At 40.2% G+C, this 225,720-nt stretch overlaps 1 protein-coding gene across 2 annotated transcripts; it reads left to right on the forward strand.

The window, feature by feature from the left end:
* Window positions 1-11,423: 11,423 nt before the first annotated feature.
* On the forward strand, window positions 11,424-202,141 carry SAMSN1 (SAM domain, SH3 domain and nuclear localization signals 1). 2 transcript variants are annotated; one of them, XM_075033930.1, is made up of 17 exons: window positions 11,424-11,467; window positions 105,059-105,195; window positions 120,884-121,021; window positions 127,360-127,400; window positions 129,841-129,878; window positions 131,358-131,444; window positions 135,870-135,937; window positions 140,422-140,490; window positions 145,965-146,088; window positions 147,230-147,606; window positions 183,216-183,287; window positions 183,867-184,022; window positions 186,082-186,202; window positions 187,626-187,777; window positions 190,111-190,317; window positions 191,320-191,470; window positions 200,962-202,141. In XM_075033930.1, exons 2-17 carry the CDS (start codon window positions 105,172-105,174, stop codon window positions 201,159-201,161), a joined length of 2,025 nt encoding a protein of 674 aa, XP_074890031.1. In that variant the 5' UTR covers window positions 11,424-11,467; window positions 105,059-105,171; the 3' UTR covers window positions 201,162-202,141. The 2 variants fall into 2 exon arrangements, with proteins under 2 accessions (XP_074890031.1, XP_074890032.1); XM_075033931.1 differs by lacking the exons at window positions 11,424-11,467; window positions 105,059-105,195; window positions 120,884-121,021; ... (5 more) ...; window positions 145,965-146,088; window positions 147,230-147,606 and adding an exon at window positions 164,740-164,907.
* The last annotated feature ends 23,579 nt before the right edge of the window (window positions 202,142-225,720 follow it).

Raw genomic sequence — 225,720 nt, forward strand, 5'->3', positions numbered from 1 at the left:
AATTGTAAAAGAACCTACCCACACCTTCTCTTACCACATAATATTACTGTGTGCTCACTGGGGCTGCACACATACAGTGGAGCCAAGCAGCTACAGGTAGCAGATGAGCCTGGTTGTTCTGTATAGCAAACTATGCAGAGAAGCGGCAGATGGACTTTCTTCCAAGTCTTCAGATCATAAATTTCAGGAAGGAATTCTTTGTCCTTTTTTAAAATTACCCAAGAACATCTTCTGGCCTTGGATCTGTTAAGCTATGAATACCTAGCCTTTGCTTTTCCACTATGAAAATAAAGCAGGCTTGTTTCTTTTGGGTGTGATCTTTGGCTCACTTTTGATGTAACTGCGTGAGTGTTGGTAACACCTCATCTCTGCAGACTGACCTTGCTTACCTTTTTTATGGAGAATGTTGAGACTTAGACTAAACAACAGTGCATTTAGATATAAATTTAGGTAAACTGCACATTGTTCCCCAGGTATCTCACTGTGCGTTTGGGGGGGTTTGCCATTATCTTCAGTTTCTGCATTCCTCAACTCCTCGATTCTGAGCAGGGGTTCTGGAATTCATGGCCGCCTGCATTTATTTCATAACAGTGCAGACACTTCTAAGTCATTGAATTCAACTATCCTGACAAAAAATTTGCTTTTTCCAGCTGTCTTTTCCAGGAATGCCCAGAGTCCCTATGGCCCTAGTAGTAAAATGTCTGCTGTTGAGAGACAGTCTCTAAAGATTATTCGTGTACCACGAGTAAAAGATGCAGGAATGCTTGATGAAATGAAATAAATATTTTGAAACAGTTTAGGTCTAATGGTGTAGCAGATGACTTTTTACCTATTTAGCATGTTAGTGTGAATATACCTTCTGTGTGTTTCCTCAGCAAAATCTGTTTAGAACAATGTGCACAGATCTGGAAACAGAAACTTGCACTTTGGGAAAAAAACTGCATCTGTGGACTGCTGCCCCTGCCAGATTACAGGAGTTTATTACTCTTAGGGGAAAGCTTAATAGTCTGTTAATTGAGAAGACAGAAGAACTTTTACACTTGGCTGCACACTATTATTAGGAGCATAGCAATAAAGGGAGCAAACCTTAGCCTACATATTCAAGTAAAATTTTGCAAAATAAGTTTAACAAGGTAGTGATGGATTATCTGTGCTACAATGTATGTGGTTCTCTGCAGAGCCCAAAAAGGCTAATAGTAGTAAACGCATTGATTACAGACAGGGATTCTGCTGATTTTTATTATTGCCATGGACAAGGTGCAGTTGCCTAAGCAAGGCACATGTTTCGTCAACATTGTGTGAAGGCCAACACTGTGAGAAGAGCCAGGGTGTTTCTGGTGCTTCTGACTTAATCCACAGGTTTCAGAGTTGCCACCCTGTAATATCACGAAAGTGTGGAGAGAGGCCTAGCTTGCAGAAGATTACCAACTGTTCTGAAATCTCACCGCTTTTTAAACTTTGGATCCAGACTACTAGATCAGAGTGATCACTGAGTTACTTGAAGGTACAGAACAGTTTGTTCCAAGGTTTTGCTGGCTTTGTATGCAGGCAAAACTGCTGCTTTTCAGAGTGTGATCTGATGGTACCGTGATTCACACATAGTAGCACTGGTACCATGACAACTCCAAACTCAGCCATGCTTGTGAAGTTCAATCTCAGCTCCCTGTGCTAGCCCCATATTTTATAATTCCGATGTTTTGGGTTGGTTTTGTGTTGGTTTTGTTTGTTTGTTTGTTTTTTAAATGGTACAGTGTCACTCTGAATTGCTTCTAAGATTTTAATGCAAGTTGTTACTGCCCCAACTTAAACAGGCAAAAGCACACTTAACATTAAACTTGCAAACACTTCTGGGTCTTACATTTTTGTACCTAAGTAAATTATGGCTCTGTAAACGAGAAATCATTTGATAAACTCTATTGTGACTGATTCTTATCGACTTAAAAGAAGTCAGGCGTGCAACTGTGCTGCCAGTATGAAGTCTATGAAATTTAGATCTCGGGCGTGCTTGCGAGTAGCTCCTGGCACTTGCACGTGGCTTTGCATGGGCAGCTGCCTGAGCCCCCATCTCCATTCCAGGGAGCCACAGAGGCCTCTTGCAAAAGAAACTGTGTGCTTTTGAATCTGCATATCTTAATCCAGTACATTTCCAATGGATCTATGTCATATACCATTTGGGAGAAGATTATTTTAAAGCAACGTTTAGAGCATCTGCACTGGGGAGCGTAGAGAGTGTGCAAGTGTTGCAAAGCAGGAGTAACATTTCTTTTTTTGTTTGTACATTTCTTGTCACTGTGATTTAGAGATGCTACCACAGGTTTTAAAAAAGTTCTTTTTTTCACCCAGCAATGTAAGTTAATTTCAATACAGATGCTCTTGTACTGTCCTTTGGGTATTTGCTATGGGAGAGAAACTCACCCTCTAGGGGTACTTACGCTAACACACAAGACATACACCGGTCTTTCCCCCAAATTTGAACACCACCTGTGTTTTAATCAGACCATCATCTGTTTTTATAGACAAGAAATTGGTTCCAGTGCAGAAGGCAGAGCTGGAGGAAGGCACAGCACCAGGGTCTGTCTCCTTGTCAGGGAGAGCCCACAGCCAGCCAGCCCCCTGCCCCACGTGGCACTTTTGGGAAACCAGGTTTCCGAGGGACTGGTGGGCAAGCATTCATAATGTGCATATTTTTAAAACTTTGTGGTTTGCTCAAGAAACTTCTATTTATGATCCTATTTAAAAAAAAAATAAAAATCAGGGCTGCTGTGCAGGAAGGGTTTGCATCTGGCATAATGCGACAGCTACGCTGTTAGGAGCTTTTGGTGGCTGACATGCTGGAGCTGACAAGGGTTTTAGCAGGAGGGGGGTTTTAGGTAAAGAAAACTTATTAACTCCTATTGCAAGCTTGCTGTAGCTGTAGCTTGAAGCACAGGAGCCAGCTCTGTTGCTGTACCATATTTGTCTCGACCATCAGGCTATGCGCCTGGCTGAGTCCTTGCTGCTGCTAAGTTTCCGGTATTTTCTTCTGTGAAGTTGTTCGTTTAAAAACACAGATAATCAGGGCCGTTGGTGTAGATAACGGCTTCCCGGGAGGCAGGCACAGCATCTGCAAGGGCAGGGCCCTGCCTACCCACTGCATCATCCCTGTCAGGTCCGGCAGCAGGTGCTGGCACCACGGCGGGCCTGTCACTGTCCCTGCCTCCCTCATGGCAGGACCCGTCCAGCCCCACGGTGGCCGCGGGGGCTGGGGCTGCCTCCAGGCCACCCCTGCTCCGTGCAGAGGCGGTGGGACAGGCCTGGCCGGTGGGGCCTTGCCATGCCTTGCTGGAGTGGGTGGCTCAGGCCATGTCCTCAGCATCCCTGTGCCATGGCAGGAGCGGGGAAAAATAATGTCTGTCAAGCTCTCAGATGAGGCACTTTTCCTCGTTCAGAGGGAGCAGAGGGCAGGGGCCCAGGCAGTGCATTTGGTGGTGGTATCTGAGAGCGCTGGAAGATATATGGAATTTGCTTGCAAGACATGCACCATCCACTGATGTATTTTTGTAAATCCCAAAAAAGGGGGGGGGGGGGGGGGGGCAGGATGGGACACAAAAAAAAAACCAACCCCAAGATGAAGAAGAGGAACTCTTCAAACCTTTCTTTCAAACACTTTTTTAAAAACATGCAGCAGATCTATTTTGTCTCATGACAAATACTGACTAACCTGAAGCCTCCTTATACAAATTCTGTCAGTTCTGCCAAGAGCTGAGATTATTTTGGGCTCGTCCGGATCATGTCAAACCTGTTCGCACCCTCTTATCCCGGCACCAGATGTACCAATGTACTGCTCCAGCTGGGTCACGCTGCTGCTCCGACCAGTACAGCTATGATGCAGACATAAAACCCAAACTGGTGCCCGGCGTGGGGACGTGCTGCAGCCAGTCCCTCCTCCCAAATCCTCCTGTCCTGGGAGCAAGAGAGAGAGAGGCTTACCTTGCCACCCCACAGAAGCGGGCTTCTTGGGGCCAGAGCTTGCAGGGGCACTTGGGGATTGCTCAGAAAGGAGGAGATGGGGCTTGAGGAGAGCAGTTCTGCTGATGGCAACTCTCCCCCACCAACGACTCAATAAAATCTCACAGCCAGCTGAAGCACAACCAACACTGTGTCTTTAGGTCTTGCTAGGACAAAGTCAAATACTGCAGCTAGTATGGCATCTATACTGTGCCCAGATCTACAAGCTACTTAACAGAGTCAAGGTAGTCTAAGGAAACGTGATGACTGCTAGAGCTGCCACAGAGAAATTTGGAGTAAGACACTAGCGAAATAAAGGAGACAGTGCGCGAGCTGGTACTGGCTTCCTGACAAGGGTTTCACAGCCCCTGTCTCTCTGAGAGTGAGATCTGCTGGGTGTAGAGAAATGGCAATCCAGCCAGTTATCTGTGCCACCAGGTAGGGAGGAATCTCAGCCACTCCACAAACCAAGCAAGTGACAGAGACTGAAATGTGCCCAACAGGGGGAGAGGAAGTTTCTGTGTCTGAAACTGCTGTTCTTTTTTCGCATTGGTGAAACTCAAGTCTGCACAACTACATCTGCAGAGAAGCATGAAAATTCCTCACAAGAAAAACTTGTGATAACAGTTGGCATGCTTTGCAGACCAGAGATGCTGACAGACGGCTCTCAGGAAGTGAATGGGAGCACCGCACGAGAATATTAACATCTGCCCACCAGGAACGAAGCTTTGGGGCCACATTTTCCAACAACTGAAATGAACTGAGAGTTTGGGCAGGTGCCTTTGAATGTGGAGCGGTCAAAGATTTGCATCTCCTTTCTGCAATTTGACAGCCCAATCATGTAATCTTCCTGGTGGCTAATATTTCCCCATACACTTGGTTTCTATTGCTCCAAACTGACTGGGTGCTCTGATAGCCTGCCAACTGTTGGTATTTTAAGGCAACAAACAAACGAACAATTTGCAATTTATTATTTTTTTTCGCATGTGCTTGTTTTAATGTGTTCGGATGTGGAAGTACTTAACTGTATAATGCCCCAGATGTCTGAAGGCCTCTCGGGAATGAGAGCGTGCATTGGTGATACTGTAGCCTGGGACTGTTTTTTGTGTGCATTAGGAATGACTACAGTTAGTAATGGAAATGTAGGACAGGAAACCACCTACCTAGAGAAGAGATTGACTACAGGTGGAGCCATGCACAATAATTCTGAAAACCAAACGATATTTAACATTCAGATAAAATGAAGATAAGTCTGAAACTCAGCTACTCAAAAAGCAAGTTAAAGTAGGTCAGTGAGTTTAGACCCAGCATGGCGGTTTGAACAACTCACAGAAAGTATCTGCATATTTTTCAAAACATAGGCACTGCCTAAAGCCATTGCTTTGCAGCAGATCCAGAAGTCGACTGAACATTGAAAAGTCTGATCCAAGACCTTCCAATGCTGCAATAACATAGAAAATGAGACTAAATCATCATCCTTTCTTAAGAAGTGTTCAGTCAGGGAAAAAATTTAAAAGGGTTAAGCTTCAACTGACACGTGCCCTACTTCTCATATGAGCTTACTAGGAGCAGTGGTAGAAACACAACTCTGTGAGAGCAAGCCAAGCCTGAACTTTGGTTTTGGCCACCTTGGAGTTTATGTGGTGCCACAGTACTTCCCTCCAGCTCAGTCCTGCCCACCACTGGCTGCTTTGTGCAAGGGCAGAGCCTACCTACAGCCAGGGCTGCCAAAAACCTCCCTGCATATGACAAGGTTGATTGAGTGTTAGTGTGGAGAAGAAAAGGTAGCAAGTATTCAGCTTCCCCTGGCAATGTAGGTTAGTAACATGGAAGTAATGCCTCTCTGAGAACCCAGCAGGGCACCCAGAAATGCAGCAGGCTGGTGCAGTCCTATCAGAAACACCTGTACTGGTCACCATTAGGAAAGCAGGCAGCAGGATCACTGTTTCGTCACATGGGTCCAATGCTAGTAATAAAAATAGAGTTAATGATAACTTCTTACTGGGGAAGAGCAGCAGCATTGGCCAATTACTAGGGCTTCTCCCTTTTTGCGTTGGTATTTCTTCTCTACTGAAAACTCAGAAAATTCTGGTTGTGGCATGCTGTTTTTCTGTGGGTTTTCAGCCCAAAACAAGAGTTGGTTTAAAAAACTAAAAAAAAAAGAAGAAAAAAAAAAGAAAAATCCCAACCCAGAATAAAGTGACACCATGTAGCTGGCTAGAATCCTTAATCTCTTTTGATAGCACAGGAAAGCTTGTACAGACTTTCACAGTGAATGACTCAGGTTGGTATTTAAATTTATTTGAGAAGAAATCAACCTAAAAATATAAGTGAAGGCTGATGCAGTTTTCTAGGTTAGGTCTGCCTTATTTAGTGAGCCTCATTACATGTTCAATGACATAAAACCAGGTGGCAGTTGACACACTAAACCAGTCTAAACAGGTCACAGTCTGCTCCAATGTCAATCATTTGCCTGGGGTCAGGAAGTAAAAGTAGGCCATGACTTCATTTCTAAAAACATCAGATTCATTTTTGTTCCTTGTTAGTTTTGTTCAACTTTCATGTTGAAATACAGTGGTCACATGCATCTCATGTAAGTAGCTGAATCTGAGACTGTGTCTTCAGTAGGAACCCACTGCACAAGTTTGCTGCTGCTCCTCAGTGTGCAGTGTCTACCCTCTTCCTTTTTTTGGCTGCTGAAAGGGTGGTTGTTTATTATCCCTCCTGCCTCGAGCAAAAATAATTTCAAATTTCACAGAACAGCTCTCAAACACCTCGCTCTATGTATGCCAAAGGTATACACATTTGTGAAACATCCTTACTGGGATAAAAGTCTTAGCTAATCAACTGGCATCACGATCTTTCATTTGGTGCAGCTCTGCTGATTTACATCAGCTGATTGATACCTCTGGTGCCTCTCTTTTCAGTTAGCAGGGTAATTACAACAATACACCTTTTTGCTAAAATAGAGTTTTCTGAAAATATATCATATACAGCAGCCAGCCAAAAGCTGATGCTGTGTGAAAAGAGAGCTTTTGTAAAACTGCATTTTATACGAAACAAAGGCATACATTTATTTCAATGGACAACACTTAATTGTACAATCCTACCAGCTTCATTCCTTGGTTTCCTATCTCCAAGTGTTTACTCCATAGGAAAAAAATTAATATTCCTTGAAGTCTCAAAAACCAAAACACAGCATTTTACTTTCTTTTCACTTCCAATACAGCTGTAAGGCCAGGAATTAAAGAGCAAGGTTCTCCTTTTCAGTCCCACGCTAAAGTGCAGTGAAAGCAGTGGTAGAGCAGCAGAGAACTGGCCTGAGATTTTTCTACTGGGGCTGTATCCCAGTCTGTGTTTCTTTTAGTATGCAGCACCACTTTCGCTGTGTGATTCTTTATCATGTCAGTGATGCTTTCACCAGGTATTTTGGAGGCTTTAGTAATAAAAACAGGCAACTGCTGAATCAAGTGAAAATTCATCACAATCCTTTTAGATAAGATGCTGAAGAACCCTTGACACAAGTCTTTCGGTGATAAATTTCTATTGTGTATTAAATAAAATTACTTAGAATCATATTCCAATTTTTAATTCCAGGCAGCTGTGTGGATCATCAACATTCCTAAAGGATCTGAGGTAAATTCAATTACTGAGAAATGTTTCACCTGATACAGAAAAGTTGAGTGGTGTGCATTACATTATTAGATGTTTGTTTATTGATTTCTGAGGAGTTATCCTATTATAGTCTTTTAATCCTGCTAAAGACTGCCTCAGATTTTGAAAAACACTTTGGGTTTGAACAGCCATATTGAAGGAGCGATTTATTTGGTCCTGGTGTGAGAAAAAAAAAATCAGCATTTTTAAATTTATCACCAGTTAGAAACTAAGATTTAAATTTGACAAGGATCAAATCTGGATTAAGTATTTTAGATGCACTTCTCAATAGAAAAGAGTGAACAAGCAGAAAAATTCTGAGACAGTTCATAGATGGAAAAAAATACTGCTGTGCAAATTTTGGGAGAGAAATTTGCTGGAAACTGAGATGGAAGCTTTCCAAACTCTGATATGTACTGCAGCATAAGCTGGATTTTAATGGTATCTTCCATTAATTGTTATCTTTATCACAATTCTGTGTGGATCAGTAAATTCAGTGTAATATATTAAGAGTTCAGCGTGTATATAGCTGGTGCATTGGGGAAGTAGTTTCGTTCATGATTACTGAGTGATTTGAGAGCCCCCCAACAGAAATCCCCCACACTCTTGCTGTTGTTAGGCAGGCCTGCCTGGGTTGACTTCAGCAGATTTGCAGCTTCTATTGGATATAGAGATACTAACTCCTTCCCAAAATTGCCGCTGTTGAGAGATGCGTGAGGTGTATCATGTATCTTGTGTCAATACCCGGTTAGAGGCAGCTGCTTGCTGGGGTGGGCAGCAGGAGAGAAAGGGTTCTTCAGGTCATAGGCTTCAACTGCGGCTGACAGAAAGTGGCTGAGCAAGGCCTTTGAGTTATGACTGTGAGCCTGGATAAGATAAGTCCTGTGCTGCTTAGTCCTGATGCAATTTTCATCCAAAATCACTATGCATGGACCTTCCACAGAGGATATGAGTTATTACCAGGCCTCTCTTAAATAATTGCTTGTCACCTGCTGCAGAATGGGATACAACAGTACCATCTCCTCTTCTTTCCTGTTTCCAGCAAAAGAAACTCTCGGTCAAACCCAATACTACTTCTTTTAGCCACTCATATGTTGTCTTTTCTTGTGGCTGGTTCAAAGTACACCTTTACACACTGGAGATGAAGCAATAATGAATTCTCCAATTCCATATGTCTGAATACAAACCTGAGACTGAGCCATAAGCAGTTAAAAACAAAACCCAAATCCTGGGACCAAAGAAAGACCCTTGTGCTTCACAGTTCTATAAATACATTCTGATTTTGCAAAGCAACATAGTACTAGTGTTTGCCATTACCTGGTAAAATAAATAGATGTGATCTGTTAAAAAAAAAAAAAAGTACTTTTTAGACTTCTATATGAATCTGCAAAGCACGATAAAGCTGATTGTGGGAATATTTGGTAAGGACTGCAAACTAAAGTGAGATCATTTTCCCAGTGGAATGTTGATTACTCATTTTTCTCGTTTTTCTTCATAGGAACTCTCGCCAAGGTTATGTATTTTAGGATCATAAGTGTAATTGTATCCTCAGAGCATATCAGTTCTGTTTATGTAGAGAGCATCATGGCATGTGTCATATGAATTCACTGGTCAAATGCTATATAATGCTGGTCTGCTTTAGTTCAGATTATCAGTAGTTTGTAAGTGTAAGACCATGATCTTTGTTGTCATTCAGTAGATATCTAAAACAGAGATCATCAAACCTTTTTCTCAGAGTAATCCTGCTGTTGACAACATAGGCTCCTTAGTGATAGAAGCAAAAAAATGCTCTATTTTGAGTTTGTTGAAGGTCTGCAGAAATCAGTACTGCTATGTTTTAAGTTTCAGAATAATTGGAAAATAACCAGGAATCTTCTATCTGCAGAAGCACATTTTCTAGAATAAAACTGAGAACTCTGCCTTGTAACCACAGCTTAGCATCCAGCATTGAAAAATCAGTGTAAGTTTTAATAAGGTCTTTAATGAAATTGAAGGTTTGTGTTAACAGAACGCCACAGCTTCTCGAAGTATCACAGCTGTATATGTTTTCAGTATAAAATATTATTGGCTTGAATATAATGAAAGTATAAGAAGAAAAGATGTTCTACTGAAAAATCTATTTCTGACTTCAAAGAAACTTAAACAGAAGAGGTAGAAAACATTAGGTCACTGATCGCTTTCTCCAGAGCCCTTAGAAGTCAATGGGAATTGCTGGATTGGATGCAATCAACCACAGCAAATGTGAAAGCTTGGTGTGAAAATACCCTCATAAGCAAAGAGATATGATGTCTCATGGTTGTGGATGCCAGCAAATTACTTTGCATGAGGATTCTTAAAAACATTACTTTTTCAACAAATAGATGTATAAAATATTTCATGCTATACTTTATACCTCTTTTCCGGGGTCCATGCTTTTAGTTGCAGCCCACTGATTCAACTGAGAGTGAGGAATTCTAACATGTGTTCACACATTTCTCTCAAAGGTGTTAACTCTTCACATAACTAAGAAAGTTATTAAGTTTAAGTTATTTCTGTGTTTCAGATAGTCTCCTGAATCTCATTAGGATTGTGGGCAAGTTACTGTAACTGCTATTGAGCCAGATTGCTGTTTATTTCAGTTCACGTTGTGTTAGACTTTGATTTCTAGAACTGGTTCAAATCTACATATTTTTATGTAACCAGTAGCGAAATCTCCAATTAAGCAAAGAGGCTGAAATAACCAAGATTTACATTGACAGAGCAGTGTAGGAAAGTTTCCTTCTTGGCTTGGCTGTAGTGATTTTTATTAACATTTTATTTCCCTGTTGTAGCCAGGTGATACTGGTTATCCACTGCACAATATAAAGTAAACAGCAGCTGGTTGGCTCCCATATTATTCTGTAGATGTCTTCAGTATAGCTATTTCAAAATTCTGGCTGGTATATCACTTTCCATATGTTTCACAGTGAATTCTCAGGAGAAGAATGTCTGTCTTAGCCTAGATACTTCCAGTCACACTTTCCTGGTGTGGAAAAAGTCCTCATTCATACTTTAATCACAAATGTACTTTTTCTAGATCTCCACAAGCATTGGCATTTGCTGTTATTCTTCTAGCTGCCTGTCATTTGTTCGCTGGCATTGTCAATATGGGTGAAAATAAAAAAAATCTTTGGAAGAAAAAAAAAAAAGGATTTACCACTGTTTGAAAGATTCTATCACAAGCAAGATCATAGCAAAATACCTCAAGTAAGCCTGATAGTAGCAGCATAAAATATCCAGCAAGTATCCTGTATACTAAGGGAAAATGCAATCTCATGTTTTTCTTAAAAAATAAAATTAAAAAAAAAAAAGGAGATTTTTAGTGTTTACAGGTTACTCTTGCCCTGATTAGCCATAGATCTTACTAGACTCATTGGAGGTACCCAGTAAGATCTCATTTGTCAGTATTACAGGTGAAAGCTTAGAAAATAGAGGATTATAATAAGGTCAGCTGCAAAAGGCCAGAAATACCTTCATGCTTCCCAGGCAGTGGGGTAGTGAGCAATGCTGTACAAGTGGTAGGGGCAAATACTTATTTCCCATTTGCTGTGGAGTGTCAACACACTGATCCATGCTGCTAAGCCTACAGGTTAAGGTTTCCTATTCAGCAGAAGTAGTATAGCTGTGGCTGATATATTCTCATGCTGTCTCATTTTTTTTGTGAACTTTGAAGACTATTCAGCCTAAGAGAGAAAGCAGATTATGAAACTTTTCCTGTAAGGGTGTTTCTTTTTCCCAGGGTTACCTGTACTAAATGGCTCATTAGGGTGAAGAGGCAGCGGAGCCATAGCAGCTAATTTGCACAGTGGTGAGTGAAGACTTTAATTGTTTCTTGTCTGGCTGATAATCATAGAATCATAAAATGGTTCGGGTTGGAAAGGACCTTAAAGATCATGTAGTTCCAACCCCCCTGCCATGGGCAGGGACACCTTCCACTAGACCAGGCTGCTCAAAGCCCCATCCAACCTGGCCTTGAACACTTCCAGGGATGGGGCATCCACAACTGCTCTGGGCAACCTGTTCCAGTGTCTCACTACCCTCACAATGAAGGGTTTCTTCCTTACATCTAACCTAAATCCACCCTCTTTCAGTTTAAAGCCATTACCCCTTGTCCTATCACTACATGTCCTGGTAAAAAGTCCCTTTCTGGCTTTCTTGTAGGCCCCCTTTAGGTACTGGAAGGCTGCTATAAGGTCTTGTGGTTTAACCCCAGCTGGCAACTAAGCCCCATGCAGCCACTCACCTCCCTCACAGTGGGATGGGGGAGAGAATCAGAAGGGTAAAAGTGAGAAAACTCATGGGTTGAGATAAAGCTACTTTAATAAGTAAAGCAAAAGCCACGTGCACAAGCAAAGCAAACCAAGGAATTAATTCAGTACTTCCCATCAGCAGGCAGATGTTCAGCCATCTCCAGGAAAGCAGGGCTCCCTCACACGTAACGGTTACTTGGGAAGACAAACGCCATCACTGTGAATGTCCCCCCCATTCCTTCCTCTTCCCCCAGCTTTCTATGCTGAGCACGATGTCGTATGGTCTGGAATATCCCTTGGGTCAGTTGGGGTCAGCTGTCCCGGCTGTGTCCCCTCCCAACTCCTTGTGGCCCCCCAGCCTCCTCGCTGGTGGGGTGGGGTGAGAAGCAGAAAAGGCCTTGGCTCTGTGTAAGCACCGCTCAGCAGTAACTAAAACATCTCTGCATTATCAACACTGTTTTCAGCACAGATCCAAAACATAGCCCCATACTGGCTACTCGGAAGGAAATTAACTCTATCCCAACCAAAACCAGCATACCACTGCATTCAGGGGTTGGATGGTGGAGGCTAGTGACATCCTGGGCTGCATTAGGAGGAGTGTTGCCAGCAGGTCGAGGGAGGTGGCCCTTCCCTTCTACTCAGCACTGATGAGGCCACACCTGAAGTGCTGGGTCCAGTTCTGGACTCCCCAGTACAAGAGAGAGATGGATACACTGAAGAGAGTTCAGCAAAGGGCCACTAAGAGGATTAAGACTGGAGCATCTCTCCTGTGAGGAAAGGCTGAGAGGGTTGGGACTGTTCAGTTTAGAGAAGAGAAGGCTCAGGGGGGAACTTATCAATGTATTTAAATATCTGAAGAGAGGCGTAAAAAAGACAGACAGGCTCTTTTCAGTGGTGCCCAATAGCAGGACAAGAGGCAATGGGCACAAACTGAAACACAGGAGGTTTCACCTGAACATAAGTAGAAGCTTTTCTAGTGTGAGGGTGACAGAGCACCGGCATGGGTTGCCCATAGAAGCTGTGGAATTTCCGTCCTTGGACATACTAAAAAATCTTCTGGACATGGTCCTGGTCAGTCAGCTCTAGATGGCCTTAATGTTTACAGCCCTTGTATTGTTAAACTTTGGAAGTTTGGGGTTTCTTTTCACACAACAGGTCCCTTAAAAAAAATAAAAATAGTGGTAGCACTTTGTTTTCAATTTCTAGAATGGACTTTTCTGATCTTTTTTCTCATTTATTAAATTAGAAGTATTACAGTTGTTCTCTCAGTCTATGAAATTTCAGAAATGAAGCTTATTCAGTGGCAGGACTGTTACATCAGCAGAGACAATGGCAGTACAATAGTACCTCTTCTTTGCTGGTGACATGATTCCTGGGCTTGATCTGTAGCTCACTGAAGATAAATGGAGAATGCCCACTGAGTTTATTCAGACGTGAACAGGGATCTGAATTAAACTCAATGCACAGAGAAAGACAAGATTTCTCTTTTTTATATCCTCAGAACTTGAAATTCTTCTGGTGGCTTTGCCCACCGAGTAAAAGTAACTTTTCATTTAGCAGCTTTTAGATGCATAGCCTTAATAAGAATATAATTTTTTTTATCATCACTGGTTTAATTGCTTAGATTACGATGCTTCTGAATATGAATGGAGAGAGTGTAGTTAAAAACTTTCTCACGATATTTCACAAAAACTCAGCATGTGTTTCATGTGTTAGAGACAACTAGGCTGAATGTATATTTTTCCTCCCTGAGTAACTTCTGAGTAATTTGTGAGAAGAGATACAACACTGAAGTAAGAATCTGTAAAATACCATGACATAAAACCCCCAAGCTTTTCATCACAAAGAAGTTCAGCCTTGTATTTCTGATGCATGTCTAAATTCTATAAGGATTTCAGTCTACAGATTTGAAAATGCTTAGAAGACTGTATCAGCACCTTATCAGTTTCAGTGCATCCAACGTTTTGCCTAAATATGTCTGCCTAAGTTGATATACTGCCTAAACGCCAATAGAGTAGTTTTACATTTGGAACAAGTTCTAAAATTTAAATCAGGAAAAGACCTTTGCTGCATTTTCTATAAACTTTAGAAAAAGTCTACAGAAGAAATGATATAACCTAGATTCACAGTTACAAAAAGATTAATAGTAATATTTTGTATTCAATGGGACAAGAGAGATTGGTGTTATATAATATTTCAAAGCTGCTGAACAAAGCAACTTGATAATGGAGGTAATATGAAGTGAAATATCCAAGTTTTAAAGAAACTCTGATGGAATGATGCTGTTAAAGTCACCAGGAAGGCTGCATCTCTGGAGACAGCCTTAGCAAGGAACTAGGCCAATGAACTGAAGCTCTCAGCTTCATCTTTAATAGATAAGAAGCTCGTTTTGCAAAAATCAGTGTATAGCACAGTTAAATTGAGGCTCTGGTAATTACAGTGGCTGAAGTTCCTCTGTTAGATATCTCTTCCATGCTTTCTCTTATTTATGCTTATGCTGCCATGCTATCCTGCCCCTCTACCTTTTTCTTTCCAGCCTCCAAAATAACACCGAAGTTGACTGGCATCCAAGAAAAACCAAATGGTCAGCAGTCAGGCAGTAAGTCGCATTATGGTAGTATTTCAACTCTACAACAATAAAAGCTAAGGTGTCCAGAGAAACTACCAAGAGTAGTCTCAGAGCATAGTAGGGTTAATGCATCTCTGCAAGAGAGAAGCAGCAGAGCATGGAAGTATATAGGGCAAAAGGTCAAACAGTTTTTGGTAACAGATTTACATATAGCTTGTGGTCTGGGGTTTTAAGTGTGGTGCAGTCAAGAAGCAATAATGAAGTTTTGGAACCCACCTATAGTATTAAAAACTCTGCAGGTCGTTAAAAAAGATAGACTGGGTGTCATAACGCTTACCAAGCCCAGAAAAACATAAAGCAGAGAATGTAGCAGAATTACAAGGAAAGATTGGTGCAAAAGCCAAAGACTGAAAATCAAAGATAGAAAAATATGTGGGAAGATCCGCAGAGAAGAAACAGGCATGCTGCTGCTGTTGCTGCCTTTTCCAATAAAAAAGAATAATAACCATTTTTTAGTTGATTTCCACCTGACAACATGACAAAAGAGCGCTTGGAATGACTATGACAAGAGCCCATGTCCCACAGACCCTTACTAATTCATATATTGATTTTTTTAGAAAAAATTTCTAGCCTTTTATATGTCTGGTAAATATAAATCAGTGAATTGAATTACCAGCTGCTTACTCTTATATACATACAGTGATGTGATAGTCTTAACTAAGGGATTTGCAACCTGATTACTTTTTATCTCATTTGGAAAAGTATAAATTGGGTGTTGAAACTGCAGTGAACCTTATTAAATACCTTCCCTATCCCCATTGGTTGCCTTAAGTGCACAGTAGTTCTTCTTGTTGCTCTAAGAGGGATGAAAGATTTAGAAGCTCAAATCAACCCAAAAGGCAGCACACACATGCAGATCTGAAGATGGTGCTTTCTCATTTGTAGCAAAGCCAAAATTTTATTGTGATGCCTTGGAAGCATCTCTAGATATTGATTCTGAAAAATGATGGCACAGGTTCAGTGCTAGTGAAAGCAATGGAGTCAGCTTATCCAGCTTGCTTTTGGGGACTTCAGCCATCTATCAAGTGAACATAGCAGTTTTGGCATATCGAATGAAACATTCCTGTACAGCAAACTGTACAGGAGTGTACAGGAATGCTTAGCTTAATCTTAAAGCTACTAATCTGATATACATTTCACATTCAACACTTTTTTTTATCTCAAAATGAATTTTCAGTGACTTTTTGCTTTGAGATTCAGTTACTGTGATTTCAACTTTAAACAACTGATCTGTATTGTCAGAGAGGCTGCCAGCTCTTTCATTATTAGGCATGGGGATCGTCACGTGCTCCTTCCATTGTGCCTGTAGATCTTTTCCCTTCTCTGGCTCATGCTGCGTAACCTCCTTTCTCTCCTACGTCACAAGCACTGCAATCCTTTTCCTTTTCTGTTACATGCACAGCAATAATCTCCTGCTAACGCACCAGCTCTGACTAAGAGAATAAGCCCTGTCACCCCCAAGCTCAAGCAGCTTCCTGAATAATACCACATGATGGGAGATTACATGCTTAAAATGTATTTCAGTCTTAGAGTTTTCTTACTTGTTGTAATTCAAGCCCTTCCTTGCAGGTTGTGATGTTGCCCAAATCCCTCCCCAGGCCTATAACCCTGTAGTCTGTTGTCTAGTATGACCTGACTCCGTATTTGGCCTTCTAATGAGTCTCCAGGTTGCTGGTGAGGCACATGCCTTCTGATGTGTCTTTAGCTCCCAGGGATGGCACTTTACCATGTCCCTCAGCTAAGGCATTGCAACAATAATGCTGTGCCCTGGTGCAGCACTTAGACCCCCCAAATTGCAAAGTCCTATGCAAAACAGGTTGCATTTTGCAATCCTACTGTCTCAGAATGTAGTTGATTATTAGCTTTCTTATTTACTTCTGTAATGTTGTGGTTATGTATGTATGTGTTCATATTTATCTAGCTGTGATTTTCACTAAGTTTTCAATAAATATGGTAAGTATAAATCTTTATACAACATTTTTGGAAATAAAGCAAGCAGGTTGATATATCTGAATATCCTAATATACACTAAGAATGGGGTCCATGAATAGCTCCGTTACATAAAGTCTGAGTTCATGTGCAAGTACTGGGGTATATAGGTGTGGTTATATAAAATTTTAGTATTGAAGCTACCTTAGAAAGTGGATTAAATGTTTCTTCTCATCTCTTACCATTTTTAAACTGTTTCTTTTCCCTGGGCTCTGAAGATTGGCGAATAGGTACTCTAGGTTGCAGAATTCTGTAGTAAGGCTTTGACGCATCATGGAGTCAGAGATCTGTAAAATACTATTTTCTTCTTCACTGAAACAAAGGGGCTGATGGGGTCCATCTGTCAGAGAAGGGGAAGAGCATCTTTGGTCATAGGCTTGCCAAACTGGTGAATAGGGCTTTAAACTGAAGTTGCCAGGAGAGGGGAACCTCAATCCATCCCATTTCTACCAGTTTGATGTCAGTGCCAGCAATAGGTACCCAGACCCTGCAGAGGGTCAGCAGGAGAGCACCTGAAGAGCAACACAAAGGAATCCTAGCCACTCCAGACACTAATTCAGCTTCATTGGGGGCCCAGCTTAAGTGCCTCAATGCAAACACACGTAGCGTGGGGAATAAACAAGAAGAGTTAGAGATGTACACATGCCTGCAGGGCTACAATCTTATCTGCATTGTGGAGACATGGGATGGCTCCTACGACTGGAGTGTTGGAATGGAAGGATACGGGCTCTTTAGGAAGGACAGGCAGGGGAGACAAGGAGGGGGTGTCACCCACTATGTCAGTGACCAACTGGAGCACATGGAGCTCCACCTGGGGATGGATGAGGAGCCAACTGAGAATTTATGGATCAGGATTAAAGGGAGGGCAGGAACAGGTGACATTATAGTGGGGGTCTGCTACAGGCCACCCAACCAGGAAGACTGAGCGGATGAGGCCCTCTATAGACAGACAGGAGCAGCCTCACGTTCACAAGCCCTGGTCCTCATGGAGGCCTTCAACCACCCTGATATCTGCTGGAGGGACAACACAGCAGGGCATAAGCAGTCGAGGACGTTCCTGGAATGTGTTGATGATAATTTCCTTCTCAAAGTGATGGAGGAGCCAATGAGGAGAGGTGCTATGCTGGACCTTGTTCTCACCAACAAGGAGGGGCTGGTGGGGAATGTGAAGCTCAAGGGCAGCCTTGGCTACAGTGACCATGAAGTGGTGGTGTTCAAGATCCTTAGAGCAGCAAGGAGAGTGCACAGCAAGCTCGCTACCCTGGTCTTCAGGAGAGCAGATTTTGGCCTCTTCAGGGATCTGCTTGGTAGAGTACCATGGGATAAAACCCTGGAGGGAAGATGGGCCCAAGAACGCTGGTTAATATTCAAGGATCACTTCCTCCAAGCTCAGGAACGGTGCATCCCAACAAAGAGGAAGTTGGACAAAAATGCCAGGAGGCCTGCACATATGAACAAGGAGCTCCTGGACAAACTCCAGCACAAAAAAGGAAGCCTGTGGGGGGTGGAAGGAAGGACAAGTAGCTTGGGAGGAATACAGAGATATCGTCCGAGCAGCCAGGGATCAGGTTAAGAAAGCTAAAGCCTCGATAGAATTAAATCTGGCCAGGGACATCAAGGGCAACAAGAAAAGCTTCTATAGGTACATCAGTGATAAAAAGAAGACCAGGGAAAATGTGGACCCTCTCTGGAAGGAAACAGGAGACCTGGTTACCCAGGATATGGAGAAGGCTGAGTTACTCAACGACTTCTTTTCCTCAGTCTTCACCAGCAAGTGCTCTAGCCACACTGCCTAAGTCACAGAAGGCGAAGGCAGGGAGTAGGAGAATGAAGAACTGCTCAGTGTAAGAGGAGGTGAGGTATAAGACCATCTAAGGAATCTGAAGGTGCATAAGTCCATGGGAGCTGATGAGGTGCATCCGTGGGTCCTGAGGGAACTGGCAGATGAAGTGTCTAAGCCACTATCCATCGTATTTGAGAAGTTGTGACAGTCTGGGGAAGTTGCCACTGACTGGAAAAGGGGAAACATAACCCCCATTTTTAAAAAGGGATAAAAGGAAGACCTGCAGAACTACAGGCCAGTCAGTCTCACCTCTATTCCAGGCAAGATCATGGAGCAGTTTCCAGGTTGCCTTGGAAACTATGCCAAGGCACATGGAAAATAAGGAGGTGATTGGTGACAGCCGGTATGGCTTCACTAAAGGCAAATGATGCCTGACAAATTTGGTGGCCTTCTACAATGGGGTTACAGCGTTGGTGGATAAGGGAAGAGCAACTGATGTCATCTACCTCGACCCGTGCGAAGCATTTGATACTGTCCCACACGACATCCTTGTCACTAAATGGGAGAGACATGGTTTTGACAGATGGACCACTCAGTGGATAAAGAACTGGCTGGATGGTTACACTCAAAGGGTTGCAATCAACAGCTCGATATCCAAGTGGAGACCAGTTATGAGCGGCGTTCCTCGGGGGTTGGTATTGGGACTGGTTCTGTTTAACGTCGTTGTCAGTGACTTGGACAGTGGGATCGAGTGCACCCTCAGCAAATTTGCCAATGACACTGAGCTGTGTGGTGCAGCCAACACGCTGGAGGGAAGGAATGCCATTCAGAGGGCTTGAGAGGTGACCCTGTGCGAACCTCATGAAGTTCAACAAGGCCAAATGCAAGGTCCTGCACATGGGTTGGGGCAATCTCAAGCACAAATACAGGCTGGGCAATGAGTGGATTGAGAGCAGCCCTGAGGAGAAGGACTTGGGGATGTTGCTTGACAAGAAGCTCAATGTGACCCAGCAATGGGTGTTTGCTGCCCAGAAAGTCAACCATATGCTGGGCTGCATCAAAAGAAGTGTAACCAGCAGATCAAGGGAAGTGATTTTGCCCCTGTACTCTACTCTCGTGAGACCCCGCCTGGAGTCCTGCATTCAGCGCTGGGGCCCTCAACATATGAAGGACATGGATTTGTTGGAGTGAGTCAAGGGGAGGGCCACAAAGATGACCAGAAGGCTGGAGAACCTCTCCTATGAAGACAGGCTGAGAGAGTTGGGGTGGTTCAGCCTGGAGAAGAGAAGGCTCTGGGGACACTTTATAGCAGCAAGTACTTCCAGTACTTAAAGGGGGCCTACAAGAAAGCCAGAAAGGGACTTTGTACCAGGGCATGTAGTGATAGGACAAGGGGTAATGGCTTTAAGCTGAAAGAGGGTAGATTTAGATTAGGTGTAAGAAAGAAGTTCTTCACTGTGAGGGTAGTGAGACACTGGAACAGGTTGCCCAGAGCGGTTGTGGATGCCCCATCCCTGGAAGTGTTCAAGGCCAGGTTGGATGGGGCTTTGAGAAACCTGGTCTAGTGGAAGGTGTCCCTGCCCATGGCAGGGGGGTTGGAACTACATGATCTTTAGAGTCCCTTCCAACCGAAACCATTCTATGTTTCTATGTAGTAAAGCCAAAGTTGCATGGGATGCCTGAGTTCATTATGGGCTCTACTACACAACTTCAAGAGTAATATTTTGCTCTGTGGTATGCTAGCTGTAAAATGAAGGTATTAGTCCCTGCCTTCTTTAGTAAGCCTATCTGAGGTGAGATAAGTGTGAAGGGATAATTATACATTATTATTACTATGATAACGCTGTTCTTTTTAATGTATGGTTTCATACAATACTTCCTAAAAATCTTACTGCCATTGAAGCATTCATTAGCCTTTTCCATGTTAAACTATGATTTTTTCATTTTTTACAAGAAAGCATGATTTTTCTGATGTAACTGTCTTTCTGGCTGGGGACTTTCAACCAATGCTGAACTGAAGGAGAGAGAATATGTTTCTTTTTCAGCATGCTTTTCTTGGCAGGCACATGAAGTGGATACAATCTGGAATTATATAGAAGAGTTTTAGGGTGGAATTAATTTTCTTTTTATTTGGCTATCTAAAAGTTTGCCAACCAGTTAAGGTTAATTGTGTAGCTAAATATTTTCTAGTGAGTACCTAAGTCTGCTATCAGTCTTCCTCATAGTCTGGTTATTCTTTTTGAGTCTGCTGTAGAAAAACTTTTGCCAATCCAATGTAATGCATATTTTCACATATGAAAAGAAATGAGCTTTCTATTGCAGAGTTGTGATTTTTTTAACCTGGGTGTACAAGTTTCTGTATTTAAAAAATGTAAGTGTATTTGGAGGTAGTAGAAATAATTTATCACAAGTAGTAATGTAAGGGAGGTCAAGAGCATAGAATACTTTCTTGTGATTTCAGTTTCTTGCTACTATGTCTAGCCAAGAGACAATTATTCCTGCCCTATTACATGGCTATAAATAACTGAAAATTCAGTGGCATTTATTCAGAGAGCTGGAGGGATTATCAGGCACAGCTTGGTTTAGATGTATTTTCTGAGATATAAAAATTTTACCTGAGTTTTGCTCTGAAGTTTGAGCCTGTAGCAAGTTAGATGCGTAATTTCTAAGGGCATCAGGTAGCAGAAGGTCAAAAAGCGAGGTCTGTTCTGTTTGTTGATGTCTCTAGACTAGAATGTGGCACAATTCAGAACACCAGAGTTAAGATGTAAAATTATAAGGTGGAAGCTGGACTGTGGTCTCTATGCAGTGCTGAATTTTATTATCCTGAGTGGGACTACATGTGAAATACCATGACTTATTTAAGTTTGGGTGACTTCATTGAAGCATTGGTAAAACAGAGAGAGAGCATGCTTCTTTCAAGGTGCCACATGAGCTTGCACTTGAATTTTATGGACTCTGTTAGGTGCAGAAGCTTGATCATCTACTCTGACAGACGTATAGAAACTCAATGAGTTCAACCTAATTTCTTCTTCATTTTAGATGGCAAAATCTGTGACATGGGAAAGGGCTGTACGGTTGAATGAATCATAGCATACAAGAAGTCTGTAACTAAGATCTATTTTTCCTGACTTCTACTCCACTGATACATCTTCCCTTACTCCACTGTCATGCTGCCATAATGTGCCATCTAGGCTTTGTTACTGATACAACGGAGTTACAAAAGAAATCTAATTAGAAAACTGAAATCTTCTTTAGCCGTGTTCGAAATTCATATGAAAGGTAGTGAAAGACACCATAATACCAATACTGTAAGGTTTTTAAAATACATTTTATTCCTGGATTTATTGAGAAATGTTATTAGTAGATTTGAAGCATCAAATGAACAACTGCATAATACAAGGAATAAGAAGCTGACAGCAAACAATAGATCAGAGACAGCTAAAGCAGAGTGTTAATTGTGGTTCAGGTTAAATATTTGGAGGGGCAAGCTATGAACAGGAGAAAAGGTAAGAAATTATTAATACCAGTTTCAGCCAGTCAGTACTTAAGATCTTGATTTGCTGAAAGACATCTGGAATGTTACTTGAAGTCTCAGTTTTAAAATTAAATTGAGTGCTTAGGAGCCTAAGGCCATGGTCAGCCAATGACTGCAAACACAACTGTGCATGCTTAAGATGCTACTGCCCACCACATGGCCACGCCCCGAGCTGAGTCAGAAGAGCAGAGGTACCTCAGAAGGGGTATGAATTCTCCTAAATTGCCTCAGTACGAAGTTAGTCAGATTAGCTTAAACTGCTGTTCAAAGCAGTTTAAGCATTAGATAATTGACAGATTTTGTGCTTATGTTGCTATGAAGCAAGTAATGGTAAACATTTTATTGTTTGTTTATGAGACAGCTGAAATATATTTTAAGCAAATAATTTAATAAAAGCAATAACAATAGTAATTAAACTTCTTATCAAGTATGCAAAATGTACCAAAGACTTCAACAATTCTCAGAATTATTTTTGTGCTGTAGTGCTTAAATTTTCAGAGTTGGCAGGAACAGTAAACTAATCAATGCTGGATTACAATGGAATTCCTACAAACCTGTATATGACATCTAGATTAATACCAAATGAGGCCTTCATGATTAATATTACCATGACGAACACCAAAGATATTAATAAAAAGTAGACCAATAATTAGACAGTATCAACCAAAACAAGATAGTTCAGTGCAAAATGATGATCAATATGAAAAAAATCAGTTTCACCCCTTCAAATTCTTGTTAGCAAAATGATAAGGATCTGACTAAAACTGAAGAGCCCAGACTGTCCTCTTAAAAATGCTGCAGCCTGATCCTTTCTGGTGAGGCAGGCATACATGTCTCTGCTGCCTGAGGGGCACTCTGCATGGTTTGAGAGAGGTGGTACACTGCATTCAGCATGACCAAATTTGGATCCACTCAAGGGCCACCAGCAACATCTTTATGTACAGAGAAGAAAGCATGTCTAAAGTCTGCCAAATATGGCTTCCTTAAAACTCAAATAACAGAAGAAAAAAACCCCTGACCCTAAATCAATAGCTGTGCAGATGGCACATGTGGGTAGTCCATGTGAAAGTTTTTCTTACTAGTTTCTTTGCATATCATCTCCCTGTAGACTTTCTTCTACCTCAGTAGCCTTCTCACCTTTGCCTCTGTTCTTCTGCACTTTATTTAAAGGATTAAATTTAATTGAGGTAATAGATTATCTGGGGATTTATTTTAAACTATAACTTACTATAACCTAGTAAAGTTTGTATGTATGAAAATGAAGTGTGTTTTTAAAATATGCTTAATATTTAAATTACTGACAAATGTTATTAGATTTTGGTGGAGTCATGTGGCAGATAATTGATCAGTTCATGCTGATGAACTGATGGAGCCAAAACAGACATATCCACTGGGCATCATATGGTGCTGTAAGAGGAAAGACTCTGGAGGTTGTTTGCAAAGAGAGAAGTACGAGGATACAAGAGAGTTTGATGCAACACACTGAGGGGATTGTTACAGATGTAGATGTATGAAACAGGTCACAGAATTTCACTCGCTTTTCCTACCCTGCATCTGAAAACATATCCTCTACAATGGCACCCAGTGCAAGGGAAGGGCTCGGAAGGTTGGCAAGGAGTCAAGGACATGGTTCGGCATGCAGTATCTTGTCCCAGCTCACGATGTGAACATCCTGCCACCGCTGATGATCATCAGGTCACAGTGACCCTAGCCTCTATTTATTGCAACAGTGTATTGTTTGTTGTGTAACCACATGGGCATGATACATGTAATCTGCTGTTAAAAAGAAAAAATATGTAAGTTGAGGCAGGGACATCCCTGAGTTGAGCCCCGACTGGACACGTTACCTAATTGTCCCCATTTCCCCTGCAACCCTCTGATGGTTACTGGGGCTCCTCACACCAATTGAAGTGTGAGTATATGAATAATAAAATAATAGCTATCTATCTAGCCCCTGTTGTAGTCCCACATTTCACCTAAAAGCATCAAACTGCACAACTGTTTGTGAGTATCTTTTTGCCTACACCCAGCATTCTTGACAATTTTTTCCTATGTCTCCAATCATCAGTGAAAACACAGCAACCTCTATGATGGTGAGCGAGTGCTGGGAACTAAGACTCTCCCCAAAGGGAGCTGCGACACTGGGAAAGCATAAGGGACAACGAGATGAGCTACAGTAAAATAAACAGCATGATCCAATTATAGTACTATTTTCAGAATATATTTTTAAACATTTTTAACTATGTTACTGAAAAATGAAAGTGATAGGAAAAATCTTCCTGCTGCAATATCCAGAGTGGTTAGAATGACTTACATGCAATTAGTACTTTATTTGATGAACGTAACTGTTCTCTGTTCTTGGAACAGCTTTGTGAAGTCTGCAATGTCCTTTAACGCATTTGTTGTTCAGAATTATTTGACAAAGCATTACTTCAATGTTTCTCATTTAAATCAAGCTTTCCATGGGATTTTGATTTTAGTACTTGTTTCTGAAATCCTGTTGCATTATGTGTGAAAGGTAGATTATGCTGTATTGCATTATCCTCTGATTGGACAGCTGGTGCAGGCAAGACACTCCCCCATGCTTGTAAAATTTTATTTTATTTTTTTCTATAAACCTCCTTTTCAGGCAATTTAAACATGGTTGCAAAAGTATCCATACAGTTTACACTGCACAGAAGTTGAATTGGAAAAAAATTTAAAACATTTTGAAACAGTAGCTGTTTAACCCCTGTCCAACAAATCTCCTGAACTTCACTCTGTATGATCGGAAATACAATCTGGGACATAGAGAAGAAAGATATGAGGCATCATCATCAGCTCCTATAAACAGCTTACCAGATAACTCCCGTGCTCTATTGCTGCCGTTCAGTCAGAGGGACAATGTTAGTACAGTAGAGTTATTTCTGAACCAGGAAACAACTTTTCAGCAAAATCCAAATTTTCCCCATATATGCATTTAGTTTTCACAGAAAGTTCCCTTTCTTTTGAGAAACTGGAAGCATGATATGAATCTGCATTTTTGTCAAAGGTGACATCTTGCCATAGAAGGTAAATAGCTGCATATACATGGTGGGAGGGCAAGCCACAAATAGACACTATAGGCTTTTCCTTATGTAGACTACAGGAAAGAAGCAGCCCTAACTAAGCTTTCAAAGCTGCAAAGCAGCTATATAAACCCTCTTCATTTCAAACTGGTGTTGAGACCAAAGGGCTTAATTGTCTAAGGCCAAATTCACAGCTGAAAGAGGTCTGCTGATGCAGCTCTGCTATCAAGTCCTGCTGGTGGTAGTGTCATTAAGACTTGAAAATATTGGGTTTGCCAGCATAGCCAGTTCTGACTCCTTGGGTGAAATCTACCAACAAAATTAAATCTTTAAGGGAAAACACTCTTAAGTTATTTGCACCAGAGATGCTACGGCAAAATATTATTGAAATGAAAATTTCTTCTCTGAACTACAATGTTGTAACAGTGAAAGATTTTTATGTTTGACTATGGCCTTTGAAAATCAGTAGTGAAGTTTTATAAAATTGAATGGTGAAGCCTTTTTAAAGCATATGTTTCAGTCCAGAACAGAGCTTTCCAAGAGCTTGCCTTGTGTTGAACAACATACTTGCCAACTGAATAACATGGTACCAAGCCCAGGACAGTAAATCCTACTGAGAGGTAAGATGTATTGGACCAGCTTTGGAGTTGTTCCAGTGTGGTTCCACCCCTCTGAATTCACTTGTATCATAGACGGAGCAAACTCACATTTGCCTAGAAAGTGGTATGTGGACATACAGTAAGATACAGCTGCAACAATACTTTTTTTTTTTTTTTTTTAAATAATAGCAGTAGAAATGTTCCCATAGAAATACTGGAGTAGAAGGCATGTTTGAAAACAATAGGAGATAGGATGATAATGCAACCACTTTAGAACTCCTATAAAGTTTAGTGGTCTACAATGAAATAATTTGACTTTAAAAAAAATCAAATGTCAGTGGATTTTTTTTTTTCCAACTCACCACATTCACTGACCTTTGCATTGACTGTTCTCTGTGAGCCTTTGAGATTGAGCACATGCAGCATGTGGAGTCCCATGTCATGTCAGTCGTCATTCTCTGCTTGACATTTCTTGTGTTCCTAAGTTGATGTGTTCCAGATTAATGAGGCATTTGTTCTCAATCAAGAAGCTATTTAAGAATACACTTTTAATTGTAATGGGTTGTATATGATTAATTATTTCTACATGGCTTGTTCATATTTTTGGATAGTTCAAAGCAGATTTTTTTTTTTCCTCCCACTGGGTACTGCCCAAATCTTTTCAATGTTCATACTAGCTATCACCCAATAATTTATGGAAGTGAATTGTCTTCATGTGGGGTTATGAACTTCTTTGAGAATTTTGCCTGGAGCTCTTTGCTGTAATGACCTTCAATGTTCTTTGTCTGTAAAAGGAATAAGAGGGGTAAAACACAAGTTGGTTGCAAAAGTTGTGTGTTTAAGTTAATTCATGGGTTTTTTTGAAGAACTCCATTGTTTTAGGACTACTCATCTCACAGTTGGTTCTGATGAGTGTATGTAGCTGTTTCAGTATTGTTCTGTGCTCACCCTTCTATTTTAATTAAGGTCTGGTCTTTTAACTCAGCTATGTCCTTAGAAGAAACTGTGTTTCAATGGCCAGTACATACCAAACTGGACCAAGTTGTTCCCTGCATGTGTGCTCCCTGCATGGGGGAAAAGGGACGTGCCATGTGTTTTCATTTGCAAAGCTTGCTTCAGACTTTTTTCACACCCTGAAGAATTTCCATTTGTTGCTGTTCTTGAAGGGACAAAAGGCTCAGTACTTAGGGCTCTGAGTCTTGAGGGATTATTTGAAAACTCTGATTTTATGACCTTTCATTTCTCTTGGTTGCATGGGACATAATTTTGGCAAGTGTATCCGTGGGCCAAATGGTGGGCAGCACACCAGACTCTGAGCTCAGAAGGGAGTTTGTACTCATAAGGGAAGAGATTTTCTCTCCTCTGAAGAATAATTAAATTAGCATTGATTCTACACTTCCCGTAAGATCTGCTGTTTGTGGCTACAGAGATTGCAAATGAATCACCTGTAGAAGGATTTGGGTGCAAAGAGAGGCTCTTTCCCTTTTCACATCACCTTTGTCTGCAGCTATCAGATAGAAAATCTGATCATCCACTCACAAGATACATTATCCTTTTAAGTGGGTCCAGTCTAGTAATATAATAGCCATGAAAATGCTACAATAAAAGTATAATAAGAACCCAAAGTACTTGCTAGAGCTGTCTGTAGATAGCAGTCTGCTATTCACTGCCTTGTGACTGATTTTTTACAACTTTCATGTGAAATGTACTGTGGGCAGCTGGCATCCAGCTATTTTTCTTTACTGTTTCCCTTTGAGATGAGCAGGGGTAACATTATGAGGAAAGATCCATTTGTTAAAAGGGACCCATTAGGTCTAAACTTAGGGGCTATAGCATCAGATTACGTGCTATCTGTGGGTGGCTTTTTGTAGCATATGGTGATTGAATCTATGTTCTCTCCTTCTCTTCTCATACAGAATATGACATGAGGAGCAGGTCCTTCGGAAGAGCTTTCTCTGTAGGAAAGACATTCAAATTACTTCGATTTTTCCTAGTATCCATCATGACAGTATGTTCCTGCAGGGCAAGGGACAGAGCTTTGTCGGTTGGGTTTACAGTAAAAGGGGCAGAAGTGGTGCAGAATGACTTAGCAGAGAATTAAAAAGAGGAATTGCAAATGAAACAAACCGTAGAGTCATGACGAAGTGCAGAGATGATGAAAATATCCAATAACTGCCCCCCTGCCCCCACCACAGCAGTATGGTTTGTCATTCAGGGCTCTTCTCACAAGTGCCAGTGACTTATTTGGGTGAAGTTTCAAAGGTTAGCACCCTTCCCCATTCCTCGGTGGGAGGTCATCGCCCTTGATGCAGAAGCAACAGATTTGAATGTGTTATTGCATATAAGCCACCACAGCTCATGGCTGATCTGTTTTAAACTGGTGCATAGTTGTTAATGCACAGAGCAGTAGAATGAGACAACAGGAGAGTACAAACACTTGACTGTTTCGCCAGTCAGGAGGGCAGGAGGGAAGCGTAATCCTCTACTTTTCCCAGTGCAACTTGATGGTGCTTGTGGGTCAGAGCTCTTGTTCTAGAAAGCACTTCTCCTATCCTGGCTGTCAGAGGCTGAATTTTGCACTCAGAAGTGCTTTTGTACAGATGCATGCGTGTGAAGGGGGTGAGATGATGGCAGAGATGAATAAAGAAACTCTCTGAAGTACTGTTTTTGAATTCTGTAGCTACAATTACACTATCAATAAAAGCCCAACAACACAGCTTCAAGAGAGTGCAGTATGAGTTAGCAATTTTGCCCATGAAGTTTATTTTACTGCAAAGAAAAAGAACAACTTAATTTTTTAGCCTGAAGGTTAAGACACAGAAAAAGCCTGTTTGAGTTAGCCTCCAGAACAGCAGAGCTGAGATGTGGAACAGCTATAGTTAAAGGCAAAAGGGCATACGTGGAGACGGATAGAGAAGCAAAAGTGAACTAGACTAGTTCACGTCTCACTGAGGCTGAAAAAGTATGCCTCATTTAAAATGATAATTTATGGAGGTCTGATTGCCAGGTATTCAATTTGGTCCTGGAATCACTTAAACTCAGATTATATTTGTGAAAGAGTCATGCTTTGCACAAATATTGTCAGTGTCAGCTGTATTGAACAGTCTGCTTTTTTTTTTATATTAAGTATAATTATAATTAGTTGAGTAAAATGGCAATTATGTCCAAAAGGGGCCTGTTCCAATAAAAAATTATGCTATGCTACCTATTGCAAGTCTCATAAATGGTTTCATAATCAGATTCAGTCATCCTTTCCTCTATCTGGATGGCCTGTAACCTACAGAATCTGTTGTTAATTTGTGAGTTTGGGGGTTGAATGGAGCTTGCTGTGAAGGTTATGCAGAGTTAGTGCCAAGCACCCTCTTTGGAGAGACTGATGTAAATACAACTGGGCTGGCCCATCTAGACCCTCTTGTAAGGTCACCATCATTAGCTGAACTTTGGGACCGCTGAACCTAGTAAACTAGTTCTGCTAAAATAGTAAAACTTTCCTACTGAACTGAACTTGAAACAGCTCGTGTGTTGAAGTCAGTTGCTGATCACATAAAAGAGAGAGAAAACATTTCTCAGAATATTCAAGGAAAACTTATCTTTGCTGTAGTCTTCATCTGACAGTGTAAACAAGTGACCAAAATGATAAAGGAGACATGCTTGTAGAAATGCTTGGTGAATGGTAGGTTAAGTGGAATAACAGGTCATGCAAAGTCTGTAGGAAAACTGAAAATCAAAACAGTAATTTAGGACAAGCTTCCTAATAAAGAAGATTTGCAGGTCCATTGCAAAGTGCATATTATTTTATAGACACAGTAGTGAACATTATTCTGTGAGAAAGGCCTGGAAATGCAACCAGTGAAAGAAATTCTAGAGCTGAGTTAGATTTAAAACTTCATTTCTCAAAACTGAATTGTCCTCCAAAGCATGGGTTGGGTGGAGCAGAATGAGGAAAAAAAATCTTCAGTTATGTTCTGAGAGTGAGATGGTCAGATCTAAAGCATGCTGAAGTGAGAGCTCATATTGATTTTGCTGAGGTTTGTATCAAAGAACAGAGTCACAGGTATCGGTCAGAGCAACACTTCTAGATGCACTGTGGGAGATTTTTGCTTGCGGATACAGCAAGACTGAAATGCTGAGCTTCAGCTTCTTTATAAAGGAAGTAGGACTGAACTGTTCTGCGAATATGTGAACTTTAATAAGCTGATCTTTAATAAAAAGACCACTCACACCAGGGCAATCCAAAACTCACATTATAAGAAATTCCCTAAGGACAGTTCAAATTAGAATTTGTTGTTTTTCAAGACTGCAGTTATCCAAAATTCATGCATAGCAATCTATTATCTTCCAAGCCCAGGGCATTTCCTATTTCAGTTTCATAAATGCTTATCCTGGCCATTAGACATGGAACACATACTAAAACCAAAAGTAACATTTTTGTTGGCTTTTCCTCTTTTTGGAAACCTTTTGACCCACACCAATTAGTATTGGTCTCTTTGCACCTATTGAATACCCCTCAGGGAACTCCCATAGCACAAATCTGAACTGTGTTATATAAAACCAGATATATTTTAGATTAACTGTTTTGTATATTTTATAGCAGCATAGTTGCTAAAAGGTCAGCAGAGCGATCTTATTCTTTAGAGAATGAAGATAATGAAAACACCTATACTTGACACATTCACCATTGACAGAACTGGTGAACCTGAGCTTGTGTGAAATAAACTGTGCAAAAAGTCCTGGTGGAGAAACATCTGCCGTAGATGTTTCAGTAGGGAAAAGATATTGTCTGGCTGAAAAATGTAGGACAAATTCACAAATGCAGCATGTTGCTGTTTAACAGATATATGTGGCCTTAGGGACCCATGTGGCTCCATTATTTGTCCAAAGTTCAAAATAAAGAGAAAAATAAGTTTTGACAGTCACTTCTGAGGGAAGTGATAACAGATCAAAGGACTTTCTTTTATTGCAATATTTTCATCGTTATGGAAAAGAATCACTTTGGACTTTAGCTGCTGTTTGAAATCTTTACCTTTTAATAAGTGAACTCTGTAAGTGTAGCTCAGAGAACAAAGGTTACTCTTTTACAGTTAAACTTTTAACCCTTGAGGTTGAATTGGTGGAGACCAGAGGGAAAATCCACTGTGTTTTCACTGAACTTTTTACCCTTTGAAAAAAGCTGAACAAGTTTAAAGTTCATACACTGAGCAAGAGGTCTCTACTGGGGATTTCTGCTATTATTAACTTCCTGACCTCAGATAATTAAAAGGGAAGAGTGGAGGCAGTGCAGACTTTGACTCAACTTTGAACTTTTAACCTCTTGAGGAACGTTTTTAGTGTGCAAGTGGTACACACAGTAAACTCTCTTATTAACTTTCTTTAACCCACGGACACAAAAAATGTCAGCAGGCCAAAATTATCCTTTGTCCTTTATGTCATATTTCTATTTGTGTAGCAGTTAAAACGCAAGGGAGATATTGTTTGGATACAAAAAGTGACAGAAACAACTATTTTCCAGGAACTGGCAAGTACAGTAGGCAAGCAAAAGGGAGAAGCAGCCATGAATCTGTCAGACACTGCAGCAGGGTTTGTAATTCAGACTACGTTGGGTTTTACCTTTAGGACATACACCAATATTTTAGTGTTGCCCCTTAGCAAAATTTTCCTTACAGAGTGGAGGCATTTTATCTCTTTATTCAACTGGGCTTTACTTCCTCAAGCATTAAACGTAGTGATACTCAGCAGCCCAGAAGATTATGGATTTATTGACTAGGAAATAGTCAAACAAGTAGTGTTGTGAATTCTGTATTTGAGCACATAAAAAGTACTTTCTCATGGCTATAACATAAATGAATGAAAAAATCTTTGCTTCTTGTCTCAGCAAGATGAAGATTATCTGTGGTCAGTTGTTTGTCAGGGGTACTATTTACCATGAACTAGTCTGGGGAACAACGTGGGAAGCAGTAAAAGCTTCATTTAAATCTCCTAGCATTAGTGTTATAGGGGCGTAAAATAGAATTATCATGAATCCATGTAGTCAGACATAAAGGAACTTAAATGAAAAAAGAATACAAAGAATGTTGAATGAAAATATTTCCCGTAAGAGAAAGCTGTAAGCTGCTGAGGCAAAATGTCAATAATTGGTATCCTCTCAATGTTTTCACTGTAAGAAAAGGAAGAACACAAGTGAGTTTATGTCTTATGGTTCCCTAAAAGTTTATTGCATATCATGGTGTTCCCAGTCATAGCAATCATTTGTCTTCTCCACTAGAAACTCAACAGTGTTCAATGTAAATTGTAACATTCATTTCAGTTTTCTTTAGATGCAGAAACACAATCAGAAAAAGCTGCAAAATGTCTTTTGGAAGCAGATGTGCTAGAGCATGAAATTGCTGTGTTAGGACTATTACAAGATTAGCAGAAAAATCTTGAGGCTGGCTAGACGTTATGGTAAGTATGGATGCATGCGTCTTGAAAGTTTTGAATTTGGAAGATTTTTCAAACCTCTTGATTAAAGCCAACTGAACACTGAAAAAAAATGCTTTTAAAACAAATACACAAATCAAATAGTTATTTAGGGGATCATCTTAAATGTTTTGGTGAAAAGAACTCTGAAAGACACAAGTCTTGAAAATTATGGCAAAAATGCACCTTTGCTTGGAATGGCACCAGATTAGCCTGGTTTTCTATTGGTTTTCATTGTTTTTCTACTGCTTAAAAATATTGGCTACATTACCAGATGCAATTGTGATGCAATTCAAATACATCTATAGAGTGAAACAGTTAGTGTGGTAGGACCCAATATTCGTGCTGTATGCATGTTGAGGGTATATTTCAGACTAGCTCTTGTATGATTCCGTGAGCCAAACACCCATAGTGGCAGGAACATGTTATGAGTACTACTAAGGTTTATTTTCTGGTCTATTTTTAACCTGGAAGAATCTATTTCGTGTGCTCTGTGACTGCCTTACAGTGCAAACCAGAGGGCAAGAAGTGGAGATGATGAAGGGATGCACTTCCAAAGCACCCTCCTGTTCTGGACTGAAATGCCTATGGAGGTGCACTTGGTGCCATTGAAACAAGGAGCAGGAGTTGGCCTCTGTGACCAGGTCACATAACATGCTGAAACCATGCTCATGGTTTGTAATTATTGATGCAGGTGCAGGCTCACCCCTGCAGCTGTATGGGTGCAGGCATGCCTGTAGTAGGTTGTGCCTATAGCAGGGTTGGAGAAGTGAGCATCCTTGGGAAACCCGCATTAGGATCTGGTGGCTGGGAAAGAGCCAGCCCGTAGCCCTCCTTCCACAGATGTGTCTATAAGGGTCAATGTGCACACAGAATAATAAAAGGCCATTTAGTATTAATCTTTCACTACCACCAGCTAGGAACATCATCTGTGCCTCTTAGTAGTTTTCACAGTGACCCACACTGGGATGTGTGTAAGTGGAGGGGTGCTGAATGACCATGTGGTCAGAAGCACTTGCTGTTAAGCCTCCACAGAGGTATCCAATATTTTCTGCTTGGGGTAGGACTGTCACAGCATGTGACAATGAAAGCCAGCTTCCTTCTGCTCCACCCACAGAGCAGGGTGAATCCTTTCATTGTGCCCAGGCCTTGGAGGAGAGCACAAAAACTGTGGCAAAGTCTTATGCTTGGGCTGAGTTGGTTCATCCTCTGCTGCACCAGAGGCACAAGCAATCTGGAGGCTGGGCAGGATTTCCCCTGCTCCCTTTGCAACTTTTAGCTCTGAAGATTTTCCAGATTTTCAACTGCAAGGTAAGAGGCTTCAAAGTCTGGTCACTACGCCAAAGGGAGCAATTTTTCATGTGGATGGCAAAAAGCACTCTTGGAATAAAGGCCCAAGTCCTCTAGACAAGCTTAAATTCCGTCTGCAAAGTATGGCGTTAGTAAGAGCATCTGTACTAGCAGGTTAACCGATTTTATTTTTTTTCAGCATACACAAAACAGTGCATTTTTGCCTCATCCAGATCACTGAATTGTCCAAACTGTTTTAGTGCAGAGGTTTTCCAAAAAGCATTCAGCTTGTGGTATATAGTTGGCACAAAAAATTTCAGCTGGAGCTAGGCAGAAGTTTGGCAAAGTTACAGGCAATTGATAGCAGGGTGTTTATCATAACAAGCATTGGGAAACCTTGTTACCAGCCCCTCCTGCAATCTCACAGTTCATACACAGAGGCAGAATATGTAAGATCAGCTTGAGTGTATATGGATGTGAGCGTGTGAATGGATGAAAAGTGTCAACGTGTGCTTGAGTTTGTGTACTGCAGAGAGCTACTCGTGAGAAAGTAAGTACCAGAGCCTATACCTAGGCATGGATTAAGGAAGGCAATTAGACACATGCTTAGACACTGGGGGTGCTTTCCCTTAGCAGACCTTTGCAAACTCATCTGTCCTTGTGCACCACTGTGCCTGTGGAAGCATTGAACTTCTGCTTGCCCTTAGATTTCAGCATTAGTGGACTGGCACTGCCTGTTCTCTGTGGCAAGACCCTCGGCTCTGCTGATCCACATTTGCTCTCCCTTGGAGCAAAGAGGTGTCTCATCTGCTTTTGCAGACTTGCCTCCTGAGCATGGAGAATATGTTCAGCTTTTAGTGGAGATGGAGATGCAAGCAGGAAAATCCTAGTAACAGAGATACTTAGCACTCATATAGGACTCTTCACAGAGTAGCTATATGATATAGGAAAACATTGTTGGGACAAAACTGCATTGTATTTTTTCCTGGATGGAGCATACAGGTATTATGGAAACAGATAAAATGTAACCCAAATAATTATTATCATCTATATATAGATGGACAGCAGAAGTTAAATGGTTTACCTGGACTTCAGGATAAAACCATGTCAGGATAAGGTTTAGAAAGTCAAAGCCTTGTTCTCAGTCCTGCACCCAGCCTATATGTCATTACCTTTCTCTCATGCTGAATGTAGGTAGCTTTTCTTTTCCCTGCTTTCTGTGTGGGTGCGTGATGGACAGTTTATAAAAATTGGAAAGCAAAATTCTCACCTAGCCCTGCACATTGAAACATGTATAAAAGAGGAATCCTAGTAAATGTCACACCCCAGACACTCTGCCCTTGAGTCCTTCAAAGCCAAATGATCAAGGCTGAAATGTGTTGCCTGGAAGGAAGGAAGAGGAATTAAAAACCTGCTCCACCTTGCAAAGGGATACTTACAGCTTAAATTCTGGTCAAGGTGAGGGACAGAAAGGAGATATAACTGAATTAACAAGCTCTGCTTGGGCATTTAGGGGGGATAGCATCCTCCTTACTAGAGCTAAATGGAAAGACCAAACCTAGCTCTAAATATGTGCAGTTAGTCAGGGTAATAGTAACGTTGGTAAAAACTGGCAGTGAATGTATCCATCCTTTCGTCATGGGGGTCTGCCCTGCCTGCAGCTGCCCTTGGCTGGTCTGAGTACAGCTGCAAGTGTCTGACCAATGAGTTGAGAGCCAAACACCATGTCTGTAGGTGGAACTGGATCATATTCAAACTTTCCCCTGCAGCATTTTTTTTCTGATGGGCCATTTCACCTGCTTCACCCCTCACACCAAGTGGATCATGTGGCCTTGGGAAGACTCTGATTTAAAGTGCCAGAAAGGAGGAGTGGTTGCAAGGAGGAGCACAAGGAGAAAGTTCTGCCAATGAAAAGGAGCAATACTGGAGATCCAGAAAGTGATTCCCTGACAATGTGAAATCAGGCTCCTCTGAGGGTGTATGTTCCTGCCCTCATCATGTTTCTCAAAGGCAAGCTTGAAAAATCTCACCTTGGACTCATTTTTGTTCCTCAGCTGTTGCTCTCTCAGATAATGTATAAGTCTAATAACATGCAAAGATTTGTCTGTAGTGACTGCTACTTATGCCAGGTTAGCTGATGGATGTCTGTGTCTGTTTTTCATTATTACTTTATGACTTTGCAGAGAAGACATCTGAGTGTCCACAGGGATGAAGAAGATATGATCCCTGCTGAAAACTGCTTGCAATCTAATTTAAGATTTGATAGTGAAGGATAGCAAGACAAAATGGTGAATAGATGTAGGCTGGGCAGGAGTTTTCTTAGCAAAACAGACTGCATGCTCATCAAAGCCTTCTTTCTGTATGGTCAGTTGGAAAAAGGGGGGGGTGGTGGTTTGGTTTTTTTCAATGTAAGTAAGTCTGGGGGGGCTGATCCATTGCTACAGGTGTTAAGAATGATGTGCCTGAAGTTTGTGAAGTGGCCAAGCAGATACTGATGTACAAATCAAAGGAAAGTTTAAATTTAAGATTGAAGCTCATCCTATAAAGCTGAACTTCTCATAAGCCAGCACCATGGTAGACAACTTCTCTCCTGTTTGCTTCTTTTGTGCCATGGCTGTATCTCCAACAGTTTAACAGAAGAGCATCCCGATCAGATTAGCAGTTACATTTCAGTCCTTGTTGGCTAAGCTGGCTAATGGCAGAGAAATCTTCCTCCCTTGGATGGTATTTTCTTGCCAGGAAGGGAGAGCATATTACTCTCCACTGGTTAATTTATAGAACTATACAAAAGGAGGGACAGATTCTCATCTTCATGTCCAAATTGCTTATTAGCTGCTTATTTTTTTACTCTTAGCAGTGGGACTTCTTACACAGAATAAAGATCAAAGTGTGTTTTTGTCTCATGCCTTGTGCCTAACCAAAGCCAGATAATAAAATATATTACTCCTGATGTTCCTTGGTGAAGAGCTGTGAGGCAAAAAGACACATAACTTTATTTTAGAGGAATATACTAGTTTAAATTAGAGGTGCTAGTGAACAGGAAAACAAATAGCAAAACAAGTGTTCTGGCTTCTGATTAAGACATATTAAATAGAAAAAGAATGAACCACAACTGATCAGATTTTTGTTTTTATAAAATTTTGTTTTATTTCACAGTCTCATCAATACTAAAAAATATATCTGATATTTAAGGCATAAGTGCATAGCCCAATTCATCTGATAAAATGCTTTTCCTCTGACACATTTCAGTCTGTCCACTGAGACAACAGAGAATTTTTCTCTGATGCGTAAGTGATGCGTTACATGTTATTTTATTATTATTTATCCTTAAAACCTTTTCAGTGTGCCTTATTCAATATTGCATACAGTAAATAATAGGATACTTTTAGTATTCCTAGTGTGAAATATTAGAATGAGGAACTAAAAATAATATATAAAAAGTAACATTAATAAGTAGCTGATGTTTTTAAATGTTTTGTTTGGTATTAGGAGTACAGGATGATATTTTCTGAATGTTTGTTATTCATCCCCAAGGCTTCATTTTTTGACTTGCCACAAAAGTCAAATCAAAGCACATAACAGCGATCTGTGACCATGGTGAAGATACCATAAAATCAGTGGTCACAGGTAGTACAGAAAAGATTATATTGATTCTACACGACTGAAAAATTGCTGCTAGTAGTTCAGAAATTTACACTTTGCTTCTTCTTATGAAGGACCCTTATTATGTTCTGGAAATATGTCATTATAATGAATTAATATTTGTCCACCATCAAATACTGTCTAAAAGGAAGTCAGAGAAGAAGACAATTAAAGGATTGGGGAGTTTCCTAACTTCTCACTATTTAAGGAAATTGAAGTAAATCGTAGTAAGTGAAAGCTCAACAAAATCAAAAAGTAGAGCTGAGAGTCTGACTCAGTGAAAGAACATCAGGAGTCATCATCTGGCTTGAATTCTGGCTGTACCCCAGCTTTCCCTCCCAAGACATGCAGATTCACCCTCCTTTTAAAGCACATTACCACCTAAGCAAAAAAAATCCTCTCATCTTTACTAGTCACAGTTGTAAATTTGACATGCTTGCTTTATTAGCTGATATACACTAGATTTAACAAAATGCATTTGTGTTGTGCCATAAGATGTTCTTGTTTACAAGTACCCTGTTCCCTGAAGAAAGGTAATTTTAATGTCATAAGAAACTTCACTTTTTTTTTTCTAACACTGATATACCTAATGTAAACAGTGTTCCCCAAGGAAGAAACGGGAAAAGCAGGAATGCAGAACGCACTGTATGAAAACTTTTTTAGGACCATGCCGAGCCTGCCTTTTCTCCCTGGTGGCAACGGGCACAGCACTATGCTCTTCCTCGAGTGTACTGCCATTTTCTCCTTTTAGGGTAGCAAATCCTGATCTGTAAAGTTCACGGTGGCACAGGAGCCGCAGCTAGTTCCAGGAATCTGCTGCTGTTCCCTGGGTCAGCTCAATGTTGCTTTCATCAGAAGTGTCACTGCAATAGGGAGAAGTTGTTATAACAAGTTTCAGGAGGCATTGACATAATCAGGTCAGCTGGAGGTGCATAAACAAGGGAGGGGGGAACAAAACCCATAGAGAAATTTATGTCTTTCTATCCTGTTCCTGGGAGACACGGAGCAAAAAGCCTTTGATCTCACCTGCTGGTGTGGCATCCTTGCTACCCCTTGCTTTTCTCTTTTTGGCTGTAAGGCGTTTTCTTCACTGCAACCTGACAGACCCAAGGACATTTTCATCCATCGCATGGATCTTAGGCAAATTTTCCCTTTCTTCTTCTTGTTATCGTGGCAAGCAGATTTTTTTTAACAGGCTGCTTAATGGCTAGGTATGCCCCACTGCAGGGATGTCCGTCAGTGAGACGGAGAGAGGACGGGGTCTCTCTGGGAGCTTCTGGGCTTCTGGGGAGGGCAGAAGAGGGAACTTAAAGGAATATTGCACATTGCAGGAACATCTAGGGAGCTTGCACTTCTGATGATGAAAACATTACTGGGCTTTTGTATTTTCTCCTCTTGTGAGCCTATTGATAGTTTTTCATGACAACCATGATCTGAAGAGAGCCAGGAAAAATGCTGTGTTATGTAATTTGCATCTGGAGATGGCACATGCTAATGCAAAATCTAGTTAATCATAGAGCAGGCTGCTATTACAACTGAGGCTGAAAAATACTTTTTCAGTTTAAAAAAAATTAATCAAAAAATGTTGAAATTGCTGGAGAATCCTTTTTTTCTGATGTGACACTAGTCATATCAGAAGTAGGGCCTGCAGTCCTGGCTGGAAGATGAAGCACTGTGTATTTATTGGGCATTTAGACTACATACTTGCTAACATGCAGGCCAATATTTAATGCAATCTCTAGCTGTATTGCTTTAAGATAACTGATTTCACAAGGAAGAAAGATGGCAGATTCTGTCCTTTATGCTGTCACCGTTGCTGAGTGATTCAGTTTCCTTTGGAAGGAGAGGGCTTGGGGAATATGAAGAGGCGTCTCCATCAGTCCCATCTCCATTAAGCATCCAAATTAACCAACAAAGGAAGAGGCTGGTGTTAAGAGGGAGATGGGAAACATGTTTTATTCATGAGAAGCTGAAATTTTGTGATCTGCTGCAGCACCGAATTGCGAGAAATCATGGATTAAGGGGACCAGTTTTAGGAGATCCTCTTGGGAAAAGTTTGAGGTGCTCTAAAAAGAAGATGCAGTTGACAGGTTAGATGCTGTGACCTTCTCTTTACAGCAGTGCAGAGCTGAAGACTGCCTTTGACATTAGCAGGTGAAGACCTGCAGGGGTTTTGGATAAGACTGATGTCCTTGTAAGTACAATCTCCCACTTCTGGCAAGAGAGTTGCAGTGTATTACTCTCTTTATTTGGATTATTACCATGCTTTCTACCTACTTACACTTCACTTGCAATTTTGGATAAGTAGAGTCATCATCTTCATTTATGCCCCAAGCTTTTTTCTGGTACAGCTGTGTAGTGTTAACAGCTGCCGGTTTTTGTTACAGAAGCGGCTGCATTTTAGGAATAGGCAATGAGATTTCTGCTGTACAGTTTGTTCAACCAGTTTGTAAAGCACTTTGTAGATCCAGGTGTGTAAAAAGTACTTAATAACATTGATCTTACAATAATAATAATTTGGTAAAAAGAGATTGTGGTCTATGTTTTGATGTGCAATTTACTACTGATTTGTTATACAGTATGCAGAAAATCTTGGGCTCATGTTACTGAGCCTTATTGAACAAAACCCCAGGTCTAGAAATCAGATTATGTTTGTGCAGCTCAGTGATTAAAATTAAAAAATATCACTTGTATTTACATTCTTGCTGCAAATCAGGTCACCCTGCCCTTTGAGTTCTGTTTTCCACAGAATGGGCCAAATTCTTTCCCAGTGTGACTCCCTTACTCCAGCACAGTTGCACAAGAAAGAAAAAATATACATTTTTATCTGCTTTCGAACCATTGTACAGAAATAACAATAAGACTGTAAATGACAACAAAATCAGAAGAGACAATAAATATCATATCTTAGCTATGCCTTCCTCTGTAATACCATACTCTGCTGAAAATACAGATACAGTTCTGCTGCAAACACAAGAAAGGAATTGGGTCCCTTGGGCTTACTGCTTCCTCTCTGAGCTGGGAGGACTGGGTATGGATTAGCAATGAGAGGGGACATACTCACCTGAGCACCCCACAGAGGAAGTGCAAAGAGAGAGCCAAGTGTGGGTACTAGCACCAGGACCCTGCTGGGAGAGGCGGGAAAAGGCAAAGCGGACCAGAAAGCCCTGTCTGCCTTGCACAGGTGGGACACCGAGCAGGGAGCTAGCTGCTCACCTTCAGTGTGTATGGGGGTGAGAAAGGCATGGGGGAGAAGGATAGAGCTAGCTGGGAAGGCAAATGTGAGAAATTAGAGGCTTCCTGGAGAGTATGGGATCAAGAGAAAGGTCAGACGAGGTGCCTGGGGAAGAGACGGTGGGACTTCTTTGGTACAGAGAGGAGAAGAGATGACTGGAGTCACCCATGCCGTGTAGCAGGAAAGCTTTCAGTGGACAACTGATTTAAACCCTTTGCCCCTATACAAGAGAAACTGGCCAAGACAGTCGTCTTTCTGTTGTCTTGTCTCCAATTACTTTGCCACAGACAGGGACCTGCAGTGCCTCAGACTCTGTCTGGTGGCAAATAAATAAATCTGATTGACTAGCACTGTGAACATTAATGCTCTGGGAGTAGCAACAGAGTGGCACTGCCCTTTGTACATGCAAGGGCCAGGAAAAAATACACTACAGCACTTTTCTTCCTGATGTTTAGCTGAAAGTAACATTAAAGACCTCAGCTCCTCCCAGCAGGTCATTAAGCCCCAGGAAATACCCTGTTCCTCTATCGTTATTGCTTAATTATTTTCAGCTCTGTAATCTAATTTGCAGTTTGACTCTATGTTGATTCTAGCTGCCATATCATAACCTTTGCAGTACAGGAAATATGATGCAGGGTCAGCTGTACCGACGTCTAAATCTTTTGGTGAAAATGGCCTTTTTCTAAGCCTGCAGCTTCAGGAAATAACTTTTTTTCTAGAAAGCCTGAAACCTTTAACATTCTGGAGATTTCACTTTCTCCTACTTCCTGTTAAAAATGTTTTACAGAGTTTACAATGCAAAACTGAGTAATAAAAGGTTTTATTGAGTATGTGCCATCACTCTTTAGTTTTAAAGCAGGATGTTAGAGAAATATGTCACACAGAGGAGCTGTTAACATATTCCTTTTATTTTAATTAAATATAACAGATGCTTCAGGTGTTCTAAAAAACAAGGAAATAAACTCATAGCTCTGTGGGTAAGCTGTCTGAATGTAGGAATTACAAATTAGGTAGATTAACAATTGAAACAATTTAAAGCTTGAAGTATTATTAAATATGTGCTGTCTAAAGCAGATAGTTTTACTTCAAACAGAAATAACTGAGTTTATGCAATACCTACTACCTACTTGTTTTCTCTAGAAATCTCCAAAAACTAACAGGAAATTAGAGCCGTAGGGAGCCATCTGCTTTGAGATATGTCTCATCAAGACTCTCATTCTTATGTTTGGAATTGTTTGACAAAATACAGGGATGATACATACAGTTCATAGTATATGATATATGAGGTGCTTTTGAGCTCAAAGGTTCTTCTGGATGTGTATTAGTCACATGAGCCTGCAGGAGGGCACTTAATCTGAAATAAAGCAAAAAGGGAAAGCATGTGAAGGGGTCTCTGAAGTGTAAGTCTCCAGGAAAAGCTGTCAGAAAAGGCTCAGAAGGAAATCATCTGGACTGGGAGATGAGAATGGGGGAAGCATACGGAAATTAGCAATCAGCAGTCCAAGGACTACATTTTGAGTGAATATGCTTAATGACTAGGAAGTATTGCAAGCAAGATTGTATTTTGTTTTTCCTGTAGCCTTTTTGTTTCCAACCTTTGCATGCATACCTCTGAACCTTGGCTTCAAACCAGGTTAAATAAACCTTCCCATTGTTTTGCTACAGGTCTGTCTTGGGTCAGGGTGCACCAGGATGAAACAAAGGGCCTAAGCCTGCAGCCTGAGGGGCTCAGGGTATCAGAGGTGCAGAGGGAATGCCTATGCTCTGTGTACTGAGGGGCCCTGGGATGCCCATGCAGATGCACTGAAGCTTGTGTCGCCACATGTTGGGTTGTGAGGCGTTTCTCATGGCTTGTGCAGGATAAGCTCTTTCTCTGCAGTATACGGGCGTACACGGGCCATTTCTCAGCCTGTGGGGATGGTGAAGTACCCCTATGTGCTTGTGCCCTGCGTAAAAACGAGGGTCCCATCTCACTTCAGAATCTCAGGATCTAGGAAAATGAGATTTCCACGTAGTGGAGACGGTCCATTCTAGGCTGCTGGACTCAGCTGTGTCAGATGACGGTAAAATGCAGTGTGCTGTTCAGCCTTCCACATATTAGGGGTATGGATTATGGGAATGTATGGAAGAGTTATTCCTGCTCCTTTCTTCTCCTTTGTCACATAGTTCTGCAGAGCTCTTGAGCCTGCAAGCTACAGCAGTCCTTCTGCCAGGAGGACTGCCGTTAGCCCCACAGCAGGGGATTTCAGGAGCTAGTGTTAGTACACTGAAGTGGTGTGTTCTAACTAACCATTACAGTGAAAAATACAATAATACTCTTGAGTTGTCTCAGAGCTGTTGTTCAAATGCATGTGTGTAGAGGGGGAGAAAAGAAAAATTGCAATTAGCCTCCATATCCCCTACATAGGAAAATGATTGCTGTGGTGCCTAGATCACCTCCTCTCTACTCCCCAGCCCTGTGTCAGAAATATAGGTGAGCCTCCAATAATATGAAATAGTCATGGCATTGCAGATGCAAAGCCTTTCCTCCTGAACGGTACTGCGGCAGCTAAGCCTGGTAACAGAATTAACTGAATTAATTTGGTGCAAATGAGACCGAAATGGATGTGTAAATAAGACTCCATTGTTATATAAAAATATTGCACTATTCCAAGTCTTCTGTTGTTCGTACTAGGGGAAAACACTCTTTCAACAACTATCTTGAATATCAAACTCTGCTTGGCTGATTAAAAATGAATAGGCAGCTTTATGGCCTCAGCCTGTATATATTTTTAGGCTTAAAAATTCTGACTGAAGTAATTGGAAGACCTTTGATCCATTAGTAATGCAGGATCAGTTCCTCTCTCCGCATAAAACACATAACAAAAGGTAAGGAAATGGCAACCTCCCTTTTCTTCCTCGTGCAGCATGGTGACTCTTTTCTATGATCAGACACAAATATAATCATTCAGGAAGAAAGGGCTTAATGCTTAGAAGAAAGGCTGAAAAGAGATGATATTCAAATGACAGCTAGAAGAAGGGAACAATGCTGATATAATTGGAGTAGACAAAGGATGTTCACTTTGTGACACATTTTGAGAAACATCCAGGAACATTTGTTATGCCAAAGCGGGTTCATGGTTCAGTGGAAATGCCATCTTCTGATGGGGAAGTAAGCAGGAGAGGCAGTACTCTGATAAGACAAGGGAACAAAAATAGTTCAGGGTTCCAGAGTGGATAGTTGTATACAAGTTTAGATATATTATTATAATAGTCCTGCTAAGTGTGTATAGCATTTTCCTTTAGTGGTTGTTCCCCTGAGGAATGACTGCAAACTACTGCTGTTTGCTAACAGAGGGGCCTTTTTAATTTACTTCATAAGCAGCAGTGTTCAGATGATCTACCTTCTCCTGTAGTTGGTACTTATGAACTAGGGACTATCTGTGTTTATTTCTGGATTTAAAATACATGATAAGAAGGCACGGTGAAGCCTGCTCATGCCTTAAACAATGTCTGATGACATAAGAATTATTCAGATTTACCTACTCAAATGCTGGCAGATCTGCCACAGCAGTCTCATGTAACAATATGCAATAACAATTGGAGTCCTTGGTTTAAAGAAAAGTTTGCAGAAGTGGCTTTTTTTAAAAAAACTTCTTATTAGAAGAAAAGCTTCTCTTTCCTCACTCAAGCTGCAACAATTTCCACAAAGTATAGGTATAGGGAGGCAAATTACAATAGAGTTCAACGAATCAAGCCAGCCTTAGGCCTTGTAGTCTGACCTGAATGACATGTTTCATCTGGCTTAGCTCTTGGTGACCAAACATGTGTGTGCTTGCATATGTTTATGTAGACACACTCACATACTTATATATAGTAGTACATGAACTACATAAGTAGTCTAATCTCCATATATGTGTGTGAGTGTATACATATATATATATATATGTATTTACTTTGTTCAAAGGTGAATTATGTTCCTTTGTCTGGACTGAAACCCTGGGAGAAAAAGTGTGTTTGCTCTTGGCAGTATGAGCAGCTGAATCTGCTCGGGGTAGACATTCCCAGGGAGGTTGGTGGGAGAGGGTGCATCCACTGAGCTCTCTTCAGAGGAATAGAAACATTTTCCTATGCAACAGCAGGGCTGCACAAGGTTTGCACCAGTCAGAAGATCACTGAACAACTGAAATCAAGACTGAAAGCAGGACCTGCCTGCAAGGATAGCACAGGCAGAAGGGGGAGCGCTTGGTAAACACTTCTAATACCCTTCTCAGTGGCTGAGATTTTTCTCTAAGTTAATTGTTCCTGTTTTTAATATATATTTTAATAATACCTGGGGGGTGTTGAGCATTTTTAAGTTTTAGGGTAGCTGAATAGGTCTAGGCACATTCACCTCAATGCTGTTGTCTGGCTTGGGCCACACAGTGCTTTCTGATACAAGCCCAATAGTTTGTATTAAATGAAGAATAACTTCCATATGGGTAAGCAGTATTTTCCCAAAGACATGAGAAGGAGGAGAATCTACAATATCCCTGCACAGAGTGCTGACTGATTTCACTTTTAACAGTATGTTCTTTATTCCTAACAGGAATTAGTTAGGCTTAAGATCTTAGACTTTGTTTTTGTTGTTATGACTTTCTTTGCTAAATTGGTGAGCCCCTAAGCTACAAGTACCTTCTCCCCAGTAAAGTGATTTTAATGGCAATCAAATCAGCTCCGAATCTTTTGGATAAGAAATAGAGATGAAATTGTCTCTCCGTGTAAGGCATCTTCTCTTTCCTTCATATAATTTTTCGTCTCCTTTCTGTGTTCTGATTTTAAAATGTAAGCATTAGACCTGTATGTAGCATCCTGGAATACATCTCATCAGTCTGATTCACCAAGGTAATTCATTAGCCCTGTTCCTGCTGACTGACCTCTCATAGGTGCATCCAAATAATGCTTAATGCTGCATTATTCTTTAATAAGTAGTCTGATACCCATTGGTTCCTTTGTTATGGGAAGAGTGGGGAAAAAAATAATCTATACACTCACCTTCTCTTTTTTAAAGTACAAGCAGCTGTTGCTGGCATCGCTTTCAGTGTTTTGAACTTTCCATTGTGACTGACTACTGAAGATTTTTCAGTGGAGATACCTGTGGACACAAGAGGCAGATCTGGCTGTGAATAAATTCTCTCATGGGACACACATCTGGTAAAAGCTGCTATTCAATTTGCAGTATTATTATAGTGGTATTAGGTGTGGCAGAAACCAGCCTGTGATGTGTCTAATTTGGGGAAAAGCTATCTATTTCATTTCTTTTATGCAATCTGATTGTGCATGTGTATGTACAGGGTACTTCTGTGCATGTGATACTTAAAATTGATCTCTTACTAAGAAATATTTGGCTCTGAGAGCCTTAGAGCTGAAAAATTAAGTAAATCAGTATATCGCTTACTAAACCAAGAAGTAATAGTTTGAAAACAACACTTGTTCATTCTGATTTGCACATTTGACCTTGAATACATATCTAAGGCAAGCAACATTCTTGAGAGGTGGTGCCAGGATGTAGGTTTATTTCTTGTGATTACAATTCTCTAGGCTACTCTCAAACATGTTTCTGTATGGTAAGCCAAACTTATCCTTGGAGTAAGACCATTTTAGTCAACGGATGCATTTGGCCCATTAACTTTAGCCTGCGATAAAATCAAGGGCAAAAGGATATTCTTATGCAAAGCAGAATCACTGTAGATACGCTACTAATCACTGAGGATTAGAATCAGGATATTCCTGTCCTCATAGCACCTTCATACTGCTTTTTAGCCTTTTTTAAAATAGAAAAATTACAAGAATTTTTTTCTCTTACTTCTAAGAAGAAATCATAGTTTCATCTATTAACATGAAGTGGTGAAACTTTATTAGAAATGCAATTAAGTTTCCTAAATCTTTTAGTACTTCTGTGCATGTGATTACTAAGCAATACTAGTTCTAATTACAATTTCATAAACTGCCTATGGGCAAAATGGTAGGCTGTATGTGAACTTTTCAGTATTACTGTTTAGGCTTGAACATTCTCATGAATTATTTCAAACCTACATATTTCAAAGGAAAATAAGTTCAAAATATCTATGTAGGACTGAAACCCTGTTCACCTTAATCTTGTATGAAATCTACAGGAAATCAGTGGGACCACTTGGTTGAATATGACCTCAATCATCTGTAGGCTCTTGACTTTCATTTTAAGTGGCATTTTATAATATGTAACATTTTTTCTGAACAATACTGCTAATATTCTTCCAGTATTCTGAAAACACACCCCCCCCATGGCAGTATTTTATTGGCAGAAATAAAGGGATTTTCTCCTGCAAATGTAAAGACTTCTTACATTTTAATTTTGTTTAGACTCATCATGATTGGGTTTTAGCAGCAAATACTTCATAGTGTTTTTTTAAAATGTATATATGTATAAGAGCAAGAGATTTCATTCATAAGGAAATGCAGCTCATCACTATATTTAATTACAATGTTCTGAGCTGAAATACGTAGCCAGTGGGAATAGGACTATTGATTAAAAACTAGGGTAGTTTCTGTTTAGTCTGTTGGAGGCTCTTCTTTTTTTTCAATTACTGTGTGTAGGAGAGGTCAATCTGATCGCATTATAAAATTAGGTTAAGTGGCAGTATTTCTATCACTGAATTGCATGTGATCCATTTCTTAAAAAAGGACACATTAGAATACTTTCACTCTAATTTCAGAGCACTTTGCTGTGCCTGGCATAAAGAGTTTTTATTTTACCCTTCAAATTCATCATTACAAAACCAGAGATGCCTACAAAACAAAGAACACTACAAACTGATATTCATATGAGTGTAAATAGTCTTTTTTGCACTATGTATTTGCCTTCAATTTTAGAGAAATTTGCTATGGAAATTACAGTGGATGTTTGGAGAGCATAAAGATGCAGATGGAGTATCACATGGATTTTAAAGAAGGAGATCTCGTAATAACATCTGAGAATTATAGATCTTCCCAGGGACAGCAGCTCTTACCTGACAGCCTAGCTGAGCTGTCTGAGCATCCCCAGCAGGGAGACAATTGGGCTGAGAGCTGCTGAGCTCCATGGACATGGGATGCTCCATGTTTATCACACAGGTGGCTCTTCTGTGGCAACTGTTTTTATTTTGTATTGCAGCCAGGTTTGTATTTGTCTGATGAAATATGCTAATGAATGAAATGCGATAACGTTGATATATGAATAAAAAGCATAGTAAGATTTTCCAAGAAGATAATCAGGTTTTGCTTAATGCCGCTTCTCAATGAGTTATAAATTGATAGAAAACACCTGGAAAGGATCTTGAAGGGTCATTCCCCCTGCCTTGACACTGAATTAGTCTTACCTAAACTGGCCTGACAGACGTTTGTCAGGCCTGTTCTTAAAAACTGCCTGTGTGAGGACTCCATGGCCAGCCCAGGCAACCTGTCTTTACCGGTAGAAAAGCTTTTCCTAGTGTCAAACTAGGAAATTTTCTTGGTGCAATTTAAGCCCGTTATTTTTTGTCCTCTCCACAATGGATAAGAAGAACAGTTTATTTCCTTCCTTTTTTGTAGCAACCTTTTACATATTTGAAAGCTGTTATCATGTCACCTCTTAGTCTTCAATTCTCTAGACTAAACAAGCCCAGTTCTTTCTATACTCTCTCAAGGGTCATGTTTTTCAGGCTTCTGATCATTCAGGAAGTGTTTAGTGAAACTCCCACTGACTTGGGGAACTGAGTTATATCTGCACTGTAAAAATCTTGTATTTGCAAAGCATCTAGACTTAATATAGGCATTTTTACATAAGTGCCTTGTAACTGTAACCTAAATATGTTTGCTTAAAAAATAACAATAGTACATCTTAGCAATGACCTTGTGTACCCACACTGGTGGGAGCACTCAGCCTTTGACTTTTGTTTTAGAAACGTACATGGGACAGATGGATATCTAGTATACTCACATGACATAACATCTGCTGGTGAATAATGATTGTTATAAAGACATAAAATAAAGCAGTGAATGTGTTTACAAATACTCAACCAGTGTTGCGTATACAGTAGTGTGCAGAGCTAGTTGAAAAGAAGACCAAAAACAATTACAAAAAATGTGTCCCTATTCTCCTTGAACAATTAAGACATTTTAAATGTTTCTGCCATCTCTGCAAGTATATGCAAAGCTGAATGAAGAAATAATATGAAATAAGATCATCAGTCACCAAAAAGAGAAAAAATGCTGATGATGGGCGTAGAGCTCCTCTTCTCTTACGGTTACTTTGGCTGCCATTCTTTTCATACCTCTTTAGATGTCTGCAGTACTGAGGAATTAATCTAAGCTAGTCACTGTACAGAGCCTTTTTTGAGTGATAAATAAGAGGTTTTAGGGTGCGAATCACCTAATCATATTTAGATATCTGTTTCTGAATGAGATGAATTGCTGCTGAACTGGTTTTTTTCCACTCCATTAATTTTAACTGAGTCTAGGTGACTAATTCAGATGAGTAGATTCTGTCTAAGTTGTCAATCATGTCTCTTAACAGGATTTTCTTTAGACCCTCTAGGGTCTATGGCAGCAAGTCCATGTTGTGGCCTCTTTAAAAGAAAGCACGAAAAAGATGACTAGCAGTCACTGGGAATTGAGTTGTATTTCTCTGATGCTCAGTAGGTAGAAGATCTGACACTGGCATGACTCCAATGGGAAGTCTGTCACGGGTGAAACATAGTTCCAGAAAGGAGAATTGTACTATCTCTTTCCAAAGAGAAAGGAAGAAAGACTCAGAAGCAAAAATGAGTAAGAGAAAGAGACCTTCAAAGATTCTCCAAAGAAGGACAGCAAAATAAAGAAGGATTTAAGAAACAGCTTTGGTGGAGACATTTAGGAAAGAGCACTGGGAAGACAAATCAGGATGATCCTATTTTACCTAGATCCCAGGGCAGAGAAGCCGTGAGGAGGAGTAGGTAGGCATTTCCTCTGAACTGCTGTTTCCTACTTACTTCTGAATATTAGCAGAAGACCAGACTATATAGACTTCAGAGGTGTTGATAACCGCTGGAAAGGAAGAGCTGGGACAGAGATTGCAAATGAGGGATACACACAATGTGCTTTGCTAGGGAAGAAGAGGAGACACCTGAGTTTGTACTTCAGTGGCTGGAGAGGGTTTGAGGAGACAGGGGATCTTCATGCTAGAGCTGGAGGACTAATTGAATTGAGTTCAGCTGAAAGTTTGGGAATTACTGGGATAACTAGAAGAAAACTGAAGCAGGTTGCCTGGAGGGCTCTCCTATGCTACAGAAGGGACAACAGCCTGTAATAATACCTTTGTTCTGAATCCTAAGTTGCATCATCCTCCTTCAGGAGCAGCCTTGGAGGGTGGTGGTTTCTGGGAGCTGACTCTAAGGTATGACTTCTTCTATGCTTCCCACCCTCCCTCACCGCCTTGTTTCTGTGCTGCTCCTTACCTGTATCTTTAGCCTATCGTATTGTACTTTGTCCTGGTTCAGATATATTAGTCAGTGCAAACTGGTTAGATCCCTGCCCATTCCTTCTTGCTGAGGTTCTCTGGAGAGACAGCACATTCAAGAGCAACTGTACATGCCTAGATGTAACAGTAGGTAACTCTGACCTAAGTCAGGTATTCTTACACTGCTATTGACTCCAACCGACAATTTTTTACCCCTGAACAGAAAACAGAGTACGTTCTGCTTATTTACATCACTTTTATGCAGGCTTTTTTTCGTGAGCAATGATAATGGTAAGTATGAGAAGCTGTTTGAGCATTCCACTAAAGTACAGCTTTATTAAAATCTAATGTGTGACTCTGAAGAAAAGTTTGTTCCCGTTCTGGCTTGTTATCCTGTTTTGATTGGTAAGGGTATGACACAGAAATTTCTCTAAGTTTTGGATTGCTACCTTTCTCAATCTAATCATTGGGTAATGTCTAATCTGCAGCCGAGTATGAAATCAAAGTAAAGATTAACAGATTCTTCAATGGTATTCCCAATCCAGGAAATCTTCAAGGAGTAGAAGTTTGTGGTTGGTAGCAATACATGTGCTTCAAGCTACAGAAACAGTTAGGTAATAGTCTATGTCATGTCTGGCTTGACTTACACAGGGACTTTCCTGTCTGAGGCAAATGCTGGACAGAGATTGATATTCAGAGCTGCCCAGTGACTGTGTTAACCTAACCCTGTCCTTGGCTCAGGAAATATTTGAGTTTTCTGTAAAAAATGGGCAAGTGAGACTGACAACAATCTATCTAAAAATAAGTGAAGGTCAGTGGTGATGTCATCTTCAGGGAGATCATCGAGGTTACAATCCCCACTCCAGTCAGAGACGAGATTTGAACAGGGGTTTCCCACATCGCAGAGATGTATTCCAGTTAAGCTAACTGAGGGGAAGAGAAATAAGAACTAATTCCCACTCTTCCCGGCAGCACAAGTACGACTGTGAAGCACTCCCTGTAAGCAAATAGGGCAGGATGCCCAAGTCCCTGTGTGTTTTGAGGAGTGTTTCCTACTGCAGTGTGCCCTGGCTCCATGTATAGAGTCCAAGGGCCTACTGCCAACATCTGCAAGGTTCAGGTTTTAGGTTGGGTCTTATTTTAGTTGCCTCTAAAAGCTGAGCTGACACCTGTTAGCTGAAGTCCTTTATTGACCAGATTTTTGTCACCAACATTAACCTGTTGATGCTGAAGGTGTAGCTTCACAAATGTAGTCTTAGCTCAAGAAGTCCCTTCCTGCCTTTCCCTGGCTCTGCCTTAGTATTGACCTCTCAGTACAGCTAGGAGTGATGCTGCAGTTCCTCAGGATTGAGTGAAATGACCCTGTTTGGTTCTAGGTTAGAAAGGCTTTAGAAACATACCTGTGTATCAGCACATCTGAAGTACCCAAGGAGTATGTATGAACTGGGGATGAGAACAGAGGTGATGGAATAGGTGGAGGTACTCCATAAACTGGCCTTGTCACTGATGTCCAAATGTCATGGATGTCCAAATTTCACAAGATTCTTGCAAGTGCAGTGTGTTCAGGTATTCTTAACTTATGTTGTTAAGGGCAGTGAAAATAATGGTGTAGGTTAAGGTGCTTTTACCTTATGGTTTCATTTTCATCCTTCTTTTCGTGACTTTTCTGCTGTACTGATCTTCCTACAAATTTTCCTTTCCTTCATCTCCAATTAATTACAAATATTTCCAAACTGATTAAATAACAACACTTCTATTTTATGTTTCAGCGATGTGAAGCAGAGCTGATTAAAGGATAGGTAGGCAAGGACACCACAAAATTTCTCATGTATCTAGCCTGCAATCTCCTCTGTAGCAAGTTTCCCTTCAGATGTTTTACACAGTTCACTGATGCACATGGAAAATTATGTTGCTGTAGTTAATAACCTTATTTTTTCTATTAAATTTATAACCCTTACTGGGAATTAAATGTGAATAAGTCACTTGATGTTTTTGCTCTTATTATAAAATCCATATGTTTCCTGAGGTCTCCAAGTCTTGTCATTTAATCTGACTATAGTGATAATCATTTTTGGAGAAAACGACTACCTGGTGAATAACCAACAAATTTATTACTGCCTAAAACTATAGAGGACATACTTGTTTCTGTTGAAAGCTTAGTATTTTCTGAGATAAAAGACAGTCCCCAGATAGTTGTACTCAGTATTTTTGGCACAATCCATTTGTGTCTGTCCTGGTTTCAGCTGGGATAGAGTTAATTTTCTTTCTAGTAGCTGGTATGGAGTTATGTTTTGGATTTAGTATGAGAATAGTGTTGATAACACACTCATGTTTTCAGTTGTTGCTAAGTAGTGTTTATACTAAGTCGGGGATTTTTCAGCTTCTCATGCCCAGCCAGCAAGAAGGCTGGAGGGCCACAAGAAATTGGGAGGGGACACAGCCGGGACAGCTGACCCAAACTGGCCAAAGGGGTATTCCATACCATGGGATGTCACGCCCAGTGTAAAAATGGAGGGGAGTTGGCTGGCAGGGGGTCGGGAGGTGGATCGCTGCTCAGGAACTAACTGGGCATCTGTCTGTGAGGGGTAAGCAATTGCATCACTTGTTTTGTATATTCCAATTCTTCTATTATTATTATCATTGTTATTATTATAATTATTATTTTCTTTTCTGTCCTATTAAACTGTCTATGTCTGCATGAGTTTTACTTTTTTTTCCCAATTCTTTCCCCCACCCCACTGGGTGGGTGGGGGAGTGAGTGAGCAGCTGCGTGGTGCTTAGTTGCCAGCTGGGGTTAAAATATAGAGGGGGGGGAGGTGTTGGTTTGGTTTGTTGTTTGTTGGGTTTTTTTTACAAATCCTGACATTGTTTACGTTTATCACATCTGATCTGACATAAGTGATATTTGAGGGAATTACATTCAGGTCTTTTTCAGTCTTCCTCCCTGAGACAATGACTGGAAAAAACAAGTGTCTTTCAGAAATGCTTCCCAAGTATCAGCAGTGCTGACTTTCCAACACTGACTGACATACCTACCCCTGTTCACTGGCGCGTTCTTCTTTCATGTAATCAATGGTTCAAAGTCCAGCTGGAGGCTAGTCCTTAGTGGTGTACTCCAGACATCAGTTCTGGGTCCAATACTGTTTAACATCTTCATTAAGGACCTGGATTCATGGGGCAGAGTACATGCTCAGCAAGTTTCTAGGTGACACAAAACTGTGAGGAGCTGTTCATAGACCAGGAGGTCATGCTGTCATCCAGAGTGGCCTTGACAGGCTAGAGAAATGGGCCAACAGGAATCTCATGAAGTTCAACAAAGCTGTGCACCTGGGGAGGAGCAACCCCAGACACCTGTACAGGCTGAAGGCCAACTAGACAGAAAGCAGCTCTGCTGAAAAAGACCCTGGGCCTTGGTGGACACCAAGCTGACCGTGAGCCAGCAATGCATCCTTTCAGCAAAGGCGGCCAACAGCCTCCTAGATTGCGTTAGGACCAGCACTGACAGCAAGTAGAGAAAGGTGATCTTTTTGCCTCTGCTCAGTCCTGGTGAGACTCATCTGGAGTGCTGGGTCCAGTGCTGGGCTCTCCAGTACAAGAGAGACAGACATACTGGAGCAAGTCCACTGGAGCATCTGTCATATGAGGAGGGGCTGAGAGAACTGGGACTGTTTAGCCTGGAGCAGAGAAGGCTCAGAGATGCTTCCTAAGGGTCAGGAGGGTCTGATCAATGTGTATAAATACCTGATGGGGGCAGAGGGAGTGAAGAAGAAGGAGCTGGATTCTTCTCAGTGGTGCCCCATGACAGGACAAGAGGCAACGGGCACAAACTGAAATAAAGGATATTCCATTTCCATGAGAAAATTACTATGCTACTGTAAGGGTGGTCAAACACTGGAAGAGGCTTCCCACAGAGGCTATGGAGATTTTCAAGACCTGACAGGACATGGCCCTGAGCAACTTGCTGTAGGTGACCCTGCTGTGAGCAGGGGTTGGACTAGATGATGTCCAGACGTGCCTTCCTGCCTCAGCTGCTCTGTGTGAGTCTGTGATTCTTGCAAGACCTTAGCAGAAGCACTACAATAGGCTTTGTCTGGAAGCTCTATCTGTGGTCAAAGCTGACTCTTTTGTACATATTTTTTCTTGTCCCAGCAAATTTGCTTGTTTCCAGATGCTCATTGTTTTATTTTCCAAGTTTAATCCTAATGTAGGAGTCAATTATTTTCATGTCCTTTTTGCTCTACTTGACTCTCAAAATGATTTTATGAGAGCATTAATAATTGTGCAATATAAAAATTAAGGCTTTTCACATCCAAGACTTTGTCTAACATATTCCATGGTTCTGCTTTCAGCAGGGCGTTCTTAAAACCTATAGATTAAACACAAGTTGGGGTTAGCTGTGCTTGCAAAAGAGGAGCTTGGATTTCTCAAACACAACAGAGCATCTTGGTTAAAGGTCAAGGTAGTTGCAGGATGTTACTGTATGTATGTTTGTTAACCATGGTACAGCTCTGCGTAAACAGCTTATTCTTTAAGCTCCTGTCCTCGTGTGTTTCCAACAGAAGAGTCATATAAGGGCATTGGGGTTGGTGCACCAATACTGAGCTAATTCTGGTGGAGCATCCTCATGCCATCTTGTGTACAATTTTTAAACTGCATCTTGGTTGTTTCATGCACAATGCCAAATTGATTGGTGAGTGCAGCTACTAATCCCAACTAATTCTTTTTACCTTCTGTTGTTAATTAATTACTCTAATGCAGGGAAAGTCTCTTAAGTCTAAAGCCCCGCAAAATGCTTGTATCATTAAAAAAATGATGTTTTCATTTCCTGTCTTCCTTTCCTTAGTCTGGTTGCTTTAGAACAATTTTAGTAACACCATCTTCCCCAGCTGATTTTCCTTCAAACCTGACTCATTTTGGAACTGGTTGATTAAGCTGATAAGCTCTACGGGCACTTTGTATCAGCCCACTGATGCTGGGAGTGAGGTGCCTCTGAGTTGCATGGTGAAGAAAGCCTGTCACTACTCGGCTTTGACAGGACACTTATCAGCTACTGACAAAGGAAGATCCATGTCAGATCTGCTCTTAAAAATCTCTTGTCATCTTTTCTGGCTCTTCTTGAGCTACCCATATTTGGCTGAAAACCTTTTCATATTGTACATTCCCTTGACTTGTCTGATCTTGAATCTTGTCCACTTCTTGGCAAGTTTTGCTTTAGATGTCTTGTATCTGTTTTTCATATCTCTGTTCCATGATTTAGGCAGTCAAGGCAAAAATATTTCCTCTGATACCTCAAGCAGAGGTTGCTTTCATCTGTCATTTTCATAGCATTTGAGCACTTATTGAATTATTCTCCTTATTTACCACTAGTAGCATCATTGTGTGTGAATGATGCTTAAGGGATGGCCTTGACCAATGTTAATCAGTATAGATTCACTGAGTGAAGGACCAGGCTCATGTTACTTTCCTAACAAAAAATGTGGATTTGGAGTTATCAATGTGATGGTTCCTGTACTTGCTTCTTACCCCAGCCAAGCTGTAGATAGGAGGGCAGAGGGAGAGGGAATTTGCAGTAGTGAAAATATAAAAAGTAAGAATGGTAAAGCAAATCCTTCCGGCAGTATGTACTCCCTCCTCCCCCAGTTCATCTGCTGTTTTGCCCTGTGTATTAGCAGGCACAGAGTTTACATAAGGCCAATCCATCCATTTCTGTTCCTGAAATTGATCTCATCTTTAACTCCATATTGTGACCTATTATCCCTACCTACAGCTGCTGAGCTGAGCGTTCACCACCAGGTTTTCATATTCTTCTCATCATCGTTATGGTTACTCAGTTGAACCTTGGATACAAAAACTTGTGGTTCAGATGCTGTAAGTCACAGAAGCATGGAAGTCCAATGTAGGAAGGTATCACAAACAGCCAGTTTTAGAAGTGTTTTTCCTTTATTTTATGCATTTAGAAAGACGAGATCAAATTATCATACCAAGATCTGGCAACTACCCTTTCTTAAGAAGGCTGTTTTTGCTCAAGGCCCCTCTGTTGTGAACTGGCTGACACAGGGAAGTCTATTTCCGTAAACATCTGAAAGTAGGGTGGTAGTGGTTGTTGTTTGGCAATATTAAAACAATGAAACCAGTTAGCAAATATCACAGTAGTTGAACACTCCCACAAACTGAAAAAGAGAGAAAGGAAAGTACATGAAGGAGGAAAGAGGTTTTTTGCAACACCCAGTTTAGCAGAAATACAGCATTACAGATTGAAGGGAGAATGCACTGTTGTGAGTCAGCAGTGCTCTCAAGCTAACTGTGAATGGAGTTTTAACTAAAGTGATTTTCTCACAAATCAGTGGGACTCCCAGGGCAAAATTCAGAGCAAGTCTTAAAAAATATATTTCAAAATGATCAAAGACGCATGTGTCTTACGTTGTTCACCAGGGAGGAGTCTTTCAATGGCAACTAGAGTTAATGCAGTCATGAACTTGAGCATCTTTCAGCAACTGTCTCACATTTTTCTGAAATTATCCAACAAAATCTTTCAGAGCAATTCTGTAACCAAGCTCAGTAGCTGGAGAACAGCCATTACATCTTCATCCTTCATCTGGTAAAGCAGCAGAACATTTACCAATGTATACACAGCTGAGAAATGCAATTTAACTGGTACATTAAAGGTATTTGGTGATCTTTAATCTTAGCATAACTGCTGCCCATCAGGGGTGAAGTAATGTGCTTCACAAAGTGCACAAGAGAAGACAAGACCCTTAATGAGTTTTGGCTGAGCTGGGCACGTTGTGCAGTGTTGTTCAAACTGTCTCAGGCTTCCTGCCAAGTAATGCAGAAGAAAATGCCTTAGAGTATGCTAGCTGTCTATCAACCCTGCAGAAAGTTTTCTCGAAGACAGTCTTTGATTTGTGAGTCAACCACTATTAAGCTAGTGTCAAAACCCACTCTAGAAGCAACAAAATGGAGCACAGTTCTGCTGTTACTTCTAGCATCAAAATATTCATCTTGAACTTAAGGCTCTAGGTTATTTTTACTGTGATGTATCTCTGGCAGCCAGAAAGGATTTGTGGGGTGAGTTATGGGGCTTAGTTTCTGAAATGATGGGAATAGATGCTGGGAAAAAATATGTGGAAAAGTTGTGACCATCTTGCATCTGACCTTATTAAAGGAAAAAAGAAGGGCTGTATCTTTACAGAGCAAGCCTCACCTTATAGGTTCCTAATTTGAGTAACTTACACATACTGGCATGTACCGGCACATACCTGTAGTGTGAATGGCAAGTTTGCAGAGAAGTGCCGTGATGTCCCTCTTGTTCCAGTAGTCCACGTGCTAAACATGGCAGGTAGGCCTGGTCGGATGAGCTGGTAATGGCATATTGGCTCTCAGGGAAGCCCAGGGACTTTACATTTTGTTGCTACCAGGAAGATATCATTTAGCACAGTGCCATGCCCACAGGAGCCTCATGGGCAGGCACAGTGGTCAGCTTCAAATTAGCACTATGGTGCCTCCTCCATTGGATGGCAAGATTGCCTATGTCTAGTCTCTAAGAGACTGTAAGAGAAGTCTTTGAGGCAGGGATACTAATGTTTAGGGAAAATGCCAAGGAATCATCACAATAGCTGTCGAACACAGCCCTCATATAGGTGCTGAGTAGTCATGACAACTGTAGTTGTCAAGCATTAGCATGGGACAGCATTCAAAAACTGTTTTGCAGGCATTAAATAACCAATCAAGCTATGGGCTGGCAATTGCAGAGCTAGTAGGTGACAAAAATACATCTTCTGACTTTGAGGAACTGACAAAAAGGACACTAAACCACAGGTGATCACTAAAGTTTCAGCCTAATTGCAAAGATATGCATAACAATGTTATTATGTAGTAGCTGACTGCTAAGAAAATACACATACTCTACAGAGTAACCTGGGTCTTTGGGAACTATATTAATAAAGACCTGCTTGAGGTCTTCAGCGAGCCAAGCTATAGACTGAGGATTTGTAATGATACCAGCAGGATATAGACTCTCAAAAAGCCTTTCACACAGCAGCCTGATAAATTTATTGTCTGAATACCCAAAAAGGCTTTTTAGAGCTTTGCCTCATCTGAGTTTGTATTGTCATAAATATTTAAGCATTCATGTGGTTTGAAGTAATGGTTTTGGATATGAAGACATTAATTTAATGCTGTGACTAGATTTGTAGGGCAAAAAGAAACTGAAAGCATACCTCTGAGGATGGAGAGCTCCTCAGATACTGCTTCAGAGTGGGTCTATATGCAGTTACCAGGAAGTTTTCATCACCTCCCCCTTCACTTTCCTGACATGGTACTCTTCTTTTCTTACCTTTCCTCATTTATCCCTGATTCCTGTTCTCAAACTTGTACCACTTTCTCTTCACTGCAGATTTCCTTCATTCTCCATGCTCCCTACAGTGCAAACACATGATGAAGCTACTGTGCCTTGACAAATCACGTAGCACCAGCTGTGCCACCACTGTGTGTTCCTAGCTCACGGCAAATGCAAAGGTAAACCTCTGCTGTATGGCTGGGAACACGCAACCAGGAGTCGCATCAGCACAGCTGGCATGCTGTGACTTGGTCACAAGTCTGGAGTCCTGGGTTCCTATGTGGCAGCCTGTATTCATAATGTGCAATGTGGAAGTTAGCTAACTAAAAGCTCTAGCCAGAATAGCCTACACATAATACCAGAGCTGCTGAGCTCCCTGTATATGTAACACTCCCCGAGGTGGTGGCCTCAGGTGGCATGGGTTTTGTGAGCATACTGAGGGAGAAGCACTACCTTCCAGGGAATACTCACCAGGAGTCGTCTTGTGCAGAAAGGTTGGAGTATGATTGCAAAAGATTTTAAATATTCCTTGAGTCTTACAGGTACTCATCTTGCTGTATGGTACCCATATGCTGCAGAACTGAAACTCCTTACTTTTTAAAGCTTATGCCAGCACTACATTGCCATTAGAGAGTCCTGAGCTACCTTGGAGGGACAGTGCACCTTACTGGGCTAGGCTGGTACCAGGACCATTTAGCCCTGCACGGGCAGTGCTCTGCAGAACAGGAATTAGCCGACTGTGCAAACCAGCCTGGTGGAACGCTGCGTTAACACATTTATATTGCTCCTGGTAACTAAGCTAGCTTGCTCAGGTCTGATTTTAATCTTTTACAGTACACTGCCTTGTATCAGTGGACAGATCCTCTCAGTGTGCTTAGTCTTACAATCTCACTGTGAGACATCCCATTTTTAGGACTGGGGGCAACTATGCACAACCTAGCAATGCCATGGTGTCTGAGAGGTTTGGGATGAATTCTTTGCAAGTCCCTACCTCCTCTGACCTACAGAGCAAGCCTACAGAGCCTACTTTAGACAGTAAAAATCCCAGTTGCAATCTAGAGCCATATCCAAGGCTGTAAGTAATTTGTTATAAATTTGCATCCTCTTGCAGATTTTATTCTTGATTTCTGGTGCAATGAGAGAGAAACACTCATACACATCCAGTCTACTCTCTGTTTCAGTGGTTCTCTTGGGAGGCAGCTCCTTCAAGAGTATTGGTGACAATATGTTTTACAGGCTGTGGGTTTTTCTTAAAAAAAAGCAATGACAAATAAAGTGGGGAAAAAAAACCCATCCCAAAATGAAAAATAAAGAAAACCAAGATCAATCTTCTTCCAGGCTTTTTTGTTGTTGCCTCCCAGGGTGAGCAGGACTGCTTTAGCACTCTCCTTTTCTGCTTGTCTTGATATGATTAAAGTAGGAGCGGCTGTCTGTTTCCAGAGGATTGGAGAATGTTATGAAGATTGTGCTTGGAAGGGACGGTCAGTGTCATGTTAAGGTGAGTCTGTGGCACAATGAATATCTCATGCACTGCATGGGATAGAGGGCTTTACTGTTACTTCAGGTAAAGTTATTAACCCACTGGAAAAAATAGATATGTGTTTGTGAAATGGAACTTCTGAATTACTTCATGAAAATGCTTCTAAACTATTGCCAATCCCATTTTCAGGCTCAGTAATTTCCAGCTTCTCTCTGTATTTACTATTACAATGTCTTTTGAATTTGGCCTCAAAGGTTCAGATCAGTAGGCACTCTAACTATCAGTGCTACACATAAGACTTTCATCCCATTCCCTCCCCCACCCCACCACTTGTGACTTCAAGAAATTTTTAATGTGCATTTGGCATGCTTTCTGACCTTGACTTTTGAGCATTCAGGCCAAGCACTCAATCATTACCATATAAGTTCATAGCCTTGACATACCATGAGTAATTGATCTCAACTCTCAATTATTATGTTAAGCTTATATGGATTTAGAAGGATGAGATCCTTCCTAATTAACCTCAAGTTTTTTGATAAGATTACACTCAAGATTGACATTGACAGTTCATAATTTATCTGAATTTTAAGAAAGCTCTTCATAAATTGCCAAGCCAGGACTTCAGTGTTTATTATAGAAATAGATTTCAAAACCCACAAAAATGCTGAAAACAGGTTTGTAAGCAATTATAACAGGGATGGAAGATGTGTTAAGACACCCACAGGAGACAATATTTCAAAGAACAGTAAGGAAGAACCCAAAGGGAAGGCTGCTTTTCATGGTAACTAACATGAGCTAAACTTTATTGATCAAAACAAATAATTAAAAGGTAACATAAGAAGCAGCTCTGCAGGTGGTAAAACTCACGAAGCCTGGTTTCTTTGGGCTTTGTGCCTGGTGGTTGGATTCACCTGGATCTAAGAAGGTCTTTAATGAAAGCCTTGCTCTGGGATGAAACACTTGTAGTGTTTCCCATGTGAATTCTGTGCTGTAGTCTAATGGGCAAATTCTGTTACAGGCATCCCACTGTGGCAGTCCTCTCCCCTCAGAGCTACCTTCCTTAGTGCCTTTTTTTTAAAAAAACTTAATGTCTTTCAGAATGCTGTCCTTTTTTAAGTATGGTTCTGTGGCTTCCAGAGCATCAGCTGGTCAGGGTTAGATCCCCAGTTAGCATTACTCTGTTAGGGCCAATGAGGGTTGAATTAACACAAAGTCAATCAATCTTTGCTGATTTACACCAGCTAAGGAGTTAGCTGTAAAAACGTAACATATTTTTTTAATATATTTCTAAAAGAATTGATCTTGTTACTGTTCTGAGAAACTATTTTACTGAAAGTATCAGAAACTGAGAGCTACCTAGCTGCTATACACCAACAGGAACATATTCCTGCGTGACTTTATACTTACATGGCTTCCAAATACTGGAGAAAATGTTGCTGGTAATGTGACTGAAATAGATGATGATATGTGACGCTGCGGGGAATGCAATATTTTGTGTGGAATGGGATGAATGAGTACAGGCACTGAATAAACCAGGAGGATATTTCAGCTGCTGATTATAGAAGAGCTGCAAGTACTTTCCTAGAAACAGTGATGAGACTTGCTTTGTGAAGCAGGACATCAGTGTTCTGTTAGGGAGGAATTAATATGGATTCAGATAAAACGAGCATTTTCATGTAGTGCCATTTTTATTTGAGATTGATTAATCTGACCTTCACTATCTTTCTAAAGACAGTTCAGTAAGTTTTGTTGGCTTTTTTTTTCCTCTTGTCTCACTGAGATTAGAGCATGGACTGGCAGTTAGGCTGGCCTTGTGTGTTGCAGAAAAGGCAGCAGAGAATACTACCTCACAAGGATTGAGATAAGATATTTAAACCCTTCCACATAGATGTTGATAAGCAGAGCTGTTGATGGACAACTGTTTGCAAAATTATGGTCATATATTTGTAGACCTGAGGGAATCAGATACCAATGTCCTCATAACTGCTAGCCTGCTAATTATATATGACAGTCTTATCATACAGGATTATCAGTATTTTGAAAGTATGTCTTGAAGATGGAGATACAGTAGTCCCCTACAGTTCAGCACCAGACAGCAAAAAGTATTTAGCACAAAAGATAAATTTTGAGATTTCAAATATATAGGGTTAAGACCTTGATAATAGAAGGTAAAGTAATTTTTAAAATGTTATGTACTGAGAAAGAGAAATGTATTAGAACTTTTCTAATGGCCCTGCAATAGACCCAGAAGAATAGAAGTCTTATAGTGATGCCATCCCCTTTAAGGGTTGGTTGCTATTCTCCATAGTTTTATTGATTAGTACCTTTATCAGTGAAGACTTCCACTGAAATTAATAGGATTAAATGTGTTGGTGGAGCCTGCCCCTTGAAATTTTAAGAGTATCTACAACATTGCCAGTTTCTGCCTGTGCAAGCCCTTATATGGTCAATTTCTCTGTCATATCTGAGTGCATCACTGTTTGGTGTGTTTTGGTTGTTTGTGGGTTTTTTTGGGGGGGGGTAGGGGGGGGGGTGGGAGTTCTGGTTTTACCAGTACAGAGTCTCAGTGAAAGCAGTTTAGAAAACCAAATATGTCACTTAAGTGAAAAAAAAAAAAAATCAATAGCACACAAAATTCTGGGAAACCCATTCTCCAGGAAACACACATATATATTTTATCTTCTTGGCTATGTAGCTCAATTATCAGCTATGCCAACTTTTTCTACTGAGACACTTTCCTGGCTCCTCAACTCACTCATCAATTCCTGATGCTCTATTTTAAATGACTGTGTAGTTCCCCTCCCTCCTCCTTTTCAACTGATATTACCTACTTAGATTTTGTCACCCCTTCTCATCCTTAGTTTTACTCTGCTTATAAAGTGCTGCCATTGATTTTGATGGCAAAATATTGTGATTATCTCTATATATGTTAAATAGGTAACAATCCTTCCCATCAGGAGTAAGATAGTAGGTAGTTGAGCAAAGATATTGCCACCTCACCAATTAAACTGCTGTGAGCAAAACCTGTACGTAAAAACAGCTTCTTGTCCACATCTGAACAAGAGCTGGATTTCAGCAAATTCTTTTCCTCTTGAGCTGTGCTATATAATTTTAACAGGGTTTATTGATGTAGCTAAGTTGGTATTTATTACCCAGTTTTGAAGATAGTTGCAGGAAAAACAGTGTCCCCCTTCCAATTTGTTCAAATGAACTGGCTCGTCTGAAAACCTGTGACAGTTTACAAGTGGACCAAAGCCTAAAATGTTTCTGGAATAGAACCTTGAACGGTGTAAAGCAGCACAGTCCCTGCCTTGTCTACAGCAGACTTGCACATACTCCCATCTGCACAGGATCTGCTTTGTTGCTAATGTGGATGATGAAATTCTTTGCGGGAAAAAATCAGGTTACCAGTTAAACAGCACAAACGTGCTGCTAGGCAAAAGCTAGAGACTGTGGTTAAGTTAGAAATATTTTAAAATGTCACTTCGTTGGTGTTCTATTAAAAGGTCATCTGGCATGTTAGATAATGGGTGATTTCTAAAGGCAGTATGTGGAGATGAAACAGATAGTGGACATAGACTTGTTCATGGTATGGAACGTGCTCACCTAAAGTGTTATCTTATTTCCCTGGATGGACACGTTATAGTATTTGTGAAATGAATATTCTCCCCAGGTTTTTATAATCTTCTGTAAATTTTCCCAGGTGAATTCCTAATCAAGCTTTTTAAGATAAATAGGTGGTTTTCTTGGCCTGCTCAGGAAAGACAGGACGCCAAAAGTATCCCTGTCATAGTTGTAGATCTGCACCTTTTCAAACCAGCAACCCAGGTATCTACACTAGACTGACAAAAGATTTCTGAACTGTTTAAAGGCTGATGGTGATCTTAAAAAGTGACTGCCTGAGCTACTTTCTTGTTTCTATTTCCGTAATAAGTTTCTGATTTTAATTTGGCAGAAGGATAAAATTCAGTACACTGATGGAGCATGTCTAAGACTCTTGACTCAGACATCTTCTTTATCTCCCTCAGTTTTGGAGTTGTTAATTTCCTCCTCAGAATTACAAGCCCTCCTTCCAGAAGGGGTCTTGAAAAAGGCAATAAGTGTTATCAAAGATTTACCTGAAGAATAATATACTATTCTGGCCTTAATTAGAGAATGGGCATCAGTTTAGTTCTCTTCATATGAAGCATTTCTTCCACCCTTACTTATGAACGGGAATAAAATTGCTGTTTCATCTCCCTCATGGTATTGTGATATATAAGACTTCTCAAAGGAAATTTACATCAGCCTGTTATGACTTTATACCTCCCCCATCAAATAATGGCCTTGAGCATGGAACAGAGACCTGAGGGAAATATGACAGAGAAGGAAGAGAGCCAAGCAATTAATAATATTTATAATACTTCCTACATGCAATAACCTATGATAAGGTTAGTTCCTTTTTTTTCTTCATTATATCTTTGCATGAAAGTTGCTGCATGAAGTCAGTACAACTATGTGTCTGAAAGAAGTATGGAAAAGACTCATTTTTTCAGTGTGTGTGTTCTGATTTTGGTAGAAGTTTAAGGGTGTTTCTGGAGTATAGGAAGAAATATAATCAATTTAATTTATACTGTACACTATGAATACCCAGGGAATCCTTGTGCTCAGGATTCTAGGTCTTGCACAGCTATTAGTACACAACAGAAAACTTGGGTATTTTACTGACAGCAGGCACGTTTGCTTAAATAAGCTCAAAGAATTGAAAGAGAGATATAATTACTACAAAATTTATGTATGACAAAAAGAACTGTGTGAAAAAATATTTTTTGTGTTTGTTCAGGTGTAATTTGCTCAGGTGTAATTAGTGCATTACCAGACCATCACATACATAGTACTGAAGGAAAGAGATTGTAGGAAAAGCAAGAGGGATCACTTGAGAAGAACATGCACAATGGATAGTGCCTTACTCTCTACTTGATTTAAGGGAGGTGCTACTTGGCATAGTGAGGCCAGAGGCTGGCTTAAAGGACATAGCTGCTGATGTAAAAAGTCAACATGTCAAGTTACAGTACTAAGTAGAGCTGATTTTACGGTGGGCTTTTCACACAGGTGAGATTACCTACTTTTTAATTACTGCAGACAGAACGTCTTAACATAGATTCACTGGAGGACATATCAGTTGTCATTTTGTTGGTTTCAGTAAGTGCTCCTAGGTCCCGGTTGTTGCTGTCTGTGAAACATGCATTGTAAATCTTATCCTATGTGAATATCCTTGGTTATTGATTCTTCTGTGAACTTGGCAGCCTTGTCAATAAAGGGGGAAAAAAAATTAAAAGAAAATCAGTGTCCTTGCCTTATGCAGTAAGCTGAACAGTTCTTGGGAAAGAGTCCAGTACAGGCACAGTAGCATGGTTAATTAAAGCAGTAATATCATTAGTATACTAATTCAGTAGTGTGTAGATGTTGGGTCCATGTATATCAGAGAGACATTGCAACTGTTGCCCTTCTGTTGCTTGGTTTATATTTTTCTGGAATTATGTACAAGCTGGGGTAAAAATAGGAATGCTAAACCAATACCTGAATTAAAAGCCATATAATTTTTAGGGAAGACTTTTTGTAGTGTCAGAAAGAGCACAATATTATGAGGTTATTTGGGCACTACAAACCTGAGGAAGCTGTTCTGAGATGGCTCACATATGGGTTTGGACTTCTGTCAAGGATCCATTGGGATCCATAACAGGGCAGAGGATTTTGAAAACTCCTTGTTCTCTGGATCCACACAGAGTAGTGTATGGGTCAGGCTTCTCTCTAGTCTGACACTGCACCCTGGTTTATTACTTTACATTGTAATTCCAACAGGGCAGTGCCATGGCTGACTGAATGCTCTCATCTGTTGCAAACTGGGAACGTTATGGAGAAAAAGATTTTATTTTCCCTCTCCGCCCCTTCATTCAGATTTCATTAGTTAATTGGATGCATGAGGTACTGCACAGAGCTACAGAACAATGTTGAACCTCTGCTCCCGTCTCTGTCCTAATCTGTATGGAGCAAGATTCTCCCAGTGTTTCTACTCAGAGATTGCAGAAAAAAAATATGGTGCTGACTGAGAACCATGACACTCCTTTTTGAACACTATTAAAAATTGGAATAATGACAATTTCAACACCTCACCCTCTGCTAGTGTAAATAAAATATCATGCACTGTCTCACACTAAGTACGTTTAAGAGAAGAATTTGAACTGTAATGTGTACATTAAATAGGAAGGGGCAAAATGTGCCCTCACATGCATACACTGACTGTGCTGAAAGACTCACAACCAAATAAGAATGAATTTTGGCCCCCTTTAAATCACAGTAGAACTTAAGACACTGCCTGCAAGAATTCAAAGCAGTGCAATCAGAAAATTGCTATCTTACTTGGGTTTGGGAAAGTAAACCATCAAGACCGTAGCCTCATGTTTGCAATCCATTACTTAATAAGCATTTTATCACTCAGGACAGTATTGTCATGGTTCGTCCATGGAGAACATAAAAATAGCTATTGACACTGTAAACCTAGCATGAGCTCGCCTTACTGCATCAAGAATTTATATTCATTGCAGGCTTATGGAGGGAAATGAAATTTTGGATTTTCTCATGAAAATGTTGGAAAAATATCAATTAAAGCAAAATCCTAAGTGCATTGTCACTCTACCTTTCAGGACTGAGACTGACTTAGGAGTTCTGCTGATCTGGAAACAAAGAAGCACCCAGAGACTCTTGAAGAGACTGGTAGCACGCTGTCTGAAGTAGGGATCCATGCCGATGAGAACTGACAGAGTAACGCCTTTATTCGACCTTTATTTTAGGTTTCTCAGAGGTGCTATCCAGCCCCATACACCTCATAGGCTATCCTCAGAACTGGCCCTCTGAGTCGTGATATCTTGCATATGGATACAGGGACATGCAAGAACTACCCCTACCTTGGTGAGGCATTTGCCCCATGAAAAAGCAACAGCTGAGAACACTTTTCATATTTACTTCTCTTCTGAGGATCTCTGCTGCTTAGAAATTCGTGTTACTTCCCTCCCAGAGAAGCAGCTGTTACTGGTTATTACTCCTTACTAGTAATGGAAACCTGATGGGGCAGCTCTGTAAGAAAATGTATTTCCCAGCTGTTCTTTATATACGTATTTCCCACTGGAAAGCCTCCAGTGTTTGGGACTGACCCTTCCTGACATTAAAGTGTTTCTGATGAAACTAAGTAGTGTGAAGCAAAAGTTTTACAAGGTATTTGTCTAAGTTTTCTACTTACTTATTTTGGTTACACTTTAGAGGTCACCTTTTGGAGTCAAAGCGCAGAGCTGCGGCAGGACAGCAGAGGGAGATGGTGCTCAAAGGAGGAAGAAAGGCATAGGCTTCCTCCACGGCACCCATCACCAGTAATAACCCAGTGAATAATGTTCAGACCGGTAGCAGCCCTCCATTAGAAGAAGTAATAACTAAATGTAAATTAATCTGATCTCCTGTGGATGAACACTGGTGTGGATAAGAGGCAGCACGTTGCCTCCCTGCACTTCTCTGCTGGCCAACAGCCACAGTGGCCTCCTAAAACGACCCTGGTAACTTTGCTGGTTGTCCTGGCAATAAACCAGTCGCCTTGTTGGTGATTCCTCTCAGGTAGTGACCTTGCAGGGTTACAGAAGCATGCTGTACTGACTCTATTAAGGCATGACCTTTATTGAGAGTGTGTTTAGTGCATGTGTTGGGTCTATAATTAAAATGCTAAAATATGGTTCCAGGAGAAAGTTTAACAGATTATTATTTTTCCTGCACAGAAGGAAGAGAGTGCTAGGACATATCTGTTTAAAGTGACTGTGCAACTGACATTTTGATGTTCCATATTTATAGTACTGTCCACCAGTAACTTGCATATTAAGGGCTAGATTATACCAGCCCTGCCCCAGAAACGAGATCAGAGAATGAACTTTAGTCACAACTACTCTGTCTGGTCACCTAGCCTTCCTCCTCCCCTGCTCGCCGTGGCTGGGGTGCCATTTTGATCAGGATAACATCAAAGCCTTATTCTTCCATGCTGGCCTATTTGCCCGTGGCAGTGCAGCTCTTAGCCCCTGCTTTTCAGGTAAGCCAGAGGAGGATGATAATGTCTCATCTGAAACACAAGCTCTAGTTATTACTCACCTGCTCCAATACAAATTGCATTGGGGCATGTTGTTAACGATGTGAAGACCACCTTCTGCTCCCTCCCACTGCAGCATCTGACACTGTTGGGAGTAGTAAGCTCCTGCGTTTGTCAGCAGAACAAATTTGAGTCTCCCCGAAGAATTAGTTCTGTTTTGCTTTTTGCCTTTTTAGCTTCCTTATGGAGATTTTTAGAAAAAAAATAAAAATGAAAGAGCTCCTGTAAGTTTTAATCCAAGTGCAATTACAGACTGCCAGTCAACTGACTGGTCAGAAGGGTACTGTGGCAGGGTACTGATGGTGCAAAATGTCCAACTGTCTTTCTGAAGCTGTCTTTGTTGGTGGCAGCTCTAATGACTTTTAGCTCCTGGGCATCCCCACCGTGGCCACGGAGCGGGAGTCCTGTGCTGCAGTGTTGGCAAGTGTGCTGCCATGCTTGGTGCAAGGGAGACATGGGACTTAGGAAGGTTTTACTGAGGATTACAAAGCCCTGGTGGGGATGGACACCACTGGTGCCGAGGTAAGAGCTGCCCCTGGTGCTCATGTTACCAACACTTTAAAAGTCAGAGTGCTAGACATAAAAAATGCAACCAGCTTTGGCAGTTGCCTAACAATCCCTCAGCAATGCTTTTTTTTCCTTTTTTTTTCACCAGTCAGATAAACATTGCAAAAGCAGTCTTGCCCTATTGTATTGTCATAGCTTTTGGTATAAAATATCCATTTGATAATAAGTTACGCCCTGTACTGGGATCCTGCTGTCAGAGCCCTGGCGGTGTTCCTTCGTGGGGGCTCAAGGCTAGCTCAGAGCATGCAGCAGCGGGCAGGCCCGTTCCCCTGGGGCCATGGGGAGCGTGGCCAGGCAGCCTTGTGCTGCGAGCAGGGCGTGGGGAGGGCTTTCAGCTGAGCTTGGACCAGGCCTGACCTCCAGCCCAGACGCATCCCTGCCCCGGCCCCATCCAGCCCGAGGGGCTGCCTTCTCAGCTGAGCCTGGGGCCTGTGGTGGTGCCCCGGCCCCATCCAGCCCGAGGGGCTGCCTTCTCAGCTGAGCCTGGGGCCTGTGGTGGTGCCTCGGGGTGGCTGGGCTGCGGCCAACCCTGATTACCGTCCCGTGCCTGGTCGAGCTGGCCTGGCGGAGCTGCGGGATGGAGCTGGTTGGCCTCAGAGGGAGGGTACTGCACTGGCCTGCCCTGACAGCCCTGCCCCCCCAGCCACCCCCCCCCCCCCCCCCCGATGCACTGCGCCCTGAGAGTGAGCTCAGGCACTTTCAGCCCCTGAGCCGGCCCTGCGGGGCCTGGGGCCTGGGCTGTGCGTGACTTTCCCCCCCCCGCAAGCCGTGTGCCATGGGGGCCCCAAGGCTCCCAAACTGCCCTGGCTCCCAGGAGGAGCTCTGTGGGTGGTGGTGCAAGCTCCAAGCTGGCCCTGAGCCCTGGTGGGGGGCAGGGGGATACCCTCAGGCCCCTGACACGCACGCACGACAGGACAGCTCCCCAAATTATGAACACCTTCATAAGTTTGGGCTTTCCCAGGTTTTCCATGAGCTTAAATATTTGGGTTTAACGAATCCAATGTACCTGGCCAAAGCCAAGTCAGAAACTGTGGCAGGCTCAGAACCATACACCTTATAAGCTTATCAGGAAAGTCAGTAATGAAAAAAAAAATTGAGTGCAAATAAAAAAATACTTCTTTATTCCCTTGCTGTGTGGAGCTTCTGACAACATGCATTTGTTGTCCTCTGCCATCTTCCTTTGATACTGTTACTCAGGCATCAGCTTGACTGGAGCTGTGGCAGTTGGGGGAATCTCTGACTTGCAGCATGATGTCCAGCTGGGCTCAGGGTGGCAAGTCAGAGCCAAAAAATGTTAATTTACAAGCAGATTCCTTTAGGAAACAGCTGCGGGGGGACTCTTTTAATGAACACTATATTTTTGCCCTGTTTCTCTTTCTCACTTGGAAAAAAGCGTTTTCAGGTGTAAAGTTCCTGCACCCTGAGCAAAAGTGTATTGCACCAATGTTCAGTCTCAAATGACTAGCCCTCTGCCTCGTGCTTTGGGAAACAGTGGGCCCTGTCCAGAAAGGCTACAAAAGGGATTTTGTTCTTTGGATGAATCTCCAGAATTTTAGACCTATGCCACCAGTGGCATAGAGTTCTTCTGCCGGGTTGTTGGATATAAGAACAAATAAAAAAAAAATAAATAAAGGGAACAACACCCTTATGTACCAGTGAGTTGCATCATCACTAAGATGCTAGTCAAAGTATCTTTGAAACATTTTCTGACTGTTTCAGGTTTAGCATAGTTCATGCAATTTTTAACCAGAAAGGACATTTTAAAATTTGAAGACTGCTTTTGAGTTTAACACCCAATTTGATTGTAAATTTTAAATTCTTACTAAAATGAGATACTAAGTCTTCAGTGACTTCACCAGAAGAACAAATTTTCTCCCCTGTTTTCTCACAGAATGTATCTGCACTGGCTGGAAAGAAAAATGTGGAAGATAAGTTAGAAACTAGGTGGCAATTAGGCAGCAATAAGATATGACTTTAATAGCTAAATTGCTAAATGCTGTGGTTACTATATACTCCTCAACATTAGTAAGAGCTCCACCTTCCTATACCTCTGACATACATACTTTGGTTTATTAAAACTTCAGAAAGTGAGTTTCTACTAGGAATTTTTACATGTATTTCTACAGCAGAAAAAAACAGCTGACCTCTGTTTAAAAATCAAATTGACTTACAGTTGGGAAAGGTTTAGTACTCCAATCTTTCGTTGAATAATACTGGATCATTTATCTTTGTTGATCTGTTGGGGGTTTTTTTTAGTGGAAATATTTATTTGAAGAGGTCAGTAAGGGCATTATTGGGAGCTGGCAGGAAAGGTTGTTTTAGTGGGGCTCCTGGTTTGGTTAACAGCCTATAGATGCGAATGCTTGTCTGAACACACAACTTCTGGTAGTTTGTTCAGCCCTGGATAATTATTCAACGGAACACATCTGGTTCTTACAGAGTCAGCACTCCCACCAACTTCACTGGGATTAATACCACAGGATTCAGCCTCACATGAGCTAAATAGAGAAGAAGCTGTTTTGCTGAGGAAGACAATCATTGACAAAATAAATCCACTGAAGGAAGGAAAGAAAATACTACTGCAGCATTATGTTAACCTTTGGGAAACTACTGTAAGGTATTTTGCTGTTGCAAGTGAGAGAGACCTTCAGAAGGAGCTAAGATACATGGGGCATACAGAATTCCTTGGGTATTTTTATCATTTAGTGGTGGGTTGTTGTGTTTTGGGTTTTGTTTTGGTCTTTTTTAATTTATCTAAGTAAGCAGGGATTTGTCTGCTTTATTTTCATATTTTTGCTGGTGTGACTTGTGTTTCATTTGGTGTTTGTTGGGACAACTTTCTCCAAGGACAGCTATATCCAAAAAAAGTAGAAAAAAGTGAGGAAGAGAGAGACTACTTTTAGATCATAGGACAAGGAACAGGAGTGAAAGCTTCTCTAATGTCAAAAGGAATGGGAAAACATGCTTGGCTCTTCAGCTGAGATATTACATTTGAAGAAAAATGTAAAAGCAATGCATGCTTCAGAATATTACTTTTCATTGGAAACAGTGTTGTTGAATAGAACTGAGGTCACTGAATCATGAATGGTAGAGGTAAATTAAAGGTTTCTACAGACTATACCAATACCATCTGATCCATTAAAAAACCCTGGAATTGCAGAAGACAGTAGGGCTATAAAGGAGTGTTTCAAGACAACTGGTAATTTCAAAGATCACTACGGAGGAAAAGAAGATGAAGAACAATTCAGAGGAGAAATAGTTCTAGATGAGAGAAGAAAGCATCTGCTGGGTGCAGACAGTCTGGGAAGAGGAAATAGAGGTTATTGAAAATACAGATAAAGTGAAAGAAACTGAAGCTCGTATGTTGAAGAAGCTCATGAAGGAAGAAAATACATGTCCAAATTTACAGCAGCTCATGGTACTTGATGGGGGAGGGGGGAAGACATGGAAGCAGGGAGAAAGATGAGCCTTGAGTGTGAGGAAAGCTGACAGTGGCCTAAAGCATGCCTGGCAAAGCTGAAAGCTAGTGCTGGAGAGGGCTTTCAGTGAGAAATGGAACTGCTGAGGGCAGGATGAGAAGGGAAGGATGCAGATTATAGAACAAACCGGGGTGAGGCTAATGGAAGGAGCCAGGGGAAATAAGATAAAATGATAAAGGGATTTGGAGAAGAGAAAGATTATCTGAAAAGTCAGAAAATGTGGGAGAGCTTTGAGGAGATAGTGTCCTTAATTTTCATCCTACAACCCTGCAGCAAGTATTACAAAGGGGACATACCAGAAATCTTTATTCATTGGTAATCTCTAGCTGTCATAATAGCCCCTTGGAAGTTTTTGCAGACTCCAATTTAAAATAGCTCTGAGACACACTGACATGAAAAAACCTCAACATAGCTTCAAGAGATCCTAAAACTGCTGTAGCTCAATGAGGAGTCTTCACCTGCAACTTGGGGTCTGGAGCTCAGCTTTGCATTTTGGTTTCTCCAAGCAGCTCCTGGTTGTATAACCTGTTAATCCAGTAATCCTCTTCCCTGAACAATATCACCAAAGGTGATGCTGGAGGGAAAGAAACCAAGGCACTACTTTGAGAAGTGAGTTTCAGTAACTGCTACAAGACCTATGGACAGTGGGCTCACCATCTCTTGATGTTTTAGTGCTTTTCTGGCAGTTATGTGAATGTTTTTTTTTTTTGGGGGGGGTGGGGTGAGGGTGGGCAGGCCACAAGACATGGATAGCTTAATGACCATGAGTAGTTATCTGGCCTAAATAGGGGGTTCTTTCCTCAGTGTAATGGCTCTTTCTGGCCTCACCATTTATGAACATGAAGGTCTAGTCCTCTGGTACCTGTGGCTTCTTTGGGCCTACAGGTTTGTAGGACAAGCTGTTTTCAGAGACTCCAAGTGATGGATTATTCTCCCAAGAGAGTTAGATAAAAGTCCTGTCTCTCATAGTGATGTTTATTAGGAGGTTTTATGCATCTTAAATTAGAAGGAAGGGCATCAAGTGTTGCAGGTGAAATACATCTTGAGCTCAGCTGACTGCAGCTGGCAGCATTTTGTAGTTTTGAGCCCAGGCTGCTGTGTGCTCTTCAGGTGGCAACAGTGCTATGGGTCTGAATGATATATGCTGGTAGATACAGTGTCAGTAGGCATGATGGGAAGGGGGCATCCATTTCATGAATGTTGTGTGTGCCATACTCCCTGGGAAGTGAAAGAAAGTCCTGCAAGGAGCACTGATGCTATGAGTGACTTACATGTATTTATCAGCTGTCCAGAGATACAGAGACATGGCGAGGTGAGTCATGATTTCCAGAGTATGCCACAGTTTGGGTATATTAAGATATCCACAGAGCTCAAGGCCTCAAATTAATTATGTAGGACTCAAAGGATCCTTTTTCTCCTAGGTTCTAGGTGAATCTAAATGCTTCCACACACAGAGCTGCCATCAGTCAGGAGGGCTAGTTATAGAGCAAAAGGAGAAAAAGGAAGGACAAACAGCTGGTTATGGCTATTTAGAATATACTTGTGCAGCATGCAACTCCTTTTCCATACCCTTTTTTTGGGGGGAAAAAAAAAAGAAAGTCTGTAACTAAAGTCACATCAGAAGTCTGATTCAGAGAGCCTAATCATGTAACCTTCACTTACCCTGGTGAATAATTCGGTGGGATTGTGTATGTGAGTTAACAAATTCTTCATGCAAGTAGAGGAAGAAAAAAGGGAGAGAAGTAGAACTGGAGATAGGTCCTTGGCTGGTGTAAATCACATAACTCAGTTGAAGTCAGTGAGAGATACCTATATCCACTGGTTGCAAATCTGACAACATTTCTGAAGAACATAGGAGATAAAAACATTAAACAAGAGAAAAACATGTGGTTGTGGTTATGGCATGTACCTCACTGGCAGTGGATGAACAGAAGAGAGAGATGGATGGGTAATTATTCATGAATAATGTAAATTATGGATGTGTCCGCTCATTTCTTCAAAAACTGTCTGTAGAATAGGTTGCAGTTTTCTCAACTGTTCCTTACTTTAAATTATTTGTCAATTTTTTCCAGCAAAAAAATCATCTTTAACTCATCTGCAAGGAGCATAGTAGAAGACTTTGGAATGGGTGTGTGGGTCTTTTGGGGTCTGTGAATTGTCTTTCCTTCTCTCACATTGACTTCACAGGGATTAGGTCAGCAGCATGAATGATGGATGCACATCAAAAAATTAGGATTTAATAGCCATGAGATACACCTGCTTTCTGATTTTCATAGAAACAGATACAGTTCCAGCTGGGAAATGTGAGGTCCTGAAAGGCAAAAGTTTTTCCAAGAGGGCTCTGATAGCCCTTGTCCCACCTGGGTTCACTGAAGTGTTAATGAAGCAAGGAGGGACAGAAGAATGTTCTTGTCTCTCTAAGAGAGGTGGTTCTCAATAACCAGCTTTTAGTGCCAGAACCACTTCTACTGCAGTCAGTGGTATTTGCTGAGATCAATAGTTAATTCAAAGGCACAGAAAGGATTGTGTCATTGCTAGTTTTCCATCTCATTTTAATATATGGAACTGAGCCACTTCAAATGGTCTGGGGCTGGTTTTCACCCACTGAAGTTACACGTAAACCAAGTTGCTGACATAGATTTGATACATGTTCCCAAACTGGGAGCATCTTTAAAAGTCTGCATGTGGCATGTTTACAGCACTGAAGCCTCTGGTTGTAGCAGGTCAGAGCCTTCCCTTTCAACAAAACCAGCTAAATCTAGAGGGTATAATAAAAGCACTGGCGGTTTCTTTCAGCCAAAAGAGGGTAGTTTAAAACTGCTTAAAATTTGTAGCGTATGCTTATTAGCCCTACTCCCACATGGAATTCACTGTGTCTCATTACAATATTTATAGTTCTGTCCTGTCTAGCTAGTTACGTAAGCAGGGAAAACACCATGTGAGGAGGCACTGGAACATGTTCTAATGTTGACCAGGAGTAGAAACACAGGCAGTCTGTGCCTCTGGAAAGTGATGACCCAATATTTTTCCACTGTGAAATTATTGGTTAAACATATAAATGAAAGATTTATAACACCTTTATTTGAATTCTTATGGCTTTTACCATCACAAGTTGGGATGATGTCACAAGTGATGCAGCTACCAAGTGTGTTTTGACAAACCAGCCTTTAACAAGTGAAGATTAATGAGCTATTCCAGAACTGAGCTTTTATATGTGCTGTTTATACAAAAGGAGTATTAAAATGAATAAAATGGGCTGTCTGCCAAAGTACTGATAACATACAGAATATTGAAATAAATAGCTGATGATGCAAAAAAATGCTGAGAGAGAAGTTTATTCAAGCAGTGCATCATTACGTGCTTGTATCATTGCTTTGGAACTGTTGTCATGCCTCTTCTCAGCTGCCTATATACTCTCCATGACTGATTCTTGCCACTGTTACTCTGGGGCTGTTAGTCCTGACTCCAGTGTATATACAAGATAAGAGGAGTTGTTCTGTCATGGTAGCAGAATGTTAATTGAAAACAACAACTTCTGTATGTTTTAATTGTGAAGAGAATAATATGTTCACCCACCTGGGTACTTAATAATTACTTTCTAAATGTCTTCAGCAGGACTCATTCTCAAGATGCCTGGTGTAGCCTAGCATTGGGAAGTATCTCTAAAATTAATATTAAAATAATTCAAAAAACCTCCACACCATAATAAACCAATAAAGAAAACATAAAACATGAAAACATAAAACATTTATATATCTTCTACCCAAAGATCTCAAAACTCTTCATAAATGTGGTCATTTGTATTTTTAGATACTTCATTTTCTTTGAATGCTAAGCAGGAAAATTGTTCAGATTCACTACTGTGTTTATATTGCAACAGATACTTAAGCATCACTATCCTCTGATGTGTATACATTTTTTTTCTCCTTCCAACACAGAAATTCCTGTACTTTGGAGGTTAATAGTTGCTACTGTTGAAAAATATTCAGCATAATCTCAGGACAGCTTGGAACAGGACATGAGATAGAAATCCACAGTTGGTAAAATAAGGATACAGTGAGGTGATATACAGTTACATGAGCAGGGATTCTCTAAGGACAATTTGATGAAGTCCTCTATTGCTGTGAAAAGCTGCAAAAGATTATTAATGATCTCAAGTGGTCAGAATGTGGATAAAATTGGAATTTTGGTCAGAAATAGGATAAAAATAACACACAACATTTTTATTTTAACAGTGTGCTAGTATGGAAACATGCTTTGTATTACAGTGCCATCCTTATTGGAATAGATCAGAAGTCTATTGATCTATTGATTCTTCTACAAGTGAGTGAACTACAAACATATGGGGAACAGTGCACCCATCACTCTGAGCTTCAGAAGCAAGGTTTTATGATGCTCTTGAATATACTTAAAAGTAAGAACAGGAGCTTTCTGAGGGGAAACAATCACAGTTCTCCATAGAGACTGGAGGGTGTGTGATAATAAGAATCTCCTCAGAATAAGAAGGGAAAGCCAGAAGGGGGAATCACATTCTTGTTGGTGTGGTATTTTCCTAATCACATGCTCTTAATGAAAATTATGTGGCAGGGTCACTGAAAATCAGGCTAACCATATGGCAAGCATAGTGGTTGCTTCATAATGCACGGGCTTGCTAAGGATTAGAAATCTATTAGAGAACAGATTTAGAATTCCATTGAAGAAAGTAATGAACTGCATTTCAGTGCAGAGAAAGTAATCTCAGATAAGCGGAAAGCACAGTCAGTTTGACAGCGTGTTGAAGAGGTTCAAGAGGTGAAGTAAAAGTCATGAAAAACCACTGCGGAGATACACTGAGGTGAAGTTCTTTTATTTGTTTATTGTGCTGTAGATTTCTTGAGGAAGAGTTCTGCAGATGAAGTGCATGTGAGATCAGACCTATTAAAATCAACTCTCAAAATTCTGAACACACAGGGCTAAAGAAGTACTTAGCTAAGAAGCAGATAAAAGTCTCAAAGATCCTTCAAATAAAAAATAAGAAGCTAGTGAATTGTTTCTAAATATTCAGTAAACTATCAGTAGATCAAAATTATACATGAAGTGACTCCACAGGGTACACAGAATCTATAAAAACAGATTAGGAGATATTTTAAATCTCCAAAATCTGAAAGGAGAACACGAAGCATATCCATAACTTTTATTTTACAAACAGAATCCAAAACCCTAGAAGGCATCACTCCCCAGCTATAGAATGAGCTGTTAACAAACTAGTCACTCTGTCTGGATTTCCTCATTTATTTGGAAATGACACCTATGCTCCCAGTGAAACTGCATAAATATGGTTTTTTGGAACAAAGAGCAGTACCACAGAAATCCATATGCAAAGTGTGTTGCTTCAGTATCACTACCAGGCTGCCCTGGATTCCAGACTTGATGTGTCATAGGAATTTATTCTCTCTGCATAGCATGTATATTGGGCCTAAATTAGCTCTCGGCATAGGTAGATACTTCAGGAGTAGTGAATTTTTACCTTTTGTTTCTCTGTGCTATGGGAAGCATTAAAATCTATGATGTGATGGGGCATAGCTTGCTTTCCTCTCTGCCCACCTATTAACAGATTAAAAAATGAGCCATTTCTGAGTGTGCCTTTGCTTCTACCATTTCAGAGTTCATGGTGAATACAGAAAACTGAGAAAGGCAAAGTATTTTGAGCCATAATCTGCTGTCAAGTTGGGTGGCATCTTAATTAAGATGCCCTTCCATTAATAGACCTATACTGGGAAAAGACAGAGAGGCTCTGCAGAGAGTAGGGGGATGTCAGATTTCTGTCTGTACCAGCCAACAGGCAGTTATTAGCTCACAAACTGTCTGACTTGGGATTCAGAGGTCTTAGGGTCAATGTTTGGCTCTGATTTCTGTGTCACCTCACACAAATAATTTAATCATTACACATTCCCGTTCTGCATCAATAGAATTGATCTGAAGTGTGGAATTTCTCCGCGCTGGAGAACACATGGTAAGAAAGTACTTATTCTCAAGATACTGAGGTCAGTGTCACCCACAGGCCTTCTTGCTTGATCTTTTTCCCCATCGTTTCTTACAGGCAATAGGAGATAGCTTCTCATCCACTCTCAGTTTTTTTTCTGGCTTGGGGGGAGGGGGAGAGGTGCATTTTGGGGAGGGGTGTGTGGGTCTGGTTTGTTTTTTGGGTTTTTTTAACTTGTACATTGAAGCGTTTTCTTTCCGTTCTCTTTTACCATTAGTTCTTTCAATGTGTTCTCTAATTGCATGGTCTGCCCCACTAAGCTGCAACTCGGAATCACTTTCAGTGTTCAACTTCCTGCACTTGTGCTTATACACTGCAGTGTTTCCACGGAAGCTGCTTCTCCATGCCTGTCTACCCCCACTGCAAAAGAATTTCTCTTCTACCTCCATTCTACAGTCTTCCTGACTAAACAGTTTTTCTCTTCCAGCTCAGCTGAACCCCATGCCTACAACCTCAGTCACATTTTTCCCACCTTGCAACCCCTTTTGAAAACTTCTACACCCCTACTCTTGACTTCTGTGCACATGTTGACAGCAATTTATTCCAGTGAAAACTCTATATGCCTTTCTCCCATGAAATGACCATTTGACCTCCCTGCCCTATCCCAGATTGCCTTACAGTAATTGTAATTGTTCTGCAAGTGTCATCTTCTCCCCTGATTCAGGTGCAAGTTCCTGAGTCATGCACCTTGCCTAATTACCTCCAGTTGCCTCAATACCATCCTATTTTTTCCTCAATCTGTCTTGTATCTGTGTATTTTCCCTCCTTTAGCCTGTCCTTTTACTATGCTCAAGCTTTTCTCTTCACAGTACAATCATACTTCAGTCCTTCAATACAAATTGTATATACATCCTTAGCTTCATGTGCCTTTACAAGTATGCTTTCCATTTTTTCTCCTCTTCATTTCTGTGTAATTGGAAGTACTGTTTAGAACACTGAAGATCTACTTTTCCAGTTATATCCTCACTTTGCTTCCCCTCTTGCTCCATCAGACCTCTCCCACTGAACTTACTAAAACCTTTTCTCTAGGAAGTGCCTAGCACTGTTACTCAGGGTTCATTCTTCTTGACACATCAATTACATTCATATCAAGTATCAAAGATATCAAACCTTTCTCATGATGGCCTTCATTCTTGGGTAATGATCCCAATAAATATCTGGAAAATTATCTGTTTATTTGCCTTAAAACTCTCCTTGTCAATGAAGGCATTGATGATCCAACTCCCTTCTGTCATGCTGACCAGCACTGTTTCACATTTTTCCTTGTGTAGATCCATGTTAGTAATTAATGTCTCTCATATTGTTCTTGTGTCAGTAACTGTCTTTTACTCCAGATCTGTGTAGCCCATAGCCCAGTCAGGCCTTGCTCCATAATTGCTGCTTTAAGTATGTGGTGAATTGACCCTGGCTGGATGCCAGGTGCCCACCAAAGCTGCTCTATCACTACCCCTCCTCAGCTGGACAGGGGAAAGAAAATATAATGAAAGGCTTGTGCGTCGAGATAAGGACAGGGATTGATCACACACCAATTACTGTCATGGGCAAAACAGACTCGACTTGGGGAAATTAGTTTAATTTATTATCAGTCAAATCAGAGTAGTATAACAAGAAATAAAACCAAATCTTAAAAACACCTTCCCCCACCCCTCTCTTCTTCTTCTGTTTAACTTTACTCCCGAATTCTCTACCTCCTCCCATGAGTGGTGCAGGGGGACAGGAAATGGGGGTTGGGGTCAATTCATCACACGTTGTCTCTGCCGCTCCTTCCTCCTCAGGCGCAGGACTTCTCACTCTTCTGCTCCAGTGTGGGATCCCTCCCATGGGAGGCAGTCCTCCACAAACTTCTCCAGCGTGGTTCCTTCCAATGGGCTGCAGTTCTTCACAAACTGCTCCAGCGTGGGTCCCTTCCACAGGGTGCAGTCCTTCAGGCACAGCATGGGTACCCCGCAGGGTCACAAGTCCTGCCAGAAAACCTGCTCCAGTGTGGGCTCCTCTCTCCACGGGGCCATAGCTCCTGCCAGGAGCTTGCTCCAGCGCGGGCTTCCCATGGGGTCACAGCCTCCTTCAGGCACCCACCTGCTCTGGCGTGGGGTCCTCCATGAGCTGCAGGTGGATATCTGCTCCCCCGTGGACCTCCATGGACTGCAGGGGGACAGCCTGCCTCACTATGGTCTTCCCCACGGGCTGCAGGGGAAACTCTGCTCCGGCACCTGGAGCACCTCCTCCCCCTCCTTCTTCATCAACCTGGGTGTCTGCAGGGTTAGTTATCTCACATTTTCTCACTCCTCTCTCTGACTGAAGTTGCCCTTTTGCAGGTTTTTTTCCCCCTTCTTAAATTATCCCAGAGGCACTGCCACAGTTGCTGATGTGCTCGGCCTTGGCCAGCAGCGGGTCTGTCTTGGAGCTGGCTGGCATTGGCTCTGTTGGACATAGGGGAAGCTTCTAGCAGCTTCTCACGGAAGCCACCCTTGTAGCCCCGCCGCTACCAAAACCTTGCCATGCAAACCCAATACAAAGTACTACAGCAATAATAATATTAATACTAGATAGAATCCTATTGACTTTCAGTGCTGTAATCAGCACCTTCAAAAATGCTTATAAATAGTACAAAGAAATTATTGGCAGGGAGGTCACACTTTTCCTAGGTTGTTTAAAAAAAACACAAACCAAAGTTAAAGTCCTCTTAATGAGCATGGTTTGAGTCTGATTTTCTTGGATTAAATCAGATTAACCCACTAAACATCATTCGTAGCTTCAGATCCTGATTCAGTTGTTTCTTTTTCTAAAGCTAAAAGATGTTTAAGTCCTTCTTGTATTGATTCAGCCTTTTTCACCACTGTGACAAACAAGGATTGAAGAGAACAGTTTGGCAAAGAAGGAGTTAGAGGGCAGGTTGCAGCTACCTGATCTGAGTGTTCAATCAGAAGGATAATCAGCTATGGTGAGCTGACTCTCCTTTTTATATTAATAGAAAGGGTTGTGGGCTGAACTGTTAAAAAGGAGGAGTCTTTCAAAAGAGGACTCCCAAGAGACAAGGTTAAAAATGAGGGTTTCTCTGGAGTGTGGCCAAATATTTTACTGTGAATATTGGATTATGCAAACTCTTATTTCTGTGTGGCAGCGGAACAATCAAGACCTCCCTTAGATTAACATTTTTTCTGCTGTTGCATAAAGCTAATAACACTTGTGTATCTCTCAAAAGGTGTTTAAGTCTTGCATGTATGTGCAGCATCCTCTCCATCCTTGCTTTGAAGGGCTTCTTGGAACGTGCTCCACACTTCATCTAGTTTGTCACTACATCATTAAGAAAAAGTGCTCTTTCTGTCTGACCCAGTAAAACCATTACCAAAACAGGGTTCTTAACTATATTTCTCATGCAGCTTCTTCCCTGAACCTTGCCAACTCCTAATTGGTTTTGGATACTCCCTGTTCCTTATGCAGCCATCTCCTGTTCTTTTCAGTGGTTGGTGTCTCTAGCAGTTTGTCAACAGAAGCTGTTTATTTCCCAGCTCTCAAATACTTTGCCTTTCTTAACAAGGTAGTCTCACAGACTATCTTAACGTGAGCGTCAAGTTCAAATGTGATCAACTCTTCGTCAAACTTCTAATTTGCAAAACCCTGACCCATTATGTTTGTAATTGTGGAGTTAATCTTCTATGTCTCCCTATTATCATCTATGTGTGTATTCAGTGTACATTTTTGCTCTCTAAGGTACAGTAGAACACAAATTTAGGGATGACTGGTGTGTTTGCATGGTTATTTCCAGATTTCTTCTTTATGGCTATTATTGTGTATTGATTATCAGAACATAATGGTGGATGGAGTTTTGGTAAATTAAAAATTTCTCTGTAGACCCAGATCTCAGTGTGAGTAGAAAACACAGGGGTTATTGCCCTTGTAACAAGGGAAAGTCAAGGAGAAATTCTCCCTTGAAAGGTTTCCACTATCAAATCTCCCGAAACATATTTGCCTTGCATTTTGCCAGTCAGGCAGTCAAATTTTCCCTTCCCCAAATTTTTCTCAAGCTCATGCGAGAATCACAGGGAAACTCAGAGAACTTGAAGTTAACCCCACCTAGGGGGCTTAAATGTCCCTCCTGGCCTTTCATATCCATCTGGTTTTGCTTTCAGGAAGGGTACAGACAGAAGAAATCTTCTTTTGTAAGAAAGGACTGATACATTTGTACCCTTACATGTGCATTCTTCTGATGGCCTGCATTTTGCACATACTCTTTGTTCCCTCAGTATAGGGAAGTTGTAGCTTTCAGCATGCTTCACTGCCAGCCAGACCCCTCCAATAAAGACTTTGCCTTATCCACACATCCTCAAAAAATACAGGTTTTGAGCTAAATAGCAAAAGGATAATCACAGTCGTATAAGTAGTCACTAAAAAAACCCCTTGAATTTCTACAAAGCATTTTCTGCAGAGAAGGCTGTGACTCAAGGTTTATAGTATTTCTTGGTATGAAATTTTTGAAATTTTTAAAGTCACATAAACATGAAGTGGTGCAAATGTGAAGACCTAGCAGAAGGAAGGATGCCATTTCTGTGCAAAGCATCTTGCTACCAAGACAGGACTATCTGGGGATTTACAGTTCTTCATACACTGAAAATGCACTTCAGTCTCTAATATCCATTGTTGGGTCTCCATCTCTAATGAACAGTACCTTCAGGCAATATTTAATTGGGTAATACAGTAATTTTGTGATCAAGATATAAATTCATTACAGACTAGATTGCAACTGACAAACTCATTTCACCTATGACCTAAACTGAATATGAACTCAACTCTTCTTAGGTAGGAAGCTGATGTATAAAATAATTTTCAACTCATTGCCAGGGGATTTAGAGTGCACGTTTTTAGTGGTTTAATCTGGGATTTAAACCTGAAGCCAGTTACTTGAAAAGCTGGCCAAAACCAAGATATACAGATAAAGCATATATTTTTTCAAAATGGGATCACTTCACAGGACTTTAGTGTTACCAAAATAGTGCTTTTGATGGGGAAAGACAAAATGCTTTATTTTTCTTTTAGCATTGGAATACATGGATGTAATATTTATCAGAAATATGTCTATATGCTATGTTATTGACTATACATTAAAATTACGAAAGCTAAATAAATGTTATAGTGCTGCCAACAATTTTGGTTTTGTATGTTTCACTGATGATGACAAATTTGACACAGTTTTAAAAGATACTTTCCATAAAATGGAATACAGACAGACCTAATGGCAGATGTTGGTCAATATTTTTTTTAAAACAGATCCCTAAAAATTTGCCACAAGTGGAGAGTCCAGCTGGAAGGGAAGAGAATGGCTATCTCAGACATTTTAATATGTTGAAATTGAGCAAAGCAAAAAATACATTTATGCTGTGCAATTAATAACTTTTAATAATCATTAAAAGTCTGTCTTCTCAACAGAAATGAAGGACTTGCTAGCTTCATGCCTGGGTGAACAAAGACCTTTCAAGAACATTTCACTACTATTCTGTAAGTTTATTGTCTTAATAGATATTCCCATTGACCACTGTTTGCTTTACATTTTTTCACTACATATTTAAAATTGACATATATTTGAATACTTACCATTATATGGTCAGTGGAGCTATTCATTTAATAGGTCAAATAATCATTATATTTCACTAGGATGCTGGAGTTTAATTCATTTAGCATTTTAATCTTCCATCAGTTTTTCCTTTAAGAGGATTTCAGTGCATATACAGGATTTGTATAAATCTGTGCAGTGAATTTATTCTTTTAACAGTTTTATTCTTTCATCAGAAATTCATTTAAATGGATTCTACTATATATCACATTCCCTGCCAGTGTGGCTTTAGGTCAGGCTGTAATTGATGCAAAAGCAATGAGGTATTAAAAGAGAAAGGAAATATCTGAAATTGGAAAGGGTTCAAAAAGTGTGCCATTGTAAGGCCATGACATTCTTCAGATATGATGGGGGTGGGGGACGGACCACTAATAAACCATTTTGGTCCAAAGCCTGGTATAGTTGCTAATTTCAGGTTTTACTAAAATCAGAATCTGTGCTAAGAGGATGGTTGCCTTTGAAGCTTGAAGGGGCATATCAACTCAAGGATCACCTATCAGGGTATAAACATGTTCCTCTATATTGTGATAAATAAGTCTAGAATTATCAAAACAGAAAAAATGTAGAGAAAATGCTTTCATCTTTTTCAGTTTGTTCATGCAATGCATTTGACATACTCAGCTTTTTTGTTTTGATGATGTAGGTTGCTCTGTTGGTATGGGATACGCAGAGCAGTAACGGTAAGACATGCCTTTTTCCAAGCTTTAAGGTAGATTGGTAATAACAAAGAATAACAGAAAAGAATGAAGCTAAAACTAGTAAGGGATTTCATGTACGTGTGCATGAACAGAGAGAAAGGAAGTACAGGAAAAAGGAGAATGGATGTGGATGATGTATATATGCTAAGATTTCCTACATACAGGAAGATAGCAGGAAAAATTTAATTTCTAAATTTCTACATGTCATCTACTACCATTTAATATGTCTAGCATAAGGATATACTTTTTAAAATGTTAAGCAAAGTTAATTTAACTGTGAGCTTTTGATGAGATAGCTAAAGTGTTTCACTGCAGAGCTGGATGTATGAGTTCATACCTTGTTCCAGATTCAGCCCCAAAGCTGTCTATTGCTAACCTTACCGACAATAGCTTCTTGGTCATGTGCATGGGGAAGTCAAAGTCAATCAGAAATGTGGCTTGCTTATATGATACCTTCAATGCTATTTGCTGCAACAGCTGGTGTAACTTCACTCCTCTGGAAACAAAGGGTCCAGGATATATGGGGTAGCCTATGGGCCTCTAATGGTATTGGTGCATTCAAACAGTTAACTTGCATGCCCTCAAAGTAAATAGAAGAAGAAAATAATGTTTTAAAACTGTCAATACACAGAAAATAAATAAAATCAAATAAAATTTTCAAAAAGATTGCAAAATAGCTGAGGAAAATTAAGAAAATCTGAGGAAATGTGCTGGGGGTTAGAGTCTATAATACTTGTGTGTGTAAGAAAGACTACGTGTCTTTATGCAGTCAAATAGTGTCATTAAGTTTAAATTTCCAATAAAACCAATGTATTATTACATCTCTATTTTTTTAAGGAAAAATATAAACCTGGATCCTTTGTTTTATTTTAAATGTATAGCCCATACAGTATATCCTTCTCAATTTAAAAATTGTTCTTTTGCTAGAGTTGCCAATGGTTGGAAGGAAGTTTGGAATATAAGTAGGTTTTCAGTTCTGATGAGGAATGGTTGATCAGATCAATGAAGAAAGATGCAATGAAGGGTCTGTTGAACATGTACTGTGCTTCTTATTTTAATTCAGCAAATAGTTAGCTATAAAAATCAATGATTTACATGTAAAACAAAAATGGAATCTTAGTTGGCAATTACAGTAGTTACACATAATTTTCTTTGTTTTTCATAGAGACCTTTTAGATGGTATTGTGTAGAGTAAGAGATAGAAAGCAGTCCTGGAGGAAAGCCCAGCCCAAGCCTAAGCTTAGGGGAGAGGTTAGGAGAGAGGCAAAGTTCAGGGCTGGAGTAGGGCTGCAAAGGGGATGCCAAGGAAAGTGGCGGGCTACAAAATGAGTATTCTACTGAACAATTTTTCACCTGGACTATGGCTGGGGATCCTTGAGTAAGGCTTATCCCACCCCTTGTGTTGAAGCCACAGTTAGGTGAGAGAGAAACCCAAGAGCTCCCATTGCAGCAGGGTGGGAAAATGGCTCCCAAAAGAAGGGGTGGGCTGAAGAAAGACTTCTTCCCTGACTGCACTTTCATATGGATGGTGCCTGGAAGTCCTGATCTAAGGCTGAGCCCTCTATGATGGTGAGCATTAGGGTTAGAAGAGAGCCAAAATCCAGAGCTACTTTTGGAGTGGAGCAGCAAAGGACTAGCAAAGAAGTAGCAGGCTACAAAAAGACTAATTCCCTGACAACTTTTTCATCTAGGTCCTGCCCAGGGGTCCTTGCCTGAGGCTCAGCCAAGGTCAAGACATAGGGTTGTGGATAGATAGGGTGAGAATTAGGAGGGAAAGAAAGACTAGAGCTCCTGTAGGAATGGGACTGGAAAGGGTCTGCCAAGGTAAGTGGTAGGCTACAGAAAGATTTCTCCCCTGAATGTTTTTTCATTAGGGCTGTTCCTGGGGGTCAAGGGGTAAGATTCAGACCCTGCTTAGTGTTGGAGACAGTTTGAGTCAGGAGAGGTACAAAGCCTACTTATTTTTTTTGGACTGTGTCTGCAAAGGAGCTTCCAAGGGAACTGGTAGGTTATGAAAAGATTATTACCCTGACAACTTTATCATCCAGGCCATGCCGGTGAATCCTGGTGTAAGGCCAAACTCTCTGTGATGCTTAGAATTAGGGTTAGGCTTATGGGAGATAAAGTGTGGAGCTCTTGTTGGAGTTGGCTGGAAAGACACTGTCAAGAGAAGATGTGGGCTACAAAAATATTACTTGCCTGACAACTTTTTCATCTGGACCATGCCTGAGAGTCCTGGGGTAAGGCTGAGCTCTGTGTGACAGTTATTGTCAGGGTGAGGAGAGAGACAAAACCTGGAGCTCCAGATAGAGTGGGGTTGGAAACAGTCTGCCAGTCAAAGTGGTGGGCTAGAAAAGTGTTACTCTACTTAACTTTTTTTTAATTTGGGCTTTGCCCAGGGGCATGAGGCAAGCCTGAACTTTCTAAAATGAACTTTCCCAGCAGTTAGTGCTGGGAGAGAGACAAAGGCTAGTGGGGTTGCAAAGTAGGTGCCAATGCATGTGGTGGGCTACAAAAACCTTACTCTCCTGACTTTTTAGTTCTGTCCATGACCAGAGTTGCCACATCAGTGCTGAGCAAAGGCCAGCCCTTAAGGTTAAGGTTAGCATTAGGACGGAGACAAAGCCTAGGACTCTTGTTGGAGTCAAACCACAAAGGGCCTGCCAAAGCGGGTGGTGGGCTATAAGAATATTAATCTCCTGACTTTTTTATCTGACCATGCACGGGGGATCCTTAACTAAGGTTCAGCAAAGGCCAAGCAATAAGGTTGAGGTTAGGGTTGGGTTTAAGGTTAGGGTTGAGTTTAGAGAGAAAGCCCAGAGCACTTGTTGGAGTGGATGTGCAAAAGCTATACCAGGGAATGAGGTAGGCTACAAAAAAATTTCTACCCTGATTACTTTTTAATCTGTACCATGTCTGGGGGTCTTGGGGTTGTGCCAAGCTAAGGCCAAGCTAAACAGTTGCGGTAATGTTTAGCTTTAGAGAGAGGCAGAATCTTGTTCTCCTGTTGCAAAGTGACTGGAAAGGAGCTACCAAGGTCAGTGGTGAGTGAGCACCATCATGCTGGCTAGCTTTTGGGTTAGGATTAGGAGAGTGACAAAGCATTGAACTTTCATTGAAGTGTGACTGCAAAGAGAATGCTGAAGGTGGGATTACGCTGCTACATTTTTCTCTCTTGACACCATTTTCAACTGGGCCATGGCTGGTATCCTGCATTAAGGCTCAGCTCATCCTTCACTTTAGAGTTAGGGTTAAAGTTAGGAGAGAGACAAAGCCTATATCCCCCATTGCAGTATGGCTGCAGAGAAGTTGCTAAGGGAAGGGTTAGGTTGCCAAAATATTTATTTTCTGGGCCACTGCTGTTCATCCTTAGCTGAAGCTTAGGCCATATCCACCATTAGGATTAACATTATAATTAGGCAAAGGGTTAGGAAAGAGACAAATCTTGGGACTCTGGGTGAAGTGAGGTTGCATGGGGGCTGCCAAGGGAAGGGGTAGGCTACAATAAGATTTCTTCTGTAATAGCTTTTTCATCTCAACCATGGCTGGTGTTCCCAGGCTATGGCTCAGAGCACAACACATTTTAGGCTTATGGTTAAAAGTACAGTGAAGATTAGGTTTAGTGTTAGGAGAGAGACAATGCCTAGATCTCCAGCTGTAGTGGGGCTGCAAAAATGCTGGAAAGAGGAGCATTATCCTGCAGAACAATTTCTCTCCTGGCAGTTTTTTTATCTGGGTGATGGCTTCTGAGTGTGGGCCAAGTCTCAGCACATCCCAGTTGTTAGGGTTGAGGTTAGGAGAGAGGCAGTTTGCACTTTCTTCACTTAACCTGGTAATCAGTTTTTCATTTTACTTTCTAAGAGAGCTCTGTATTTATAGGATATCCTTCCATCATACTTGAAGTTACACCCTTAGGCTGGTGTGATGGCCTCTATGTCAGGTAGTTCCTTCAGCTTGCTGCAGTCAATTTACTTTTGACAACCAAGAAATTTGATTTTTATAATGAGGTGTAAATCACAGGAAAGGGTTGTCTATAATGGACTTCAGCAGAGTTAGGAGCAAGAGCGCAGTAGTTCATATCAACAGGATTTTATGATAGAGAGCTGCACAGTAAAGGACATACTCTTCATGGAGAATGAGAATTTAGAGAAATTTGGGACAGCTAGGTAATAGTTACACAGCTTGGAGGCTTAAAAGCTGTTGTTGTCTTGTTATGGTCCGTTGTTGTTCTGGTGTGGTACTTGGTTTGATATATAAGAATACCACTAAGCCAGGAGGCTGGCTGAAAACAGAAAGATGGGGTGAAGTGCAGCATGCATGAAACAGCTGCAGTATGTCTCACTGCTCAGTATACTGAGCTGCATGTTTGTTAAATTGAATTATACCTTTAAATTAATTCAATTGAATGTGAGGTGAATGAATTATAATAATACTCAGTGAGGCTATAAATATGGCTTGATAGAACCTACCACCACAAATAGGAAAAGCCTATAAAAAAGTATTTGCATGTTTACATATCACTCCCCTGTGGTGGATTAGCAAGCAGAAAAAGAAGTCTAAAACCACAGGGGGAAGGTTTAAATAGGATGATGCAGACATTAGTGAATGATTAACAGTAATTTCACAAAGGTGGAGGGTAAGCCGCTCATTTTGCAGAATCTCACAAATGTGTTTTGAACGATTAACTAAATTTGCTCGGCAAAAGTTTAATTAAGGCTGCCAGTGATTAACCACAATTATTTAACTCAGTATATAGACTAGCTATACACACTATGTGGAAAGCACAGCATTAACCAACATGAAGGTACTCAACGGTTCTTGGGCCTGTCTGGGCTAGCTACCCCTTTGACACCTCATCTCCAAAGAACAAGGGGAGTCACACAGAGAACATTACACAGTTCTCCTGAAAGCCTGCTGGAAGCCTCTGGCAGAGTCTTCTTAATAGAGTGCATATACATATACAGTGTACATACGCAGCCAGCTCTGTGGGCCAATGCATGAGTGAATAGGGTCAAATCCCTGTCCCCTTTGGTGAAATGATGGATGCTGCTTTCAACACTCTTGACATTTCTACAAAGCTGCAAAAACCAGATTGGGGCTTATGTCTGCAAATGAACTCAAGGCAGGGAATGAATGGAGCTCTCTGGTATCCTCCTTTGCTCCTGCTTCCTCTAACACCCTGATCCTTCCCTTCTTTCTTGTTGCTGTTGTTCTTTATGAGCCGGATTGTGTAATCTGTCTCTGGCTGGTTACACGAATATTTTCAAATGCTGCTTACTGTCTTTTACAGGTAATACTATTTTGGCACAGTTGGACACACTCATGAGAACAAGTGACATCTCTGTAATTTAATTGCTTTTTTTCCTTGTCAAAGGGAGAAAAAAAGACTAGTAGCCTTAATAATAACTTATGATTAGAGCTGATTAGGAAATAAGTATTTCCTGGAAAGCATTTTGAGAGGGAGCACAAATTTTCCTTTAAAAAAAGAACAAAGAATTCTTTTCATAGTTTTATCAAAACCTTCTTACCTGTCATTTTACTCTACTGTTAAACATTCTCCCAGCTTTTCATGTCATACATTCTGGTTTCACAAAGAGACTCTGGTTGTCTGTATCCCAAGCTCCAGTGAAGAGGTGTTGATTGTCAGATAATGGTAGGCCAGGTAAATCTCTCTGATGGCTATTGAATGCAGCTCTTCCTTCTAAACAGTTCCATGAATGTTATTAAAAAATTAGTAGGAAATATGGTACACTTGCATAGTAGACATAGTGACACATAAGTTAAACACTGTTTATTATTAATGTTATTTACTATTAAGAAGACCCCTACATCCCAGTCAGGATTTCTGTGGCTTCACAAGACTTGGTAAAGATGTCTTATAGAAACAGATCCTTCTGTGACTGAACACCCTGCTGCTTTTATGCCTGATTCATGCAGTTTACTTATGTTCCATCTATTGGCTTGATGTTCCACAATATAGTTTGAAAATAATTTGAGTACTTAATATTTTGGATATACTTAGTATATAGTATTTTATTTACAACCCTCCTATATTATGATGTTTACAGAGTCATAGTGTTATTCAAGCAGTAACTTTGCATGTCTGAGAAATCCCAGCATTACTTCATTAGCAGTTTATATGAATGCTCAGTTCCAAAATATCTCAGTTAGTTACCTGTTTACAAAGATTTCCAACCTAACACATGAATTCACTAAAAGGCTAACTTTACTGTTCCGTTAAGAAAACCATGTGTCTTGCTCTATATTTGTATCTAAGGTTGAAACTTAACTTCTACTATACCAAGTATAGTATTTCTATTCTTTTATCAGCAAGTTATAAAAACTAGCTAATTTTTAGCTAGCCATTTCAAAAGCCTGCCTGCTTTCTGTTTGTATACTTCTAAATCATTATTGCATACAGCAGTACAATAAACAACACATAGTCAAGTAGTATCATAGCCACAAAAAGTAAAAAAAAAAAAAAAGTCAGGACTGGAAACCATTAATTATCTTTGGATCAGGTTATTAAGAGTGTTCATATCAGTCTGCTTACATGGTTTGTTTGTCCTAATAGCACTTTGAATATTCATAAATAATTAGTTCATCTTCTTCAATCAGTGTCTTAAATAAAGGACTTATTATGTCAGGACAGCTTGTTTTGGCGTTTATGAAACATGCTGTGTTTTCCCTGTAACTGATTGTAGAGGTAGCTGGAGGAACATATTTTTAGACTGCTTCATTTTCTGTTATCAGAAAATATGTCAACCTTAGATGGAAGGCTTTAGCACTTCCCCTGCTTCAAGGAGGCCTCTACAATGTGTCATGCCCTTGAGAAGCATCCGTTGTTTAATTTTCTTAAATGATGTTCCGGTTAAACTGCAGAAGAGTAGCTAGGTCCTCCTTCTCCTCCTCCTTTTTTTGTTTCCCCCTCCTGTTCTTCAGAGTCCCCGGGGGTGCATGGGGAGCCGAATGCTGTCTCTGGGGAGCAGGCCTGTGCGGGAGGCAGAGCCCTGCAGGCTGCCATCCGGGTTCCTGGGGAGGTGCTGGGGCAGGGGGCAGGGGGGAAGCAGGCCTTTGCCAGCAGTTCCTCCTATTCTCTGACCTTCTCCAGCTCAAGCTAACTCATTCTCTTGCCTCCTGAGGCATCAGCTTTGATGTGAGCTTTCCTTTCCTCCCAGAGGCAGGGTTTAGACCCCCTCCCTGCTTCTCCTACATGATCCCTTGGATTACTGTCAATATTGATAATATCACACTAGGTACCCAAAGGGACGAACTTAAGACCACATGAACACCTTGTATTCAGGTATTTCTGTTTTTTCAAGAGCTTTCTGAAACTTCCATCTTTACAGTAGCATAGCTGTGCCACTTCACTATTCTTTCAACAATATGCAACTATAATTTAGCCACGATGGCTAGTTTTCCATCACTACCAAGCTGTCTTCAACTCGATGTGTCACTTCTCCAGCTGGTAAGCTCAAATCCACGTTTGCCTACTAGGTGCTCTTTGCTCACTGCCCACCCCACACTGCACTGGAGGAGCAGATGCATTGGGTAGGGTGGTAAAGATGGGAGCCTGTTCCTTAGCAATCCCGGCAGCCTGTGTGTGGCAATGAAGACCTAGAGAAAATAAAACAAAGAGGAGGAGTTTCTTATTGGCATATGCAGTGTGAAGCAGCTGTGTTTCAATGTCAGCAGGCCATCCTCTGCAGACCTGGGTTACCTGCTCCCTGCCACCACCACCCCCCACCCCCCCCACCCCCCCCCGAAAAATCCACAGACCCTTTTTCTCCATCCTGAATTCAGGAGATTCAACTCAGGTTTGACAATTCGGTAGTCTCAGAAGCAATTGTCAAGTCTCAGAGAAAGTGCTGGATTGCCGTAATCTGTCTGTGAGGTGACAGCCGTTTACTTAGCTGGGTTTAGGTCATCAGATGGGATGCACTATATTCTTCAAGTTAGTCCCAGGACATAAGATAGGTAAGTGAGATGTAATTTTGACATTCAAAGTAACAAAATGTTACAGAGGAACCTTTTCTCTGGCAGAGTGTTTTGATGATTTGTGGCTGTCCGTCTTAGATGCTGCAATGTGGGTGCAGGTTCTTCACAGTATCTGCTGCTTCCTGTAAGTATAATCTCAGTTTTGTGAGGGTTTAACATTAACCAGCTGTTCCACAACCATATGGTGACCTGAGCAACACACTGGACTGACTGGATTTCTGTGGTATTATTGAATGTAGGTTTTTATGTGGATGCAGAAAAATGCAAGGTAGAGAAGTTTATTAAATCAGTCTCTCTCTCTCTGTATTCACTTCTACTCTTGGAGCAGCTGCTTACACTCAGCCTCTGAACTGAGTCAGTCAATTTACTCCAATAGATACTAAATCAGTCCCTTTATCCATAATGATTAGACAGCAGCAAAATGCACATCTGATAAAATGTGGAGAAATCCAATGCAAAACTAAAGCTTCCCTCACAGAGAAAGAAATGAGCCCTAACTGACTGAACAGGTTAATGGCAAAACTGTACCAAGTAAATTCATTCTGCAATATGAAAGCAGAATCAAAGACATTAGGCATAGACAATAGCATATTTAAGGTACAATAGAAAGAGTGCCTCAAACCATATTTGTCAGCAAGGATGTCTTGTATAAGGAATGTCTTTTAATTAACAAAAGATTACAATTGAGTGAAATCTTAACACTTTGCATTCTATAAACAAAGTGATTAGTTTGGCTTAATTCTGTGTTCCAAACAATCTGTTGGAAAGGTCTACTTCACTGAAAACTACCATCCATCTCTTAAATTCAACAGTTTTATTTGACCTGGCTTCCTTAAACATTTTACTTTTTTTACAAAGATTAAAAAATAGACTGTGGAGTAAAATTATCTCAGCTTTGAAAATATGAAGTTGCATCTGAAGCAGTGCTTCAGAATGTAGTAATCTACTATGGTATCTTTAAAGCACAGATGGGAGAGTATAGAAAGAGGATTAAACTCCTTTCCATATCCTAAACTTTATCAGGGATAACACAGAAAACTGTGTTATTCATTACTGCCTGGGGAGTTCTTAAGTGTTAACAATTTACCTAGCTGATACATTAGAAAAGCTAAGAAGTATTTTTTTTCATTAGCAATAACAGACTGCAACTAAAATAAAAGTCAAAGTTGCATTGAAAGAGTTTTATTCACATGCTAAACAGAGGAAATTAATTGCTTCACCTGGAAATATTGATCATAGTACATCTAAGCCAAAATTTAGCTTGCATGGACCCAAGAAATGCACTGCTGAAAAACTTATTTTCCTGAATCTTTATTTCTAAAAAGGCTATTTTTGCTGTGTTACAAATAAAGAATAATGAGACACTATTTGTGATACTTTATGTCATACAAGGTTTGTGTTCATACACTGTGCTTCACATCTCAAAACCAAAATGTTTTAGGATTAAGTTCAGAACCTATTAAAATCAAAAGAAATACCCTCATTAACATTTAGCAGACTTTGGATCAGGCCTATCCAAAGATTCAGCTGATAATACCAATACATGCAAGAGATTACAACCAAAGTCTCATTATCCCTTGTAATTATGTGCCCCTCATGTTTGTTTTCACTTGTATGCTTTGGTATTTTTTCTAGACACTTCTGCTTAAGCTGTGCACTTAGATTTAGCAGAGCTTTATGACTGCATTAGTTTTTCAATGATTTCTGGGTTTCTATAAATCCAGAGTTATAATGTTCAAGTGGCAAGTTTACTGTGATTTTCTGTAAAACAGATGATGTCCCAGAGTTCTTGTTCAGTTTGTAAATAAACCCATTAATATAACATGGATTTTAATAAGAGAGCAGCAGATCTATACTTGCAGGTTTTCTAGATGTTACTTTAAACCAGTTTATGGAACTGAATATTTATATATACACATATACTTCTCCGCATCAAGAGTATACATCATCCTGAAAGTGGTAAGTTGATTTAAAAATTTTCCATAAGATTTCTCTGTCAAATTCAGCAGGACTTCTCTGTGAAAGCTTGGACCTCTCATAGACAGCTGCACTGAATCTCTCTGTTATGTGGTACTTTTGTCTCAGTTTCCACTGCAAATGTTTGCTACAGATCTGTTTCTCATCTCCTAGCTTTTCTTCTATTCATCTTTGCTCCCACTGGCTTTTTGTAGGCTGGACTCTAGCTTATCTTCCACTACTAGGATTAATATAAAATCAACAGGTAACATGCAAGGATACCTTTTGAAAATGGGAAAACATCTCTGGAGTACTTAAGACCACACGAGCAGACATGCTGCTCAGTATACTGAGATGTTTGGACAAGAACGAATGCGTATCCCATCTCCAACAGTGACTGAAATTGTTATTAGTCATATTCAGAAAAATAATTCCAGCCCTCATATTGTGCTTTTTCTTTTTGACTACTAATCCCTTAATAATATATTATCCCTCAGTTGCTGTATGTGAGATGAATAGTATGGCATCTTTAAGTAACTGTAAACTAACACCCAGCAAAGCTATGGCTGGGGCTAAAACCGCTCGTAGTAGCAGTAGGAGTTTCCAGTTCCGGGCTAGGACATATACATACACATTTATCCTCTCCTATTCAGTTTTCACATATTATCATCATTTTCTCTTAAATAAGATTCCCTGTATCCACTCAATCCGACTGGTTTTTACAGCAAAGTGCTGTTGACAAAACGGTCCGACTTCCCTGTGGTTAATGCTACACACAGCAGCAAGCTACTACTAATCAGCTCATTGCATTTGGCTTTCCCACTGCCTTTATGAAATGATTCCTTCCTCACCCTGACAGTTTCTCTCCTGTAAGTTCCCAGAGACTGGAGTAAGGAGGTAAGCAGTGAGCAGAGGGACCTGACAGAGTAAGAAGATGCGTGCCATCCTTTGTCCCTCCAGAGGTCATGCATTAGAAATAATAAAGAAAATTAGAGACTGGCAACTGTACAACATATACTGCACAGTTTACAAACTAGCTGGAGAATTAAACTGTTTCCAGCTTCATTCTGAGGACAAGCAAGTATCTTCATTGGGTGCTCAGGACAGAAGTCTGCAACTCTGGAGTGCAGTTCAGATTTCTGTCTTCTGCAAACTTCTTGCCTAAGCAGCTATAGCGAGTCCTCCAAAACATTTTATTTTACTTGCTGCAACAATTTTCTTTTCTGCTCCAGTGAACTAAATGAATATTTAATGTTTATTGAAGCTGGGCCTGGGGAATCCAATTGTATTCCCTGTCAAGTCACTGGTCTAGCAACCAGGCCAGAGAGTCATGTGCAAACATATGGACCACCTGCCACCACCCCCCCTCCTTAGCTCAATCAGTATACAATTAGTCTGTATAAAGTAGAGCAGCCAATTCAAGATTCTGGAGACGGAGAAAGTGTCTCACGTGGTGAGTGAAGAAATCACACAGGAGAGGAAAACAGAAACCGCAAAGAGAATTTGAACCCTAATTCCCATAGTGAGAAAGGATGCTGCAATTGCTGGGCTGCAGTCACTGGGCTGCAATTACTGGTTGCTGAGTAGGAGGCAGCAGGAAGGGCAAGTCCTATCCACTCCTTTACCCTTATTCTCTACAAAATTACACATTCATGTTATGATTTAAGTTAAATGTAGGGTAGCTGTCTAGTTGCTCTATAGGGTCAGGAATTCTGCAGTATCTGGATTTCTTCACAGACAGACTTTACATTTCTAAGCATGTTTAAGCACCTGAAGAATGAGGGAGCAACTTGAACTACAGATGTGAAAATCATCATTTTGGGTTCAGACATCCCATCAGCGGTGACCGCTAGGTGGCATGTATATGATTACGCTTTTTAGTGATCCAGACAATAGGCTCAGCTGTGTGATAACATAGGGATAATACCACTTTTCCTGTCATAGGGATGTTCAAAGGATAACTGTGCTAAAGATTGTTATGTTTTAGATCTGATAATAATTGTACCATGTGAGTGCCTACGATGAAGGTGGGAATGTATGTCTGGCAGAGCCATTTTTGAAGTCCTACTTACACACTCTACTGGGTAAAACTCCTTCTAGCAGTTTGTGGCACTAAACCAATATGTGTGTGATTCACTAAGCTATTCCTGATGGATGTTTGGAGCTTATTCGTGGACATTACTTTCTGCATACAGCAGTGTTTTCTTTTGTGTGTTATTAGGGTAACAGGTTGTTGAACCACATCTGGATTCAATAGAGTTAGAGTAAATCTTGACTGTTCCATGGTTATCCAGGATAAAAATGTCATCTACTCTGTTGAATCCTGCTTTGAAGAATTTGAGAGAAATAAGAGTGAAAAAAGGGGGAGTAACAGGAGGGTGGGTCAGTCTTTGATGTACAACTCTTTGAACTGTAACTGTATCTGTTGTCTGTACCCTTTTTGCAGATCTTGGGGTGCCAGTCTTCCTCAAGAACTGTCCTGATTGTTCCTTATTCTCATAAGTCAAAAGAAATTAGGCTGTCTGGGTAGAAGTTCCTATGCAAATACAGAAATACTGCTGTGCAGTTTCCCCTCTATCTCCCCTCTCAATCCATCTACATTCATTAGGATGATATTAATTCTCCTGTTGAAAGACTCTATTCTACCTAAAGCAGAGCAACACTGAAATTTCCTCAGCAGTGGGTTGGTTGGTTTTTTTCCCTCTCTACTGTTTTTTTCATGTATGTTCCAGTTTTTAAGTTATCCATCATAGGCTTTTGGTGAGTTGCCTGAGGTAATCATGTTCTGCTAAATCAGGCAGGGTAGTGAGAAAGGTTACCTACTCAACCTTTAATAAAGTTTCAGGAACTGCCAACTCCGAGCATCTTGTTTATCTAGGATGGATTTAAATGAGTGATAGTATCCAGTTACTAGCTCTGAGACAGTTCGGCAGTCTGAGGTACCGTGAGGACTCATCTACAGCAAGCAAGGCTGTTCTCCACAGAAATGAATATGTGCTGGTATGCTGCCAAGGTTATTCTAGGGCTGCAGATGGCATCTACAGTTCCCACTGTATAAGCTTGCGTTTAATGCGACTGGTGCAGACAGCGTGTAGCTGATGCAATTTTTTTACTGGCATGTGATAATCAAATTTAAATTTTGTCTTCCCTAAATATTTTAGAACACACTGATATACTATGTGTTTTTCCTGCAGCATGTCCTGACAGCAGTGTACAGACTTCTTCCCCTTAACCTCAGCCTCTTCTGCATATTTGATTACCTTAATAAAAGCCAGTAACAGTGGCTACAGACAAGGCAGATTTTGCAGGTACATAAAGGCATGAGTTCCAATAGGGCATGAGGACTGCCATTTTTTTTAAAGGGACCCTAAGAGGCAAATACAGTTTGTCTCTCACATGGCATGGTATGTTTGTAGAAGTGAAGGAAAGTGCTATAACACATGAAGAGGCAGTAAGACAGTATAGCAGGGTCATGGATAGTCAAAAATGAGGACACTCCAAGCTGGAGGCTCTGCAATCACATGCACAAGGATGTAAACAGCTCGAATTGCCACTGCGTCAGTTGATGTATCCTTGCCTCTAAAAAATAACACTGTCGCAAAAATTAGCTACATGGGTGTAACTGTTTGGTGACATTGGCATAACTCAGATGAAAAATATGAAGCTTTGCTAATATCTACCAACGAAGGGTCTATCCAGAGTAACTTCCAAAGAATATAGAAGATCTGTCCAAACAGCGTGGACCTGTTAAGCTATGTAAGACAGTAAGGTGGGAAGAAGTGCTCTGTTTAGCCGCCTGTATTTCTTGCTGCAGCATGAACTATTTTATGTGATTGATTCAAGCTCATGGCTATATTTGCAGCCCTAAAGTGTTTAGACCGTTGTCTTCCTGGATGTGCTGGTACTCACGCTTCAGATTTGGTCCAGAACATTAGGTTTTATGACTGTATTTTACTAAGTACAGATTGAAACCTAAGTTGCAGAGTGTTAGAGAACAGCTTTATATAACACAACAGCAACTGTATAGCCTTTAATGTATAACTGATATGGATTGCTGGTCTTCTCTGGTTGTATAAAGGAGTTGCTTTTTCATCAGGAAGATGGTTTTGAAAAGCCACTGAGTCCAACTTAGAATTAGTGCGGTCAAAATGTCATGCTTGTACAGCAGAATTTATCTGGAATGATTTGTAAAACAACAGGCTATGGTCAGCAGGCACATATCTAAATCAGCTAAGGATCCATGAGATATATGAAAAATGAATGGGGAATTTCTGAGTCCCTAATTTTGATTTCCAAAAAGGTGAGACTCACACAAACCTGATAAGAAAATTAAGACATAAGCCAGGAGCTCACCAATGTAATTGTTAGGCGTTAGTTTTTCTATTTGGAATGCTGCTGTGGCTTCGCTGTTTTCCAGTGAGTTACTCCTGATTTGTATGAAAGTGAGAACAGAGACAGGACCCAAGAGTCTCACTGTAGACTCCTGAAGGACAGAAAAATATTTTAAATCTGGTGTTGTGTCTACAAATGTAGGCAGATGCAAGTCTGAATTGGCTGTCTGGGAACCAGCTCCAGCCCAGAAAACTGCAGGTAAGATGGTGGTGTGGTCAAAATAGTACATTCTGCTCAGAGGCTACTCATCTAGGTTGTGGGGGCCGTGTGGGCCAGCTGGCTCTTTTTGTTTCACTTGGAGCCTGGTGCTGTCAGCAGCCATCTGTGGGTATCTCCTGGAGGTAAGGCGGTGTGTGGGAACAGGATTGGGTGCCTATGGCCACAGGCAGTGCACACAAGTTATGTTAGAAAGACTGTCTTCAGACTGTATCCAACTTAACATATAAATTGGTAGAGGAACTCTGAATTAAGAAGTGCCAGAAGTGCTCAGATCGATAGATGGATTCCTTTTGGCTTCATTTAGCTTTGGATCAGGCTCTCAAGGAAGAAATAGATGATTAAAGTCCTTAATGTGAATTCCCGTAGGCAAAAGTGGAGAGGCAATCTTTCTTGCAGAGTGGATTGGAAAACCTCTGCTGGCCTTTTGAAGTTCTGTTCTTAAATGGTCACATAAGGGCTGGGTGGCTACAAACTTAGAGGGCAGCATTGATTGTTTGGAGTTGTTTCAGGCAGGGTGTGCTTAATAAGACTGTCATCTTCATATTAAAAAAAAGCCATCAAAGTAAAAGGGAAGTGGGGTGATGGGAAGCTAAATGTTTGCAAAACAGGCTGGTCCTTTGAATGTCCCAATCCATTACATAACAAAAATGCATGAACTCTGTGATTAAGAATACTAAGCAGTAAGTACAGAAATCAATTCTGTTTAGTGAGGATTCAAATCCCCCTGAGGCTTTAAAATGTTTTTTAAAGTCTAAGGATGAGTGTGGGGGGTGACATCTTTTCTATAAATGCATAGAATTACTAAGCACAGGGGATTTATTTAACCAGGAAACTTACATTATTGAGATTAGACATCTCGTTTTCAAGGTGCTCCTGGAAGATAATGACTCCTATACCCATAATTCACTGTAGACATCAGTTTTGTCTGATAATACATAAATTGGCCTGACGATAGAAGTTAGTGGTTTTCACTCTAAATTGCAGTATAGTACTAGATAGCAATAAAGAATGTGTGGGCCAGATTCATTGAGTTTCAGTAAAATCATAGAGCAGAGGATTTGCCCCTCCCATTTAGGAAATACACATTTCCTCTCTAGAACAGAGATGCAGTTTTTCCTTTGATTAAAAATATAACTGCTCAGGAAAAAAAAAGTAAATCTTCTGGGGCAAGGGAAGAACAATGCGATTATTTATCTTAGAAGGAATGTTAGCTTCAAGGCATGGCTGAATGTTACAATGAATTGTATGGGAAACACCACGTGCTTTTATGATGTTGTGATTAAATGTGATCAGTTAGCAGGAGAAGGTGCATGAAATTCTGATTGTGCAGAATTTGATGGGAATTTTGCCAGTGACTTTAATAGGCACAGACCTTCCCTGGGATTTTGGAAATTGTGAAAGCATTTTACTTCCCTGTTTGATTTTGAGTTACAGAATATTGGCTCTTCATGTGTTTATTTGCTTGATTTTCTGGGCTGAAGTAAATGTTATGGCTATTTATGCTAAGCGAGCTTAAAATAATCTTTAACTGAGCTAAACTCTGTTGCAAATCCTTGTTGCAAATGTGTAAAAGCTGCTGTGTTGAATTGATCATTGCATCTGTAAAACTGTCTTTTAAAAGGAGGAATGGAATACTGCAATTTGGCAGGGGTGAGGGCAGTTGTGAAGCTTTTTCCTTACCAATTTTTAATTAGCTGCTGAATGTGAAAGGAGGAAATAAAGAAGCTGTCTCTAAATTGAAGGAGATTCTAAAAGAAAAAAAATCAATAACGTTTAAAGAATCAGGTTTTTAGTTAGTACTTCATGGGTCCTTTCCAAACTGTTAAGTAGATGTAATTTACAGCCAATGATTGGAACATTTGATTCAGGAATATCAAATGTTAGTAGCTCTACCTTAGAGACACTATCGTGTTTGTGGTCTGAAACAGAGCTTTCAACTGTTTGGAGTATCTTCAGGGGATGTTCATGATAGAAAATGTTAAACTTGTTTAATAATAGCAGGTTCCTAGGTTCAGACAGTGGCTTCTCATAGAGCACTTGGTCATGAGTTGTGGGTCAACAAGGAAAGCGTTCTGCACAGAACTGCTTTGTCATCTGCCTACTGTAAGTGAACAGAAGGTGAAATGAGGCAGGGGTTTTATCCAGTGTGCCACCTACATGCTTGCCTTCACATGTTAGAGAATACATGGTGTATTGAGTAGGGTCTTGCTGAAAGTAGACACACAGTCTCTTTCCAAAGAAATGGGAGAGCCAGGAGGAAGCCTCTAACTGATTTGACTTAATTTCTGAATCTCCCGTTTCCACCAGGATAGCCTGTGGAGCATAGTAGCAACACACTATGTTTAACTTAAGCTGATGATAAAGTAATAATTCAGCCTTTTATGTGGAGTGAATAGAGAAATGTGACCACTTAGCATATGATTAGTTATATGTTTAATACTCATACTATATCAGGCAGTAGCATTGTTGCTCTTAGTTTTAAATCTGTATGAAGATGCTCAGATGACAAATAGATGATGATCAGAGGAGAAGTAGATATGCATTTTCATTCAGGATAGATATGGTGCATGAGGTAAAAAAGAAGGGAGAAGAAAATAGGGGTAAATATTAGTAACAGATATATTGAAAAGTGTCCAGGTTAACAACTACTAATACCTGGAGTGGTATTAGCCTGGAGCCAAGGTTGAATTGTGAGTACCTGAATCACGGCTTGACCTTAACTGCTTGTATGCCAGGCTAGATTATGGGTTACCACTTACTGTGAATACACAGCTGAAATCCTGAAAACCTGAAAAGGCCAAGATGTCTAGAGATCTCAGCTATGAAATCTATTCATTGTGCAGGAACAGAAACCTCAATATATGAAAGCCTCTATTTGTGGGCATTTTTTCTTTTTTAATGTGTTTGAACTACTTGCAAGGATGTAAAGCCCAAGCATGTAGAAATCATGTAGCAGTGAAGAAAGAGAATTAAATGCTAACAGTAGTGCAAGATCAGAGCTGGGAAGGGAAGGTTCAACTGTTTCCTGTTTGGTAAAACTGATTTCTGTACCCTCATTTTGGTGTGGGTTTGGTGTTCTGGTATGCTACTGCTGCTGTAAGTTGCTCTATTTATACGAGGTAAAATGTACATAGATCTCACATATTTATGTTACCTTAAAATTTGTTCTACTTAGTTACTGTTTCTTAAATTCTTTTCAAAGCTCAAATTCTTTACACAGACAGCTGTGGTATCAAGTGGCATTAAGAATATATTTTGTTTATATTATTCATCCTGATCAATCAATCATAAGCTGTGGCATCTTAATTTAATTACTAGAGTAGGTGTTTCCTCACAGTTTGTAATTTATCCATTAGTCTAGGACTGGAACCTGATGGGTAATGTCATCTACGCTTTAGGCCTATCAACAAACTTGACCCTTAGAGATGGCTATATCAGTGAATTAGTAGAGGTGTAAAATGTTACCTTTTCATAAGGGGAGTCTTAACACTGTAAGTACTCAAAAACATGTAAAAACAAATTTGCAGTCTTTAATCTTAAGGTCTTAGTGGCTTGCTTCCAGAATATCTGCAGCAGTGCTTTGGGATTCCACTTGAAGTCTTCACTAAAGGCTATGTCTTGTAAAGTTATTAGCCCAGCGGAATAGAAATCAGAGTGGGTTAAATTTCTCTATTTCTCAAGTGGGATATTTGAACTGAATATTTTAAACCTGACTTGAATAACTTTCACCCAGTACTGTCACCATAATGCCTTTGGTATAGGTATATGCAGAGAGCTGATACAGCTGGAAACAAAAGGATGAATGCACCAGGATATGAAATGAGAGCAATTGAACGCTGGAGGTCTGCCTTTTGGAGAATGAAGGAAGTCAAACGAGCCATGTGGGACATGTACTCAGGAGGCATGTCCACAGAGTCTAAACCAGTATGACTCCCAGTTTTGATCTCTAGCTCTGTATTTGCAAAAAGCCTGCCTCTGGTTTTCATATTTTACTTCAATGGAATAGTGCCTAGCTCATGAGATTTCAAGCCTGATGTGATGAACTGCACCTGTCCAAATGGTGAAGCAAGAACAACTGAAACAAGAGTTGGCCCAATGCCCTAGAAAGTTTCCAGATGAGGATTTGTCTCTCTTCACAAAAGGTTGTCTTGTACAGCTCTGCATTTTTGCCTTCCTACATAGTTGCTTGCCATATATGTGTATGTCTGTAACTGTAGATACAGGCTGCTTTTTATCTTTTAATTTGTTCTTCTTCTTAAATTATTCTCTTTTCTGCATGTCTACAAATATAAGCAAAACAAAAATTGAATAGCTCAGCATGAGATCTGTGCTTTCTTAGCTACTCTTACCTTGAGGATCAGTGGTATAAAATTAAGAAACTTCCTCCTAAAGGTTTCACAGTAAATATGCATAGAACACCCCCCCCCCAAAGCCACAACCCAAAATCAAGAGATTAAATCAGTCTGAATGAAAAACACATCCCCCAAGTTACTTAGGTGTTGGTTCCTTATTATATCTTGTCATTTTACTAGCTCTTCAGTCTTTCTGGAGTTTTCCAGACAGCTATGACTGTAAATAGGCATTTAAAAAAAAAAAAAAAAGTAATTCTCCATAGCTGGGACAGGGAGGTTTTGATCATTACTTTCATAGTACTTTGCATACGAGGTTTGTGCTGTTATTTCAGTTTTTCCAGCTGAAGAACCTGAGGCACAGGAAGGATAAGAACTTGTTCCCTCATGAGGGGGCTAGCAAGTAAGCCACAAAGCAAACGCAAGCCCATCTGCAGCAAACTAGGCCTCTCAGATGTCTATTTTTGTATAATCACATTAGGAAAGTGTCACTAGGTGGTAATTGACAAAATCTGTTAGTGTTCCTCAAGTTTGTAGGAGGAGTAAATGAGAAGTGTCTTGTTAATTGGCTTCTAAACAATAACATTTTTCATGAAGCTCTTCATAGCCAACCCTACTTTTCTAATACATTAAACCAATCTGAAATTATAACTGAAAAGGAGGCCTTGGAAAAGCCTTCAAAAAAGACGTTTATATAATTCACAGTAAATAGGAAAAGTGCAAACTAAAGATCTTTTATTTTTCCACCACCTGTGAGGGTGGTGAGGCACTGGAACAAGTTGCCCAGAGAAGTTGTGGATGCCCCATCCATGGAAGTGTTCAAGGCCAGGTTGGATGGGGCTTTGAGCAACCTGGTCTAGTGGAAGGCGTCCCTGCCCATGGCAGGGGGGTTGGAACTACATGATCTTTAAGGTCCCTTCCAACCCAAACGATTCTATGATTCTATGATTTAAAATCTTGAATCTTATCTGTCCTCTGGTGTTTGTTGGTGTGCCTTTGTGTGAGCCTTGTTTGGGTTTTGTTCAGGGTAGAAACTAACTTATGTTAAAATGTATTTATCCTGCCAAAATGTGGACATTTCAAATTCACTGGGGCACAGGGTCAAATGCAAAATTACTGAAATAAACTGAAATAGACAGAAGTACGAGCAATGAAAGAGATGCTTGACATTTACAAATATGAAACTCTGAGCCAAAAGAAAGGAAATCAAGATCTTGGTCACAAAGTGACACTACCTGTCCATTTGTGGTGAATTTCAGCTTATCTCTTTGGTACCAACTGCTGCTTGTTCATGTAACCAAATGTCATAGCATTCACATAAGAACTATGGGAAATTAATTGTGGGTTAGTGGGCAGTATTATTGCAAAACCAGTCTAATTTCAGGTATTTCATAACCTGAAACAATTAGAGACTTACAGTGCTTTCAGCATTATTTGTTCCTCAGACTGCTCAAGTCCACTACAGGTGATGAAATTTTGTTGATTTATACCAGTTAGTGACAGGCTACTGTTTTTCTTTACAATTTCTTATCCCTCATCTGCCTGTCCATATACACTATAATACCTCTCATTATAACCCATTGATCAGCTTTGAATACTCCCAATTTTTTAATTTCCAGATTTGCCATGTTTTCTAATAGCAAAATTGGTTTAGTCCTAATCTGCACCATCAAGCAGTCAACATGTCAGGCACCAGTTTGGTAATTATTCTTTAGTGTACAGACCTAGAGTGTGAGGTTTTTGTTTGGGTTTTTTTTTGTTTGTTTTTTTGGTTTTGTTATTTTTTTTAATAATTTGATTGTGGCCCACAAGTTTCTTTTCCATGGTCCCTAAGTAAAATGCTTCCATTCAAAATGTAGTCAACAATAATTACTGAATTTTGTAAATTGATTCATCTGTATAGAAAATCAGCATTTTCCAAGAATTTCTGTGTATCTTGATAATCTGAGTAAACTGAGAAGATTTGCCTTGGAGTTAGCTGTATATTCCAGTGGTCTTAGGCAGAAAGAGTTTTATTTCTTTTAGATGATACGCTAAGTTGAAACAACAGACTGCAAGAGAGCATTTCCCAAGTCCATCATAATCATTCAGACAATGCTTTTGTTTTGTTGGTAAACATTGTTCTTTAATTCAGAAAACAGTTTGTACTGGCCTGGGGAAGCCTATCTCATTTGATAATGGGCTCTGAATCCAGTGGATTATTGCAGGGATTTTATCTTGCAGTAATCTCCAGGGAGAAATATACAAACAGCTGGGAGAGCAAGGAGGAGCTGCATTGTGCGGCAGGAGTTTGTGGAGCAGAATTTTGGGGTGCTGGAGTCGATCTCAATACCAACATGAATCTTTTCTGTTTTTCTCTGGTAAGTGTACATACACATGTTTTTATTTAGTGGGTCAATGAGTTGATAAACTGAACCGGTGGGTATGTTTAGATGGAAAAAAATCAAGGTGTTATATCACAAACTGTGCAATGGTTGTGTAACAACAGCGAGTCTCTCTAGCATAGACAAAAGAGTTTATGTATGAGAAATTATACATAGCAAAATATGATTCAGTAAAAATAAGATGAAGCAAAAAGCATATCATAAATGTACTGCACACTATCTCTGGCTATTACAAAAACATGCAGATTTAAACATGAGGCAATTGACCCCAACACAGTAAAACGCCTCATTTGTATGTTAAAATTACTAAATATATGTAAGCTATAATTTGCTTTAAGGTAGGGGTTTTTTTAGGTAATAATATCTGTTTTCCTTCTTAAGTAGTTTGGGAGAACTGCTAGAACTTTTCAAGCTTTAGTTTTCTCTTAGCCAGGCATGAATACATAATCATCAGGGCTGAATCAGTCATATGGCAATATTTACTCACAGCCAGACGAATTGATTTAAGATGCTCTTCAGGTTTGGTTTTTTTTTTACTTTCTCTTTTTTTTTTCCCCTCTTTCCTTGCCCCAAGACAAGTGGTCAGAATGAACAGGTAAATCAGGATAGGAAATCCATGGAAACTGTTTCTGTTTTCAAAGCTTAACCATCTGTCAATACTAATGCTCAGTATTAATAATGGTAACTAGATGAGTATATTTGCTGTATTTACACAGCACAGTAGATCTGTTTGCTCATTTTTCATCTTTTGTCCAGATGTTTAGTATATCTTCCCCAAATGTTTAGAAAGAACAATAAAAATCAATATTCAAACTGCACTGACACAAATTCAAAGAGGAGAGCTGCTTTGTGTAAACCATTGTTCCTGATTGCTAATGCTATCTTAGTGCAGAGTACTGGTGTTCTCCAGATCATAAGGATTAAAAGATGTTTTGGAGTATTTAAAGTAAAATGCAGTGATATTTTAGGATTCTGCCACAAAAGTCACTCATAAAAAAAAATTCCCCTGGAATTCAATGACACTTTTGGTCATAGTTTAATGTGAATACCTGTGTTTTTGTTCAAAGTTAACAATGGCTTTGTGGTACAATCTGTAACAGCTCGAAAATACTAATTTCTGAAGTTTGGGACAGAACTGTTCTAACAATATTTTAGTGTTCCATCAGGGCAGCTTCTTTCTTTCTATGTTGTTCACTTTTTTAAAAGGTGTTGAGCCTTGTATCAGTTGAGAAATCAGACAAAATGTGAGGTTGTGTGGATTATGTGGATGAGAGTAGGTCAAGTTGCAGATTCTCTGTTAAACTGGGTATGCAGCAAATGGAGTTTCTGAGAGAGAGATAATGACTGCAGTAATAATGGATGTTTCAGACAAGTGAAAGCTAGTGCCATGATAGTTTCTGTAATGAAATAATTAGTTCTGTTTAAAGATTGCTGTTAAGAAGATAACCTCCGTTCTTTACAAGCTTTCCATGCGAGCCATTCTGTCTGCTTTGGTAATCTTTAGAGCACCTAGCAAAACATGTCACAGGTTATCAAGATCTAAAGATAATTCATAGGTCAGTAATGTATTTCATAAAACTCAGAGCCCTGTGCAGTCCTCCCTATGCATGTAGCGTGGTGCAGTTGCTTTCTGTGATCAGATTGCCTAGCTTGGAAATGAGCTAGTGAGTCAAGTATGTACGCTAGCTACTTTTGGTCTGTTGGCCTGTGACTGTGAAAAGGCTGGCAACAAAGGGGTTGAACTATCAATATAAGGGTATTTTTCTCTTCAAGAGAGTTGAGTCAGAAATAATGCACAGCAACAAAATAATTAGGCTTTAAAGGCAACTTTTAAAGACACTAGAGGACCCAGTTCCTTAGCAGATGCAAATAGCCACTGATGAATAGAAATCACTGCTCATTTACATCAAGTGAACGTCTGGAGTAACTGCTAAACCTGAAACCATGTAAGAGAAGTTTAGACTACCACCAGACAGAACAAAAAGAGCTGTCAAAAAAAATAGTATTCTCATGGAAGTATTTTCTTCACTTTGACTGACTGACGAGATGTTAGACTGCAATGAGTGTGTGCTTCTGTGTATGTACATATGCATATATTTTTAAAATACATGTTTTATAGCTCAGACAATAGTTTTCTACCCTGTAGAGTATAGTGGTTGAAGTAAGCTACAACCTGAGGGAATGACAAGAATATTCTGTTTAAAAACAGAGTAGAACCAAACTTCTGGCTGATCCAAAGTGGTGGAACACTACAGTAGTTAAAGGAACATCAGTTTATGCTGTCAGATTATGCTGTCAGATTTGACTCTCTGTGGGTTTGCTTTCATATCCGTCCATAATACTGAGATGTATTTTTATAATGAGAGACACAGTGTTATGGGCCAGTCTAGCAAGTGGTGATGTGGAGGCTGAAGACACTCAAGAATCACAAGATGGTGGTAAGGACTTTGGAGCCTGGACGGGACTCTGCGTTTCCCAGGGAGGCAGACTGAAATTACTCCAATCTGTTGCCACGTGGGACCCCTTTGATATCCTAGTATGAGTCTTCCAGCATGGGGTGTTTCCCCAGCAGTACTTTGTGCCCTGGGTTGACTTCAGAATGATTTGGTTTTTCAACTGAGTTTAATTTTGCATCAGACTCATTGCCTTGGTCTCAAAGGATTTGCAGGCAAATTAGATTTGCCTTCAAAACCTTGCGTCCCTTTTTCATTTACAAAATGATAGAAAGGATAAATGTCCCTTCTTTTATAGATGTATTATGTTAAAAGGTCAACCTTAGACCCTGAATTTGCAGTGTCTTTTCCATCTTATGGTGCTTGGCATGTAAGACAATTAAATCAGAACAATACTGTTTGTATTATGGACAATATACAGAGACATGCCCAAATCAAGCACTGCTTCTGTATGAATTACAAGAAATTATGTCACCAAACCATCTGTTTTGATACCCTGCCTAATAAATGGCAGCATCCTACAAATCTGAGAAATAAAAGATACTATTGATCATCAAGTCCTTTAGTTAAGGTAGAATATTTTTATTACATTATTTTCCTGAATCAACTCTCCAATATCGAGGCTATACACACTGGGGATAGCACCAATTCACCTGCAACACTACCGGTTAAACCTGTCCTGAGTTATTCTCTTTTCTGACAGGGTGTATTTTTACTGGTTTAGCAGTGTTTACTCCTGGAAGCAGCAGAAGTGTCTCCTTAGCTGGGGCCATCTTTGACCATGGTTGTACACTTAGCCCAAATAAAAGGCTTTTCAGGTTTCTCTACAGAAGGGCCAATTAATAAAATACACATGTCCAGGAACGTGTGCAGGCATTGAGCCTCCCTGGCACACAAGCACCTGTGTCTGTTGTATCAGACCCTCCAAAACAAGGTAGCTGCATGCAACCTGCCTGTCAAGTGTATTTTTGATGGTGTTTTAACAACTGTGCCAACGAATCATTTGGATGTCTGTTAGTTGACATAAAACAAGCAAGGGCCAGTGTCCTGGTTTCAGCTAGGATAGAGTTAATTGTCTTCCTAGTACAGTGCTGGTACAGTGCTATGTTTTGAGTTCAGTATGCAAAAAATGTTGATAACACTGATGTTTTCAGTTGTTGCTAAGTAGTGTTTAGACTAAAGTCAAGGATTTTTCAGCTTCTCAAGCCCAGCCAGCGAGAAAGCTGGAGGGGCACAAGAAGTTGGCACAGGACACAGCCAGGGCACCTGACCCAGACTGGCCAACTGGTGTATTCCATACCATGTGACGTCACATCTAGTACATAAACTGGGGGGTGTGGGAGTGGGGAATCACTGCTGGGGGACTAGCTGGGTGTCGATCAACGGGTGGTGAGCAATTGCACTGTGCATCATTTGTACATTCCAATCCTTTTATTATTGTTGTTGTCATTTTATTAGTGTTATCATTATCATTATTAGTTTCTTCTTTTCTGTTCTATTAATCTGTTCTTATCTCAACCCATGAGTTTTACTTCTTGTCCTGATTTTCTCCCCCATCCCACTGGGTGGGGGGGGAGTGAGTGAGTGGCTGCGTGGTGCTTAGTTGCTGGCTGGGGTTAAACCACGAGAGCCAGGGACTGTTCCAGCAGGGTGCACCAGTGCAGATGATCATGTTACAGTACCCTGTTTCATTCTTGTCCATCTTGTCATTTACTAAGAGAGATGCAGCCAGGTGTATTTCTGTTTCAAAGAAAAACTGAATTTCAGTGAAGTTTCCATAAAAAAGTGGATGTGAGGAGCATGAAAGACTTCCTTACACAAAGCAATACTTAAAGACTAGATCCTACCTTCTTTGGCAGTGAACAGTGGCATTAGTAATGGAACTAATGAAGACAGGGAAGATTTTCAGATACTTAAGAGGTGCTGACATCTTGTATATCAGAAACCTGTGTAAGAACGGCAGTAGAGAAAGGATACAACACTTCTAATCACAGGGTTGCTCAGATCAGTTATTCAAGTTGAGCACTGATCTTAGGGTTTAAGACAAATAAGATCCCTTACATTTGTCTGTTTCTGTTCCCTATGGTAGCTTGCTAACCACCACTTTTGCTAGTAAAACATAAAGTTAAGTATCGAGTGAAAGTGTAATTGTCTTAGTGATTTTCAGAAGCATTGAAGTAGTTACATATTTTATTTTGATGGTTGGTTTAAAGATGTGCTGAGAGCAGAATGTAAAATATATTACATCTAATGTTATAAACTGAAACAGCCCTTGCTACTAAAAACTAATCTTTCCATGGTGCGAGATGCAGAGAAAATAAGTATTAATAAAAGTGGTATAATAGATAAACCATTAATTAGATGGAGCCTCCATATATTAAAGAAACCATAGAGTAAATAGAAAGAAGCTAATGCTGCTATGGCTATTGGGATGTGATGTTCCTTAGAAATGGATTTGACTTAAAAATATGTGTTTTAACAAAGATTACCTGAATGTGGAAAGACCATCCTCTAAAGTGTAGCATGAGTAGATCTGAGTGGTTGAGGTTTGTAGTGCTTTCCCTGTAATCATCTTCATATACTTCTTGTTCATTTTAGCTGGATTGCTATCATCCCACCATACACAGGAGTTCACATATAAACACTGAGCTAGCGAATGACCTGACTGCATTACTAAATGCTCCTCTCTCCACCTTATGATCGATCTAGTCTCTGTATGCCATGATAATAATATCATGCAAAGAAAAGAGCTACAGACAATTATTTTCTTCTAGATCTGAACTAAGGTCTTTTCTCCTGTAAAATTCCTGATGCAAAGGGCCTCAAAAGGCTTTCTCATCCCATGTAGGAGAAAGGAAATGTACTAACTACTCCAGCACTAAGTTCATATTTTCTTCTGCTCTCTCATATTGTTCTGTGATCTTTAGTCCTCAGGACTACTAAAAGAGTAGATGTGTGAAATGGAAAACTTTACTGACATTGCATTTTTTGGTATAAAAGTAGACCTAACTTTAAAAAAAAAAAATTAAAAGGGAAGGAAGAAAATTTCAATTTCAGTTAAATACTTTGGATTGCCCTGAAAGAAAGTTATTTCTTTCAGTATTTCCCTCCTACAAAATATAAAGCCAGTCAGCAAAGAAAACTTTTGTAAACTGAAGGCATGGTCTCTCTTTGTTGGGTGCTCTCTCTCTCACTCTTTTGTGCTTTCTCGTTCACTCTTCCTTTCTTACACTTGCTGTCTTGGCTGTCCTCTCTCACACCCACTCTCTCTTCTGTGCGCTCACTTCTTCTTTGTGCCTGCTCTTACTCGAGCCCACTTTTTCATGCACCCTCACTCTCTTGTTCCCTTGCTCTTTCCCACAACTTTGCCCTTTCTTGAGCCCACCCTTTCTTGTACCCTTGCACTCGCTCTTTGTATTGCTCAAGTGCTCTTATTCTCATGCTCTCTTTTTGTTGTCACTCCTTGTCTTGCAACCTGTCTTTCTCAGGTGCTCTTTCTTATGACCCTTCTCAGTATCTCTCTTTCACTCTGACTTTCTAACACTCTTTCTTTCTCTCTTTTTCTCACACACACTGCCTTTCCCATGCTTTAGCTCTTTCTCACATATTTTATTGCACACACTTACTCTCTTGCATGTGCTCATGCCTTCATGTGCCCACACCTTTTCTCCTGCCCAGTTTCTCCAACCTTCACATATGCTGTTTCTCACATGTGCTTTATCTCGCTCTCCCTTGCATACTCACTCTTTCTCTCTCACCTTCTATCTCATTCTCATTCTCTCTCACATGAACTTGCTCTTTCTCCTGTGCTTGCTTTTTCTTGCACATGGTCACAATCTTTCTAATGCCCACTCCTCCTTCTCATTACCTCGCTCTCTTTCTCACACCCCTTCTTGCACCTTTCTCATGCCTGTATGCACTTCTCACGCCACTTTCTTGTTCCTTTGCACCCTTTCTTGTGACTTTGTTCTCACTCCTTATCACACCCTCACTTTATTGCACATGCTTTCTTTTTCTCCTGCCATGTCTTTCTTTCCTGCACACTCTTATTCACATGCTGTCTTTCCCTTTCTCTTTCTTTTTTCCTCTCTTTTCCCCTTCTTCACTTCCCTCTCTCCTTCTTTCCCTCCTTCTATCCCTCTTTCAATCGTCCTTTCTCTAATGAACATGCTCACTCTTTCTCACATGCTGGTGCACCTGCTCCATGTCTCATGATCTTGCTGTCCTCACAACTTGACACCCTTTCTTGTAACCCTGTGCTCTTTCTCACATACCTGTGCTTGGATTCTAACAGGAGCTTTTTCTTGTGCTTTCTCACTTCTTTTGTGCCATGTCTATCTTTTTTCCAAACACTATCGATCTCTCTCTCCCTTTCTTCAGTGCTATCTTTCTTGAAAGCTCTCCCCACCCCCACTCTTTATCTAGCTCTTTCTTTTTCTTGCTCTTGCTCTCTCACACTGTTTCTCATTCTCACAGGCAATCACACTGTTGTGGTTTAACCCCAGCCAGCAACTAAGCACCACGCAGCAGCTCACTCACTTCCCCCTATACCCAGTGGGATGGGGGAGAGAATTGGGAAAAAAAGTAAAACTCATGGGTTGAGATAAGAACAGTCGAATAGAACAGAAAAGAAGAAACTAATAATGTCAATGATAACATTAATAAAATGACAATAGTAATAATAAAAGAATTGGAATATACAAGTGATGCACAATGCAGTTGCTCGCCACCCACTGACTGACGCCCAGTTAGTCCCTGAGTGGCGATTCCCCACCCCCACTCCCCCCAGTTTATGTACTAGATGTGACGTCACATGGTACGGAATACCCCTTTGGCCAGTCTGGGTCAGCTGTCCCAGCTGTGTCCCCTCCCAACTTGTGCCCCTCCAGCCTTCTCGCTGGCTGGGCATGAGAAGCTGAAAAATCCTTGACTTTAGACTGAACACTACTTAGCAACAACTGAAAACAGTGTGTTACCAACATTCTTCTCATACCAAACTCAAAATCATAGCACTGTACCAGCTACTAGGAAGGCAATTAATTCCATCCCAGCTGAAACTAGGACACACTCTCATGTGCTTGGTCTTTCTCAGTAATTCTTTCTTGCATCCGCTCTCTTTCTCGCACCCTTACTCCCTTTCTTATGCCCTTTCTCATGCGCCCACCCTATTTCTTGCAACCTCATGCCCTTTCTTGTGACATTGTTCTTATGCTTTTTCATATCCTTGCATGCAAATTGTCATGCCACTTCTCTCGTCATGCAGTCTCTTTCCAGCACAGCCTCTTTATTCATATGCTCTCTCCCCCTCTTTCTTGAGCGTTTGCTTTCTCACTCACTCCCTATCTCTCTCTTTCCCTCTCTTCTTTCTCTCTTATGCTCACCTTCTCGTGCCTGCTCCTTTTCTCACATCTTCACATCCTTTCTTGCAGCCTCATGCCCTTTCTCACAACCTAGCACCCTAACAACCTCAAATCCTTTCTTTCAAACTCACATTCATACAAAACTCACAACACATCCTTTCTCACAACCTCATGCTTGCTTTCTCAGGCGCACAGCATTCATTGCACCATGCCTCTCTCTTTCTCTTTCCACCTCTCTCTCATGCTCTCTATTCCTTGCTTACTCCCTCCTTCCTTTTCTTGCTTGCTCATGCCCTCACTCTCTTTCTATTGTGCCCCCTTTCTTCTGTACACTCATGCTTTCTCGTGCACTCACTTTCTCAAGTGCTTTCACTTTCTTTTGCTCTTGCTTTCTCATGTGCTCACTCTTTCTTCTGCACTTGCTTTTTCTCACATATTCAGACACACTGCACCCTTGACCCTGCTTTCTCTTGTGTCCACCCTTTCCCCCACCTTCATCCTCAGTCTAGCACTCTCTCTCTCCATTTCTCCTTCCAGTTTTCCCTCTTCTCTCCTGTCTCCTACTGTCTCCTCTCTCTCCTTCTCCCTCTTTTAATCAGGTGCACTCTTTCCTGTGCGTGCTCGCTTTTCCTCATGTGTGCTCGTTCTCATGCCCTCATGTCCTTTCTTTTGACTGCACTATTTCATAGAATCATAGAATCACAGAATCATTTAGGTTGGAAAAGACCCTCAAGATCATCAAGTCCAACTATAAACCTAACACTGCCAAGTCCACCAATAAACGATGTCCCGAAGTAAGTGCCACACCTATATGTCTTTTGAATACCTCCAGGGATGGCGACTCAACCAATTCCCTAGGCAGCCTGCTCCAGTGCTTGATAAACCTCTCAGTGAAGAAATTTTTCCTAATATCCAATCTAAACCTCCCCTGGTGCAACTTGAGGCCAATTGCTCTCATCCTATCACTTGTTACCTGGGAGAAGTGACCAACCCCACCTTGCTACAATCTCCTTTCAGGTACTTGTAGAGAGCAATAAGGTCTCCCCTCAGCATCCTTTTCTCCAGACTAAACAACCCCAGTTCCCTCAGCTGCTCCTCATAAGACTTGTGGTCTAGACCCTTCACCAGCTTTGTTGCTCTTCTTTGGACACACTCTAGCACCTCAATGTCTTTCTTGTAGGGAGGGGCCCAAAACTGAATACAGTATTCAAGATGCAGCCTCAACAGTGCTGAGTACAGGAGAGAATCACTTCCCTAGTCCTGCTGGCCACACAATTTCTGATACAAGCCATTGTGCCTGTTCTTGCAAACGCATGCTCGCTTTCTTACCCACTCACGCTAGCTTTCTCGCATGCAGTCCCTCATGCCATCTCTCTACTTCACATACTCTCCCTATTTCTTGCTCTCTCTCCCACTTCCTTCTTGCATGCTTTCTTCCTTTCTCCCTTTTCCTTTATCTGTCTTCTTTGTGCACCCTTGTTTTTTCTTGCAAGTGATCATGTTCTTTCTTGTGCCCACTCTTTCTCACATCCATGCTTTTCTTCACACCCTATCTTGCACCTTCATGCCCTTTCTTGTCACCTCACTCTCATTCTTTCTCATGTCCTTGCACTCACTCTCTCATGTGCACGTTCTCTCTCCCTTCCACACTCTCTGCTTCTTGCACACATGCTTTCTCTTTCTTGAGTTCTCTCGTTCTCTAACTCCTTTCTCTTCCCTCCTCACTTGTTTTGTCTTTCATTTTCTATATTCTTGTCTCCTCTCTATCCTCCTCTCTTTTTGTCTCGTTGCATCTCTGTCTCTTCTTCTTTCTTGCTTTACCCCTCTCTCTCACTCCTTAGCTCTTTCTCTCTCCTGTGTGCACACATACTTTCTCATGTACACTTGCTCTTTATCACACATCATGCTTTTCTGTGCTCACTCACTCTTTTGTGCCCTTGCTCTTTCTTGCACCAATGCACCCCTTTTCGTGCCCTTGTGCTCTCTCATGGCTGTGCCTCCATTCCTGTAATGTTACTCTCTTTCTCGTGACCTTGCACCCTTTCTTGCAACCTTGTCCTTGCTTTCTTAGGTGGTGTGAGAAAGCACAAGGGCATATCTTTCCTAAATAGCCTGTCTTATTAGTGCACTCTGTCTCCCTCACAAACCCCACCTCACTCATTCACACTCCCTCATTGTCTGTCTCCTCTCCCCCCTCTTTCTCTCTTATGCCGTCCCTCTCTCCCTCTTTTTCCTCTCCCTCGCTTTCTCATGCCAACTCTTTCTTTCTTTCTTTCTTTCTTTCTTTCTTTCTTTCTTTCTTTCTTTCTTTCTTCTTTCTTCCTTTCTCCTTCCTTCCTTCCTTCCTTCCTTCCTTCCCTCCTTCCTTCCTTCCTTCCTTCCTTCCTTCCTTCCTTCCTTCCTTCCTTCCTTCCTTCCTTCCTTCCTTCCTTCCTTCCTTCCTTCCTTCCTTCCTTCCTTCCCTCTCCTCTAATTCCCCTCTCCTTTTTTGTCTCTCCCTCTTTACCACTCTTTAATGTGCTCACACTTTAACTCCCTTTCTTATGTCTGTCGTTACTATTTTTGGTGCCCTTCCTTGTTCTCACAACCTTGTTCTTTCTTGCATGCTCACTCTCCCTTGTTTCTTGTGTGCTGGCTCTTTTTCTTGTTCCCACACACTCATCCTTTCTCATGCTTACTCTTTCTCATGCAAACTTTCTCCCCCTCTTTCTTGAGAGCTTTCTTTCTTGGGGGCCCTTTCTCTCTCCTCCCTCTATCTAGTTCTCTTTCTCTCATATGCACTTGCTCTTTCTTGCAGTTGATAACATTCTTTCTTGCGCTTGTTCCCTTTCTCTCAACCTGTTCTCTTTCTCGTGTCCCTTTCTGACAACTCCCATTCTCATGACCTCACCCCCTTTCTTGGGACCTCACACCCTTTCTCTCAGTCTCATCCTTGTTCTTTCTTATGCTCACACACTAATTTTATCATGCCTGCTTTCTCTCTTGCCATACTGTCACTTGGATCTTGGTGTGGTCCCTCTCTCTATCTCTTTTTGAGCTTTACCTCCCCCTCTGCTCTGTATCTCCCTCTTTCTTCCTCTTCCCACTTGTTCTTCCTCATTCTTGCTCTCTTTCAGACACTATCTCTTTCTTGCCACCTCTCTCTCACACTCGAACTTTCTTGCACACTTGCTTTTTCACCCACTTGCTCACCTTTGCACGACCTCACTCTATTTCACCCTCATGCCCTTTCTCATGCCCTTGTTCCCTTTCTTGAGACTTCACTGTCACTCATTCTTATGCCCTCATGCTTGCTTTCTTGCACTCCCTCTCCCTCTTTCTTGAGAGCTGCCTTTCTCACAGGTGCTCCCTTTCTACCTTGCATGCACTATTTCTCACATGCACACTCTTTCTCACAAGTTGTCCTGCTCTTTCTTGTGCTTGCTTCATTTCTCACATCCTATCTGTCTCATGGCCTTGCACCTGCTCTTACACCCTCTTCCCCATTCTCATGACCTCATGCCCTTTCTCACAACATCATTCTCACTGTTTCTCATGCCCTTACGCTCACTTTCTTGCACAAACTTTCTATTTCTTGCAAATTTGCTCTTTCATGCACCATCTTTTCCTCACACACACACTCTCTCTGTACTATTCATGTGATCTCCCTCTCCCTTTCCAAACTGTTTCATGATCTCTCCCACTCTTTCCCTCTCCCTCAGTCTTCCCCTCCCTCTCTCTTGCTCTTTCTCTCTGTTTCCCCCTAATAATTTTCTCTCATGGGCACTCTTTCCCACCCATACTTCTTTTCTTGTGCCTGTTCCTTTTCTCAGGCCATCACATGCTTTCTTGTGCCAGTGCTTCCTTTCTAATACCATGGTGCCCTTTCTTGCACCCTCACACTGTTTTTCTCATGCCCTCATGCCCTCATGCTTGCTTTCTCATGCATGCTTTTTCTTCCACCTCCCATCTTTTTCCAGCACGCTCTCTCTTTCTCACATTCTCTCTCCCCCCCTCTTTCTTGCACTTTCTCTTCTTTGCATGTGCACTTTCTTCCACCTTTGCTCCCACATGATTGCACTGTTTTTTTGCACACTCCCTTTTTCAAACACTCACCCTCTCTCATGGTCTTGCCTTTCTTGTGCTCATGCTTTTCTCCGTGTGCTTGCTTTCTTGTGCTCTCATGCTCTCTTGCTCTCAACCCTGCCCCTTCTTGCACTCACCCTTTCCTGTGTCCTCATGCTCGCTCTTTCTCACACGAGTTTTCTCTTTTTTGGTGAGCATTCTTTCTGATGTGCACTCTCTCTCCCTTTCTCACGTGTACTTTTTCATTCTCCCTCGTTAATTTGCTTTCTCACATGCTCACCCTCTTGCATGCAGGCTTTTTTTCTCATGATCTTTCCTTTTCTCATGCCCTTGATTTTTCTCCCATACTTTCTTGTGTCCTCACACCCTTTCTCAAAACTTTGTGCTAGATCCTTTTCACACCCTCATGCTTCCTTTCTCACACATGTATTCTTTCTCAGTCCATCTCTCTCTTCCCCCCTGCATCCCTTCTCTCTCTTTTTTGTGCTGTGTCCCTCTTTATTCCTTGTGCATTACCTTTCTGGAGTGCTCTGCCTTTCTTGTGGCCTTGCTTTTTTGGTGCCCTCCTTCTTTTTTGCACACTCATTCTTCCTTGCACATGCGTGCTGTTTCTCATGCAACCACACTCTCACATGCTTAGGTACTTTATCCCACCCTTGTGCCTTCCTTTCTTCTGCTCACCCCTTCCCATGCCTTCACACTCATTGTTTTTCACATGGGCTTTCTTTCTCATCTAATCTTTCACCCACACTCTTTCTCTCCCTCATTCTTTAGCACTCTTTCTCACATGCTCTCTCTCTTGATCTCGCCCTCCCTCTTTCTCTTTCACTATTACTTGCTTTATTTATCTTTTGTCTTTTCTTGCTTTCTCACTCTTTCTCTCTCACCCCCTCTCTCTTTCTGTCTCTTTCCATCATTCTCACACTATTTTCTCATTCACATTCATGCTGACTTTTTCTTGCACACTTGCTCTTTCTGGATATTGGTACACTCTTTCTCATGCCCACTTCTTTTCTCATGTCCTCGCTCTCTTTCTCATGCCTGGTCTCTTTGTTGCACCTTCACTTTCTTTTTCACAACCTTGCACCCTTCCTTGCTACCTTGTGGCCTTACCTGCAACCATGCACTTGCTCTTTCCCATGCCCTCATGGCTCGCTTTCTTCCTCATGCCATCTCTTTCTTGCACCTTTCCACACATTCTCTTTCTTATGCACCATTTCCCTCTTTCTTGTGTGCTCTTTCTCACACTCTTGTGTGCATGCACTCACTCATTCTCATGCCTTTGCTCTCTTGCTCACTTCTTGTTCATGCTTACACCCTTTCTGTGCATCCTCTTTCTTGAATGCCCCCCCTTTCTCACACCCTTGCCCTTTTCCATGTCCTTGCTCTTTTTGGTGCACTCCTTCCTAGTGTCCTCGCTCTTTCTCATTCCCTGGCTCTCCTCACATGCACTTGCTATTTCTCATGCACTTACTCCCTCTCACACACACTCACATGCTTCCTCATGCATTCACACCCTTTCCCATGCCCTTATGCTCACTCTTCCTCAGGCGAGCTTTCTCTTTCTCACTTGATATCTTTCTCATGCTCTCTTTCTTGACCGCTCTCACTCTCATTCACTCTCTCTCTCAGTTTCTCTCACTTGCTCTCATGCATTCTTTCTCTTCCCTTTCCTATCTTGTATCTTTATTCTCTTCTTCACCTGCTCTCTCTTCTGTGTGCTTGCTCTTCCTGTGCACTTGCTTTTTTTCTCATGTGCACTCCTGCTTTCTCGTGTGCTCCACCTCTTGCATGTATCCTCTTTCTCATGCCCTCACTCTTTTTCATGTGCTTCCTATTACTCATGCCCTCACTTTCTCATGTGCACTTGCTCTTTTTCTGCATACTTGCTTTTTCTTATACACCTGCTCTTCCTCACACCCTTGTGCCCCATCTTTCTCACATGAGCTTTCTCTCTTGTTTGAGCTTTCTCACGCTCTCCCTCTCTCCCTTTCTTAAGCACTCATTATCATGTGCTCCCCCTTATGCTCTCACCTTCTCTCTCATTGTCTTCTATCTTTTTCTCTCCCCATCTCTTCCCCTCTCTCATTCTTGCTCTTCCCTCCCTTCTCTCTTTCACATTGTTTTCCTTCTCTGTCTTCCATTTCTCTCTTTTTAAACCCTTCTTCTCTCTCTCCTTTCATCTTTCCTTGCCCTCTCTTTCCCCTCTTCTCTTCTCTCTCTAACACTCTCTCTTTCACACAAGCTCTCTTTTATGCTTCCATCTCTAATTAAATACTCTATTCACCAAAATTTTGTAGTATTCCCTATTGAGGGAGAAGTATATAGTTACATTTTACATTGCAGAATCCTGGAAGTGTGTAACAAGGTTTTAAACCCATCATTTTTGTCTAGAAATGCTCAATCCACAACTTCAGACTGTGAGCCTGAACCATCATTGCTACATGGCAACATACTTACAGTAAGAAAAAAATATTCTTATGAAAAAACACAGTTACTGTCAAAACCCAGGCTCAGCTGGCTGCTTGTTAGGAGCACAAGCCACGTGTAGTGTGCTTCATAAGCCATGCACCACTTTCCCAGGAAGCATTAACTCATTAGTTCCTAGAATAAATTCCAGTATATAACTCGGTATTTTCAAGAGGTTCAACTTGTAATATTTCTCCCGCAACATTTATCTTGGCATATCAAGACTCTAGTAGACAGAAGCAAATAAAGATCCATAGATAAACTTTGTGGTTGCAAAAATTAGTCATGTCTTTGAACTGCTGTTCCACCAGTCAATAACATTGCCTGTAAAGCTTTACATATTAACAATATAATTTCAATTATATGTCTGTGTTTATCTTCTGTACTAGAGGAACAAATGCTTTTAACTAATAATATAGCATGTAAATTTCAATGGTGTTGCTCTGCTGTAAGTCACACTGCTATAAATTTGATTTATTCCTTAATTAATGCAGTTAAAAGCAGTAATCAAAATTCATTGGAAAAATATTCAGTGCAGATCAAAGTGGCAACATCTAAAATTTAGGATCATTAGTTAGTGTCTTTAGTTTTACCATCTGCTTTCATTTAGCTCTTGAATTATGGAATGGTGGTGTGTATATGTAATCCTGGCTCTTGGAGTTGTGGGATAAATGTGAAAATCTTAGTTTCTGTTACAATGTTTATATTCTTGGTGGTTAGAGAAAAAGAACCCTTACATGTGCATTATAACATAGAGATCAAAAATTTGAATGCAAATAGCATTTATTTTTAATTCTATCCATTCTCATTATTTTGGGGGCCTAAATCGTGACTCTCAAATTCTGGGAGCTGGCTGCATTGTTTCGATTTATTTCTAAGGAATAAGGTTGCCTTTCTGCATCAAATTAGCTTTTTTCCATAGAGAAGAAGTACTAAGTATAAAACATTTTTATAATTTATATAGAAATTTTAATGGTTTATAGTTTTCACAGGAATTTTCATGTAGTGTTCAGGTGGAGATGTACACCTGATTTTATGCCTTCTGAGCAGATAATGTTCATTTTTGCTGTACCCTCAGCTTTACCTGTGTCAGTCTGTGGAATCTAAGCCATGATACTGTGAACTCCAGCATTTGGGTACTTATAATCAATTCCTATATGCTTTTTTAGAGAAAGAATTAAATAAAGGATTTCAAAAGACAGGTGAAGAAAATCACTCTATTTTGTAAATTGCAGAAACTGCTTGCTTTTTTAATTACTATTATTTTAATGTGTTTACAAGTGTTCATCTTTGAAAACCTGTTTAAATGTATTTTAGGAGGGCTCAATGGACAGCTTGTATGAGCCTGTCCCAGAACATCAGGAACCCAAGGATACAATTACTATTGACAGCCAAGCTAGCACTCCAGTGAGCATGCATGTAAACTGTGGACCACCTGATAGGTCTACGTCTTTGGTAAGTAAAATTTAATTGCAGAGTATGCAATGTATTTTGCAAAAAAACTATTAGTCTGTACGTGGGCACATGTGTGTTCAGCTGGCTTAACTGCCAGTTTGAACTATTTAGGCTCTTTAAGGCCACTGTTCAAATCTCTTCTCTGTAGCCAATGACCTGATTTCTGTCCAGTCTTAACAAGCACGCTTGAAAAACAGGTCATGAGTTTCTGTACAGCAGGCAGCAAAGTGAGATTAGTGCAGCTTCACTGTACGAGGGAATTTCTCTTTGCAAGTAATAGCATGTGAAAATGCTGGGTACAGATATTAGTAAAGTTTGTCTCTACAGGAGACTGGCTAATGGTGTCTTTGGTTGTCCTTTTTATTAATAAAAAAATGCATTTGTAAAGTGTGAGTTGTATGAATTTTGTAACTGATGACCTCTGGAATAACCTCTACATTTTACAAGACTTCATTAGGCAAACATGTGAAGGAGGTTTTCTTCTAGGTTTTTTTCTTTCTAAATAATGTTACCCTACTTAATCCTTTATTATTGGTAAGTTATTGGTATAATATATCATTGAGGCTTTGACAAATACTTTAACATAGTATATTAAATTTCATAATCTTTTTCATTTCATAATCTCTGTTCTTTGCTCCTTCATTTATAATTACTATCTCTATCTATAGCAACATATGATGCAGCCTGGTGAAGGAATAAAGAGAAGGCAGGATGTTCATTATTCAAAGAAGAGACTGCCCTCCCTTCAGAATTATGCCAAGCTTTACCCATGTGCAATCTGGGTTAGGTACCGTGTACCTATGAGACTGCTGGGCCTATGGTATTGCAATATCACAAAGCAGGTTTGCACACAGGACTTGTGTGGAGAAAGTGCTGGAGCTGGTGGGACAGGAGAATGCCTGGGGAACTGTGGCATGCACTTCTTGAATTCCTAAAGGAATGGAAATAACTTGCTCTTCTCAGACCCTTCTGCTGCAACCATCTTACTCTGTGCATGTCCCTCTTTTCCAGATAATCTCCTTGGTGCTTTATATAAATGGCCCTGGTTTTGAGAGCGTAGCAGTACAGAGATCTGAAGATGATTCCTCATAGCATCAGCACAGATCTATGAGCCTGGGCTTTGAAATGTGCCTACATTATAATTTTACTGCAGTAGGTGGTAGATGCTCTCCTGTGTGACAGGTTTCTCCTCATTATCAGGTTGTAACCTTGTTACTGTAAGAATAAGCCACTTCTACAACTGTTCCAGCTAAGCGTGTTTAATCACGATTATGAAATATGGCTGTAACCTGATCCTAGCATGCTTGCAGTATTTCAGTTGTGTGAAGCTCTAGCTATTTGACTAGGGCTGGGTTACAAAACCACATTGAAACATGCCATTCTACTAACAAAGCTGGACATTATAGTTCAGCTCCTACATGCACTCAGTCTTTTTCCCCTTTGCTGTGACTACAAACCAGCTTAATAGTTAATGACAACTACACTAATATTTCCTTGTCCAATAGATGTTTATCTGCTAGGAACAGTATTTAGACAAAGTAAAATGAAAATTAAAAGCAGATTCTTTTTTTGGTTTGCACCCAGAATGTGACATATGATGTCCCGATATACTTTGCAATAGATAACTACTAAAAGTTATCCGTTATCTTGTCAAGGTATGGTAAAGACACATCCATAGCACTGTGCTTTGCTATGGTTTTCACAGTGTGTAAGACTAAGAATTAAAACTACAGTGATCATTTACGTCAGGCTTTTTGTTTCTTGCTTTTTCTTGTTTTGTTCTGTTTTCTGATTTAACAACATCACTTCAGACTCTTAAATATATTAGTATAGAGTTAGGCTTCATAAATTTTTTGGCTAAATAAGAGCAATCAACCTATCCAATACAGAATTTTATTTTCATTGAGCCGTCTTAGAGAAACAGATTTGCTACTAGTGTAGGATTAGAAAATCCTGTACATTAACCTGAACAAACTGTAGCAAAACATTTTTCACATTGGTCAGTGCTGGTTTTGTGGGATGGCCCTGCATAGTCCATGAAGATACATGTACAGCAGTGAATAGAAGAATCCAGCACTTTGGTTTCTGCTAACTCTTATCATACATTTCTGTTTTCCTAAAGAGGATATTTTACTGATGGCACATTTATTCATCACTAAATTTAAATTTCATCATCAGTAAAAGCAATGCTAAATGGCTAAGCAAACTGTTGGCTCACTAGATATTAACAAGAAGCTTCCTAAAACTGGCTATGAGTTTTATTTTGTTCTGTTTGGGAGAATATTCAGCTTGGCACTTAACTAAAAGTAACGGCTGGATGCTGTGTCACTGTGCTGGCTGTAGAGTCAACATGATTATTTATAACATGCTCTCTAGAAATGGAAAACAAGATTAGTGATGACGTGTCAGCAGTAAGACCTATGGAAAAATGTCGCTAAGTCCAAAGGACTGTGTGTAATCTTATCTGCTATTTCTAGCATGTGAGTTATTAGACCTACACCTTGGATGAAGCCGTTAAGCTTATTAACTGAGCCCATTTGTACTTCTCTCCCATTTTTAATTCCGTCACTTGGTTCCAGACTGCAGGGCGGCCCTCACAGCATGATAAATTCAGAACATTATTGGCTCCCTCAGGCACTGATTTAGCCATCTATCATTACTCAGTAATGCACATACTTAAGTGCACTGCAAAGTAGGTGTGGGCTTGAGTGTATGTTTAAATGGTTGGCTGAACCATGGCCATGCAGGTTCCAAAGACCTATTAAATCTCCTGAGGGTGGAGCAGCCTGGCACGGCACATTTCCTCCTTAAGAGGCTTTGCCCCCTTTCTTTTTTCCATACAATGTCAGAAATCAACAGGGCAGGCGTTCAAGGTCTGCTCCCCTCAACTTAAAAAAAGGGAGGCTAGGACTAGCAGAATTTTTTCCTCATACTGCAGCAAGGTAGTTATTTTCTTGCAGTTATCTTGTCTATTGTGATTTGTCCTAATCATACCTGGGCTGTGACTTTCTTCTGAAGACGTGGGAAATATAGGGTACTGTGGTCACTGAAGCTGTGCAGGACATAATTCAGTGAACTTACTCTTTGGGCACCTTTTTGGACTATGATTATTTTTGCTCCTGGCCAAATACCTGCCCAAATGACACATCCTGGATGAAGAAGAATCTCTCTTTCATGTACAGTGTTCTTCTTCACATAACTTAGAAGACCTGTTTAGTACACAAAATGTTTTGCTTGCGAGGTTCCCACTCCAGGTTCCTGTGGTATTTCTTGTGCTTGTTATACACAGTTGCCTTTTGATTTTAATCCTCTCAGGGAATTGGCCTGTTAACTTTTTCGTTGCTTCGTCTGTTGCTCAGCTTCAGTAATATGCTCAGACAGAAAGGAAAAAATAGATTTATGGAGTTGTTTTTGAACCTTATGCATAGCAAAGCTGAATTGAACCTTCTTCAGAAAGAAGTTGGTAGACAACAGTACGTAATGAATCATATGGGTACTCTTTGCCTGTAACTATGCTATTAACTGAGAAAATGAATTTCTACCTCTTGTAGCTTGGTGTTTCAGTCTTCTACCTCATAAGCTGTCTTAAGCTTCTCAGGGAAAGAGTCTTCAGTATTAAAACTATTTTCATATATTTCCTGTCAGATTGCAATCACCAAATGTCATGAGATCCACATATTTTTCCAACTGCTGACCGTGATATGATCAACTACCCTGTATATAAGAAAAGTGACAAATAATTTATCAGTCTTTCTGAGTTATTGCCAGGAAAATCACAATCATGATACCTGCTTTAATCTGCAGTGTTATAATTGGCATTTGATTCCAGTGAGGGAAAGAAGAGGGCTAGTTATCTGAAATTATCATTTCCCTGTTTGCAAGTCTTAACAGACACAGGAGCTCTAGCTTTCTCAGCCAACTTGTAAACACCAAAGAGACTCATTCAATTATTTAATTCAGAGTTATTTGACAAAAGCAGGGAGGAAAGGACTTTATTAATAATTTCATAATGCTGAGTTTCCACATGTGCAGTTTGTTTCTAGGAAACAGATCGCTCATATTTGGGATAGGGAAGGAACAAATTGTTCTCATAAACAAGGTAATTATGCACGTCAGAGAATGTGGAAAGTAGAGTCTAGAATAACCTTAATTTACATTCTAAGATAAAACATGTTTTTAAAACTGCTTAATTTCTAATTTCAGATTAAAGTTACATACGATTTTAAGAGTAACCAAATACTGAAAAGATACTTAACAAAAAAAAAGACAAACAAAAGTAATTTATTCTTGTACCCCAATGTAGCCAGCTGATTCAGACATAGCAGGAAGAGATGTGTCGAATAAGAGGTGACATTTTTAAATGGCCATTTAAACCCACTGTCATATTTCATTGTGGCACTGCATCCCATGATATCCAGTGAACTCACATCAGTATCACGTCAATGTATGATGTCATGCCATACATGCAATTTTTGCTGGATTTTAAGAAACCGATGCTGAAGCATTGGTTTCGAATCGTGGAGCAAAAGATTAAACCTACAATTCTATGTTTCCTGTTCCAAACCAGGTGTTTGGCATGTGAAGATATGAATTAACAGTCTTCCCAGGTATATGGCCACACTGAGGTTTAGAGAGAGCCTTGTCTCCAATTTGTTCCCTGGATCATATACAGATTCTAACTTACAGTATCTTTTGGTCTCTGACCTCCATGCATAATGACTCCTTTAACAAGCCTCTTTGAAATCGAATATTTGATATTTTTTAATGAGATGTTGCCACTACCATTTTAAAAGAGCCTTAAAATCACTTCTTCAACATTTTTCAACTTCTCTGTGTGCCTGTACACCTCATCTAGTAATTTCTTTAGAGCTATTGAAAAGATTTGTCCCAAGACTAAAGTGCTGATTGTTTTTTCAGCAAGAAATTTATCTTAAATTGCTTGCAGTATTTCAAAGCAGATGATAAATTCTGTATACTCCTTTGATTCGCACACAGCATCTGTGAACAAATATACACATGCAAAAAAACCCCAAATATCTGTGGACTGCATACAATTATTAGCATTCACAAATGTTCAGGTGCTAACAGGACCTCCTACATTCAGTTAAAATAATGTCAGTGCAGTAAAACAGCCTTTTCTTCATGCACTGTCCTGAAGAAGCTTAAAAAAATCTATGATGGGTTATACCGAGAGGAGGGGAAAAATATAAAATGCTCAATTATGCACTTACATCATTTTATGTAGTACATGTTTTGGCTTTTCATCATGCAACCTGGATGACATTTTTAAATTACTATGGTCAGAGCCATGCAGATGTAGATAGTATTACACAAAGGAAATAAATTAAACATAAGAATATGAGAAATAGGTCCATACACTGAAGTTTTCATATTTATAAAATAATGAATGGCTTTTTTTTTTTTTAATGTCTCTTGTTGTAAAGCAGATTGAAGTGACATTCATCATGGACATTTTTATCCCAGTTTCTGCCTTCCAGGCTGGAAGAAATAGATATGAAAGTGATACAGTGCTCTGATATTCTGTCTCAGGAGATATCAAAATAGTATAGGGATCAGAGATCTCTTCTGTCCTAGCATGACGTCCTCAGGTTTTCTTAAAGTTAAAATTAACTTCACTTCCCAGGGTAACTGCAACAGCAAAGATGCGGTGAGATGTTTTGGCATTACTTGCAGAGTGAGGCACCCTTTTGTTCACCCTTTCAACAACCACATAACTTCTCTTCCTTCCCACATCTTGTCAGGGTACATATCATCTGGGCCCTGGGCCTGTGTGATCTTGCCTTCAGGCTAGCACTTGATTCTGATTTGGTACCCCTCAGAGGTTTGCCAGGTCGACTTGCACAACTTTCAATTTTACTTGCAGAGTTTCCTGCTCTCTTCCACATTCCTCTGCATGTAATGGGATTACAGAGTCTGAGTCCTTCTGTGTCCCCCAGAAAGCCACATCCCATTGTAACATGTGGGTATTTTATCCTCATAAAATTTAAAAGAATCATACTATGGAAGAAATATGATATTAATTCTTGGGGTAAGAGTATTGTTCTTTGGTTTTTCAAGGGTATTACAGTTATCAGCTTCTTGGGATCCATGGATATTGAAGCCTCCTAAAATCAGGACACATAACTACAAATATTCTCTGCTGAACAGTGGTCCTCCATAGCTTCAGCTGTTGGAAAAAGAAAGACTGGAAATGTTAGTGAATATTAAAAACATGCATCAAAAATACATCATTCAGTGGCTTTCCAGTGAGGAAAATATTATATTTTGATTAAACATTTTTGATTTTCATAGACTTTTTTTCTCTGTCTTTTTAAAAGGAATTTCCTGACTTTGAGAACACAGTGACCAAAAAAAGAAAGTAAGTTAAGACCAGTTTGAGGTCTACACAGTGTCACTACATTTGTCTGTATCTTTCATCCTTGTTGTTTTATTAATATTTGCCAATGTTGCTTTAATTCTCATAGAGTACATGTATTAATGTTGCAGTTGGAAAGCAAGTAACAAGCTTGTAATGCATTGCTAAAGCTCTTTTGCCATGATTTTTTCATATACATAAAGCTTACTTCCAAAACATCAGAACCAGGACAGCTAAAATCAAATGCAGTTAATCTGAGCTTGGTTTAACCATATGTCTGCTTTTCTGAAAGATTGAAGTGGTAACCTATTTTATAGAATGTTTGCACCATTGACCTGATAATCTCGTGAAGAGTTTTTTTGTTTGTGTTTTTGATCCAAATAAAAAATTAGTTTGAAAAATGATTCAGATAAAGCAGGTCAGACTGTATTTTATCAAGTATATTTGTGACAGCAGCATGCTTTGCATCCATTCATTAAGACACAATGCTATGGTTTAGGCTAATGATTAATATGTATTCGTAAGCACAGGAATTCTTTTTTTGGCTTCATTGCATTACTGAAGTGGTCCCCTTTAGATGAAATCTGAAATCCTGCCTAATGGAATGATAGAGGCAGATCTTATCTGTTTGGCTGCGACAGACATGAAAGTCCCTGGACATTGGGGGTTTTTAATTTTATTTTTAGGTGGGATTCCACTGAATTCAGAACATCAATATTACCTATGTCTATTGCTGAGAAATTTCAAAATAGATAAAGATTTCAAAGAAAATCAAGAGCTCCTTTGTCTTAAGTAACAGTTTAAATCTATTTCTGGTCATCTGATAAAAACAGTAGTAACTTATCAACTGCAAACACAGAGATGTATGCACTCAGAGCTGTGAGATCTCAGTTATCTGTGACCAGCTAGGGCCCTGTGAAAATGCTCCCCAAACTGCATTAATTGAAGTATAGACATAACTCTGTTATTCACTGTTTTCTCATCATTCTTTAACACTTCTAAGGAAGCCAGACTACTGTGTAGGCCTTACCCAAGGTTTACCCTACCAAGCTCTACCAAATATGAGGCAATCACATAGCTGCCTCAGAGTCTCCTGCTTAGATCAGAATGAAGTCTGCCCAGGAATAGAACTAATAGTCTATAGCGACAGTGTCAAATCTTACAATGCCAATAAAACTATTCTATTCTAAAACTAATCCTATTCTAAATGAATAATCAGAATTTAGAAGGGTTGTCTAGATCATTTGACTAATCAATATAAAAAATGAGTGAACTGGATGAAAATAATTTCACTCAACAAGAAAAGATTTTGTAATTAAAATTGTTTCATTGTGAGTGTCCAGCCATCACTATCTTGGCATGATACCCCCACTGATAATTCAGAAATTTTCACTTTGGCCTTTTCTGTAGATATGGAGAAAGTGAATGAAGAATTATCATTCTCTTTTTCTTACAATCGGGCAACAAGGAAGCACCAAATGAAATAAAGTAGCAGAAATAAAATAAACAGAAGCATGCCTTGTTTGGACAGTAAGAATTAAATTGTGGAACTCTGGAAACAAAAGAAGTCCAAGTGGTTTCAAACAGAACTAGTGCTTACAGACCTGTTCCTTAAAAAAACAATAGTTCAGTTGCAACCTGTTGCTCAGGAAACCCTTCAGCACCTACGTGTCCAAAGTTGGGAGATGGATCTCAATTTTTGTGCTCTTTCCCTTCTGCTGATCATTGTCACAGATTAGACAGTCTCTGGTCTCATCTAGTATAATCTTCTGGCTTCATCCTCTAGCTCATAAATTAATCTCCATAGGGTTTTTTATGGATAAAGTGAAACAAATTAATTCACGAGGTAAATCTTTGTTAATTCAAAGATTTCTTCTTCTTCTGTTAAGTTAGTATATTCTTTAAGTCATCATCTATAAACCATTGACCACAGATGGAAGCATGAGTTAGGACTATTCCTTGATGTAAATGTGCAAAAAGCTCAAGGTTTATTTGGGCAATAAAATATCACTCAAGTTCATAGCGATGGCATGTTCATATGTAGCTCTTTGCTTCAATCTATTCTGTCTCCAAACTTCAGACACTAATTTCTAACAGTTGTAGGACACTTCAGATCATGTCTAAAGAAAAGTATCTCCTATTTTCTTCCTGATGGGCTCCCTGATTCAGTCATGAATTCTCCATTCCAAAAAGAAACTTGAATAACATATTTTTACGGAATGAAAACTCAGAAGCTTTCAGAGCTTTGTGTGGCATGTGGGAGTAGATGATTGGGTGAATGAGAAAAGCCAAGTAATTCCAATTAAAGCCAGTGGGAATTGCACAGCTAAATCCCTGTGCCCTGCTTTGAAGAATTAGTTTGAAAATATCCATATTTGATTAAATGTGCTTTCGTTTTTCATTCTGACTTTCAGCTAATGGTAAATTTTTTTAATTCTTTTAGATCCATCCAGAAGTCCATGTCTGAAAATGAAGCATTTGGTTAGTAACTGCTTAAATAATTTACTGTATACTTGCTAATCTCACAGAGCCAACTTTAATTAAGGGTCTGATTTGCTTTACAGCTGTTGGAACAAATGCAAAGGAAAGGAAAAAATACAGTTAAGCTATCAATATACACACACCCCCCCCGCTTTCCACAGACACATTTGTAGGTACATATTGAAAACAAACTAGTTAAACATAGGTACCAAAAAGATTTAAAGAACCTATTATGGGACAACAAAAGAAATACTCAGCATGGCCAGTATTTCTTTTAATCATTTCAATAAAAAATTGAAATATCTCTGATCTAATCGAATTCAGGTCCATGCCCTTTCCCATGTTAAACTACTTTGCTTCATGTTTCACAAACATGTTCAACAAAGAAGAAATTCAGGTGGTTTTTTTTCAACCCGTCCTGACACTGCATAATAACATGCAGTCCACAGTTGTGATTCAATGGGTTTGATTTTGTAAATCCTCTTGGGAAATAATCACCAGTTTCTTAAAAAGTAAAAATTCCTATTTTTTTCAGTGAGAGTTTCCTGTTAGCATTCTACTATTTATTCTTTGGAGTTTGGGTTTAGTTGTTGTATCTAGCCCTTACTTAGTAAAAACGTTATTATATCTGCCTGTAACAATGCAGCTATATTTCATAACAATGTGTCTCAGATAGATGAAAGTTCCTGTATATTAAGACTTCATTCTGTAGCCCTGCACTGGGAAGACATTCATGCAGAACAGTATCATTTGGTCTACAGCATCCAGGCTGTAATGAATACCCAGCACTTGACAGAATCGACAAGTGCTTTCATAAAGAAAATTTTCTGACGTGGTCAGAGTTAAACCTAACATTAAAAAAACCCCAACAAAACAAAACAAAAAACAAAACCAGGAAGTGTAAAAACTTAATAGTTATCAATATGCTGTGAAGCATGACCACTTTGAAGTTCACTGAGGGAACTGGAGAATGGCCATCTCGTTCTCAAAGCCAACCTAGTTTGTCCCATTCAAGCTGAGACAGTACTGGCCTTGGAGCATGTGTGGCATAGATGTGGGCATCTTTGATGCTATTTCTTACTAACACACTGGCTTGTTAACTGTAAAATTAAAGAATATTTATATAATTCCTGGAAGCAAAATAAAGGCACAGATGTTCTGTGGGCTCCTAGGTCTTAAAACCAGGGTTAAGATAACAATCATTCCTATCAGGTTTTAACAGTGTTAAATGAGGTATTGGACAGCAGCAAAAGATGATAAAACTTGAAGTCTGCCCACAATACCATCCATCCATGCATGCATCCATCCATCAAATTTCCTATATTGCAAAATCATCAATTCATTTCCATGTTTGAGCAGATACTACAATGTTCTGCAAGCTTGTTTGATTTGCATTCTAATGCTATTTTTATAGACTTTCCTGTTATTTCACGGGTTTGCTATGAATTCAGGTGACTGCTCTCTATGCTTTTACTTTAGACAGGAAAAATGTGAATGGCACACTTTGGCAGGGTTCCAGGAAGCTGGAGAATGATTCGTACATCAGAAGGCACTGTCAGCTTGAAGGTAATTGCTAAACATATTTCAGCTGATTTTGCATTTTCCACAAAGTATTTAAAAGGGCACCTAGTAAAATTTCTCATTTTTCACCAATAATCTGGCTAAATGATTTGTCAAGTCCTTTTGAGATTTATCTTGTCCTCAAGGGGGGGGGGGGGGGGAAGTAGTTAAAATAAAGCTTACCTTAAAACTGGGAAGCTAAGAACACACTCTGTGACCAATTCACTCTAGTCCACAGGCCAAAGAAGACTTCCACTACAGCAAATTGCCATAGTCGTGTTGTATAGGGCTTGCCAACTGTAATATGAGCCTATAGTAGGAATCCATGTTCCCATATACTTTATGCTACTCCAGGTATCCAACAGGGAAACAGTATAACTTTTCCCAGAAAAGAAACTCCTAACAGGTGCAAAAGAGAGTTGGCAAAACTTTGTAGGCAACTGTTTTGTCCATTTCTCTTTCTAAACCTGTTTTGACCAACTTTATTGAAACAACCTTACAGCTAATATAAGGGAAGTTGCTACTGACACTGTTTAAGAGTTGACCAGTATAAATTCATTAAAATAACTATGAGAAATAACAAGTGAGCAGTCATCTTGTCTATTTAAACACAAACTGGACTTTTAAAAAATCAAAGTGCTTTGATAATCTGCTTAATGTTGCTTTCAGGAATGGAATTTGTACTTGTACTTTTTGAAGTCAAGTAGGTCCATTACAGTTGCCTAATCAGACCAAACCATACAAGGTTCAGCAGAAACAGAAACCAAGATATGTGAGATTAAAGTGCATGAGTGTTTTGTTCTCTACTTAAGCCAACAAAGTGGGAAGATAGCCATTGCCATAACTTTTAATATCTCCTATACAAATGGTGTAGCTATCATCCACTGTTAGGAGATTCCACTGTTACCTGGGTATGCTGAAGAAAGCAGAGGACAGGGCACCAGCTTTCCCTCTGAATTTCATTCACTTCACCACTTGAAGATAAACTCTTAAATGCTTGGAAAATAGATCTGAAATTGCAATACCTATTGTATTTGCCCATGTATGGGAAAATTGGGTTTCCTGGAACCAGAACCAGAAAGAAGAGATGACAAGAAAAGGTAAAGGAACTCTGCTTTTGTGATGAACTGATGAGGGGAAAAGGGACCTTCAGTGAGTCTCATTGGCTTGCAAGGGATAAGGTTGTAGGGATAGGTGAAAGGAATATTAGGCATTTCTCTCCAGACAAGTCGTACTTTTAACCAAAAAACATTTTGGAATGATTCCTCAAACTACTCCAGAGGTTGTCAGTTTGAAGGTGGAAAAAGGCTGAATGAGACAGCAGAACTTTTTGACCTTCCTCCAGATTCTTTTCTACTCAAGACTTTTTTTATCCTTTTAAATATCCAAAGCATGCAAAAGAACAGTGCACATTTTAAAAGCTGACAAGTGTTATGATTGAAGGGCAGGGGCCCAGAGGGAACAGGAAGCAAAGCTGGCAGCTAAATAGAAATCTCCCTTTCCCCTACTGCAGTAAAATTGTTTCAAGGGAAGTCCCCTTCACACAGTGATGAAAACCATTGCAAGGAGATTTACAGTGTATCACTATTGATCTAGATAATTTGTCACTATTGATCAAACCTTTCTCTTAACAGAGATAATCCTTCAAGGTCTGCAGGTCTATTGCATAATATGAATTTCTGTTAGATGTAATAGGCCATGCGTGGTGGCCAGCATAGACTTCTCTGCTTACTTTAGAGCTGTATTCAGAGACCTGACCCAAATCTCACTGAAATCAATGAAAAGAAGATATCCACTGATGCTGGTAGCCTTTGGATTAGGTTCTTAATGCCTCTGTGTGTATTACCTCTACAAAATTCAGTTTTCCAGACTGATAAGGCAGTAAAAACATATATATCCCACAGACACAATAGTGGGAATACCTGTCTTTGCTCACAAGCCCAAAATCAAATCACCAGTACCACATTTGCCAGCCTAAAAGCATCATTGTTAAAAAAGTTGTCTATGCAAGTTCACAGTCATTGGGCTTCCATGAAAGAGTATTACGGAGACAAACAGAAAAGAGCTGACACTGCTCAGAGTCAGCAGACATAATTCTCCACTGGTCCACTCCACAGTAAAGTGACTGGTACCCATTGCCAGACTAGCAAGAAAAGAACACTGCAGCTTACATATATCTTTTGCATATTGGGTTTTTTGTTGTGTTTTGGCTTTTTTTTTTACCCAAATACCCTATTCCATATTTCACTGGATTGGAGAACTGATTTAAGCAAGATTTAAGAGTACTGCAGATGCATGTTATTATGGCTAGAAAAGAGATCATGGTTGGGGGGACCACTAAGGTTTGCTTTAATAACTTGCTATTGTTCATTTGGTTTTGAAAGAAATTACATTAATAGCAGTGTAACTGTATGTAGTCTTTCAGGCTAAGGTCATTATATGTTGCCCCACGGTGCTTTGTGATTCAGCTGCAAACAGCTACCAAATAATACTATTTTGGACTAGACTGTAAAAGGACTTGTGGGCACAGGACCGAACACTGCAAGACTTAACTTTTAGAGTAATCCTACAGAGCACAAGGCTACAGCATACAGAGATGTCTGCAGGAGATGGAAACAAATTAGCCTGAGGACCAGAAATAACCCAGTTATGTTAATCTGGTGTTGCATAAGCACTGCTTGACATGAGTTATGCTGCTTCTAGAAGTCCAGCTAGCTCTGTACTTAAATAAACAACTGGATTGTCAGACAACTGGCCTTTAGTAGCTTCAAGGAGATTTGTAGGTGCTTGAGACAACTTAAAATCTGGTCAGTCAGGTTAGATTTTGGAACGTAACATACTTTTTGGAAAAGCTTTTGATTTATTGTAACCATCAAGCCTGTAGGAGAAAGACACTGTCCTATTATCATAGAAGCTCTTACAGAAGCCTCTAAAGGCAAATTCATGCAATAAAATTTTCTGTGACTCATATTTTCTCTTCCTGTTGATGCACATGGCAAATAAAGTAAATTGTTTGATGGGTTTTTCTGTGCAGCTGACCTATGGTTTCAAGGTGGAACTAGGATGTGAAAAGACTCTTGCTCTTTTTTGTCTGATGCCCAGAGTGTAATTTGTGAATTTTAACCCAGTCTTACAACATCCAAGTTGCAAAACTATGAGGAAGAGTATTTCTTATTGTGTTACAATTTTTGTTTGGAGAGGATTTTCTTTTAGGAAAAAATAACAATCCTAAAAATCTCTCTTGATTGAGAATTTGCTTTAAAAATAACATATGAAAATATATGTGCTAACTTGCCTGTACAGTGGCCCTTTAATTGTTTCACTAACATGTGTTTAGGGGGTTTCTTGTCTAGCTTTATACACGTTGTAGTCTCATTTAATTCCAACATAAACATAGGCATTCTGAGGACTGGGATCTTACTTAACTCTTTGAATATAAATTTTCATGATTGTGTTCAAACACTTTTTTTCATGTGATAACTGAAGAATCTCAGTCACTTGGAATTATTCACTGAACTAATCTTTCTTTTTCTGTTGTAGAGAAAACAATGCAATTAGTCTCACCTTTGTAAATCTATATGTTGTTAGCTGTCATTTTGCAAAAGGGAGTATTACTGATGTTGTAAGGTATTCCTCAGCACCAATAAGGATGCCAAGTTAGGATTCATGAGAAAAAAAGACCCAAAATGTTCCTACTGGTTTCTAGTAACTTTGGAAAAATAGGATAACACTTTGTGCTGTGATTAACAGGTATTTTTTGTTCTGTTTTTTCCTGCAGAATAACTGAGTGCCTCTAATATCTATGTTGATGGAATCTAGTCGCTAGGGCCTTTCTACAGTAGTACAATGGTGTATGCTTTGCCTTAAGATTGGGAGTAAAAGTAGATCTTTCAAAGTAGACGTACTAAAAGTAAACTTTTCAGAGTTGTTTGACCTATTATTGCTCATTGTTCTAACGGAGGTAAATACCCTTCCCATGCAAAGCATTAATTTCTTGAAAGAAAAGGGAGGATGTTCATTCTTTGAAAGCAATTTCTAATCTAATCTAAGATACACAGATCTCAATTGCAAAGATCATTTTTGCCCTTCATTTTTAATATTAATATTCTACACTTTGCTACTGCAAATTAGCAGGGCAAGAGAAAATGCTTGGTGGGGTTCTGGGTTAGCAAACTGAGACTAAGTACGGATGAAGAAGTAAGCATGAATGAGTTTTCTTTATGTGAGTCAGTTTGCCAATTTGTTCTGTAGTCTTACTTCAAAGCAGTTTGAGATAAAATGCATGCTTAAATGATACAAGATTAACTTCAGAGAGTCAAAATGTCAGTGCAAAACATCAAGTGCAATTCAAATGATATTCCTCAGAAAAACTTAAAACAGGATATTTTAAAGCATGTTTTCTTTTTTTTTTTTTTTGGTCATAATTCACAGAAGATAATATTATTGGTGATGGGATACATATGCTGCAAGGAAAGAAGATAGAGGAAACAACATGCCAGGTGAAAGAACGACTCTTTTTTTCAGAATCTAAAATTTCATTCAATAAAATGCATATTTCTTGCTTCCACTCAGTATTTGCCTAGCCTAAACTTCATACTTAGTATGCCTGCGTGTTTTAGAAGTTGAGTTTAAAAGAAGACTCTGGTGACTACCTAAGTTGTGCTCCATTTTCATTATGCATATGGGTTTTAATACGTAGAAAACTTTTTCTTTCCCTGAGTGAATACATTTCCATTATAATAATGTTCTGGAATTGGCTCTAGCGAGATCAATACTAAATGTTTAGATCAGTCTTGTGTGATCCATACTGGCATATGTATCCTAATGCTTTCTGAAATTCTTTAAACATATACTCTATCTCCTCTTCATAATTCTACATTAGTTAGCCCACTAGCATGAGCGATTAAGGAATTCTGACCCTTGGGTTTGCATCATAATAATAATAATAATAATAATAATAATAACAACAACATAAAAGTAGTTAAGAACCCATCAGTGGTGAGCAGCAGAGAGGTGAGGAGAAAAACTTGTAGCTCTGGAATTAGAATGACTGACATTTGGTTTTTATCTCACTTCCAGTCCCATGTTTGCCCTGATACTATGTTATTTAAAGGGCCAGTTCATGTCTGTTGCAAATCAGCTTAGCTCTGCTGATTTCCCATGATATAACAGTTTACCCTGTTTGGGAACCTGACTAAAAGTTTATAACACACACCTACATGTGCGCGTGTGTCTAAATGAGGAATTAATACAATAAATTATTTAAAAGCTGAAAATCTGGTAAATTTTCCTTTACAGAAGGTGACCATTAAACTTTATAAAAGGCTCCAAGCTGAGTTTCCTCTGCTGTTTCTATACAATGTCAGGAGTCCTTCTGGACGTTTAGGTTAAAAGCAAGAAAAAACTATACAGGCATCACTCTGAAAGCTTCTGAGATAAGACAGAGAGCTGTGCAGACCCAGACTTTAGGCAGTGCTCAGCTCCAATGTAGGGCAGAGACACGGTCTGGCTTGAAAAGAAGAGTCAAATGATCTGTGTATCAGGGGACAGACGACTGGATTGGAAACTGGTGCCTTGAAAACCAGTATGTTCCAGTTTTCTCCTGCTTTCTCTCAGGTTTTCATCTGTCTCTGTACAGTTCTTCCACAGCAGTTCTTCCCTCAGTGTGAGGGATCTCTGGCTCTGTCCCTATCCTGCCATGGCAGCCTCTGAGCTGATTCCTGCTTAACATCCTGGAGGCCATTCCCCAGATGTGATAGAATAAGGAGGGAAAAGGGGAAGAAGAAATAACAGGGAAGAAAGCCGAAGTTTGCTTTATGTATAAGTTTCCTTGAAATCCCTTAAAGCATCTCCCCATGAACACTTTATCCCATTTTAAAAGCAAAGTTCTATTTTTGTCTTCTCCAATTTTTTGAAGATGCTTTTTGGGGCATGCGACTAATGAGCTGTAGAGACTTGGATACCTCCAAGCTTTGGTACCAATTTAAGACCTATTGAACTTGCTTTTTAAAATTTTCATTTTTTATTACATTATTTTGAGTTTTAGTGATTATTACCTCTGGCCTTCGTTATCATCAAGATAACATAGATATAATGCCCTTTTAAGCTTCCAGAATAGTCTGATTATGTCTGTTTTCATTTGCTGTACTGCATTATGCACACAAATAAGGAAATGCTGAGAGAAGAGCATTATGGGGGAAGCTCTCACACTTTTTCTGCAAAATCAGCACAAATGAGTGTCCTTATGAAGTCCGTGTATGCTGATGCACACAGCACGGGGAACAAACAGGAAGAATTAGAGGTCTGCATGTGGTTGCAAGGCTGTCATTTCATTAGGATCACAGAAATGTAGTGGGATAGCTCACAAAACTGGAGTGTAAACTGCCATGGATGTCACTCCTATCTTCAAGAGGGCCAGAAAGAAGATCCAGGGAACTACAGGCCGGTCAGTCTTACCTCAATCCCTAGGAATGTGATGGAGCAAATCCTCCTGGAAACTACTGCCAAACATATGAAGGACGAGAAGGTGATTGGGGGTAGTCAGCATGAATTTATGAAACGGAAATCATGCCTGACCAGCCTAAGGGCCTTCTACAATGAAATGACTAGCTTGGTGGAAGAGGGGAAAGCAGTGAATGTTGTTTATCTTGACATTACTAAGGCTTTCAACACTGTCCCCATAACATCCTCATGAACAAACTAATGAAATAGGGACTAGAAAAATGGACAGTGAGATGGGTTGAAAACAGATTGAACTGCTGCACTCAAAGTAATGTGATTAATCCCTCAAAGTCCCACTGGCGACCAGTCCCTAGTGGTTTACCTCAGGGGTTGATCCTGGGTCCAGTACTGTTTATCATCTTCCTGGATGATGGGACAGAGTGCACCTTCAGCAAATTTGCAGTCATTGCAAAAATGAGAGGAGTGGCTGATGCACCAGAGAGTTGTGCTTGCCCATCTGAAGGCCTTCAACAGACTGAAGATACAGCTAAACAGGAACCTCATGAAGTTCGATAAAAGGAAGTGCAAAGTCCTGAAACTGGGGAGGAACAAACCCTTCCACCAATGCAGGCTAGGGACCAACTGGTTGGAAAGCAGCTTTGCAGAAAAGGTCCTGGGGGACACCAGGTTGACCATGAGCAAGCAATGTGCCCTTGGAGCAAAAAAGGCCAACAACCTCTTAGGCTGCATTAAGCAGAGCTTTGCCAGCAGGTTGAGGGAGGTGATCCTTCCCCTCTGCTCAGCAGTGGCAAGCTGGCCTACCACATATGGGTGCTGGGTCCAGTTTTTGTCTCTCCAGTACAAGATGAACAAGGAAAATACTGGAATAAATCCAATGAAGCGCCATCAAGATCATTAAGGGACTGGAGCATCTGTCATACGAGAAGAGGCTGAGAGAGCTGGGAGTGTTCAGCCTGGAGCAAAAAAGGCTCAGGGAATTCTGATACATGTGTACAAACACCTGATGGAGGGAGTAAAGAAGACAGAGTCAGACTCTTCTCAGTGGTGCCCAGTGACAGGACAAGAGGCAACAGGCACAAACTGAAATGCAGGAAATGTCATCTAACTTAAAGAAAGCACTTTTCTACTGTGAAAGGAAGTCAAATACTGGAAGAGGCTTCCCAGAGAGGCTTTGTAAAGTCCATCTTTGGAGTTACTTAAAAGCTGTCGGGACACAGACCTCTGCAACTTGCTCTGGTGACCTGCTCTGAGCAGGGAGTTAGACTAGGCAATCCCCAGAGGTGCATTCCTGCCTCAGCTGGTCTGAGTCTGTGATTCTATGAGACATGGAAGAGCCAAATTTACAAGCAAGAGTAAATAGAACAGATGAACATATTAGGTTTTTCTCACTCTCACTCAAAACAAAAAAAAAAAGAAAAAAGAAAAACAGAAAGCAAAAAAGTTCCCTGAGTGCTTCACAAAAACCAATCCCTCTCCATTTCCTAAATAGTTGCTCAATTCATTCCATTCATTCTATAAGTGCTGGAAAATGGGGGCTTGGAACAGAAGTACAGGTTGAGGGTCACAGCATAAGCAACACTGTAATAGTTGTACCTTACCATAAAAAATAGCTTTACATTCTGCATTTACTTTTCATACTTTTGTTCTTGTTTGTTCATGTCTAGCAGGGCTCCCTTGATGGCTCAAACCCTTTGTAGCATATTGGGAAGGACATAAAATATGAAGTAATACAGTCTTTGGTCTAATACATTTTCAAAAATGTTTCATGGCTCATTTCTCACGTAAATTCTTAGGTTGCATTCAGCCTTCAAAGTGTCATTCATATTCATGAAGAAAAAAGCTAGTGTTCATTACTTTCACTGATAAGCTATAAGCACTGTCATGCTTGCCCACTAGGGACTGCATCAGTGCCCCAGGGAAAGTGTAGTCTCATGGCATTCCTATCATGAGGACATTGTGACCAAGAAATGGATTATGGGCAGATGATGAAAGTGTATATAGTCTTGTCTTTGCTTCATTCTGCAGATCCTCCCATTTTCTCTGCATTGTTAATCCAATTCAGACTCACACCCTTGGGGCTCAACATCCCAGGCAAAATGAGGTGAACTGAACAAGACCCTTTTTAGAAATGCATCAGTGACACTTGCTCCCCAGCTGGGGGGTTGCTGCTGAGGAAAGTCTTCTGTGGCTTTCCTTGCTCATTGAGAAAAGAGACCCAAGATCTAGGACAAGACCCAAGCATCCCATGATATAATGCATGGCTCTGCTGCTGTACCACATACACTGTGATATCTCCGAGATATTACTGAGTCCCAGATAACTAAGGAAATTAGGACAGCTCAATATCAAACTGATTTCAACGGGTATCAGCTGGTGTATGTCAGCCATTGCTTTTATATGCACACAGTACTGGGATGAAAGACTGCTGAGCTCTCAATCTGTATTCAGTGACACAATACTAAGAATGTTTATTCATCTTATTTATGTTGGATTTCCTAATTTTACTTTTCTTACCATCTAGGTGATAAACTATGAGCAGTGGATTCCGCCCAGAGTTCACAATACAAGTGTGGCTGGTAACAGTGAAATGGTGAGTTACCATGAAAATGGTTCATTTTTTTTTCATCAGCAGCTAGCAGCCTGGAAGAACATGCTGTTTTAGTAGGATTTCCTTTGCTGTATGTTGCTTCCCCAAAAGTTGAAAGATCTTTATCCATATCCATGTTATTAATCATGATATCTCTTTCTCTTTTAAAGAATACCTAATTATTGCTCTGCTATTAATCATGATATTTCTTTATCTTTTATAGAACACCTTATGATTGCTCTGTGATTCCCAGGAGAAAATCTGCCTAGAATTGTAGCCAGCTTAGTTTGACTCTGCAGTCATTTTTGAGTAGTTGGAGTACCAGACTAAAGTAATGGGAATATCTAAAGGTCAGATATGTATGGGCAGGAGCACACAAAAGAAGTTTGTACAGTGCTTGTCTATACATTGCTTGACCATGGCTTTACTGACATTTTTTAACATAAAATTTATCCAAATTCATTGCATTTTACAGAACTAACTCTTTGTATAAATAGAGCGGAAAGTTCTCTATCATCATGTACTATTTTAATATTCAGTATGTGCAGTAAGGGTATTACTGAAACTTTCCTGAAAGTTCTATGGTACAATAATGATAGCACCATTGACACAGTAAACATACAGTAATTTTCGTCTTCTCACTATTACACTGTAAGTAATGTAAATGCATAGGTAATCATGAATAAATCATTGCAGTTCTTTGGGAAAGGCAAACCAGTTGAGGAAAAATCACAGAGATTAGATTCTGCCATGACTAAATTCTTTATGCTGAGAAGTGACATGCTGTGCAAGTACTTTTATTGAAATTAATGCAGTTATACCCAGGAAAGAGAGTGCTCAACAGGACTGAGATTTCTGGAATCTGACTAACACTGTTTTACACTTAGCCTCCAAATTGCTTTATTTCTGCCAGGTTAAGCCTCATAACATCTCAGTGAGCAAAGATTTCTAAGGTATTTAGAATATCTTAGGTTAAACTGGAAACAGTTTATCAGACACCATTTAGGTCTTTTTTTCTGTAATACATTTTTATAAGTGCATTTTTAAAATGTCTATTTTTTTGTCCATAAGTATTCATACATACTTCATGCAAATTATTTGCAGCTAAAGGGCAGCCTGTGATTTATTTTTTTACACAATTCATTTTTATTTGTGGTGTGACATGATTTTTCATGACTAAAACCCGATAAGCAGGGAAATAAAGAATGTTTTTCTTCATGAGGGAATTCTTTCCTTATAGAGAACTTTTCTTATAGATTGGGCAAAACACAAGCACAGCTATAATATTCAAGTGAGCATATGTTCTGACTGTAGAAAATGGCAGGGGGGACACACAATTTAAAAGTCTTTAAATGTGTTTTAAGTGAACAGCTTTTTATGAGTGGAGACTTACTCCTCTGTGCACTGATCTTCAATATTCCCCCATAGTTCCCTTTGGAACATCCTTCCCCTTCCACAGAGAAGGAAGGTACTGGAAACTAGCATACTCCAAATTATTATACGTCACTGGTCCAACCAGTAGCTGAAACCAGAGCATAACATTAAATGGGTTTTTCTTACTTTTACGCATGCTTTCACTAAGCTGTGGCTGAGGGTTGCCAGGACAATACAACAAAACTGTGAGACCAGGATGGTCAGTTCACCTGATTGTCTAGTTTCTATATCAAAGGAAGTTTTACCTCTGTTTGGACAGGCAGCTAAACTTCTGGCTTTGAATGCTTAGGTAAATCAAAACAAAATACTGTAAATTTAAAAGCTGTCCCATCACTAACTGATACTGCATGAGCTTTTTCTCCATAAAAGGGGCTGACTGTATTTATTATTTAAGCACTTAGGACATTTCACTAACAATAGACTCTACGAAATGAGTGCTTTAAGGTAAAGAGGATTAGAGTTTGCCATTAATAAAATTATCTGAATAATTATCTTCCATGTATCTATGATGGAAATTCCAGTTCATAACTCAAAGTCATCATGTTGCTTTTGTGTCATTACTTATAAGTGAACAAATGATTATTGCTACAAGAAATCTTACATCAGAGAAATATTAGCATTTTAAACCCACTGTGATTTATTTTGCAAAGCCATCTTACAATGAGAGGCTGAAAAATGACACCTCAATTTCTCTCTTTAGCTAAGCTAAAACTGCAGTCCTACTATCTAGAATTTGGAAGAGGGGAGAGGGGGCTTGAAATACAAATCAGACCATGACTAATCTAAGGATGCTTGGATTTGGCCCACAGTGGACGATGAATACTCAGATACAAGCTGTAAAAGGTCCCTAAGTTGACTAGAGCTTTAAGGTGAATCGGCTGAGACCTTATCCTCCAGTGAAGATGCTCAAGAAGACCTAAAGAGTTTTAAACTAAAAAATGCTAGTTTTTATTAGTCTACAAAATAAAATAATTAATTATTCAAATGGCAGACATTGGAAGCACCTAGGTTTTGTCTATATTAGTGACTAGCACAGAGTAATATGTGAGCATCAGCACAGTGGAACGGTTGGTGCTGATGAACAGATGTCCACACTACATGCATTATGGGAGATCTACCTGCGTTCAAATCCTCTCTGTTGGACATTCAATAGTAGCTGGAGTTCATCAGTTGAACTTCTGGAAAGTATTCTTCATTTTAGTTTCATCTGCAATAAATTCAGTTTGTGGCACTTTGAGACCAAAACGCTGCTTACTGGGATAGCTGTGAACTTCAAATCTAATTCACTGATCAAAACTAAAATACTAATGTAGCCACAACTTACAAAAGACACTGAACACATGAAAAGGTATTTACATTCTACTGTCTGGCTTCCGCTATGTTCCTGTTGTTGAATCCCCATTCCCAGGAGAGTCTGCAGACTTCAAGGAATGTAACATGCTGCTGAGAAAAAGGGAGTCTAAAGTCAAGTGCTATCCACCATGGAAACTTCTGCATTACTCACTGTGTTTAGCAAGAGGAGGACTCCTAAGGTCCTATCCTTAAGCAAAGAAGTCAGCATAGCTCCATTAGCATAAGTGGAATCATGCTAATTTATATCAGCCACGAAGGAAGCCATTAAAGGTGTATCTAGAGATAGACTACTAATAATAAGGCTTTACATAGCTAGGAATATTTAATCAGAACAGTGCCTGAAAGAATAAAACAGTTTCAGATTTTTTTGTAACTTTACACACGTGGGTATATGTTTATTTCACTAAGTCATGCTTGGTTCAAGACAATTTCTAATATTCTGCTAGTCCATTGGTCTTACATGAAGAAGATATAGCGGATTCTGTAGGCTATTAAATCCCCATGCCAATTTACAGCTGGACCAAGACGAACTGGTGGTGCAAATCATTTGGTACAAACCCTTTCAAGGTTTGAAATCATACGTCTGAATATACAGGGGAATATCTCACCTATTCTCACTTAACTTTCACTAACTCTCTGCTTCAACTTATTATCATTTCAACACAATTGTCTATTGACACAAAACTAACTAAATACACATAAAAATGTCCCTTGCCTGAACAGAGAAATCTTGGACTTCTATTTCTGCTTACAGAACCTCATGTCTTCATAGAAAAATATCCAAAACTTTAGCACTTGAAGCACAGCCATCTTTATAAGCAGTTACCTGTCAAGTGAACGGTGGTCTTTTTTTAAATCTGAAATTAATATACACACTGTTCCTTATCATTGCTACAGGGGTTGGATGTACCTTGTAATACGTGAATGGTAGGGCTTCAGACGTGCGACACGCTAAGACTTTGCAAAAAGCCTTTAACCCCAATGAAAGCTGAGGAGTTCAGAATCTCTTGAGACCCATCCCTAAGCAACCCTCCCACTATACATTAGACTGTGCTGGCAAACTCCATGATGACTTTGTGTCAAAGGATTATTGTCATGGTTTAACCCCAGCCAGCAATTAAGCACCACGCAGCTGCTCACTCAGTTCCCCCCACACCCAGTGGGATGGGGGAGAAAATCGGGAAAAGGGTTGAAATAAGAATGGTTTAATAGCACAGAAAAGAAGAAACTAATAATGATAATGATAACACTAATAAAATGACAACAGCAATAATAAAAGGATTGGAATGTACAAATGATGTGCAGTGCAATTGCTCACCACCCGCCGACCGACACCCAGCTAGTCCCGGAGCGGTGATCTCCCCCCCGCCCCCACTTCCCAGTTCCTATACTAAATGTGACATCACATGGTATGGAATACACCGTTGGCCAGTTTGGATCAGGTGCCCTGGCTGTGTCCCCTCCTAGCTTCTTGTGCCCCTCCAGCTTTCTCGCTGGCTGGGCTTGAGAAGCTGAAAAACCCTTCACATTAGTCTAAACACTACTTAGCAACAACTGAAAACATCAGTGTTATCAACATTCTTCTCATACCTAACTCAAAAACATAGCACTGTACCAGCTACTAGGAAGACAATTAACTCTATCCCAGCTGAAACCAGGACAATTATGCATATGAGGAAGCAGAAAGGATCTAGGATGTGTGACCTAATTATTTGTTGGGGACAGTGCAATAAAGTTCTCTGCATTTCTACCTTCTGATATCATCAGCGCTAGTACTTAATCACTTGTGATATCGCCAAAGATGCATTGCCACAATAGGCCAAATTCGTTATCAGTGTAAATAGCTGAACATCCATAGAAGCCAGACAGTATTGTTCCAAAAAGTAGCCATCAGTGAATTAAGGATTTACTAATTTCTAATATAAATACTTCTTTTGGTTTCTAATGAAAAGCAGATATCCTATGTGAAACACAGCATGTGACTATGGAAGAGAGGTTATTTTTGTCAGAGTATGAAACTTCTCTCTGAAGCTCACAGAGAAGTTCAGAGTCAGATGGGAAGAGGACTCAAGTGTTTCTGGACTGATTTGCAAGATAGCAGCTGCTTGAAAGTGAAAGCATGTGAGATGGCTGCATGTTCACAAAGTTCCTGCTCAAGGAGCCTGTAGTACCCAAACCTTCTTCAGTAGGACGTTGTTGGAATGTACAATAACAGATTTGAATTGTCATTTACATTATTGTCATTTAATCTAGGAGAGGAAATAATGCCTTGAATAAAGGAAGACATCAGTATTTCAAAACACACTCACATACACATTTAAATGCAGTAGCTCGCTACATCTGAGATTTCTGTGCACACCTAAAATGATTCTGGTTAATGATGTGGTGGATGCATATATTAAAATGTTTTCTGGAACTAACCTGGAATTTAGTAATACTGGGGTATTAAAGAAAAGTAATATGTAAACAGCAATATGAACACTGACCTAAGTTTGATGCCTCTTGTGACTTGCGTTTCTCCTTTTTGCATGTATTGGTCCCAAGCAAGGAAGTGCCTAACTTTTAAAGCATTGTGTAGATGATTAATTATTTGAATCTGAGACCTTCTCATTCTCAAAACAAGCACCGTGTTACCCTTAGTTTTTATTCGTAGGGTTTGAATACTTTTAACGTCTTTGGTTTTTTGCCAGGGTGTGGAACCAGATGATAAAGCAGAGTCCATGGGAACATTAAAACGATTGCAGAAATTGGTCCGAAGCAAAAAAACAAGTACACAAAGCTTGGAGGATGTCAAACATGTTTTGCTCCCCCTCAGTAAGTAAAGCATCATATCAGCATTCTTTCCAACATTTGGCAAATGACACTGTATTGAACATAACTGTAAACAATCCTGTCCTGGTCTGTCATTCACTACCCATGATTTTCAAACCCCAACTGAGTTGTTACTGTGATACCACTTTAGTGCTGACTTCCTCATAGTGTGAAAACCTGTTTCCTGTCACACTAGCTTGAGTTTTGTAACAGTATATCTTGCAAGCCGGGATTTTAGCTAAATAGAATTGTATAACAGTGGGGCCTTTGTGCAGGGGACAATTTGGTTTTAGAGTAGTTCCTAGATTTGTATTACATTTCAGATCAGAGAGGCAAAACTCACAAATGCAAAGATAACTTTCAGTGTTAATCCATGAGTCAGTAGCAGCTGGGAGCGCAAGAAGGACTGCACTATGATAGGCAAGTCAGCCTCTCATCATACCTGATAGCCTAGGGCTATAAGACGCAAGAATTCTAAACTGATACTGAGCTCAGGTTATTTTTTGGAACATCCTATAGACCACTGATCTGACTGTGCAGAACTTCTTCATCTGAACTTGTTTTGCCAACATTAATTTAACAGTGCATGCATTTGTTGTACAATGCATTTGTGTATATGATTATTTTTAAACCAATACTAGCAAAATAAGTTTAAACTTTCTGATGAACTACTGCTCCAGTGAAATCATTGCTTGTGCTGAAGTACATGAGGAAATTGAGATTTCAGCAACTAGTTTGTAACTACAACATACATACTAGGAGGAGGTGAGAGAGGAATTATCCAGAAAAGTTTTCCAAACTTTTCCAGTATTTAAGCTAAAGTCATGCTTTCTGTAACTATGCAGAAATACACCATTCAGTTAGCAAATTTTCATGTTTAGTGCAGAACCAGTACAATTTTCCAGGCTTTTGTGGGAACAAGACAAATTTACCAAATGGAGAATAAATCTTGCTTTTGGCTCAGATGTCTGACCCAGTACAAGATCCTTTCCATCTCCCTAATTATCATTGTTATTTGTTTTTTTATGGAGTCCTGGGCTTTTTCATTACATAGAATGCAACAGACAGCATTTAAGAAAAAAAAGTGTGCTATTTTCTTTATGAATTGCAACATATTATACCAGAAGTATTTGCATTTTTAAAGATACATTAGAAGATGCTTATCTCTCTGAAGAGGATGAAGAAGCACTAACTTCTTGCATGAAACTGACAAAACCTCAGGAAAAGAAGACCTGGAAAGACAACGTGAGGAGAAAAGAAGAGACTGAGACTAGGGCAGAATTTATTTCTGCATCTCTTGGCCGCTCATACACTTCTAGACTTAATAACTTCGGAACAATTTCAATCCATTCGGAAACCGAATTTCACTTGTGGAGTGACTGGAAGCCTTTTCCTGATAACCAGCTCTGTCCTTGTGACTTCTTGATTTCAAAAATAGAAGAATGGGAAAACTGTACTTGCTCTTCTCATCAGCCACATCTCACATATTCCCTAACTGATATGGATCTACAGTACTCCTGGGTAAGTGGAAGTGGTTTCTTTTCTGCTGATATGCATAAAAATTGGAAACTTTTTGCTCTGATTCAGCATGAAAGCGATGCTATCATCTTCCATGTGGTTATGAAATGCAATAAGTCAAATTTAGATTTCAGGTAAATGGATGTGAATGCATTGTTCAGGCTAACACCAGGGGTTCATATAGCTCTAGGTAGTTCAGTTTTAACCATGCAGACATCAGCAGCATTGAGATGGAAGGCTTTAGGCTATTCTGTTTCTCATCAAACACACTGTTTTTTTCATCTGTACATTAAATACTCATCCTTCCAGGCTTATAAAACTTTCTGGAAGTCTGGGATAAGTGAGTAAGGGATAATGAAGCCAGTGGGCTTGGATCAGGCCCCTAGAGGTCACTGCAATACTAGTAAAGGTCACGAGTTATTTAGACAAATGTCAGAGGTTGAAGAGGTATTGGTGTTTCTGCCTTCTTGGATCAGCTCAGCTGGTGGAACCTAGGTCTGCAATTACCTTTGTGGCAGCAAGAAATTTTTAGGGCCAGATACAAAGGAGCAGAGTTTAATCTTGGTCTGAAATTATCTTTCTGCATAGCTATCTGGAGGAGGCTTTTCTATTTTAATTGCTGGCTTTTTTTAAAGGGCTGTTTAAAACTAGAAAAACAAAACCAAGAAAAACTTTAGTTGGTGACATATAAAAAATATGGACACTGCAATGAGGCTTTTCTCCCTTTCCTCACCAGGCACAGCAGGTCTTCTGGCACAACACATAGTGGTAAGCACATGGAGGGTGACTGGTTGACTGAAATATATCAGGGAAGTAGTAAAGAGTAGCCTCTTTTCCCTTTATGCCTGTTCCCTCTACAGCGCTCCAGGGACAGAGCTGCTTCTCACTGTGCAATAAGGCCAGCTCCCAGGAAAGTGCATCTAAACCATCTATACCTCCTGAAACCTGCCAGCTGAGTGTTCAAATGGAGACCTGAACAACCATAACCTTAGATCAGACAGTGTCCTGCTGAAAAGAGCATTTTCCGGAATGTGCTCATATATCATTAGGAAAGGTCCACACACATAGATGTGTGGGCCAATATAGCAACTGTATTTCTGAATACATGGAGGTAGTCATTCAGTTTCTTTTCAATGACACAGTAGCTGACATAACAACAGGCAGTACCTGAAACATGGGATCTATCTAGCTGAATGTAGCTTAGAAGATTTTCCTGGGATTTGACATAGAAAACAGAAAGGCTAAAGCTTTGATTGATGGAACTGAAATTAGAAGAGAGAGAAAGCAAACTACTCATAAAAAAGGCTGAGAAAGGTGCAGAAGTGAAACCCCAGACAGCCTTAGCACTGCAAACTCCTAGGGAGAGCCCCTGGAGGCAGACCTTCGGGGCAGAGCGTTGGCAGAAATAGGCTGGGAGCTGTGAACAAAGACTGTGCTCTCTCAGGTGAGTCCTCCTGTCTGCCAGTAAATAGGACTCTGTAGAAACCGAATTGTGTCAGGGATGCTAGGCTCCATCATATGCCTGCTCCTAATGAAAGCAACTTTCAGCATCCCAAGCTAAGGCTGAAGTCCCAGGGCAAAATAGTAATAATAGATGTGTTGGTCAGATTTATGAGAGCATAAGTGTCAATTCAAATAATTTTATTTCATTTTGTCACAAACAGGCTGTTAAGGTTCTCTACCCTGGTGAGATTTGTCCTACCCATGTTACTATTAACTGCCAGCAAGAGGTTTAGTGCTTTTTTTTTTTCTGCATTATTGTTTATTTTGCCATCTGCTTTCCTGATGGGTGCCCTGACTTTTATGTATCTCTGTGGGCTTAGTGTCTTTAGATTTCAGGCAATGGCAAGACATCTCATTCTTTGCATTTGCATTCTACCAACTGGCTCAACTGAAGATTATAAAGACTGGATTTTCAGTTTTGCTTTTTAAGAATCAAAAAAGCTGACACTGGTGGTTTTGCTATGAGGGGATCAGACACTGGGGATGTTCTTTCTGATGTTGATTTACTTATAAACCAATATATTCCATAATACTCTTTCTGGTTCTATGAGTAAACTATAATTTCATTTTCTTGGCTGATCTTGGCTTGGCTACTACTCTATTGTCTTTGCTGCAGCATGATGTGGAGGAGATATAGCCTGAGATGTATTACTGAAATGCTAGTTGGTATGCCCTGAATTGAGGCAGACAGGCAAAACTGGTAGAGGCAAGACTAAGATCCAAGACTCTGCTATTCCATCAGCAAACTGTGGCTGATCTTGTTTAGGGGACAGACAAATATCTAGGTTGGACACATATTATCGAGACTCATCTCAGCAACATACGCAAAGCTGATTGAGCCTAGCCTGAATTAAAGCTTGAATTACAGATAGTAAATTAAGTAGTGCTCTCCGGTAATCACAAGGAAAAAGACCTGGATCTCTTCATGATAGATTGCTGTTCAGGGAGACAAAATATGAGTGATCCTAGTTCCCTTCCTCCAGTTTCTTCCTTTGACACCTTTCTTCCTTCTCAGCACTTTACATGGCCTCCCTTGTGGTGTTTCATATTGACATTGTTTGTTTCACCTAAAACAATAAAAAGGCTGGTAGAGATCATCCAAGCTGGTCACCTAAACAAGAACTGTGAGCACAGACTGCAAATGTTACATCAGTCTTCAGCTAGAACAGGCTCACCAAACTCCTCCAGCTACTCTTCCTTCAGCCTCCTGCAGTTAAGCGCACAATAAACACCTGTGTTAGCTGACTGCCTCTAGCACAGGGACATTGGAGACAACTCGAATCTCACCCATCCTGCCCACCTTCATGTATTATGAAAACATTTTAGAAATCTGTATTTCTGCCCTTTAATTAAATACAGAACTGAGTGTGCTGTGTTACCATTTTACAGCTACGGTGCCACCGTTAGCAACTTTGTGCAAAATGAACTTAGACATAGGTATTTTTTTCCTGCATTGTTCAGCTGTTTACAATATAATTAGTGGCTGGTCAAAATTTTGCTAGGGGCAACACAGAGCATTGGTTTTTTGGTGTGTCAAGATTGCCATGTGAAATTATTGTTACTGATATTCTTCCTAAGAAGATGAAATTTGCAGATAGTTCTTCCTTAGAAAGTAGAAGAATATATTTAAGAAAATACTGAATACTTCAGCAAAAAAAAGAGAAAAAAATATGCCTGGATTAAAAAAATACCTACTATGCTGCATATTTTCATATTACCACAAATTATATTGGGCATAGAAATTGTAATGTTATGAATCAGCTGAAAGTCAGGCAGAGGATGGAAGAAAAGATTATCCAGACACCACTTTAACAATCACTTGACCTTAATGTGAAAGGTTATTGGTTTTTATACTTCTTTTTATTCCTCAAGCTTAGCCCTGCAGAAAACAGTTCAGCTGTCTGTTTCAGACTTTTTTTCTTTTTTCTTTTTTTTTTTAAATTGTGGTTATTAGAAGCTTCCCTTCTGTTATTCCTATGCTGAGATCTTCACTACCCTAACAAAGTAATATACTTGGCAGTGACATGTCTGTATGACTTTTATACAAGCCATTTCTGCCTTCTATTGCTTTTTCTCAATCTGTGCAATTGCTTAAGACTTTTGCAACCTCATGTAAGGCTTGGAAAATCTAGAGTCAGAAGTCTGGAATGTACAGGAGCTTGATGGGCTTGACTGGCCCTGAAACAAGCACAGAGTGGAGCACATAGTGGGGTCACAACTGAGGGGTTCTCTTCACAAACGGGTTCCTAGACTGTCTTGGACAGCCTGAGACAGAGAGAGAAAAGCTGAGTCCCTTTCTCCCTCAATACTTTAACATGCTACTTCACTGGCTGACCCATCCACTCTCCAATAACTGTGCAATATGGAAGCTGTGTTTGTAGGATGACACAGGCATCCTTACAGGAAAGGGAGAGGAGACAACATCTCTTGTTGGAGACAAATCAGCAGAGAGCTACTGGAAGTGGGTTTCTCTTCCTGCAGTATCTTAGAAGCATGGTTAGGTTTAACAGAAGAAAGAGTTAGTCATTAATATCATAAGAATATGTATCTGTTGCAATCTGTGCTTGGTATTCAGTGAGAATGAAAAGACGAGGGTCATTTCCCAAGACTAGAGAAGACCTGGGATTTTGGTGAGGAGAAAGAAAAAAACCTAAGGGTGCTGCAGAGCAAGATACCTTTTCTTTCCCATTTTCAGCTTAAGAGGAGAGTAGAAAGATTCAAAGGATTGGTTTCTATCTGATATGAATGCATTACATTGTGGTGGAATGAACAATAAATTTGGGGAAACTGCAAGTGACTTTATGCCAAAGCCTGTGTTCGTACTCTCCATATTCCTCTCAGGAATGTGTTATGGTCTTATCATGGTTATGTTAGCCCTGCTATTATGGTCATGGTTCTCTGTCATTTCAGTGACTTTGTGACTTTTTGCTTTCCTCCTGGTCTGGTTTGCTTTCTTGCCAGACAAACCATTTCTCAGCATCTCCCTTTAACCCTTCTTAAAAATGTCTAGTTTGATGCTCATTTGTTTCTTGAAGAAACACTCTGCTTCTCAGCTCTATTTTGGGGCATTTTCTTGTCCTAACTTTTCCTGACATATTCTACTTAATAGGTTCTGGTTCCTGCTTGCCCCATAATGGCCTTGCTTCTTTGCTTGCTATGATTGCTCTTACCCTGCACTCTGTACTGCTTCAGCTGCTCCTGATCATCTTGGTTCTCAAAGACGTGCTGTATATTGCCTTGAGGTTTACACAGGTTACTGGATCTCTTGTGATATCAGTGACTGATCATTGTTCTCTAGCTTAGTGGAGCGGGGAGGAAGAGTATGGAAAGCCAGTAATGAACAAACACAACAGAGTGCTCTTATCTAGCAAAATGTGCTTCAGAGCTGAAGACTACATTTGACCATTTGCACACTCCAGAAAATGGCTGTGGGAAGATTTCTACTTCATTTCAGCCAGCAGTTTCTCCTGCACACTTGAATGCTGTGGGCTTTAATGGACTTTCTGGCAGCTCAATTTTCTTAAGCAATTTGACTGTTTTCTCTGTTTTTTTCTTTCTTGACCTAATGTCTTTCTGTTGAGAGACGCCTGAACGTGCCTTAGAAGAGCTTTCTCAATTACATTTTGAATCCTCATTTGACACAAATACAGCATTGTCATGGTTTAACCCCAGCCAGCAACTAAGCACCACACAGCTGCTCACTCACTCCCCTCCATCCAGTGGGATGGGGGAGAAAATCAGGAAAAGAAGTAAAACTCATGGGTTGAGATAAGAACGGTTTAATAGAACAGAAAAGAAGAAACTAATAATGATAACGATAACACTAATAAAATGACAACAACAATAATAAAAGGATTGGAATGTACAAATGATGCGCAGCGCAATTGCTCACCACCCGCTGACGGACACCCCGCTAGTCCCCCAGCGGCAATCCCCCGCCCCCACTCCCCCCAGTTCCTATACTAGATGTGATGTCCCATGGTATGGAATACACCGTTGGCCAGTTTGGGTCAGGTGCCCTGGCTGTGTCCTGTGCCAACTTCTTGTGCCCCTCCAGCTTTCTCGCTGGCTGGGCATGAGAAGCTGAAAAATCCTTGACTTTAGACTAAACACTACTGAGCAACAACCGAAAACATCAGTGTTATCAACATTCTTCGGATACTGAATTCCAAACATAGCACTGTACCAGCTACTAGGAAGACAATTAACTGTATCCCAGCTGAAACCAGGACAAGCACTAAAAAGAATACCTGGAAATCCCCAGATTGCTTTTCTGAGACACCAATTTTCAACTGCTCTGGTCACTCTAACTGCTTCAGTGTCAGTAATAAGTGGTCCTTTTAAAAGCTGTAGCTCTTGCTTGTTCCTATTTCAATGACAAAGTAGGAAGCCAGATCCTCACCAAGTATAAATCTATTTTCTACTGGTGTTAGGAAGTCCTGCTTAGCTGTACCCAAGCTGAGGACCAAAGTCTTTGCCCAGGGAAGAGATGAAGAGCAGCTGAAAGGGTGGCAGTAAACAAAGCAGTCAAGACCATGATTGATGGGTGTTCAGGTGATAATCTGTGGCTGAGACATGAATACAGGATTTGTTTTCTAAGACATGAAACTGCCCCCAGCTGCTTCTCTTTCATCTTATCATATCTTCATTTACAAGCCCCCCCGACAGGTTTCCTGTTGCTTTTTATAACATTCTAGCCAATTTCACCTTTTACCCTGCTCTCCCCGTCAGGCCAGCAGCTCAGCCCTTCACCCTGTGTACTCAGCACCTCTCTTGCAGGGTAAAGAGATAGCTTATCCCCCAACCCCATGCCCCCAGATTGCCAAGTCTTCGAAGTTACACAAACTGATAGACAAAAAGGAACAGTGCTGAATGCTACAGCTGAATCTAGCACATGGTTAAATTCAAAAGCACTCACTATTTCCCAGTTCAAACCCTATCCCAGAAGCTTGTGTAAGCTTATTTTTAATTTTAAGCCTTGTGAAGGTGTGGTGATTGAGAAATGTTTATGCATGTCTGTTGTAGTCAAATGCTGGTGAAATTTGAATAGCTTTGATTTTAAAACTGGGGAAAAGTCAAGATCCATGACTGAATTTTCAGTGTTTACTTTTCCTGGAAATACCAAGCAAAATACGGACTCAGCCAAAAAGATACAAATGCTAGTGAACTTAAGAGCACTCATTTTCCTCATGCTTCAGTGTCTGTAGAGTCTTACTTTGTCTCCTGTCACAGGGAGCTTTATTTAAGAAACAATTAAATCAGCAAGATGGTAAATATCATATGGCTTGCTTCAGTTAAATACAAAAAGTGAGACAAAATCACCTCTTAAAGCGCAAGGCTTCACCTCTCAAGCTTTGTGCTTGGAAGAGAGGAGCCTAGGAGGGTGTCCAGCCTCATTGTAGCTGCACCATTGCACTGTGCTGAGAGCAAATATCTGCCACTGCCACTCTGAATCCTGCAGTGATTTTTGCTACTACCTGCATAGTAGTGTGAAAAATTTAGAAATTTAGTGTCTTCATCTGTGTTGACTTTGACCATGCAGTCTCAAAGCAGGTTTTAAAAAATATGAAAAATCTGATGCTGCTGCTCTTCACTATGGTAACTCTTGTCCTATTTTATATTTTTAATACCTTATTAGAATTTTCATAGCTATATAGGGAATTATGTCACATTTTCCATTAATCTTAGAGGTACTTATACCTAACTCTACTAAAAAGCTTAACAATTCCAAACTTTTCCCTCCAAACATTGGTGGACTGTTCTGTAAAGTTGGATTGCTAGTACTTGCTAGTATATATAAGGCAGAATGATAATTAAGTGAATTTATTTGCAGTATGTCCTGGTTAAGATATTTTTAAATATCTTAAAGATATTTTTAAATACCACAACATCCTTAATATGGTTACAGATAACTAGAGAAGAACATTTCAATTCACCTCAGCAGATTTCATGTGTTTGCTTCTAACATAGCTGTTAGGCACTGCAGAGCTTCAGCTAGAGAAAGAAATGAAAGGTTATTTTGGATTACTGTCATGAATATAGTATGAAGGGGAATATAATTGCTGAAAGTGCAGGGAAAATTATGCATTTCATAGACTTATTCTTTGTAAATAGCATATGAATTCTTAATAAAAAAAAGGAATGCTACCTGCTTCATGAAACATGATTAAGAGTCAAAATATAATTAAACTAACTGCAGTTGTTGATAACAAACTGTCTGATGAAAGGATGACTTCCTGTTAGCATCCTTTAGAATTGCCAGAATAACGCACTTTTCCATACTGAAAGAAATAGATCGTATTGAGGCTAAGGCTTCAGTAAGGAAGCCACAATCTAAGATGACCTAAGGATCCTTACCAACCTTAAGTTACAAGAATACATAGGTGGTAGGTAGCAGTGCATACAACAATGCCTTGTCTTCTTCCCTAGCTAATTCAAATGACTTTTCTTTTAGTGTACATTAATTTTCTGGAAGTTCTGAGCTGGCTCAAGAGCTGATTATGTTTGCTTGCTTGTTTTGTGAGTGTAGATTGAGCTAGTTATTCTCTTCAGTAAGTCATTTTTGTATGCTTTAAAGTGTTCCTGTAAAGCCTATTTGTGAAATAAGCCTTTCATAAATCAGAAGAAATTAGTTCTGTTTTCATCTCCCTCACACAGAAATGTAGGAAAAGTCACAGGATATCAATGCTCAGCAATGGCATAAATGGAAGAGTGAGGATTTTCAGTGCCAGAAAGGCATTAAGATTTCCAGGGCTGCTGCATTATTATAATGAAAGTGTTTCAAAGCCTAGTAAAAGAAGTACTTCTGTCGTGACATTCTCCAAAAGCAGGGTATGTCTTGCATAATTTCAAACTAGTTTTTAGAAACTGAAAATTTAATTTGAATACTGGGTTTTCATCCTGCTTTGAAAAAATAATTGTGGGTAAAATGAACAAGAATAGGGCCTGAAAAATAAGATTGGAAGTGAAACAATGGACGCACAGCAGACACACCTCTAATTCTGCTATTTAAATACTTCCAGGTATATGCACAGATCATTAGGTAACAAAGACCAGGGCTTTTCAGAAAGAACTGGACAATGATTTGTATCTGAGTATTCTCTTTTATTTTCAAAGGAATTCACCTATGGTAATGAAATTTCTGGACTGACTTTCTGTAGACATTTAATTGATTGAAGAAGTTCACCTTCCCTAATACATAAGCAAAGCAAACTAGAAATTTGAACATAACATAATTCTTGCTGGAAGTGTTTACACTCCAATCCATTTGAAGAAATCTGTCCAAATATTTTTTGTGAAAGGACCAAATTAATTAGGTTAAATGACATGAAACTTCTCGTTGACTTTTGCCTACAACTTACGTTTGATAGCATACCACAAGAAATGACGACAAACAGTGCGTGGGAAGTGGGAAAATCAAGAGTTCAGATAGTTTAAGATCATGAGACAGAAACTTTTACAGATATTTTGAGGGTTTCTATATTTAGTTCTGGATTGTGTAGGTGGTTTAATACCTAGATTTCCTTCCTCACAGATCATCCTTGCTTCCATATAAGTCCCCTAAAAATTAGTCAGCATTGCAGTACAGCAATACATGTTATGACAGGGGACTAGTGTGTTAGCTGCCATGCTAGCTCTCAAGACAGTTCTTCTCAGATAAATACAGATGGCAGCTCACATCCTACAGCAAGACGTGTACAGGTGGAAAGGGGCAAAATCAGTTAATTCTGGGGGACATTTTAAGATAGGCAGGATATTATTCAGATTTTTCAGCCTGAAAGCCTTGAAGTCAAACTCCCCAAACTTCACTTGCAGCTGCATTCCCTCAAATTTTCTGTACCTCTGACCACAGGGTCAAAACCTGAGGATTACGTGCAGTCAATGATCAACTGCAAAGTAAATAAGTTTTAACACAATTTCTTAACATTTCACTGAACTATAATGACAAAAGAAATCCTTATTCCATTTCTTCATAGCAGCATAGCTTCCTTAATTCTGTGAATCATGATCCAGTGTTTAAGCATGTAGATAATGCAGATTCAATTCCCTGCACTTCTACAGACCTCTCATGTGATATTAGACAAATGACTTAGCTTGTCTGCCTTGGGCTTCATTTGCAAAATAGGGATAGTATGTGATTTTACACATCAGACAGTTGTTGCATGAGCAAGAATACACATACTAGCTTGTGCACCAGAAGGGCAGGAGTTCAAACAATTTATTTGCAGGCTCTGACACATCCATTCGGATTCATCCTTTGCACTGAGACAGACATTTAGTAGAGAAAAGTGGTAAATATTGAAGTTGCATCATTAAGACTGCATCATAAAACATACATGTATGGGGGTAAGATTCAGGTATCACAGATAACATTAATTCTGCCTTCCCTTGGCTTTAAAACTTTCTTTTCTTAATCTAATGAGTTTCTGTGTGTGGTACATGAGGGTGCTATTTTTTTTTTAGGGGTTTAGGTATTATTATTTAGGTTTATAGGGGTGTTTGAACCCAAAGATGTTTCAAAGATTTTTGTGAACTTGCACCTCCCAAACAAGAGGAGCATAATATTAACATTTCTCTTCACCAGTTTGTACATCTATTAAAAAAAATACTTGCTGTAAACTACCAGGCCTTTATCTAGCTTTCAGAGTTTTGCTGCTCCTGGACCAAGACTCCTCTCCAGTTTGCTGTCTGTATCTCAGTAGAACTTTTAGCAGATCATGGATGGAGCCATTGGAGGGAAAAGTTTTGTTGCCTTTTCATCAACCTCTGCTTTCTGTGGCAGCAGCAAGGTGAAGGAGACAGAAAACACCTGACAACACATGTGAAAGAAGTAAAAATTATCAGATAAGTGAGAGTACAAGGTTAAAAAATGTTTCTGTAGAGAAGTGGTATGCAAGGCGTGAATCAAAAGCTCATATACTTTGTGGGGAAGTGAGAGGGGAAGGAGTTTGATAATTTGATGAAAAATGATCAAGATTGGTGGAGGGAATCCAGAAGAAAAGTGGGGTATTTGTGAAGAGGCAAAGCATCCATCTCTCTTCCCACAGATCACAGTTTCAGAGACAGCCTCCCCTTTCCATTCCCTTCTCTCCCCAAAGACAAGTTGCTGACATGTAAGTAATTACTTTATACCTACTGAGTACCATGACTGTCCCTGTGAGTGCTTTTAGTCCACAGCCTGAGGTAAAGTATGTTACCTTAAATCCTTAATGAAATAAATTTATGTGACTGTGCTTCACTTCATCTTGTTAATGGACTAGGAGCAAGTTCCTACCCCATTCGTGAGGCTCAGCTGACCTGGGGCAACTTACTCAATTGTGACCATTCAATTCAGCCACAGCCCAAAGCATCCCATGGAGCTCCAAGCAAGGCAAGCAGGGCACTAACAGTGACCAGCACAGGGTGCAGCAATCGCCTGGCCAGTCCTCCTCAGCAAGAAACTTGGTGCCGAACGCCAGCAGGAAAAGTGCCTCCTCTTCTTTATGGAGGAGCTCAGCATGGCTGCAGCTTGCCCACCCTCTGTCACCCACTGGAGCAAGTGGCTGATGGATCAGGGTAATCACCTACACCTGCCAGACAGACGTACGGAGCAGGAGCCAGACCTCCCTGCAGTGAGGTTCAGGCCTGGAAGTGAGCATGGGAGCAAATAGACTGCTCAGGTCTCATTCCCAGTATGTGTGATTTGGCAGGTCTGTTGATGGAGCTAGCCTGAGCCATCCTGCTTAATTTTGAAGGTATTGCCGTTAATGTTAGCACCTGAATCAAGTGTTGCAAAAGATAAGCCCACTGGTCTGGTACAGAGTGTTTTAAGGAAAGAAAATAAAATGTAAGATTGAAACTGATCACCTGTTCTTGAAGATGAAGATTTTTTGTGTTTCTGCTGGCTATCAATCAGCTATCATATCAGTTAGATGGGTAGAAAGTAAGTTTTAAAACCAATTACAAATAAAGGCATCTTGTCCCTCTGTGTCACTTCCAAATTATGAATTTCACCCACTTGAAACTATGTTCAAGCAGAAAGGAAGAATAGCATTTTCCTCTGAAGCAAAATGAAATTGAAGCCCTGCAAGTGAATATGTAGTGTACCATACTTTATTCCTTTTCATGTTAGCATTTGCACAGCAGTACTAACGCTGTGACGACACAGCGACTTAACACTCTGACATCAGTGAAGAAATTCAGGAGGAGGTGTTTACTGGTAAAAGATAGTTCAAACTACAAAGAGTTTCCTGACAGCAGGCTGCACATTAGAGTTAATCAGAATTTACTTCTGTTGATCTTGATTCTAATCAGAGATAGGCTGGCAGACATCATGTACCTACCTTGAAAAAATCCCCTGCTGCACTTCCAGTGCTTGTGCATTAAGTTGGTCTTCTAAATGCCGAACGAAGCATGTCGTGTTTTGTGTATGAGATTAAAACAGAGAGCCTAAATTTATTTTTATATCAGTTTTCTTTATCAAAAATCTCATATTTGAGGTTTCTGAGTAGATGTGCAAGGCAATTGTCACTCTATCTGTAAATGCATTTCTGGGAGTCTGAGCTTCAGCTGGATGACTATGAAACAAGTCATATAAAATCTGCAAATAATGTGGTGTAAAACGCCTTTGTAGCTTAATAGTAATCTCAGTGTTCACTAACAAAATCCATCGAGATGTTCTAGGCATGAACATCACGATGTAGCTTTGAGCTACATTCTAACATTCACTCTGAGAAACAGCATGGTGTTCGCTTGCATGCCTGAACCCACAGCAGCATTGTCCTGCCAGTTACTTTCTGTTATCCATCACAGACAGTAATGTGCATTCTTCTTACAATAAATTGTACAGGAAAACCACCAATGACGTACATATTTCTGCTTGAAATTATTACACGGATGCTGGATAAGCCTGTGGCTGTGCTTTACAAGATATCAACCTTGCTGACTTTGAGTTTTCCCAACAGGAATACCTAGAAGATATAGATATAACTTTGGCTCTTACTCTTCAAGGTAATAAGAAAGGGATTTGTTCAATAGGTGAAAGCCAATCTCCTTGAGAATCCTTCTGTCACAATAGTATAGATTTTTATTAGTGTTAATGCTAACCTGACATAGTGTAGGTATGACTGCTCTGTTCATCTACTGCTAATGCAGAAGAATGTGTTGGGATCAAAGTTTGAGATAAGTTCTTGGTACTTCATTTTCCCTTTAGGCCAGGCAGTGTTGGGAGCATGCCAAGGACACAGTCTGACGGCCTGGCAATAAGACACTTTTTCTTACTCACAGAGTAGCAACCGCTTTTTGTACCAGACACATCTTTAAATTCAGTAGGAGCCCTGGTAGTGATAGGCTGTCCCTGCCATATTTCTTTGTGACTCCATTGACCTTAGTGGCAAAGGATTAGCATAAGAGAAGGAAGAATCACAAGATTATTTTTTTCAGGAAGAGAAGGAAGCCTAGCAGTCTGAGAGAGGCTGAATTCACAATTCCTGGGACTTGGTATGATGAGGGTATTCCTGCTGCTCTGCAACCTGACAGCTGCTTAAACAAGCTTAGACTCTGCTCTGTTGTTCCCTCATGCTGTTTCAGTGGATGTGTGGCATTAAAAATTCCCCCAATGTAAATTATTTAGCAGAGATCAAGTTTTTGAAGCTAACTTCAGATTATTAGCTTTGCTGAATAGGCAGTTTCTGCAGGCTTCATAAGAATTATACTTTGTATGGGATAGGAGTCTTCTTGATATAGTGTCAACCCTCTGCCGTATCAAGGGTGTAAACTTAAAATATTCTTTAATCCCATCTTGCTTCTCAAAGACTCCGAGTTTCTGTAGCTTCTTCTTTTTTTATTCCTGATTAAAAGCACGTAGGAGCCTATTCAACAGGAAATTAAACACCCTGTTGCATGAAACCCCTAAGCATTTTGGATGAATTTTCAGTACTAAATTCTGGATGCTCTCAGTGATGAGTTTGCAGTGAGTGTGGGAGTTTCAAAGATGGGACCTTAAGCATCCAGCTCCATTCCCCAGCATTTCAATGGAAAATCACAGCCTCAATCTTTGGAGTTAAAATTAAAAGTGAGTGTTTAGTTTAAATAGTTATAAAGACAGCCCAGCCTTACAACATCTGGCTTCTTTCATGGGGTTTTGGCAGGGGAGAGAGGGTTTAACTTCACTTTTTCACACTTCTTCCTTTTAGTTTCTATAGAGTCTTTGCCATGGTCAATTATGGAGACATCTCTGCTGAGGAGTAGCAGTGACTGTAACAGTGGCTGGCCCTGGCTCAGATTAGACCAGGAAAGGGAAGTATCTAGCTATGTTCTGGCCCATAATTAATACATATGAGGAAATTGTCTTCTGCTCATGAACATTCCTTGAGGAAATAAAGATTAAATTTGTTAAGTAAATTATTCACTGCAAATTATTCACTCAGCTTCACTTGCTATTCTGAGATTTCTGCAATATCTGAGGAAGCTAGATCATACCCGGAGAGGCAGGGCCATAAAAGCAGAGGCTGAAGACATGATTCCTTTCTTGTACAAAATATAAGTCTTATATTAATTAAAATAAACAGACTAACACACTCCGGGATTGCTTAGCATTAGGGAAAGCAATATACAGCCCCAAGGTATCTCTGAGCCTCTGGTTGAACTTGGACCAGATTTGTCTGATGGACAAAGAAATATGTGTTTCTAATATGAAAAAGGATGTTGCCTTTTATAAATATAAAGGCAGTGGTAATCATTCTCATGGGGTCATCTTAATTATTTTTAAGTGGATAGCCTTTTTCCCAATCCAACTTCCCAGAGAGAAGAGTGACATTGCCTTGGTATTTCAGGATGGAGGAGTCAATCCAAGCCCCGTAAAATTCACCCTAAAATACTTCTATTGATTTCACTGAGGTTTGGATCAGGTTCAAAGACCAGCAAGGAAATGGAATAAGTTACCTGCAGTCATGTCCAACAGAAAACTAAGTATGAGATTTTTTTCTTTTAATTTTACATAGATGCTCATTCCCCTTTGAAAAATTAGCTTCAAATACAGAGGATATAAGCACTGAGCTTATTATTATTTTTTTAATTCAAAAGAGCTCCTTTTGTAACATATTGGTTAACTAAATTAAACGAACTTAGTGTTGTATATGTTTGATTTTCTTCACTTTCTCACTTTTTAAAACGAGTGTGGGTCAACCTTCCAAGGGCAAGAGCATAATCAGGTCAGCTTTCAGGCTGCTATAATTTTTCTGATATGTGGATGAGGAAAGGAAATAGATATGGGTGGGTACTATATCTCTTGAAATGGCCTCTTTCTTCCTGTTTAACAATAAATATTCTACAGAAAGGAAGCTCATATATTACTCTTCAGATGAGTTCCCACTTTATTAATCATGAAGATTTTAACAGTGGCCTGAGACAGGAAATCACAGTCTAATGATCAGCAGAGTCTGATTTAATCCTCATGTTTGGATCGGATTACAAAGAAAAACAATGATGTGCTGCAATGTACATCTATGTAGATAACTAGCCAGGTTTAATTACTATTAAACATTCATACAGCTTTTATAACAATATATGGCCCTACTGAATTACTAAGGCTGATTAAATATCCATGGCAAAACCTCCTTACGGTTAGAAACTTATATGGACTTTTCAGGTGTTGTTTTCAGATATATGAAAGACACATATCTCTGAGAGTTCACTATTATTAATTAATTATTAGTTATTAGTAGTAACAATGATTATGAACTTTGATATATATGTTATTATTAATAACAACAATAATAAATTCAGCTGTCTTCTAGATGAGTGTAGTTCTGATCAAAATGTGAAGTGAAACATCTTGGTTAATAGGTTGAAGTTCAACACATACTCCACTGCAATCCAATAACACAGAGAACAAACTTGCATTATATTTGGCAGAATTTCAGCACCTTAACCCCAGTTCCTCTTCCTCTTCTTACCAACCCAGTTCTTAAAAGGTCTGGAAAGGAAAACCTCGTTATACCATTAACATATAATAATTATTATTTCATCAGTTGCCCATCCATCAGAGTCCAAGAAGGCCTCCAAAACTTTTCTGAAACATTTAAATAGAAGTCCAAATAGCAAACTGAAATGGGAATTCATCTAACCAGCAGTGTCTTATCCCTCCCTGGAGTATTCATATGATAGAGGAAGAATGGAGCAATTCAGCTAAGAGACTACCTGCCTGTCTAGCATTGTGTCCTCATAGATGCTTCAAAAACTTAGAAGTGTTTATGGGACTGGGAAAGGTGATTCTAAGAAATAAGACTTGTGCATTTCTTACCAGCTTTCAACCATCAGTTCTTTTCATTGTCAGTTTGCATGGTTTCTTGGTTCAACTTTCCTTAAAATTTGAGTTCAACCATATTAAAAGAATGACATTGAGAAAGTTCATTCTGTGCACTGAGTATTTGGATTGACAAGGACTTCCGAATTTTTATTTGGTGCAAGAGACCTCCACAGTGACTTGCTTTTTTAAAAGAGCTTTTATGTATGCAAAACTTATGAGTAGAAGTTGCTTAGAATAGATTTGCTTGGAAAAAAAATTACTTTTGAAAAACTTTTATAAACATTTTGAAAAAAAAAGTATTTTTACCAAAATTTTTTTCTTCACACTTACTCTTGAACCTTTTTCTTGCAATTTAGCTAGAAATAGATTTCTTTTTCATTTGTAGTAATGTTAAATTAAGATTTAATTGAAGCTCTGTGGTTGGCCCACAAGTTTGGGGGTTGAAACTGAGAATCTTCCTCCATCTTTCAGCAAAAAGTTGGGAATTTTTCATGGTTTCAGGTTTTGTAGCCTATGATTCACAACAAATAAGTTTTACTTAGGATGCTCAAGACTTTTATTTGTTTGACTTTGGCAAATAATATCAAGCAAAATGAAGCAGAAATTCAAAGCTATCGTAATACTTCCAGTTTCATTTAGCCTCTGGGCTGTTTTTCGAGAGGGCATAAAAGACCTTTGTCATTCTCCTCTGTCTCTTTGTTGTAAACCTTCTGTTAGACTTGCTATTTCTCCTTGTGACTTTGTCACGAAATCAAGGACAATGGAGGACTGAAAAGTGCTATTTCAGGGAGTCCAAATTCTGCGATGAATGGCAAAAAAAAATTCCACCATGCAGAAGAAAAAGATGGCTTTAGAAAACTTCCCTTCTTTGCCAAACAATGACCTTCAATCTCATTGGTTTTATTGCATTACTATAGAGCTAAGGGAGAAAGGGAGACATCAGGGACCAGCTAGACCATGTACCACAGAACGGTGTGAACGTGCTGGGGAATAATATCCCTTGGTCCTCAGAACAGCAGCATACATTCTTCACATTCAAGTCACAGCAGAAGTGGAAATGAAGGGTGCAGTTACTGCCACAAGACTGAGTGGGGAAAAATGAGAGAGGAAAAGAGGATGATTTTCTTGAGGTTGTCCAAAGTATTACTGAGGCCGGATGGTGAAATAGGAGATAAGTCTTAAAGCATTTCTCACTCTGAACCCTTTCCTTATTTTCAACTCATCTCCTTAGTGCATCTCTCTCTTTTCCCCTCACTGCCTCCTCTCCTTCCTCACTCCTTCCTCAAAGAAAGATTTCAGGTCACTCACCCATGCTACAAACCAGCTGCGTGAAGTCACATCCTGACAGAATAAGGAACTGTGTAACTGATGTACGCTTGTGCAGTACGCTTTGCTGTACTTAGTTTAGTTACAAGCTAGTAGCAGTTGCACATCAGCTGGATAAACCTGAAATAAAAATGTTGAAGAGAAAACCATCTAACGTGTCTGATAAGGAGAAAAGTCGAAAGCCAAAGGTAAGAATGTTTCATTTTTAATGTCAAAGAATAATAACAGGAATTCTTAATGATTTTTAAAAGGAGGATTTCCTTCTAAATCCTAGCTTCAGGATTTCCTGATGTGCTAGCAAGTGCCACAGTGGTATAATCTCAGGAAGCTATTTGTATATACTCACTTTATAAAAGTAATGATCCAATTCAGGGAATCACCATTGTGAAGCTGCTATAGCTGTGCTGAAGAGTCCTGGTACTGGACTTTGTGTATTGTTATATGCTCTGCATCAGTCTTTTAACAGAGGGGCTCACAAAAATCCCCTCTCCTCCTTTCAACTATGATAAACTGATTATGTCCCATGAAAGAGTGTGAGAATCAGTGAAGAATTAGAAAAGCTATTAAATTTGTTTCTTATTTTAATAGATTTTTCTTTTGGATCATCATAACCAAAGGAGGAGAGGGTACCTGGCAGTCAGTGTTTGTCATCTTCACTTTTCTGCTAATTATTATATTTTCAGCCTGAAACAAATACTCTGAATAAATTGATAATATGCTACACTGGACACTTTCCACAATCTGCAGTTGCAAGAAAGAAAGTGAGAATTTTGCAAGATGCATAAGGATGTGTCCTGTGCTGTGCTAGAAATTTATTTTCAGTCCCTGGACTGGGTGCAGGATGACCTTTGCAAGTGTATTGTAAGCCTGAAGAGAAATGGCTACTGCTAGACCCGAGCGCATCAGTATCCATTTCTATTTCAGTTTGCCAGTGCTGAAAATTTAAATGAGATTAGAAAAGCCTTTTAGTATATCTCTGCTCTCAGTAACTCACTGTCTCCTAGTTTACAGACCCATCTTCCTATTGGTTGGGAATACCCCTCACTTTGTGATTTCTGGCTCCTAAATATTATCACAGACACTACTTCAGCAGGAATGTCTTCTGGTTTTACTCAGCATTGGCTTTTGTGTACTGCACTTGCAGTTTTAGACTATGACTCATTAATAATTAAAATTAATGTTTTTTCCATGGATTTGAAACAATTCTGAATCCATTTTCCCATGGATTTGAATGGGGTTTTAAGCATTTCACTGGTTGGTATGGTATGTACTTTGTTCTGTTCAATCGTCATACTGTTTTTTAAAGACAGGGCAGAAGTATAATTAATATCTAATTACACTATAGGTTAAGCAAGAAATGACCATGAGACACTCTGTGGATGGGCTTTGTTTTTCTGTCTGTTAAATAATTTCAAAACCAAATTTTGGTCACTCCCTTCTTCCAAAATAATACGTTCCTTAACAACAGTCTGATTATTTTTTTTTCCAACACAGTTAGTTAGTCATTCATGAATGCACTCCATGCTATTAAAATGCTGGTATTGTGGCTTCTCAAAAATATACATATATATCATGGTTATGGATTTGATTCACCATATGTGTAAAGCAGGGGTGAAAATAGTCTAACCACTTGACTGAGTGTCAAACCTGCTGACTTTGTCTTATTGTAAATGTTTACAAAAATGGAAAGGTCTTGGTGAAGTGGCTCAGGATGTCTTTCTGCCTCAGTAGTGTGCTTTGAAATACTTCACCTACTGTAGTCCCACTTTTGCACAGAAATGTATGAACTTTCCATGATGAGAATGTTTTTGCTGAATGTGCTATTCACAAAAAGGGCATGGGAGGAGGCAGCCCCATGTCGCACGGAATAGAAACCTTAGCTTGTTGTAGCATGTTTCAAAACATGCCCAGTGGAAGCAACGCAAATACTAAAGTTGCTTAATATTGAATTGGGTAATGTGGGGCGCAGGTCCTTACCTCCCTACAAAAGTTACAAGGTTTCACAACTGACTTCCCTAGATCACTTCCTGGCTGCCCCTGCTCTGTGCAGGCAACGTTTGGTATCTCCTCATACTAGCAGGGCAGGATGCTGTTGTCACTGTGGAGGTCTTGGGCTACCTCACCTTGCCTTTAGGCAGCTTAGATGTCCCAGTGTCTCCAATACATCCACATGGGGCTGACACAACACCTGTGGGAGAGCCATAAGGTCTGGAGTGTTAAGTGAAAAATCAGGTTTGCTACCTTAGGCCCTCAAAGGACACCAAAATGATCTTTTTATGTAACTGAATCCATGGTGACCAGTTGTTTTCATCACAATTGTATGAACTTCTGTGCATTAATTCAAGTGTTTCACCAAGATTTTCATTTTAATCCTTTTGATTTTATTACTTTCTAATGTGAAGAATATTGGCGTACAGTTACGCCTTTTGATAAAGATGAAGGAATACCGTGCAAGGCTGGTGTTAAAACCTTTCTTGAGGCAATTCACTGTTTCTGTATAAAGCCTCTAGCAGGGGTGGGCAAGTCAATGACCAATGCTGGACTAATACAGATTTTCAGTATCTAACTGCCAGTTCATTATGTGCAATGCATTTACTTTACTTTATTTACTACTGTGGTGTTTAAGGGACTTCTGCAGATACATTAGGTGCTACATAGGCAAAAAGTAGCATCTTACAACTCTCAGTGTCTGCTATGAAAAGGTTGATACTATGCCATGAAATAGTAGTGTTGCAGGTTTTTTTCGTTATACAGCAGGATTTCTGTAGTGCTGCAGTCATGCTAATAACTTCTTTGCATATCTGGCAGATTTTTCATATGCATGGATACGCATATAACTACTGAACGCATTGTATGTAAACTATATAAATAAACATTCATTGTTAGGCAAAAAAAAATCTACACCCAGTGTCATCCCAGAGAAGATTGGGAGAGAAATGGGAGAGAAATGTTTTCAAAAGAGGTACTGGAAAGATTCCCATCTTTTGCCAATGTTTATCATTGTAGCTACATGTACTGCCATGGAACTGTACATTTATACCTTGTACATCAGCTGAGGACCCAAGTAGCTGAACTATAAAGGAAAAGTCCTAAGGCTTAAAAATACCCTGCTTAATATTGAAGAAATTCAACTAATTGAAGGGCTAAGCTCTCTATTTCAAGCCTGTCCAATCTAACCTATCTGTCTATCCAGCACCTTTCTGGTGACTTTCTATCACAACAGAGCCTGTGCACCTCCCGTCAGGGCATCTACCAAAAGGCAGCTCTCTCTCAGCATTTCTTTTCAGTCCTCAGCTGCCCCCCTTTCTTTTCTGTCAGGTGAGACATGGCTTAGTTTATATGGCATAGCTGTTCTAAGCTGCGGTATTATTTGTGGGCAGGTGAGGTCAAACAATCTAGTTCTTGCACCCAGCCCTGAGGTTCATGGTCATGCTGATGGCCAGAGTCAGCCTTAGCTCCGTCAGCTCACTGCAGCAGAGCACATCTCCTACATTGCTGGAGTTTTAGCTGCAGAGCAGGAAAGTACTATACCAGGTAGGGGGAACTATGCTTTTACTAGATGTGTTTCAGCTATGCATTTGTGCAGTCTGTCCCACCACCCCTTAGAGAGCTGGGGAGGAAGACAGCAGTTGACTTAGAAGATGACAGACCAACCCCTAAAATGACCTGGATTTTAGCCTCTTTGACCCTTATGACGTTACAGATGTCAGTGTATCTGGGGAGTGGCATGAAGCAGATTTAGAAAGATGGTAAGAAAAAACATTCTAAAAAATTATACAGGATCTAGTCTTCTCTTTTGTATATGCTTCAGGCAGCACCATATCCTGGCACCATACAAATAAAACAGGGTTAAAGCATTTCACAGCTACTCTGCATTCCACTTTGCACTGTTTTGCACATTTGACCAGGTGCAAATGACAATGGAAGGTGCAAATAATCTGTAAACCATCTCTGCATGGTCTTGCCCACTTTACAGGATGTAATGTGCTGGGCAGAGCCTATTTCTTTCTCTGTCTCTCTCAAATTCCTACAGACACAGCAAACTTGAGGACTGCCTGATGATTCTTGGCTTTACTTCAAGCTGAAGCAAAGATGACTTTGTGCCATTTTTTTCTGGCTTGACTGAAGGAAGTCTTGTGTCTTTATTCTACATGACAGTTGATCTATGTTTATGCTAAAGGTTTGAGACGTTTTTGTTTCCTCATTCTGCTTCCAAATGTGCTTGGTACTTGAAACTCAGCTTACTTCTGGTGTGTAAGACATCCAGGGTCAATGCCTGTGCATTTTGTTTAGGCAAAAATATGTCCAAGCTTCTAATTAAATCAATATTCACTTACTTAGGTGATAAATTATTATTTGTTTTCAGGGTTAAGAGAAAATAGTGGCAAATCCAATGGGAGAAAATATTTTCATCTGCAACTTTGTTCCCTACTACTATTTCATACCAATAATTTTCCTTTTTATAAGCTTTAAATGAAACCCTGTCTCCACAGAAATCAATGCACATTTTTGCCATAGACTTTAAGCCAGGATTTCCCCTTTTTATATATTCTTCACAGAAGCCCTGATTGTCGTGGTTTAACCCCAGCCAGCAGCTAAGCACCACGCAGCCACTCACTCACTCCCCCCTTCCCCAGTGGGATGAGGGAGAAAATCAGGAAAAAGAAGTAAAACTCATGGGTTGAGATAAGAACGGTTTAATAGAACAGAAAAGAAGAAACTAATAATGATAATGATAACACTAATAAAATGACAACAGCAATAATAAAAGGATTGGAATGTACAAATGATGCGCAGTGCAATTGCTCACCACCTGCTGACCGACACCCAGTTAGTCCCCGAGTGGCGATTCCCCGCGCCCCACTCCCCCCAGTTCCTATACTAGATGTGATGTCCCATGGTATGGAATACCCCGTTGGCCAGTTTGGGTCAGGTGCCCTGGCTGTGTCCTGTGCCAACTTCTTGTGCCCCTCCAGCTTTCTCACTGGCTGGGCATGAGAAGCTGAAAAATCCTTGACTTTAGTCTAAACACTACTTAGCAACAACTGAAAACATCAGTGTTATCAACATTCTTCGGATACTGAACTCAAAACATAGCACTGTACCAGCTACTAGGAAGACAGTTAACTCTATCCCAGATGAAACCAGGACACTGATCCTGATTCTGAAAACACTTAAATGAATGCATTAGCTGTGATCCTATTGATTTCAATGGGATTTTTCATCTGAGTAAAGGTTATTGCTTGCCTAAGTGTTTGGAGCCTGTAGTGCAGACAGATGCTATAAGCAAGTTTTTTGGTGCTGCTTTTTTCTTAGACAGTGGCTTGTGACCCTCCAATGAGGAATACTTATTAAAGAAAAGAAAACAGAAAATAGGTACAGTAAACCTAACAACCTAAAATAATCCAAGACATAATTAGATCTTCTCTAGGACAAGATCTGCAGTGAAGAAATTGCTCAGTGTTAATGAATATTAACTAGGATTTATCCTTGAGTGTGGAAAGCTGAGGGTTTTAATTTTATTTCAAAGGTAAAGACTGGTAGAGTTCTGAAAATAGCAAGTTTTATATTCTTTCCCCCTGAAATTTTGAGTGCATAATAAAAGAGTCACTGCTAATGTCACAGATGCTAATTTTCACAACCACGACTGCAGTGATGTTCGTTTCCATTTGCATTTCATTCTAACAATGATAAGAGGTGATGAGTTGATGATAAGCTGTTTTCACTGTACTGCCCTCTGTGCAAATTTATGCTTATAGGCAAAGATGACACATAGTTCTGTCATTAAAGGTCTTTACTGCATTGCCTCTTGAAGAAAGACTGTTTGTCAAAATCCATTTGAACTCTGTTAAATAAGCAGAAATGGGTGACAACATCCGGGAAGTAGTTTTAAGAGCCTGGTTTATGGGGAAATAACCTGTGGGTCTTTATCAGGAAGGGTTCAAAGAAAGAAAAAAATTACACTTTTAATAACCATGTGTGTGTAGGTGGGGAAAAAAGGGATTGCAGGTGACACTTGAGAAGGTGTTTCCTGTCTCCCTCAGGCTTCATAAAAAATTCGAACAAGGTTAGAGTTAACCTTGGATTATTTTTCTTGTGTGAGTGGAAGGCTCTACAATCATATTACTGCCCCTCTTACCTCTGGTATTTTTTCTTCATTTACATTATCATTTTGCTTCTTGATCATCAGCCAATGTTTGGGTTTTTTCAACAGCAGTTTCAGAAAGTTGTTTTTGTCTTAACATATATGTTAGCATATCTCTTCTACTAAGGTCTTGACATTTGAGGAATTTTGTTTTCTCACCAGAAAGTAAGGGTCCAGTCTTTGTGGAGAAATAACAGCTTGCTCTCTCTTGTCCCTTGGCCCCTCCACATTTTGATGCTTAGATCAACACACAGGCTCATTGAGGGCTCACACAACCCTTGACTAGCTTGTGTGCCAAAGGAAAAAAAATGACATCTGTGGCCTGGTCCAGTCCTGGCCTCTTTTGTGTGTTCCCTTGATTACAGCACCTTTTATATTTTCACGAACTTTGCACAAAATTCAGATAATTTCTTATTTCTTCCCTGTCTTGGTTTTCCTTCACTAGCCAGGCTTAAGACCTTAATAGCAGAATATTTTAAAACAAGTGAGAGCAAATTTCCTGAAGGGAATATTTTCAAATTAATATTCATTTTGCTTAGAGTAAAAAAATCCAGTTCAGTTCTTTGTTTCCTAAGCAAGCAAGAGCATTTCAAGAAGTATGTCTGAACCACTTTCTCCAGCCATTTTTAGAAACCAGACAATCAATCACATCATTTATAACTGTACTGTCTGATAAATACTGTAGCACAGCTACCAAGGTGACATAAATCAGCATTAGTTGCCATCTAATTCTTTAATTAGCTTTATAGAGCAGTTGACTTATTTCAATATTGTGTTTCTAGGAAACCACAAATACCCCAAATTAAACATTGCCCAGGATATCTGTCATTGCTGGAAAAAAAGCAGTCACTATATACGGGGAGGACAGGCAGAGGATGTGGCCTACAGTTTTCTGTAGGTTTCAACACTCTTCTAGTAATCTGTGTCATAGCATAAATCCAGACTGAAGTTGTTATAATGCCATCGCTGGCCAGCTTGTATAAGCAATTTGTGGGTGGCTACAAACACTTTAGCCAGAAGAATCAAGCCCTTGATGTGTGGGCAGAAACCCCTGGCAATACTCCAGAGAAGGAAAAAAAGTCATCTCAGCCTCTGTAATCACAATATCCCTTAACCTTTATCTTCTGAAAGCTTGCAACAGAGACAGCAGAGTTACTTCTCTTGTTAGAAACAGTTATACTCTCCTCCACAACTTAGCAATGTCTTTTTTTTTGCTAGAGATATTGCTGCTTGGCACCAGGCTACAGATTATATATGCACTGAATATTTAGCAAGTCATCTGTCCTTTAAACCATCCTAATGGAAAACTTTGTTTCGTGCATCAGATGAAGGTGTCTTGTATGTGTGTTGATATTCCACAGGAAGATGAATGACCACCTACTTTATTCACAAGTGAATCTCTCCTGTATACCTGCTTGTTCTTACCTTTCTAGCTTTTTATATCTTATTCCACTTACAGAGTACCCAAGAGCTTGTTCTTAATTTTTCTCTTCTTCCCAAACTTGAGGCTGAAATTCCAGCCTAGGGAAAATTTGGAGATCTGGAACTGCTTCAGAGAAGTTTCTTCTTTGACTATACATATTATATACCGTACTGCCACTTTTTTCCCCATACCTCTTTGGTTTATTCCATGGATACACAGAAAGCTGGATAACGACTTCGCCTGAACACAGTCTTCAGGCTGCTTAATTGCCAGTCATAACATCTCCTGGGATCTTTCTGGTAAACTGAATGTCAACAGCAAAGGGTCTGTCATCTCTAACCATCATCCAGCACTGAGCCTGACAAGCTTTCTCTGGGAAGAAGATCCAGTGATCCACCTACTGTTTTGCACCATTATGTCTTCTGGATGGAGTTTTAGTCCCTTTCCTACCCCTTTATGTCTTCATCCCTTTCATCATCTTCACAAGCACAACCAAGAAACCTCACAATCCTGTAGTAGACTTCCATGGGCTGCTGAATGGTTATTTCCTTGAGAACTGTAGGAAGTTGTAAGTTCCTCTACTTGGTCATGCTGACCTCATTCAGAAGGGTAGGTTTGCTGTTCTTTCAGGTATGTTGAAAGGCAAGTGAGACATGAGGCTACTGGAATACTTGAGTACTTGGTTTTAGGTTTTCCTGCAGTGTTTCTCATGGCTTCTTCGGGGATAAGCACTAGGGGAGTGCTGTTCAACCAGAAAACATGGAAAAGCTATGGTGCAGTTTCATGCCTTCCCTCTACCATTATGTTTGAGATAGAGATGGAGCCATTGACAATGCTGCTTGTCATTGACAGCTTGCAGCCGTGAGATGAAGAAATCGGCTTCACTTAGCAACAGCACAGCCAAAAGCAGATGTGTGAAGATGAGATGACAAAGTGGCCGAGACAGCTGAATGAGCTCACGCAGCTTGACTCTCTGCTGCCTTCACCTGTGCAAAGCAGATGCTGAGCTTTACCACTCATGAATTGCTTTCACTTGCCACAGCTGTGCTGTATTTCTCTTATACTTCTGTCCGTCTGCCTCCTTTTTTAAGATCAGATATTAAGTCCAAAAACCACTTCACAGAGCTGGAAAGGGGTCGTGGTTCACTGATGGATGAGCAGCTCAGAGCCTGCCGAGAGGGTGCATGAAATGACTGATGATGGTAGAGCAGGCAGTCAGCTCTAGTCATAAGTACATGGCAAGGCTCTTCTGATATTCTCTGTCGGGGTGTTTCCATGATTTTCTTCCTGTCTCTGTAATGGAGCTTATATTTGCTTGATTAATAACTTCTGGTAAAATGTTTGGAAACTATGTGTTTGGGATTTTGGTTAGTATCTGAAGGAATCAGAAGAGGCAATATGTTCCTGCCCATTCATGAAAGGTTAAAGCCTTGTACCTGGCACAATCCCCTTTGCAGTGATAGGCCAGATTTGAGTAGGATTTGGAGTATGGCTTTGAATTTGGGGTTTAAAGAACACCTCAAAGCCCTCACTGCTGCCTGTGCCTCAGTAACATCATCTCATTGGTGAGTGTCTCTCAACTACGTGTGGTTTTCATGGAGGCTGTGGGAGCAGGGGAGGGCTGAAAAGCTCAGCCTCAATTTTGTCATGTGTCAGAACGAAAACACACTTCAAGCACCTGGTACATTTGTTTTTCATGAGGTGAAACCATAGTTTTCCACTGAGCTGTGATCAAAATAACCCTGTGCCACACAGATAATCGAATGGAGAGAAGGGAACTGATGTGCCCATACTAGACTAGTACCATTTGCTGTGCCCAGTACCCCCAGTGAGCTGTTGATTGTATTCATTCCTTTCTGGTATAAGAGTGACCTGAACAGAATCAGCATGCTATCTTGTCTTCAGACAACTAGATTTTTTTCCTGGGATTACAGTTACAGAACTTATGCTACAAAGAAAACCCAGAATTTAACACATCATAACTTCTGCACTAAGAAGTATTCTTATGCAGTGCTAAATCACGAGGAAATGCTGAGCTGGAAACCTTCTTTCAGCTTCCATACTGGTCCAAAAGCTTATTGAATTTATTTTATGAGTTCAAATTTCCAAGGGGCATATTTTAGATTCCTAGGCATATGTTGTGCAAGCATGTCCAGTTTTTTAAGCCTGCGAGGTTGCAATGAAGTGCCATGCGTGCTTTCTTCAACTAGACAATAAGGATAACTTTTGTCTGTGGATGGCAATAAGCCAACATTGGAACTCAGCCTTCTGACAAGGGAGGATACATGAAGGGGAAAAAATGGTCATCATTTTAAAGGAGTCAAAAGTCAACCCACTGTAATGACTGGGTTTTGTCTTAATATATCTTTTGTTTTAGTTGTTTTTTTTTGGTTTAGTTTGGTTCTGTTTTCCAAGATAAAAATAATGTAAATAAATGGACATATAGATCTGATGAAACACTAAAAGTCGCAATGCCTGATGATAGATACTGCACTGAATTTTGCTTCTCTACTGTAGTGCATCTCCATTAAGGCAATTTCAGCTAATCTCACTATGGATGCATTAATCAAGTGTAGTCAGGATGTCTGAAGGAAGATAATGAGGGGGGGAAATTGGCCTATTGTTTGGATCTTACTCTTCAGCTAGTTAGTTTGCTTATCATGTTCCATAATATTTGTATCCTGATAAATAAGTTCCAGTCACAATTAGTTATCATAGCAGATGACTACCACATCTTCATTTACTTACAAGTTCAAAATTACTCCATAAATAGATCAATTAAATTTGTGTTCTCTTTACATCACATGCCTATACAGATTTTCAGCCTTCAGTATCAGTTAACAGTGAAATGGAAACAAGGTGGACTAGTAGTATTTTAAAATTTCCTCCCTTTTAGCCAAAGGTGCAAGCATCCATGGCAACAAAGTCCCTAATCTTACATCTTTTTGTCTGAGCACTAACATCCTAAATGCATACTGCAGTATCAGCAGTCTCTTAGTGCCTTCCAAAATTTCTCCTTTAAAATGCCTAAGAAAAGATTTGTTAATTTTTTACTCATTTTTTACTCATTTAGGATTACATACTGTATATCTGCCCCACATAAAGCTGTCACTATATTACTTTAAAAAAAAAAAAGTTGAGGTTCCAGAAGCCTGGTATGGTTGGAGACTGCTGAAGATGGGAATGTTTATAAGCTCTGTGATATTAACTGCAGCACTCAACCTCAGGTGACATAAAGCATGCAAAAAAGAACTTTCTGTCAGTTTTATTATTTCTAAAAAGGTTCCCCTTGAAAGAGAAGAGTGACCTTGCTCTGCTGAGCTGACATATGCCACTGAATTAATGGCTAAGCTTTGCTGTAGGGAAGCTTGCAGAAACATTACAACTCCAATGGCTGAGTTTGCTGTGAACATTAATCAGGTGAACGAACATGATGTATCAAACACTTATTTAAAAGTAATAAAAACTAACTCTCTTCCCCCCACAAGTTTCTTAGAATTAGCTTATTGTTGGTCATTACCTGTTGTCAAGGGTAAGACTGCAAGACAGCAGTAAAACTTGTATAAGGGTTTTCTAAAGTTTGCTTACTCTTCAGAAAAACCAAATGAGCCTTTGGGATGGTCAAATTTAACTGTGACTTAGAGGTTATTTTTTAGTCCTGTTTCCTTCTGGAAGGTCATTTGAAGGAACACCTTCCACTGAAAACGTGCCTCTCCTAGCAAAGAATGCAGAAGCTGCCTTTCATTCTCAGTGACTCCCTAGGAGAAGGACTAGGTCCCATGTCATGCACGAACAAAACGTTATGCTAGGCAAGGAGACTCTGGCTGCCATCGAAATAACTGCTGTTAAGGGTTATGGCTGTGTTATGTTATGTTATGGCTGTGGTGCAACGGCCGAGTCGCAGGGGCTCTGACCAAAACACGGTCATACCAGGCAGGAGTATTTTCTGCCTATCCCCTGCGTGGGCAGGCGAGTGTGCTGCAGTCAGCAGCTGTGGCCTCTTCTCAGGCTTGCCGAAAGGAACAGCAAAGCCCTTGGGCATGCTGTGTCTCCCCGTGCTATTCTGCGTGCCATCTATGTATAGCACGCTGAAGCCGTAGGCTCCTTATAGCCGCTTCTGCTCTGGCATGGAAGCTTGCATGGCAGTCGCGTAGACACCTCTTCTGGGGAAGTACGCTGGCTGCCCCACTCCATGTGTGCTGGACAGGCATGGGGGTCCCTTTAAAACTGAGCCCTGGGAGACTGCGTGCTTCTCAGCTCATCTTTGGGCACATATATTTTCATCTTGACTTCAAGCCTGCAAACACTCATGTGAGTCATTTCTCTCACACAAGAAATCCAGCTGAACCCTGCAAGGTCAGGACCTAGGTAATACACAGCATTAATAAAATTGTGCTGTATAAGTAAGCAGGGAAAGGACTTTAATTGAAGCAAGGTGATTCGGTATTAAAATATGAGAATTTATCTCTGAATTCATCTGGTTCTGAGAGGAGAAAGTTTCAGGAGAGGAAAGATGTTGGTCTTTAAGAGATTAAACATCAAAGCCTGCAATGCTTACGTAGTGTTTAACCAGTGTTTACTCAGACAGCGCTCCCCTTTACTGCAGTCACAGGTCTGTGGAGGGTGGATTTCCAGGCTTGTCCCTCGATGTTTCTGCCCATGTGTAAATGAAGGGTAAAAAAGGATACTAGGGAGGTAGAAGTGCACATTATGCCAAGTCCTTAACTGTCATTTTCATAGCTCCTCTGAGTTTGTCACACATCCTTAACCTTCTTTTAAAGTCATTTTCTTTTCATGGTTTTGTGTGCCACTGAAAGTCACTTTTAATTAAATGTCATATAAATAATAAAGGCTTAATTACATAATTATTGCAAATACCTGTGTGCACACTCCCCAAATTGGACAGACTGCCAGAGGAGCACTTGCAGTGACTTTTCTCACCGGGAACGGAGAGTGCTCTGCAGCAACTGGGCAGGAACAACGGTGCTCAAAATTCAGGGTCAATGTGCATTTAAAGGAAGAGGAGTCAGATCCCTCCCCCCACGCACATTTTGCAACACTCAGTTGCAAAAAACTTTCTTAGTGTTAAGATCGGCATTTCTTAAATTGCTTCCTTATTTGGTTCCTCACAAACTTTTTAATCAACACAGCACATTTTTTGCCAGATGAAGTTGCCTTTTTGCTCAGACTTCCTACGTGGCTTGCCTCTTCCTGAGGAAGACTTACAGACCTTGCAAATCATCCTGTCCTTACTTAACTTCGTGAACGGTAGCTTCACCCTTGCTCTCAGCTGCATCAGTGCCTGCCCCGTGTGAGGTGCCCTTTGAAAGCACTTAAGAACTGAGTTTCTAGTGGAAATTCTGACGTGCGGGCTGGGTTATCAGCAACTACATGCTTTGTGTCAGCATTGGTTCGGGCTTGAAAGACTGAGGCTGGTACCAGATAGAGGTAGTGATAAAACAGCCACCCAGTGTTTACTTTAGAGAGAGAAGTTTGTTGACCTGGAGGAGTATGATTAACTCATTACTTTATACTGCTTTTCTTTTTCAGTCATTTTCCATTATTAAAATTAGGGTGTTTGCTCTGATGCTTCATGGTAGCACTTTTGTTCAAAGACTGCTTTGCTCCCCTCTCTCCCCGCTTCCATGCAGTTACTGAATACCAGACCATGATAACAACCAGTCTTTTATAGAGTCATTTTTACACCAGTTAAAAATGCCATTTCAGTGGATTGCTCTATTTGAGTTATCAAGAACAAGCTGTATCTTTTTTATTGCTTTTGACTGGTGAAGTACAAGGTTTAGGCCATGTTTCGTGTGGGCTATAAAGTTATATTAATAGCTTGGTTAGTGGTCAGAAGTTCTACATGTGTAACTAACGTGTAAATAGGAAAAATCCCTGAGGTAGAGAAGTCTTCTCTTTTTTTGCTTCTCTACTAGTCTTTGGAGAGTTACTCAATTTTGTATGCAAATTCTCATTCTTTATACAGAAGTGAGGGGGGTTTGTTGTGGTGGTGGTTTTTTTTCACAGAATATCCCAAAAGATAAAAATTCCTATCTTGCCTTCTGGGAAAGTAGGAGACAATTTCTTCGATTACCTATGCAATAAGATAAGCTAGCAGAGTGGCAGTATTCATCCCTACTTTGGTAACTCTTAATTTCATTCTCAGAGTAGTCTCCTCCTTCTGAAGGGACTAGGAGCATCAGAGAATAGAAGAAATGAATCAAATCCTGAGCTCCACTTATCTCCATTGATCAAAGCGGCAAGCACAGACTGTCCCCTTGGCAGCTGCTGCAGCTTCTTCTGAGGAGAGAGGGAAGAGTACAAGTGTCTGTGGCAGGCGAGAAAATTGGGCAACATGCTGAGCTCCTTTTTTGTTACTCCCAGTGACTGCATTTGCCCCTATACTGCTTACATGGTATAGTCTAAAGATGAATGGAAGCTAAAAATGAAAATACATGGAGGAATTTGAAGAGATTTACTTGTGCAAGTGGGTCAGTGCAAAGCTATTACGCTATGCTGGACTTAAAAGCTATTTTGAATAGGACTTGAAGCAAAACATAATGGGCCAGAATTTCTCACAGCAGGGAACCAGATCTCTGAGAAGTGTGAATTGTCCAAAGGAAAATATGAGATGAATATCACCCATTATGAGTATTTAGCAGGATAACTGCTGTCAGTTTTGGCTCAAAGGTTGTCTTTGGACATGGAGAATCTCTGACTAGTTTATCATAAGAACTGACTTCCTCTATGGTATGCCCTACAAGTGAAAGATGTTCTATAATGGAAAGACATAGATTGCAGAACCTCTTCTCATTGTTTTTCTATTTGTATACCAATCCATTTTCTGGAGAAAATGACAGGCTATTTACACACCAGATCGCCAACTGCAGACTGTTCAAATTAAAATAAACAGCAATTACATAGCACTTACCCCTTTAAAATGATTATTTAAAATTCCTGGATTTCAGACAATTGAAGATATAGGAAAAGATGGAATAAAATACTGAAAAATATCTTTGATATTTTCTGTTCTGCTAATTTTGTATACCGAAGGGGAAGGGATGAAAGTTAATGCATTGATTTGTAGAAATTATTTGATCGGTCCTTGTGTGGGAAAATAGAAGTGTTTCTCCCCTGCCCATGCCTCCGTTAGATTTTACTGAGCAAATTCATATTTGCTTAACGTATCCATTGCTAGCTTTTGCACGGATCCAGCCAGAAAAATCACTTAACTTTATATGATGCTGAATCCTGGTATCAAAAGTCAATAGCATATTTTCTCCTAGTAGCTTTGCATTTACTTTAAAAGCTTCCCTTCACCTGGAAATAAGGCCTGTCCATATCTTCACAAAGTAGGTGTTCCCTGACGCTAATGCAGTGACTGACACTACTGAAAGTAATAGTCCTGTTCCCTTTGCAGCCCAGAGCTCCTAAATCTGCTTTTCGCTATCAGTATAGTGGGGTTGAATACATTTTTAAAAGGTGGTAGCTATTGATTACTTAATGGAAAAAGTTAGTATAGAGAATTGCTGAAGCAGCCCTATTTAGTGCTCTCCAGTGCAACAAGACCATTATCTAGAATAGTGGAAATCATCCTGTAACCCTTATTAATATTTAATAGGGATGAAGCAACATTGAAGTACACTACAAAATAGCCCAAGGCTTCTGCACATGTAGCATATAAGGTTGTTTCAAGGGTTGAAAAAGAATAACTGATTTCCCTGTGCTCAAGCTGTTTACAGGTAAGATCAACAATAAACAGTTTTTTTCTCTTGTTCCTTTTAAAGTATTTGCAGCACATCTGCACTTTAATATACAGTTATTCCTACTAGACATCTTGAAGTGATTGAATGCAACAGAAAGGTCAGTGTATGTTTAGAGATCACTGTGTGAGCCTATTTTATACTTTCCTAATATTGCTGTGAATCCCAGCCTCCCTCTTTCTATCCCTCCTGCTCCATGCTGCAGGGCACATTTGGCTGTGTTGACAAGCCAGTGAAAGGTGTTAATCCTGTCTAATAGAACCATAATCCTTGGGGCTGTGTTTTTATATCATAGTATTGAGCTAACCCCTTGTCACAGGATATTGTTCATCTACTTAATAGAAAACTTCTTTATGGGAATTTTAGATAAAATTAAAGTGTACAATCCACACTGTCCTTTTCAATTTCACAAGATAAAAGCAAACAAATAAACCACTATGTTTAGCCAACAGAGATTTTCTGAGAGATTACAATCAATTAAGAGGAGAGCTGTGTGATTTTTTTCTTTTCTTTTCTTTTCTTTTTTCCCGCAGTGAATAGTAAATGTCATTTTACTTGTCCAAAAATATTCACAAATCTGGGTCAGCTTCTTCAAATAACCTTTGGCTGGAAATATTTTTCAGGTTAGCTGTGCCCAGAAATGTAGTGAAAAAAATGATGTTATTTCTTTTTCTCTTAAGCTGCAGTGCTTAGAACATGGACCCAAAAAGTGGGTACACTTTCCTCTTCCATCTGGCTGTGCTCAGGCCTCTCCCACTGCTATGTCCACATTCTTTTTTTTGGGGGGGGGGCAGGGTGGGGGAAGAGCTGGTTAATAAATAAGTGTGGGAAAACAGAGGAATGAAACAGCAAGGAGCTTTTATTTTCGGTTGTGTTCCAGGGGATGCTGATTTACTTCTTCTCAAATGGAGACTTTAACGCAAAGTGTCTTCATGGTTTCCCGTAGCTTTTCTTTGTCATATTTTTTTTCTTTCTGCAAACTATTTTTAGTTTAAAAGTGACTGTGTGTAAGAGATAAAGGAGCTAACAGGGATAGTGACCCTGTGATTTATGAGCAGGGACAGAATAAGATGGGGTCCTTCCTGGATGGAAACACCCAGGGGAGCATATGTGTGCTCTGCATAGCTGGTATCATTTTGATGAACTCCTTCCCTAAGATCACGGTTGCAAAGCCTGAATACCACCTCACCACCCTGTGTGGCATCAGGATCCTGATACTGTTACTGAGAAGTCCCGCAGAGGACTAACTGCTGCCAGGAAGGGAGAGCGTAAGGAGACGGAGCAGAAGACAGCAGCTTGGTAGCTGTGGGCAGAACAGGCACAGGGCTGTACCAGCACTCAGAAACTTGCCAGCAGCTCAAGCCATTACTTAGGTCTCAGCTCAAGCAGGTCTTTGGTTTTCCAGCTTCCCAGGACAGCACTCCTGCAGCGTTACTAACCCTGCCGCCTGGGTAGGGAACTGGAGGATGAGCCTAGCAAGGGTGGTGTTCCCTGCAGCACTCTCTGTTTGGGCAGCTCTGCTCCCCTTACCATCAGCAAGAGATTTCTCCTTGGCTTCTCTGGAAGCAGGTTCATGTCGGCATTAAGCGTGTCTGCAATGCGAAGGCAGGCAGTGGGGCGGGCTATTAAACCAGTCCTTTTCTCCTCCTCTTTTGTTGCCCAAAGGATGGTCTATCTCAGTTGCCTCGGAGGCTACCTCATGAAGACCCTTACCTGGCAGAGAAGATTGAAAGGTGTAATGGTAGAGCAGAGCCAGGATCCATCAGGCCCTTCTGAGGCTGGTGGCATTCCTGGATGGAGAGCAAAAGGAGGTAGCTGGAGATGCCAGGGGAAGGGGGCACGATGGGTGCTTTAGAAACCTGGGGGGAGATGAAAAGATGGCTCATGTGGCTTGGGGGGAAGGCGGCAATGGAGCAAGGAACTGGTTTGGCTGAAATCATGTGGGCAAGGTAAATGGGTGAATAAATACAAAAAAACCTGTAACCAGGTAGTCTGAAATCTCTTATGCGTCTTTTCTCTCCAGAGGGGATTTTGAATACTCAGAAATATACTAAGACAATGTTGCATAGTATATAACAGTAAACCCTGCTTCAAGAAACCTGATACTGCATTAAAAGACTTTCATTTACTATGGAAGAGTGAAGAACTTAAAAAAAAGGAGTCTTTCTGGATTTAGCTTTGAGTATTGGTGAAGATATAAAAACAAGCTCTTAAATACACTGTAGATTTGAGAAACGTCCAAATTCTGGCTGTTATTAGGGCCACACTTAAAGGGGCTTCTGACTTGTCATCAGTGCCAATTTGATGCAGTTTGCCACCATGTGCAGTGCAGTGTCAGACAGTTTTGCCTGGGCACGTCTGGCAGGTATTTCTGTGTGATCTCTCTTGCAAAAACCCACTGTGCCACTTCCCTCCTTATCATGTCAATTATCCACACACAGAAAGGGTGAAAATTAGAAGGAAGTAAAAGCAAGCCATTCACGGTCTCTTAATGCACAGCTGAGGTGATGCAGCCTTTCTTATGTGTTGTGGCACAGGGAAAAATTGTACCCATGTATGTTTAAAAATCAGATTTTCAAATTGGGGGATTGGGAAGAAAACGCAGGGTCTGCCTGATTATTCTGTTACTTACTCCCTTTGCAACACATGCATTTGGGAAAAAATGTATTCATAATCCTCGGCCGTCCTTGCTGATTCCTGTTGGCAAAGAACTGTAAACAGTCTCCCCAGCTGCAAAAGTGAACTGTATAAATTGCCATAGTTGACACCACCATAACGGACTCTATAGCTCATATAATATTTATGGAAACAGCTTTTTTTCTAAACTGACAGACAGCAATCTTACCTAGAAGTAACTCATAGATACCTGTGTATAATTAATGTGAAACTGATGTAGAAGAACTCAGTCATATCCATGATCTAGTTAGTATTTGAAGCAGTATTGGTTCTCTTACTCATTTTTCTGCTTCTGGCTGTACAGTCAAAATTTTTTTCCCCTATAGTGACCTCCTAGTTTATTTCTAGCTGGATGTAGCAGTTCACAGTCCACTGATCTTGGAGGAAATTTTAACATAAACAGGTGACTTGACAGTTGTATTTAAGTCTTAATAACAGACCAAGACATCATCAGTGAGTCAAGGTTTGTCTTCTCTTTTTTTACAGCGCACAAGCAGCTTTGGAAGCTTTGACCGTTTCAGGCATCACTCGATATCAAAGGCAGATGATGCAGCTGAGGTCTGTATAACACAGAGTTTTACTTTCTTCAGTTCACTTTCCCACGACAGTTATGCAAAAACATTTGGAAACTATTGTGTAAATTTTACACTGGTGAGAACTTTGCTTGTGTACTTACATCTGTCTGGGTGACTGAGCCCTTGCCAAAATGAACAAGAGAATCACACCTAAACTTTGGTACTTTGATGGGAAGATTAGAAACAATTTTTCCAAAAGACTGAAGTGCACTTCTGATTGGTGCACGCCCAAAGTAACTGGAAAGTGTATGCAACCCACAAATGTGTCATTTTTGTTTTCAAGAACCTGCATAAATCCCCTCAATTCTTGTTTGGATTAAGGACAATAAACAATGGGAAACAACATTTTCTAGCATAAAATATATTTTCTTTCTGTTATTCATATGTACGGTGGTGTGCTGCAAACCTGTTTAGGTACACAATTCCCCAGGAAAATGGCTATGATTTACTTTTGTCATCCTAAATGCATTGGTGTCCTTAATATTTTTCTGTAATTCCTATTCCACTACACTGAATTTCATTTTCATGGTGAGTTGTTGCTTACTCTTTTATTTCAAATCAGATATGTGAGTTGGAGACTATAAGTGACATTGGAGATGCAGTACAAACTAAAGCAGCAAATAATGGAGGAAGTTTGGGTAAGAAGATGAGAGCCATTTCCCTTACTATGAAGAAAAAGATGGGTAAAAAGTACATCAAGGCACTCTCTGAGGAGATGGTAAATATAGCTTAAGAATCTCGTGTTTGATAACAATAAATGTGAAGTAAAAATGTTAAGTGCATTTTTCCTGTTCATGGTGCAATTGTCATCAGTTACGACAATCCATAAAAACATGGTAACACATACTCAATTAGAACAGCTTTCAGTATGTACCCTTTCTTTCATGTGCATGTTAATTTACTCACACATGCACATATACAATTAAAGCATCACACAGCAAGAGCCCAAGATAGGCATAAGAATTTTACATCATTGAATTTTGCTTTGTCATCAAGGAGCATTCGTATAAGCACCATAAAAAAATCTCCTAATGTGGACACAAGGGAGTATTGGATGAACCCCATCAGCAGTCTGATACTCAACTTGTACAAAATGCTTAATAAGAAGAATTTTTCTTTCAGTACAAGAATTATTTCCAAAGTCCATTTTGTAGAGGTCAGCCAGCATCCTAGAGCATGACAAGTCATATGCCTTATCTGCTTTTATCTTATTTAATCTTAGTGAACCTATCTTTATTAAACATAAAAAACATACAATGTTTCACACACTTCAAACCCTGTTTTCTCAATAGGTTGTGTCAGTGAGTTCCAAATTTAAAAAAAAAATGGAAAAAGGACTTGTCATACTTAATCATCCTAAAAAATCTAGCTAGTCTGCATCCTATCTCACACATGTGTCAATATCAAGTAAGTAGGGAAAATAAGTAAGAAACTTCACAAGTAGAAAATAGAGTTTCACAGGATGTCTTGAGACAGTTTTTGGAGGTCAAGGACAAAGATTCCTATTTCATTAGTTCAGTTTGCATTTTTTACTAAAATTTGAGAGGTTGCAATCCATGATTTTTATATTATAAGAAAGAAAAATCAGAATTTCAACACTTACCTTCTGCACATTTACAGCAACGATTCACATGACAGAAATTCAATGAATCATCTGATTGGACACACATGTAGCATAATCTTCATTCCTGCAGGAGATGATGACAATCAATACTGGCCCACTGATTAATCTATGGGTTATGCTGCTGACTGGTGTAATAAGCACTGTCCTTGTTGAAAACCAATATAGTCTTCCATTTCAATGCTACACCTTATAAGTATCTCTATGGGTCTCTACTTCTTACATGCACTGTTGTCTTTGCTTGACTTCATCAGCCAATGGATGAATAATTAATATTTCCCCAAATATAACGTAACATCCTAAGTACTGCAGGATGTTTCAGGTGCATCAGAATATCACGCACATTGACAATGTGATGAAATCTGCTGAAGAAATTCCTTCCTTTGAAAGCTCATCATTATTTCATTTAGTTGTTACATCGACCCTAGCTTACCTGTGATTGAAATATGGATCTTATTGTTTTGAATAGGCTGTGATTCCTGAGGTGTGATTTAATGTTATAAACTCAGGGGGCCAATTTCATACACCATTAGACTTTGTGAGAGAAACACACTTCTGTTAATTCTGAAATGCACTGGATTTTGAGGCCAATGTGTAGGTCGGGCAATGTGGTGAGCATGGTGCTAGAACACACCGATGTCGTACGTGTGTACAAGCTGTCTCCAGAACACCCTGGATTGGGTGCCAGCCTGCCACCAAGCACCCATGATTTTCAGAAGTTCAATGCAAAACAGAGCTGCATCAGCTAGCACTTCACCATGTGCTTTCAGAATTAAACTTATACTTCCTCCTCTGAGACAATCAGAAAAAACAGCTTACCTGGGTACCTGAGAATTTCCCATTACAAGCCTTTGTCACTGCTGTGGTATACTGCAGTTTTCTGACATGGAGAATCAGTTTAGCTGCTTGAGCAGGAGTGGAATGAAGTAAGCGGGGCAGAGAGGAGACAGGGGATTTCTCCAAGATCATAAGGTGCTAGGGGTGGTGCTGGTCATCCTTAGTAGCAGGCATCAACTTCTAAAACACTTTCTCTTATAGAGTGGTTCTTAATAAAGTGTAATGACAAGTTCATCTCCAATGATGATTTACAAGAAAAAAGCAACTGTTTGTTTAAAATACATCTCCTGGTAGTTAACATCTGATTTTTCTGTTAAAGAATGAAGAAGAAAAAGATGAGAGTGATCCTGGTGGTGGAATACGCACTGAGAAGGTCTCCCTAAAAGCCAGTGACTCTATGGAAAGTCTCTATAGTCTGAACAGTGGCCAGAGCTCATCTAGTAAGTACAATATATCCATACTTCTTATTCAGTCATTGGATCAATATTGTTATTGTTTAAGTCTGAGGTATCAGAGCTGGTGGTCAAAAATGTGATAGTAGAGAGCTCTTCAGTCTGGCAGACAAAAGTGTAATTTGATTAAATGGGTGGCAGCTATGGTAGATATACCTCCCTCCAGAAATCAGCTGAGTGTTAAGAGGGGAAATATTAACTGCAGTAAAAAAATAACATGGCTTATAGGACATTTTGCTGGTACATATGCCATAAATGTTTTTTGGGGTTAACACTGCTATGGTGCTGGCACCTATAGGGCTGCAATCACTGGGTGCAGCCACACAAGCATCCTCTCTGGGGGCAGTGGCTGTGAGTTCATCCTTCACTCTGCAGATGTGAGGCAGACAAAGGGAAAGGTCTCTCTGAGATGATGGGTGATGGGGGCCTGACCTGGTGGCTTCAGGTCATGATGCAGAGAGACACAGTCTGCTTCTCCACAAACCCACTGAAAATCCTCCCTCAACAGGGTAGTCTCAGTCAGAGGGCAGATGAATCTCTGATGATAAGTGGAGTTTGCCTCCACCTCTCTATCCGCTGCTCTGCTGTGGACATCTGCTGGGCAGCAGGCCACAGCTGTCCATGATGACGTTGCTGTGCCATCACTGCAGGTACCATGTGAGCCTTGAGTGGGGACTCGAGCTGCAGTCCAGACCATTTGCACTAACTAGTTAATCTGGCCCTGAGATGGAGCTGTGCACTTTAGCAATCACCTCAAACAAAACCATTTTTATGATCATTTCCTATGATATGATTTGTGAAAATTGTATATGGGAGTTTACTTCCAACACACTGCTGCTCTTATCTAAAAACATATTTGGATGGGATATTGCAGAGCTTGCTCAAATTTGCTTGAATTACTCTGCGGATATTTTATTGCTCGACTTGGATAAAATGACAGGCAGAAATGTTGATAAGATTAAAATTTCCCTCTGCAATGCAGGTTCCTTTGATGTTTCAGCTAGTTCTGTAATGAAATAAAATAACTTCTACAGTACTTGTTTTCATTTCTCTGAATAAACAGGAGAAGTTCAGCAGAATTCATTCCCTAAATTGCACTTTTAGAGTACATTTTACTAATCTGCAGAGGTAATATTTCAAAAAGTCTGTAAGTAAAATGTGTAGTCTATTAGTATCATCACCAGAAAAAGATTATTGTAGAGAAGATAGTAATGAAAGGTGTCCTACTTATTTTCTTCAGTCTCTTGTAGTATGCCTTTTATTGAATGTATTTTTCCTGGAATGTGTCAAAATCACAGAGTACACTCTTTCTCTAATTCTGTGCTTTTGAACACTTTCCTCTTGGCTACTGTGCAGAATTGCATGTCTGGGCATTTGGTGCAGGAGATCTCTCAACTTAACTCTCTTTAAGGTGGGGTGACCAGCTGCTCAGATGGAACAAGCAACAGGGACAGCCTCCGGTTTGATGACGAAGTCCCTTACAGTGGGCCCTTCTGCGGTCGAGCCAAAGTTCACACAGACTTCACACCAAGTCCTTATGACACCGACTCTCTAAAAATCAAGGTAAGACAACCACCAGGATTTCTTCTTTTCCACTAAGTATACCAAGGGGACTTTGTTTACATGTGAAGAGTATGTTTACTAATGCTTTTTTAACCATTAAGCACGTGTAACACTCTAAAAGCAAGACCAATCTGGTTTTGCAATGGTTCTATAAGGACTTAGTTCAGACAATGCTGCAAAGCCAAATGCCAGTAAGGGCTTTTTAAGGCATAGACTGCGGGTAGGTATCTTACTGTGGTATCTACCTGGATACCACAGCTTTCCTCAGACTAAAATACATATTGCTTCCCCCATACTAGGTCTGGAGTAAGACAAACCTGAGTCTCATGGGATGTGATGTTGCCTCCCCAGCTTTTTCAGTCACAATAATGATATACCAAAAGCTCAGTGGCGCCCATTGTCTTTAATGAAAAGAGTTCGCCTTTCCATTAAGTTTTCTTTAAATGTACCTTTGAACTATGAATTTTCTTTGGCCCTGACAACATGGCAGGGGCGTCCAGGCTATGTGAGTGAGAAAAAGGAGCTCCAGACATGGGCCCAGTTGAACATTACTAAAAAAGCCCAGCCCTTTTCTTCTTCCATACACAAATACATTCAACATCATCATCATTCACACTACTCATGTCTGTAATCTGGACTTCTTTCTTTTCCGTCTTTGTAAACACCTTTATATCCAGATTATAGTCACACTTCAGCATCTTCTCCTCTTCTTTACAGTGTTTTCTTTTTGTCAAAATCCTGATCTGTATCTCACTGCAGTCTCCCTTTCCTCCTCTCTGGCCTACATTACAGCCATTGCTCGGCCAGCACTTGCAGTCTTCACCACTTGCCGTCCACTTCCACCCACACCTAGGGCATTTCTTTCAAAACAGCTTAACTGGTCACAAAACAGAAAATGTCTGGTGGCTCACACAGGTTTTGTTTTTAGTCACTGGGGTGGTGTATTTTAGAATTATGAACTAATACTTAGGGTTGAAATCCCCTAAATTTATCTCACAAAATTTCAGTACCCTGAATCTGAATTCAAAGTGCATCTTCAGCTTGGCTTAGAGCCACTGCCTAATCCTGATCTGCATCCACATCTGAAGTTCCTGAGCCTCCATGAGTGTGCAGACTAATATGTGTGCTTATAGAGCTTTAAACAAATGTTTGTTTAGTTTCCATTTTAAACATGCTCATAGCTCTGAGCTCCATATTCTAACAAAACCGGGTCACTGGAACACAATCAATTTCTTAATTGTGTTTGTATCGAAACTAGTGTGGCCACTTTACTTGCAGTTTCTTGACCAGATCAGAAAAGATTTGAAAGTCTTGGAGTTTTTCACAGATATTTTAACAAACTGAGCTGGATTTTTAACTTTGCAACAGAATGCCAAAGAAGTGTGTACCTGGGGATTTGTTGGATAACTCTTTAAAGACTTTCATAATTTTTATAAGTTCCGTGGTACCTGCCCAGAAGAGAGGACTCAATTCTGAGGTCATGGGAGCAAGTTGTGTAGGGGGTGTGACATACAAGGGAGCCTTTCTACTATGAGAATTACTCAGAGTGACTGTTGTGCTGAGCAGAGACCTTGGTTCCCACAGCGTGGCTGTGAACACCTTTACCAGAAAGCCCTCTCAAAGTAGCTGTGTTGTCACTCTTTTTTTGCACTCACATTTGTGAGTGAATGCACAAGTGTGGAGAGCTGAAGCCTTTCAATCTGTCTGCCAAGGCACCTTCAACTATTTTCTTAGTCAGTTTTGTTAATAGTAGTGGGAAAATTTCTCAGTCCTTTGGGAAGGACAGACAGGAAGATATTAAGGGAGTTAAATGTTCTTTATTGCCTTTGAGAAATGTAGCCAGTGTTTTTTACTGTAAAATGGGTAAGAGTCTACCTTTCACACAGCTCAGTTATCAGTTTCTGAAGACCCTTGACATGCTGGACAATAAGATTACTGTGTAAATGGTTTGGCACATATTTGGAAAATAACCTCACAGTGGTCCCTTGCTTTTTGCCAAAGCTATGCCCACTATCCATGGCAAAAGTTGATTGCTGATGCAACCCTATGCCTTTTCAGGGACCAAGCAGAGCACAAAAATGGTGAGCGGGGCTGCTTAGGCTCACATCTCCTTCGCAAAGGTTTGGAGATAAGGACTAACTCCATTTTCTGTAATTATTTTGCTGGGATTTCATAAAAGCAAAAGAGTTAAATCTAGGTAATTTTAAAAAGTTACTTTACACTGACTAGTTAAGATCCTGTGCTGTCTGTGCTGGTTTTGGTCCATAAAGGAAAAGCTACATATAACAAACCAGATGTGAAAGCAGTAGTGTGCTTTTTTTTATTTTTTCTAGAAAGGAGACATTATAGATATCATCTGTAAAACCCCCATGGGCATATGGACAGGCATGCTGAACAACAAAGTAGGAAACTTCAAGTTCATTTACGTGGATATTATCTTGGAAGAGGAAGCTGCGCCCAGAAAGGTAAAGCTGCACAGAGGAAGCAAAAGGACCAAGCCCAAAACACTGCAAGACCTCCTGGATTGTGTCCACCTGCAGGTCAGTGAATGTGTTTCCCAGCTGCATTTGAAACGTTTCATTTCTGTGCACTCAGGTTTGAATGTCATTAACAGGCAGAAGTAGAAAGGCAGGTTTCAGCAGTTTTGATGTCAGCAAAGCAAAGCAGCTTCAGGTCTGTTATCTGATGTGAGTGGCTTACAGAACTGCATTTTACCACATCATTTGGTTAGGCTAAGAGGCTCCATGCAAAGAGGCACAGTGGTGACTTGTCAAGTCTCCATAACCTGACTGCAATTGTATGCCTAAGTGTAGGAGGTGTGTGACTGTGGACACCTCAGGGACAGGACTGCAGTCAGAATCAAGTGCCAACATTTAGAATTTGGGTTTCTAATTTCTCGTGATCTTTAGGGAGCAATAGTCTTTTTGCACTATGCTCATGTTGCGCCTCTCCCTCTCTGCAACCCTAGTTCTCGACTGAGTGTCAAAGCATAATTAGGTCATGATTTACAGGTAACACTTTTAATAACGCTTATTGCTTTGGTGCTGATGCAAACACTCCTTTCCCTGGAGTATGCCCAGAGTTTCAGACTGTGTCGACACACAGCTCAAGGGGGATCATGTGTGACACAGCATGGCTGAGGGCTCCCTCAGCTTCTCACCCTTGCTTATATTGAAGGGCTTCTTCTGTGCAAAGGCCGAGCACACCCTACCTCAGAGGCCCTCCTGGACCCAGCATGGGAGGCACTCATGGGGTGACCCACAAAATTCGAGATGCTCGGCAAATTAAATCATTTCCAGCAGAGCTCTGTCTTGGTCCAATTTGCTGCTGGACTCTGTTAACAGACAACTCGGGCAGAGATGCTGGAATGGCCAGGAGGACCCCCAGGCATCTCTGTCCTCTCTTGCCAAAGGCAGGCCAATCAAACTGGAGAATGGACCCCATTTCAACCTGACAAAAAAAGTAAAAGAGAAATTGTGCCTATTCCTCTACTAAATGTAGTGCTTGTTTACATGAAAGGATTTGCTTGTTTCACTTTGTAGGAATATGCCTCAACCCTCTTGCTAAATGGCTATGAAACTCTAGAGGACTTAAAGGATCTACAGGAGAGCCACCTGATCGAGTTAAATATTTCAAACCCAGAAGACAGGGCAAGATTGTTATCAGCAATTGAAAACCTACAAGACTATGACAGTAAGCGTTTAAGCTTTTTTGAGTCATGTGCAAGTTTTAACTGAAGAAACATTTAAAGAAATAGCAATTCTCACACTGATCTGTTAAATTATTTTTCTTTTAAATATGAAACATGGAGTCAGATGGGTTTCTTATTTGTTCAGATAGCAAACCATACATCTCTTCTAGATATGTATATGATTACTATACTTGTAACACATGAATGATTTAAAATTTCTTATTTATAGGTCCTACAACTATTGCTTAAGAACAACTCTATTTATGGTGGGGGACCCAAGCCCCAGACAGGCTAAGTGGCTTCCTAAAAGTAACAAGGTCTTTGCAAGAGCAGAAAATAAGCCTCCTAAACTCTGTGCTAGTATCTTAACCAGAATAGAGCTTATTTCAAATAGCTACAGTAAAGAATTCTCTTGAAATTTTTTTAAACAACATTCTGCAGAATAACACAGTTTTTCCTCCCCTCACTTTATTCCACACTTAAATCCTTATCCAAATCAGTTTCTTTTGTAGGCAGGTTTTTTAAAAAAAGAAAAATAAATATATATATAATAGCTGGTTTGCATTCTTTTCTCAGAATGAATCTGGCTAAAGTTTCTGGTGAGCTTCTGAAAGCTGATCATACAGTGCATGTATATGTACGTGTATTGGTCACCATTATGTTTTCTTCACTTGTTCCTTTCACTGGGAGTGGAAAAGCTAGGATACAGAACAGAAAATACTGTTATCATGATATTTTAGTGATATTTCCAGCCTCATTTCTAATTTTAAATAATTTATATCAAATTTGTAGAAACTACAGCTAAGCATCTACTTAATTAGACACTCAGCCAAAACAGATGTTTTCCTCTTCATTAATACTTGTGCATACTCACCCCTATGCTAAGCATTCATTTCATCAAATGTGCACTTGCAATTGAGAAGCATCTGAAAGAAAGAAAAGGAGACCTGGAAAAGCAATGTCTTCCTGGGATATTTTTATATCAGTTCTTTTCAGGTGTCCACTTTTTATCTCCTCAGTAGGTAGGTAGCTTTCCAGTTCTCACTCCAGCACATGTACATTTGTATGCACATACCTGCATGCACATATATACCCTATGTTCTTCAGTACAAAAACATCTCTGGGCTCCTAAGCATGCCTTTGGCTACCTCATCCCTTCGTCTTTCCCTGCAGATGTTCTCTAAGCTCCCTCTTTGTGTCTTTGCTGGCCTTATCTTTTACTGTGTGTTTGGGCTTTTTCGGGACCCCATTTGTATATTGAGTCTCTCCTGTTCTTAGTCAGCTTCCAGGGAAAGGTAAGGTTCTTGCAAACACATTGCAGAGGCATTAAAAGGGTTTTCTTTGCCCACCAGGTTCAGTAGTTCTTTCTGGTCTACAGCTTTGTGAGATGACAGGCTAGCAAAGGAGTCTTGAAGAGCTGTCTATGTAGAACTAGTGATTGAAAGAGTGAATCCAGGAAAAAACCGGTTACATTTTCCAAGAATTGTATTGCAGGGATCTAGCTGGAAATCATTTGAAAATATGTTCATTTCCCTCGTCTGCCCTTAAACTGAGTATACGTATATTTGTGTATACCTCTTGGTAACTAGCCTTGCTGCACTTTTTGCACTGTTCATTGTATATTTTTTTCTATATCAATAGTTAACACAAAAAAAAAATTAATGAAAAATGCTAGATTGTAATCTTGCAGTTTTGCATCAGTGTGAAAAACAAAACCAAAAAATAATGGTTTTTAACAGACCACACAAATGTCACATTATTCTGGAGTAGCGAGGATATGGTTTGCTATTTATACTCCTTGTGTAGCAAAAAGCATAGCAAGCAGCCTTGGACACCTAACCTTTTTAGAAGATGACACTAAGTTTTTCTTTTTCTGAAGGTATCTTAACGCTTAATATTCTACATACATCTGTGCAAGGACCAAACCTAACAAAGTCCTTACATGTGCCATATGCTGAAAATCAGTAAATTTACCTTAATTATCCAAATAGGGTTCTTCCTAATTGGCAGCATGGGATTAAGTCACTTCTCCAGGCAAAACAGTGTCCCTGATGTTATCTGTATGGTAGTCTAACAGTTTAAATTCTTGTACTGGTTCTGGAAATAACATTAAATCTTACAAAGTGGCCCATGCTTCAAAATCAGTGATGACACTGTAGTCTTAGATTAAGAGATGAAGTGAGTATTTGCTTCGCATCCACTTTAGATAGCTAAAGCCAATCTTTCTAATATTCAAATTCAATAAAATAATATTCCCATAATTTATGAATACTCACAGGGACCAGAACCAAGACATCTTTATATACTATGCAAGCTATAAGCATTCATTTAAGTCTAGCTGAGTTTCATAAGACTCATGTATATTTTAAGGTAAGCCATGTATAAGTACTTTACTGGTTTGCAACACTGTCTTGAATCAGGACTGAATCAAATCCTTGCTGTCCTGGTTTCAGCTGGGATAGAGTTAACTGTCTTCCTAGTAGCTGGTACAGTGCTATGTTTTGAGTTTAGTATGTGAAGAATGTTGATAACACTGATGTTTTCAGTTGTTGCTAAGTAGTGTTTAGACTACAGTCAAGGATTTTTCAGCTTCTCATGCCCAGCCAGCGAGAAAGCTGGAGGGGCACAAGAAGTTGGTACAGGACACAGCCAGGGCACCTGACCCAAACTGGCCAACCATGGGACGTCATGTCTAGTATAGGAACTGGGGGGAGTGGGGCGCAGGCAATCGCCGCTCGGGGACTAGCTGAGTGTCGATCAGCGGGTGGTGAGCAATTGCACTGCGCATCATTTGTACATTCCAATCCTTTTATTATTGCTGTTGTCATTTTATTAGTGTTATCATTATCATTATTAGTTTCTTCTTTTCTGTTCTATTAAACCGTTCTTATCTCAACCCAGGAGTTTTACTTCTTTTTTCCCGATTTTCTCCCCCATCCCACTGGATGGGGGGCAGTGAGTGAGCGGCTGCGTGGTGCTTAGTTGCTGACTGGGGTTAAACCACGACACTTGCCTTGTCTGGTTGCCAAAGGTTCACAGCATTTGTCACATGACTGGTAGGGACAGAACAGAATTTAACAACCTGCTCTAAAAAGGAAGATACTAAAGACTAAAGATTGATAGAAGCTATCTGTTAAGTCATTATAACAAAAGACGGGGAGTCAAGATGATCCTGGGGATAAGCTCAGCATAAGTCTGACTTCGTCCGAATCATTTGACCTCCTTTGTCCTTCTGTCAATCCAATTGGAAAATTAGGTTGAAAGAGCTGGATGCTACTGTGAAAGTGAATTCTGCATCTGAACTGAACTTTCCTAGGTCAATATTTTTTTTTCCCCTAAGTGGGCATGACTCAGTCCAGCATAAATGATTTTTTAATTAAAATTGATTTTCTGCATTGCTTAGAAGTGAGCAGCATAATTACCCACAGCTACAAGGTAATCTGTTTACTGGCCAAGAGTATTCTAGATATAAGTTCAGCATTTTTCCAGGTAAAAGTTCACTCTTTTTATAAGCTTTGTGAAAAAAATATACTAAGGCCATAGACCCTATATAGTGTTCTAAGTCCATCTTTCTCACAGAGCTTGGAAGACTTCCATGTCTTTGGATTACATTCGTGCTTCCACAAAGCACATGTTTGATTAATGGATGGAGTCTCAGGTATGGTCCAGAGTTGAAATGCAAGGGTTTCTGAGTTTTTGTGACTGGCTCTGCTATTATTCAGAACAGCCAAGCATGCTGGAATATAGCCTCATTTTACTAGATTCTACTATAAATGTAGTAAAAAAAGATTTAATATTTCTTTAATGTGATATCTGATATTGTGAAATGTCCAGATGTTTTTACGAGGCTTTTAATTTCTTTTTCTCTCCTTGGCTTTTTCTTGACATTTATTGTATGTTATACCAAGTGATTTCTTCATGCTGCATACTTGTGACTATATAATTCATGTTGCAGAATAAATAGTTACTGAGTTTTCTAACCAGAAGAACTGCAGCAATAGTTTCCACATTATATGCTTCTTAAAGCCATCCAGAAGGTAGGATTTCTGACAGCGAGAATTGTTTCATCTTACGTGTGATTTAGAACTGAATGAATTTGAAAGGAGAAACTTTATCCATCTTATACCAGGAATTAAAAAGTTTTATTTAGCAAGTGCTACCACATAGGTTTTTTTAAGCAGATTTTGTTTCCTGGTACTGTGCTACCTTCATTCTACCTTTCCTGGGAGTCCAGGCCCAAATTCACCATCTTCAAGTACTTCACATAGCAAGGCTATCCTAGAACTGCAAGGCCTTGTAAGCTCCTCACGACCTTCCCCCCTTCCCAAGTCTCTTTTTAGATTTTCTATAAGTTTATCAGACCTATATATTTGGGACAAAATGATTGGTTCCCATGAATTCATGGCTAGGTAGGAAAAAAAAGCTCTTTTTTATAAAGTATTTCTTAATAGCTTTCCATTCTTCTCCCAGATGGCTTCTAGACAGGAGATGGATGTCTGTGCTTTTGTAGGATGCTATTTTTAAAGTGAAGCAGTTGCTGGATGGTTAATGAATAAAGTAATAAAAGAAGTTTAGAACTTTTTTCTTGACTGCTTCCCAGGACATACATTTTTATGTGTGCAAAATAGCCTTGATTCTCTTCTCACTTAGATGATGTAAGTCAAGAGGTTCATTCCTGAAGTCCAGCAAGTTACATTACACTGAAGCAATTCTGAGTTACAGAAGACTTAGAGACTTCACTGGATATGTGCATACAGTTAATTTTATAGAAAAAATAAAAAAGGTGCATATATGCAATTTGGGGGATAATATTTTATGCTTATCTCCCCAAATGCACTTCCTTAGCTTACTTTTCATGTATAATTGCCAGATCATACTCTAAATCTCACTGTTAGTACCAGATAAGGTTTGTTCCTTATTTATTGTACTTGGACAGCAAGATAGTAGATAGCTGAGGACATGAATTTCAGTTCTCAGTTGCATTCCTTACATCAGGACCTAGCATCAAGAGTATCATTTTACACTGGGCAGTCCCTTTAAGTACCTGGGATTACACAATATCATGTCAAAGTCAAATAGTGCTCAAAGACAATCTCCCCTTCTGTATTGTGGCACAAGTCATTGACCTGGACAAAATATTTCCAGATTTCCCAAGGAAGGTCATCCTTGCATGAGTATTAGTATTTTTCACCTTTTTTCAGGCTTATCTGTTTGCTTCCAGATTTTAGAGAAAAAAGAAGCTTCTCATTTCTGTTTTCACCATGGACTCTCCTCTCACATCACTTCAGTATCCCTCCCAGAAAAGCTATGCCACTGACTTCAGTGAGTTCAGTTTTTTAAGTTGCATGTGTGTAAACATCCACAAAAGATTTACTCCTTTGAGTCCCCAAAGTATTGCATGCGTGTACAGAGCCACTTCAGGTTTCTCTGCTTCTTTTTCAAGAAGTAGCGCCATTTACTGCTTCAAAATGATCCTTTCTGAGTTTGATGCTTTGTGAGTTTTCATTTCATTTTAACACTTAGGTGGTCTGACTGGTACTGCCACTACAGGTTGATACATGGCCGTCACATGTACCTAGGAGGTCTAACATCAGCCTTGAAGACACACTTTGTTCTATTTAGTTATTGTATGGTGCTGCTCAGTACGTCACTGCTGCACCTTCCAGGAAGGCATACAAGTGACTCAGCCTAAAGCATTGTGCTCCTAGCCCAGTTCTCCTCCTGGGCAAAACTCTTGAAGGCAGACTCTCAGAGGGCACACTCATGAAGTACGGCTTGTTTCTGGGTGACCTTCTTTTCTTCCAAGACAAAATCCAAGCCTCCTGCCACTCCTCTGGTTTAAACTGACATAACCGCACAGGAGTCAGTGTGACCTCTGTACATTCTTGAGCTGAATTGCCTTAAACCTAAGCTTAAAGTGCTTTCCTAATCAGGACTCTAAACTCATTAAAAAGGGAAAAAAAGTTGGTGAAGGAAAAAAGAGATCTATTCCTGCATGTGTCATGCACATCGATGTCATTGAGTAACAAATATTCATTTCAAAGATCTAAACAGCGAGGAAGATAAGTATGCATCACACATCTATTACTAAGGCTAAAGGCCTCACATTTTTTTCAGAAGTCTGAATATAATCCTACCTTTTAAAGTAGTATTAGAATATATGTGTCAAAATGATGCATATCTTGGACTCTTCTGGCCATATCATAGACAACAGTGACTGAAAGCTATTTATCTTATATGAAACTGCTTTACTGTAGAAAAAATGATAGAACTTCCATTTGTTGATAAGATAGCTATTTCTGATGATTCTGCAACATCTAACAGCAGTTTAATTTTATCAATTCCTGTTCCCTGAGCATCTTTCTTCTGATGTCCAAAAGATTAAGACAGCAAACTTACCTCTACTAATGTGGAACTTGAACATGTACGTGTTAGAGGAAGAAATTAAGTAGAACTGAATGTAAGAGCCAAAAGTAGAAAAGAAAAAGAAAAACATCTTTTCTTGTGAAGCAACATCTAAAATTGAATGCTACGAATATTTATAATACTCAGTATCCTGTTCAAGTGGTTTAGTAGTTACTGCATAATATTTAAGGCTCCTTTAAAGAGAGAGGGAAAAAAGCACCAAAGTTTGCTTTCAGTCTTTTCTTCTTAAATGGGGCGGGGGGGATGTTCTTCAACTTTATCTGCTCAGAATAAAAAATAGAAAATATTTTTACTGTCTCGAACACCTGAACATTTTTGGTTTTCAGTTTTTCTTGTAAAAAAATTCTTCTAGTGTTAGGGGAAGAGACAGAATTTTTACATATCTGTATGTTTTCTAAATAGAAATTTCTTATTCTCCTAACTGACCTAAATTCAGATTTTAAAAAAATCTCAGTTCCAGGCTTGCCTGTGTCTTTTTCCCTGAAACACACAAGGCAAAGACATTGCTGCAAAAGAATTTAGGATCTGTTTTTCACATAGGAACTACTCAGATTATCACAACTAGTTGCAGGGCACTAATACACTGACTGAAACTGCATTGTCTTTTTAATCCACTAGTTACTTGGTCTTCTTTCCATCGTAAAACAAACAAAGTGGATGGAGGTTCCTCTTTGACCTTGAAAATGTAAACAGGATTAACACTTTTTAGGTCACTGCTTCCCAGGGCAGCAGATGATGCTACAGAAGCTGATATAAGCACCAGCAAGCAGCATTAGGCTGATGAGGGGATTACAGAGGAGGGCAGGGGAGCCCTGCCTGCAACCGCGCAGGACTACATCGCCCAGCCATGGGCTGAGCTCTGTCAGCCCACAGCAACCAAGACCTGGGTCATCTTGGTGCCTGTGGGATGGGTGCAAGGAGCTAATGACACAATTTAGACAAGGCTTTACTGGAGCATCTGCTGTTATTTGTGCTAAAGTACTTCTGTTGCTACTAATAGCAGCAGTAATACCTTCACTGGTGTAATGCCTTTTGTAATTCCTTCCTGACTTAAATCAGAAATCAATTGGACCCTACATGATCAAATATTTTCCCTGCAAAGAAAGATAACATTTGACATGACAAACTATGTTCTGTAAGGTGAGAAGGCGATCAGTTACAGATATCAATTAAATCTGATGAAAGGTGTACTCTTTCACACAAGTGCAATTAACCATTAATTTATTTGGGAACAAGGTGTGACTTCTATTCTTTGGAAAGTATTTAAAGTAATAGGAATTTTTTTTCCCCAATACATAAGGTTATGCTTATAACCTATTCATGCAAAAATGACTAAGTTGAGACATTGGATTCTTTCCTTCAAAATCAGATTAGTTTATTAACTTAATTAGGCAACTGAAAGTTAGAAAATGTTAAACAGAATTAATTAGTCCAAACAAATCTACAAGACTTCCATCAGGACCTAGAAATATTTCTCAATATATCAAAATGCTTTGTGAAACAAGTTCATTGAAATCTCGCACAATGAAGACAGGTCCTGACTTTCCTGCTGTTCCATTTCAATATTTTCAGAGTGAAACATTTCAATTTTTCTTTTCTAATTTATTCTTGCTATACAATATAACACAAGATTTAAAAAAAAAAAAAAATCCAAAGTGTAAATCTTTCCCATGTTGCCAAAGCTTATAATTTCCAACAGCTGAAACAAATGTCAGTATGGAAATTTTATAATTCTGAGACTCTACCCTGGAGCTAAACTAGATTAAGATTTTGATGAAGGATAAAATCCTTCATGTACTATGACTTCCATTCTGCCTGTACTTGAATTGAGACAGCTTAAATCTGACTAAAGTTTCGAAGCTAACTATTTAACCATGGAGTAACAATTAAAGTGAAATAAGGGAACTTTCTTTGCAAAAGCAAAAAGGTACCATTTTTCTGAAGAGCTAAAATCTGGGGTAAAACTCTGTTTCTTGTGAGATCTGTTTCTTATACTTTGTTTGGCAAGCAAGCCACAGTTTGAAGCAAAAATACAGTTACAGAAGGGAGATAAGGAAAAAGAAAAGTATGAAAGTGAAAGATTTTATAGCTTGTTTTCTGAAGAAATTTACTGTAAGTAAACCTCATGTATTTCACAGCCAGCAAACAGGAGCACAAACTTTAACCACAAGATATATTAGATTCATGATATACAGGTATATCCTGCCTGTGAGGCACCACCTTGTTGAGCTTTTTTTGAGAGGTCTGTCGATACTTTCCCTGAGTTGCAGATTTTTGTGTTTGAATAGATTAGTCATACAGCAGCTGAACAAGGACAAGCTATTTGCAAGACAATTTGCTTCTATTTAGTTTTGGAACAGTGTTCAAAAACCATACAGCAGGAGTTAGGCATCTTAGCTTTTTCTGAGTGCTTTGTGTTTTGGAAAATAACCTTTTGGATATCAAGCTAAGCTTAGGAAGTTTCTATCAGCCACCCACTCCCACTGAAAAGTCCAGTGCTTTAGAAAACCTGATTACCATGTCTATATGCTGAGCAATTCTGAAGACCAATGCATTATATCTTGCTACACAGTGCATAGAGTAGGTAAAATGGTGGGGGTTACATTCAAAAGCATCTATAATGCAATGTGTTATAAACAAGGCACAGTAGGCAACATGATTAATTGCATGAACAGGCTCTGGAATACATGAATGGGGGAAGGGAAAAGCTGCCATCTCTACTGGGGGCATGGTGACCATGCATGGTGACTGTTGCACCTGTGGACAGCCTAAAGGACCTCAGTCTTAAGGATGAGGCCAAAGTCTCTGGCATTCATCTCTAAGCAACATACTGCAGGATCAAAGCCAACCTCAACATTAGCTTAGATGTTGTTATACTCATGTAATATTTTTAGTTCTTTGATGCTGAGGTTTCTGTTTCTGATAGCCAAAAGATACTGATCTAGTCATGTGTATATTACCAACTCTGTTTCTACAGATCTTCATCATCAGTCATGTTTCTATCTCAAAGTCTTTTCCAGGATACTTATTTTGACAATTTTTTTCTCGCTTTTCCTGTTCTTTCTAGTTGAACAACAGCAAAAAAGTGAGGGTGGTCAGGAGACGCTGAGCCCTCACCATGGCTTTGACAAATCACAGTTAAATGACTGTCCAAGAGATTCTGGCTGTTATATCTCATCAGAAAATTCAGATAATGGTAAAGAAGAAGTAGACCCAGAAACCCTGTCTGACATGGTGCAGTCAGTAACAATCACTGAGTCAAACTGATTCAGTCCTGCTGCTTTTCTGCAGATTTTCAGAAAAGACAATCAGATTTGCGGGTGTGATGCACAGAAGCAGAAGAAAAAATCTTCTCAACACCAAAAAGCTACTTCTGTCTGATGTATGATGCTCTAGACTGTTTAATAATATCTCATGCTTTTCTTTTCAACGAATCCACAGACATTTCACTGAAAAAGTTTATACATATGTATTTATAAATATTTGTACAGCAAATGCATTTTCTATAATAATAAAGAATTGGTTTAGGTACATAATCTGGACATGTTCATTTCTGGAACTGTCCAAAATGTAAATATCGTACATATTTATTTTAAAAAGATATGGATTAATCACACTGTCTCTATTTTCAGATGTGTTTTGCTGTTATTTGTACAGAATGTATTTTCATTGATATATCATCATAATAAAAAGGTGGATACATTCACATCCTACTTTGAAAAGTACCGAGCTAATTCTCATTAATATTAAAGCTGTTTCATACCATTCTTCTCCAAAATGGGCGCTAAAGTAGACTATCGTCTCCTACACTTTATCTTTGAGGTATGAAAGAACTGTAGTGTGAATCTGAATCAAGCTCTCTGTGTTCATTATCTTTTAGAGAACATAGCCATCTGAATGGCTTATGCACTGTCAATTTCTTTACTCTTATTTTCACACCTGTTCTCATTCTTCCAAAGCATTATACAGAGAATACAAGCTTGGAGAAAAAAAAAAAAATCAGTATAATGCTATGCTTTTATGATGATTTTTTGTGAAGATCCTACCTTTTGTGCGTGGTGTAAAGTTTGTTAATACAGTATTTGTTTGTATACAAACCTGGAAGATAATGTGGTTATTGTGCACTATTGTCTTTCATATGAGATTTTATTGTCATTTCCCAGTATATTTTGCACTGAAATACACATTTTAACTGCCTGTCTTCTTTTAGAGTACTTCCTTCAAAAATAAACAGAATCATGTGTTTGAGCCCTTTAAAAACGACTTGATTTTTAATGTGGTCATTAGATTTCAAAGACTGCTCTAAGACTAACACAGTAAATGGCAACTCCACCGAGCATTTTTATCATGCATAACAATCTGTGTATCAAATCAATAGAGAAACTTTTTGCTCACCAATTAGTCATGCAATTTTCATAATTTAAGGCATTTTGCATTTATGTTAAAAAGTTTCCACATATTGCTGACAGCTTAAAAGAAAATCACCTTCAGAAGAGATGAAACATGGAAAGTTCCACCCCAAAAAGAGTATTTCTGAAGAAGCTATAAACAAGTGGAAAGCTTTTCTCCCCCCCCCCCCCCCCCCCCGCCAATGGAAATGCTTTCTGTAGTTTTCATGAGCCCTCAAATCACTACTGCTGTCAGACTCCTAATACACATATCTGCTTCAAAGGCGATACTATAAAAACGGCAATTTTAGAAAATTGCATTAACTAGATTTCAAAGATTTGGAGTAAATAAAGTCTGTTTAGAAAAATAAACAAGAATGGCAAATGCTAAGACTTGTTTCTGGTTTTAAGTTAGTTTTTACGCTCACAACAGTTGTCATCATTTAGCAGCAATGACCTTACATTTCCAGGCATGGTGGGGATGCAGAATCCCTTGAAGAGATGAAGTACGTGAGAGCTTGTATCAAGCAGCTATATTTGTTTCTTAGGGCTTTTCCAACCAGCAGTGTGTCATGACATGCAGTACTGACTTGACTTAATATGACTCTAATAACTTTTTCTGAAATAATGTAGCTGGATTGGCTTCTATCATCTCCTCATTTTACAGGACGAAAGTCAGCCTGAATTCCTCTAAGAGGGGCTTATCTTTTGGCTTTTGCAGCAGAGGCACTTAGTCTTCAGGTTGTTTCTATGTAGACATCTGTGAAATTGCTGAACCTGTAAAAATATGTTGAGGTGAGTTTAAATATGATTATGACTGTCAAGAAATGGCTCAGTTAGCTGTGTCAAGGACTAACAACCACTGAGACCAGAGATGTATCCCAATACAAATACTCTGAGAAATGTTTATTTGCATAGGCTTGCAAATGAAAATAGGCCTCCCTAACTAGTTCCAGTGAGACAGGCAAGGCTTTCAACAGAGCAAAACACCCAACAGCTGCTATTATTTTACCAGAATCAAACCCTGCATAATTTGGGCTGATGGCAAGAGGATAAATGCATGCGGTTAACTAGGTGGTAACTATGGACACAAGTTGTAGTTTAACCACTCCTGTCTCTAATCAGTAAGGCTTTGTCCAAAGGTCTTGTTCAGAAGAATGTGTCAACTGAAAGCTTGTTCAAGACATTTGTAACTTCCTGTGAAGGCAGAGCAGATTAGATCTCAAACTGAGAAACTTCCGTTCTCTCAGCTATTCTGAGAAAAAGAATGAGGAAACTTTGTACCACAAAGAAAGAAAATGCGTGTTTCCTACAACAAGCATACTCAACCTTCTTTCATCTCTCAGTGGTCTCGTTAATCACACTGATCATGGATTAAACTCTTTGTAATTTCACAAACAGTCCTCTGACTGGCTTTGGTGCTGGATAATATGAATAGAAGATAATTCTAGCAACAGTTGGAGAAAGTCTGGTGGAGAACTGAGCTACTTTTGAGGAATCTTTAAAATGTCCCAGAGACAGGGAAGAGAAGCAAACAGCAGAGGGTTTGTTCCTCTCTGTCACTTGCTCAATGGTGTCATGTCCCTTTTCATTTTTATTAACCTTCCTCTACAATTAGGGAGGACTATAAGGTTTGTAAGTCTCTTATTTGGAGATAACCAAGAGTCCACTGTTCCCTGCAGCTACAAAGCGTACAAAAAGATGCAAAACCAATCAGTAATAGTAGAGGTGAAGCTAACGAGGTTAACCCTACTAGCCTTTAGCTGGTGGGGATTTCCCCTGCCGCAGAGGGCCACAGTGCAGGTGCAGCAGACTTCCCCCGGGGCTGCAGCACTGGGCTGGCTGCCGACACATGTGCTGCTGCCTGCCCGCCGCAGAAAGCTGGTAACTCAGAAAGACTTAGGTGACCACAGAAAAATTCAAGTGGTGGCAGGCAACCTCATGCCGAGGAATAACCACCTCTGGTCAAAGTTAACGTTGCTTTTAGCATCATTGCCTCATGCTCAGTCCCGTTTGACTGCTGTTTGCAGCTGGCATTGCATTAAAGGAGGGCTGCTCTACTGTCAAAGAGGGTAGCAGAATGCCAGATCACAGTCCTGCAATCCATGCGGACTAGCCTGCAGATCCCAGGAGTCAGCAGCCTGCTCTCCAGGTTTTGTAACAAAATTTCTGAAAGTCAGTGGGCATAAATGCATCAGCATAGAGGCTAGCAACAAGGAGGGTTTTGCATTCATTTTGCTGAGGTGTGAATGAGCATGTGAAGCATAAGGCAGAACATGGGCACACCTGTGCAAATTCTGGAGGAGACTGATCTCCAAGGAACTCAACTAATTACTGGCTGCCAGCTGGACTTTGCAGCACTCGCACAAACCCTCTGAGCCCAGCAGTCCAGCCAATTTTCCACCCACTTGACCATCCAGTTATCCATCCCATATTTCACCAATCTTACCACTGAGTGGCCAGTCTCTCTTGTGATGTGAGGAAGCCCACAGCTCACACCTGTGATATAAAAGGGGCCTTCATACCATAGTGCTTGCTCCCAGGTGGTGGCAATTAAAGTAATTTCTGGCATTGTCAGGGGATCTGCATCACACTGGTGGAGCCATTAGAAAAGAAGGTTAGCATGGAGAGCACAGGGCAATATTGAAAGAAAAAAAGGAAACCTCAGGTGCTGTGAACCAGATAGGCCAGTTTCGAGATGCCACTAGCTTCACAGGATGAGTACAACCTTCCCATTTCCCTGGAAATTAGCTGTTCTATCAAGCCAAGGTCAGTATAGTTCTATCTGCCCACAGAAACACACATAAATCTGTGGTGTCAACAGTTAAAAGGAAGACGTGCCATAGACTCTTTCAGTGCGTTGGGTCACATTAGCATCTTGGTGTCTGTCCTAAGACAGCCTCAATGGCAGTTTTGCAACTGAGTAACATGTCATCATAGATGGCTGAGCCTTCCTTCATGTCAGAGGGAAGTAGTTCCATCATGTCTAGTAACAGCATAGCAAACCCTGTGCCTCTTTTTCACAGTTCAAAGCTGAGTGTTTGGGCTACATTAGCTACTGAAGTGGTTATTTGCATCATGCTTTGATGTCTGCTGGCTGTGTATGTTGTACTACTGCTTTGTGCAATGACGCTTTTTGGTCAGTTCCAGGAATACATTACATAGGATGGTATGAGCATCTTCTTTTGGTCTGAGTTCCTGCACAAGGTGTTCACTTGCATCCCTGATCTTTGCTTCTTGGTAGGCAATGAGCAGATTTTTCCCTACAACTCAGGGAAGAATGTGGAAGAGGCTAAAATATGGCTGTGTAGAGCATTCAGTTTGTATGTCTCCAGTGTTTGTCTTACCTGATGAACCCATCAGCCTGTAGCTCCTTGTCTGTCTCTGAAGTCCTAAGGGCTGGCCAGAGGGCTGGCACTAGCTAGCTAGCAACCTTTCCACAGATGGACAACAGTGATTTTGTCAAGCTCTGTATTTTACCTGGCTTTAGAAGAAGGGCTTGTCTGTTCACTGGAAGACCAACAAAAGTGGTGTCAAATCTTCTATTTCCTCCTGTCTAGGAAAGGCCAAGAAATGCCACTACAAGCACGTGGCAAAAGGGACTGGGGGATAGTAATACATTCAGGGAAACAGAACTGTTAAATCTACAGGGTCACATCATGTATGCATGATAAACAGCAGTCATTGCATGAACCTGAATTTCTTTGGAAATATGTATTCTCTAGAAGGAGGAAAGAGGTGGGAGGAGGTCCATGATAAGCTAGGGGGATCTGAGATGGTCATCTCATTTTTTTGTGGCTAGGCAGAGTTTGGTCTGACATGCCTAGCAATCTCTGCTAGGCATGAGATGTGTTTGCTGACTGCATGAGCACAGAAAAACTGCCTGTGCCAGGAAGCCAGGCACAAATGAGGGACAAGAGGGCTGAAGGTCAGATGGTGTTCCTTAACAGTTCACATACCTTGGTTGCTTAATTTAAACCTGGCCAGTGTCCCACAATGCATGTGTTCCCTGGGTAGAGCCCACATGTCCTCACCTCCTAAGGTGCATTCCCCATGCCAACCAACTACATTAATGCCCTCCTACTTACTGGTCCTCTGATGTGGGGCTGTGGCAAACCCGGGATTTCTCAAATGATCCACATTCAGAGATCTCAGATTTCAAAGTCTGATTCTCCATGACTCCTTTGTGCTCACAGTGAGTGAGGGTTAGATGCACTCTTACTACTGTCCCATTACTTTGCCATTATAGAAGCTGTGCAACCCAGGTTTTCCAGAATACCTATCTCTATTCCTCAGTCATGGCTTCTGGAGATGTTCCCCACATATGGGCGGCCTCTCTTGTTGTGTGCCATACATGAGTTTTTAGGGTGGAACACCAAAATGGTAGACATGTTGTGCAACTCAGCATTGGGACACAGAGACAGGTCAAGAGTGTGCAGGACCATGGATTAGTTTTGACAGACTGTGGGCAAGCTGGTTGACACTGTTTGAGTGCCAGTCATGTCCCTATGGCCGAGGGAAGACGTGGGAGGGCTTCAACCTGAATCATTCCCAAGCCTTAGCTTGCCTGCAGAAGGAGCCAAACTGTGTGAAACATAGCTACCCTGACTGCAAACTAACATTCAAGTGTTGAGTTACTTGGTGACTTGGGATCGAGTTTGAACACAGCAGCATATACTCCACTGTCATGACAGAGCCTCTGCTGCTTCTACTCTCTCAGTTTTCGATGCACCCTCATCTGGACACTACTGGCCTGCTTTGCTTGGGTGCCCAGTACTCAGTGCAGGTCTCAGTGACTGCTCCTGGAGCTGGTTAGCTCAGCCAGAGCCGAAAATCAGGCCCCAGCCTTTTGCCACTTTTCCATGAAAAGAAACAAGGTACTTGTAATTTGTGCATGTGACACATCATATCACAAATCCCTCTAAAATGTTCACCGTCAATTTAGAGAGCAGTCCCTTGCTGGGACTTTTTTTTTATCAAAAAAACCATCCTCCAGGGAAAGCACTTAAAATATTATCAGCAACAACCTTACACTTTACAGAGTGCAAATGTAAAAGAAATGGAAAGAGAAAGCCACTCATGGGGAAAATATGCTATAGAGAAAAATGAATACAGAAAAACTGAGGAACTTGCATGCTTTCAAAGAAATCTCTCTGTATATTACCCAACTACTTTGCCTCCTATGTTTGCTCTCATCTTTAACATAAGAGGTGAATGACTAACACCATTCTTTACAATGGTGTATTAAAATAAAATGTAACTTACTGGAAGAAGAGTTATTTATCATTAAATACCTTTGTGGTAAAAATATACAGTAAATACTTCTTTTATTTGCTTGCCTATCTGTCTAGCTACATAGCTATTTAAAGACAGCAATGAAGTATCAGAAGGAGCTAGAAGATTATTAGTGTAACTGATAGCTCTGCACCACTCAATAAATGCTATGAACATGCCTACAGGACATCTACCTGTCATCTTAGTTCTTCTTTATTTTTAAACAAAATGTATTAGCAATCTTTGCTCATTTTAACTTGGTTAAGCAAAACATGCTTTATAACCTAGAAAAGGCTTCCATCTGGGGCTTTGGAGGGGTTGCTTTCTCACTTTGCTTTCAGAGTGAAAGGAAAGCCACCATTAGTGGAAGTGGTTGAGTGACCAGTGACTTTGTCAGCTATGGCTTCCCTTCATTAGAGAAAAAAAAATGGTAAAAATGACTGGTTTGGACTGAATTTGTGGACATATGTAGAACTTACTTAGTTAAGGGATCAAAAATACTCTGTGTTGCAAAAAGCATTAAGACTGTGGCTATATTGGCCAGGCCCTGCAGGTGGTTAGTGAGGTCTGTGAAAGGAAAGACAATGTCTCAGTGTCTAGCAGAACAGGACCCATGTATGAGAGAAGCTGTATATACTCTGACTTACACTTTTGATATAGCAGTGAATAAGTGTTTACCATAATACTGGTTTGCCCCGTGAGACAGACCATCCACCTATAATTCTTGTAAATAAACTCAGTCTCTGCAGTACCATAATTTCATGTTTTGCTCTGGAGAAAGACCCGAATCTTGCACAACTAGCAGAGAATTTAGACATTATTTGCTAAAAATAAACAAATTTGTGTGAGACGCGATTCAAGAATTTAAGATCCTAGATAACAGGATTAGCTACATATTGTACAGTACTTCACAGTTTCAAAATTGAGTACAGGGGATCATTTAATTAAAACCTATTCAACTGAAAATCCTATTTATCTGAAACAAATGTTTGTCCTATCTATAATATCAACAAACTATTCACATGAGCAACTAGCAATAAACAACAGAAAGATGCACAATGAATGTCAATTAACATAATTTCCTTTCAAATAAACTTGCAGTTTATGTATACAGCTTTAGTACTGTCCTGTGTATCCATTATAAAGGTCAATTAACCTCAATTGCAACTAGTCAGCTTGTTCTAAAACAAAATCAGCATAAGATACCTTTTTTTTTTTTAAATCAGCATCTCAGCAATTCAGTTGCCTGGTACTGAAGAAGTTCTAAACTGCTGAAAGTCTTTGCTGAAAGTTTTATGTTAGAAAAAGTAAAAAAAAGGGGGGGGGTAAGATTAGCTGAAATCGGTGAGGTATCACAGTGTGGCTGCATAAAGCTTTTTAAAAATATTCATTATTCAGCATATAATCATACAGATTCAGAACAACAAAGAGCTTTGGTAAGTGTGTGCCTCAAAGGATGAAAATCTTCCTAAGTGAAGCTTTCAATGCATACGCTAATCCAAGACTACACTAACAAATCTCTTGAAATGGAAATCCTTGCTGAAAATCGCCTGTGTGCTTTAAACACTATCAAAGATATTTTTTTTTTCCCCTCTCCCCTTTGGCTGCAGAATGTCAGCATTTATGGTAAAAGTCAATCAGGTACTCACTTGTTTTGCTTAATCAGGAAGAAATGGTACCACGTGAGTACTGAGATCTCTCATCTGGAATTGCACAAGCATCACTAACTCAAAGGTCCATCAATGTTGTAGAAAGCAAAGGCAAGTGATTGGAAGTCTGACATACTGGTCTGTGAAAGAGGCATATGTGTGACATTTTAAATGAGAATATTTGTAATCACACTGAGGAAAACACAGGTGAATCACTGGACTCAGAGGAACACTTGTTTTCTCAGATGTTAATAATTACATTGCTAATTAAAACAAAAAAAAAAACCCAAAGCTAAACAAACCCGAAACCAATATGGATTATTGATCACTTTGCAGGACATCATACAATGGCCATTCCAGCTGCTGACCACACCAACTATTGAGCCAGGCTTATATCCAATTTGTCACTGTCTGAGAGGATAACTCACTTCTTAAAAAATAACATGAAAGGTAGTGTCTGATATCATGAATCAGAATTCTGGCCTTACCAGACACTTCTAGGGTTTTTTTGAAGCTGATGATAGTTATAAAATTACTATGGTGGTGTCTTCTCTCTTTAGAAAACATACGAGACTGTACAAAGACCTAGGGGGAAAAAAAGATTGCTTACTCGGAGTGTACTAACAAACCTCCATTCACAGAAGGTTAACAGGGCTCTGTGCTTTCTGTGTCCTTTATGATCTTTGTCTTTGCTGTAGGCAGACAGCGTTCAGTACCACAGTGCAATTTTCCCAACAGTACTGCTACTGAGGCTCATGGAATATTAAAAAAATGTGCGAAAACTTGAGAACATAATTATACCGGATATAAAACCGTAGGAAAATGCTTGGTTTTCTGGGTAAAATTCACCTGCATTCCCTAAGGCCTATGAAACACTTGCTTACTATTGCAGTCTGAGAAATACAGAATCTCTTAACTACATTAGAGTATCCTGACTCACTGCTTCATCCTGCTTCAGTGCTTAAGTCTTCCTAAAGGTGATCTTTACTTACCACTTCATTGCTATAGCAAACATCAAACTCCATTACACTGTTTCACTTATTAGGACTACATCACTATAAAGAGCAACTACTGTTCATAACAAATAAGAGTCACAGCCCTGTTTGATGGGTGTGTGCTTTCAAAATTCAGCAACAAACATGAACACAGTTCATGACTACAGAAGAAGTGAAAATTTTTCTTTTCATTTGTTCACATTGCTAAAAGAAGCCCTCCTAAAACCAAGTCAGTGTCTTAACCTTAACATTATGGTTTCAGCATGAGATAGAGTGAAAACAGATGCTTGGCTTGGCTAGCTAACAATGAATGGTTGACCTGTATAGACCAGGCTAGAAATCTGCTAATCCCTGAGTTTCATGTGAAAAGAGAAAATGTGCAGTTATTGATCCAGGACATGCTGAGATGCTGCAGTTCCTTCAACTAAAAAAACTATTTACTATGATCTCTCACTAGTTGAAAAACTTTGCAATGAAACCCTGTACCCACATAAGAACTATTTGCTAGAGGAAAGCATGCCTTGTAAATCATGGGGTTTGGTCTGGTAACATTATAAGAAATAGAGCATCTGAGTCAGCCAGCTTGGAGTAAGGTAATACCTCCTAAAAGGCATCCTGAACATCATCAGGGTCTTGTGAAACAACATTTTGATTAGCTAAGTGAAAATGAATCACAAGTGTTGGCATACAGCTATGCTATCATTTTATTCGAAGAATGATCAATCGGTAGCAGAGTGATGAAACATTAAACAGAAAGATCAATTCAAGACATTATATTCTTACAAGACTCCTAGATCCTCTACTCAAGACCTGATAGTTTCCACAAGACTTATCAGACATGAACGATAATTACAAAGATATGGTAATTGAGGGCATTAAATCAAGCATGCGAGCTAGATCTGCTGTCACAGCAAGAACTTCTTCATTGAGAACTGGCAGAGAAGGATTTTCTTCCCCCTCAACTGGCACAGCAGGGTCCTCATCCAGCCACTGGCACAGTAACAGGTTCCACTTTAAATCTATCCTATCTACACCCTGTTGAAGTAATTCAGTTAATTGCGTGCATCAGTCTTTGGAGAAATCTTTCATACTGCTAGTTATGTCCTTGGGTAAGTATGGTAGCAATCGAGCATTGTGGTAGCACACTGCTGCCTGCTAGATCTGGAGTCGCTGCTACAGAGCCAAGATTCCACTTAAGCACCAAGGAACCAAGAAGCCCACAAGACCATCTAAGCTTTTAAATGCTATAAATTACTCAAGAAGGGATGTACCATAAGCATAAATGTTCACCATGGCGCAAAGCACTATATGGGGGGAAAAGCTAGCCAGAATATGACTTGACAATTTAAAGAATTTGAAACTAATGTGACTTTATTAAATTTCTTTTTTCAGCTTTAAGGGAAAAGAAAGAAAGAAAGAAAGAAAGAAAGAAAGAAAGAAAGAAAGAAAGAAAGAAAGAAAGAAAGAAAGAAAGAAAAGAAAGACCAAGTAAAACCAAAAGGATTGCAAGGAAGGCCAGACAAAACATTCACCCAGACAGCTGAGCCACAGTTCTTCTAGACTGTGCCAATATTGACTTCCACATAAAGTCCTATTTTTTTATAGAAAAGGTTAACCTTCCACAATTTACTTACTCATGAAATATAAGGTGAACAGAGACACTGATGCAAATGATCCAGTATATTAAAAAATGCATTGAGCCAGGAAACATTCAAAGTTCTGTTATAAATTATCTTTTAAGGTCTGGGATAGCAGACATAGTGGCTGTGCCAAGCCCTACTAACTGGAATAGCTGGATTTAGAAGGAATCTGCTATTAGGGTTGGTCTCTAAAAGATATAGGGGCTTCCTGTCCCACTCATCCTTTAAAGATTATTTCAAAAAGGTTATAGGTAGTCTATTGTGTTGTTAGGAGCTGAGTAGCAAAGTAGACATGGACAACTGGAAGTATATGTTTCAAAGGAGCAAGGTATAATAACAACTGTTTGATCCCTTCCTATCCTATCCTATCCTATCCTATAAAAGTTACTGCTATAATTTATTAGGGTGGGTGAGAAAGAGGCTAAGTTGGCTTTGTTAGCTTTTGAAGTGAACTGAAAATGTTAGGCTGTGGTGTTCTCCTTCCCCTATTGCCCTCAGACAGCAGTCAGAGAAGTAACCAAAGACAAGCAGGGAAGAACTGAGTTTATATGTTGCTGATCTGAATAATAAAGTTTTTCTGCTTCTCTCTCTGGCCTAGGACACCAGAGAGATGAGTTCACACCCCCCTTCTTTATTTTTAGCTGCTATTCCACTGAGTCAGAGCATTCGTGGTAATGCTGGGAGTTTGAAGGAGCAGGAGCCTATAAGAAATTCTCCCAAAGTTCCCACTGACTAGGGACCTGAAAGGCCTGTAGCTGTTTGTTCCTAACTTAAGGCTTGCATGAAATAGCCTATGTGGGGCAGTAATACAGTGCCAGCTCTCTGTGCAGACAATTTCATTCTGCTGTAATACAGCAATTCTCTCCTCTTTATGAAGAAACTAAGGTTGTGGAGGAAGGTTTTGTACAGAAGAGCACTTCCAATTAAGCCCCAAACAATTACAATACTCATGCACATATTTCTTGGAAGAGGCAAATCTTCACAAAAAGAAATTACTAAATTCCAGAATCAGAGCACTTATAGATGGGATGAGTCCCTCTCCCTGTAGGACTGTCCCTTAGTAGATAAGTTTACAACTTGGTAACATTTGCTGAGATGAATGGAAAGGTTCTGATACAGAGTGGGACGGTCATTAAATTGAATTGTATTTTTCCTTTAAATATGACTAATGTGCTAGCTGGTGAGAATTGAAAGGAACAAAATCAGAAAGATGAAAAAAAAATTTCCTTCAGTACGAGATCTGATATAGAGATATTTACTATGTAGGCTGTGCTGAAAACCCTCTAACACTTTGGAGGGACCATTCTGGTCCTGCTTACCTGCTGCGGTTGAGGCAGGACAGGGTTAGTGTTGGGACAGCAAGAGAAATTCCCTGAGAAAAGGATGTCCTCTGACAGGTGTATTGACCCTGGCTAATAGGAAATGCCAAAGAGATGCCAGATTTGAGAGGAGGTTTGAGGAGACCTTGATCCAGTGTCCCCACCTTCAGTGAGTTTATGTGAATCCAGTGTCCCATACCTTTGCAAAGCCAAAAGAGACAGCAGACTATGCAGTCAGCTGGGTTTGGGCTTCACAGTTCTTTGCTCAATATGTGAAGCTCTTACGAGGGCCACGCAAGTTCATCAGTCAAGCATGGAGCAACCCAGACACCATGTCCTCACGTGTTCAGCCACTCTGTACAAGCTGCAGTATTTGAATACTGTATAAGTAATACATCCAGCCAAAGCAGGTTTCTCCTACTTCTACCAGAAGGTAAATTAGCAGTAGTGACTTTTACAACTACACTTTCTCAGACATTTTTAGAGTCAGTTGGTAACTTACGTGGTCACTTTCTTAGCAAGAAAAGTGCTTGTGCAGTATCTGCCATATGTGCTCTATCTGGCATTTAATCATTCTTTTTAATTTAACTGAGAAAGATAACTCCTCTTGTGTCTAGTCTCTTCAGGAGGTGACTTATTTCCTGTGTAATTTCACTTTGTGTGGCAGGAAAAACAACTATGCTGTTCATTTCTTCCTGTCTCCTCATTTTTAGCTCTAAGGTATAGAGCTCAGTACTCTTGCACATTATGCTAGAGGTCTATTAAGCAGCATACTGGTGCACTGATCTGGAAAAATGTAGCAGTCAATGATGCTGGCTGCATTCAGCACGAGCCTCGTAAATTGTGGGCACATTCTCTGCATTGCTTAAGAGGTGCTGAGATAAAAGAAGGAAGCTGTGCTACCTGCATGCATGATTGATTGCCAGCACTGAAACGTTCCCTCGGAGCGCGCTGCTGTTCCTTTGCCACCTTTGCTCCAATGGGCATTTCAGCAGGGGAGGCAGAGATGAGAAGGAGAAAGAAGGGTGCAGGGGATGCAGCCAGGTTATAGCACGGTCTGTCCGTATTCATTGTGACTAAGGCCTTGGAGATGCCGCTAGGTGCTGCATGTCAGAGCAGCTCCCTGGCTGCCCCAACCTGCCTGTGGGCTGGCAGCCAGGCAAGGAGTTTGGAAGCCATAACCAGTTCCTCCCTCTGCTTCAACAAATGTGGACTCAGCAAAGCTGAAGCTCTGGCCCAGCGCCTTTGCTGAACACAGAGCCTCGGATGCGGGTGTATTTTTACCACTTGCATTCTCCCTCAAAGTCTGAGACTTGAACATTTATGCAGAATTCATTTGCTGAGTTTTTAATTCTTTGCAGGCAAAACAGTGTGTCAGCAGGTATTGTCTTGCTCTCTGAAAGAAGTAATCATCTTTAGCAGCGCTTCCAGTCAGAGGGTCTCCAGGGCTGACTCCAAGATCTGCAAAGTCAAAGGGGATGTTTGAAAGATAGGGCTCTGGATTCAGCTCCAAAGCCTGTCAGACATTTTAAGTATGTCACTCGGCACTCCTTGAAAGTATCACTGTCCCTGTATTATGGGCGTAAATTGTAATGTAGAGAGATCCAAGTTTTGCTAAAGACTCCTGCACAAAATGGTGGCGGCTGCTATTACGAGTGATATCCTGTGTTTCTCTATGTTCTCCCTTGATCATGTACCTCTGAGGGTATCAGCACCTCAGCTGTCACTGGTGTGAGCTGGCACAGAATTTGGAAATAACCTCTTAGCTGCTGTCTGTGAGGGAGCTTCGAAACAGTGCCTGCCTGCCTGCCACGGGCAGCGAGCCACCAGCTGTGAGGCCATGCTGCCCGAGCAGTTCCCATGCTGCCCGAGCAGTTCCCATGCTGCCAGGCGGCCCTTGCAAAGCGGCCTCACCCCCCAAATCTTCCACACCAAGTGCCCAAACAAGTACCAGGAATGATGCTCAAGCAAGCCATTCACAGTACGGGCACAAAAACAAAATAAAACCCCTTGCCTTGATAACCATTTCTGAATTAAGATAAATACATCTTCCACTCGCTGGGTGTGACTGAAAAAATGAATGTGCTCTTCCTCCCCTGACCCTGCTATTTCTGTCACCAGCGTGCTGGTGGCAGCCATCCTCCCCTCCACAGACCTGTCCTTCCCATCCATGCGAGGCTCCCTGTGCAGGTTTCAGAGCTACAGTGGACTGGGGAAACCCAATGGCCAACCTGCAAGGCTTGACTCCTGGCAGGCCAAAAAAGGGCAATGGTGAACCCTCACTAAAAATGGTGGGCTGCATCTCACCCGAAGGTGGGCCCTCGGTCTGCACTGCCCACGCACCGCTCCCTGACGTGGCTTGCAGGAGCCATCCTGGGCTTAGCACTTGGTTTTACCCAAGAAGTAACATCGAACTACATGGTGATGTGGGGAGACAGCGCTGAAACTGCCAGCCTCACACCTGTGTGAGAAGGACAGCCAAGCTGAAACCTCCTCACCAAGCAAAACCTCCTGGGGGCTGGGGTCTCTCGCAGCCCCGGGTCAGGGCAGCGCTGGTCTCCATTAACACCACACGGGGAAAGTGTCCTGGCTGCAGGGGCTGCCGTGAGTGGCACGTGGGGCATGGGCAAGGGGAGGTGACGGCCCCTGGGCAGGCGCGGGGAAGGGGAGCGCAAGGCCGTAGCATGACGGCTTGTGGTGAGGAGCTCCTGTGGGGCAGGGTGAGGGACCTCAGAGCCTCCTGGAACTTCCCAAGACCTGACAGCTCAGCTGCCAGGTGCTCCTCCATGTTGTTAAGTAGATGAGGAGGGGAGAGCCTCTCCTTTGGAAAGGGGGATAATTAAGACATCAGGACTCAATTTATTTGTCTTTGCCCTAAAAATGTTGCATTAGAAAGCTCCTGTTTTCTGTGGGGTTATGAAGGACAACAAATGGACAGAGAGGCTAGAGGACTGAGCTCTGGTGAGAGCCATGCTGAGGAATACCTCATGTTAAACAAGCAAGATAATTATTCTGCTCTACTTAGCATCAGCTAGGCCTTGTTCGGAGAATGGCAATCATTTGGGGGCATTGTGTTTTAAAACAGAGAAATTGGAGAGAGTTCAGATGAGAGCAACAAAAATGATTAAAGAGTTAGTAAATAAGACTTCTGAGAAAAGGTTACGAGAGCAGGGCCTGCTCGGTCTGGAGGAAAGAGGACTGAGGGGAAGCATTACTGTCTACGAATATGCAAAGGGCTGTTATGGAGAGGACATAAACCAATTATTCTCATTAGAGAACAAGGACAGAACAAGAAGTAATGGGTTTAAGATGCAACAAGGGGGAATTTAGATTTAATATTAGGCAAATGTTATAACTATTGGAAAAGTTAGGCGACGGAACAAGTTTACAGAGAAGATGGCGGAATCATCCTTACCAGAGAAATATGTGGCTGAGATTAGAGACTCGTCTATCAGGGCTAGGCTAAGACTGATGAAACTCAGAATCCTTCTGCAGTGCACAGGGATGTTCCTGAGCCCCTCACAGGCAGACGACAAGGGCTCCTAACAAACAGAAAGCTATCGATTCAGAGGAAAATGAGAGGCTTGTGTATACACATGTGCATGTGTATGTATATGAATACTGCTGAAATTAACACCATACAATGAAAGAAATGTTATCAGTAGTCACAGCCCTTATTGTTATCCCATATTTTGTCCCAAAACGCAATGCCTCCATGTCAGTCTTTCTCCAGCACTATGGAAACCATGACTGGGACATCAGTAAAACTATATACAGTTTTGGGTCCCAATTCTGCATTCATTTTCCTACAGGATGATGAGCTCGGCAGAAAGCTCACAGAGCTTGATTTACAACCAAAAGAACACACAATGTGGAAGTTACTGTGCTACTGCCATGGATGCTACTGTGACAGCTTCATCATTTTCATCCCTATGCCTAGTTCAGATACAACTGCACAACTAAAACCAGGTCCTTCCTACTCAATGATTACCTTAACTGCAAGCCAGAAGTCATCCAAGGCACGAGCAGGGAACCACAGATGGTAATGCAACCACTGAGTCACTCCTACTACTACCTGCAGTGTCTGAACATTGTAGAGCCTGATAAATGCCACTTTTTTGCTATGAAAATAGAGTGCAAACAGAGAAATAGCAGTATCTGAAATTCAAACATTCCCTTATATTTAGATTAACTTCTGTGAAATCCTAAATGCTTTGAAAATCAACATAAGTGACCACTGTGCTTTAGAAGTTTAATAACTATCAATACATTTGGTGAAATTTTTCCAAGAAAGACATGAATTTCTCCTTTTGTCATTAAAAGGACGTCCAACCTAAATCAAAAAAGCTCACACATTTGGTCCACTCTGAATCTTCAAAGGCTATTCTGATAATTTTGAAAATTTTGGACTAAATAATACAAATAATTGCAGGCAGGCAGTCTATGTACCATTTAGCCTAGATCAAGGTTTTATGCTGAAGTTATAAATTCATTTGAAACAGAAAAAAAAATGGGGTGGAGCTATCAGAAACAAAGTATTAGTCCAGCTGTGAAACACTGAAAAGGGTGACAGCGTAGTCAAGTGCAAGCACAAACTACTTATTTGCTAATATACTGTAGTCATCTCGAAAGACTCCTCTCCTTGCTGTAGGTCAGTGCTCTGCAGAGGTTATCATCACTGACCAAGCTCTTTGTAACATTTTTGAGGCTATTGTAAAGGCAAGCAAGAAGCATGTGTTGATAAAGAACTGATTTGAAATGTCAGCCATATGGGAGAAGGTGCCAGCAGAGCTAGCTGGCTTTTTTTTTTTTCTTTCTTTTTTACAAGTACAAGAGGATTAAAACCTTCCTGGTCAGGAAGCAAACCCTGAGGAAAAGAAGCCAAAAGTCTGACAGGGTTGTGAACCTCATAGCCATAGCAATAATTTTGCAAATGACTAATAATAAGGAGTCGATAATCCAAAGGATGATCTCTGAAGTGAAGAGCTGCAAATTACTTTGGGGAGAAAATCAATTATCTCCAATGCAGTTTCGTGGCTGCACAGCCTACAATATGCAAATGTACAGAAGTTACCATAGTCACAGAAACCTGAATATCAAACTTAAAAGAAAAAAATCCAAAGAATTTTACAAGAATCACTGAAAAAGTATCCTCCTCATGAATGGATGCATATCTGCTTTATTGACACAGCTATCACAAAGGCTGACAGCCGTCTAGAGATGTCAGCATCTATGAAACAGATAGTGCACTGTGGTGAAAGCAGAACAGGGTACTGGATCTGGGAGGCAGTACAGAAATCAAATTATCATCAAATACTGTGGGCAGATTTTTAACATCTTTTCTCTTGCTGAGTGGTGTCTTACTCCATAACTGGGTCACTGAAATTAATGGAACTACTTGCAAGTAAAACAGTACTCAATGTGCCTTAGAGCATCAGAGTCTGACCCACAGTACATATTCAAATGTCACCTTGTATTTTAATGTACTTCAGACTTGAGGGGTTTTTAAAATTATTATTAATTTAGAAATAGATTCCTTATTGGGATCAGGCTCTTTTTTTTGTCACTAGAAGCACAAATGTCTTTAGAGGGGACATCTGAACATTTGGCCACTTGTTACTAAAAAAATCCCATTTTCATGTGTGTAATCCACATTCCCTGAAGGTTTTAAGAGCAAGGAGCTTATTGTTGATGAAAAGGGAGAAGTGCAGCCTAAGGGCTGCTGGCAACTCCAGGCGGATGGAGGCCTCCAAGGGGAGGGTGCGTTCCTCAAGCATCTGCTGGTGAGCCAGGAAAACGACTGTCTGGGACAGACCTCATTTACATTGCAGTTAAGCATTGGGTTTGGGCACTTTGGTTAAAATGCATTTAACCTTTGGATTTAAGGATAATAAAATACTATTATCCCTGTTGGGGGATAATTGGCAAAAGGACTGTATCAATTGTGCTTAGAATGAAATTTCCCTAATTATGAGCACCACCTTCACGACCACATGAGGGAAACCTCTGAAAAGGCTGGGAAAGAAATGAGACAAGAAAAGTTTTTCCCAGAACATCTTATTTATGAGCAAGGATTTTTCTCAGCCTTGGTATATCACTGGTATTTTCTAAAATATCACTGGTATTTTCTAAAAATGGGAACAGAATGGTGTCACTTCTGAGATGTCAAAAAGAGCTGAAAGTACTTGGACTCAAGCCATGGAGGGAGAGTAACCTAACTGAGGGACATGGATAAGGACCTCCTAGCCTTATTACGTGATCTGAGAGAAGGGACAAGACACTTTTCTCAGGGTCAAAAAAAAAAAAGCAGTGAGAGATCTTTGTGCCCCACAGGTGAATTTCCCCAATTCTGGACAATACATTTTAAGACATAACAGAGAAGATGGAAAAAGTATTTGCAAATTGCCTCAGTACTTACAGCTGTGAGAGGCGGATTGGGGTTAAGACTTCCCTTGGAGGAGGAAGTCTCACCTAATACCATTTTACTGTTTTTCAAGCTTATTCTGTGACCCCTTTTGTACCTGCCAATAATGGGGTCTTCAAAGATACTCACTGCCAGTGAATATGTGGGGCTGAATAACACCTTCAGAGATAACTTCATTTAGTGTCCCAAGCTGCTGGGATAGGGCACTAAGTTGGAGTTACTTAAATATTCTTTAAAAAAAAAGTGACTCCTAAAAACTTGAATATAGACCTTACTATTACCCATAGAACTTCACTGAAAGCATGGTGAGTTGTAAGAAGCTGCAAACTTGTCCAGTCCAAGGTCAACCCAAGTGTATGTACTCCCTAGGCTACATGCCATGAAAGCAAAGATTGCCTCCAAGGATTGTTTAGGTCAGGCCATGAAGTTCTGGGCTTTCAGAACCCCTCTCTGCTGGGGCATTGTTGCTGAGTTAATTTTTAATCCCAAATTAAACTGACACTGCACCAGCATAAGCATGAGCACTAAATCCCCACTGAGGGAACTCTTCTTTTTTCATTGGGTATAAAGTACAGCTGAGTGGCCCTCAAAATAAACATCTATGGCAAAAAACAGCCAGTCATGGCTGAGACAGCTGGATGAGAACTACTGTGCAAGTAGTGCCTCAATTACACTCTTCACTCTTTTGGAGCAGCGCTGAGTTACGCACACTTGCTTGCTATAGTATATGACGTGTTCTAATATTGAAAATACGTATACGGAAATAAATACTAAAACCAAGATGTAAAGACTACACACCATATCCCATGCCTCTGGGCATTCCTTTGCTTAGGCTCATTAGTAACAAGAATTACCATACTAGAGAAATACATTGGTCTGCCTAACACAGCAAGCAACAAGAGCTGTCTCAGAAGGAGGTGCTATGAAATATTTACATATATTAATTCTGTGAAGGCACACATAGGCCTTAGAAAAGTTTTGCCCTAACACCTGTTTTGTACAAGTTGGCCAATGCTCTGCAACTTGAAAATCACTATCCCTTCCATCAGCTTCTGTTCTTATTCTTATTGTCAACCCGAAAGTCCAGCCCAAGGTACCCACAACATTTAGCCTTTTATAAGACAGATCTCATCAAGAATTCAGTTCACCAAATCTTGACAAGAATTTTCTTTTTTCAAGTAGCATAGGCAGTATGTATATGTATTTAAAGATAACATGGGAGTTGGTTGTCTTAGTAACAGGATCTTTCAGCCATTGCGTTTAGCATTTACTCAGCACTAGAAATGTACACTGTATTGAGAAGAAACGTGGTATTTTTATTAGTCTGCCCCTGTGTATATGTCCATCAGCAGCAAATGCAGGCCGTGTAGTTTGACTTTCCGTTTCTGAGTTATGTGAAACCTCTGAGAAGAGAGCATGCAGAAATGAAACCAGGGCACCTGGTGCAATGTATTTTTGTTACAAGTATTTTGAGAGAAAAAAACTGTTGTGAGAGTTTAAAGCACTGCACTAAAGATATTCCTTGTCTCACAATTATATCTCCAGCAGCAGAAGAGTGTAAAAGCATTTCTATTCCATGGTTTCATATTCTGATGAAAAAAATCTACAGAAAATAGTTAGGAAAGAGGGTATTTCTACAGTGCTAGTTTCCACAACTGTATTAATGTACGGTAAAAATTTAACAAGCACTGTTAAATGCTGTTTATCTGACATTTGGGGGGGTGGGGAGTGAGGGAATATACATATAAAGGGCTATTTCAAAGCCCACTTCAGTCTGGGAGAAGCAAGGCATCAGTTATAGCTGCATCAATTAAAATGCAGGAGAAATTAAGTAGGAGAGAGCCATTTAATTTTGGGTCCAGCCAGGATGCCAAAAGGATTGTATCTCTTCTTCTGCAAACATGCCATGGGATTTTTCATCCTCCCAGCAAGAGACCAGAGCTGCCCTCAGACGCTAAGCAAAACTCTACACCTCCAGCTGCCCAGCGCCTCCTGGGATGGTGCGGTGACGGAGGCCGGGCTGACTGGGGACAGAGTGCCACCTACCGCGGCACCGAGCCCCGTCCTTCCCGCCGTCCTTCCCGCCGGGGCTGTGCAGAGCCTGGCATCAGTTTGCTCCGAAACCACGGGCAAAACTCCCCGTGGCTTTGATGGATTTTGTTTCAAGCCCTAAGGACTGCATCAGCCCCTTCCCACTGGGCTAGTGCGAGCCGATGGGATCACAGCACGTCGCCGGCGGTGCAAGAGTGCGTTGCTCGGGACCTTGTAGTCCCAAACGCACAGAGCTGGTGCTGGGGAAGACTTAACTGCACGAACTAACCTGGTGGTCTGTTTCTTGTAATAGTCTGTGTGTTACCTCTTGCTCCTAGGTTAACCCAGCTATTGCACCAAGAAATCCACTCCTGGGCTGCTCGCTCTCATTATAATTTCAGACTGTGTAAAACACTTCTATATTATATCAATTTAATAATTGATATGGCCTCCGTCACGGTATTATATCATACCCTTACAGGATGATGGACTCCAGTCTAATATGGCTTTTCCTTCTCTAACTACTGCGATCCTCTATCCATTTTGCCATTCAGATGGAACAGAGCCTGCTCAGATAGAGAAGCAGAATGTTATAGTCACATAGAATAAACGTAATGGCAGACAGAACATTTATTCTGTATTAAAAAAATAAGAGCTGGAAAATAGACGTGGAGAGGCACAATGGTGGTGAGAGCAGGTTGAACCAGACAGTTCCACTGGTTAAAGGACTATCCAACAAATGCAGCCTTTCTCTTTCATCATGAACAGTTTTCTCCCCGATCCTGACTTTCTCAATTTTGTTTCGCTCTAAATACTGTTGCATAGATGTGTTTGCAATGGACTTTTTGGTTAACTGCTGAAAATGAGGCAGGAAGTCTATGTTACCTGACGGCATTATCGGACTGTGCGCTTTCCCCAGAGGGGAAGGCACACGATTTAATCATGTTTCCTCTGTAGGGCTCTCCTGATGCTCTGGCAAAAGCTGGCGGTGCCACACAGCACAGGTGCAAGGGAGGTTGCAAAGCACCCAGCTGGATGGAGATCAGCAGCAGGAGAAGCAGAGAGGTGGATCAGTTTCTCAGCAGTAAGCACTTCCCCCAAGTCATTTAAAATGTTTGTGTTTAAAAAAGAAAACTGCTTTTTTTCTCCATTTCTTTTGCCATCCTTTCGTATAGGATAGAGAAAGCTTCCTGTTTCTGTCATAGAGGAGGAAAAAAAGATAGATAGTACACGTTGTTTAAAAATGGCATAGAGATTTTAAGCTGATTTTCCTGACAGGCCCTCCATGAATTATCTCATTATCATAGGCTGCAAACTAAACCGCATTTTTCTTAGGACTGCCTTTTACAGGAAGAGCTTTGCTCCTAACAGTTTATCACACATCTGAGCTAAAATCTATCAATCTGCACTAAAAAAATCAGAGAGTTCTGAGAACCGGGGAAAGGTTTCAGCTAGTAAAGCTTTTTGTCTAATGAACTTTCCAGAAAAAATAAATAGGCTTTGCTTACCCTGCTCAGATTTTAGGGCCATGCAATTCAAAACTGAAATATATAAACCAGTGACACAGAAACAGGCTTATCCATAGGATTCTTACCCCCACACAGAAATCAGAACAAAGAAACAGAATGGCAAAAAAATACTAGCCCTTAGTGACTGAAGTTAACCTCAGTGACTGAAGGTGTTATTTTATGGGAGATCTACTGTACATAATCAAAGAGGTTTAACTATTTGGCTCCCAATCACATACCCTTTGGAAATACCCAGACATGCCATATTTTCCCTATATTGAGCCAGAATGTGTAATCCAGCTTCAAAAACTGTATATTACTAACTGTGTCTGTACACAGTGTGATATAGAACTATCATTTTGCTTTAAATGAATGCAATAGCAACAAGGATGCAGACACGGATCTTTCAATTCAGATTATTTATTACCACTGAAATTGCAAACCCCTTCTTTACCATTTGTTTTTGTTTTATTTTGCTAATATGCATATTGCAGGTGTTATAGATATGTAGCAGTTGCCTAACTACATATTGTTATATATCTATATCTATCCTACAGTTCTTCTGTCATACCTAACTGCTGCTGAAATGAAAGCATGGAAGATGGTTACCATAGCATACAGCAGACAGAGAAGGACAGGTAGCACATTGTATTGTTCGTCGGATCCTTTTCAGCAAAGTGAGGGCAAGGTATTGATGTTGCATGATATGAACTGAATCTACGTCTCCTTGTGAGAGAGAGGACAGCTATGGTGGGAGTAAACAGGTAAGGAAAAAAAAAGGAGTAAGTTTGTTGTTCTGCAGCTGAAGCTGTCAAGGTCCTTAGGAAAGGGAGAATCTGAAAGAATCAACATCTGTCAGCTCTGCTCACTTTGGGACTGACTGACAGCAAGAAAAGAGCTATTATACTGAGACGGAAAACATTTGGGGCTTCTCCAGAACATATGATGAGATGCACTCTCTGTCGCAACAATTCAGCAGGAATTAATGTACTTCTATTACATCTTTCTGAGATTGCAAAATCCCTCCCTCACACTGCTGTTTAACTGTAATTATTGGTACTGTGGGACCACCTCAGGGTGTCAACAGCCACAGCTCCCTTTCTGCTATGTGCAAAGAACAGCAAAAAAAAAAAGCAGTCCTGCCCAATGAGACTGTTTGTACATAGTCAGAAATGTTTCTTAGAACCACGACACAAACATACTGTTGCATTTTTATCAGTATTTTGTATTCTGTAAAAATATTCTGAAGCTTGAGGGCTCAGTGCCCACAAATATGCTGGCACGCAGATTTCACATATCTTGTAAAGTCTACTACTGTGCTGGTATGTGCATATGCAGTAGCTGATTTTTCAAATAGGCAAAAGCATGCACTTGCATATCTGAGCAGCAGGACTGAGCCAAAAGCATGGCAAAGAATTATTGGCTGCAAGAAGGTACTCATGCAGTCCAGCAGACCTATACACAGCACAATCATTCAAGAAAGAGAGAGAAAGCTGGCATGGGATTTTTATTTTAGTGTGATTGCACAGAAAGTCTCATTTCTGCTCCTGTGGATGGATCATTTTCTGTAGCACTGCACACTTCTAGAATGGCTCTAACTTTACAGTATCTGCTTCCAACAAACTTCTCTCCAGGCTAAACAGACACTTGCTACTCACATGACAGTGCATGGGGGAGTGATGCTGAGAAAGGAAGACACACTGTGGCTAACATCTTTGCTTGTCTTGTAAGAGTCGTCTGACTAATGTCAGAATGATTCCATCAATATTGTCAGAAATAGGTTCAAGAGCCCTCCAGGTACATTGCAAGCCTCGGCACACGCAACGACTAATGCAAAGTGGATGCCAACTGACCAGAGGTTCTGGGAAGGTATGAAGCAACACTAAGGACCTTGACTTAAGCTGATGAGCCCAAGTTTTCTTCTTCTGTGTTCTCAACATTTCTTTCCCTATTTCAGACAGACTAGAGTATATAAGAGGCATTGTGGGATATGCTGTCAAGTGCCATTGGTTTCATGTATCGCACTCAGAAATAAAACCAAACTGAGTTTGTATAACGCTAGATGAGCTTGCTCACATCCTGGTCATGTTTGAATTATGTATCCATTAAACTGAAGTATGCTGGATATTCATACAATAATGACAACTCTGGTTCCTTCAGGACAGATATGTGTTATAAAGATCATTAGGAAATGCCACTAACACTTTGCCCAAACAGCAATTATAAATGAGGATGCTTCTCTCCCATGATTTTTGCTGACTTTCCTTAATACAGATTCCTTTCCTTAAAAGAATGGAAGAAGGCTGATGTTGTGAGCTCTCTGGAATAGTGTTTGAGACATCTTGCTTCAAACTGTATTTGGCCTCCAGGCTTGTTTGTTCTTGAGTCATTGAGTCACTCAATTTCTGTGTTCCTCTGTTTCACACTGTGTAGAGAGGAATAATACATTCTCTTACCTATTATTTCTACTGTATACTTGGATTAGAAATCATTTCCATCAGGGACTAGCTCTTCTATCAAAGTAGGCATGTCATAGTTACTCCTAGAGTACCATAACACTATTTATAAGGGATAATTGAAATAGATCTTCTGTGTCAG

Source organism: Buteo buteo, chromosome 8, assembly GCF_964188355.1.
Source record: "Buteo buteo chromosome 8, bButBut1.hap1.1, whole genome shotgun sequence".
NCBI classification, from domain to species: Eukaryota; Metazoa; Chordata; class Aves; order Accipitriformes; family Accipitridae; genus Buteo; species Buteo buteo.

Excerpts from the sequence above, each read along its gene's own strand:
- SAMSN1 (XM_075033930.1), top strand. The coding sequence starts at position 105,172 with ATGAATCTTTTCTGTTTTTCTCTG. Across the intron at positions 140,491-145,964 it reads TGGCTGGTAACAGTGAAATG|GGTGTGGAACCAGATGATAA; the intron begins GTGAGTTACCAT and ends GTTTTTTGCCAG. Across the intron at positions 184,023-186,081 it reads AGGCACTCTCTGAGGAGATG|AATGAAGAAGAAAAAGATGA; the intron begins GTAAATATAGCT and ends TTTCTGTTAAAG.